General features: G+C 41.6%; 2 protein-coding genes across 3 annotated transcripts; both read right to left on the reverse strand.

Moving 5' to 3' along the window:
• Positions 1–21,906: 21,906 nt before the first annotated feature.
• Positions 21,907–51,221, reverse strand: slc25a19 (solute carrier family 25 member 19). Of its 2 annotated transcripts, XM_073026676.1 has the most exons (7): positions 51,053–51,221; positions 40,316–40,471; positions 39,521–39,691; positions 38,330–38,501; positions 33,955–34,085; positions 27,756–27,903; positions 23,026–23,140 (listed from the first exon to the last, which is right to left on the reverse strand). In XM_073026676.1, the coding sequence occupies exons 1-6, from the start codon at positions 51,188–51,190 to the stop codon at positions 27,805–27,807; spliced, it is 867 nt and encodes a 288-aa protein (XP_072882777.1). In that variant the 5' UTR covers positions 51,191–51,221; the 3' UTR covers positions 23,026–23,140; positions 27,756–27,804. The 2 variants fall into 2 exon arrangements, with proteins under 2 accessions (XP_072882776.1, XP_072882777.1); XM_073026675.1 differs by lacking the exon at positions 27,756–27,903 and having other exon boundaries at positions 21,907–23,140.
• Positions 51,222–62,205: 10,984 nt separating this feature from the next.
• LOC140714970 (growth factor receptor-bound protein 2) lies at positions 62,206–231,394 on the reverse strand. Its single transcript, XM_073026677.1, has 5 exons — positions 231,208–231,394; positions 125,281–125,378; positions 69,148–69,270; positions 68,146–68,314; positions 62,206–65,672 (listed from the first exon to the last, which is right to left on the reverse strand). Exons 1-5 carry the CDS (start codon positions 231,283–231,285, stop codon positions 65,487–65,489), a joined length of 654 nt encoding a protein of 217 aa, XP_072882778.1. The 5' UTR covers positions 231,286–231,394; the 3' UTR covers positions 62,206–65,486.
• Positions 231,395–288,358: the final 56,964 nt, after the last annotated feature.

Raw genomic sequence — 288,358 nt, forward strand, 5'->3', positions numbered from 1 at the left:
CTTAGGAGCAGAACTCCTGAAACCCCATTTATTTGCCCAGTTTCCAACTGATCTTCAAGCCTTTTGTACCCGTTTTAACATATACTTGACATTTCTTCCTCTTTTCCAGATTGCACCATCGTCTGCAAACAACGATTTGCCAAATCCTGTCCCTACCTGATCAAAGATATCGTTTACCATGACATTAAACAGAACTGGACCAATGATGCCTCCTTGAGGTACCATTATCTATTTTAACAGGCTTGAAGCTTGTTCCGCCTATTCTTACTTGAATTGTCCTTTCCTTAAGAAAACCTTTGATCCAATTAAACATTCTACCTCTAATTCCCACATCATAGAGTTTAATTAATAAACCATCCTTCCATAGTGAGTTATATGCTCTTTCAATATCTAGGAATACACTTACTATTACTACTCTATTTTGAAACACTTTTTTAATATCATGATCTAAAAGGGCAACAGATTCCACTGTTGCTCTTCCAGTTCTAAAACCATTTTGATAGGCAGCAAAATGTCCCTTATTTTCTAAAAAATAAACAAGTCTGATGGTGATCATTCGTTCCATAGTTTTACAAAGCACTGATGTTCAAGCTATAGGCCGATACGAACTAGGACTAGGCACATCTTTACCTGGCTTTAAAACTGGAACTGCCACCGCATGCTTCCATTCTATTGGAAATTTTCCTTCTTTCCACACTGAATTAAACAAAATCAGCATTTCTATTAATACAAAGTCATCTAAATGCTTAATGAATTGCTTAAGCAATTCATAACACAGTTCATCCCTACCAGGAGAAGTGTTTGAACCTGATTGGACAGTTTCCTGCAATTCCTGAAGGGAGAAAAACAAATTTATGGAGCTATTATCATCCAAACTCCTGTCCAATTTCCAATGTTCCTTTAACATAATTTCCTTTCTCAAATCAACTGGCTCTCCAGAACTGTGTAACACTAGGAAAACCTCTACAAACAAATCAGCCTTTTCCTTGTCGGTTACAGCTTCGATATCTCCTTCCAGCAAAGCTGGGATAGATGGTTTTCTATATATCCCTGACATTCTGTGAATGATCATCCATAGCTGCTTTATACATGTCTCAGGGCCCAGGGTTCTCCAGCTATCCCTCTTTGCATTTTTAATTACTCTCCTTGCTACTGCTCTTTCCTTTTTATACTCCATAACATTATCTAACACCGGATACTTTCTTAATTTCCTGTAAGCTCTATTTCTGTTTCTTACTGCTATATCACAATTTTTATTGCACCACGGAACTAATGCTCGAGCCTTAGGAACATTCTGTAGTGGAACAGTCAACTGAGCAACTTTATGAATTACAGAACAGAGGGATTCATTCCAATCGTCTATGGAGCCCTCGCTATCAACCTCTTCTATTATATCCACAGCTTTCTCCTGGTACTCATCCCAACGGGCTAATGAAAATTTATACTTAGCAGCCCTCTCCTCAACTTCTACTATCAAATTTCTACCAAATCTACATAATATAGGATAGTGATCACTTCCTAATGTGTATCTGTCCATAACATCCCATTCCCCAACCCTGGCTAAGTTTGAGGAAGTGATTGATAAGTCTAAGTGACTACAAGTATTCTTTACAATATTAAAACTTGTAGGCCTTCTGCCGTTTAGAAGTGCCATGTTGTACTTATCTAGAAACTCCTCGACTACTGCTCCTTTACTATCTTTACTTTTAATACCCCACATAGGATTATGGGCATTGAAATCTCCAACCCAGATACTGGTGATCTTACCTTATTCATAATTTCATCAAAATCTGATATCATCATATTACACGGATTATAAAAGTTAATCAAAGTTGTTTGACCACGAGAGCTCCAAACCTCTACAGCCACAATTTCAAGGTTAGATTTAAAATTAAGTCTTCTAAACCGAAGTCCTGTTTTATGAAAGTTGCACACCCTCCACCAGATTTACCTGTTCTGACAGCTCTCAAACTATCATATCCAGGGATCACAAAATCTAAATGAGACTTTAACCATGTCTCCTGTATACAGACCAAATCAGGCTTATCTTTAAAAATTCCAACAAATCTTTTTAATTCTTGACCATCTGCAATTAAACTTCTTGCATTCCATTGTAGTATTAAAAACATCCAAATACTAATTATCGGCCTCTTTATCCACATAAAGCTCCTCCATACTCTCTGACCCCAACAACTAGGAAGTATTCAGTGATTATTTGTCTGTCATATACTCATGTAATTTTTCTGGTAAAACCTGTTTCATATCAAGGAATCTCACTGCAGCTCCAACAACTACTTTTATCATATTCGACCTCTTGGTTGTAGTTTTAGCCCCGACCAGTACATCAACAACAAACGCCAAAAAAGACCCTAGTCATCAACAATATGTCTGAAGGAACCATAGTTGGAGAACGCAGATTGTGCTGACTCCCCATTGTTCCAATCTTTTCTTTACTTATCCTTTGCTCTGTATCAACTTTCTTTACTGCCTCAGCATATGATATTTTTTGTTGGTTACTAACAACCTGAATCTGCTTTGACTTGATAAAATACTCACATCCTCTGAAAGCCACTACACGGTCCCCTCCACAGTTACTGCATTTCAGTGCTGCTGCCTTACACGCTTTAATACCATGATCCTCTCCACATTTCGCACATCTTCTTTTACCTCGACATGAACCAGCAATGTGTCCAAATCTCTGGCAATTATAACAGCGCAAGGGAGGTCTAATATATTCTCTAACTTGATAAGACATGCTCCCAAGATAGACTCTATTTGGAAGAACGTCACCTGTAAAACCAGTAGGACCAGAGAATTCCAATCACCTCCTTCTCTTGATTTTAATCGCTTGGCTTCAATCACTCGACCACCTTTAATATTGTCCAAAATTTCCTTTTCAGTCATGCCAGACCAAATACAATACTCCCTTTCTTTCGGAGTAATACACTCCACTTTCACAACCAATTTTCCCACCATTTTAGCACTGTTATATTGGTCAACGTCTTTGCAACAAATTTTCAGCGATCCATTATACAAAATCTTGGCCTGGAATCCTTTACCTATTTTGGTTCTCTAATGCTGCTGCCATTTTCAAAGGATTAAGGGCTCTAAATCCTCCTTCCCCTTCCTTCTGACCTTTAATTTGATACAGAACTACAAATTCCTCCAAGTCACCCATTTTCCTCGATTTGTTGTCCCCTATTACATCGGGCCTTTCACTTGATGCACCTCTTTTTTGGCTACCCTTACTTCTGGAATATTCCAGTCTCTCACCCTCCTCCTTCAATCTCAATCTCCCCTCCCCCCTTTGCAACTATAGGCTACAAACTAACCCTTTCAAACTACTAGACTGAATAAAGGGGAAGAAAATAAATTAATAAAATACGTAAAATTAAACAAACTGGCCAACCAAAAGATAAGGGAAACCACCACTGATCAAATATCAAAACAATTGACCATCAGCCCATCAGCAGTTGGACCTTCCAGATACAGGTGTATTTTTACAACAATCAGTTGAAACACCTTGACTGCACACGGTGATCTCCATTTAACTAATTATGTGACTTCTAAAACCAATTGTCTGCACCAGTGATGATTTGGTGTGTCATATTAAATGTATTTCATGTTGCCAGTTCAGTAAGAGCAGTCTGTTCTATCTCCTTGTTTGTTTGGGTTACTGTTGAAGATAAGAGACGAGGAGAAATGTCTGTCATCCAGTTAGGTTGGTCTTGGGCTTTTGTTCAAGAGGAGATGGAGAGAGAAGATACTGGGGAGAACTGGTTGTAGCATACGATCTGGTGGGAGACCTGTTTGTTCGAGATGGATTGCGAGGGACATTTGGAAGGTGGTGTGTGCTTTCCCGTTGACCGAGGGCTCAGCACGTGAGTGACAGAGAAGTTCAAGATGAACTCCAACAAGATCGTCTAACTAGACTGGACCCTTTTCTTTTTGTTATTGTTTACTAACCCTTTAGTTAAGATTGATAAATACAATTCCTTTAATCATATGCAGTGTACTGTCTGTTATTTCGTGGCAATAATTTGTAACAGGGTAGCAAATGACACAGCATCCACACAAACCGGGGTTTAGGGTGGGATCGAATGCACCTCGAGCTCATGAGTTTGGTGGGACCAAAGGTTGTCTTCCCTAGACTCGCGTAGCCAAGGAAACCAGGGCGTTCCTTATGCAATCAATTATTTTATGTTTTGTATTTGTAACTAATTTAGATCTCTTTGTGGAAATCTGTTCTCACTTTGACACAAGAGCCTTTTTTGTTGATCAGTGTCAAAAAAGCCAAATTAAATCCACTGTGATTCAATGTTGTACAACAATAAAACATGAAAACTTCAAGGGGGGGGTGAATACTTTTGAGAGCCACTGTATCTTCTCTGCGCCCTCTCCAGCACAAGCACATCATTCATGGAGAGTAATGACCAAAACTGCACACTGCCCTCCAGGTGTGATGGAGTTTCAACAATGACGTCCCTGCTCTTGTATTACTGCTGCACTGTTGGTAGAGGGGATGAATGTTTGGAGTGGTGAATGGGATGCCAATCAAGTGGACTGGATTGTCCTGGATGGTGTAGAACTTCTCAAAAGTGGAGGAAAGTGGAGATTATTCCATCACACTCCTGACATGTTCATTATAGAATTGCCTTGTGATGTCAGAAGGAGAGCTACTTACTGCAGAATAACCACCCTCTAACCTGTTCTGGTAGTTATATAGCAAGTTAGAGTCATAGAAAAGTACAGCACAGAAACAGACCTTGTGGCCATCTAGTCCATGATGAACCATTTAAACTACATACTCCCAACAACCTGCACCATACCGCTACCATCCATGTACCTATCCAAACTTCTCTTAAACGTTCAAATCAAGCTCGCATGCACCACTTGCACTGGCAGCTCATTCCACGCTCTCACAACCCTCTGACTGAACAACTTTCCCCTGTTCTCCTTAAACTTCTCACCTTTCACCCTTAACCCATGACCTCTAGTTGTAGTTCCACCCAACCTCAGTGGAAAAAGCCTGTTTGCATTTACCCTCAATTTTGTATAAATCTGTCAACTCTCCCCAATCTTCTATGTTCCAAGGAATAACGTCCTAAACTACTCCATCCTTCCTTATAACTCAGGTCCTCCAGTCCCAGCGACATCCTTGTAATTTTTTTCTGTACCTTTCAAACTTATTTACGTTTTTCCTGTGGGTAGATGACCAAAATTGCACACAATACTCCAAATCAGGCCTCACCAATGTCTTATACAACTTCAATGTAACATCCCAACTCCTGTATTCATTAGATTGATTTATGAAGGCCAATGTGCCAAAAGTTTTCTTTATGACCCTGTCAACCTGTGAAGCCACTTTCAATGGATTATGGACCTGTATTCCCAGATCCCTTTGTTCTACAGCACTCCTCAATGCCCAACCGTTCACCGTGTGAGACTTTCCCTGGCTGGTCCTTTCAAAGTGCAACACCTCATATTTGCCTCCATTAAATTCTATCTGTCCTTTTTCATCCCATTTTGCAGCTGGTGCATATCACAATGCAAGCTCACCATTCACTACACTTGGTATCATCCACTTCTGTTAAGTTTCTGTTTTTTCTTGGTGGAGATAATCCTACAGGGACTATGTCTGGGTGTTGCTTTTCATGTTACACGCAAATAGCCTGGCCTTGGCTATCAGGAGAAGAGTTTTGATGTCTCCAGAGGATACAAAAGTTGACCACATAATATTAGAAACTCTAGCGGAGCACAGGCAGATGAATGGAACGGGTGTGAAGATGGATTTAATGCAGAGAGCTATCAAGTGTTGGACAAAGGATGGATCACCATCAGCAGAGAGTCTCACGGAACTACTATTTTTCCACCAATCTTCATATCATCTGCAAACTTGGCAACAAAGCCACCCATTCCATCATCTAAGTAACTGATAAACAGAAGTGGTCCCAACACTGACCCCTGTGGAACACCACTAGTCACTGGCAGCCAACCAGAAAAGGATCCTTTCATTCCCACTCGCTGCCTCCTACCAATCAGCCAATGCTCTAACCGTGCCAGTAACTTTCCTGTAATACCATGAGCTCTTAACTTGGTAGGCAGCCACATGTATGGTACCTTGTCAAAAGCCTTCTAAAAGTCCAAATATACAACATACATCCCAAATATGCATCCCTTTTATCTAGCCTACTTATCTCTTCAAAGAATTGCAACAGAGTCTTCAGGCAAGATATTCCCTTAAGGAAACCGTGTTGACTTTGTCCTATCTTATCCTGTGTCACCAAGTACTCCATCACCTCATCCTTAACAATTGACTCCCAACATCTTCCCAACCACTGAGGTCAGGCTAACTGGTCTCTAATTTCCTTTCTGCTGCCTTCCTCCTTTCTTAAAGAGTGGAGTGACATTTGCAATTTTCCAGTCCTCTGGCACCATGCTAGAGTCCAATAATTTTTGGAAGATCATTATTAATGCCTCCACAATCTCTACTACTATCTCTTTCAGAACCCTAGGGTGCAGTTCATCTGGTCTGGGTGACTTATGTATCGTTAGGTCTTTCAGCTTTTTGAGCACCTTCTCCCTTGTAATAGTAACTGCACCCACTTCTCTTCCCTCACACCCTTCAACATCTGGCACACTGCTAGTTTCATTTAGTTCATCTGCCATCTCCTTGTCCCTAGTTAATATTTCTCTTGCCTCATTTTCTTGCAGTCCTATATCCACCCTCATCTCTTCATTGCTGCTCTGTTGTCATCCCTGCTAACATCTCCTTCCAATTTACCTTTGGCCAACTCCTCTCTCATACCACTGTAATTCCCTTTACTCCACTGTATTACTACTACATTAGACTTTCTCCTGATCAAATTTCAAGTTGAATTCAATCATATTGTGATCACTACCTCCTGAGTGTTCCTTTATCTTAAGCTCTCTAATCTCCTTCGGTTCATTACATAACACCCAGTCTGGTAGAGCTGATCACCTAGTAGGCTCACTGACAAACTGCTCCAGAAAGCCATCTTGTAAGCATTCGACAAATTCACTCTCCAGCCATTCATTACCACCTGCTTTTCCCAATTGACCTGCATGCTGAAATCTCCCATGACTATCATAACTTTGCCCTTTTAACATGTCTTTTCTATTTCCTGTTGTAATCTGTGGTGCACATCCCCGCTACTGTTGGGAGGCCTGTATATAGCTGCTATCAGGGTCCTTTTACACTTGTAGTTTCTTAACTCAACCCACAAGAATTCAACATTTTCCAATTCAATGTCACACCTTTCTACTGATTTGTTGCCATTCTTTAACAGCAGAGCTATATGCCACCCCCTTCTGCCTATCCCTCCCTCTTGGACATTCAGCTCCCAACAACAACCATCCTTCAGCCATGATTCATCACACCTGACAATCTGTAATAGTGCAGGAAGATCATCCACCTTATTTTTTTATACTCCGTGCAGTGGGATATAACACTTTGAGTACTGTATTTGCTGCCCTTTTTTGATTCTGCATCCATAATGCACTGGTACTCACCCTAGTGGCTGCAATTATGTCCTATCATCTGCCTGACAGTCTGACTGCACGCTATCTTTGCTGTTTTACCATAAGTCCTATCCCGAGTCCCTTCACTCTGGTTCCCATCCCTTTGCTAAATTAGTTTAAACCCTCCCTAACAGCTCTAACAAACATGCCCATGAGAATATTGGTCCTCCCTGGTTTAGGTGCAATCGGTCCCTTTTCTATAGGTCATACTTCACCAGAAGAGAATCCTACAAAAAGTAGGATCCTCCAGAAAGAAAGCTTTTCAGCTTTCTGCCTAACTCTCTAAATTCTCTTTTCAGAGCCTCTTTATTTTCCTTCCCATGTCCTTGGTACCAATATGTAAGAAGACATCTGGCTTCTCTCCCTCCCCTCCAAAACGCTGAGGACATGATCTGAGATGTCCTTGACCCTGGCACTTGTGAGGCAACATACCTTCCGGGTGTCCTTTTCATGTCCACAGAATCTCCTGTCTGTTCCCCAGAGGATCTGTCTTGGGACCAGCTGGTAAGTGCCATTACATAGAAGGCATGGCAGTGCCTCTACTTCCTTAGAAGTTTGCACATGTCATCTAAAACTTTGACAGACTTTTATAGATGCACAATGGAGAGTATATTGACTGCCTGCATCACAGCCTGGTATGGAAACACCAATGCCCATGAATGGAAAAGCCTACAAAAGGTATTGAATACAGTCCATCACAGGAAAGGTCCTCCCCACCATTGAGCACATCTACAAAGAGTGCTGCCACAAGAAAGCAGCATCTATCATCAAGGACCCCCACCATCCAGGACATGCTTTCTTCTCACTGCTACCATCAGGAAGGAGGTACAGGAATCTTAGATTCCACACTGCCAGGTTCAGGAGCAGTTATTACCCTTCAACTATCAGACTCCTGAACCATCAAGGATACCTCAACATTGAATGGTTCCACAACCTGTGGACTCATTTTCAAGGACTCTACAACTCACTTCCCCAATATTATTTATTTATTTATTTTTGTAATTGCCAGTTTGTTTACTTATGCATAGTGGTTATCCAACTTTGTCATTGATTCTATTGGGTATCTACTGTGAGCATTCACAAGAGTTGCATCTCAGGGTTGTATATGGTGAAATATAGGTATTTTGATAATATGTTTAATTTGAACTTTGAATATGATAGAATTCAGCCACCAGTTTAAAAGGAAGAAGCTAAAATTGGATTTATCAGTATTACAGTTAAGTTAATATGAGAGAGGAGCTGGCTGAAGTTGATTAGCAGGGATGAAGGTACAGCAGTAATGGTTGGAGTTCCAGGGAGTAGTTCAGAAGACACAGGATCAGTTCATCCCAAAGAAAAGGAAGCATTCTAAAGGATGGACGGGGCATCCATGGGTGACAACGGAAGTTAAAGACAGCATAAAAGCCAAAGGGATTACACATATAGTAACATAGCAAAAATTAGTGGGAAGCTTTTTAAAAACTCACAGAAGGCAACTCAAAAAGCAATAAGGAGAGAAAAGATGAAATAAGAAAGTAAGCTAGCCAATAATATCAAAGAAGATACCAAAAGTATTTTTCAGATATATAAAGAGTAAAAGAGAAGCAAGAGTGTACATGGAATTTCAGGAAAGTAACAATGGAGAGTTGGTAATGGAGGACAAAGGAACAATGGAAGAACTGAGTAAGGATATTGCATCAGTCTTCACTGTGGAAGCCACTACCAAAGTGCCAGTAGATCTAGATATCGGGGGTAGAAGTGAGTATTGTCATTACTACTAAGGAGAAGATGCTTGGGAAGCTGAAAGGTCTGAAGGTAGATAAGTCACCTGGACCATGTAGACTACACCCCAGGGTTTCTGAAAGAGATAGCTGAAGAGATTGTGGAGGCATTAATAATAATCTTTCAAGAAACACTATACTCTGGAATGATTCTAGAAAAGTTATAAATGTCACTCCACTTTCTTAAGAAGGGAAGGAGGCAAAAGACAGGAAATTATAAGCAATCCAGTGTGACTTCAGTAGTTAGCAAAAAGTTAGAGTCCATTATTAAGGATGCGATTTCAGGGTACTTGGAGGCACATGATATAAAAGGCCAAAGTCAGCACGTTTCCTTAAGGGGAAATCTTACCTGATAAATGTTTGAATTATTTGAGGAAATAACAGGCAGGGTAGATGAAGTATATTGTTTATTTGGATTTTCAGAAGGTCTTTGAGGCTGCTAAACAAGAACCTATGTTATTACAGTTAAGATATTAACAGTTGGACAGATTTAGGAGAATGGGCAAAACACTGGCAGTTGTAAGACAGCGTAGGGATGTGTATGGTCATGCATTTTGGTAAAAGGAATAAAGGCATAAACTATTTTCTAAACAGGGAGCAAATTCAGAAATCAAAGGTAAAGGGACTTGGAAGTCCTCACGCAGGATAACCTAAAGGTAAACTTACAGATTGAATTACTGGGAAGGAAGACAAAAGCAATGTTAGCATTCATGTCCAGAGAGGTAGAATGCAGAAACAAAGATGTAATGCTGATGCTTTATAAGGCTGCACAAACCACACTTGAGTATTGTGAGCATTGGAGAGGGCCCAAGAGGAGGTTTACAAGAATAATCCTGGGAATGAAAGAGTTAACATTTGAGGACCATTTGATTGCTCTGCCCTTGTACTCGCTGGAGTTTAGAAGAATGAATGGGGATCTCATTGAAATCTACTGAATATTAAAATAGAGTAGACTTGGAGAGGATGTTTTCAATAGTGGGAAAGTCTAGGACTAGAGAACACAGTCTCAGAAAACAAGGATGTCCCTTTAGAACAGAGATGAGGAGGAATTTATTTAGTGGGAGGGTGGTGAGCCTGTGGAGGCCAAGTCATTGGGTATCTTGATTCTAAGGGCATGAAAGGTTACAGGAAAAGGCAGGAGAATGGGGTTCAGAGGGTTAATAAATTTGCCATGATGGAATGGAAGAGCAGGCTTGATAGGCTGAATGGCCTAATTCTGCTTCTATGTCTTATGGTCTTCCTTTTCACTTCTTCCTCCCTCTGTCCATGTCCCATCCCCTCCCTCTGTCCATGTCCCATTCCCTCCCTCTGTCCATGCCCCCCTTATCACTTCCCTCTCATGCCATTTTTTTTTGGTGAGAAGTTGCACGTTGTGAGGTTAAATGTGAAAGGAAACTATACAGTAAATGGCAGGACCCTTGCTGTGCAGTGGGATATTGAGATCCAAGTCCATAGCTTCCTGTAAGTGGTAACACTAAAGTGGTAAAGAAGGTGTGTGGCATTCTTGCCTTCGTCAGTCAGGGTACTGAGTATAAACAGTGGGAGAAATGCACAAAATGCTGGAGGAACACAGCAGTTCAGGCAGCACCTATTGAGGTGAGAATTGTTGATGTTTCAAAGTTCAATTACATTATCAAAATACACATATGTCATCATTTTCTACTCTGAAGTTTATTTTCTTGTGGGCATTCACAAGAAACACAATAGAATCGAAAACTGCACACAACATAGATGGACAAACAACTAAAGTGCAAAAGACAAACTTCAAATACAATAATAATACTAATAATAATTAATAAGCAATAAAAATCAGGAACACAAGTTGTAGAGTCTTTGAAAGTGAATATATATATTGTGGAATCAGTTCAGTGTTGAAACCCAACACTGTTTCAGGATGAAACCCTTCATTAGAACTGGAAAAGAAGGGGGAAGAAGCCAGAATAAAAGGTGTGCATGTTGGTGGGAGTGGGGGTAGAGGTGGAAGGAAAGGTGTACAAGCTGCATGTGATAGATGAAGCTAGATGAGGAGAAAGGTGGATGGAGGAGAAGGGAGGTGAGTGAGAAGCTGGGAGGTGATAGGTGGGAAAGGTAAAGGGCTGAAGAAGAAACAATCTGATAGGAAAGGAGAATAGAGCATGGGAGAAAGGGAAGGAGGAAGGGCATGAGGGGGAAAATGATGGGCAGATGTGAAGAAGGGACTGGATAAGAGGGGAGCCAGAATGGGGAGTGGAAAGAGAGGAGGAGGAGGGGGGGACAAATTAATGGAAGTTTGCCAAATCAATGTTCATGCTTTCAGGTTGAAGGCTATCCAGACGTTGCTCTTCGAAACTGAGTGTGCAGTAGAGAAGACCAACATGTCAGAATGGGAATGGGAAGTAGAATTAAAATGTGTGGTCACTGGGAAATTCCTCCTGCTGTGACAGGTGGAGTAAAGGTGCTCAACGAAGGTGCTGTATAAAGTTTTGGTTAGGCAGTTTTGGTTAGGCAGTTTTGTGTGCAGTTCAGGGCACTGCATTATAGGAAGCTGGGGAGGCATTCAACAAACTTGTATTGTTTCCTCTGGAACATCAGAGGCTGAGGGGCTGAGAGGGGTTTAAAAAATTATGACAGGTATAGAAAGGGTAGATAGAGACTTTTCCCAGCGTGGAGATGACAAACACGAGCAGGTAAGAAATTTAAAGACTTACGAGCCAAATATTTTACAGATTGGTAGGCACCCAGAATGTGCTCCCAGGGGAGGTGATGTAAGCAGATTCAATAGCAAAGTTTAAGAGACTTTTAGTGTATGAACAGGCAGGGAATGGACAATATTGATCATGTACAGGCAGAGGGGATTGGTTTAAATTGGCATGATGGGCCAAAGGGCCTGTCCTGTGCTTTACTGTTCTAAGCTCCACAGTCAATGGTGGGCAGAAATCCCCAAGAATTCAGTATGTGGCAGGAGAAAATAGGGTTTGGGTGGACAGCCAAGTGGATGTTAGATAGGACTGGGCTGGGAGTGTGACATTGGTACTTAATATTCCAGGATAGAAAGTGTCAGAACAAATAAGGATGGAAAGAAAGGAGGATGAGTCAGTTGTCCTGTTAAAGTGAGAATGTCCTTGAGAATCAATGACAGAATCTAGTTGGTTGGCATTTTAGAAGCAAAAGGAGTGTTATTATGCAACTTGGCTGTGGGTGTTCTGCATGACCCTGCTAATGAGTGGATGGAAATCAGGTCTAAGGGATGTGAGAAGTGTGCTGGTGTCATTGAAGACTGCATTTTCTGCACATGGGAATATTGTTATAGAAGTGGGAGGAATTTCTGAAATCAGTTTGTGAAGTTCCCAAAGGGTATATTTCTGTAGTAGATTTTTGCTAATTAACTCAACCACACCAAGGGTACAGGGCTGGGACAGTGGTTCAATCCTGGAGGAGGAACCTAGAGACATGGCTAACGATCCAGAAGCTGTTATTTAAGTCCCATCATCTCAGCTGTTACAACTCACACACACACACAAAACACTGGAGGAACTCGGGAGGTCAGGTAGCATCTATGGAGGGAAATAACAGTTGATATTTCTGGCCAAGATCCTTCATCCAAAATGTCATCTGTTTATTGCTCTCCATAGGTGCTGCCTTACCAGCTGGGTTCCTCTAGAATTTTGTGTGTGGCTCAAAATTTCCAGTATTTGCAGAATCTCTTGTGTCTCTTACAATTCTGTTAATCTGTTTTGTTTTAAATACTGGTTGTGCAGTAGCAACAAGCAATGAATGCCATGAAACAACCTGTGAAAACTTCTGTTCACTAAGGCCCTCTAGAAAAGAAAAAATCTGCCACCCAACGATGTGTAACACCCAGGAGAAATGCCAAGGGATTGATCTGTAGGTAACCCAGCAAGAGCACTTTCTTCAAGAGCAATTAGGGAGAGGTAATAAATGCAGCACACTCAAAACGCCAGAGGAACTCAGCAGACCAGGCAACATCCATGGAAAACAATAAACAGTTGACGCTTCATCAGGGCGAAGTGGGGGAGGGGAGGAAGAAATATAAATTGATAGGTGGAACAGAGAGAAGGGGGAGGGGATAAAGTAAAGAGCTGGGAAGTTGATTGGAGAAAGAGATAAAGGGTTGGAGAAGGGGGAATCCGATCGGAGAGGATATAAGACCAAGGAAGAAAGGAAAGGGGAGGAACACCAGATCGGGGTAATGGGCAGGTAAGGAAAAAGGTGAGAGAGGAAAATGGGAATGGCGAATGGCAAAGGTGGGGGGGGGGGGGCAATTACCAGAAGTTCAAGAAATCGATGTTCATACCAGCAATTTGGAGGGTCCCTAGACGGAATATAAGGTGTTGCTCCTCCAATGTGTGTGTGGCCTCATCATGTCAATAGACTGGCATGTCAGAATAGGGATGGAAGTAGTATTAAAACGGGTGGCCACTGGGAGATCCCACTTTTTCTGGCAAAGTGGTCTCCCAATCTATGTTGGGTCTCATCAATATATAGGAGGTCACACTGGAAGCACCAGATACAGCAGACTCTTAGAGAAGTGTCGCCTCACCTGTAAAGACTATTTGGGGCCCTGAATGATAGTGAGGGAGGTGGTGTAGGGGCAGGTGTGGCACTTGTAGAGGTAATAAATGGCATTTTCAGCAATACTCAGATCCTAAAGAACAAATATGTACAAATCAGTCCAAAAACCAGTCCAGCTGAATGGTATCAACCTGTGATGTTGATTGTCCTTTTGCTACTCAACCCACCCGATTTCTTCCAGCACCGTTTTTGTAGTTCCAGATTCCAGCATCCACATTATCTGTGACTCCAAATTAATTCACAATTCCATGTAATAGTAAACACCATATTCTCAGCATTGGCAAATTTATTAGTAACCGTCATCTTTTTATGACTATTTACTTATTGACCTTTGTAATTGGAAACCCTTTCCTGGGATTGTCTAGGTAGATTCTCATTGCTTGAGTCATCAGGCTAGGGATGCCATGTGAGCAAACACCCAGCCTGACTATAGAATCTGACATCGGATGAGCTTAGATGATGGATCAGCATGTGGAATTATGCCATTGTAGCCATTGGTGAGACTTAGTTGCTGAGGTCAGGACTGGCAGCTCATTGTTCTGGGGTTCCATTGTTTTACACATGATAGAAATAGAGCAGGAGGGGGTAAAAGGGGAAGGGAGGGTATTACTAGTCAGGGAAAATGTCACAGCTTTGCTCAGACAGGACAGACTGAGTCTCAGTAGACAAGCCCTATATACAATAGATGGAACTGAGGAATAAGAAAGGAATGGCTATGCTAATGGTTATGTATATTTTAAATAATAATCAGTGGGATTTAAAGGAGTAAATTTGTAGAGAGATCACAGACAGTTACAAGAAAAATAATTTTACCTTTCTACATAGATTGGGAATCCCATACTGTAAAAGGACTACGGTAGATGGGGCAGAGTTTGTCAAACGTGTTCAGGGAAGTTTTCTTAATATATAGACGTTCCAACTAGAGAGCATGTGATACTAAATCTGCCATTAGGGATGAGGCAGAAGTGTGTGTTGGGGAACATTTTGAATCTAATATTGATCATAATTCCATTCGTTTCAAGATAATTATGGAGGACAGGACTAGACCTCGGGTTGAGATTCTAAATTGGCGAAAGGTCAATATTGATGGCATCAGAAAGGATCTGGCAAGTGTGTTTTGGGACAAGTTGTTTTCTGATAAAGGGATGTTTGGGGGGCCTTCAAAAGTCAAATTTTGAGTTTGTGTGTTTCTGTTAGAGTAAAAGGCAAGACAAGACTAACAGGTTTAGGGAACTTTGGCTTTCGAGGGATATGAAAAATAGCTAAGTAAAAGCAGGAGGTGCAGAGCATGTATAGGATGCACTTGAGGGGTATATGAAATGCAAGAGAACACAAGAGGGAAATCAGTGGAGCTAAAAGAAGGCATGAGGTTGCTCTGACAGACAAGTAAAGGGAAATCCCAAGGGCTTCTAAAGAGGAGAAGTTCCAAGAGTGTAGTTGCTAGTACTGAGGAGAAGATGCTTCAGCAGCTGTAAGATCTGAACGTAGATAAGTCACTGGACCAGATGGACTATGCCCCAGCGTTCTGAAAGAGGAGGCTGGAGACTGTGCATGCATTAGTCATGAACTTTAAAGAATCACCAGATTCTGGAATGGTTCCAGAGGACTGGAAAGAAGGAAGGGAGGCAGAAGAAGGGGAATTATAGGCCTGTTAGCTTGGCTTCAGTGGTTGGGAAGATGGTGGAGTCTATTAGTAAGGATGAGGTTTTGGTGTACTTGGAGGCACATGATAAAGTGGGTAAAGGTCAGAATGGTTTCTTCAAGGGGAAATCTTGCCTGACAAATCTGTTGGAATTCTTTGAGGAAATAACAGGTAGGCTACACAAATTCAGTGGATGTTGTTTACTTGGATTTTCAGAAGGCCTGTGACAAGATTCACAGTTTAAAGTAAATTTATTATCGCCTTGCAGGCATGCTCAGTAAATCCAATAACCATAACAGAATCAATGCGCTGACGAGGGCAGAAGAACTAACATGCAAAAGACATCAAGTTGTGCAAATACAAAATAAAAAACAATAATAAATACATTTCAAGAACGTGAGTAAATTTGTTGTGGGAACAGTTCAGTAATGGGCGTGAAGTTATCCCCACTGGTTCAAGAACCTGATGGTTGAGGGTAATAACTGTTCCTGAACCTGGTGATATGAGTCCTGAGGCCCCTATACCTTCTTCCTGATGGCAACAGCGAAAAGAGAATACGACCTGGGTGTTGGGTTCCCCGATGGTGGATGCTGCTTTCCTGCGACAGTGCTCCATGTAGATATGCTCCGAGGTGGTCAGGGCTTTACCTGTGATGGACTGGATTTTCCTTTCAAGGGCACTAGTGTATCCAAACCAGCCTGCGATGCAACCAGTCAATGTACACTTCACTACCCATCTATAGAAGTTTATCAAAGTTTTAGATATCATGCACTATCTTCCAAACTTCTAAGGAAGTACAGACGTGGCCATGCTTTCTTCGTAATTGTACTTGCATGCTGGGTGCAGTCTCTGAAATGATAACACCGAGGAATTTAAAGTTACTGATCCTCTCCACCTCTGATACCCTGAAGAGGACTGGCACCTGAACCTCTGGTATCCTCCTCCTGAAGTCTTGCTGATGTTGAGAGAGGTTGCTGTGGCACCACTCACAGATTTTCAATCTCCCTCCTATATGCCAATTCATCACCACATCACAATTCATCATAGATTTGGCCTACGACAGTCAGCAAATTTAAATTTCAAAGTAAATTGTATATCAAAGCACATACACATCACCATATACAACCCTCAGATTTTCTTGTGGACATACTCAATAAATCCAATAACTATAATACAATCAATAAAAGACTGCAGCAACAAGGCTATGGCATTGGAGCTATACTAAACCATATAGTCATAAGCATAAAGCGAGTAGTGTACAGACTAAGCAGACAGTCTTGTGCTGTACTTGTGTTGATGAAGATTGGGGAGATGTTGCCAATCTCAACTAAGTGGGGTTTCCAACTGAGGAAATTGAGGATCTAATTGCACAAGGAGATATTGAGGCCAAGGTTTTGAAGCTTGTTGATTAGTTTTGAGGGGATGATAGTATTGAATGCCAAACTAGTCGATAAAGAGCATCTTTGCTGTCCAGATGTCCCATGGTTGAGAGAAAAGCCAATGAAATTGGATCTATTGACCAGTTGTGCCAGTGCCAGTAGGCAAATAGGAGCAGATACAAGTTGTTTCAACACCAACCCCTGAAAGAACTTCCTCACAGTGGACATTAAGTGCTACTGGATGGGATGTAATGTTAAAATTGTACAAGGCATTGGTAAAGCCGAATTTGGATTATCGTGTACAGTTCTGGCCACCGAATTATAGGAAAGATGTCAACAAAATAGAGAGTACAGAGAAGATTTACTAGAATGTTTCCTGGGTTTCAGCACCTAAGTTACAGGGAAAGGTTGAACAAGTTAGGTCTTTATTCTTTGGCCCACAGAAGGTTGAGGGGGGACTTGATAGAGGTATTTAAAATTATGAGGGGGATAGATAGAGTTGACGTGGATAGGCTTTTTCCATTGAGAGTAGGGGAGATTCAAACAAGAGGACACAAGTTGAGAGTTAGGGGGCAAAAGTTTAAGGGTAACATGAGGGGGGACTTCTTTACTCAGAGTGGTAGCTGTGTGGAACAAGCTTCCAGTAGAAGTGGTAGAGGCAGGTTCCGTATTGTCATTTAAAAGTAAAATTGGATAGGTATATGGACAGGAAAGGAATGGAGGGTTATGGGTTGAGTGCGAGTCAGTGAGACTAGGTGAGAGTAAGTGTTCGGCACGGACTAGAAGGGCCAAGATGGCCTGTTTCCGTGCTGTAATTGTTATACAGTTATATATGGATGATAATCATTGAGGCGGGTTACCACATGCTTTTTGGGTACCAGTATAATTGAAGCAGGTGGGTACCTCAGATTGGGTTCACCCTCCTGAAGGATGCTTTCACATTGGCCTTAGGTGCCGCACGTGAGACTGGAACAAGATATTACAGGAAAAATACTAATATCGATAGACCTTTTTTTTCCCACACTACATCTCCATAATTTGGATGACAGAATTGATGGCTTTGTGGCCAAGTTTGCAGATGATACAAAGATAGGTGGAAGTGCAGGTAGTGTTGAGGAAGCAGAGAGTCTGCAGAAGGTCTTGGACAGATTGGGAGAATGTGCAAAGAAGTGGCAGGTGGAATATAGTGTAGGGAAGTGTATAGTCATTTACTTCGTAGAAAGAATAAAGACATAGACTATTTTCTAAACGGGGAGCAAATTCAAAAATCGTAAGTGCAAAGAGATTTAGGAAATCCTGCACAAGGACTCACAACAGTTAACATGCAGATTGTCAGTGGTAAGGAAGGCAACTGCAATGTTAGCATAGGTTTTGAGAGTACTAGAATATATGAGCAAGGATGTGATGCCGAGGATTTAAGGTATTGGTCAGACCCACTTGAAGTACTGTGAGCAGTTTTGGGCCCCTCATTTAAAAAAAAAGATTTGCAAGCATTAGAGAGGGTGTATGAGGAGCGTTTGATGGCTCTGGGTTTGTATTCACTGGAGATGAGAAGAATGAGGGGGTATCTCATCGAAACCTATCGAATATTGAAAGGCCTAGATAGAGTGGATATGGAGAGGTTTCCTGTAGTGGGAGAGTATAGGGCCAGAGGGCACAGCCTCAGAATAGAGGACCCATCCATTTACAAAAGAAATGAAGATGAATTTCTTTAGCCAGAGGGTGGTGAATCTATGGAATTCATTGCAAAGGACAGCTGTGGAGGCCAAGTCATTGAGTATTTTAAAAATGAGATTGAAATATTCTTGATTAGTCAGGGTGTCAAAGGTTACAAAGAGGAGGCAAGAAAATGGGGTTGTGAAGGATAATAAATCAGCCACAGCAGAGCAGGCTCGATAGGCCGAGTGGCCTAATCCTGCTCCTATGTCTTATCAAAAGATAGCAAAATTGTGGTCCTACTTGAGGATCAGCATGGTCATCTACGTATGGGGCAAAAGAGGTGGAGGAGATCTTAAATTGATTTTTTTGTATGTTTCTAATAAGGATGTGAATGGAGGTAAAACCACAGTGGACCATATCCAGATTAAGGTATGGGAGGTGTTTGCTATCTTAAGGCAAATTAGGGTGAATAAATCCCCTTGGATCTTGTGAAAAGATAGTTCAGAAATTGCAGAGGCCCTGGCAGAAGCATTTAAAATGTCCTTAGCCATGGGTTAGGTGATAGAGGACAGCTAATGTCATTCCATTTTCAAGAAAGGTTCTAAGAATTAGCTAGGATATTATAGGTTGATGAGTCTGACGTCAGGTAAATCATTGCCCCATCCCCTCCTATCCTTCCCCATTCCTGTTTCCCCTCTCACCTTATCTCCTTGCCTCCCCTACACATCCCTCTGGTGCACCTCTCCCTTCCCTTTCTTCCACGGTCTATCATTCCCTCTTCTCCAGACTTTTATCTTTTCCTCACCCTCACAACTTCACTTATCACCTTTCACTGTCCTCCTTCCCCCATCCTTTCCAGTCCTGATGAAGGGGCTCAGCCTGAACTAACAACTGTTTATTCTTTTCCATAGCTGCTGTGTTCCTCCAGCATTTTGAGTGTGGTGCTTTCAATTTCCAGCATCTGCAGATGTCCCAGTGTTTGTAGGTAGTCTGAATCTCAGTTAGGCGGGGGTCACTGCTGTTCAGTAGACCATTTTCAAAGATCCTTTCCAGGTTACAAAAAAAGTTCACAGTCAAACATTCCTGGCTATGAGAAGGGCCCTCCTCAACATAGTCTCAGTGCAAAGCCAGTCACACTCCCACTGAATGCTCCTTTGAGATGGCAGCAGTGCGGATGAGAAGATTAGCTAGCATATTATAGACCGTTCCTTTACCAAGCAGTGGTCTCTGTCAGGGTCCCTCCTACACAGCTGGGCCACAGCTCTGTGGGTTTTCCTCAGAGACACACACCAAGATAAACATCAACTGCTGCTGGAAGACTCACAGCTTTACATCAGATGCATTTTGACCAGAACTTTTTGGTCTTACAGCACAAGGAGCTATTTCCAGCTGAGGATTCTAGACCTGCTCATTCCAAACTGCAGGAGTATGTCTGAGGGACACCCTGAAGCTTGGTGCTGCAACTGCAAGGTCTCCAAGGTGTAAGAACACACTCCATGTTTTTCACACCACTGGACACAAGAGCCAGGTACAGTAACCGACTGTCAAACATTTCAATTTAGTAATGAAAGATTAACACTTTGTTGACTGTAAGCAAATCTGTTGAGATGTTAACAAAGGAATGTCTTGTTTTGTTGTAAATTCTAACAAAAGGATTTTATGGATTTTAATCTGATTTTGCAATGAGTAGTTTGCATCATAGTCAACCTCTTCAATTGAACTCCCAGCCCCTCCATGTTATACATCCCTTCTGCAGACTAGAATTGAGATTGGATACTGGACAGAACACCAAGACGAAGCTACTTGGGCAAAATAGTCTTCACTGTGATGCAGCAGGTTATTTGACCATAGAACTATCGGTGCTGATCGCCGTTTTCTTTTTTTAAAAAAGGGCCTTTATCCATATCGGCTGCCTGCCCCTTTTTCCGATGATGTGTTCATACCAGGGGGTCTGATGTCAAGGGGAGAGTCTCCTCTGGCTCACTGGACTGGAGCACAGCCTGGACAGTGAGGAACAAACAATTTAGAATTGCAAGTGAGCATTGTTAAGCAGTAAATGAGTCAATTTTTCTGCCATTGCACACAAAAAGTTAAGATTTGTGTTAAATCCTTAAGCTTTTTTAAGAAATGGGCAATCTCCCACACTGGGTAGAGAAAAGATGTTCACAGCTGGTGACTGGCAGTGGGACTCCTAGCTGCTTTTTCCTTTGCCCTGAGTCATAGGTGGAGACCCACACTGCTGCCCTAGGCTGATACCAACCAACATACAGAATGAAATGTAGCATTATATTGGCTTTGCATTGAAATTAAAAGCCTGTCTCAAAGTATAAATCTATATAATCTCTCATCCACACTGATCAAACAAAAAGATGTCTTGGGTGCAAGCATTCAAATATCTTGAAGGTCATTAATCTCTGCAGGGATTATCATCATAACCTACACAATGTGAAGTATAAAGATAACAGGCTGTGAAGAGACACACAGCAAAATGTCAAAGCATGTTCTTCTCCAATGACTCCAATAACATGACTTGTTTTACCTCATGTCTCTGTAGATACATTAGCAACATTTAAGAAACTCTTAGATAAAGATGGATGATAGAAAATGGGAGGGCTATGTAGGAGGGAAGGGTTAGACTGATCAGAGTAGATTAAAAGGTCAGTGCAGCATCGTGAGCTGAAGGGCCTGTACTGTGCTGTAGCATTCTGTGAATTTCTCCTTTCTTTTAACCTTACTGACCAGGTGTGGCCTAAGTTTCCGGTGAACTGAATGATTCCCGCTTTAAGTTTCTCACAGTGTCTTGAGGATGCTGTGAATATGATAAGGTTTCAATAAAAGCAGGCATCAGTGAAGGACTTTATGAGAAAAAGGTACAGTGAAAAATTTTTTGAATCTGTTAATACAGATTAAATCATTACATGGTGTATCAAGGTGGTACAAAGCAAAATAAAGAACCTCTATTGGGGAAAGTAAAGAGAAATGCAGACACTTATCCTACTCCAGTCAGCTCCATTGTTATGCTGTCAGCCAACATTCTTAATCCAACTCACTGTAGCATACAATCATGGGTGACCTGAGGCAGTTCACTGGAGAGTGCTGCACAGAGGTGATATCTGTTGGTCAAGTGCTGAATTGTGCCCTCTTCTCTCTATGCCGGAGGTTTGAATGAATGTTGAAAGATCCCTGAGGTAGCATTTGAAAAGCAACAAGCATTTTCTGCTCTGACAATATCCCTCCCCAACACTGTAATCAAAGTCAGTCATCTTACATATGATGAAATTTTGTGCATAATATAACTTAATTGTTCCAAATCAGACAGCAATATTAGAGAGGAAAAACTTTACAACCAAACAGAACCCTCAACTTCATTTTATTTATAAAATACACATAAATAATAAAAGTATAAACATTTTAATATATTAAAATATATGCACAATTCAAAATAAGTTGCAGCAGAAACTGCAGAGATTTGGCATTCACCTAAAATATCCCTTCTGTACTCTAAAGCTGCCAATTATTATAGACAGTCCCTTGTATCACATCTGTGTCATCACTGATGCACACTGAGATTGTTCAGCCCTGGAGAGCACTGTTGAGCTTGTTCTAAGCCCAGTGTGTAGATCTGGAAATTATGCTTGGGTTATATTACAGAGGAAATGAGACTGTAGGTGCTGGAACCTGGAGCAACAACAAACTGTTGGAGGAACTCAGCAGGTCATGCAGCTTCTGTGTAAGGAAAGGAATTGTCAATGTTTAGTTTGAAACCCTGCTGAGCTCGTCCAGCACAATGCTATAATACCACTGTGTGAGATGTACAGCCAGCAGTTTGGCATCTCTGAAAATAAGCAGTCACTCACGTTAAAGCTCTGCATAACTGTCTACTCCTCACAACCGCACTCAAGTAAAAACAACATTGACCCTAGAGGAAAAATGGACACCACTCAAATATTGACAGGAGGCAGCAGACTTGGAGTGATATAATAGTGTTTCCATGAAGTATGTTTACGCAAATACATGCAGCCAAAATGAAAAAAATCCTAAATAAATGCATCTCATTAGAAAATTAAATATTAATAACTTAAGCAATGGCACATTAAACTCTCCATTTAAAGCAAAGTTGAATACAGGAATCCTCAGCAGGCACATACTTCACACACAGTAACACATAGCTCTGCTGAGTTCTGCTTGACCCCAGGACAGCAGTACTGCACCATGGAACGGGACGACATCCCAAAAAAACATCATATTTCCTGAAGAATCCCAAGACTTGTGCACTCATTTGTCTGCACACAAAGCAGTAATCAGCAGCGGATTTGGGCCAGACAAATAAAGATTAACTAAGAGGAGTTGGCTGAATGTGATTGCTTGTCATTGAGACCTTTACTCAGTTGCTGCTGGTGTTCTGGGTCTCTCCTCAATCTGTAGTTGTTCAACATATTGCAGAAGAGTTCGTACCAGAAAAATACAAGTCCAGTGGAAAAGGCAGCTTTTACCATGCTGGGTGACAAGCCCTTGTAGAATCCTCTCAGCCCCTCATTCTGAGCCACCTGAAACACACAATCCAGGAACCCTTTGTAGGTTTGTACCTGAAACACACAAAGCACAAAGACATAGGAGTTATCACTGGTACTCCTACCCTGCTACATGTCATCTCCCCATGCCTACACCATGTTTTCCATCCTTGAGCTATCCCAACCCAGCGTACCCTGCACTGACTCATTTTGTCCTGTGTACTGAAACTATTGCGTTCAGCTCTGCCAACCGGAGGACGTTTCTGGAAATGATAGTGACATTGAGCGTGTTGTTAGGCCACCTGGTCCAGTTTGCTGTACCAGACTGCAGTCACATAGGGCAAAGCAGTTGATAAAGTGGCAAGTTTCCTTCACTAAGGCATCAGCTATCTTTTTATACAGATATTCCAATATTTAGAAACATAGAAAACCTACAGCACAATACAGGCTCTTCAGCCCACAAAGCTGTGCTGAACATATCCTTACCTTAGAAATTACCTAGGGTTACCCATAGCCTTCTAATTTTTTAAGCTCCATGTATCTATCCAGGAGTCTCTTAAAAGACCTTATTGTATCCGCCTCCACCACCGTCACTGGCAGCCCATTTCCCACTCATAACAACATCAGAAATAGGAGCAGGAATAGGCTATCCGGCCCATCGAGCCTGATCGATCAATAAGATCATGGCTGAATTGTCTGTAAACTCAGCTCCACCTACCTGCCTTTTCCCCATAACCCTTACTATGTAAAAAACTATCTATTTCTTAAATATATTTAGTGAGGAAGCCTCAATTGCTTCCCTGGGCAGAGAATTCCACAGATTCACCACTCTCTGGGAAAAACAGTTTCTCCTCATCTCCGTCCTAAATCTTGAGGCAATGTCCTCTACTTCTAGTCTCACCTACCAATGGAAACAAATTTCCTACTTCTATCTTATCTATCCCTTTCAAAATTTTGTATGCTTCTATAAAATCCCCTCACATTCTTCTGAAGTCCAGAGAGTACAGTCCCAGGCGACTCAATCTCTCCTCATAGGTTAACCTCTTCATCCCTGGAATCAACCTGGTGAACCTCTTCTGCACCGCCTCCAAAGCCAGTATATCCTTCCTCAAGGATGGAGACCAGAACTGTACACAGTACTCCGGTGCGGCCTTACCACTACCCTGTATAGTTGCAGCATGACCTCCCTGCTCTTGAATTCAATCCCTCTAGCAACGAAGGCCAACATTTCGTTTGCCTTCTTAATAACCTGTTGTACCTGCAAGCCAACTTCTTATGATTCATGAACAAGCGCTCTCAAGTCCCTCTGCACCACAGCGTGCTGCAGTCTTTCACCATTTAAATAGAAACATAGAAAACCTACAGCACAATACAGGCCCTTCAGCCCACAAAGTTGTGCCAAACATATCCCTACCTTAGAAACTACTGGGCTTACCCATAGCCCTCTATTTTTCTAAGCTCCATGTACCTATCCAAAAGTCTCTTAAAAGACCCTATCGTATCCGCCTCCACCACCGTTGTTGACAGTCCATTCCATGCATTCACCACTCTCGGCATAAAAAACTTAACCCTGACATCTCCTCTGTACCTACTGCTGAGCACCTTAAACCTGTGTCTTCTTGTGGCAACCATTTCAGCCCTGGGAAAAAGCCTCTGACTATCCACACCATCAATGCCTCTTATCATCTTATGCACCTCTCATCCTCCATCACTCCAAGGAGAAAAGGCTGAGTTCACTCATCCTATTCTCATAAAGCATGCTCCCCAATCCAGGCAAAATCCTTGTAAATCTCCCCTGCACCCTTTCTATGGTTCCCACATCCTTCCTGCAGCAAGGCACCAGAACTGAGCACAGTACTCCCAAATGAGGTCTGACCAGGGTGCTATATAGCTGCAACATTACCTCTCGGCTCCTAAATTCAATTCCATGATTAATGAAGGCCAATATACCGTACGCCTTCTTAATCACAGAGTCAACCTGCGCAGCTGCTTCAAGCGTCCTATGGACTCTGACCCCAAGATCCCTCTGATCCTCCACACTGTCAAGAGTCTTACCATTAATACTATATTCTGCCATCATATTTGACCTACCAAAATGAACCACCTCACACTTATCTGGGTTGAACTCCATCTGCCACTTCTCAGCCCAGTTTTGCAACCTATCAATGTCCCGCTGTACCCTGACAGCCCTCCACACTATCCACAACACCTCCAACCTTTGTGTCATCAGCAAACTTACTAACCCATCCCTCCACTTCCTCATCCAGGTCATTTATAAAAATCATGAAGAGTAAGGGTCCCAGAACAGATCCCTGAGGCACTCCAATGGTGACCGACCTCCATGCAGAATATGACCTGTCTACAACCACTCTTTGCCTTCTTGTTGGCAAGCCAGTTCTGGATCCACAAAGCAAGGTCCTCTTGGATCCCATGCCTCCTTACTTTCTCAATAAGCCTTACATGGGGTACCTTATCAAATGCCTTGCTGAAATCCATATACACTACATCTACTGCTCTTCCTTCATCAATGTGTTTAGTCACATCCTCAAAATATTCACTCAGGCTTGTAAGGCACGACCTGCCCTTGACAAAGCCATGCTGACTATTCCTAATCATATTATGCCTCTCCAAATGTACATAAATCCTGCCTCTCAGGATCTTCTCCATCAACTTACCAACCACTGAAGTAAGACTCACTGGTCTATAATTTCCTGGGCTATCTCTACTCCCTTTCTTGAATAAAGGAACAACATCCGCAACCTTCCAATCCTCCAGAACTGATGATGCAAAGATCATCGCCAAAGGCTCAGCAATCTCCTCCCTCACCTCTCACAGTAACCTGGGGTACATTTCATCTGGTCCTGGTGACTTATCCAACTTGGTGCTTTCCAAAAGCTCCAGCACATCCTCTTTCTTAATATCTACATGTTCGAGCTTTTCAGTCTGCTGCAAGTCATCACTGCAATCACCAAGATCCTTTTCCATAGTGAATACTGAAGTATTCATTAATTACCTGTTATTTCCTCCGGTTCCATACACACTTTCCCACTGTCACACTTGATAGGTCCTATTCTTTCACATCTTATCCTCTTGTTCTACACATACTTGTAGAATGCCTTGGGGTTCTCCTTAATCCTGCCCGCCAAGGCCTTCTCATGGTCCCTTCTGGCTCTCCTAATTTCCTTCTTAATCTCCTTCCCGTTTACCTTATAATCTTCTAGATCTCTAACATTACCTAGCTCTCTGAACCTTTCGTAAGCTTTTCTTTTCTTGACTAGATTTATTAGAGCCTTTGTACACCACAGTTCCTGTACTCTACCATAACTTCCGTCTCATTGGAATGTACCTATGCAGAACTCCACACAAATATCTCCTGAACATTTGCCACATTTCTTCCGTACTTTTCCCTGAGAACATCTGTTCCTAATTTAAGCTTCCAATTTCCTGCCTGATAGCCTCATAATTCCCCTTACTCCAATCAAGTGCTTTTCAAACTTGTCTGTTCCTATCTCTCTCCAATGCTATTGTAAAGGAGATAGAATTATGGTCACTATCTCCAAAATGCTCTCCCACTGAGAGATCTGACACCTGACCAGGTTCATTTCCCAGTACCAAATCAAGTCTCTCCTCTTGCAGGCTTATCTACATATTGTGTCAAGAAAGTTTCCTGAACACACCTAACAAACTCCACCCCATCCAAACCCCTTGCCCTAGGGAGATGCCAATCGATATTTGGGAAATTAAAATCTCCCATTACGACAACTCTGTTATTATTACACCTTTCCAGGATCTGTTTCCCTATCTGCTCCTCGATATCCCTTTTACTATTGAGTGGCCTATAAAAAACACCCAGTAAAGTTATTTTAAGAGCAAACACAAGGAAATCTGCAGATGCTGGAAATTCAACCAACACACACAAAATGCTGGTGGCGACGAAGGTTCTTGGCCCGAAACGTCGACAGTGCTTCTCCCTATAGATGCTACCTGGCCTGCTGTGTTCCACCAGCATTTTGTGTGTGTTGTCAGTAAAGTTATTGACCCCTTCCTGTTCCCAACTTCGACCCAAAGAGACTCGGTAGACAATCCCTCCACGACATCCACCTTTGATCAACAGTGCCACGCCCCCACCTCTTTTGCCTCCCTCCCTGTCCTTTCTGAAACATCTAAAACCTGGCACTTGAAGTAACCATTCCTGCCCCTGAGCCATCCAAGTCTCTGTAATGTCCACCACATCATAGCTCCAAGTACTGATCCATGCTCTAAGCTCATCTGCTTTGTTCACAACACTCCTTGTGTTAAAATACACATCTCAATCTGTCCATCTAAGCGTGTCCCTTCTCTATCACCTGCCTATCTTCCCTCACACACTGTCTCCAAGCTTTCTCTATTTGTAAGCCAACTGCCTCTTTCCCAGTCTCTTCAGTTCAGTTCCCACCCCTCAACAATTCTAGTTTAAACTCTCCCCAGTAGCCTTAGCAAACCTCCCCGCCAGGATATTGGTCCCCTTGGGATTCAAGTACAACCCGTCATTTTTGTACAGGTCACACCTGCCCCAAAAGAGGTCCCAATGATCCAGAAATCTGAATCCCTGCCCCCTGCTCCAATCCCTCAGCCACCCATTTATCCTCCACCTCATTCTATTCCTGTACTCACTGTTGTGTGGCACAGGCAGTAATAGTGAGATTACTACCTTTGTGGTCCTGCTTCTCAACTTTCTTCCTAACTCCCTGTAGTCTTTTTCAGGACCGCTTTCCTTTTCCTACCAATGTCATTGATACCAATATGTACCACGACCTCTGGCTGTTCTCCCTCCCACCGCAGGGTATCTTGGATGCAATCTGAAACACAAAAAATAATAATCTGTTCTTCTATTATTCCTTCCAAAGTGGATGATCTCGAATTTACCAATGTTGTATTCCATCTGCCAGACCTTGGTCCACTCACTTAACCTATCTATATGCCTCTGCAGACTCTCCACATTCTCTGTACAATTTACTTTTCCACTCAGTTTCGTGTCATCAGCAAATTTTGCTACGCTACACTCAGCGTAAAAAAACTTATCCGACATCTCCTCTGTACCTACTTCCAAGCACCTTAAAACTGTGCCTTCTAGTGTTAGCCATATTTGTGGTCACTTAATAAGGTTAATGTGTGGATAGAACTGAGGAACAGTAAGGGCAAAAGGACCCAAATGGGTGTTGTCTACAGGCCACCTGTACAGCATGGATATTGGGTGCAAGTTGAATAGGGAGTTAACACTGGCATGTGGCAAAGGTAATGTCGCAGTAGTTATGGGGGATTTCAACATGCAGGTGAACTGGGAGAATCAGATTGGTGCTGGACCACAGGATAGGGAGTTTGTAGAGTGTCTATGGGTTGCATTCTTGGAACAGCTTGTACGAGAGCCGACCAGGGACAAGACTATTCTGGATTTAGTGTTATGTAATGAACAGGATTTGATAAATGATCTCGCAGTAAAGGAGCTATTAGGAGGTAGTGATCACAATATGATAAGCTTTTATCTGCAATTTGAGAAGGATAAGGGCAGCTCGGAGGTGTCAGTGTTGCAGTTGAACAGGGGAAACTATGGAGCCATGAGGGAGGAGCTGGCCAAAGTTGACTGGACAGATAGCCTAGCAGAAAAGACAGTAGAACAGCAATGGCAGGTATTCTTGGGAATAATGCACAAGGTGCAAAATCAGTTCATTCCCCAGAGAAGGACAGATTCAAAGGGGGGAAAGGGGCCTCAGTGGTTGACAAAGGAAGTCAGAGATTGCATAGCATTAAAAAAAAAGGAAATATGACAGAGCTAAGGTGAGTGGGAGGACAGATGATTGGGAAGTTTTTAAGGAACAACAGAACTTAACTTAAAAGACAATGCGGGGAGAAAAAATGAGGTACGATCGCAAGCTAGCTAGGAATATAAAGGAAGATAGCAAAAGCTTTTTCAGGTATGTGAAGAGAAAGAAGATAGTTAAGAACAATGTTGGGCCCTTGAAGAATGAATTGGGTGAAATTGTTATGGGAAGCAGAGAAATGGCAGAAGAATTTAATGAGTGCTTTAGATCTGTTTTCACTAAGGAAGACACAAGCAATCTCCCAGATGTATGGATGGGCCAAGGACATAGGGTAACAGAGGAAATGAAACAGATTGACATTCGGAAGGAAACGGTGATGAGAAGACTGATGGGACTGAAGGCTGACAAATCCCCAGGTCCAGATGGTCTGCACCCTAGGGTACTAAAGGAGGTGGCCCTGGAAATTGCGGATGCATTGGTAATCATTTTCCAATGTTCCTTAGATTCAGGATCAGTTCCTGAGGATTGGAGAATGGCTAATGTTATCCCACTTTTTAAGAAAGGAGGGAGGGAGAAAACAGAGAACTATCGATCTGTCAGCCTGACATCGGTGGTGGGAAAGATGCTAGAGTCCATTATTAAGGATGAAATAGTGGCATATCTAGATAGCAGTGATAGGATTGGGCTGAGTCAGCATGGATTTACCAAGGGTAAATCATGCTTGACTAATCTGTTGGAGTTTTTCGAGGATGTAACCAGGAAGTTAGACGGGGGAGATCCAGTGGATGTAGTGTACCTCGATTTTCAGAAGGCATTTGATAAGGTCCCACATAGAAGATTTGTGGGTAAAATCAAAGCTCAGGGCATCGGGGGGAAGGCATTGACATGAATAGAAAACTGGTTGGCAGATAGAAAGCAAAGGGTAGCGGTGAATGGGTGTTTCTCGGAATGGCAGGTGGTGACTAGTGGGGTGCCACAGGGCTCGGTATTGGGACCACAGCTGTTTACCATTTACATTAACGATTTGTATGAAGGCATAGAAAATAACATCAGCAAATTTGCTGATGATACTAAGCTGGGTGGCAGTGTGACATGTGATGAGGATGTTAGGAGAATTCAGGGTGACTTGGATAGGCTGGGTGAGTGGGCAGATACTTGGCAGATGGCGCTTAATGTGATTAAGTGTGAGGTTATCCACTTTGGGAGTAAGAACAGGAAGGCAGATTATTATCTGAACGGTGTAGAGTTGGGTAAGGGAGAAATACAAAGAGATCTCGGAGTCCTTGTTCATCAATCACTGAAGGTGAATGAGCAAGTGCAGCAGGCAGTGAAGAAGGCTAATGCAATGTTGGCCTTTATTACAAAGGGACTTGAGTACAAGAGCAAGGAAATCCTCTTGCATTTGTACAGAGCCCTGGTGAGACCACACCTGGAGTATTGTGTACAGTTTTGGTCTCCAGGGTTAAGGAAGGACATCCTGGCTGTAGAGGAAGTGCAGCGTAGATTCACGAGGTTAATTCCTGGGATGTCTGGACTGTCTTACGCAGAGAGGTTAGAGAGACTGGGCTTGTACACGCTGGAATTAAGGAGATTGAGAGGGGATCTGATTGAAACATATAAGATTATTAAGGGATTGGACAAGATAGAGGCAGGAAATATGTTCCAGATGCTGGGAGAGTCCAGTACTAGAGGGCATGGTTTGAGAATAAGGGGTAGGTCATCTAGGACAGAGTTAAGGAAAAACTTCTTCTCCCAGAGAGTTGTGGGGGTCTGGAATGCACTGCCTCGGAAGGTAGTGGAGGCCAATTCTCTGGATGCTTTCAAGAAGGAGCTAGATAGGTATCTTATGGATAGGGGAATCAAGGGATATGGGGACAAGGCAGGAACCGGGTATTGATAGTAATTGATCAGCCATGATCTCAAAATGGCGGTGCAGGCTCGAAGGGCCGAATGGTCTATTTCTGCACCTATTGTCTATTGTTATATTTGTTAAAAAAACAATTGCATTCTCAAAATGGTAGAATTTTGACCACCACTGACATCAAAATGGTAGTCACATTTTCTGGATGATTAGTCAGTTATACCTCCAAGAGGACCACAAACTTGTTGTTCGGTTTGGAGGCTTGCATACCTCAAAAACCCAGAGAGCTATGCTGGCTGGAGTCAGGGCTTTATGCTTTGGCTCTTGGTAAGGTCACCTAAGACGAAAAAAGGTTGAAGGGTAGAAGTCAGACTAAGAGTGGTCCTCCAGGTTCAGGGGTTCCGCTCAGGGTTAACAAACATATAACCATATAACAATTACAGCGTGGAAATAGGCCATCTCGGCCCTTCTAGTCCGTGCCGAACGCTTACTCTCACCTAGTCCCACTGACCTGCACTCAGCCCATAACCCTCCATTCCTTTCCTGTCCATATACCTATCCAATTTTACTTTAAATGACAATACCGAACCTGCCTTTACCACTTCTACTGGAAGCTCGTTCCTCACAACTACCACTCTTTGAGTAAAGAAGTCCCCCCTCATGTTACCCCTAAACTTTTGCCCCTTAACTCTCAACTCATGTCCTCTTGTTTGAATCTCCCCTACTCTCAATGGAAAAAGCCTATCCACGTCAACTCTATCTATCCCCCTCATAATTTTAAATACCTCTATCAAGTCCCCCCTCAACCTTCTATGCTCCAGAGAATAAAGACCTAACTTGTTCAACCTTACTCTGTAACTTAGGTGCTGAAACCCAGGTAACATTCTAGTAAATCTTCTCTGTACTCTCTCTATTTTGTTGACATCTTTCCTATAATTTGTTGACCAGAACTGTACACAATACTCCAAATTTGGCCTTACCAATGCCTTGTACAATTTTAACATTACATCCCAACTCCTATACTCATTGCTCTGATTTATAAAGGCCAACATACCAAAAGCTTTCTTCTCCACCCTATCCACATGAGATTACACCTTCAGGGAACTATGCACCATTATTCCTAGATCACTCTGTTCTACTGCATTCTTCAATGCCCTATTTTGATTAGTCCTATCAAAATGTAGCACCTCACACTTATCAGCATTAAACTCCATCTGCCATCTTTCAGCCCACTCTTCTAACTGGCCTAAATCTCTCTGCGAGCTTTGAAAACCTACTTTATTATCCACAATGCGCCACCTACCTTAGTATCATCTGCATACTTACTTATCCAATTTACCACCCCATCATCCAGATCATTAATGTATATGACAAACAACATTGGACCCAGTACAGATCCCTGAGGCACACCACTAGTCACCGGCCTCCAACCTGACAAACAGTTATCCACCACTACTCTCTGGCATCTCCCATCCAGCCACTGTTGAATCCATTTTACTACTTCAATATTAATACCTAATGATTGAACTTTCCTAACTAACCTTCCATGTGGAACCTTGTCAAAGGCCTTACTGAAGTCCATATAGACAACATCCACTGCTTTACCCTCAACTTTCCTAGTATCCTCTTCAAAAAAATTCAATAAGATTTGTCAAACATGATCTTCCACGCACAAATCCATGTTGACTGTTCCTAATCAGACCCTGTCTATCCAGATAATTATATATACCTTCTCTAAGAATACTTTTCATTAATTTACCCACCACTGACGTCAAACTTACAGTCCTATAATTGCTAAGTTTACTTTTAGAACCCTTTTTAAACAATGGAACAACATGAGCAATATGCCAATCCTCCAACACCATCCCCGTTTCTAATGACATTTGAAATATTTCTGTCAGAGTCCCTGCTATTTCTACACCAACTTTCCTCAAGCTCCTAGGGAATATCCCTTCAGGACCCAGAGACTTATCCACTTTTATATTCTTTAAAAGTGCCAGTACTTCCTTTTCTTTAATCATCATAGTTTCCATAACTACCCTACTTGTTTCCCTTACCTTACACAATTCAATATCCTTCTCCTTAGTGAATACTGAAGAAAAGAAATTGTACAAAATCTCCCCCATCTCTTTTGTCTCCACACATAGCTGTCCACTCTGATTCTCTAAGGGACCAATTTTATCCCTCACTATCCTTTTGCTATTAATGTAACTGTAGAAACCCTTTGGATTTATTTTCACTTTACTTGCCAAAGCAACCTCGTATCTTCTTTTAGCTTTTCTAATTTCTTTAAGATTCTTATTATATTCCTCGAGCACTTCATTTACTCCATGCTACCTATATTTATTGTAGATCTCCCTCTTTTTCCGAACCAAGTTTCCAATATCCCTTGAAAACCATGGCTCTCTCAAACTTTTAACCTTTCCTTTCAACTTAACAGGAACATAAAGATTCTGTACCTCCAAAATTTCACCCTTAAATGACTTCCATTTCTCTATTACATCCTTCCCATAAAACAAATTATCCCAATCCACTCCTTCTAAATCCTTTCGCATCACCTCAAAGTTATCCTTCTCCAATCAAAAATGTCAACCCTGGGTCCAGTCGTATCCTTCTCCATGATTATATTGAAACTAATGGCACTGTGATCCCCAACACATACCTCTGACACCTGACCAATCTCATTCCCTAACAGGAGATCCAACATTGCCCCTTCTCTAGTTAGTACCTCTATGTATTGCTGCAAAAAACTATCCTGCACACATTTTACAAACTCCAAACCATCCATCCCTTTTACAGTGGTCAAACAAAACTGTTACAGAAACAGCAAAGAAGAATCCTTCTGCATCTGTGTGCAACTGCATGATGGCCAGGAACAGAGAGATATAGAAGATATTCATTGTTGGCTCAAATGCTAGCAGGCATAAGAGGCATTAAGTCGGTCATAGTTCTGCTGACACAGCAAGCTGCTGTGTATGATGGCAACAACATAGATATGCAAGAAAGAATGACTCACTGGAGCAGGGTGCAGCATCCATGTTCAGCTAGATTGACCTCAGTATTAATCTTTACTCTTAATAGACTGCCATGGACATGTATTGGGCTATGAATGATAGTATCTAAGTGCAATTGTCAGCAGCCATGCAATGTCCTGACACAATGGAATCACAGTACTACAATGAGAATATCTTATCAAACAGAATAAAAGGCACAGGCCTGCAATCCCTCACCTGTCCAAAGGAGGCTCGTGCCTGCTGAAAGCCATCTACCTGCAGTCGCTTCTTTAGAAGGTCAAAGGGATACGTAAGAGTTTTACTGATGATCCCTGCACATCCACCACACACAAGATTCTGTATATTACCTTAAAATAAAAAGGAAACACACAAGTGAAAGGGATAATACTGCATTGCAAAGCAACACACATAAAAATGCAGGAGGAACTCAGTATGTCAGGCAACATCTATAGAAATTAATAAATAGTCAAAGTTTCAGGCCAAGACCCTTCTTCAGGACTGGAAAGGAAGAGGGAAGATGACAAACAAAAAGGTGGAGGAGCGGGAAGGAGGATAGCTAGAATGTGATAAGTGATGCTAGGTTGATGGGAAAGCTAAAGGGCTGGAGGAGAAGGAATCAGATAGGAGAGAGGACAATGGGAGAAAGCGAAGAAGGACGGGCACCCAGGGGAGGTGAGGGCAAATGAAAAGAGGCAAGAGGCCAAGTGGAGAATGGAAGCAGAGGGAAGGGTGAGTGAATTTTTTTAAAATAAAGTAGAAAGAGACATCAATGTCCACGCCATCAATTTGGAGACTACCCATATAGAACGTGTTATTCCTCCACCCTAAGGATAGCCTCATCATGGCAGAAGAGAAATCTGTCACATCAAAACTGGAATTAGGATTCAAAATGGTTGGCCACTTGAAATTCCACTTTTGGTGGATGGAGTGCTCAACAAAACAGACCCCAATTTACATCGGGTTTCACCAACGTAGGAGGCCACATCGGGATCAACAGATACAAAAGATGACCCCAATAGATTCGCAAGTGAAATGTTGTCTCACCTAGGAGGACTGTTTGGGGTCCTGGATAAGGGGCAAATGGGCAAGTGTAGCAGTTTGGTCACTTGCAAGCGTATGTGCCAGGAGGGAGATTAGTGGAGATGGATGAATAGACAAAGGAACTACAGAGAGAGCAGAAAGTAAGTGGGGGAAGAGGATGAAGCAATAATCTGCTTCAGTATTCACTATGGAAAAGGATTTTGGCAATTATAGGGATGACTTGCAGCGGACTAAAAGCTTGAGCATGTAGATATTAAGAGGATGTGCTAGAGCTTTTGGAAAGCATCAAGTTGTATAGGTCACCGGGACCGGATGGGATGTATCCCAGGCTACTGTGGGAAGCGAGGGAGGAGATTGCTGAGCCTCTGGCAATGATCTTTGCATCATCAGTGGGGAGGGGAGAGGTTCCGGAGGATTGGAAGGTTGCGGATGTTGTTCCTTTATTCAAGAAAGGGAGATAGCCCAGGAAATTATAGACCAGTGAGTCTTACCTTAGTGGTTGGTAAGTTGATGGAGAAAATGCTGCAAGGCAGGATTTATGAACATTTGGAGAGGCTAAATTTGATTAGGAATAGTCAGCATGGCTTTGTCAAAGGCAGGTCATGTCTTACAAGCCTGATTGAATTTTTTGAGGATGTGACTAAACACGTTGATGAAGGAGGATCAGTAGATGTGGTGTATATGGATTTCAGCAAGGCATTTGATAAGGTACCCTATGCAAGGCTTATTGAGGAAGTAAGGAGGCATGGGATCCAAGGGGACATTGCTTTGTGGACCAAAACTGGCTTGCCCACAGAAGGCAAAGAGTGGTTCTAGACGGGTCATATTCTGCATGGAGGTCGGTGATCAGTGGAGTGCCTCAGGGATCTGTTCTGGGACTTCTACTCTTAGTGATTTTTATAAATGACCTGGATGAGAAAGTGGAGGGATGGGTTAGTAAATTTGCTGATGACACAAAGGTTGGGGTGTTGTAGATAGTGTGGAGGGCTGTCAGAGGTTACAGCGGGACATTGATAGGATGCAAAACTGGGCTGACAAGTGGCAGATGGCGTTCAACCCAGATAAGTGTGAGGTGATTCATTTTGGTAGGTCAAATATGATGGCAGAATATAGCATTAATGGTAAGACTCTTGGCAGTGTGGAGGATCAGAGGGATCTTGGGGTCCGAGTCCATAGGACTCTCAAAGCTGTTGCGCAGGTTCACTCTGTGGTTAAGAAAGCATACGGTGCATTGGCCTTCATCAATTGTGGGACTGAGTTTAGGAGTCAAAAGGTAATGTTGCAGCCAAGTCAGACCCCACTTGGAATACTGTGCTCAGTTCTGGTCGCCTCACTACAGGAAGGATGTGGAGACCACAGAAAGGGTGCAGAGGAGATATTCAAGGATGTTGCATGCCTTATGAGAATAGGTTGAGTGAACTTGGCCTTTTCTCGATGGAGCAACAGAGGATGAGATGTGACCTGTTAGAGGTGTACAAGATAATGAGGGGTATTAGATCGTGTGGATAGTCAGAGACGTTTTCCCCAGGGCTGAAAAGGCTAATACGAGAGGACACAGGTTTAAAGTGCTGGGGAGTAAGTACAGAGGAGATGTCAGGGGTAAGTTTTTTTTTAAATACGCAGAGTGTGGTGATTGTGTGGAATGGGCTACCAGCAAAGGTGGTGGAGGCAGAAACGATAGGGTCTTTTAAGAGACTCCTGGATAGGTACATGGAGCTTAGAAAAATAGAGGGCTATAGGTAAGCCTAGGTAGTACAGGGTAATGACAGGTTCAGCACAGCTTTGTGGGCCGAAGGGCCTGTATTGTGCTGTAAGTTTTCTATGTTTCTAAGAGGAGGTAAAGATGTTTGGTAGTAGGATCCCACTGAAGATGACATAAGTTGTAGAGAATGTGTTGAATGTGAAGGCTCATGGGTGAGGACAAGAGAACTTACCCCTGTTAAGGCAGTGAGATGATGAGGTGAGTGTGGATGTCTGGGAAATGGAGGAACTGTGGGTGAAGGAGAAATGGAAACCCTGTTCTTTGATTATAGACAACATCTCTGATGTTCTGAGAACAGATGCAGCAGAGATGATGGAACTGAGAAAAGCATTTTCACAGGAGGCAGGGTGGGAAGAGGTATAGTTAAGATAGCCACAGAAATTGGTCAGTTTATAAAAGATATTGGTAGACAATTTGTCTCTAGAGATACAGACAGAGAGACTGAGAAAGGGGAGGGAGGTGTTAGAGATGGACCAAGTGAATTTAAGGGCAGGATGGAAATTAGAGGCAAAGTTGATGAAATTAATATGCTCATCATGGGTGCGTGAAACAGCACCAATGCAGTTGTCAATGTAGTGCAGGTCCTTTTCTGGATATTTGAACAAAAAAAGTAATAATTATATCAGGCTGATATTCCAATGTACTTCAGTGTCAGCTGAAGCCAGATAGGAAACTGATTGACTGATGAATCCTGGAACTGAAATAAGATATCACTAGTTTCACCATTGGGGAGATGTCCCCAATAACCAGGTCAACAGTCTCTCAGGTCAACAACTGAAACAGATGATTTGGTCATTACTGAATTGCTGTTTGGTATCTTGCTGAAGGCCTTTTACCAGACTCCCTATATTGCAGCAGAGAGACAATATTTCTATAAGATATTGGCACCGTTAAAAAGTGTCTTCGAGCTCAGGAAAGACGAAGTTGTAGAGAAAGATTGACACTCCTTGCCTTTTTTAAAAAATTGCTCACATGGAATATTAGCAATCTTAACCAGCTTAGATGCCCCAAGTCCGCTGGAGGCACAAGAGAGCTTAGACAATCTCAGGGCTTAGTTAAAATATCCTCTGCCAATGGCAACTTGGCCACTATACCTTGGAATGCCAAAATGCTTTAAAAAAAGCTACTATTTCTATAAAATGCTTTAGTTAAAAATAAAAGTTGGTATGGAGAACATACAAAACCAGCAACACATCAAGGCAGGAGCGCAAGTGTAGAAAGGAACAACAGTGATATGACTAGAGAGATGGAATAAAAGGACAATGTTACATGGGTTAAAGACTGTAAAAAATTGAATTTCAAGACTGTATATAAAGTCTGGAATTGAGGATCTTGGGTAGACAGTGAAAATAGCAGTAATGAAGGTGCCGGTCTCTACAGAGATATTGGGAGAAGCTTTGAAAAGCAACTTGAAGGGAGAACTGGAAGGGGTCATTAGCTAGAGGGAGAATCTGGTCGAGTATACACAGTCGTTAAGATGAACTAGAGCGACCTCGATAACGGGAAAGGAGAAAGCTCCAAAAGATTAGATCAGCTAAAAGAGAACCTGAATGGACAGCATCAAGAAAGATATTGTATCTCCTTTATCTCAGCCAGGGAACTGAGTATTCGGTGTATTGGGGGCACCCACTCAGGGTGTTTATTTGTGTGGCCTCCTCTGATGCTACAATGAAAATTCTTCCACTTTCAGGAGCCACGTTTCTGCAAATTCCACTCGCAATTCTCTCTCGACTACTTCCTGAGTTCTTCCATCCCAATCAGGTTGTGTGCCTACCTTCATTCACTCACCTGAGCTGATGCTAGCCCTTTTGGCAATACGGTGAAATATGTTGTAGAAGGCAAACTGGAACCCAGCATAAGGGAAAACAGCCATAATGGTTGGAGTGAGGCCCCGATAAAATGACAATGCTCCTTCTCCTCTGTACATTGTGACCACTGCATGCCAAAGATTCCTGTAAACCTACAATACAAATTAGTATCTCCATGGTTTAAGGACAAACAACATACACATCCTTCCTGGTGAAGGAAACCATTGAAATAAGACTAGAGAATAAGAATTTTAATAAAGATGAAAGTCTCACTCTAAGTAAGAACTGGAATACGATTTTAAACAAAGTGGAACAGTGGAAACCTGATTGGTTGAGGACTAACTAATTAGGAGGGACAGACGATGAAAGTTGACCAGACTAGATGTGGCTAATCATCATCCCTAATAAAGATGGCAGAGTTTATCATCAAAATGTTGGTTAATATCAACACCTGTACCGGCTGGAGACCTGAGAAGAGTTTGTGTCTTTATGCTTTATGATGTTTAAGCACAATGCTCAATCACAGGACTTGCACTGTGGTTTCACCATGCACAATCCTCCTCAGCACTGAGGACATCTTCAAAACACAGTGCCTCAAGGCAGCTGCATCCATCACTAAGGAGTCGTACCATCCAGGCCGCCCTTCTCCTCATTACTACCATTGAAGAGGTACTAGAGCCTGAACACTAACATCCAATGACTTCAACGGTCTCTTGCCCTCCTACATCAGAGTTCTGAACAGTCCATGAACGATATCACTTATTTTATACAGTATTTTATTTTTGTAAGTTATAGTGATTTTATAGTTTTTCACCATACTGCTGCCACCAAACAACAAATTATTCAGGTCAGAGATGATAAATCCTATTCTAACATGCAACATTCCTGAGGCCGAGACAGCAATCAGGAACACACAGTGTCTTAGGTTAACCACAGCATCCTTACCCACACCATTCCATCCTCCCTCCCTTCAACAACTACCCACAACTTGGCAACCACCCAGGAAGCTTGCTGATTTGATGTTACTCATCTACAGCTTCCTGATATCCTGATGGGGCTTTAATGCAGGATCCCACCCAGCCACTTAGTCTCCTCTCCACAAAACTTATTTGTGCATGCACATCAGCCCTCCAACACTGCAGCTGCCACAAAGTGCTTTCCCCTTCCTTACCTTGGGTTCTCCCTGTGCCACAAATCGGGTACGGAGTGTATCAATGGGCTGTACAGTCACGGTGGCAGTGCATGCTGCCAGTCCTCCACAAACAAAGTGCACCATAGGATTCCTCGAGTCGCAGAGCAAGGCATTGTGGACAAATTTGGTTAAAAACTCAAAACTTGAAAACTGGGAAAAAAGGGAGGAAAAGGTTAAACATCTTGCAACAAAGACAATCAAAAATTAAAAGTGGTTTGCATCCTTTCATTTCCTTTTGTGACCTCAAAGCATTCAAAACACCTTGAGGTCTATGAAACACTTTTGAAGTTATTATCTTATTAAGTTAGCAACACAAAATATTCCAAAAATCCACAAAAAGCAATTTCAGAATGAACAGATCATTTATTTTTTTCTGTCAGAAGGATTAAAACTAGTCAGGAGATAACAGATGTGTATTTCTTCAAACCAGTGCTGTGAAACATTCTGCATCATCCTGAGAGGAAAGTTTAACATCACATTGGGAAACATCAGCACTTCATGATCTGAATTAATCACCTCCTGACTCTGAACACACCTGATTCAAACTTTAAAAAAAAAATATACAATACACACTTCAGGAAATTTTCAAAATTTTGAGCCCAAGATTTACTGACCCACACTCAAGATGACCATTTCATTGACAGGATAGTACTGAGGGTGCCAGAATCCATTCCCTCTTGACCCTCAGTTTAATAGGCAGAAAAATACAGTGATATTTCACTACATTAAGATACTCCTAGAAAGTGCTGAGAAAGAGATGGAAATGTATCATACCTGAACAGCACCATAAGAGACAGAGAGGAGCTGGGCTGGAACGTGGCCCTTCCAGAATGCCTGCAGACCCTCTTCTCTGAATATCATGCCAGTGGCCTGCACAATGCCATGATACTTGGCCCTTGGCTCCAGCAATGACAAGCGTTCAATCTGAAGCTGGGAAAGCAAATGACAGCAGTGAACACAAGGAGACCCCTGTGATAAGCAGCAACAAAACTCTGGGTGGTGGACAAGAGATGACAGGTGCTGGAACTACGAGCTAAGATCAAACTCAGCAGCTCAAGCTGTATCTGTGGAAGTAAAGGGATAGTCAGTGCTTCAAGTTAATGTTCTGCATCGGAAATGAAAGTGTGGCGAACAGATACACGGTATATAGAAAAGAGAGCGAGGTGTGAGGTAGTCTGATTGGTGCTAAATGGAATCAGCCAAGATGGAAGAGGGGCAATAGGTGGAAACAAGAAGAAAAATAAGCAAATGGAGCCAAATGGTGTGAGAGAAGAGGAAAAGGGAGAGACAGAGGCAGGTAGGTTACAAATGTAATCTACATCATCCATTGTCAACATGTGTTCTCTATGGCATTTGTACCCAAGTGATTCTATAATTATACAAAGAATTACTCTGCTATGGAGGTGTTATCTCAGTGTTGAACAAGCAGACCCACAATTCTAGGTGGAGTGAAATTTCTATACTGTGCTAATAGTTTCGACCACATTGTTTGTTCTTACATTACTACTGTCGATAAGAGCTTCATCATCCCCACAAAATATAACCAGTAGGATGATTGCATCTTGCCCTCCTGGAAAGCAGAAGTCTGCCAGCACTCATTATTACCCTACCATACAGACCTTGAAATCCAGAGCCGGCTCTCTGAGCAGCAAGGCCTTGCACTTCCTGCCATAAAAACAGCAAGCCCCACTCCCAGAAATCCTTTGACAGTGAGGATTACAGGACGTTAAAAGATAATGAAAATCTGATTGTCACGATGTAGTAAAACTCCAATATCCTAAGACCAGTAAATGCTTCCCTAGTATGACAAAATGGACTCCTGACCTCAGAATCTACTTCATTACAAGCCTGCACTTTAGTGTTTACCTGCACTGCACTTTCTCCTACATTTTTATTGTTTTAACCTTGTCCCACCTCAATGATTTGATCTCGATGATTAGTATTTAAGATAAGCTTTTCACTGTATTGCAGTACATGTGACAATAATAAACCAATTCAGAGCACCTAGTGGTTTAGCATCTGACTTACACGCTGCTCCAACACACACCAGAAAATTTATAAGACTGTGAGATATCTAAAAAAAATTCAAGGTGTTTGTATAATATCCAATCATCTGGAAAATCTGACAGTTCAACACTATTAAACCCCAAGTCTGCAGGATTGTTGGAGTTATGATCACCTTTTAAATATGAATTGTAACATTAGTAAACTATAAAAAGTTAATATTAAACAATCATTTTCATCTAACTTAAAAAGCATATTCCACCAAGATATCAGTTTAATATATAAATTATCCAAATTTTACTTATCACTCCAGTATTGAGAACACTTTCAAAAGGCATGCCTCAAAAAGATGGCATCCATCATTAGACCATAAGACATAAGAGCAGAATTAGGCCATTTGGCCCATCGAGGCTGCTCTGCAATTCAACCATGTCTGATCCATTTTTTCCCTCCTCAACCCCATTCCCTGGCCTTCTCCCCGTAACTTTTAATGTTGTACCCAATCAAGAATCCATCAATCTCTGCCTTAAAGACACCCAATGACCTGGCCTCCACAGCTGCCTATGGTGAGAAGTTCCACAAATTCACTACCCTTTGGCCAAAGAAATTTTTCCGCATCTCTGTTTTAAATGGACATCCCTCTATTCTATCCCTCTTGTCCTATACTCCCCCACCATAGGAAACATCTTTTCCACATCTACTCTGTCTAGGCCTTTCAACATTTGGAAGGTTTCAATGAGATCCCCCACATCCTTCTAAATTCCAGCGAGTACAGACCCAGAACCATCAAACGTACCTCGTATGATAAACCTTTTATTCCCGGAATCATCCTTGTGAACTGCCTCAGGACCTTCTCCAATGCCAGAACATCTTTTCTTAGGTGAGAAGCATAAAACTGTTCACAATACTCATGGTGCGGCCTCACCAGTGCCTTATAAAGCCTCAGCATCACATCCCTGCTCTTGTAATCAAGACCTCTTGATAGAAATGCTAACATTGCATTTGCCTTCCTCACCACTGACTCAACCTGCAAGTTAACCTTTAGGGTGTTCTGCACAAGGACTCCCAAGTCCCTTTACATCTCAGATTTTTGGATATTCTCCCTTTTTACAAAATAGTCTGCACGTTTATTTCTAGTATCAAAGTGCAAGACCGTGCATTTTCCAACATTGTATTTCATTTGCCACTTTCTTGCCCACTCTCCTAATCTAAGTCCTTCTGCATCCTACCTGTTTCCTCAACACTACCTGCCCCTCCACCAATCTTCGTATCATCTGCAAATTTGGCAACAAAGCCATCTATTCCATCATCTAAATTATTGATATACAGCATAAAAAGTAGTCCCAACAGCGATCCCCGCAGAACACCACTAGTCACCGGCAGTTAACCAGAATAGAATCTCTTTATTCCCACTCGCTGCCTACTACCAATCAGCCAATGCTCAAACCATGCTAGTAACTTTCCTATAATACCATGAGCTCTTAATTTAGTAAGGAGCCTCATGTGTGGCACCTTGGCAAAGGGTTTCTGAAAGTCCAAATATACAACATCCACTTTTATCTATCCTACTTGTAATCTCCTCAAAGAATTCCAAAGGGTTCATCAGGCAAGATTTTCCCTTAAGGAAACCATGCTGACTTTGTCCTATCTTGTCCTGTGTCATCAAGTACTCCATAACCTCATCCTTAACAACTGTCTCCAACATCTTCCTAAGCACTGAGGTCAGGCCAACTGGTCTATAATTTCTTTTCTGCTGCTTTCCTCCTTTCTTAAAGAGTGCGATAGCATTTGCAATGTTCCGGTCCTCCGACACCATGGCAGAGTTCAATGATTTTTGAAAGATCATTGCTAATGCTTCCATAATCTCTATCGCTACCTCTTTCAGAATCCTAGCATGCAGTTCATCTGGTTCAGGTGGCTTATGTACTCTTCAGTCTTTCAGCTTTTTGAGCACCTTCTCCCATGTAATAGCAACTGCACTCACTTCTCTTCCTTCACACACAGCCTCTGGCACACTGGTGGTGTCTTCCAAAGTGAAGGCTGATGCAAAATACAGTCGGCCCTCCTTATCCGTGAATTCAACCAACAGCGAATCGCGAAAACCCCGAAGGGCTCTTCCAGCACTTGTTGTTCAAGCATGTACAGACTTTATTTTCTTGTCACTATTCCCTAAACAATGCAGTATAACAACTATCTTACATAGCATTTACATTGTATTAGGTATTATAAGCAATCTAGAGATGATTTAAAGTATACGGGAGGATGTGTGTGGGTTATCGTGGATTGGGATTGAAAAAAACCGGAAGTTCTCTTTCTAAGTAAGTCGGAACAGGTACATCCGGTATTATTTAGCGTCAGTTAGTCAAACGTTGTCTTAGTATATAGTATATATTTTACCTTTCTATGCCTATAAAACACTTAAGAACGTATGTTTCAGCGTTGGGCTCGGGAATGGAAGTTCTTGGGACTCGGGACAGACCGCTCCTGAGTGCACTCTCCACCATGCCGGGTTGATGTGGAGGATCAAAAACCCAATAATTAAACCACCGCGTTGCTTAGTAATAATTATAGCCATCATTGGGGCAGGACCTTTCTCACCTTATCCTTTAAGATTGTTCCGATCATTGACCGATGTAGCCTAACGGTTTTTCAATGACCAATGGTGTTTCACCTCTTTCCGATTGCTTTATTATTTCCACTTCATTTTCAATCGTGATTGTGATTATTTTCGCGAACAGAAACACTGTGGATTCAGATCTCTGCCACCAGGTCCTAATGTCCACCATACTGAGACAGGTTAAATAAGGTCCGGGGTTCTGCTGGGTCCTAAGATCCACTGCATTGAGACAGGTTGAGTAAGGGACTTGAGCATCTGTGAATTTTGGTATCTGGGAGGGGGTCCCAGAACCAACCCCTCGATGATACAATTCCTCGCTGACTGTACTCATTTAGTTCATCTTCCATCTGATATTATTTCTCTAGCCTCATTTTTTTTAGCAGTCCTATATCCGCTCTCATCTCCCTTTTTTTTACATACTTGAAAAAGCTTTTACTATCCACTTTGATATGGTTTGCTAACTTGCTTTCATATTTCATATTTTCCCTTCTTATGATTCTTTTAGTTGCTCTCTAGGTTTTTAAATGCTTCCAAATCCTCTATCTCTATAATTTGTGCTTTGTTGTATGCCCCCTCTTTTGTTTTTACATTAGCTTTGACTTCCATTGTCAGCCACGGTTGTACTATTTTGCCATTTGAGTATTCTTCGATTTTGGAATACATCTGTTCCCATACCTTCCTCATTTTTTCCACAGAAATACATACCATTGCTGCTCTCATCCCTGCCAGCAGCTCCTTCCAATTTACTTTGGCCAACTCCTCTCTCATGCCACCATAATTTCCTTTAGTCTACTGAAACACTGCTACATCAGACTTTACTTACTTTCTATCAAATTTCAGGTTGAACTCAATCATATTGTAATTATTGGTTCTTAAGGGCTCTTTTACCTCAAGCTCCCTAATTGCCTCTGGTTCATTATATAGCACCCAATCCAGTATAGCTGATCCCCTAATAGTAGGCTCAATGACACACAGCTCTAAAATGGCATCTTGTAGACATTCAACAAACTCATTCTCTTGAGATCCATTGCCAACCTGATTTTCCCAATCAACCTGCATGTTAAAAACTCCCATGACTATCATGACATTGGCCTTTTGACACGCCTTTTCTATTTCCTGTTGTAATCTGTGGTCCACACCCCAGCTACTGTTGGGAGGCGTGTGTGTAACTGCCAGAGTCCTTTTACCCTTGCAGTTTCTTAACTCAACCCACAAGGATTCAACGTCTTCCGATCATATGTCACATCTTTCTACTGATTTAATGCCATTCTTTACCAGCAGAGTCACGCCACCCTCTCTGCCTACCTTCCTATCCCTTGGACATTGAGTTCCCAACTGAATTAGGGACCCTTATTAGCCTGGACATGCTCACTTCTCATTGCTACCATTGAGGTGGTACAGGAGCTGAAGAGAAACACTCAACATTTCAGGAACATCTTCTTTCCCTCTGCTACCAGATTTCTAAATGGACAATGAACCCATGACCATTACCTCACTATTCTTTTCCTCACTTTTTGCACTAATTTTTGTACACACGTACACACACAGAGAGTGGATTCTAGGATTCTGGTTTATTCGGACACAAATGACCCAGTACATTTTAGCCCAATTAAGACACTGTCCCAATTAGCCACTTTCATGGAAATAGTTAAAAAGGTTATAAGATCAAACTGCGTAACAAATTATGTATTTAAATCAAATACAGAACAAATTAGAACACCACCAATAGTACTACAGTACTATAAAAGTGTGTACAAGCTCTTAATAGTTATTGACAGAGGAATTACTCTAGTGTATGCAATGAACAAAATCTGTGCAGATACCTAGAACTGTCTCCATACAATGCAATTGATGACTCATCTTCCAAATCTTCTTTTTCATTCTAATAGTTAAGAAGATTTCTGGTACCTTCAAATCCTTTCTAGTTCCCAACTTGTTGCAATAGTGAAATGGCTTCATTTTCACTCCCAGCCATTTCTGGCATCTATGCCAGTGAGAAAAACAATTCTGAATTGACTTATTGCTTATTTTTCGCCAACTATCAGTGACAAAAATCACTGCTTTTTGAATACAAACACACACAACTGATGCTATTGAAAAACTATTTGCTCTAAGCACAGTGTAGCACTCTAACGGCCACACAAGTGCATGCAACTGACAACAATTAGAACCTGCTCAGGAACTGTTTCCTGTCCCAATTTAACAGCCTAGTATCCCAAATAAACTAAGGGAATCTGGCAATTCTGTTGATCAGTTTTTGTTCTTTAAGAGTAGTCCCAAATAAGTGGCAGTATTGATGAACTGATAGACCAATCAACTGGAATCCACCATACCAATTTATTATATACTGCATGCACTGCTTCTCCAAAACAATACATTTCACAATATATGCCAGCAATTTTAAACCTTATTCTGATTCTGAAGACATCGTCTCCATTGAATTGAGCTCCTGAACCTGCACCAGATCCAGGTTCAGTTCATTATAGGATGTGAAAGTTTTAGTGAGGCTGCAGAGGAGATAGACAGGGTAAATGTGGAAAGGCTGTTTCCCTTGGTGGGTGAGTCCAGGACAAGAGGTCACAGTCTTAGAATTAGAGGGTACCCATTTAAAACAGAGATGAGGAGAAATTTTTTTTTAGCCAGAGGGTCATGGATTTATGGAATTCGTTGCCACATACAGCTGTGGAGGCCCAATCATTGAGGGTTTTTAAGGAGGAGATTGACAGGTATCTAATTAGTCAGGGTATCAAGGGATATGGGAGAAAAAGCTGGAAATTGGAACTAGACGGGAGAATAGTTTGGCTCATGGTGGAGTGGCGGAGCAGACTCGATGGGCCGAGTGGCTTACTTCTGCTCCTTTGTCTTGTGAGATTTAGCAGGATGCTTGCACCTAGGTTAGAGAACATGTCTTATGAGAGAGAGGCTGAGTGATCTAGGGCTTTTCTCTTTGGAATGAAGGAGGATGAGATGTGCCTTGAGAGACATGTATATGGTAAGAGGCAGAAGGTGAACAGCCAGCCCCTTTTTACCCAGGACTGAAATGGCAAATATAATCTTAATGTGATTGCAGGAAAGCATGAGGGGTGGGAAAGAGATGTGAGAGTTTTGCTTTGTTTTTACAGAGTGGTAGGTACATGGAACACACTGCCGGCTGGTGATAAGAGACAGATCACTGGGGACATTTAAAAGACCCTTTGATGGATGAAAAAAAACGTATGACTATGTAAGCTAGGATGATCTTGGAGTGGGTTAAAAGGTCAGCACAGCATTGTGGGCTGAATGGCCTGTACTGTACTGTTCAATGTTCCACGCATTAACTGAGAATCAGCAGGATTTTGATTCTGGTGCTTCATTGCTGGTCTCCAGAGGAAGGCAAAAGCTGGGATGCAGTTGGCAAGGACCCAAGGAAGTTCACAACCTCAAAATTCACACCAACAACTCTTGGCAGCATTTAGTATTGTAAATTGGTTCTGTCTGCAGAGGTTTGCAAACCAACTCACTAAAAATTACCATCCGAACCAACCCCCCCACACCAAGTTTAGACCAGTAGGGGTGGTAGCAGTTGGAATATATTCATTTTGCATATACATAATTTCTTGCTGTCTGAGTACATTATTCACTATAGTAAAAGGTATATTTATTCATTGGAGAGGAAAGCTATTTGCACTTCTTTCTGATCTATTCAGTTGTTCAATGCTGATTCACTGATCCATTTTATCTGCTTCCCTCTAGTTGCCAGGTGCTTATATGCTAAAAAATATTGAGTCTGTAGTGTTGAAACAAGCCAACTTTCCTAAGACAACATATACACAAAATGCTGGAGGAACTCAGCAAGTCAGGCAGCATCCACTGGGAATGCATACAGTCGATATTTTGGCCCAAGACCCTTCTTCAAGATTGGAAAGGACACTAGAATCTTTTCCAAGATGTTTATTGTCCATACCAACTTTTTCCCAGCAATCATAATCTAATCCTATTTCACTATTTCCTTCTACTCTTTCCACACTTACTTGCCCAACTTCCCCTAAAATGCATCAGTTTTATTTGCTTTTTCCATTCTAAGCACTCACCAAGCACAAGTCTCCCCCCCCCCTCAACACCCACTTTAATTATCAATTTTATTTATGACTCACTCCACCAAGGGCAAATATTTTCCCTAAATACATCCTATCAAACCCTTTCAGAGCAACACACACAAATTGCTGGAGGAACTCAGCAGCAAGTCAGGCAGCATTTCTAAAACCCTTCAGTCTATTTTTTTTTAAATGCCTCTGTGAACTTGTGTCTCAAATCTTCTGATTTCTGGAGGAAATAGCCTGAGTCCAGTCACCTTTTCTGGACAACTGGCCTTCCAATTCTGTCGGAAGTCCCTCCTTTATTCCTTGTATACCCATGACTGTATCACCACCCAAAGCTCCAATCTGCTAATTAAATTTGTTGATGACACTACACTGATTGACCTTATCTCAAACAATAACGGGGTGGCCTACAGGGAAGAAGTCATCTCTCTGACACAGTGGTGTCAAGAAAACAACCTCTCCCTCAATGTCACAAAAACAAAGGAGCTGGTTGTGGATTACAGGAGGAATGGAGACGGGCTAACCCCTATTGACATCAATGCATCTGGGGTTGAAAGAGTAAACAGCTTTAAGTTCCTCGGCATAAACATCACCGAGCTGTGTGATGAAAAAGGCACATCAGCGCCTCTTTCATCTCAGACAGTTGAGCAAGTTTGGTATGGGCCCCAAATTCTAAGAACTTACTACAAAGGCACAATTGAGAGCATCCTGACCAGCTGCATCGCTGCCTGGTATGGGAACTGTACCTTCCTTAATAACAGGACTCTACAGAGAGTGGTGCGGACAGCCCAGCACATCTGTAGTTGTGAACTTCTCATGATTCAGGACATTTACAAGGATGGGTGTGTAAAAAGGGCCCGTAGGATCATTGGGGACTCAAGCCATCCCAAACACAATCTATTCCAGCTGCTACCATCCGGGAAGCAGTACCGCAGCATAAAAGCCTTCACCTCAGATCAGATGGTTGAGGAAAGCTTCTTCCACCAGGCCATCTGCCTGATGAAATCATGCTGATTTGAGTGTACTGTATATTACATTGACTGCTATATATTATAAATTACTATGATTGCACATGGCACATTTAGATGGAGACGTAAAGATTTTTACTCCTCGTGTATGTGAAGGATGTAAGAAATAAAGGCAATTCAATTCAATGCCCTTCAAATTCTTGTTGCCTGGTGTACTTACCCAGTAACTGGCAGTAGTTCCAGTTACCACTAAATTTCCCGAGATTTCAGAGCACTTCCTACAGCATCATGTAGTTGCCTACTTCTGGAGACATTTATTTTTGCTCAATGTCTAGTGCAACCTCCTGATAGATCCACCCTGCCTGGCATCACTATATTGTATTTACCTACTGACTTGTGCACTGGCAATGTGTTAATGACTGGTTTTCTGCAATTTATCAACCTCCCAGAGTGATTTTCCAATCTTTACTTAGATACAGCGTGGAACAGACCCAGCCAATTTACAATATTCAATTAACCTACTACTGGTACATCTTTGGACTATGGGAAGAAACTGCAGCAACTGGAGGAAATCCACGTGCTCATGAACATGCAAACAAATCTCTTACAGACGGCATCAGAATTGATCTCAGAACTGTGGCGCAATGGGCGCAACTGTGGCGCCCATGTTAGTACATTTGCTCACAACTATATATCAATGCAGTAAATCAGTCAATCAGTATTTACCGATTACCATCTATAGATATGATTAACCTGGTATAGTTAACTGATGCATCCTCTATTACAATTAAAACATTGTTATTCAATACATAATCTCTACCCCAGTGTTTACCCACTTTCCTGTAATCCAGTATGCAGAATCAGAATCGGGTTTATTATCACCAGCATGTGTCGTGAAATTTGTTAACTTAGCAGCAGCAGTTCAATGCAATATATATGTAATATAGAAGTATACGTATATTGAATAGATTAAAAATGGTGCAAAAACAGAAATATATATTAAAAAAGTGAGGTAGTGTCTAAGGATTCAATGTCCATTTAGTAATCAGATGGCAGAAGGTAAGAAGCTATTCCTGAATCGCCGAGTGTGTGCCTTCAGGCTTCTGTACCTCCTACCTGTGAGAAAAGGGTATGCCCTGGATGCTGGAGGCCCTTAACAATGGATGCTGTTTTTCTGAGACACCACTCCTTGAAGATGTCCTGGGTATTTTGTAGGCTAGTACCCAAGACGGAGCTGACTAAATTTACAACCTTCTGCAGCTTCTTTCAGTCCTGTGCAGTAGATCAGGATTGTGGGAATGATAGTATCAAATGCTGAGTTATTGTCAATAGGTCTAAAGCCGTGTGGAGAGCCATTGAGATTGTGTCTGCTGTTGACCTATTGTGGTGATAGGCAAATTGCAATGGGTCCAGGTCCTTGCTGAGGCAGGAGTTCAGTATAGTCATAATCAATCTCTCAAAGCATTTCATCACAGCCGATGAGAGTACTACCAGGCGATAGTTATTAAGGCAGCCCACGTTATTCTTCTTAGGCACTGGTATAATTGTTGCCTTTTTGAAGCAAGTGAGAACTTCCACCCATAGCAGTTGAAATCACATTTAACAAATGTACCTGTATAATCGCTCAGTGTTTACCCAACTACCAGTTATTTTATCCACTGAACCGCATTGTCACTCAGTATTGCCACCTCCTGGTACCGTCACCCACTGCCCAGTACTCTCACCACCCGTTCACCCGGTAATTAACCCGCCGCATTGTGTAATGAATTGATTTGAATGGACGGTATGCAAGACACGAATGTCATTGTATCTCAGTAATAAAACAATTTGAGCGCCACTTTACCTGGAAGCGAATTTTGAGGACATCAAGCGGATTTATGAGGACCCGGGTGAGGAGACCAGCCGCTGAGCCGGCTACGGCCGCCTGACTGGACGAGAGTCCCGGGCCCTGACCTTGGGCCGGTGGCTCGAAACCCACCATGCTGCGGGCTGCTCTCCAGCCTTGCGCACCGGCACCGGAACCGGAAACTGTAAACGCTGATCGTCATTGATTCGGACCAATCACAGGAGAGTTTATCTTTGCGAGCGCGGGGGGGGGGGGGTCTCAGAATAATTGACAGTTACTCCAGCGACTCAAAATCCGGCATCATGACGGAATAATGTAATCAAGTATGAGGAAGCTGATGTCAATTCTTTAGGTAAATTTAAGATGATTTTTTTTTCAGATTTTACCTGACCGGAGGCAGATTTGGTGAGTAAAATCCATCAGAGGTGTGTCCACCGTGTGAGAGGATGAACCAAGGGCGGGACGGTGACAAGAGTAGGCGGGACCTACGGCCGGGGGCGGGGCATGGATCACGGGGCGGGTGACGTGTGAGGAAGAGTGGCGTCGTCACCTGGCCAGACTTTCGGGTTTCAGATCACCGGCGTATATCGTTAAATTTGCGGCAGCATACAATTATAAATATAAAAAACGGAATTCCTTTAAGTATATAGCGTATACGTGTATTAAATAGTGCAATGAAAATTAGTGTAAAAACAGAAATATAAAAAACAGTGAGGTAGTGTTCTTGAGTTCAATGTCCATTTAGAAATCGGATGGCAACTTTTTACATCAATTATATATTACACCACAAAAAATAAATAGATTAAATCCAAATTTATCTGATCAATGTTTTCGATGATATCAAGATATTGGTACTGTTTTACGCTCTACTTGGTCTTGTGCTAAAATTCATTTAAGAGTTTTATTGGAACGCAACTTCCACATAATCCAATATTATTTTTATTAGGTGATATTGAAGGGTTAAAACCGAAATTGAACAAATATCAGAAAGAATTTATAAAAATCGCATTGGCAGTAGCCAAAAAGACTATTGCAGTTACTTGGAAATCGGATTCATACTTAAGTATGGATCGTTGGAATAATGAAATTTTTAGCTGCATTCCACTTGAAAAAATTACTTACAATTTAAGAAATAAATATGACATATTACTGAAAATTTGGCGCCCTTACTTACAAAAGCTAGGATTAAATATATAGGTGCTCCGAAGATAAAGTTATTAGTCATTTGGGGAAAGAAACAAATACATATATTAAAGGCACACGAGTGAATCTGCAGATGCTGGAAATAAATAAAAACACAAAATGCTGGCAGAACTCAGCAGGCCAGACAGCATCTATGGGAGGAGGTAGTGACGACGTTTCGGGCCGAAACCCTTCATCAGGAGGGTTATATTAAAGCTATTTTGAATTCCATGGAGCATGTGCGGATCTTCCGATATCCAGGCAGTCTTTCTTTCTTTCTTTACTTTTTAGATAGGGGTGTTAAGGGGAGGGGGGTGGGCTGATATATATAAATTTTCCACTATTCTATTCTATGTAATTATCTTTAAAAATTGAATAAAAAGAAAAAAAAGAAATCGGATGGCAGAAGGGGAGAAGCTGTTCCTGAGTGTGTGTCCCTTCAGGTTTCTTTACCAATGAGAAGAGGGCATGTCCTGGATGGGTGGAGGTCCTTAATGATAGACGTCGCCTGAGGCAGCGCTCCTTGATGATGTTTTGGGTACAGTACTATGCAGGCGAGTAACCACGATGGAGCTGACTAATTTTATAATTCTCTGCAGTTGACTTCGTTCCTGTGCAGTAGCCCCCACCCCGGACAGTGATGCAACCTGTCCTAAAGCTCTCCGCACCAGATCTCCTCAAACTCCTAATGAAATATAGCTACTGTCTTGCCTTCTTTATGGGTGCATCGATATGCTGGGACCAGATCAAATCCTCAGAAAAAAGGAACTTGAAATTGCTCCACTTTGAGGATTGGTTTGTTCTCCCCTGTTTTACCCTTTCTGAAATCCACAATCAGCTCTTTGGTCTTACTGACTTTGAGTGCAAGGTTGTAGCTGTGACATCACTCATCTAACTGGTCTATCTCTATGCCCTCTTATCACCATCGGAGATTCTGTCAACAACCATCCTCAGAACATTTATAGATGGCATTTAAGCTATGCCCAGCCATACAGCCATGGGTATAGATAGAGTACAGCAGTGGGCTAAGCACACATCCCTGAGATTAACAAGGAGGAACTGTTATTTCTGATCTACACAGACTGGTCTCCCAGTTAGGAAGTCAAGGATCCAGTTGTAGAAGGAGGTACAGAGGCCTAGGTTCTGCAGCTTTTCAATCAGTGTTGTAGGAATGATGATGATGTTGAAACACTGAGCTATAGTCAATGGACAGCATCCATTGCATTTTATTCTGCATGTGGGCCTATGCCACGTGGAGAGCCATTGAGATTGAATCTGCTATAGATCTATTGTAGCAATAGGCAATTTGTGCTACGTCCAGGTTCTTGAGGCAGGAGCTGCTTCTAGTCACGACCATCCTCTCAAGGCATTTCATCACCATAGATGAGAGTGTTACTGGACAGTAGTCTTTAAGACAACTCGCTACTCATCTTGAGCACTGGTCAGTTGAGCTCCCTGCCCAAGGCCAACAATGTGGCCAAAGCTTGGCTGAATGATTGGGGCTGGAGCAAAGGGCTGAGCCTGCTTTTGTGAGCTGTTCTCAGGCAGAAGGCGGCAGAGAAGGTAGGTGGTATTGGGTGATAGAAGTTGTGTGGAGTAAGGCTAATGGCAGGTTTCTGTGAAATGGAAAAATAAGAGACTGACTGAGGGTTTTAGTGGCTTTTCATCCAGTGATGAAGGCAGTAGACAGGATTTAAAAAAAAGGAAGATTTTAAGGTTTGGTTCAGTTTTGAATGTGAACCTGTTTCTGATATCAATTCAGTTAGACTAAGGATTTGAAAAATAGCATTAGCAGATATTGTGGTTGCACAACCTTTATGGGTGTACTTTCAGTATTTTGTGAAGACAGCAACGTGAGAAAGCTTTGGGGTTAAAAATTGTGAGAGGAAGGAAAGAAACTCTGGGGAATTATAAACTCAAGAAAGTCTGTAGATGTTGGAAACCCAGAGCAACACTCACAAAATGCTGGAGGAACTCAGCAGGTCAGGCAGCATTTATGGAAATAAATAAACAGTCAACGTTTTGGGCCAATAGCCTTCATCAGGATTGGAAAGGAAGGGGGAAGCTGCTGTAACGAAAGGGCTGGAAAAGAAGGAATCTGATAGGAGAGGAGAATAGATCATTGGGGAAAGGGTAGGAGGAAGGGCACCAGGGGGAGGTGATAGGCAGGTGAGAAGAGGGAAGAGGCTGAAGTGGGGTATAGGGGAGGGAGATTTTTTTTTAGCAGAAGTGGAAATTGATACTCATGCCATCAGGCTGGAGGCTCCTGAGAAATAATATATTGCTCCTCTGCCGTTAGGGTGGCATCATTTAGGCCATGGACTGACATGTCGGAACAGGAATTGGAATCAGAATTAAATCATTTGGACACTGGAAAGTTCCGCTTTTGTTGTCCCCAAATTTACAGGGGCCTCCCCAATTTAGAGGAGACCTTATTGGGAGCACCGGACACAATAGACGACCGCAGCAGATTCACAGGTAAAATGTTGCCTCACCTGGAGGGTCTGTTTGGGGCCCTGAATGGAGGTGAGGGAGGAAGCGAATGGGCAGGTGTCACACTTAGACCATTTGTACAGAGGGAGATGAGTGGGGAGGGACAACTGGACAAAGGAATCCCTGCAGAAAGCGGGTGGTGGGGGGAAAGGTATATGTTTGGTGGTAGGATCCCTTTGGAGATGGGGGAAATTGCGGAGGATAATGCGTTGGATACGGAGGATCATGGGGTGGTATATGGAAGGACAAGAGAAACTCTGTAACTGTTACTGCGGCAGGAAGTTAGGGTGAGCGCAGTTGTTCAGGAAATGGAGGAGATGCAGGTGAAGGCAGGGAAACACTGGTTTTTGAAGGACGACAACATCTCAGATGTCCTGGAACAGAAAACCTCATCCTGGGAACAGATGTGGTGGAGTAGAAGGGGGACTGATAAAAGGGAATAGCAGTTTTACAGGAGACAGGGTGAGAAGAGGTAACCATGGAATTGGTAGGTTTATAAAAGATGTGGGTCGACACTTTGTCTCCAGAGATGGAAACAGAAAGATCGAGAAAGGGGAGACAGGTGTCAGAAATGGACCAAATGAGTTTAAGGGCAGGGTGAACGTTGGAGGCAAAGTTGATGAAATTGATGAGCTCAGCATGGATGCATGAAGTAGCGCCAATGCAGTTGTCAAAGTAGCGGAGGAAGAGTTAGGGAGCATTGCCGGAGAAGGCTTTGTTAGGTACCCAATGAAGAGGCAGGCAGGCAATTTTTGGAAGACAAGTGTTTGGTGTGCTTGAATGATGGTAGGAGTACAACTATAGATCTATTTAACACTTTCTGCGATAGACCTTACGCTGGTATCTGAGGATATAGCAAGTGTGTGCAACTGGGAAATGTACGATACAACAATGGGGAGTGATTATTTGGTGTGGCTCTGTTTGTAAGAGATGGAATTACATCTTTAGAAAGCTGTGACATAGGGTCAGAGAATGTCAAATATTTATGGGTGGAGTTAAGAAACTTCAAGGTCAAAAAAACATTATGGGAATCATATATAGGCCAAATCGTAGCCAAGATGTGGGGTTAATGTTGCAAAGGGAGCTGGAAAGGGTATGTAATAAGAGTAATGTCACAATTGTAATGGGGACTTCAATATGCAAAGAGATCAGGAAAATCAGATTGATGTTGATCGCAAGAGAGGGAATTTGTTGAATGCCTACAAGATGGCTTTTAGAGCATTTTCTGCTTCAGCCTACTCGGGGAAAGGCTATCTTAGATTGAGTGTTGTGTAATAACCCAGATCTTATTAGGGAGCTTAACGTAAAGGAACCCTTAGGATGCAATGATCATAATATGATTGAATTCATACTGCAGTTTGAAAGGGAGAAGCACAAGTCACATGTATCAGTATCACAATGGAATAAAGGGGATTACAGAGACATAAGAGAGGAGCTTCCCCAGGTAGATTGGAGAGGATACTGGTGGGGATGACGACAGAACAGAGGTGGCTTAAGTTTCTGGGAATAGTTCACAAGGCGCAGGATAGGCATGTCCCACAGAAGTCGGATGATTGGGAAGCACTTAAAATCCAACAAAAGGCAACTAAAAAAGCTGTAAGTGAAAAGATGAAATACAAGGGCAAACTATCCAGTAACAAAGCAGGATAATAAAAGTTGTTTTTCCAGTTATATAAAAAATAAAAGAGGCGAGTTGATATTGGGCCACTGCAAAAGTGATGCTGGTGAGATAGTAGTGGGGGACAAAGAAGTGGCAGATGAACTTAATGCGTACTTTGCTTCAGTCTTTACCGTGGAAGACACTAGCTGTATGCCAGAGGTCTGTGAGTGTCAGGGAGCAGGAGCCATCGGTATTACAATGGGAAAAAATGCTGCTAGGCAAACTCAAAGGTTTTAAGGTGGATAAGTCACCTAGAGCAGATGGACTACATCCCAGAATCCTGAGAGAGGTAGCTGAAGAGGTAACAGATGCATCGGTCATGATCTTTAAAGAATCACTTGATTCTGGCATGGTCCCAGAGGACTGGAAGATTGCAAATGTCACTCCGCTCTTTAAGAAGGGAGGAAGACAAGAAAGGCCAGTTAGTCTAACCGCAATGGTTGGGGAAGTGTTGGAGTCCATTATTAAGGATGAAGTTTCAGGATACTTGGAGACTAATAATAGGTCAAAGTCAGCATGGTTTGTGTCAAGGAAAATCTTGCCTGACAAATCTGTTAAGAGTTCTTCAAGCAAGTAACAAGCAGGGAGGAAAAGGAGAGGCAGTGGATGTCATTTACTTAGTTTTTCTGAAGACATTTGATAGGGTGCTACACATAAGGCTGCTTAATAAGATAAAATCTTATGGTGTTAGAGGAAATATACTTACATGGATAGAGGAATGGCTGACAGGCAAGAGGCAGCCACTGGGAATAAAGGGGGCCTTTTCTGGTTGGCTGCCAGTGATTAGCAGCATTCCTCAGGAGTCAGTATTGGGACCGCTATTTTTCACATTGTTAATGATTTGAATAATGGAATTGGTGGCTTTGTGGCAAAGTTTGCAGATGATATGAGGATAGGTGGAAGGGTAGGTTGTGCTGAGGAACCAATGCAATTGCAGCAGGACAGACAAATTGGAAGAATGGGCAAAAAAGTAGCAGATTGAATACAGTGTTGGGAAATGTATGATGATACATTTTGGTAAAAGGAACACCTGTGCATACTATTATTTAGAAGGACTTGGGGGTCCTCATGCAAGTCTCCCGGAAGGTTAATTCATAGGTTGAGTCGGTGGTAAAGGAGGCAAATGCACTGTTGCCATTTATTTCAAGGGGAAAAGAATATAAAAACAAGGAGTTAATGATGAAGCTTTACAAGACACTAGTCAGGCTGCACTTGGAATATTGTCAACAGTTTGGGCCTCTTATCTCAGAAAGGATGTATTGTCATTGGAGACTCCAGAGGAGGTTCACGAGGATGATTCAGGGAATGAAAGGGTTAACATGAGAAGCGTTTGGCAACCTTGGGCCTGTACTCACTGGAATTTAGAAGAATGCGTGGGGATCTCATTGAAATCTATCAAGTGTTGAAAGGACTAGATAAGGTAGATGTGGAGAGGATGTTTCCTTAGGTGGGGTTATCTGTAGAGAAAGCTTCTGATATGTTATGGACACAAGGATTGCTGCTTAAACTTGGGAATGGTGGTAGAATGTTCAACTGATTCAACAGTTTTTTAATATGTGTAACATACCCCGTGGGTATCTTGTGATTGTCATATTGATTGACTGTCTTATGATCTTGTGAGCATGATGTAATGGTCTTGTGATGGTGGGGTGATGTAATTTTCCCGCCAGTGTGAGGTCACGTGATGACATGTTCCAACAGGTATAAAACGGGAAAGCCTGCTGTGATGCAGGAGTTTTTGAGTTGAGTCATCGTTTAATTCCTCAGTTACTCCGTTATGCTGCGTGTTTGTCCCATGATGCAGTTTCATTTTAAAGTGGAGTTTTACTTTTCACTGTAAGGTACAGAATCATTGTGCTGGCAGTTTCATAAATTGCCAGTTTCGTTTGATGTATCTTTGATTTAATTTTTAAGTCTAAGTATTGAAGAGTGAGGACTTTACCGAAGTACGGGAACCCGAAGGATTGAGTAAAGTTCGGCGGTTTACTTACAGGATCGACCTTATTGAATCTTTGTTCAGGAATTAGTGACCTGCATCTTAGATAACCCCTACCTGTAAGAGTAGAAAGGGTTGTGCAGTGTTCATACGCCAAGGAAACGGTCAGTTCCTTTAAGCTGTTTTTTTCCCTTCGTCATGAATCCTTCAGGCAAGGCATATTTCGGTTGGGATTAGCAGTAATGTCACGTCGTCAAGGAATTCATTACTTCAGGAAAGTCTCTCCCAATTGACTGTATAAATCACTTGGACTTTCACGTTTACCACTTTAAGACTGTGTTTGCATTTACCGCTTTAAGAACTGTTCCAGAGTTGCCGTATAGCAGTTAACTTCTGGTTAAGTTAGTCGTTTGTTTACTTTTCATTTTTGTTGAGCAGAGTTTAATAAATTGCTTTTGTTTATAAAACTTGACTGAATTCTATATTAATTGTTGCCAGAGACATATCATAACATATGATAGGATATACATGTTAGGGTTGAAACAACATTCTCTCACAGGGGTTCCCAACCAGAGGTCTATGGACCTCCGAGTTAATGGTAAGGCATAATGGCATCAGTAAAAGTTGGGTCTAAGAAATGTGAGATGGGACTCCACAAGGGAGTATGTGTAGCCTACTCCTTTTCAGTGTTATGATTAATGCCATTTTCTTAAAAGTTGGCTCAGACGTTTCCAAATCATTATATGCTAATGTTGGTGCAGTATGGGAGAGGCAGGAATATAAATTATATAGTTAGGAAAAGGAAAGCAGCTATGAATGATGAAGAAGAATAGGGTCATTGGTGGGGGTTATTTTCTGTTGCAAAGACTTGAGTTTTATTTATTTTTCTAAAGGGAACATAACACCCACAATTGAGCTCAAATTCTATGGTAAATCTCTTAAAACAAAAGACAGTGGTAAAGTTTCTTGATATGTGGATGGGCACAAGGTTGACATGGAAGGTGCACGTGAATAAAATTCTACAGAGTTGTAAAAGAAAAGCCCTTAATGTGCTCAGGTATGCTTGGAGTGCAAGTAGGTTACTTAAACAAATTTATATTGCTTTAATCAGATCGATCTTTGATTATGGATATGTTGCTTTTGAGTCAGCCTCACCAGTGATCTTAAAGCTCTTAGATAAAGTTCAAGCTCGGACATTGAGATTATGTTGTGTTGAGAAATGGGTGAAGTTCTTTTACACATCTGCAGGTTAGTTAGCAATATTTTTTTTGTTAAAAAAAAAACCTCTTACAACAATGATTAGTGAGGCACAGAGAGATCTGTATTTACCAACAAGTACCTTTATTGTTTAAACTAATAAGTATGTGAATTCATACACTAAATACCTTGTGTGCGCACCCGCTAAGTATCCCCAGCTCTCCTTAATAGAGAAAGAATAGCAAAGGTATTACCTGGGCAAAGGAGTCTACACTGGCCAAGCTTTCCTCGTAGTCCAGATTCACTCGCCATGTTTCACGCAGGGTTGCTCACGCTTGTATCTACAATGGTTATTCTTCAAAGTTACCGCTGCCAGCACACACGAAGCATCCACTTTTATATACATTCCTTATCATTTCAAATATTGCATTCCAGTGACATTGGCCATAAGTCATGAGTCTGACCTTTAACACCTTGTTTTTGGCTCTGCTCCAAGCCAGCATCCATTTCTTGCCCTCTTCCCATCAAGTGACAGTCGATAATTTATGGCTCTTTGTTCTCCATCAGCAACCAGCTCAAATCACTCCATGCAGACACCAACCCCAACATTCATAAACCTTCATATTATATCCAACCAAAGAACATTTCACAAATAAGTTCTTATTTGGAAATGATCTCCAGTCCAGAAGATTACCTGAAATATCATTGTCTTTTTAAAACATTGATCAAGCCAAGCATATTAAACTCACAAAATGGAGAATAGAGTATCTTCACGAAATGGCAGCCTCCATCCTCAAGCACATAGCAAGAACAAAGACAATTAGTTTGTCTGCTTCCACTGTCCTTGATTCATTTGAATTCACTGATTTATAGACTGTCATTCTTTCTGCCCAGCAGTTTATTGGGTTAACATATAATGACAAAGTTGGTCACCTAATACAAGCACCATTAGAGTATTGGGAGCACTGCATTCTTTAGTTTTGGATGGTTGGGAAATGAATGGGCACAAAATCTTGGGTTATTTAATGGTCCCTGTGTACTCCTTTCTGTCATTCCCCCATGGGGGTTTTCCTTTACCTGTAGTTGATTCAAGGTTTCAAAAAAAATATATAATCATTGAACACACAGCATAGAAACAGGCCATTAATTTCGCAAACACGAGGATATGTGCAGATGCTGGAAATTCAAGCAACACACTCAAAATGCTGGTGGAACATAAGAGATAGGAGATCGGCCCCTCAAGCCTGCTCCGCTTGAGGAACGCAGCAGGCCAGGCAGCATTTATAGGAAGAAGCACTGTCGACGTTTCGGGCCGAGACCCTTTGTCAGGACTAACTGAAAGGAAAGATAGTAAGAGATTTGTTGAGTCCAGGTTGAGTCGGTGGTGAAGAAGGTGAATGCAATGTTGGGATTCATTTGTAGAGGTATAGAATATAAGAGCAGGGATGTGATGTTGAGGCTCTATAAGGCACTTGTGAGACCACACTTGGAGTATTGTGTGCAGTTTTGGGCTCCTTATTTTAGAAAGGATATACTGACATTGGAGAGGGTTCAGAGAAGAGTCACAAGAATGATTCTAGGAATGAAAGGGTTACCGTATGAGGAATGTCTGGCAGCTCTGAATTCCCTGGAGTCTGGGTGGGTGGGAGGGCGGGGGGGGGGGGGGGTGGAATCTCATAGAAACTTTCCAAATGTTAAAAGGCCTGAACAGATTAGATATGGCAAAGTTATTTTCCAAGGTAGGGGAGTCTAGGACAAGAGGGCACAACTTTAGGTTTGAAGAATGTCCATTTAGAACAGAGATACAGAGAAATTACTTTAGTCAGAGGTTGGTAAATCTGTGAAATTTGTTGCCAAGAGCGGCTGTGGAGGCCAAGTTATTGGGTGCATTTAAGGCAGAGATAGATAGGTTCTTGATTAGCCAGGGCATCAAAGGGTATGGGGAGAAGGCAGGGGAGTGGGGATGACTAGAAGAATTGGATCAGCCCATGACTGAGTGGCGGAGCAGACTTTATGGGCTGAATGGCCTACTTCTGCTTCTATATCTTATGGTCTTATGGAATTGAAGCTGCTGCTACATCTAAACTCTCTTAAATTTCACTCACTTCATTAGCCTATGCTTTTTCCCCCACTGACCAAACTGAAACTCATACACTCTATTAGATATATCTGTATACCTGCTCGTTAACGCAAATATCTAATCAGCCTATCATGTGGCAGCACCTTGGGTCCATGGTAGCATAGCAGTTAGCTCGATTGTTGTGCTAGACAGTGTGGTTTGAGCATTTCAGAAACTGGGATTTTCACACACAACAGTCTCTAGAGTCTAGAACCACACAGAGAATGAAGACACACAAAAAACACGTCCAGTGAATGGCAGTTCTGTGGGTTAATAAGAGGTGAATGGCCAGTTTGGTTCAAGCTGACAGGAAGGCCACAGTAACTCAAATAACTACATGTTACAACAGTGGTGTGCAGAACAGCCATGTCCAAATGCACAACACATCTGACACTGAAGTAGATGGATGGGCTACAGCAGCACAAGACCAGACACATTTACATGAAGTTGATTTAACACTAATAAATGAACCGTTTTTGTGCAGGGCATTAGGGGTAAGGTGGTGACAGTGAGAAAAGGAGTGGAACAGGTATGTGTCAACAAAAGAAAGCCAGACCACTTCATGAAGAATACACAGCATTTTATTATTCACAGTTAATTTCTAGCTACCAAATGCATTGAGAATCACGGGATAAGTACACAGGCCTTTCCATTTTAACATTGATTTGTTTAATATATACACGAAGTGTCTGCAAGGCTTATGATAATACACCAATTCAAAAACAGTAAACAATCAATTGGTCCATTTGTCAAAAGCTCTCACACACAGTTTGATAGTTTGGGTGATAGTGTGTAGTGGAAAGCTCAATCTCATTAGTCTCATGATTTCTTAGCAGTTTCCCAGTGTAAAGTAGAAAACTCAAGTTAAATTAATATGTTACTGGACTCCAGGAAACAAAATTTAATTTCAGACCAACCCCCACATCACAGTCAAACCTCCTGGTTCCCAGTACTGCCTGTAATCTGACCCCAGAGGCTAACCAGAATTATCATACTTCAATTAGATCCCTGATCATTTTGTTATTCAGCTCCCTTCTACACATTCCTCAACATTATCCAGACTTGGTACAGACTGTGTAGTTTCAATCTTAATCAGATCTGATGCCTCATAACACATGCATTCCGATGCAGTTACCAGGACTGGGTGGGTTCCACCTGCCAATACTGATGAGTTTGTGTGTGGTTTCAGAAGCTGTAAATGTTTAAGTGGATAGTCCAATGTCAATCCCAGACATATGTGATTACCCACCATTTGGCTCGCTAGCCTTCAGTGAGAAGTATTATTGTCTCCTTTAAATCAAGTGATCTATTGACAGGCCTTGAAAGTGCCTGCAGGAAATTAGATTGCACAGGCGCTGAACCAGATGTGTTCTTGTCATTCTACTTAATGCACAGGTGGTAGCTCTAACTGGTCAAATCAGCAAAACAAAAACCAAACATCAATGAACAGACAAGCTGCTGTTTACAATTAATTATATATATTTAATGTCAATGCGTTGTATCACAGGCATGGTAAAGAGAAAATAAGGATAGTGGAGGAGGAACTACCAGCACCACAGAGATTAGAGCAGATGATACCAGGGAACAGACTGAACTTTAATACCTGTCTGCTTTGGAGCCTGTTTGAAGTGTCCTCAGACCTCTTGACTGCAGAATTGTCATCATGCCCCTATCCCCACCAATCCCCAGGCTGCATCTGGTGAATGCTAACATTTGAATGAATCCAAAGTTTCTCATCAAATGATCTCCATCTCTGCCTTTTCATTTGATGCCGAGACATCCTTTAACATTGAGGTACTATCTAACCCTGTGCCATGCAGAGACTGCTTCCACCATTTTAGCAGTAGTAACCAGATGGGGTCACCTTTCCATGGTTCAACTTAAACACACTAACCTTACTCCATATTTGTAGTGAATGCCCACATACTGGCTCCAGAACTTTCCAGTGACAACTCTGGGAAATGTTCCTCTTTTCTTGGACTGGTGAATTCTTACAATGACCTACCAACACCCTCAATTTCTCTGCATGAAGTTTCTCAATCTCCATTGCTAACAAAGGCAAGAAACATACAATAGATATTAGGACATTTATCCATCTAGCCTGCCCCTCCAAGATGCCCCTGTACCACCAGGAATTTTGCAGTTGTCAGATTCATACCACTGGGTGGCCACAACTGGCATACAAACACCACTGTCACATTGGTGGCCTGAATGTCACATCACCTGAATAGCACATAAAATGTGGAGGTGGCCAAGGAGACACCACAATTCCAAATAGCAGGCTTATTGATCATGACAGATTTGGCAAAGTGTAACTGGGCTGGGATCACCCATGCAAGGAGCAGCGATAGCTGTCATTTCTATGGATCGAAGGCAGTAGGCCTGAACAGCAGTAACTTTCAACATCGGTTCAATTGCAACTAATTTTCACTTAAAAAGCAAAATGGCCTAAGAAATAAATTATTACAGTGCTTGATTGTGATAGAAGCAAAGAATTTAATAAAATGCAAGACAGCTTTAAAAACCGAAGTTCATTAAGAACTAGAATTTCTCAGTTATGTCATCAGATAATGTGTTCAGCTCAAAAAAAAAATCAAACTCCCATTATCCAGATGGGCAGGTGAAACTCTGCAGCTCCCCCAGTAACACAGCAGAACCATTGCTGTGTGTATAATTAGTCTGGCTGGAGCGGATGAGCTGGGCTGAATGGTGCAAACTGGCTGTGGAGAGAAAAGCAGGATTATGTAGTTAGCCCTACTCCACAGTGGGCAGAGGGAGCAGGTAGCAGGGATTCAATGAAAGAGCCTGAAGAATTAATCCCTTTGTTGACTCACGCATCATATTCAAAGTACACCTGTTATACAAACCTTAGCGATGCTAGTATATTTTTAAACTTGGCATGACAAACATAGCTTTACAAATGAAAAATATTTAACCTGCTGGTCAACTGCAGCTGCAGTTTGCAGTGGAGAGGAAAATGGCGACAAAGGTCATTTGGGAACATTTTAGAACAGTGTTCAAATACCAAACAGCTGGATTCCCCATACCTGGTCTCAGTCAACATCCCCACCCCAGTCACAGGCCAGATAGCCAATGGCACATCAGTGTGAAATGCCCAATATTTGCCCATCAACTGACTTGAAGCTTTCAGTTATCGAAGTGAATTAGAGCAAAAGATAAGAAAAATCAGGACAGGGAAAAAAAATCAAAAGGCACTATGAAGACAGAATTTAGAAAGTGCTCAGCCAAACACCTTTAAAACCATTAGCAGCCCAACCTCCTGTATAAACTCCTAGAACATGCTTTTGATAAAAGCCGCCAAGTTATTCTCTAAAATTACAGATCATCTTGACAATTTGTACATGATTCCTATAGCTGCTAGTTGCTAAAGGAAACGTTAGGCTTATTTCCAAGGACAAGCTAAATTAGCAACTTGTACAAAGAAAGAAAAGCAGGAATTCCAAATGGAAATGAACAAGGCCAAGAATGATTATTTTTCTTTTGAAAAGCCCCAAATGCAAGGACTTTTACTGACCTCTGGCCTGTGTTACATTGCTGATAAGATTATCCAATATTTGCATAGAGAAAAAACATTTAAATTCTACAACAGGATTAGAGTAATGGAATTATAATCCATGCACAGATTTACAGGGGGAGGGAAGAGAAGAGGGGAGGGATGGGTCAGAGAAGAGGGGGAAGCAGCTGTGGAAACCTATTGGTAAAATCGCTCAGCTTTTCTGTTCCACCTCAGAATTGGTTTTGGCGCTCTAGTTTGAAGTTCCATACAGACTGTTAAGTTCACGGGGGAGCCGTGATTGCCTTCAGGTTTCAGCACTGCTGTCCATCAAATGTTTCTGTTGACTGGAGTGACATAGTTGCGAGGGAACATGCCTGACTGCCCGTGGCAACTGCCCTTCCACCAGTTGGGGTCTGAGTTGTCTAGAACCTGGATAAAGTCACCACGGCGGAAGCCGAGCTCACCTTCCTCCTGCGGGTCAAAGTCGAAGAGTGCCTGCACGTATGTGGGTTGCTGTGGGGACAGATAATAAACACAGAGTTAACAAGGCAGATAGTGCCAGTTTCAGTTAGGTACTGGGTGTTCAGGGTAGATGGGTGATTAATAAATAGGTGACAATTGTGGTTCATGGAGACATGCTTGAAAGGCTGAGATTCAAAATTCTTCCTCTCCTGGGTTATTAACAGGCAGCTGTCTGCAGTGCTTAAATCAAGGGGCAAGCCCTGTTATACCACACTGTAATCCAGATTACTGTGGGTAATGACTTCCAGCAAAGACCTTACAATTGCAATACATCCTAAAGGCATTTCAGATCAATATTTGGACCTGAACAAGTTTACATTTCATTTGGAGTCAGTTTGTTGCTTTACACTTAGAGCTGTTTCTCTTAAGAGTGGGAGAAGCTAGAGTCCCAGAGAAATACATGCAGACACAATTCTACAAATGCCTTGAGCTCCGAGGGACCATGCATAACCCTACTGAAACTTGGGTCCCCTTTTTTCTACCCAGTGATGCTGCCTTCACCAACATCTCCATTTTCCAGACATCTAGCCTCACCCAATCTTCCCAACACCTTAACCTACTACCCCCAAGAGCCTCTGCATTCAGTACACCATTCTCCGCAACTTCCGTCATCTTTAATGGCATCCACCAAACACATCCTTATTTCTGCAACCCTTCCCTCCCTTTCTACAGAGATCTCTCTGTGATTCCCTTGTCCATTTGTCCCTCCCCACTGATCTCCCTCCAGGCATTTATCCCTACAAGAAGATCTACCCATTCACCTTCTCTCTCACTTCCTTTCAAGGCCCCAAAAAAGTCCTTCCAGGTGAGGCAACACTTAAAAATTGCGAATCCGCTGGGGTTGTCAACTGTATGCTATGTTCCTGGTGTGGCCTCCTCTATATCGGTAAGACAACCACATTTTCAAGCATCTTCACTCGTCCACAACAAACAGTATTCCCCAGTGACCAACCATTTTAATTCCTCTGTCCATCATATTCCAACATGTTGGCCCATGGCCTCCTCTATTACCTTGTTCAGGCCACCCTCAGGCTAGAGCAGCAACACCTCATATTCCGTCTGAGTAGCCTTCAACATGGCAGGATGAATATTAATTTCTCTATCTGTTAATTTCTCCCTCTTTCACCCCTCTTTTTTCCATTCCCTATTCTGGCTCCCCTCTTACCCCTTTCTCACCTGCCTATCATCTCTCTCTGGTGCTCCTCTTCCTTCCCTTTCTCCCATGGTCCACTCTTCTATCAGATTTCTCCTTCAGTCCTTTATCTTTTCCACCCACCTACTCACTTCATTCCTCTCCCTCACCAACCTACCTTCCTTTTCACCTGGCTTTATTTATCTGTGCCCTCCCCCCACTTCATCCTGGATTCTTCCCTCTTTCTGCAAGTAATAAAAATCCCGAGGAAGGCATGACACAGGCTTTGAATGGCCTGCAGCACCATGATGAACTCCCAGGACTGCTAAACTATAAATTAGAGTGAAGTTTCAGGCACTTATCTGTATTTATCAGCTCTAAAAACCTTACTTGTGCAAAGCTGAACACTGGCCTTTTACACATCCAACACCAGGAACATTTGGCCTCAGCAAGGCTGGCAATATTGCATTATACCACAACAGTTTCATACAATGCATCAATGCTTGTAACTGGATTGAGAAATGAGGACTAAGAACTTACAATTTGCTTTATGTTCCAAACAGACAAAAGCTGCAATACAACTCATTTCTGAAGCAACTGGAAGAATAATTCTAACACCTCCTCAGACAAGTTGCTGCAAAGTTTTAATAGTACCAAAAATGGGATGAAAGAATTATCAATGTTTGAAGCTAGTGTAAATGCTTACAGCTTTGTGCGTTAATCCACCCACTGACCAACAGAGAACAAGGTCTTCCCCATTTTAACAGAAATATTGTTTCATTCTTACCCATTCCTCCTTTTCAACTATTTCTTAAAGTAGAATGTGTCAGACTGGATTTCTCCAGTGTCAATGTACAGTGAAGAAAATTTATTGGCTACAAGTAATGGGACTGCCACAAATCTTCTATATCCTGGATTCTAGAAACCTTCTATTTCTAGGTTATTCATTGTGTGTATGCCAAGAAGGGAAACACTTTTTATATTCATGAGTGATTACAACAGAGCCCTATCCTGACCTCCAAGATGACTAATGACCCCACCCTCACCCCTCTTCAACCCCTTAATTACAGGCATTTGCAATATTTCCAAATGTTGAAGGCATAGCACTACCAGAAGCCAAATGTTCACAACCTGCAATTGGAGATAACATCCCTGTTATTAACTCAACAAAGCATCCGAGTCAACAAATCACTCAGCCACAAAGGATGATTTGTGCTGAAACATAGGAGCAAGAGCAAAAATCACCTACAAGTTTGTAACAGCTGCACCAAGAATTGGAAGGAGCCAGTCCTTTAGTTTTTGTTCCCTTAAACATCAATGCCACCCCCTCACCTGTGGGACCTGCTCGATATCACGCAGGAAGATCTGTTGGTTCCGAGACACAGATGTTGATCTGTGATAATCCACCAGTTCATTCAGCGAATTAAACTTCACTACCCACAAGAAGTACTTCCCTGCTCCATCACGCAATACTTTAAAATGCTGTACGTCATTTCCAAACCTATGAAGGAACAAAAAGGAAGACAACTATCATTAAAAGTCATTAACATGGAGGACACAAATCTCAGTTCAGGCTATCTTCAGGTTCTGCATTTCCTTTAATATGTTTCGCCAGAACTGTATTGCTCCACTCCTATATACAAACACAGTTTGGCAGCTCAACCAGGTAACTAATCTTTACACAAGGTGATGGCTGCCTATTTGACCATGGAAAGTATCATCTGACATCAGCTAACATTTATTCACTGGGATTTTCAGCATGAAGTGTTGAATGGCAATACATGGGACAATAGAGGCTGGGTAAACATCCATACACCCCTAGTTCTTGGCCAACCAGTACTTATATAATACTTCACACAACCACAGCCTCAATATTGCATTGCAGTCTCTATAGATTGTGGAATCAGACATCTACCTCTAAGATCTATTAATAAAACTACTTTCAAATTGTCTTGAAGCCAGTTTTCTGAAATCCTATACAACTTACACAGGTAGGGGGCAGCAGTGACCACAGTTGAGATTCCCATCCAATATTCCAGATATCAAAAGCCTAAATGCATGCAGAGATAAATGAGCACACTAAAATTACTCCAAACAGGGGGCAATCAGCTTGGGGTACTGAAACTATGATGTTCTTGCTACGATGAACACCTTGTGAGGCAGGTTAAAGGTGTGAGTATTGATTAAAAATATACACCATTCTTTTTTTTTAAAGCAAGTTTTTCTCCCCACCTCCAGGATACTTGATTCACTGCAACAAGGTGGGCCTTCAGCCTACTGTGTCTGTGCTAGCCTTTTCTGAAAGAACCACCCACTTGTTCTTTAACTACTCACTTGACTGAGAGTGAGAAGTCACCGGGCGCACTTTCGCTTTCTCGTATGAGGAAGGCTCCATCGTGCCTTTGTTTGCTGAGCAGTTCCTCTGCCTTTGCTCTAGAGATTTTCCCAAAAAACCACCTGTGAAAAGAAAAGACAAATTTCACTCAGGTGTGCTGGGACAATACTGCCCATCTCAGATCTGAAGGTACTACTTACCAAGTAGCATGTCAATATTCATAAAACCATTTGCAGTTATGTAGCAAAATATCCCACAGCAACATAAGAGTACTAGTCATTAAACCAAAGAACAGGATGGCTGGTGATCAAAGGCTTGGTCGAAGAGGTAGATTTTACAGAATTTAAAGATAGAAAGGGCAACACTGAAACACTGCAGAGGTCATTGATGTGGGGGCGTAATGGGACAAAGAAGCAAAGAGGTTGTGGGGCTGGAACTTACAGAAACAACAGACGAAAATAGGCTGAAATTTTTAAATACAGGGCATTTGAGGCCTTTCAGCCAAAGCAGAGTAATGAGTGGAGGTGGTAATAGGCAAGTCAGAATCAGGTTTATTATCACTGATGTTTTGAAATTTGTTGTTTATCGGTAGCAGTACAAAGCAATATATAAAAAAAGTTACTACAAGTTACAATAAATATACTATAAAGTTGCCAGGGCCATGTTTTGAATGATGACAAATAAATTCCAGAAGAACCAGAGAGCAATAAGGTAATAAATACAGTATCTGGTTGGCTGAAAAGAGATGAGAGGCGTTCCACAATGTTCCTTTGAACTTATTACTACTATTTTATGAACAACACATTATATGCAGCTGAATCTCTTAATTCACTGTAATTGTACAGGGGCCCAAATAATGCAGCACCCAAGATTTATGGCACACATCAAACTGGAGTTTCCACCCAGTCAAAGCATTTCACAAAACTAGTCTGATTTTACACAGAAGTTGAAGGGGAAGTGGTTGCGAACGATCAATTATTTTGTGACCAAATCTGTTTTCCTTCCTCTCCCAATTTAGTATGCCTAGAGCTATTATTTTTAACACCAGCAGAGATCAGGAATCAAGGTTGGCATTTTCTAATCATTGAACTCAGTATCGCAAAGAGGTGTCCCGTCACACACCAACCAAATCGGAAGTGAACATCAAATAAAACTCACACAAAATGCTGGTGGAACGCAGCAAGCCAGGCAGCATCTATAGGGAGAAGCACTGTTGACATTTTGGGCCGAGACCCTTGGTCAGGACTAACTGAAAGGAAAGATAGTAAGAGATTTGTCTCTTACTATCTTTCCTTTCAGTTAGTCCTGATGAAGTGTCTCGGCCCGAAACGTCAACAGTGCTTCTCCCTATAGATGCTGCCTGGCCTGTTGCGTTCCACCAGCATTTTGTGTGTGTTGTTTGAATTTCCAGCATCTGCAGATTTCCTCGTGTTTGCTTATCAAATAAAACTGGTCAGAAGCAGGCTCAGTAGAGCCAGACTTGTGCAATGCCTTGTGTATGGAACAAAGTTAATTATCAAAATGCAATAACATTGCAATTCAGGTCAATTATCAGAACTCAAGCAGCTTCAGTAAGTGCATTTATATCACTTAGAATGCTTTCAACAAATTGAAAATATGAGCATTACAGTTCAGAAAAAAAATCAATTTGCATTTATCTAATCTTTCACCATCCCAAAGCCAGTGATGGACATTACTCACCAATTCTGGAACAGTCCTGCACAATTTTAATACAGCATGTCCATTAACTCATTTCCTGTTAAAATTCCCTTTTTTACTATTTCCATATCACTATCACAGGACATCTGTGTTCTTGCCTTTGTCCATCCGTTGTTTACATCTCAAACACGAGGAGAAACACTGGGCCTGAACACCTCCCTCTGCAACTGGATCCTAGACTTCCTGACTGGGAGACCTCAGTCAGTCGGGATCGGGAGCAGTATCTCCAACACCATCACACTGAGCACGGGGGCCTCCCTGGGCTGTGTGCTCAGTTCACTGCTGTTCACTCTGCTGACCCATGACTGTGCTGCAACACACAGCTCGAACCATATCATCAAGTTACAGGTCTCATCAGCAAGAACAATGAGTCAGCAGAGAGGAGGCGCAGCGGCTAACGGACTGGTGCAGAGCCAACAACCTGTCTCTGAATGTGAACAAAACAAAAGAGATGGTTGTTGACTTCAGGAGGGCACGGAGCGACCACTCTCCGCTGAACATTGACGGCTTCTCGGTAGAGGTCGTTAAGGGCACCAAATTTCTTGGTGTTCACCTGGCGGAGAATCTCACCTGGTCCTTCAACACCAGCTCCATAGCAAAGAAAGCCCAGCAGCGTCTCCACTCTCTACGAAGGCTGAGGAAAGTATATCTCCCCCCCCCCCCCCCCAATCCTCATCACATTCTACAGGGGTTGTATTGAGAGCATCCTGAGCAGCTGCATCACTGCCTGGTTCGGAAATTGCACCATCTTGGATCGCAAGGCCCTGCAGCTGATAGTGAGGTCAGCTGAGATGATCATCAGGGTCTCTCTTCCCGCCATCACGGACATTTACACTACACGCTGCATCCGCAAAGCAAACAGCATTATGAAGGACCCCACGCACCCCTCATACAATCTCTTCTCCCTCCTGCCATCTGGGAAAAAGCACTGAAGCATTCGGGCTCTCACGACCAGACTATGTAACAGTTTCTTCCCCCAAGCCAGCAGACTCCTCAAAACCCAGAGCCTTGATTGACACCAACTTACTGCCCTCTACTGTGCCTAATACCTTGTTTATTATTTATTGTAATGCTTGCACTGTTTTGTGCACTTTATGCAGTCCTAGGTAGGTCTGTAGTCTAGTATAGTTTTTTCCTGTGTTGTTTTTACGTAGTTCAGTGCAGTTTTTGTACTGTTACATGTAGCACCATGGTCCTGAAAAACGACTCATTTTTACTGTGTACTGTACTAGCATTTATGGTTGAAATTACAATAAAAAGTGACTTAACTTGACTTGAAATCTACAGATGCTTGAAATTCAAGCAACACACACAAAATGCTGGTGGAATGCAGCAGGCCAGGCAGCATCTATAGGAAGCAACACGTACAACCAGCTGGTGGAACTCAGCAGGTCGGGCTGCATCTGTGGAAACGAGCAGTCAATGTTTCGGGCCGAGTTGTTTACACCTTCTTGCTTTATTTCCTCCAGGCCAGAACCACAGCATTATGACAGAAGAGGCAGACATTTGGTCTACTCAGCCTGTGTCAGCTTAGTCCTATCCAATTCCCTTCATAGATACCGTTTACCATCTTATAGGGAGTTCACAACGACATGGCTTTTCTGATACCCATCACTTAAAATGAGTCCTTTTCAAGGAATGGGAACAATTTCTCTCCAATATTCTGTGCAAACCATCATGATTTCATTTATATCTATCAAATCTGTTCTCAGCTTCCTCTCCTGCAAGAACCACCACTCTAGTTTCTATGGTCTAATGTAACCAAAACTTCTGAAGTCTGAAAACATTCTCCATTACAGCCATTACACTCTCAATGACTGTAATGAACAGAATTAGATGCAACAGTGAGTGAATTCAAAAAGGACTTCAAAAGAATTTCAAAAAGGTTAGAAAAACTTCCCTGTTTGTACCTCTTAAGAGCTTGGCAGGCTTTACTATCATACTTGCAAATGTTCTGCCACCTTCGAATATTTACGCAAAGGCATTAACATCCTTCTTTGTGCCTGTACATTTTTTAAAAATATAGGTAATTTAGGATATCTTTCTCTTATTTCTGCCAAAATGCATCACTTCTTTCTTGCCTTAATTTCACATGCCTCTTGTTTACCCATTCTGCCAGTAACAAACCATTGGTACTTCATCACTATCCTCCTGTTTATCATACATTCAAATTCTACAGAATGTTACTCTGAGCATCCATATTTGTGCTGTTAATCTTTATCAAAATTATTAATGCTCTCAGCACTCTGGGGAACACCAGTGCCATATACGGAAAAACATTTGGCACAACAATTATTTTGTCATTAAGTCATTTTCCATGCTGCCAACAACTTTAGTCCATGGACTCAATTTGATAATTAGTCTTTCGTGGAAATTTGATGTCTGCCCTTCTGAAAATCCACATACATAACATCACATTCCCTTCACCAGCAGCAATGTTCAATCAAATTCATCAGGATTGATTTGTTTTTAATAAGCCAACAGCAGTGTTTTTAATTGAACTTTGTGCTCATTACATTTTTTCTGATTGATACTAGAAGTTGCACCATCAACAAGTTTGAACCAACCATTCGCAGTTGTCAGGTATCTCTTTACAAACTTTTTTTGAAAGGGACAGTCAAATTTGTCTTTTTCTAATCCTCTGATTCCAAGATCAAGGCAAGCTCTTTTTCAATTTTCATTCCCAAACTTCTCAGTATCCACCTGGACAGAGTGGGTCTTGAAATACCACATAACCTAGCACATTCATTTCTCCCCATTAAAAATCTGTTGAATTAGAATTTATTTAAATCTTACATCAGTCTCATAACGTGAGGGAGTAAAAATCTTTGCGTTTTGATTCAGTTGCAATGTACAGACACGAGAATTTAAAAATCCAATGTCTTGTAGAAAGAAGCTGCCCCGTAGCCTGTTGGTACTGGCTTTAATGCTGCAGTATTGCTGGCCAGACACAAGCAGCTGTAACAGTTTATGGTGGGGTGACCGGTGTCCCTGATGATCTTCCAGGCCTTCTTTCTGTACCTGCTGCTGTAAATACCCTCAATGGAGGGAAGTTCATACCCATAGAAACACTGGGCTGTTCGTATCACTCTGCAGTGCCCAGCAATCAAGGTTGGTGCAGTTTCTGAACCAGGCAGTGATACAGCCAGTCAGGATGCTCTCAATGGTGCCCTATAGAAGGTCTTGAGGATTTGGGGGCCCATGCCCAACTTCTTCAGTCATCTGATGTGGAAGAAGTGCTGTTGTACTTTTTTTGCCACACAGCCGATGTGTACAGTCCAGGTGAAATCTTCGGTGATGTGTATACTGAGGAACTACTCACCTCTCAACTGTAGACCTATTGACGTTGATTGGGACAAGCCTGTTTCCGTTCCTCCTGTAATCCATGATCAGCTCTTGTCTCTTGGACATTGAGGGAGAGGATGTTATCTTGGCACCACTGTGTTGGGGTGATGTGTTCTATCACCCCAAGAGATTTTAGCAGCACTTTTTCCTCAATAAAGACTATACAAAGTACTTAATAATTTCAAGAAAGTTATGGTTACGGATACCCACATCCCACCTAGGTCACAGGGATGCTGTACAGATGAGTGCTGCACCAGCTGCCCCCATCTCTTATGGTTGTGTGGCAAAGCTCTCTCCAGTGAACTCTGCAATGTTGTCTGTCCATTTCGTCCTCTGCCTGCCCATACACTGTCCTCTGAAGAATGGTCTCTGACAGTCCACTTGATCTTATGGTATGGTCACATCTCAATTTCCTTTTCTTTACTGTGGACAGTAGATCTTTGTAGTGTCTCATGTGTTGGGTGATGGTTCTTTATATTTCATCATTTGAGACATGGTCTGTATAAGAGATGGTGAGAAGCCTTCTAAAGTATCTCATTTCTGCTCCCTGGATCTTTTTTTGCAGTTCTGCTGTCAAAGTCCATGATTTGCATGCACAGAAAATGGAGAGCACAAGTGCATACAGGAGTTTCAACTTGGATCTGAGAGTGATGATGGCGTCAAGATTCTTGAACTGTTTGACAGTCTCCAGTTCTTGTCCACAGAAAACAACCTCTCCACATCCACTCCACCAAGGCCTTTCAACATTTGATAGCTTTCAATGAGGTCACCCCTCATTCTTTTGAATTCCAGTGAACAGAGGCCTCACCAGTGCTTTATAAAGCTTCAACATTACTTTTTTGCTTTTATATTCTAGTACTCTTGGAATAAGCGCTAGCGTCACATTTGCCTTCCTCATCACCATCTCAACCTGCAAGTTAACCTTTAGGGAATCCTGCATAAGAACTCAAATCCCTTTACGCCTCAGATTTTATAATTTTCTCTCCATTTAGAAAACAATCTAAAGTTTTAGTTCTTCTACCAAAGTGCATGACCATGCACTTCCCAACATCAGTATTCCATCTGCCACTTCTTTGTTCATTCTCCTAATCCAAGTCCTTCTGTAGTCTCTCTACTTCCACAAAACTACCTGCCCCTCCACCATCTCTGTATTGTCTGCTAACTTTGCAACAAAGTTATCAATTCCATCATCCAAGTCATTGACATATAACGTAAAAAGAATCGGTCCCAACACAGACCCCTGTGGAACGCCACTAGTCACCAGCAGTCAACCAGAAAAGGCACCCTTTATTCCCACTCTTTGCCTCCTGTTTTATTCATGCCAGAACCTTCCCTTAATAGGCTCATGGGCTCATAGTTTGTTAAGCAGTTTCATGCGTGACACCTTGTCAAAGGTCTTCTGGAAATCCAAATACATATCAACAGATTCACCTATTTTAGAACCCTGGGGTGTACACCACCTGACTTTTCTTGTCAGCCACAGTTCTGTCATCCTGCCTTTAGAATATTCTTCCTCTTTGGGATGTATGTATTCTGTTACTACATGCATTCTGTATCTTTGTATTTGCAATCCACTCCAACTTAATACAATATAGCTTTCTACTCTGGTGCTAACACCAGTTCCTATGTATTTACACAAATTCATGGCTTTCCTACCCACCTTACAACTCGTATCCTCCCTTAATATTAGCTCATCTAAAACTCTCTTTATGCCCCAAGTTGCAAGATTTTATCCTTGCTTGCTGATCGACATAACCCCTTTGTCCTATTGATAATAATATTTTCAGATGTGTATAAATTCCACCAATGGACCTCTCTCTCCACATTTGAATGACCATGCTAGAAGAGGTTACAGACCAAGTGTTGGTATATGGGTCTAGTAAGAGATGGGTCCAGTGACTGGCATGGACCAGGTAGGCCAAAGAGCCCCCTTTACTGTATAACTCAATGACTTACTTATATACAGTGGCATGCAAATGTTTGGGCACCCCTGGTCAAAATTTCTGTTACTGTGCATAGTTAAGTGAATAGAAGATGAACTGATCTCCAAAAGTCATAAAGTTAAAGATGAAACAGTCTTTTCAAAATTTTAAGCAAGATCAGTGTATTATTTTTGCTTTGTACAATTTTAGAATGAAAAAAAGGAGCACCATGCAAAAGTTTGGGCACCCCAGGAGTTTTGAGCTCTCAGATAACATTTATCAAGGTCTCAGCCCTTCATTAGCTTGTTAGGGCTATGGCTTGTTCACAATCGTCATTTGGAAAGGCCAGGTGATGCAAATTTCAAAGCTTTATAAATACCCTGACACCTCAAACCTCATCCCAACAATCAGTCGCCACGGGCTCCTCTCAGCAGCTGCCTCACACTCTGAAAATGATGCCCACTAAGTAGAAGGCTATAAAAAGATAGCAAAGCGTTTTCAGGTATCCGTTTCCTCAGTTCGTAATGTAATTAAGAAATGGCAGTTAACAGGGACGTTGGAGGTCAAGTTGAGGCCTGGAAGACCAAGAAAACTTTCTGAGAGAACTGCTTGTTAGATTGCTAGAAAGGCAAATCAAAACCCCGTTTGACTGCAAAAGACCTTCAGGAAGATTTAACAGACTCTGTAGACAGTGGTGCACTCTTCTACCATGCAACGACACCTGCATAAATATGACTTTCACGGAAGAGTCATCAGAAGAAAACCTTTCCTGCATCCTCACCACAAAATACAGCGTCATTAGTTTGCAAAGGAACATCTAAACAAGCCTGGTGCATTTTGGAAACAAGTCCTGTGGACTAATGAAGTTAAAATAGAACTTTTTGGCTGCAATGAGCAAAGGTATGATTGGAGAAAAAAGGATGCAGAAGTTCATGAGAAGAACACCCCTCCAACTGTTAAGCATGAGGCTGGATGGATCATGCTTTGGGCTTGTATTGCAGCCAGTGGCATGGGGAACATTTCACTGGTACGGGGAAGAATGAATTCAATTAAATACCAGCAAATTCTGGAAGCAAACACCACACTGTCTGTAAAAAAGCTGAAGGTGAAAAGAGGATGGCTTCTACAACAGGATAATGATCCTAAACACACCTCAAAATCCACAATGGACTACCTCAAGAGGCACAAGCTGAAGGTTTTGCCATGGGCCTCACAGTCCCTTGATCTAAACATCACTGAAAATCTGTGGATAGACCTCAAAAGAACGGTGCATATAAGATGGCCCAAGAATCTCACAGAACTAGAAGCCTTTTGCAAGCAAGAATGGGCGAAAATCCCCCAAACAAGAATTGAAAGACTGGCTACAGTAAGCGTTTACAAGCTATGATATTTGCCAAAGGGGATGTTACTAAGTACTGACCATGCATGCTGCCTGTAGTATTGATGTGACTCTGACACCGCTGTAGATTGAGCAAACACGTTTATTCAACAGACCTCCATTTTCTTTAACCCCCGTTCTGAAGTCATACGCACTCTGACCTATGAATACTCACACAGTACATTACATCCCCCTTCTCATGATCTTTTTTTACAACACTGTGAATTACCAAAATAATGCCTTTCTTACATTGCAACAGCCATGATATAAACTTTTTAAAAAAACTTAACTTCTTATACTGTATTCTACATTGTATCTTACAATACTAACAGCAGTATATTTTCTTATACTAACAGATTAATAAACCTTTTATTTCACACCTTGGAACTTATAACGTGTGTGACTTTGCCTCAAACTGTGTGAGACTGTAGGTAGATCTAGTCTCTGTATCAAGCTGGAAGTTTGACTTGTCTCCCAGACTGTGTGCGATACAACTGTGACTGTGCTTGTTCTTCATCAGAGTCAGTCTCTCGAGTGACCTCTGTGTCTTTGCGGTCTGCATTCCCACCTCAGTCAACCTGCGCCAAACCTTCACCTTCACTGCGTCATGGGGTTTCGTCGCGCCCCTCACTCTTGATGTCGTTTGTTTCCATGTCTGTATCTGTGGAAATGTCCTGTGCATTTATACGTGGAAACTCCCTCTCGCCTGTCTTCAGCAGATGCTTCCTGTTCCTCCTGTAGACTCTTCCATCCAGCGTGCGAACTATGAAGGATCTTGGTTGCTGATGTCTGTTCACAACCATAGCTGGTTGGCAAGTGTCTCCTCTCTGTATTCTGACATTTTCACCTGTATGCAGATCTGGCAACTGTCTTGTGTGTCCGTCATAGTAGCTCTTTTGTTTTATTTGCTTGTACTTTTGCTTGTCATGTACTTGAAGATTACCTTCAGGAGTCAGTAGAGTTGTGGATGTTGGCAGTTTGGACTTCAGACGACGTCCCATCAACAGCTGCGCAGGAGAGAACCCCACACCCTCAATTGGTGTGTTGTGGTATTCAAGCAGAGCAATGTAAGGGTCACCGTTGCTGCTTTGTGCCTTCTTGAGCATGTTCTTCACAGTTTGTACAGTTCTCTCTGCTTGTCCATTAGACTGAACGTGCCCTGGACTGGAAGTAACATGTTGAAATTCCCAACTTTCTGAGAACCCTCTGAACTCACCACTGGCATATTGTGGACCATTGTCACTAACAACAATATCTGGAATACCATGTCTTGCGAATGTCGATTTCATTGCGCTAAAGACACCTTGACCGGATGTGTCACTTAACTTGGTGATCTCTGGATATTTTGAATAGTAGTCCACACAAAGCAGATATTTTGCACCATTGTAGTGAAAGAGATCTGTGCCAATCTTCTCCCATGGTCTTCCTGGTAGTGGATGGGGAAGCGTAGGCTCTCTTGGATTGCTGTTTTTGTTTTCATTACAGACAGCACACTGAGACACAATGTTATCTATCGGAGTTGACATACCTGGCCAATAGAGAATGTCCCTTGCTCTTTCTTTACATTTCACTATCCCCAGGTGTGACTCAAGAATTCTGTTGAGCATTTCCTGTCTCATTTGGTTTAGTACGATGAGTTTTGCCGCTTTGAACATTAGTCCTGATGCATAGCTCTTTAAACGTCCAGTATTTCTGTATTTCTTTTGGAACATCTTTTCTCTCTGTTGGCCATCCATTCATTCTAATGTCTCTTAGCATTTGCATTTCAGGATCATCCGCAGTCGCTTTCCTGAACATGTTCAACTTCTCCTCAGAGATGGGTAACTGAGGTGTAACCCAGTTGATCTCCAGCTCTCTTCCTAGCAACTCTTACTTTTGCTCTTTGAGGTAAGCACGGCTCAAAGCATCAGCGATGTGCAGTTCTTTTCCTGGCTTATAGGTGACTGTGAGAGTGTACCTCTGTAGCCTGAGAAGCATCCTTTGCAGCCTCATAGGAGCTTGGTGAAGTGGCTTTTTGAAGATGCTCTCAAGTGGTTTGTGATCACTCTCAACCTGGATTTCTTTGCTATATACATATTGGTGGAACTTCTCACACCCATAAACTATGGTGAGTAATTCCTTCTTGATTTGAGCATATCAGCGATGACAGTCTGGAAGTGCTCATGATCCATATGCCACAGGCCTCCTATCCTGCAGTATAACAGCTCCTATTCCCTCCGAACTGGCATCCACAGACATCGCCACCGGTTTATTGACATCATAGAACTTGAGTGCTGGTGCATTGGTAATCAACTGCTTCAATGTGTCAAAACTTTTGTTCATCTTCCCAATGCCATTCAGTGTTGCTCTCTAGTAGGTTTCGAAGTGGAGCGCTGACCTCTGATAAGTTGGGAATGAACTTGGCAAGATACTGTATCATGCCCATGAACCTCAATAGTTCTTGCTTATCTTTGGGTGGTGGTAGCTGTACCATAGCCCTGACCTTTTCATTATCTGGTTTTAGCCCATCAGCGCTGAGTACGTGACCTATGTATTTGATCTCTGTAGTTCTGATCTTACATTTACTTTTGTTCAGTTTTAGATTGTACTCATATGCTCTCTCCAGAAGCTTCCTCAGTCTCTGATCATGTTCCTCAATTGTGTCACCCCATACCAGCAAATCATCAATGATGTTGACCACACCGTCCAGGCCTTCAATCATTTGTGCCACTGACCTCTGGAATACCTCTGATGCAGAAGAAATACCAAAGGGTAGACGCAGGAAACGATATCTCCCTATGGGCATGTTGAAAGTGCATAATTTGGAGCTTTCCTCATCCAACTTGATCTGTCAGAAACCTTGACTTGCGTCTAATACTGAAAAGTGTTTAGCATTAGGCATGCGGGAGACAACCTCTTCAACCGTGAACAGCGGATAGTGCTCTCTTTTGATGGCTTGGTTGAGATCCATGCAAATACTCATCTTTTTTTTTCTGTGACCACTGTCACCATACTATTCACCCAGTCAGTCGGTTCTATTTGTCTTGTTATGACTCCCATCTGTTCCATTCTGTGTAGCTCCTCCACTACTTGATCCCTGAGAGCTACTGGAATCTTTCTCGGGGCATGCACGACTGGTACAATAGTTGGATCAATCTGGATATGGTGTTTCCCTGGTAAACATCCTAATCCAGAAAACAAGTCAGCAAAGTCTTTGAGAATGTCATTTTCTTTCTCAACACCATAGATTCGCTTCACCAGGCCTAGCTTTGTGCATGTTGCTTTGCCCAGTATTGCTGGAACATGTTGCTGTACTATCTCAAACTCTATCTTGTGTTTTTGTCCTTTGTCCACACAGGTAAGAGCTTTCTTTCCCAATGGCACAGTTTTTTGTCTTGTTCTTCAAATCTGTTACATAGGTGTCTATGGTCTCTGTTGGTCCTTGAGCCCTCATAAAAAATAAGTGTCGGATGTACGGTAGGTTTTTTCTTGGTTCGCAGTAATCTTGAAACTTTTTCTTCAACACTTGAATTTTATCTTGCTCATCATCTTGGAAGACAAATGTGTTGCAAACCTTTATTGCCTCTGCCCCCACCACATGCAAAAACGTAACACATTGCACTTTCTCCGTCTTTTCAGCTACACTGCTAACGGTGCAAAACAGCTCAGACTGCTGGATCCATACTTCCCAATTCTCAGCAAGATTACCTCGTAGGCTCAAACTGCTGGATCCACACTTCCCAATTCTCAGCAAGATTACCTCGTAGGCTCAAACTGCTGGATCCACACTTCCCAATTCTCAGCAAGATTACCTCATAGGCTCAAACAGCTGGATCCACACTTCCCAATTCTCAGCAAGATTACCTCGTAGGCTCAGACTGCTGGATCCATACTTCCCAATTCTCAGCAAGATTACCTCGTAGGCTCAAACTGCTGGATCCACACTTCCCAATTCTCAGCAAGATTACCTCGTAGGCTCAGACTGCTGGATCCACACTTCCCAGTTCTCAGCAAGATTACCTCGTAGGCTCAGACTGCTGGATCCACACTTCCCAGTTCTCAGCAAGATTACCTCGTAGGCTCAGACTGCTGGATCCACACTTCCCAGTTCTCAGCAAGATTACCTCGTAGGCTCAGACTGCTGGATCCACACTTCCCAATTCTCAGCAAGATTACCTCGTAGGCTCAGACTGCTGGATCCACACTTCCCAGTTCTCAGCAAGATTACCTCGTAGGCTCAAACTGCTGGATCCACACTTCCCAGTTCTCAGCAAGATTACCTCGTAGGCTCAAACTGCTGGATCCACACTTCCCAATTCTCAGCAAGATTACCTCGTAGGCTCAGACTGCTGGATCCACACTTCCCAATTCTCAGCAAGATTACCTCGTAGGCTCAGACTGCTGGATCCACACTTCCCAGTTCTCAGCAAGATTACCTCGTAGGCTCAGACTGCTGGATCCACACTTCCCAATTCTCAGCAAGATTACCTCGTAGGCTCAAACTGCTGGATCCACACTTCCCAATTCTCAGCAAGATTACCTCGTAGGCTCAGACTGCTGGATCCACACTTCCCAATTCTCAGCAAGATTACCTCGTAGGCTCAGACTGCTGGATCCACACTTCCCAATTCTCAGCAAGATTACCTCGTAGGCTCAGACTGCTGGATCCACACTTCCCAATTCTCAGCAAGATTACCTCGTAGGCTTAAACTTGACAGTGGCCGTAACTGTGACATCTTTTACTCCTTTTTTTTCCTTGCAATTACTTCTGACACCATGTAGTATTGATGTGACTCGGACACCGCTGTAGATTGAGCAACCATGTTTATTCAACAGACCTCCATTTTCTTTAACCCCCGTTCTGGCGTCATACGCACTCTAACCTACGAATACTCACACAGTACATTACAGTGCCCAAACTTTTGCTTCTGGCCTTTTTCCTTTTTTGTTATTTTGAAACTGTAAAAGATGGAAATAAAAAAGAAATCTTGCTTAAAATATTAAAGTAATGTGTCACCTTTAACTTTATGCCTTTTGGAAATCAGGTCATCTTTTACTCGCTTAGCTATTCACAGTAACAGAAATCTTGACCAGGGGTGCCCAAACTTTTGCATGCCACTGTATACCTCAATTTCGTCGCAGGACTGGTGTTAAGGTACCTAGGCACTAACCTCAAAAAAATTCTCCATCAAAGCCCTCCATCTCCAACTCCCTTCTCCTTTTAAGATACCTCTTAAAGCCTGTTTCTTTTGATGAACCTTTTATTCACCTACTCAATTATCTCCTTTGGCTCACTGTCAGGTTGCTTCTGGTAATACCCATGAAACGTTGATGAATATTTTCATACAACAGTACCATGATGCACATTAGCAACTTTTCTACAGCTTTCAAACTAAAAGTTGCTTGCTTTTCATTGAAACTAGTTAAAAACAAGCACAACCCTGCTCCGATGTCAGTGTATCATTAGATTGCAAAAAAAGGAACATTTAACTACCATGTAGTCACATCTTCCAGTCGGTATCATAGATAATATAGAATTACAACAACCCTGCATCCATACATCCCTCTCATCCCAGGAAGCCCTAAGAATTGCAGGATAGTTACAGCATAGATGGAGGCCATCCAGTTAACTGCTCTTGCTCTAGCCAGTTCCAAGCTCTTACCTCCTCACTGTAGTGCTGGTAATTCTTCTCAGATCCATTTCTGTTCCTCCACTACCACTCTAGTAGTACATTCCAGACCCAAATCGTCCAAAATAATCGGCGATTATTTTGTTAATCACCCTTATTCTGGATCCTGTGCTTTTTTGTTCCTTCTGCCAATGGGTTCTGATGTACAATTCAATGCAGTGGTCTATTAGTGTTACTGTAACAAATGCTACCCAACCTAAGACAGCAAAGACCCACAGATCTAACCCTAGACATTTGAAGTGGAAACATTTTTAACAATTTTATTTATCCCCATTGTGAATGATACTGAATTTCTTTTTTCAAATGCACCACTTCCACAAGGAACTGCTTGTGACACTAACATGGAAGAGCTCACCTCATGGCTGAGCTGTGCATTTTCTTCAGGAGTCTAAAAGCAACCAGGAGCAGCAAATCAACCTAACAAGTTGACAAGTAACTGCTTTATAGATGGTACAGACTGTGGTCAATATGTAGTTATGGAAGGAATGAATGTTAATGATGAATGATGAAGGACTACATTTCCTGAGTTACTGCAGCTGTATAGATCCAGGCAAGTAGACAGTACATCACATCCCTTTGGCTTTTGCCTTGCAGATCGTAAAAAGGCCTTGGGGAGTCAGGAGGAGAGCTGCTTGCCATAGGGCAGCTTACCTCTCACCTGCTCCCATAGGCAAGTATGTATATGGTTACCTTCATATGTTTCTGGTTGACTGTAACTCTTGTGATATTTATAGTCACAAACAAGAGAAAATCTGCAGATGCTGGACATCCGAGCAACACACACACAAAATGGTGGAGGAACTCAGCAGGCCTGCTGAGCTCCTCCAGCACTTTGTGAGTTGCATTGATAGTTATAGTGATGGATTTAACAATGGCAATACCATTAATACCAAAGACCAAAACCCAAAGGTCGATTGGAAATTCAGAAGTCGAGGCTTGATAGGCATTGCCCCAAGTCTGCAAATCTCTGCAAGCCTGTTGGGGAATTTAAAGGCCCAATGCCTGTGAGTTGTGGGACTGTGTGCATGGATGGGTGGATGGTTGGGAAGGAGGAACGGGGCTTGCTTTGCTGTTAAGCTTGTGTTGTATTTTGTGTTGTTCTGATGACGACACCAGAATGGGTGACAACATTACACGGCACTTCCATGGGTGTGTTGGCTGTTAACACAAATGCATTTCACTGTGTTTAAGTCCCTCTTAATGCTTTAAGTTCCTTGGGGTGAATATCACAAATGAACTGACTTGGGCTAAACAAGCAGAGTCCACTGCCAAGAAGGCCCACCAGCACCTTTACTTCCTGAGAAAGCTGAAGAAATTTGGCCTGTCCCCTAAAACCTTCAATAACTTTTATAGGTGCACCATAGAAATCATTCTTCTGGTATGGAAGTTGTCCTGTCCAAGACCGGAAGAAGCTGCAGAAGATTGTGAACATAGCCCAGCACATCACACAAACCAATCTTCCATCCTTGGACTCACTTTACACCACACGTTGTTGGAGCAGTGCTGCCAGGATAATCAAGGATAAGTCCCACCCAGCCAACACACTTTTTGTCCCACTTCCCTCCGGGAGAAGGTTCAGGAGCATGAAGATACGTACGGCCAGATTTGGGAACAGCTTCTTTCAAACTGTGACAAGAGTGCTGAACAGATCCTGACCCGGATCTGGGCCGTACCTTCCAAATATCCGGACCTGACTTGCACTACCTTACTTTCCCTTTTCTAATTATGATTTATAATTTAATTTTTTATCATATTTACTGCGATTTGTACTTCAGGGAACACGAAGTGCAGAAGCAAATATCACTGTGATGATTGTACACTCTAGTATCAATTGTTTGGTGACAATAAAGTATTTGTACGTTTCAATGTAAATAATTCAGATAAATAAATCTGAATCTCAACTCTTCCCTGGTAAAAATTTTATTTGCACATACTGCATTAGGCTGCACTGCCTCATTTGCTGAGGAGCTGGCAATGGAATTAAACATTATGTAATCAGTGAGCATCTACACGTCTGACCTTATGTCGGAAGGTAAGTCATTGATTGACTTGATGATGCCATACTTGGTCAAATGGTACCTTGATGTCAAGGCCAGTCAGCTACTCTCATACCTTATTCAATAACAAGCCCATGATAATCTTAGTATCTATAAAGCCTTCAAAATTCAACTTCACAAATCTGAACCTGAAAAGCCACACTATGTAATTTTGCTTTTCTCTGATGCATTGCTTGAAGGCAGTTGTTAATAGAGTCAAGTAGATTAGGTTGGAATCAGTTTGTCCTGTATACGATCCCAACAGATTCACAGGGGAACTGTTTGCCTGACCTGGAAGGACTGTTTGGGGCCTTGAGTGGAGATAAGGGAGGATGTGAATGGCACATATCTCACTTGCAGATAAGTGCCAGGACGGAGATTAGTGGGGAAGGAAGAATGGATGAGGAAGTCATGGAGGGAGCGATCCCTGCATAAAGTGGAGAGTAGTTCAAAGGTCAAACCACATTATTAAAGTATGTATACCATATACAAGCTTGAGATTAATCTTTGTGCAGGCAGCCACAAAGCAAAGAAACACAATAGAACGCCTTAAAAAAACACAAACACCATCAAACATCCGAAGTGTGACAAGTGTAGTAGAGGAAGGTGGGGCGGAACAAGTGATAAGGAGGACTCGTGTACAGAGGGATGGTCTGACGGAACATGGAGTTAAATGTGTTGAAAGAATAAGTAAATGTAGGAAGGACAACAAAATTCTAGAGGCGTATAGCCCGATGGGAGTTCGGGGAGCTGGGTTAAGCACAATAGGCAGCGATTCAAACAGAGAGAGGAGAAATGGGTTAAAAATTCTATATCTGAATGCACGAAGTGTCAGAAATAAGGCGGATGAGCTTGAAGCCCAGGTGTGAATGGGTAACTATGATGCTGTTGGGATAACAGAGACATGGCTGCAGGGAGATCAGACCTGGGAAATGAATGTACAAGGGTATACGTGCTATCGTAGGGACAGAAATGTGGGCAGAGGGGGTGGGGTGGCCCTGTTGGTGAGGAATGAGATTCAGTCCTCTGCAAGGGGGGACATAGAGTCAGGAGAAGTAGAGTCTGTGTGGATAAAACTGAGGAACAGTAAGGGCAAAAGGACCCAAATGGGTGTTGTCTACAGGCCACCAAACAGTAGCATGAATATTGGGTGCAAGTTGAATAGGGAGTTAACATTGGCATGTGGCAAAGGTAATGTCGCAGTAGTTATGGGGGATTTTAACATGCAGGTGAACTGGGAGAATCAGGTTGGTGCTGGACCACAGGATAGGGAGTTTGTAGAGTGCCTACGGGATGCATTCTTGGAACAGCTTGTATGAGAGCCGACCAGGGACAAGACTATTCTGGATTTAGTGTTATGTAATGAACAGGATTTGATAAGCGATCTCGCAGTAAAGGAGCCATTAGGAGGTAGTGATCACAATATGATAAGCTTTTATCTGCAATTTGAGAAGGATAAGGGCAGTTCAGAGGTGTCAGTGTTGCAGATGAACAGGGGAAACTATGGAGCCATGAGGGAGGAGCTGGCCAAAGTTGACTGGACGGATAGCCTAGTAGAAAAGACAGTGGAACAGCAATGGCAGGTATTCTTGGGAATAATGCACAAGGTGCAAAATCAGTTCATCCCCCAGAGAAGGAAGGATTCAAAGGGGGGAAAGGGGCCTCAGTGGTTGACAAAGGAAGTCAGAAATTGCATAGCATTAAAAAAAAAGGAAATATGACAGAGCTAAGGTGAGTGGGAGGACAGATGATTGGGAAGTTTTTAAGGAACAACAGAACTTAACTAAAAAGACAATACGGGGAGAAAAAATGAGGTACGAACGCAAGCTAGCCAGGAATATAAAGGAAGATAGCAAAAGCTTTTTTAGGTATGTGAAGAGAAAGAAGATAGTTAAGAACAACGTTGGGCCCTTGAAGAATGAATTGGGTGAAATTGTTATGGGAAACAGAGAAATGGCAGAAGAATTTAATGAGTACGTTAGAGATCTGTTTTCGCTAAGGAAGACACAAGCAATCTCCCAGATGTATAGATGGGCCAAGGACATAGGGTAACAGAGGAAATGAAACAGATTGACATTCGGAAGGAAACTGTGATGAGAAGACTGATGGGACTGAAGGCTGACAAATCCCCAGGTCCAGATGGTCTGCACCCTAGGGTACTAAAGGAGGTGGCCCTGGAAATTGCGGATGCATTGGTAATCATTTTCCAATGTTCCTTAGATTCAGGATCAGTTCCTGAGGATTGGAGAATGGCTAATGTTATCCCACTTTTTAAGAAAGGAGGGAGGGAGAAAACAGAGAACTATCGACCTGTCAGTCTGACATCGGTGGTGGGAAAGATGCTAGAGTCCATTATTAAGGATGAAATAGTGGCATATCTAGATAGCAGTGATAGGATTGGGCCGAGCCAGCATGGATTTACCAAGGGTAAATCATGCTTGACTAATCTGTTGGAGTTTTTCGAGGATGTAATCAGGAAGTTAGATGGGGCAGATCCAGTGGATGTAGTGTACCTCGATTTTCAGAAGGCATTTGATAAGGTCCCACATAGGAGATTGGTGGGTAAAATCAAAGCTCAGGGCATCAGGGGGAAGGCATTGACATGGATAGAAAACTGGTTGGCAGATAGAAAGCAAAGGGTAGCGGTGAATGGGTGTTTCTCGGAATGGCAGGTGGTGACTAGTGGGGTGCCACAGGGCTCGGTATTGTGACCACAGCTGTTTACCATTTACGTTAATGATTTGTATGAAGGCATAGAAAATAACATCAGCAAATTTGCTGATGATACTAAGCTGGGTGGCAGTGTGACATGTGATGAGGATGTTAGGAGAATTCAGGGTGACTTGGATAGGCTGGGTGAGTGGGCAGATACTTGGCAGATGGCGTTTAATGTGAATAAGTGTGAGGCTATCCACTTTGGGAGTAAGAACAAGAAGGCAGATTATTATCTGAACGGTGTAGAGTTGGGTAAGGGAGAAATACAAAGAGATCTCGGAGTCCTTGTTCATCAATCACTGAAGGTGAATGAGCAAGTGCAGCAGGCAGTGAAGAAGGCTAATGGAATATTGGCCTTTATTACAAAGGGAATTGAGTACAAGAGCAAGGAAATCCTCTTGCATTTGTACAGAGCCCTGGTGAGACCACACCTGGAGTATTGTGTACAGTTTTGGTCTCCAGGGTTAAGGAAGGACATCCTGGCTGTAGAGGAAGTGCAGCGTAGATTCATGAGGTTAATTCCTGGGATGTCTGGACTGTCTTATGCAGAGAGGTTAGAGAGACTGGGCTTGTACACGCTGGAATTAAGGAGATTGAGAGGGGATCTGATTGAAACATTTAAGATTATTAAGGGATTGGACAAGATAGAGGCAGGAAATATGTTCCAGATGCTGGGAGAGTCCAGTACCAGAGGGCATGGTTTGAGAATAAAGGGTAGGTCATTTAGGACAGAGTTAAGGAAAAACTTCTTCTCCCAGAGTTGTGGGGGTCTGGAATGCACTGCCTCAGAAGGTAGTGGAGGCCAATTCTCTGGATGCTTTCAAGAAGGAGCTAGATAGATATCTTATGGATAGGGGAATCAAGGGATATGGGGACAAGGCAGGAACCGGGTATTGATAGGAATTGATCAGCCATGATCTCAAAATGGCAGTGCAGGCTCGAAGGGCCGAATGGTCTACTTCTGCACCTATTGTCTATTGTAAAAGAACAAATCATGCAAACAATAAAGCAAAAAACAAATAACACACAATAATGCAGAATATTAACTGCACAGTCCCCAAAAGTGAGTCACAGAGCCAGTTCAGTGTCGAGGTGACTGAACTTTATTCTTTGGAGGATGACAACACCTCTGATATTTTGGAAACCTGCCTCTTCCTGAGAAGTCAAAGGAACTGAGAAAAGAGAATAGTGTTTTTACAGGAGACGGTAGGAAGAGGTATATTCAAAATAGCAGTGGGAATCGGCAGGTTTATAAAAGATGTTGGTAGATAGTTTGTCTCCAGAGATGGACTGATGGAGGAAGAAGGAGAGAGATGTCAGAAATGGACCAAGTGGATTTAAGGGTAGGGTGAAAGTTGGAGGCAAAGTTGATGAAATGGGTGCACAAGCAGCACTGGTGCAGTCGTCAATGACACAGAGAAAAATGTTAGGGAGCATTACCAGGAAAGGCTTGGAGCATGGACCATTTCATGTAGACAACAAAAAGGTAAGACAATCCACACGATCCTCATGGCTACACCTTGTGTTTGGATAAAGTGTAAGGAGCCAAAGGAGAAATTGAGGGCGAAGATCAGCAGATGGTGGAGGGGAACTAGTTCAGTCTTTTGTCGAGAGAGCTTTAAGGTCTTCTTGATGGGGGACATAAGTAGTGTACATAGGGACAGGACACTGATGGTGAAAATGAAATGGTCTGGGCCAGGGAATTGAAAAGTATTGAGATCAAGAGCATGTGAAATGTCGTAGTTGTAGGTGGAAAGGGACTCAACTAAGGGAGATAGAATCGAGTCAAGTATGCAGACATGAATTCAGTGGGGCAGGAGCAGGCAGAGACAACGGGCCTACCATGTTTACGGATCTTGGGTAGGAGGTAGAAACTAGCTGTCCAGGGTAAGAACTATGAATTTGGTGGCAGTGGATGGGTGATCTCCATATGAGGTTACTGATGGTGCAGGAGACAGTGGCCTGATGGTCAGGAGTGGGGTACTTTTCAAGGGGTAAGTTAAGAAGAGGTATTTGAGTTGCCACCTGACCTCAGCATGCAGAGGTCAGTCTGCCACACTACAACAGCAGCCCTTTTGCCTCTGGGTTTGGTGGTAAAGTTGGAATTGGTGCAGAGAGGGTGGAGGGCAGTACATTGATGTGGCATGTAGTACAACAAAAACAATTCAAGATACCGCCCTCTAGTGACTTTGCCAAGATAGATGATTTATGATCTTCAGCAAGCTGGCCACAAAGTAAAACAAGAACTTCTAAACTGGAACTGGAAACAGCTCAGCTTCCAGCAACAGTATCTAGGCACTGTGCTATGATTGACAAACCATAAACCAATCTTGAGGAAATCACTATGCTGAATTAAGAAGTATACTAAGGTATTCACAAACATCATTTTACCTCAGTGCCACTTTCCTACACTAACTCCGCATGGTTTGATTTCCTTAATATCGAAAAAAATTCTTAATTTATACTCAGCAACTGAGCCTCCAGAGGCACCCAGGATAGAAAATTCTAAAGATACACTACTCTCTAGTCTAGATGAAGACATGCTTGTCTTATCAATCCTCAGTGTTTGACCCATTATTTTGTGATTTAGTTCTGAAAACATTTAATTCTGAACAACCCAGCTAGATGAATTTCAACTCTATCTAGCCCTGTTACAATTTTTTTCTATTTTAGTGTGATCACTTCTCTTTATACCTTTTGAGGGCATCAGCTCAAAGTCTGTCTAATATCTCCTCACACAGCAATCAAAATGAGAGTGTTTAGCACATTGAGGTTACTACCAGTAGGCTCAGGTTTAACTTTGTTATCGATACCCAGAGTATGAAGAGCATGAAAATTAGCCTTTTTGCAGCAGCACAGTGCATACAAACATAAATTACATAAATTTAATTAACAAATTATAAACAAAATGAACAATGATAGTAGTGCAAATGGAGATTAAATATACTCTTAGATATAATTCGGAGTTTTCAGGTTGGTTCAAAAGCAGTGGGAAAGAAGCTGTCATTGATACTTGAGGTTTGGTTCTTTGGGCTCCTGTACCTGCTGTCTGATGAAAGCAATGATGGATGTCACTTTCCTAAGACATTGCCTCTTGCAGGTATCTTCAATGCTTATCTGTGATGCAACTGACCGAGCTAGAATACATCAGTTTTCTCCTGGGGTAAATTTATACACTTTTAATCGTTATTTCAAACTATGACTTTGACGTAAAATGGGCACCAAAACCCACTAAAATAGTCAGCCCTTTACATAAATATTTTGAATACATGAACAACATGAGCACCTGAAAGACCCACTAGTAAGACACATAACATCAGCAATCAGGGCTTCATTAATGAAGGCCTTAATAATGAGATTTTTTAAAACTGTATGCATAATAGGTTACAGTTCACACCATGAACTTACTCTGAAAAGGCCTCATTGCTGGATTCACAACAACCCTGGAGTGTCATGGTGTCACAGAGATGAAACATGGAACATTGGTCTTCAGCCCACCAACTCCATAGACCACCAACTAGCTTTTTACACTAATCCTACATTAATTCCATTTTTACTCCAATATTCTCCAGATTCAACCACACCAAGAGTAATTTAGTGGTTAAATAACCCACTTTTAGGATGTGGGAAGAACTAGATCACCTGGAGGAAACCCTTACAGTCACAGAAAGAACTTGAAAACTCCACACAGAAAGCACTAGAAGCCAGAATTTATCATCTCTGCTGTGGTATGGCTGTAGCTCTGCTAGCTGTCCCATTATGACAGGAGGAGAAGCAACTCTTTGTTGACTGATTAACACTGCTCTAAAGCTGGGCTCCACAGACCCGTTGCTTAATGATATTGGTCCACAGCATAAAAAAAGGTTGCGATCCGCTGCACTAAAGGGTTTGTTCACATCAGTTTCAAATTCAACCATTCACATGAATACAGCCAAACAATAATGTTCCTCCAGGGCCAAGATGCAAAACATTTAAGTAACTTGACTGAGAAACTGCAGTGACAGTGGTGAACTTATTATTTTGATAATCTTTTAAAGTAATGCACTGATGAGTTATAAAAGCAAGCTATTTACAAAAATAGGGATGTCTATCCGTTTCAAGGCTCCTGGTCTCATCTGTTATAAATCTTGCACGTCAGATGGTTGCTTAACTCAGGAAATAACCTTAACTAACATCTTGATGCAGTACTGAGTGTACATTGTTTGGTAGTCAATTTGCCTACAAATCAATGCACCTTTGGATTATGGAATGTCACAAGACCAAGTGGTCACAAGGAAAACAAACACCCCATATCTACATATTTAGAGATAACAGTTCTTCTGGCCCAATGAGCCCGCACCACTAAATTGCACCCATGTGACCAATTAACCAACTAACCTGTACATCTTTGGAATGTGGGAGGAAACCAGAGCACCAGAGAAACCCACACTGTCACAAGAAGAATGTTAAACTTCCTTATAGACAGCAGCGGAGTTGAACTCAGGTTGCTGTAGTTTTAACAGCATTATGCTAACCGCTTTGCTGTATCAGAATCAGATTTAATATCACCAGCATATATCATGAAATATTAACTTTGCAGCAGCAGTACATAGTAAGTTAATAAAAGCTGAATTACAGCAAGTATATATGTATATTAAATAGATAAATTAAGATAAGTAGTGCAAAAAAGCAGAAATTTTAAAAAGTAAGGTAATGTACATGAGTTCAATGTCCATTTAGAAATCAGAAGGCATAGCGGAAGAAGCTGTTCCCGAATTGCTGAGTGTGCATTAGGACTGAATGTGGATCGATGGAACAGTGAATCTGCAGCAGCACCTGCTGCTCCACTCTGTCACCCACAACACATTTACACTTCTCTTAAATTTAGTGATAATGCTGTTGCCACATCAAAAACTAGATTAACTTTCACCTGACCAACCACTAGACACCAAATAGCACAATATTACCAATGAGGTGATGAGATGTGGCTTTTCTACAAATGCTCATACAGAGCAACAATATTAAGCTTCACAAGCAAAACAGCGCAGCATCAAAACACAGACAGATGGCTTTTACCACATCACAGCAGGGATTTCTAGAATGAGGCATCATCAGTACAAAAGTTACAACACAAGTAAAGGTGACATGGCTTCACTGACAACATATATCCAAAAGTGAACCACAAAAAAGTAACATACTGTCCTGACAGAAGCACAAATAATCATTTGGGGGAAGGGTTAATTGTTTCCAGAATAAGTAAAAGCATCAGGAGCAGAGCACTTCGAAGAGCTTACTCGCAGGTCAGCAAAGCTTGTATAAAAGGAGAGCTTTACAGACTTTTGGACATTCCGAAGGCCAAACGTTAGGAAGGAGGCTGAAGAGCAGGACCTCCAAGGTGGCAATCTCCAGATTACTCCACGAGCTAGTGAAGGCCAGAACAGGAAGATAGCATAGATGAATGAGTGGCTGAGGAGATAGTGCAGAGAGTTTTGTAAGGAAGGATAAGCAGATAATAGCGTAAAAGTTTGAGATGTGTGTATTTTAATGCAAGGAATATCCTAAACAAGGCAGATGAACTTTAAGAGCATGGATCAATATGTGGAACTATTACAGAGATTTGGGTATCTCAGGGGCAGGAATGGCTGCTGAGTGTGCCGGGCTTATGATGGACAGGGAGGGAGGCAAAAGAGATGGGTGAGTGGCATTGCTAATCAGGGATAAATCACAGCTGCAGAAAAGGAGGAAGACATAGGAGCAGAATTAGGCCATCTGGCCCATCAAATCTGCTCAGCCATTCAATCTTGACTGATCCTTTTCTCTCCATTTCCTCCTCACTCCCAGTTCCCAGCCTTCTCCCCGTAATGTTTGATGCCACGTCCAATCAAGAACTTAACAATCTCTGCCTTAAATACACCCAACAACCTGGCCTCCAGAGCTGCAATAAATCCCACAAATTCACCATACTTTGGCTAAAGAAATTTCTCGCATCTGTTTTGAAAGAGCACCCCTCTATCCTGAGGCTGTGCCCTCTTGTCCTGGACTCTCCCACCATGGGAAACATCCTTTCCACATCTACTCTGTCTAGGCCAGGGGTCAACAACTTTTTTGCCTCTGTGGGCCATATCACATATTAATGAGCGGACAGTGGACCAGATAAATGCCATAAAAAACCTGAAATATGGGAATTATTTAAATACATCTAAGTTATATTTTGCCTCAAATTAATGAATAACGCATGCTAGAAAATCACTTGTGCTTAACCAAGGATGCCAATTAGTAATCAAACTCAGTTTAATTGCAATTTATTTCAATCAAGGTATCTTTTGAATCTATTATAAGGACACAAAGAATCTTTAAACATAAAATGTATGTACATGATGTGTTGAATGGTGCTAAGTTAAGTATAATAAAAAATGCAAACAGTCAATAAATCAATGTGAAACTTGATGCTGTTTGTTGCTTGAAAGCTTCTCAGTATTGGGTGTCAGACTTGTTGATGCCAAGAGCAAGACATTATCCAGATGGGCATCAGTCAATCTTGTTCTCAAATGGTTCTTGGTGTGCTTCATTTTTTGAAAATAATTGCTCACACAGATAAGTGTTGACAAACAATGATGCCATCTTTTTTGCATGGTTCACTAAGTAAGGATATTTCCCACTTGGATGAACATATTTTCTATAGAAGTCAGTGACACATCTTCAGAATGAAATTTCAATCTCAATTATGTCATCACACCGCATCTCAATCAATTCCATTTGAAAAATTTCTGATGCAGAGTCCACTTCCACATCAAATGAAGTAGCAAACAGCTTGAACTCATTTGCATGCAAGTGAAAATCAGCAAAACAAGATGAAAACTCTTTTCTCAATTCTTGGACCATACTCACAAAAATGCCTGAATCTTGTGCTTTACTGTTTTGAAAAGTGGGAAAATGTGCACAATTTCCTTTGAGAAGCTGGGACTGCCACAATTGCAGCTTTCTTTCAAAGGCCACAATATGACCATACATCTCATGTATCAGGTGATTTTAAAGTTGTAATTTCAAGTTATTTAAGTGAGATGTAATGTCCACAAGAAATGCCAAGGTTGCAAGCCAATCAGGATCACGAAAATGTGAAGCATCCTCATTTTTGCTTTCGGCACTCAGTGTCTATACCTTCCTGTGTTTTGCATTTACTGCCATTGGAATTTTTTTCTTCAATTTTATTTCGAAACACGAGTTATTCAACAAGTTTCGTAGCACATGTAAATACCTGGATATTTAGTGTGGATTTCTTGTTAAAACACAGTGACGCTGTTTCTGTTTACAAATTTGAACGATCCCATCTGAAAGCCTGCGCGTGCACAGAGTATCCGATACATATTAATAAGGTAGTCTGCCTTCTCGCCATTCGTGTGTGTATATATATATATATATATATATATATATGTATATGCATTTGGCTTGGAACAGAACGGAACCTGGGGCCAGTGTAACAAGACCCCAGGTTCCATTAGTGTGGTCACGTGAAATACTCAGAATGGGGGGGGAAGAGAGGAGAAAATTGCTTGCGGGCCAGATAAGCAGAGTATCCCAATATTTGCTCGCCTAAATATTGCCTACCCTTGGTCTAGGCCTTTCAACATTCAAGAGGTTTCAATGAGACCTCCTCCCTCATCCTTCAGAATTCCAGCAAGTACAGACCCAGAGCCATCAAACGTTCCTCGTATGATAACCCTTTCATTCCTGGAATCATCCTTGTAAACCTCCTCCAGACCTCTCTCCAATACTAGAACATCTTTTCTAAGATGAGGGGCCCAAAACTGTTCACAATACTCAAGGTGAGGTCTCACCAGTGCTTTATAAAGCCTCAGCATCACATCCTTGCTCTTGAATTTTAGACCTCTTGAAATGAATGCTAGTAACTTTACTGTAATACCATGGGCTCTTAAATTGGTAAGCAGCGTCATGTGTGGCACCTTGTCAAAGGCCTTCTGAAAGTCCAAATATACAACATCCACTGCACCCTCTTTATCTACCCCACTTGCAATCTCCTCAAACAATTCTAACAGGTTAATTAGGCAGGATTTTCCCTGAAGGAAACCATGCTGACTTTGTACTATCTTGTCCTGTATCACCAAATAACAATTTACTCTAACATCTTCCCAACCAGTGAGGTCAGGCTAACTGGTCTATAACTTTCTTTCCACTGCCTTCGTCCTTTCATAAAGAGTGGAGTAACATTTGCAATTTTCCAGTCCTCTGACACCATGCCAGAGTCCAGTGATTTTTGAAAGATAATTTCTAATGCCACACCACAATCTCTAACACTACTTCTTTCAGAACCCTAGGGTGCAGTTCTTTGGGTCCAGATGAATTATGTACCCTTAGGTCTTTCAACTTTTTGAGCACCTCCTTAGTAACAGTAGCTGCACCCACTTCTCTTCCTTCACACACAACATCAGGCATACTGTTAGTGTCTTCCACAGTGAAGACTGACTCAAAATACTCATTTAGTTCATCAGCCATCTCCTTGTCCCCTGTTATTATTTCTCCGGCCTCATTTTCTAGTGGTCCTATATACACTCTCATTTCTCTTTTATTTTTAACATACTTGAAAAAACTTTTACTATTCACTTTGATATTATTTACTAGCTATCTTTCATATTTCATCTTTTCCCTACTAATAATATTAGTTGCTCTCGGTAAATTTTTTAAAACTTCACAATCCTCTATCTGCCCACTAATTTTTGCTTTGTTGTATGCCCTTTCTTTTGCTTTTACAAGAGCTTTGACCTCCCTTGTCATCCACGGTTATACTATTTTACAATTTGAGTATTTCTTCACTTTTGGGAGGGATTGTCTACTGAGTCATTGTGGGTGGAAGTCAAAACAGGAAGGAGGCAATAACTCTATTGTTTTGGTGTTTTTATAACCCACCCAATAGTAATCGAGATACATTGAGGAGCAGAGAGGGAGGCAGATTCTGGAATGGTGCAATAATAGGGTTTCTGTGATGGGTGATTTTAACTTTCCTAATATGGACTGGCATCTCCTTAGAACAAGGGGTTTAGATGGAGTTGAGTTTGTTAGGTGTGTTCAGGAAGGTTTCCTGACATAATATGTAAATAAGCCCAATAGAGGAGAGGCTGTACTTGATCTGGTATTGGGAAATGAACCTGGTAAGGTCTCTTGGTGGGAGAACATTTTGGAGGTGATGATTACAACTCTATTTCCTTTACCATAGTGCTGCAGGGGGATAGGAGCAGACAATTTGGGAAAGCATTTGATTGGGGTAGGGGGAAGTATGATGCTATTAGGCAGGAACTTGGGAACACAAATTGGGAGATGTTCTCAGGAAAATACATGGCAGAAATGTGGCAAAAGTTCAGGGAACATTTGTATGGTGTTCTGTATAGACATGTTCCACTGAAGAACAGAAAGGATGATAGGGTAAAAGAATCACGGTGTACAAAAGATGTAGAAAATCTAGTTAAGAAGAAAAGCTTATGAAAGGTTCAAGAAACTAGATACTGTTAAACCTCTAGAAAATGACAGGGGTGCCAGGAAGGAGTTCAAGAATGAAATTAGGAGTGCTATGAGCCATGAAAGGCCTTGGCGAGCAGGATTAAGGAAAACCCCAAGGCATTCTACAAGTACGTGAGGAGCAAGAGGATGAGCCACATGAGAATAGAACCAATCAGGAGTGAGAGTGGAAACATGTGCATGGAACGGGAGGAGGTAGTGGAGGTACTTAATGAATACTTTGCCTCAGTATTCACCAGTGAAAAGGGCTTTGGCAATTGTGAGGATGACTTACAGTGGACTGAAACGCTTGAGCATACAGACATTAAGAGGATGTGCTGGAGATTTTGAAATCTATTAAGTAAGCTAAGTTACTGGGACTGGAAGACTTACACCCCAGGCCACTGTGGGAAGTGAGGGAGGAGATCTTTACATCATCTATAGGGACAGGAGAAGTACCAGAGGATTGGAATGTTGCAAACATTGTTCTCTTGTTCAAGAAAGGGAGTAGAGATAATCCAGGAAAAATTTTTTGTTTTACTTCAGCGGTGGGCAAGTTGTTGAAGATCTTGAGAGGAGGATTTATGAGCATTTGGCAAGACAATTTGATTAGGGATCATCAACATAGCTATGTCAAGAGCAGGTCATGCCTTATGAACCTGACTAAATTCTTTGAGGATGTAACAAAATACATTGATGAAGGTGGAGCAGTGGATGTAATATATTTGGATTTCAGCAAAAGGCATTTGATGAGGTTCCCCATGCGAGGCTTATTCAGAAAGTAATGAGGCATGGGATCCACGGAGACCTTGCTTTGTGGATCCAAAAATGGCTTGTCACAGAAGGCAAAGGGTGGTTGTAGATGGTTTGTATTCTGCTTGGAGGACGGTGACTAGTGCTGTTCCACAGGGATCTGTTCTGGACCCCCTCCTCTTTAAATTACCTGGATGAGGAAGTAGAAGGGTGGGCTAGTAAGTTTGCTGATGACACAAAAGTTGGGGGTGTTGTGGATAGTCTGGAGGGTTGTCAGAGGTTGCAACGTGACATCATTAGGATGCAGAACTGGGCTGAGAAGTGTCAGATGGAATTCAACCCAGATAGGTGTGAAGTGGTTCATTTTGGTAAGTTAAATCTAAAGACAGAATATAATATTAACGGTAAGACTCTTGACAGTGTGGAGGATCAACGAAATCTTGGGGTCCATGTCCATGGGACACTCAAAGTTGCTGCGCAAGTTGACAGTGTTAAGATAACGTATGGTGTGTTAGCCTTCATCAACTGTGACATTGAGTTCAAGAGTCCCGAGGTCATCTTACAGCTATATAAGACCTTAGTTAGGCCCCGTGTGGAATACTGTGTTCAGTTCTGGTCACCTCACTGCAGGAAGGATGTGGATACTATAGAGAGAGTGCAAAGGAGATTTACATGGATGTTGCCTGGAATGGAGAGCATGCCTTATGAGAATAGGTTGAATGAACTTGGCCTTTTCTACTTGGAGTGATGAGGATGAGAGGTGACCTGATAGAGGTATAAAAGACAATGTGGATTTATTATGTGGATAGCCAGAGGCTTTTTTACCCCCAGGGCTGAATTGGCTAACGCAAGGGGGCATAGCTTTAAGGTGCTTGGAAGTAGGTATGGCGGGGGGAATCTCAGATGTAAGTTTTTCCACACAGAGCAGTAGATGTGTGGTATGCACTGCCATCGACAGTGGTAGAGGAGGATACAATAGAGTCTTTTAAGAGAGCTTAGAAAAATAGAGGGCAATGCAGTAGAAAATTCTAGGCAGTTTCTAGAGTAGATTATATGGTCAGCACAACATTGTGAGCTGAAGGGCCTGTAATGCGCTGTAGATTTCTATGTTCTATGGTCTAAAAGAAACTCACCACCTGGTATAAAGTGGGCTACTGTACTTTGTTACACAGGAAGCTATTTAGAAGTACCTGCCTGAAGAACTAGCTTAAAACAAATTGCTGTTTTTTTTCCCCTCAATGCAGTGTGATCAGATCTGCAGTGCAGAACGAAAACAGGAAATGCTTTCACCTTTAAAAGGGGCATTTTCAAAACCAAACCCTGTTGCATTGGGCAGAGCCAGATGGAAAATGTAAAAAACACCCTTTAATATGGCTTGCATCACTGAGTGGAGCAGGGTGATTTCAACAGTCCTTATAATGAAAAGCTGTAGACAACGTACTTTTAAATTTCCTTTTATTGTCCATCACCCCAATTCACATCAAGTACATTCAGTTAAATTCAGTTGTGTGAATTAATTGTCCACTGAAATGAAAGCCCTACAGCCAGTTACTGGTCCTTTGTGGAGTCATAGTTACACAACATCTTGCCTATGCGGACTGTGTTGCCCAGCAAGTCAGCCCCATCTGCCTGCATATGGCCCACAGCCCTCTAAACCTCTCCTATCCAGGTACTTATCTAGATGGTTTTTAAATGTTAAGGTACCTACCTCAACTACTTATTCTCACAGCTTTTTATAAATACTATAAGCATCAACCCAAGAGCAGCATGTTATGGTAATGGTGCGTGGGGTTCAGCTTTCCTCCCATATTCAAAAGATATATAGATCGGGGTTAGTAGGTCGTGGGCTCGCTACGTTGATGCCAGGAGCATGGTAACTCTTGCGGGCTACCCCCAGTACATCCTCAGACTGTTGGTCGTTGATGCAAATGACACATATCACTGTACGTTCTGATGTACATGTGACAAATAAAGCCAATCTTTAATCTCTGTGTGAAGCTGCTGCCCTGCTGTCCCTTTTAACTCTCTCCATCTGATCTCCATTTGACAAGGTTCCACACGGTAGGCTTATTCAGAAAGTCAGAAGGCATGGGATCCAGGGAAGTTTGGCCAGGTGTATTCAGAATTGGCTTGTCTGCAGAAGGCAGAGGGTCGTGATGGAGGGAGTACATTCAGATTGGAGGGTTGTGACTAGTGGTGTCCCACACAGATCTGTTCTGGGACCTCTATTTTTTGTGATTTTTATTAATGACCTGGATGTGGGGGTAGAAGGGTGGGCTGGCAAGTTTGCAGACGACACAAAGGTTGGTGGTGTTGTAGATAGTGTAGAGGATTGTCGAAGATTGCAGAAAGACATTGATAGGATGCAGAAGTGGGCTGAGAAGTGGCAGATGGAGTTCAACCCAGAGAAGTGTGAGGTGGTACACTTTGGAAGGACAAACTCCAAGGCAGAGTACAAAGTAAATGGCAGAATACTTGGTAGTGTGGAGGAGCAGAAGGATCTGGGGGTACATGTCCACAGATCCCTGAAAGTTGCCTCACAGGGTAGTTAAGAAAGCTTATGGGGTGTTAGCTTTCATAAGTCGAGGGATAGAGTTTAAGAGACGCGATGTAATGATGCAGCTATATAAAACTCTAGTTAGGCCACACTTAGAGTACTGTGTCCAGTTCTGGTCGCCTCAGTATAGGAAGGATGTGGAAGCATCGGAAAGGGTACAGAGCAGATTTACTAGGATGCTGCCTGGTTTAGAGAGTATGGATTATGATCAGAGATTAAGGGAACTAGGGCTTTACTCTTTGGAGAGAAGGAGGATGAGAGCAGACATGATAGAGCTGTACAAGATATTAAGAGGAATAGATAGAGTGGACAGCTAGCGCCTCTTCCCCAGGGCACCAGTGCTCAGTACAAGAGGACATGGCTTTAAGGTAAGGGGATATTAGAGGAAGGTTTTTCACTCAGAGAGTGATTGGTGCGTGGAATGCACTGCCTGAGTCAGTGGTGGAGGCAGATACACTAGTGAAGTTTAAGAGACTACTAGACAGGTATATAGAGGAATATAAGGTGGGGGGGTTATATGGGAGGCAGGGTTTGAGGGTCGGCACAACATTGTGGGCTGAAGGGCCTGTAATGTGCTGTACTATTCTATGTTCTATGTTAAACCTATGCCTTCCTTTTTTTGGTATCCCCTCCCTTAGAAAAGGACCATGTGCTTTCACCCTATGTGGAACGTAGGAGATTGAAGGTCACCATTAAACTTCCCACATTCTAGAGAATAAAGCTGCAGTGGACACACCCATCTCTTTGCTTAGATAGTCCCTCAAGTTCACACAAAACCTTGGTTAACCTTTTCTGCACTCTTTCTAGTTTAATATCTTTTCAATAAAAGGGTGATCAAAACTATATGCAATACTCCCAAGTATGCCTGAACTAATGTCTTTCTAACTAGCATAATTTCCCAACTCCTATACTGAGTGCCCTGACTAATGCAGGCTTGTGTTCCAATCACCTTCTCCTCTTACAGGTCACCCTATTGACCTGTGATGCTGCTTTCAGCAAATATCCACTTACCTTCAAAAGTTTACTTATTATCAAAGTATGTATCCATATAGAACTCTGAAATTTGCCTTCTTCAGATTGCCACGAAACAAAGACAGAACGTGAAAGTCGTTCAGAGAGGATCAAACCCCACACAAAAAATAATGCATCCCGATCATCAACCCCCCCCAAATCCCTTAACTCTGCACAAAAGCAGAACATCGACCCCCCCAAAACAACCCCTCCCTCGCACCCAAAACTAACAAAACATCCAAATCTTGAAATATTTTTTAAAATGAACTATAATACTATCGTTTTCAACAGATCCAAAATGTTGACCTTGTACCTTCTCACTAAATCAAAGGAAAAAGCATCCATTTTAGGCAGATCATTTGGCCCATCAAGTATGCACCAATTAAATGCTAAAGCAATCCAGTCAGCATCATTTCACTGTTTCCTCCCTGCAGTGATACAAGTTACCCCTTTCAAATATTTATTCAGTTCCCTTCTAAATGTCATGATTGACTATCTTCACTAAACCCGTGGGATGGCAGAATTTCAAAGAACTTCTCCCCAATATGCTAATCAAAAAAATATCATTAACATATGCTAATCAAAGAAATATCACTAACTATTAAGTGATGGATCTTCTGTTAGGGAATGAGATAGGTCAGGTGACGGAGGTATGGGTTGGGCAGCACTTCAGGTCCAGTGATCACAATGCCATTAGTTTCAATATAATTATGGAGAAAGATAGGACTGCACCCAGGGTTCAGGTTTTTAATTGGAGAAGGATAACTTTGAGGTGATGCGAAAGGATTTAGAAGGAGTGGATTGGGACAATTTTTTTAATGGGAAGGATGTAATAGAGAAATGGAGGTCATTTAAAGGTGAAATTTTGAGGGTACAGAATCTTTATGTTCCTGTTAGGTTGAAAGGAAAGGTTAAAAGTTTGAGAGAGCCATGGTTTTCAAGGGATATTGGAAACTTGGTTTGAAAAAGAGAGAGATCTACAATAAATATAGGCAGCATGGAGTAAATGAGGTGCTTGAAGAATATAAAGAATGTAAAAATAATCTTAAGAAAGAAATGAGAAAAGCTAAAAGAAGATATGAGGTTGCTTTAGCAAATAAGGTGAAAATAAATACAAAGGGTTTCTACAGTTATATTAATAGCAAAAGGATAGTGAAGGATAAAATTGGTCCCTTAGAGAATCAGAGTGGACAGCTATGAGTGGAGCCAAAAGAGATGGGGGAGATTTTGAACAATTTCTTTTCTTGGTATTCACTAAGGAGAAGGATATTGAATTGTGTAAGGTAAGGGAAACAAGTAGGGAAATTATGGAAACTATGACGATTAAAGAGGAGGAAGTACTGGCGCTTTTAAGGAATATAAAAGTGGATAAATCTCCGGGTCCTGACAGGATGTTCCCTAGGACCTTGAGAGAAGTTAGTGTAGAAATAGCAGGGGCTCTGACAGAAGTATTCAAATGTCATTAGAAACTGGGATGGTGCCGGAGGATTGGCGTATTGCTCATGTTGTTCTATTGTTTAAAAAGGGTTCTAAGAGTAAACCTAGCAATTATAGGCCTGTAAGTTTGACGTCAGTGGTGGGTAAATTAATGGAAAGTAGAGATGGTATATATAATTATCTGGATAGACAGGGTCTGATTAGGAACAGTCAACATGGATCTGTGTGTGGAAGGTCATGTTTGACAAATTTTATTGAATTTTTTGAAGAGGTTACTAGGAAAGTTGACGAGGTTAAAGCAGTGGATGTTGTCTATATGGACTTCAGTAAGGCCTTTGACAAGGTTCTGCACGGAAGGTTAGTTAGGAAGGTTCAATCTTTAGGTGTTAATATTGAAGTAGTAAAATGGATTCAACAGTGGCTGGATGGGAGATGCCAGAGAGTAGTGGTAGATAACTGTTTGTCAGGTTGGAGGCCAGTGACTAGTGGTGTGCCTCAGGGATCTGTACTGGGTCTAATGTTGTTTGTCAGATATATTAATGATCTGGATGATGGGGTGGTAAATTGGACTAGTAAGTATGCAGATGATATTAAGATAGGTGGCGTTGTGGATAATGGAGTAGGTTTTGAAAGCTTGCAGAGAGATTTAGGCCAGTTAGAAGAGTGGGCTGAAAGATGGCAAATGGAGTTTAATGCTGATAAGTGTGAGGTGCTACATTTTGGTAGGACTAATCAAAATAGGACATACATGGTAAATGGTAAGGCATTGAAGAATGCAGTAGAACAGAGTGATCTAGGAATAATGGTGCATAGCTCCCTGAAGATGGAATCTCATGTGGATAGGGTGGTGAAGAAAGCTTTTGGTATGCTGGCCTTTATAAATCAGAGAATTGAGTATAGGAGTTGGGATGTAATGTTAAAATTGTACAAGGCATTGGTGAGGCCAAATGTGGAGTATTGTGTACAGTTCTGGTCACCAAGTTATAGAAAAGATGTCAACAAAATAGAGAGAGTACAGAGAAGATTTACTAAAATATTACCTGGGTTTCAGCACCTAAGTTACAGGGAAAGGTTGAACAAGTTAGGTCTTTATTCTTTGGGATGTAGAAGGTTGAGGGGGGACTTGATATTTAAAATTATGAGGGGGATAGATAGAGTTGACGTGGATATGCTTTTTCCATTGAGATTCAAACAAGAGGACATGAGTTGAGAGGTAGGGGCAAAAGTTTAGGGGTAACACGAGGGGGAATTTCTTTACTTAGAGAGTGGTAGTTGTGTGGAACGAGCTTCCAGTAGAAGTGGTAGAGGCAGGTTCGATATTGTCATTTAAAGTAAAACTGGATGGGTATATGGACAGAAAAGGAATGGAAGGTTATGGGCTGAGTGCAGGTCGGTGGGACTAGGTGAGAGTAAGCATTCAGCACAGATTAGAAGGGCCGAGATGGCCTGTTTCTGTGCTGTAATTGGTTATTACTAATACTATTTATGGCAGCTGGCTACCATTTATCGACTGTAAAGCATTTAGGACATGCAGAGATCACAAAAGACAATAAATTTAAATTATCTTCACTGTTCAAAACAAGAAATATTAGAAAAATTAACAAGATAAGCCTGAACCAAATGGCTCTAAAGTGATGGTGTGGCTAGTACATTGGTTATGAATTCCAAAATTCCCTGAATTTTAGACCAAAAAGAATGGAGAGGAAGTAGCTGGAGTACGATCACTACTTGAGAAAACTGAGAAAAATACAGATTAGTTAGCCTGACTTCAGTAAACAGGGAACTGATGGAATCCATTGAGGAAGTGGCTATACAACAAAAAAAATCTCACTAAATCAGAATGAACAATTCTATTAAAAGAAATTGGTGTTTGACTTTTCTAGCTTGAAGATATAGTTACAAGGGTATATTAAAAAAAAACCCAAAAAACTTTTGACTTTCAAATGACATTCAATAAGATGCATTGAGAAAGATTGTTACACAAAACAACACTCTTGGGTTTGGAAGACAGGCTACTATTGGTAGAGAACCGCAAGAGGTAGGGCCTTGTTTTGAAATGGGAAACAGTAAGTTTATTGATGACACAAAGCAGAGTGAGTTACGAGGTGTATATAAAGATCCTGTAAAAATGGACTTGGACAAATGATTTGGCAAGAAAGCAGTAGATGGAGAACTAAGTATGTGTGAAGTGGTCCATTTTTGGTCTGAAGAACTGAAATACTATGTAGTTTCGAAAAGGAAAAGATACAGCATATCTTGTTTATAGTAAATGTAGTGAAAGCTCACCGGTCTGGTTCTAAGGTGAATCTATGTTTGCTGGACATAAGAAGAATGGGTGTGAATGATGGACACAGTTCAGACAGGTAAAACAGCAACAATACTGAATGATAGCAGAATCTCTGGGAACCTAAAGGTTGACATCTATAGCAAGGAAATCCCATCTGTTTGAATAATATGAGCCGGTAATTATACAATACCAGCAGAAAAATAGAATACACAGTGAAGGGGAAAAAATAGGAAAATATCTAGAAACCAAAATAAAAGGGCAAATCTTGATTAACCAAAGAGAAAGCAATCAACAAGAATATACTACCGTAGATTCCGGATTTTAAGCCGCTACTTTTTTCCCACATTTTGAACTGCTTTGAACTTTGCGGCCTTTAATACGAAGCGGCTAATGCATTATTTTTTTTCATGCCGCCTCGTAAACATTTTGCCTCGTAACAGTAGACCAATAAAATTGATGAGTAGTTCACAGAGGTCCAATGAAATTGTACGATAAATCAAGCGCACTTTCACAATTAAATTATTGTAAATCAGTCATTTGTACTCACCCTCATCAACATGGAAAACACTCGAAGAAAAGCATTATGCTGCCTTTATGGCAGTTATTTAGTTTATAATATTTTCGCTTAGTAATTCATTTTCTAGTTAAAGTTAGAAAAGTTTTAACTATATTTGTTTTCTGTACTACATCGCGGGATGCTATGACATCACACCCGGTTTCGCCGCGTCTTGTGGGATACCAGTTTGCGATAAACGGAAAGGGGGGGGGGGGGGGGGGGGAGCGGCGGAGCCAAAACGCTGCTTTTAAGTTAAAGGCGATCAATAACTTTTCCTGGTAGGCTGCAGTATATATATTTTTTACCAGTCGTTAGGAGATATTGGAATGTTGTTCAGTAAAGAAGTATACGCAACGTATATTTAAAAGTAGCCCCGTTACGGGCACGGTTCGAAAAAAAGCATTTGCAATATGTATTTGTTTTTGTTACCATATGGATTTAATTAAAAGTTAAAAAATCCTCACGTGTAATATCTTTCTGTGTAAATATCTCATATTACAACGTGGGACACCTGCGGCCGAAAATCCGGTGCGGCCTAAAATCCGGTGCGGCCTTTACAAGTAAAAAATTGATTTTATTTCTAAAATTAGAGCCAGCGGCTTTTAATCAGGTGCGCTCTGTAGTCCGGAATCTACGGTAAATGTTACATATTTCAGTCTCCAGGAGGAAATTAAAATGAAACAAATTGCAGGATAAACAGCCAGCAACAACAGGCAATAATAAACAGACGTTTGAAGTGTGGGTGAAGATAGGAAATAGGGTCCTTCCTACATGAACATGGACCCTTTATTCACATAGCTTAGATATTGAAAATTTTAATTATTTAGTAAAAATTAAGATATTTAATTGAGTAAATTAAAATTAATATAAATGTGTTGGATGTTGGGAAAATGCTTATCAAGAATGAGCTACAAAATAAGAAACTGGGGAAAACGGAGCAAAAGAATCTCAAAAGAACAAGTTGATAAAACTTCTGTCACATAAGGTCATAAAAAAGCAAATCACACAATCAATTTCATTTCTAAGATGGCACCAAAACATGGATATAGTCATATCAAAGTTACATCAATCCTCAGTAATATAATACAGAGCATTGGGACAGAACTGAAATCTGAAATTAATGCTTCACAGTAAAATCCACTTCCCTTTCAAAGCACACCCATTTTCACCTTGATATTATTTTGCTGTACCTATGCCAAGATGTAGAAAATAACAAGAGTTAACCACCTGTCCTTTCCTGCCTGAGCTGCCACAAAATCATGGAATATGGTTCAGTTTAACTCAATCCCCCTACACCAACTCAATATGTAGAAATCTAATAACTTATGTCTTCAAGATATGCAGTGACCAAGACTTCACAGTCCTACGTTGATAATTCCAAAGATTCACTGCTAGATGGGTTACAAAAAATAACTGCATCTCTGCACTGATGGCCCTTTAATTCTGAGACTGCAGTCCCTGGTTTCAGACATCTCAACTATTAGAAATATCAACCTTGCATAGACCTTCTGAAGATAAGAATTGCAAATGTTTAATGAGATCACTTAGTTTCAAAACTTCAGCAAATGACCTTAGTTTACTAAATTACACACCGAGTTAGTAAAGAATGCATTGGACCACTGTTACACCACCATTAAGAATGCCTACCATGGCCTCGTTTCGGGAAGTCTGATCACCAAGTTGTTCTTCTACTCCCTGAGTGCAGGCAGAGACTGAAGACTGCAGCACCAGTCGTGAGCACCAAAAAGGTATGGACGAGGGAAGCACAGGAGCGCCTACAGGACTGCTTTGAATTGGTGAACTGGATTATATTCAGTGATTCATCTTCAAATCTGGTTGAGTATGCTGCAGTTGTAAACGACTTCATTAAAACCTGTGTGGATGAATGTGTGCCTACAAAGACTTACTGTACATTCCCAAACCAAAACCCATGGATGAATCAGGAGGTATATCGCCTGCTGAAGGCCAGATCTGTGGCATTCAAGTCTGGCGACCCAGGTCTGTACCAGAAAACCAGATATGATTTGTGAAGGGCTACTTCAAGGATGAAGAGACAATTTTGAATGAGGTTGGAGGTGACATAGGTTGTATGACAACTCTAGCAGGGTTTGGAAGACATTACTTCCTAAAATGCAAAACCTTATAGCACGAATGGCAGTGATGCTTCACTACCAGATGAATTCAAAGCCTTCTATGCCCTCTTTGAAAGGAAAAATATAACTACAACTGTGAAGATCCCTGCTGCACCTGAAAACCCTGTGGTCTCTGTCTCAGAGGCCAATATTAAGTCGTCTTTAAAGAGGGTGAACCCTCAAAAGGTGGAAGGTCCGAATGGAGTACCTGGTAAAGCTCTGAAAACCTATGCCAACCAACTGGCCAGAGTATTCAAGGACATTTTCAACCTCTCAACCTGCGAAGTTCCCACTTGCTTCAAAAAGGCAATTATTATATCAGTGCCCAAGAAGAATAATGTAAGCTGCCATAATGACTATCAACTGATAGCACTCACATCTGCAGTGATGAAATGCTTTGAGAGGTTGGTTGTGATTAGCTTGAACTCCTGCCTCAGCAAGGACCTGAACCCACTGCAATTTGCATATCGCCACAATAGGTCAACAGCAGATGCAATCTCAATGGCTCTTCACACAGCTTTAGACCACCTGGACAACACAAACACCTATGTCAGGATGCTGTTCATCGACTATAGTTCAACATTTAATGCCATCATTCTCATAATCCTGATTGAAAAGTTACAGAACCTGGGCCTCTGAACTGCAACTGAATTCTTGACTTCCTAACAGGAAGACCACAATCTGCAGATTGGTGATAACATCTTCTCCTTGCTGATGATCAACACTGGTGTGCACTTAGCCTACTGCTCTACTCTCTATATACCCATGCCTGTGTGGCTAGGCATAACTCAAACACCATCTATAAATTTGCTGATGATACAAACATTGTTATGGGATCTCAATGTGTGGCTGAGGAGCTGGTGCGGCAAGCAGGGTTTTAGATTCTTAGACCACTGGGATCTGTTTTGGGGTAAGGATGAATTGTACAAAGGAGATGGGTTGCACCTTAACAGGCAGGGGACCAGCATTCTGGCAGGCAAGTTTGCCACTGTTACATGGGTGTGTTTAAACTAAGTAGTGATGGGGAGGAGACAAACTGGAAATATAAGGATGGAGTTAAAGGGAAAGAGAGAATAAGAAAAGTTAAGAAAGACAACAGAATTAAAGGGGCAGAAAGTTCAGGAAGGGATAGGAGAGTATGGCCAAATGCAATAGGGATTGATGTGAGAAGCGAGGGGAGTAATGGATTAAAAGTATTATATATGAATGCACGAAGTATAAGAAATAAAGTGGATGAGCTGAGGTTTGGTTGGAAATTGGCAAGTATGATGTTGTAGGAATAACAGAGACATGGCTGCAAGAGGACCAGGGCTGGGAAATGAATATTAAAGGGTATATGTCCTATCAAAAGGACAGACAGGTGGGCAGAGGGGATGGGATGGCTCTGTTGGTGAGGAATGAAATTCAGTCTCTTGCGAGGGGTGACACAGAATCAGTATGGATAGAACTGAGAAATTGTAAGGGCAAAAAGACCCTAATGGGAGTTATCTACAGGCCCCCAAATAGTAGCCTCGATATAGGGTGCAAGTTGAATCAAGAGTTAAAATTAGCATGCCGCAAAGGTAATGCTATGGTTGTAATGGGGGATTTCAACATGCAGGTAGACTGGGAAAATCAGGTTGGTACTGGACCCCAAGAAAGGGAGTTTGTGGAGTGCCTCCAAGATGGATTCTTAGAGCGGCTTGTACTGAAGCCTACCAGGGACCTAGTAGGATTCTGGATCTAGTGTTGTGTAATGAACCAGATTTGATAAGGGAACTCAAGGTAAAGGAGCCATTAGGAGGTAGTGACCATAATACAAGTTTTAATCTACAATTTGAGAGGGAGAAAGGAAAATCAGAAGTGTCAGTATTATAGTTGAACAAAGGGGTCTATGGAGCCATGAGGGAGGAACTGGCCAAAGTTGACTGGAAGGATACCCTAGCAGGGATGACAGTGGAACAACAATGGCAGGTATTTCTCGGAATAATACAGAAGGTGCAGGATCAGTTCATTCCAAAGAGGAAGAAAGATCCTAAGGGGAGTAGGGGGCGACCGTGGCTGACAAGGGAAGTCAAGGACAGTATAAAAATGAAAAAGAAGTATAACATAACAAAGATGAGCGGGAAGCCAGAGGATTGGGAAACTTTTAAAGAGCAACAAAAGATAACTAAAAAGGCAATATGGGGAGAAAAGATGAGGTACGAAGGTAAGCTAGCCAAGAATATAAAGGAGGATAGTAAAAGCTTCTTTAGGTGTGTGAAGAGGAAAAAATTAGTTAAGACCAAAGTTGGGCCTTTGAAGGCAGAAACGGGTGAATTTATTATGGGGAACAAGGAAATGGCAGACAAGTTGAACAGGTACTTTGGATCTGTCTTCACTAGGGACGACACAGACAATCTCCCAGATGTAATAGAGGCCAGAGGACCTAGGGTAACAGAGGAACTGAAGGCTGATGCATCCCCAGGTCCTGATGGTCTGCATCCCAGTGTACTTAAGGAGGTGGCTCTAGAAATTGTGGACACATTGGTAATCATTTTCCAATGTTCTATAGATTCAGGATCAGTTCCTGAGGATTGGAGGGTGGCTAATGTTATCCCACTTTTTAAGAAAGGAGGGAGAGAGAAAACAGGGAATTATAGACCAGTTAGCCTGACATCGGTAGTGGTGAAGATGCTGGAGTCAATTTTAAAAGATGAAATAGCAGCACATTTGGATAGCAGTAACAGGATCGATCCAAGTCAGCATAGATTTACAAAGGGGAAATCATGCTTGACTAATCTTCTGGATTTTTTGAGGATGCAACTATGAAAATGGACAAGGGACAGCCAGTGGATGTAGTGTACCTGGACTTTCAGAAAGCTTTTGATAAGGTCCCACATAGGAGATTAGTGGGCAGAATTAGAGCACATGGTATTGGGGCAAGGGTACTGACATGGATGGAAAATTGGTTGGCAGACAGGAAACAAAGAGTAGGGATTAACGGGTCCCTTTCAGAATGGCAGGCAGTGACTAGTGGGGTACTGCAAGGCTAGGTGCTGGGACCGCAGCTATTTACAATATAGATTAATAATTTAGATGAAGGGATTAAAAGTAACATTAGCAAATTTGCAGATGACACAAAGCTGGGTGGCAGTGTGAAATATGAGAAGGATGTTAGGAGAATGCAGGGTTACCTGGACAGGTTGAGTGAGTGGGCGAATGTATGGCAGATGCAGTTTAATGTGGATAAATGTGAGGTTATCCACTTTGGATAACAGGAAGGCAGATTACTATCTGAATGGTGTCAAGTTAGGAAAAAGGGAAGTACAACGACATCTAGGTGTTCTTGTACATCAGTCAATGAAAGCAAGCATGCAGGTACAGCAGGCAGTGAAGAAAGCTAATGGCATGCTGGCTTTTATAACAAGAGGAATTGAGTATAGGAGTAAAGAGGTCGTTCTGAAGCTGTACAGGGCCCTGGTGAGACCCCACCTGGAGTACTGTGTTCAGTTTTGGTCTCCAAATTTGAGGAACAACATTCTTGCTATTGAAGGCGTGCAGCATAAGTTCTCGAGGTTAATTCCCAGGATGGCGGGACTGTCATATGTTGAAAGATTAGAGCGACTGGACTTGTATACACTGGAATTTAGAAGGATGAGAGGGGATCTAATTGAAACATATAAGTTTATTAAGGGATTGGACACGCTAGAGGCAGGAAACATGTTCCAGAGATTGGGGGAGCCCAGAACCAGAGGCCACAGTTTAAGAATAAGGGGTAGGCCATTTAGAACAGAGTTCAGGAAAAACTTTTTCACCCAGAGAGTGGTGGATATGTGGAATGCTCTGCCTCAGAAGGCAGTGGAGGCCAATTCTCTGGATGTTTTCAAGAAAGAGTTATATAGAGCTCTTAAAGATAGTGGACTCAAGGGATATGGGGAGAAGGCAGGAACGGGGGTACTAATTGTGGATGATCAGCCATGATCACATTGAATGGTGGTGCTGGCTTGAAGGGCCGAATGGCCTACTCTTGCACCTATGGTCTATTGTTGGTAAAATCTCAGATGGCGACAAGAGGGTGTACAGGAGCAAGATATGCCAACCAGTGGTGTCACACCAACAACCTGGCACTCAACATCAGGAAGATGAAAGAGCTGATTGTGGACTTCAGGAAGGGCAAGATGAAGGAACACATACCAATCCTCATAGAAGGATCAGAAGTGGAGAGAGAGAGAGAGAAAGAGAGCAGCTTCAAGTTCCTGGGTGTCAAGATCTCTGAGGGTCCAACCTGGTCCCAACATACCCACGTTATAAAGAAGGTAAGACAGCGACTATACTTCATTAGGAGTTTGAAGAGATTTGGCATGTCAACAAATACATTCAAAAACTTCTATAGATGTACCGTGGAGAGCATTCTGACAGGCTGCATCACTGTCTGGTATGGGGGGGGGGGGGGGCAGGGGCGGGGAGGAGGTGGGCTTCTGAACAGGACTGAAAGAAGCTGCAGGAGGTTGTAAATCCAGTCATCCCCATCTTGGGCACTAGCCTACAAAGTACCCATGCCATCTTCAGGGAGCCTCTCAGAAAGCCTCTCAGGGAGCCTTTACAGCATCTATTATTAAGTACCTCCAGGGCATGCGCTTTTCTCCATCAGGTAGGAGGTACAGAAGCCTGAAGGCACGCACTCAGCAATTCAATAACAGCTTCTTCCTCTCTGCCATCCGACTCCTAAATGGACATTGAACCCATGAACACTACCTCACTTTTTAAAAATTATATTATTTCTGTTTTTACACTTTTTAATCTACTCAATACAGTCGGCCCTCCTTATCTGCGAGTTCCGCATCCGCGAATTCAACCAACCGCGAATTGAGAAAACCCGGAAGTGCACTTCCAGCACTTGTTGTTCGAGCATGTACAGACTTTTTTTTTCTTGTCATTATTCCCTAAACAATGCAGCATAACAACTATTTTACATAGCATTTACATTGTATTAGGTATTATAAGTAATCTAGAGATGATTTAAAGTATACAGTACAGGAGGATATGCGTGGGTTATCATGGATTGGGATCGGAAAAAAATCGGAAGTTCTCTTACTAAGTTGGAACAGGTACATCCGGTATTATTTAGTGTCAATTAGTCAAATGTTTGTCTTAGTATATAGTATATATTTTACCTTTCTATGCATATAAAACACTTAAGAATGTATGTTTCAGCGCCGAGCTCAGGAACAGAAGTTGCTTAGCGTTGCTTTGTAATAACTGTAGCTTTCATTGGGGCAGGGCCTTTCTCACTTTATCCTTTAAAATTGTTCCGATCGTTGACAGATGTAGCCTAACGCTTTTCCAATGACCGATAGTGTTTCACTTCTTTCTGATCGCTTTATTATTTCCACTTTATTTTCAATCGGGATCGTGATTATTTTCATGAACAGAAACACTGCGGATTCAGAGCTCCGCCACCAGGTCCTCATGGCCACCAAACTTAAGTAAGGTCTGGAGTTCCGCTCAGTCCTAAGGTCCACTGCACTGAAATAGGTTGAATACAGAAGGTCTCCTGATATGGGGGGGGGGGGGAGACTTAAATTTACAATTACAACCAAACTTCCAATAGACTCTTCCAATAGAAAAACCTATGAAACAAGATCCTTACATAAGAAAGTTAATACACTTTTTGAGGATGTTGGTTTAGTTGATATATGGAGGGACCTTTTCCCTGACAGAAGGGATTACACTCATTATTCTGCTCTCCATTCTGTATATACAAGAATAGACTACTTCATAACATTTGGAAAAGACAAAGACAAAATAAGCATCTGTGGAATTGGGACAATGGATGTAATAGATGTAAGTGACCATGCACCTATATATTTATCTGTTGATAAATCATCCAAAGAATACTATTTGGAAACTAAATTCAAGTCTACTCAATGATACGTACTTTAAGAAACAAATTAAAAAATAAATTGGTCTCTACTTAGAATTCAATGATAATGGAGAGGTTTCACCTCCCATTTTATGGGATACTCTGAAGGTGGTCTTAAGAGGGAAAATAAATAACAAATAAAACATTAGAGGAATTACAAAATAGGAGAAGCACTGTCAACGTTTCGGGCCGAGACCCTTTGTCAGGAAGGGTTCTCCTTATAGATGCTGCCTGGCCTGCTGTGTTCCACCAGCATTTTGTGTGTGCCGAGTGAAATTCAAGAAGCTTTTGAAGTGTTTTACAAAACTCTATATTCCAAAGTTCCAGGGGGAAGCATAACCCAAATTGACAGCTTCCTGAATTCCCTAGAGTTACCCACTTTAAGCGAAGAACAAAATAGTACGATGACTGCTGACATAACTGAAGTTGAATTAAAAGCTGTAATTAGTAGGCTTAAATTAAGCAAGTCACCAGGATCAGATGGGTATACAGCACAGTGGTACAAAGAATTTAAAAATGAGTTAATTCCTGTTTTACTCCCAACACTGAACTGGGCTCTAAAAATAAGGCACAAATGCCACCCAGTTGGAAGGAAGCGATAATCTCAGCTATACCAAAAGAAGGCAAGGATAAAATGGAATGCGGGTCATTTAGACCAATATCTGTTCTTAATGTAGATTATAGATTATTTACCTCCATCATGGCCAAACGATTAGAGGAGTTTCTACCCATACTGATACGTAACGATCAGACAGGTTTTATACAACAACGCAAGACAATATACAAAGGACACTTCACATAATGGATCATACACAAAAAAATAAAATCGAAGCAATAGTGATAAGCGTGGATGCTGAAAAGGCATTTGATTTGGTTAATTAGAATTTTCTTTACAGAGTTTTACATAGATTTGGTTTCCAAGACACAATTATTAAAACTATACAGACACTATATGACAACCCTACTGCTAGGATTAAAATCAATGGATATTTATCAAATAGTCTTACCCTAGAAAGGGGCACAAGACAGGGTTGTGCATTGTCACCGCTACTCTTCGCATTATATATGTGGAACCATTAGCTCAATACATCAGACAAAATGAAGGTATCAGGGGAATTGCTATTAAAGGAACAGAGCATAAATTGACTTGTTACGCAGATGACATTTTGATCTATCTAGGGCAAACAACATACTCTATCTAAATTGATGCAATCCTTTGAACAATATGGTCAATTATCAGGATACAAGATCAACATAGATAAAACCCAATTACTTTCATATTACTATAGCCCACCAAGAGAAATTGAAAGTAGATATCCCTGGGCATGGCACACAGAGTCTTTCAAATATTTGGGCATCATTATGCCAAAAGATTTGGCAAAATGATCAGAATGTAATTATCAGGCTTTATATAAAAAAATTAAGGAAAGTATGGCAAGATGGAACCTGATTACTTTTTTCAGTCTCAGTTCAAGGATTGAGTCTATTAAAATGAATATACTGCCCAGACTGTTATATCTCTTTCAGACTCTACCAATAGAGGTTAATCAAAATCAATTCAATGAATGGAACAAGATGTTATCGAGGTATATTTGGCAGGGTAAAAGGCCTAGAGTTCATCTCAAAACTTTGCAATTAGCAAAGGAAAAGGGGGGATGGGGCCTCCCTTCTCTTAGAGATAATTATTTTGCAGCACAGTTGAGAGCTGTTATATGTTGGTGTAACCCATCATATGACGCTCAATGGAAAAACATTGAGAAGCGGATACTTCCCATCCCCATACAAGCAATTTTGGCTGATAACAACCTACAAAAGGACATAAATACTATTGATAACCCATGGGTGAAATTGACTCTTAAAATATGGAAAACTACTATAAAAGAATATAATCTAGAGGGAGATATTGTAATTCTTAGATGGTGTGCATATGACTTGGATTTTACACCAAATAAATTGGATGCTAGATTTAAGGACTGGACAGCTAAAGGAATAACAGTTATTTGCAATATAATGAAAGAAAGGAACACTGTTCAGTTTTGAAATGCTTAAAGAGAAACACTTATTAGGAAAACAAGATTTTTAATTGGTATTTACAGATGCGACAATATGTTAATAAGACGCTTAAAAATGTAACCAAGGCAAGTACATGCTTGATAGAGCTATTTAGAAAAGCATATAATTCAGATAACGGTAGTAGAATAATTTCAAGCAGGCATAAGGGGTTGTCAAATCTTAAAACACATTCGACTTCATACATTAAAACAAAATGGGAGAAGGAAGGAGGGATATTTATATCTGAGGAAAAATGGACAACAATATGGAGGTATCAATGGAAGTGTACCAGTTCACAGAAATGGAGGGAGTTTGGATGGAAAAACTTGATAAGATATTTTATTACACCCTCTCAGAAATCCCATTATGATAGCAACCTCCCTGTTTGCTGAAGAAATTGTGGAAATCAAAACGCAAATCATTATCATATTTTTTGGGACTGCCCTGTTATCAAAGACTATTGGAGGGGGATACACAATGCCCTACAAGACATCTTTAAATGTGAAATACCCTTAGACAGTAAGACCATATATTTTGGGTTTATACCTCAAGATTGGTTGAAAAAAGATAAATATTTAATGAATATACTGTTGGTGGCCGTTAAAAAGACTCTTACTAGGAAATGGTTATCACAGGAGAGCCCAACTTTAAATGCATGGATGGAAATTACAATGGACATTTACAAAATGGAGAAGATAACAGCATCTGTTAATCATAAGCTGGAACAATTTGATTCATACTGGGAAAAATGGTTTAACTACATAATGCCTCATAGGCCTGATTTTATTCTCACAGATCAATGAATATGTTGTAAAACAAAAGATCACTCCCTACTTGTACATAGTTTTTTTTCCTTTTGCTTGTTTTTTTCTTTCTGCTCTTTTCTATAAGTGTATACCTCAGATACTTTGTGGACATTTGTGATATATATGATTGTATGATATATATGTACAATGTCTGAAATACATCTTATGGAAATGTTTGTTTGATGATAACTTCAATAAAAAATAAATTACAAAAAAAATAGGTTGAATAAGGGACTTGAGCATCCGCGTTTTTTGGTATCCGCGAGGGGTCCCGGAACCAATCCCTCACGAAAAAGGAGGGTCGGCTATTTATGTATACCATAATTGACTTACGTATTTATTATTATTTTTTGTAATAATTATGTATTACATTGAACTGCTGCTGTGAAGTTAACAAGATCCATACCACATGCCAATAATAATAAACCTGATTCAGATTTCCCTTTTTGTGACGAAGAAGTCATTCCAAATAAATCCAGTGGACCTTTCCTCCAACTTTCACAAATTCATCCTTGTTTAGATAGAGAACAAGTCCAGATACAGATCTAATTGGAGAAAAATGCTTCTAATTAGCCTCAAATTCACCTACAAGAGTCAACATTTTGCTAATCCCTCTTATTTCTCACTGAGACTGCTTGCTAACTTTCAGAGGATCTGTGCACACAGATACCCAGGACTTACTTGACGCCACCTTTCAACCTCAGTCTTAAACTGAAAATATTTTTAGACAAACAGCTGCTGAAACTTTCATAAATGTTTTGTTGCCTCCAAGTCCAATGGTCTTAAAGCCAGCCTTTTATCTGCCATCTTTAATAAATCTCAGCTGTTAATCCCTGTTCCTTATAATCTATCTTTCATTATCTATGCTCACTTACAGAAATTGGATTGGAGCCTTATAATGTCGTAAGTTTTCATCCAAGTACTGAAAACCCTTCCCCTCTCCAGATCTATAAATTTTCAAAAGCTCTTCTAATTTCAACTTAACACATTATGTCCACTATTTGTAATCATGCCTTCAGTTGCATTCTAAACCTTAAAGTTCTGTAATTATTGCCCTCTACTTCTTACCTCCTCTAAGATGCTTCCTAAGATAATTTAGTATATCTATTTAAGCTTCAAGATCCTGAAAGATTCGAGCTGTTTCAACACTGAGCTCTGAATTATCAGCAGCATTCTGGAGTAGTTCACATTTTTCCCCACTAAAAGAACAGGACTTCATTTGGATCTTTGCCCTCAGATTGTGATAGTGAAATGGAGAAGGAAAATTGGTACAAGGAAGTTACATGCACAAAACAAAAAAAATTTTGATAGATCAGAAAAAAATGTTAAAAACCGTCTGAGAACTTTATGTATCTAAATAGCCAATTCTGAAAGCCCTGCCTCGTGAGTACAAAATAAATCAAAATAGCTCAGTAAATTGAGATATGATGTCTTAAAACCAAAGCTGTTTTGGAGCAATGCCCTGCAAAACTGCTGATCAACAGCAAGACCAGAATATCAGTGCCTAGGTTAATTTAGATGATTGACACTTTTTAGTGTCCTAGTTTTATAAAAGTTCACCCTTTGTGTGAAAGTCCCCAGGTCCATCATTGGTACATTAATTCTCTAGTAATTATTTTAATGTATCACTTAAAGTAATCAAACCAAGACCTTTCAAACAAGTGTTACCAATAAATTTAATAATGAGCCTCAAAAGGTGATATTAACCTAAATGCTTGATGAAAGTGTGGATTTAAGTTCATTTGAAAGAACAGAGGTTCAGTGATAGATAGAAGGCTTAGTTTAATGTTAGATGTCTGAATATGCTAATTAAGAGATTACAAATGAGAGCAAGGAAAATGAAAAATGAAAATTGAAAACAGGAATTTTTGAGTTTATGGGAGGAAATAAGTATTGATATAAATGTTAGAAGAGTTCAAGTTACTGAGCTGGGAGATCTGCAGGTTAGCAGAGTACTAGTCATGTCAAGAGTAGTTTAATCTAAAAGTTGCAATTGAGCTAACCCTGGCTTAAACAAACAAATCTTACACTTTTGTGATATCATTCCGGAAAACGTAGTCTCATTTTTTAACTGCATTGCATTTGTGGTTTCTAAATGACAATAAACTGAATCTGAATCTGACTTGACCAATTTAAGCTTCACTCTGATCCTTTGATCACAGTTCACCCCTGTAATACCCTTCCATTTAACCTCCATTACCCTGGATTATGATTAACAATATGCCATTTTTCACCAGAAGAGATTATCTGGTCATTTACAATTATACTGCTGCTTATAGAAATATGCCTTGCATAAACTGAGACCTACATCTCCCCAGAGATTATATTTCAAGAGCTTGCTACTGGATGCTAAATTCATTTGCATACTTATGTTATAAAAGCTGTTTTATAAATTCAGCTCTGTTTATTTACTGGGTGTAACTGGCTCACTTCTACAAGACCGTGTTGTGAACTGGTGGTGCAAGGATCAGTGACCAACACAGTTTGTAGATTCAATGACCTTGTTGAATCCACATTAGTAAATAGGGCTGTACAACTTATGCAAGAATGAAGGCACCAAAACATGCAGCAAAGTGGTATTAGCATTAGTTGTGTTTTATTGTTCTCCCTCCATCTTAAACTCAGAAGTTCCAATAACCATGTAACTGCAGCCCACACAGAGCTATTGTTACGAATGAGGAGCAACTCTGATGGGCAGAAGGGTACAGAATCACCAATCCCCCCCCCACCCCCGGAGAATCGCAAATTGCTACTATTCCAATGCTGTTATCAAAGGAAATGAGAGAGATAAACAGCTCATACAAATTTATGAGAGAGAGGCACAGCACAGGTTGGAATGTCTCCTATTGACAAAGAGAGAGATTACTGCTATTGTCTCTTGAAGAAGGAATTGTGTATTGAGTACTGTTCTATTCATTGAAACCCCTCAGGGGGCAACCAGAGTGGTCTGGTTGAGGGATTGCATCATCCCAACCTGATTGACACCTGAGACCCCATGAGTGGGGATAAAAGTGAGGGTCTGGGGAACACCCCTCAGACGCACCAGGAGAGACGCTACGAGACCAGTGGGGGCTTGTGTGTGTGTGTGTCCACCCTTGCCTGGGTGACGAGTCCTCCACGGAACGGTCTAGCTCAAGGACAGAAGGGGTCATACGTGAATGGCCACAACAGTAACACATCAACGGATCAAGATCGTAAAAGGAAAGTCGGCAAATTAATAGCTGTTACTCTCTCTCTCTCCAACAACTGCAACACAGTGATCAGCAACTACCGCAGCCTGCATGAACTGAACTTTATATTTCCATCGGACAATTCAATAACCCCTAGACAACGATAGAGCTTATTTCTTATTGATTATTATTATACCCGCACTTTTAGGTTTAGTATTGATGACGTATATTATCTGTATATTTGCATTGATATTTTTGTGTATTTTTACTAATAAATACTGTTAAAAATAGTATCATCACACTTCAACGGATACTCCTATCTTTGCTGGTAAGATACCCAGTTACGGGGTTCGTAACACTATCAACTAAAATCTCTCAACCAAGCATCATGGTTGCATCTTTGGAGTGCAAAAATACTGTCAACAAACACCACCGAACTAAAAACTAAATTTTTTCTCTTGTTTGTAACTGAACTAAAAATAAGTTTATAAAACAGCTGTCAAAAATGCACAGTACTAATCTGTTTGTGGTGGGGTTAGATAACTAACTTGATAATAGAAAAACAGTCACAGGAACTTAATTAACTTGCATTTTTCCATTTTGTTTCCTGGTCTGTAAGCAAGCTCACTTCTATATCACTAGCACTGGGAGGCTGGAATCTCTGAAAATTCCATGGAATTCCAAAGATTGTGGTTTTGTGGGCATGAGGATCAACACTGCATCTGAAGGACAGCACAGACCAGCACTGTCCTTATCATCAAGCTAAATGTGAACTGAAAGGTTGTCGGGAGGGAAAAATTAATCTGTTTCCATCAACTATCAACAGTGTTTATGCACAGATATTATGTAAGATGGACGCACTAAGAAATAAATCACCACTGAAGCTCATCTGAAGCCCCACGTAATGACGTCAAAAGGAACTCCCATGGAAGATCACTGTAGCAAGAAACTTAAGACCATGCCTTGGAAGAAAGTGACCAAGCCAAATTTCTTCAAAACAAGTCTGCAGGTGCTTGAAATTCAAATTGGATTTCCTTAAGTGTCTCAGCCCGAAACCTTGACTGTACTCTTTTCCATAGATGCTGCCTAGCCTGCTGAGTTCCTCCAGCATTGTGTGTTGCAAGCAAAAATTCTTGTGCATTTAGATTCAAATCATTCATGCTTATAATTCTACACAGACAAGGAGAAAGAACTAGAAAGCAACTTGGGCAATCTGAACTCTAGATTTAATACTAAACACAATTTAAATGCACCTGCTTGCTCTAAAAGTACATTCAACTTTAAAAAGTTTGATGTTAAACTCAATTTACTCTGTTGCCCAATCTCCAAACACTCACTATCTCCGAACACAGTCCAGTCACCATCTCAACATGGTGCTCAACTGTAAACATACTACCCTTTCCCTGTTCTCCAGTCCTCAACCATTTATCAGCTATCTGTTCTCAAAGTAAAGAATGTGCAGATAGATTAGAAAAACAAAATAGTAAATACATAATCAACATTGAAAATCAGTAGGTAACCGCATATACTGGTATAATTAGCAAAACAATTTAAAGGCTACTTCCTGAAATCTTGCACTTAGAGAATATTAAATTTCATTAAATGCTACTGCATCCAAGTTCCCAGCGTAAATTAAGTTGATTACAAAATCAAAACATTTTTATTTAGCTAGTCAAATCCTTGTTAAAATGACACCAAGAAAATGAAAGTAATTCAAGATCAATGAAGATCGAAATGCTCAAGATTTTCGGAAATGTGTAGGTTATGTGCAGCTGCAGGATACAGAGAAATGAAGCAGTTATTTAGTCTAGCATGCCTGTAGCTATTTATAACAGCCATAAAGTCATTTCACTTTCCTGCTTTCTCAATAGCTTTCTTTAAATAAATAATTGAATTTTCTTTCACAATTTACAATTGAATATCTTTTCCACCAACCTGACAGTGCATTTCCAATCATAACACATTGGGTCAAGTATGAACTTCCCTAGACTTATATTTGCCTACATGGGAAAAAAGTACCCATGTCATCTGTTTACCTATTAAAAATATCTATCAAAGCCATCTAACAATTTTTAAGCTTCCATAACAAATTTCCCATTTTGCTAGTCTCTCCAACAAAACTAATAAATTCACTTCTGGGTGGCAATTTACAGTTATAATTCAAGATAGCGTGTAGACAAGTTATTACAAAGGACTAATATCGAGACAAGCAACAATGATAATAAGTAAACAAGGTGCGTTTGTGGGTTACTGACAAGGGTGAAGCTTCCTGTGACAATCTGCAGTATTGAATTCCCATTTGAAATCATCGCCTTGTAATCTAAAAAGAGAATTCTCCACAATTTTTCCTATTCCTGATGTAAGTTTGCATATATTTCCAGATTAACACAATCTCTGGAAAAAGAGATTTTAGCTCTAAATATAATGCCACATTCATATTAAACTTACAGGAAGAATTATGTACTGTGCTGTAGTCTGATCAGTGTGAAGAGATTTCACCGCCCACTGAACTAAATAGCAAATGAATGAAAGAAAGTTACTGATGTTTCAAAGAGTATACACAATAAAATAATCTTCAATCTTCCTCTAAACTTAAAGCTTGAGTACTTCAGAATTCACCATAATATAAATAGGACTAGAGTAAACATGACCACAAAATTACACAGAAGAGAAACTAGCCCCAAGAAAAGGTTATCAGCATACATAGCAACCTTTGAGAGCTTTTGACTAAGTATATTATGGAACCAGAGTAAAATTTAGCTCAATGTGAATAGCGGGAACTACAGTGGGTGGTATCACACCCAGCAAAAGGAAAATGGTTGGGTTCCAAGAAGCTTGGGACATCAACAACAATATTGCTTCAGGAATCCTCAGGACATTTTCCCAGGCATAACAATTCCCAGTTACGACATTAATGACTATCCTGCCATCAAAAACCAACAGAAAAAGATGCTGGAAACATTCACCAGGTGCGACAGTATCTGTTGAAAAGGGAAACCCATGCAAAATGAGTTAAGGTCCAATGTGAAGGTAAATTCAGAAAAGGGAAATCACTGGGCCTCCAATCAAGAGAGACAGGGCTCTCTTTCTAATTTGGGTTCCTCTCTCATCCGTTTCTACAGGTCTTCAAATGAAAATATTAACTTTCTTTCCATCGATGCTACTTGATGAGCTTAGTCTTTTCCTCAATTTCTTCTTCTATTTCAAATTCCCAGCATATTTTTATTGTTCCTCTATCATAAAACCAATGGGCAATTCTCACAGATGTGCGATATTTAATTCAGGTTGGAACACTTCAGATAATGAAGCAGTCTATGCCCATATATAGCAAGATCTCAACCATATTTGGATTGGACTATTGAACAACATAACACAAGTGGTGAATATTGATTAACTTCAATCTATAATTAATGTTTGTCACCATGAATAACCGGTGAGATTCATTTTCTTGTAGACTACTCACAGTAAATACAAGAAACACTTTAAAATCGAAGCAAGAGGCGGAGAGTAAAGTAGTAAAGGCATCTCGGAGAGAAGCTTTCCTTTAACTGATTGGAGAAGAGGCAAGACTGCGCAGGCGCGTGACGTCACACACCAAAGGTTTAAAAAGGAGAGGAATTTTTTCAACGGTCTTTTAAATCGAAGCAAGAGGCTGGGAGTAAAAAAGTAAAGGCATCTCAGAGCGAAGCCTTTTTTAAAAACTGATTGGGGAAAAGAGGCTAGACTGCACAGGCGTGTGACATTTACAAAAAACTGTACAATATGCTGGTGATTTGCAGAGCTTACAACCGCTACTACCAAGGACAGAGGCAGCAGGGACTTGAGAACACCATTGCCAGCAAGATCCCCTCCCTCAAGCTAATCCTCCTTATCCATAACTCTTGTAGCGCTGAAATAACATTTCATCCCAGCAGTACTGCTACGTTTATTAGCTTGCCTTTTGCCCTGCAAGAGATCCCAATTATCCAGGGATCTGAAGCACCCTGCTGCACCAATTCCTTAGGCACACATTCAACTATACTCTCTTCTTATTTATTGCCTCGCTAACATGCGGCACAGGGAGTAATCCTGAAATTACAATCCTAGAGGTCCTGTTTTTTTTCAACTTTAAACCAACTCCTTAAATTCTATTTGCAAGAATTCATCTCCCTTCGTGTCTATCTCATTATTACCAATGTGGACCATGACCTCTGGCTGCTCACCCTTCCCTTTCAGAAAGTCTTGTGCCCACTCAGACACATGCCATCCTAGAGTCTCTACTGTGGCCATAGAACTACCTTCAAACACGTTAGATTCCATAGTTCACTGAAATTACATAACACTGTACTGTTACACTACTCCAGTATAGTTTTATCATTATTTTTCACTATATTGAGTGCTAATTATATTCCACTCAGATCTGTATTGAGTTTAGTTCAGAGTGCCTCCGTATAGACTATTTTGGTCAAATCCATTGCTATTGCTACCCAACAAAATATTGTCCCTAGTCATTTAAACTTCAAATTGCTCTTCAATTGCCCTTTGGAGACATTTAAAATTTCCATTAATACCTTTCCTGTAGACCATCCTAGTCTCATGAAAAAGCCCAACATTAAATTTTCATTGTGGCCCTTATTTTACATTGATGAAATAGATTTGGTGCATCTACCCTAATGAATTTCTCAGTCACATCAGGTTGATCATTATCTTGATCAGATTTGCTTTCAAACTTTTAGTCATGAGAAACTAAATTAAAACACTCAGATGGGAAGGCCCTTGCACTGTGCAATTAACATGTCTGATCAGAAAAAAAAATCTCAATAGCATCATTGATGACATATTCACATTGCCTGGTTTACATCCACCTCCGTCTAATCACCAGCTACAACTTACAATCAAAAACTCAGGAAAAGGTTGAAATTATATTGAACACAACCTAATTAATGTCATGAACTGAATGAGTAAGATACAATATCAAATACAAGACACAATTATAGGCATTATGTTCAACTGTTGTACTGCACACAGGACATAACAGACACCTCTAAATCCAGCTAAAAATAAAACAATTCAAATATGCCTAACACAATCATAAAGTAAAGGAAATCGATAAGTGTTGGAGGGAATTTGGTGGAAAGTATGGAACAAAATGGTGCATGAGTCATTATAGATGGTACAAGGGTACAGACATCGATTGGTCATAATTTTCTGGAGTAGGAGGCGGCAAAAAAAACTTACGGGTGTGGCTTCATTTCAATGTAGTTCTTTGGGATGAAGCCGTCTTTTCCATTCAGTTCAGCCTTGTACCAGTTCTGATCACATTCTTCATTTAAAACCTGCAAAAGTAACACACAAAGTAACTGGTTTAATTGGAAGATTAACAGTTACACTCAAGATCACAGAGCTGGGTAAGATTGAACATTTACTTTATCTGCTATGTCACAGGAAGAGTCTGAGCACATTATCACTGGCTCTAGATACAGGGGCCAGCTTGGGCCAGAATAACCTTTCTATGACACTAACTACAATTTTAAATAATCCGAGGACAATGGGCTAGAGAATTCATTCAATTACCATCACTGCCAGTCAACATCTCAGAGTTCACTCTTGTTTGAGATGGTTACATATTGGAAAGCACTTCAAGCAGCTCTAGACCAGTATGCAAAATTGAACAGCAGGATTGTCTTTAGGGGAATCTAAATAAAATTCTCAAAATTCTAAAATAAACAAAGTCAGGAGAGTACAAACAGAGGCTAATGAAGTTGTGCTTACATTGATAATTTGCAGTTATTAAAACACTGTATTAAACAGAGCATTCTGTGGAATGCTCTGCCTCAGAAGGCAGTGGAGGACAATTCTCTGGATGCTTTCAAGAAAGAGTTAGATAGAGCTCTTAAAGATAGCAGAGTCCAGGGATATGTGGGGAGAAGGCAGGAACGGGGTACCGATTCTGGATGATCAGCCATGATCACATTGAATGGCGATGCTGGCTCAAAGGGCCGAATGGCCTACTCCTGCACCTATTGTCTATTGTATTCTCTGTGCTCATTTTTTTCCTCTCTCTCACATAAATTACTGAGATCTCGGGTGGCAGGCTGGCCTCAGATAATGCTGCACTCTGAAACAGGAAATACAGAGGGGTTTCTCAATTGCTGCTACATCTTGATTGTAATGGCCAATGATTTCCGAAGATAAATGTCCTGCTCAGAAATTTCAACTTATGCCCTCAGAAAAAGGATCTCAAAACATTATGGTGTCCCAAAATGCATTGCCAGCAAGCACAGCAGTCATTTGTGCACATGATTATACAATGAGATAAAGTAGTGTGAATATTGCTTTGCTGATATTGAAAAAGGGTCTCCATTGACAAATTTTCTTGTCACAGTATATTTGTTTACCCACAAACATCTCCACTCCACCCCCTTCCTTGACAAGAAGGGCCTTCGTTTAATATTTAGACACAACATTGAAGTGCCACTTGGCTTAGTGTCTAAAAAGAGGTCTCCATCCTGAAGCTCCAAACTGGGCCTTGAGTTTATGGCTCAGTAATTGTTTGACAATAATGAAGCTTGTTTGTAGTCAGAACATTAGCATTGCACTAACAGTTATGTTAACACAACTATATTCCACTCACTATGATGTAAATGTCAATACTCACTTCTGCAAGTTATATATTTGGTTTTCCTTGTTGTTTGCACCCTAGTACTTAGATTTCACAAGGATAACTAACATTCCAGGTACCAGCAATACAACAGTTTATTTGGAGCTATACAACAAGCATACCTTACTTAAGGGACAATAGCAAGAATCTTTTGGGTTGCACTGGCAATTCATGACCTTATCTAAAGTTCATTTTCCAACAAATCACTTTGGATTTTGGTCAAGCAGTTTGCCAAAGATTTTTCTCCCACTTAACCCAAAGTGGCAGAGAACAATTGCTGCTGTTGTAATGCCAGCTTGGTTGATGTTGGGAGATATTACAAATAAAAGGTGAATTGCATCTGACTGCACCTTAGTTCAGTATGCTTTATTCAAGGAAGGGGGAGGTTTTGCTTGGCAGTTGGTAAAAATGTGCAAAAATTTTGTGGATGGCTTGCGATATTTCTTTAAAAATTACTTTTAAACAAAAGGGCCTGAGATTTACAGTGCTAATGTTATTTTGGTACAAATCTATTTGTGAGCTCAGTCAGATAGACAACAGGCTACACAAGTGTCAAAGCCTTCCACAAAATGAGGCAGTTAGTAAACAAGCCTGGTTGCTGCCGCATGAAATCACCTTCCAATCAGTATTAAATTGTAGCCTTTACTGGGGACTACAGAGACAGATAAGAAAACTGTTAATCATGCCTCAGATGTTCTAAGGTATTAAACAAATGAACAAAAGTTCAATCCTGACCGCTAGTAGAATCTGTGTCAAATATTTATGTTCTCCAGTATCCTGTGGGTTTCCTCCAGAAGCTCCAGATTTGTCTCACATCCCAAAGACATGCTAGCACTGAATTGAATTGACTATTACTTACATCCTTCATATACACAAGTAGAAATCTTCACATTACATCTCCATCTAATTGTGCAATGTACAATTTATAGTAATTTATGATAAATAGTATGTACAGCAGGATAGTCAATATAACATAGAAATACAGTTGTATCAGCATGAATTAATCAGTCTGATGGCCTAGTGGAAGAAGCTATCCCAGAGCCTGTTGGTCCTGACTTTTATGCTGTGGTACCTTTTCCCGGATGGTAACAGAACAGTTTGTGGTTGGGGTGACTCAGGTCCCCAATAATCCTTCAGGCCCTTTTTACACACCTGTCTTTGTAAATGTCCTGAATGGTGGGAAGTTCACATCTACCGATGTGCTGGGCTATCTGCATCATTCTCTGCAGAGTCCTGCAATTGAGGGAAGTACAGTTTTCATATCAGGCAGTGATGCAGCCAGTCAGGATGCTTTCAATTCTACCCTTATAGAAAGTTCTTAGAATTTGGGGGCCCATACCAAACGATAAGATATAGGAGCAGAAGTAGGCCATTTGACCCAACGAGTCATCCCCACTCCCCTGCTTTCTCCCCATACACTTTGATGCCCTGGCAAATCAAAAACCTATCCATCTCTGCCTTAAACGCACCCAACACTCGTGGCAACAAATTCCATAGATTTACTACTCTCTGACTACAGTAATTTCTCTGTATCTCTGTTCTAAATGGACTTCCTTCAATCCTAAAGCTGTGCCCTCTTGTCCTAGATTCCTCCACCATGGGAAATAACTTTGCCATATATAACTATCTGAGGTGAAAGAAGCGCTGTTGTGCCTTTTTCACTACACAGCCAGTATGTACAGACCACACGAGATCCTCAGTGATGTTTATGCCTAGGAATTTAAAGCTATTCACCCTCTCAACTCCAGATCCATTGATGTCAAAAGGGGTTAGCCTGTCTCCATTCCTCCTGTAGTCCACAATCAGCTCATTTGTTTTTGCAACATTGAGGAACAGGTTGTTTTCTTGACACCATTATGCTAGGGTGATGACTTCTTCTCTGCAGGGTGCCTCATTATTATTTGAGATTAGGTCTATCAGTAGGATAACTGGTCACTGCAAATTTCTCCTAGTAGAATCTATAGGAGTATAGATGAGAATAGCACCTAATGAAAATAAATGTAGTAAGGGATTACTCTAGACTTGAGAAGTTCATATACAAGGAACATGGGGAAAAATAAGAATTTTGAGAATTCTAACAACTTTAAATAGGAAAAAAAATCCTTCCCCAAACAACATTCTTCCTATTGGAGATGAACTAAGCTATTAAAAAAAATCTAGCACTCAGTGTTGTTAATATAATAATCAGTTTGAAAATTAAACCTTCCAATAGCAAATCACATGGATCTTACTCCATTTATTTTTTGTACTTTTAAGGTAATTTGTAATGTCAGGAAGAGACACGACAGGTAGGATCTGTTCATCCTCGTCTTAAAAGAGCATCCATTATTCTCAAATACTTCCTCCTAATCATTACAATCCGATCAGAGTAGAGTAGGACTATCACTCCAGAATAACAAGTTAAAACAAGTACCGTAGATGTCGGATTATAAGCCGCTACTTTTTTCCCACATTTTGAACAGCTTTGAACACTGCGGCCTTTACTACGGTGCGGCTAATGCATGATTTTTTTCATGCCGCCAAAAACATTTTGCCTCGTAACAGTAGACCAATAAAATTGATGAGTAGTTCACAGAGGTCCAATGAAATTGTACGATAAATCAAGCGCACTTTCACAATTAAATTATTGTAAATCAGTCATTTGTACTCACCCTCATCAACATGGAAAACACTCGAAGAAAAGCATTGTGCTGCCTTTATGGCAGTTATTTAGTTTATAATATTTTCGCTTAGTAATTCATTTGTTAGTTAAATTTAGAAGTGTTTTAACTATATTTGTTTTCTGTACTACAGAATGCTATGACGTCACACCCGGTTTCGCCGCGTCTTGTGGGAAAAATGCCAGTTTGCGATAAACGGGAAGGCGGGGGGCGAGCGGCGGAGCGGCATTAGATCTGAGCGAACGCTACTTTTAAGTTAAAGGCGATCAATAACTTTTCCTGGTAGGCTGCAGTATATATATTTTTTACCAGTCGTTAGGAGATATTGGAATGTTGTTCAGTAAAAAAGTATACGCAACGTATATTTAAAAGTAGCCGCGTTACAGGCACGGTTCGAAAAAAAGCATTTGCAATATGTATTTGTTTATGTTACCATATGGATTTAATTAAAAGTTAAAAAATCCTCACGTGTAATATCTTTCTGTGTAAATATCTCATATTACAACGTGGGACACCTGCGGCTGAAAATCCGGTGCGGCCTGTACAAGTACAAAATTGATTTTCTTTCTAAAATTAGAGCCAGCGGCTTTTAATCAGGTGCGCTCTGTAGTCCGGAATCTACGGTATTTGTCATTATTACAAGTGGCAATGGACAGTTAAAATGGAAGTGATTAGCATTTTGAAAAGAATGCATAAAGAGTGACAAGAAAGGATATTAAAAATGAGCTCTGTTGAAATGATGCACTGGACTAGATGGCTTGTGAGAGATAAATTATCTTACACTTTAAACTTCAACAGCTCCCAAATTTAGAACATTTGAGCTGGAGTACTGAATGCTCTCTGAAACTGGCTATGCATCAGTTCAAGTTCAACAGACACGATACAGAAGATCTATTGTTCAAATTTTTATTTATGATTTATGACTTCTAAATCCTTTGCACATAGGTAAACAAATACTGACCCAGTGAGCAGCATTTGTTTACTGCATCACAGCCAGTCCAGCTCTTTTCTCAGTAATCACAGCAAGACTCATCAATCAGAAATTAGAACCCCAAATTCCTCCATAATCTGAAGAGTGTGCAATAATTCTACAACTGTGAAATTCTGCAATGCTGAGTGTACCATAGACAGGAGCTTTAGTAAGGTGGTGACTCTGCAGGTACGGGCAAAAGGTAACAAAATATTAACTGCTGGAAGTCAGCCAGCAGCTCTGGAGGCAGAGAGATGGTAGATGTTTTGGGTCAAGACCTGGCATCAGGATCACTATTTTTTTTGCTCTGGATTACAGCATATGCAGTCTCTTGTAGCTCCATTGGCAAAAAGTGGTTGGGTGATTACCATGAAAGGCAAAAATCAGAATCAGGTTTAATATCACTGGCTTGTGTCATGAAATGTGCTGTTTTGCAGCAGCAGTACATTGCAATACACAAAAACTTAAATCATAAGTATATGTATTATACACAACACATGCACACAGTTGCAAGAAAAAGTTTGTGAACACTTTGCAATTACCTTGTTTACTGCAAATATTACTCATAAAAATGTGGTCTGATCACCATCCAAGTCACAATAATAGATTAACATAATCTGCCTAAACTAATAACACACAATTGTACTTCTTGTCAATACTGAGTACACCATTTAAATAATCACAATCTAGGTTCAAAAACAGTACATAAGCCTCTGTGGTAATGCTTTCTACAAAAGCTATTTGGAATCAGGTGTTCCAATCAATGAGATGAGATTGGAGATTGAGTTGTAGAGGCGCCCCGCAAGATTAAAAAAAGACATACAAAGTCAGGTTGCTGACAGAGTGTGCTCTTCTTAAGAGAGATCTGCTTAAGTGCGCCATGCCTTGATCAAAACAATTTTCGGAGGACCCAAGAATTGTAGAGATAAATTAAGCTGGAAAAGGCTACAAAAGCACTTCTAAACACCTGAGTGTTCATCAGTCCACTTTAAGACAATTGTCCATAAATGGAGGAAACTCAATACTGTTCCTATTCTCCCGAGCAGTGGGCATCCTGCAAAGATCAGACCAAGAGCACAAAGTACAATGCTGAAGGAGGTGAAAAAGAAGCAAAGGAACAAAAGACCTGCAGAAATCTCTGGAATTTCCTAAAGTCTGTTCATGGAAGCACATCACTGCTCTCCAAAAAACATGGCTGCACGTCTCAAGTTTGCAAAAGATCACCTGGATGTTCCACAGCCCTTCCCAGACAATATTCAGTGGACAGATGAGACAGAAATTGAACTTTTGGGCATAAACGCACATTGCTATGTTTGGAGGAAAACAGGCACTGCACACCAACTCCAAAACCTCATCCCAACTGTGAAGCACGGTGGAAGGAGCATCATGGTTTGGGGCTACCTTGTTGCCTCAGAGCCTGGCCAGCTTGCAATCATTGAGGGAACAATGAATTCAAAATTGCATTCATTTTACAGAATGTCAGGGTACAGGTTCATCACTTGAAGCTGAATAAAAGTTGGATGATGCAACAAGACAATGATTTGAAACACAAGAGTAAATCAACAGAATGGTTTAAAAAGAAAATTCACTGATTAACTGAAATAGTTTTGTATGGAGGAATGGACTAAAATTCCTCCTCAGCATTGTGCAAGTTTGATCAGCAGCTACAAGAAACATTTGGAAAAGGTTATTGCTGCTAAAGGAGTTTCTGCCGTTATTAAATACAAGGGTACACATACTTTTTCCAGCTTGGACTGTGAATGATTGAACAATGCGCTCAATAAAGACATGAGAAGTACAATTGTTTGTGTGTTATTAGTTTAGTCAGATTGTGCTTGCTTATTATTGTGACTGAGATGAAAATCAGGTATGTTATGATATGAGTAACTAATTCAGAAAAACAGTTAACTGCAAAGGGTTCACAAACTTTTTCTTGCAACTGTAGACAAGGTAAATGCAAGCAGGCTTTTTCCACTGCAGTTGGGTGCAACTACAACTAGTGGTCATCAGTTAAGGGCTAAACATGAAATATTTAAGGGGAACATGAGGGAGAACTTCAGAGGGTCATGAGCGTATGGAATGAGCTGCCAGCAGATGTACTGAATTGGGTATGGACCAGGTACAGGGCAACACAACGAGGAAGAATAATAGTTTGGCATGGACTAAATGCACCGAAGGGCCTGTTTCTGTGCTGTAGCTCTCTATGAGTAAAACCCACATAGATCATATCAAAGGTGCTACTCTCATTAAGCCTCACTGTGACCTCAGTAAATATATTTAAGACAAGGTTGAACAGATTTTTGCATAGTAAGGGAATTAAGAGTTATGGGGGAAAAAGCAGGTAGGTGCAGATGAGTCCATGGTCAGAACAGCCATGATCTTACTGAATGGCGGAGTAGGCTCGATCAGCCTGATGGCCTACTCCTGCTTCTATTTCTTATATTTTTATGCGACCTTAAATTTAGCTAGACATAACTTCCTCATAACAACCTCATGCTGATTATAAATGATTATCTTCCAATCAACGCAAAGAGGAAGTTAACATTTCCAGTCTGAGCTGAAACTCTGTTTCTCTCTCTACAGATGCTGCCTGAAATGCTAAGCGTAACAGGAATTTTATTTTTATTTCATATTTCCAGTAACTGCAGCAATGAATTTCCTGGTTAGCCTCTGCTTCTTTAAATGTTGATTTTGCTGTTTCCCCAATTATTTTTAAATAAGCTGTCCACTAATGATGTCATTCTCCCATAAACATTTGTTTTACTTGGCAAGACGTCCAATACCAAACCTATGAACACATGGAACTGGAAACTGATCTTCAGAGCCCCCACCATTGTTTCTTTAAAGGTTGAAATTTTACCTAGGTCCAGTGTATCCACTTTAAAAAATGTCCTGTATGTCTAAAATATGTCACCCTTTTTTGAAGTATGCAATATTTATTTAGAAATAAAGACCTTTGCAAACTTCATACTTTCACCAACAGCAGACTCTTGCCTTATCTTCTTTGTATACTTAGAAAGCATCTTTAGGTTTCCATGATTTTACTCGACAATATTTTTTTAACCATGTTCCTTCCCTGCTTTTTTGATATTGCTATTAAAGCTTATCCTGTGCTTTCTGACCATCAAGCTTATTCATTGCCTCCCCTCATTTAGCTTCTTTTTAACATGGTGCTTAACACCCAAACAGAGCAGGGTTATTTTTTGGGAGTTACTAACCTTACTCTAAACTTATACTGCCTCTTTCAATACCTGAGTAAGACATAAAGCACTGGAGGAACCCAGCAGGTCAAGCAGCATCTATGGAAATGAATAAACAGTTGGCATTTCAGGCCGAGGTCCTTCTTGAGTACCTACCCGATTTAACTTCAAAGAATAGCTTTGAGTCCATTAACAGTATATCAAATTTCAATTTTACAGAACTGATCTTGACATCAACTAGAATTCTATTCCTGAGCTCTTCTTTTTACATCCATTCCTGTTTTTCCCACATTCATCCCTAAAATAGTCAACTCCCTTTTGTTGATTTTGTTTTGATTAAATATTTCACTGATCATCAAGAATATTTCAACTTTTATATCTTTTACAATTTTGGTCTCAGTTTAACATAAAGGCAGCAAAAATCTGGTATGATGTATAATTTCAATATTATATAAAATATAATAATAATATTTTTAATATTATTCTCAGAACCTTGTTCTTCACCTCCTCCTAGCTGCTTAGTATCCATAGTCCACTTTGAACAACATAATGGTTTCTCTTCTATTCCTCAGATCAACCTCAGGAACACAATTGTTTATCTTTCTGGCATATCATCCTATTCCATCCTACCCCCACAGCTCTATGTTTCCTTACCCAATACTGTAATGCCTCACCTTTGTTAAACATCATATTTCAAAAACACAGCTACCAGGAAGATCAAGTTGCCTTCCCTTCCTCCATTAAGGCTATATAGAACAGAGAAATGAACATAGAAAACACATTACAATGCTGTGCGAACATGTAACCTACTCTAGAAACTGCCTAGAATTTCCTTACCACTTTGCCCTGTTTTTTTAAGCTCCATGTACCTATCTAAGAGTCTCTTAAAAGACGATTATATCCGTCTCCACCACAGTCATTACCAGTGCATTCCACGCACCCATCACTCTGCGTGAAAAACGTTCCTCTGACATCCCCCCTGGACCCACCTCCAAGCACCTTAAAACTATGCCCACTCATTTTAGCCACTTCAGCCCTGTGAAAAAAGCTCTCCACATGATCAATCCCTCACATTATCTTATACACCTCTATCAGGTCAACTCTCATTCTCTGTCACTCCAAGGAGAAAAGGCCAAGTTCACTCAACTTATTCTACATAGCATCATTATTTCTCTGCTCCAAGTTCTGAAACTGCCCTAAGTTAGCATAGCTATATACACTAATAAGCCTCTGGAAGATTAAATTTTAAATGGGGAATGAGCGATTGAGAGAAATTGCACCAGGGGTCCATTGTGATAGCCAGCCCTGTGTGGTCTTAATACTATGCCTAGAGTTAATATCATGGAAAGGGGGAAGATCATAGGACACAGTATGAAAACAATTACATCACAGACTACCTGGCAGTGTCTCAGAAACACAAGGTCAATTTCTGCTAGAGTAGCTAAAGAATACAAACACAATTAATAAATTAAAGGCTTTTTTTCAAGAAAAGTGAGTATCAGCAGTAACATATAGTAGAAGTACTATGAACAAATAAAAAGTTGAATTCAAACTAGCGAGCAATGCAAGGTTACTGCAATATGTATTGACATACTTAAACTCGTTAAATATACAGGAAGCAAAAAGAAACATAACTTGCAGGTGGAATTGGGTCGACTGGGTTCCCTGAAATGAACTGTACACCACCACAAGTCAGGACTGAACATTTCTAATGCCAGGGCATCTGAAACCTTTTCAAACAACAGTAAGTTTCCAGTTTAATAGCTGAAAACATCAGAGTATGAATCAGTTCGAACCTGACAGATCCTGATCCTGTGATAAAATTCTAAATTTTGTCAATCCTCCCAGTTAGCTTCCAGATACAAATCAAATGGCTGGAAGAAAATCTCATTAATTTTTGCTGATAATAATTTGCTGTGAATTTCAAAGTTAACAAGATATCTTGCCCAATTCATTGCCTTCTTGCACCCAAATTAATGGGTAAATGAATAGCGCACATCCTGCAATTTCCAAATATCAAAAGTAGCAGCTACAAGTGTAAAGGAAAATAACTGTACTCTGGATCTGATGTAGCTCAAAAACACATTAAGATAAATAACACAATAATAACAAAAAATAAAGATAAATACACAAGATAGCTTATATACATAAATTGATTGTATGTCCATAAAGGAACAGGAGTGTCTGTACAGGGTGACTGACACAATATGATAAAGTAGGGGTGGTTAGGGGTGTGAGTTAGTGGGTGGAAGTGTTGATCAGCCTTGCTGTTTGGGAAAAGTAATGCTTTTGAGTCTGGTGGTCCTAGCGTGGATGCAACAAAGCCTTGCCCCTGATGGGAATGGGACAAACAGTCCATGAGTTGGGTGCATGGGATCCTTCTTAAAGTTACTGGCCTTTTTCCGGCACCTTTCTGTATATGTGTCTTTGATGGCAGGCAGAGTTAGAGCTGTGCATCACAGGAACTAAAGATGAAAATTCAGCTCATTAACAACTAACTAGAGTTAGACCTCCATTCCAGGGAGGGCTCCTTTCCTTATAACCTCTTACTATCACAGCCAGAAAAGGAATGATGATACAAATACAAGTACTTGTTTCAGATGCATGGGAGCATTGAGCCATGGAGTAGTTCAGCATGGAACCAGATCCTTCTGCTCAACTCACCCATTTTGACCAGATCATCCCAGTTTTGTGTTCAACCCATAACCCTCCCCTTCAAATGCTCTTAAGTGTTGCAATTGTACCTTCTTCCTCTGTGCTCATTCCAAGTACGCACTACCCTGTGTAAAGAAGTTAGCTCCCAGGTTTTTTAAAAAACATCTCTCCCTTATCTTGATTTGCACCCTCTAGTTTTGGACTCCCTGACCCTCGGGAAAAGATTGACTGCCCACTTTAACAACACCCCAAATGATCTTATAAACTGCTACAAAGCCACCCCTCATCCTCCTGCACTCCAATGAAAGATTAATCATGACTAACCTCTCCCTGTAACTTATGTCCTCTTGTCCAGACAGCATCCTCAAATCTCTTCTGCACCATCTCTAGTTTAACAAATGTCTTTCCTACAGTGTCAACAAAACAGTATACAGTCGGCCCTCCTTATCCACAGGGGATCGGTTCCAGGACCCTCGCGGATACCAAAATTTGCGGATGCTCAAGTCCCTTATTCAACCTGTCTCAATTTGCTGGACCTTAGGACCCAGCGGAACCTCGGACCTTATTCAGCCTGTCTCAGTGCTATGGACATTACGACCCGGCGGTACAGATCTGAATCTGCGGTGTTTCTGTTCGCAAAAATAATTGCGAACACGATTAAAAATAAAGTGGAAATAATAAAGCGATCGGAAAGAGGTGACATGCCATCAGTCATTGGAAAAGCGTTTGGCTACGTCGGTCAACGATCGAAACAATTTTAAAGGATGAAGTGTGAAAGGCCCTGCCCCGATGAAAGCTAGAATTATTACTAAACAATACAGTGGTTTAATTATTGGGCTTTGGGTTTTTGATCCTCCACATCTACCCGGCACGGAGGAAAGCTCACTCAGGAGCGGTCTGTCCTGAGTCCCGAGAACTTCTGTTCCCGAGCCCGGCGCTGAAACATACGTTCTTAAGTGTTTTATATGCATAGAAAGGTAAAATATATACTATATACTAAGACAAATGTTTGACTAACTGACGTTAAATAATACCGGATGTACCTGTTCCGATTTACTTAGTAAGAGAACTTGCGATTTTTTTCAATCCCAATCCACGATAAACCACGCACATATAACCATATAACCATATAACAATCACAGCACGGAAACAGGCCATTCCGGCCCTCCTAGTCCGTGCCGAACTCTTAATCTCACCTAGTCCCACCTACCCGCACTCAGCCCATAACCCTCCACTCCTTTCCTATCCATATACCTATCCAATTTTACCTTAAATGACACAACTGATCTGGCCTCTACTACTTCTACAGGAAGCTCATTCCACACAGCTATCACTCTCTGAGTAAAGAAATACCCCCTCGTGTTTCCCTTAAACTTTTGCCCCCTAACTCTCAAATCATGTCCTCTCGTTTGAATCTCCCCTACTCTCAATGGAAACAGCCTATTCACGTCAACTCTATCTATCCCTCTCAACATTTTAAATACCTCGATCAAATCCCCCCTCAACCTTCTACGCTCCAATGAATAGAGACCTAACTTGTTCAACCTTTCTCTGTAACTTAAGTGCTGAAACCCTGGTAACATCCTAGTAAATCGTCTCTGCACTCTCTCTAATTTATTGATATCTTTCCTATAATTCGGTGACCAGAACTGTACACAATATTCCAAATTTGGCCTTACCAATGCCTTGTACAATTTTAACATTACATCCCAACTTCTGTACTCAATGCTCTGATTTATAAAGGCCAGCGTTCCAAAAGCCTTCTTCACCACCCTATCTACATGAGACTCCACCTTCAGGGAACTATGCACTGTTATTCCTAGATCTCTCTGTTCCACTGCATTCCTCAATGCCCTACCATTTACCCTGTATGTTCTATTTGGATTATTCCTGCCAAAATGTAGAACCTCACACTTCTCAGCATTAAACTCCATCTGCCAACGTTCAGCCCATTCTTCTAACCGGCATAAATCTCCCTGCAAGCTTTGAAAACCCACCTCATTATCCACAACACCTCCTACCTTAGTATCATCAGCATACTTACTAATCCAATTTACCACCCCATCATCCAGATCATTTATGTATATTACAAACAACATTGGGCCCAAAACAGATCCCTGAGGCACCCCGCTAGTCACCGGCCTCCATCCCGATAAACAATTATCCACCACTACTCTCTGGCATCTCCCATCTAGCCACTGTTGAATCCATTTTATTACTCCAGCATTAATACCTAACGACTGAACCTTCTTAACTAACCTTCCATGTGGAACTTTGTCAAAGGCCTTGCTGAAGTCCATATAGACTACATCCACTGCCTTACCCTCGTCAACATTCCTCGTAACTACTTCAAAAAATTCAATAAGGTTTGTCAAACATGACCTTCCACGCACAAATCCATGCTGGCTACTCCTAATCAGATCCTGTCTATCCAGATAATTATAAATACTATCTCTAAGAATACTTTCCATTAATTTACCCACCACTGATGTCAAACTGACAGGTCTATAATTGCCAGGCTTACTTCTAGAACCCTTTTTAAACAATGGAACCACATGAGCAATACGCCAATCCTCCGGCACAATCCCTGTTTCTAATGACATCTGAAAGATCTCCGTCAGAGCTCCTGCTATCTCTACACAAACTTCCCTCAAGGTCCTGGGGAATATCCGGTCAGGACCCGGAGATTTATCCACTTTTAAATTTCTTAAAAGCGCCAGTACTTCCACCTCTTTAATTGTCATAGGTTCCATAACTTCCTTACTTGTTTCCCACACCTTACACCATTCGATATCCTTCTCCTTAGTGAATACTTTAAATCATCTCTAGATTACTTATAATACCTAATACAATGTAAATGCTATGTAAAATGGTTTTTATACTGCATTGTTTAGGGAATAATGACAAGAAAAAAAGTCTGCACATGCTCAAACAAGTGATGGAAGAGCACTTCCGAGTTTTCGCGATTCACGGTTGGTTGAATTCGCGTATGCAGGATTCGCGTATAAGGAGGGCCGACTGTACAATACTTCAAATGTGGTCTCACCAACTTGATGCCCTCACTGATGAAGCCCTGCATGCTAAATGCCTTATTCATCTTCCTAACTGTGCATTGTACTCCCAGGTCTCCCCATTCCACAGTACTTGACAGTGATTTGCATATCCAAAATTTATCTCGCACTTTTCTAAGTTACAATCCATTTGCTATTCCATGGCCTATCTTCCTAATTGATCAAGATCTTTTTGCAATTCATTGTAACATGTTTTAAGTATCAACAAGATGCCCAACTTAGAATCATTAGCAAACTTACTAAATCATTCACATAAATAATGAGTAACTGAGGTCCTGTTACTGATCCCTAGGACACCCCATTAGTCACAGGCCTCCAAGTCAAGGATTAACCATCAATCAACACCTTCTGATTCCTATCAAGCCAATTCTGAAACAACCTTGCTAGCTCCCCCGGATCCCATGGGACCTAACCTTCCAGATCGGTCTGCCACGTGGAACTTTGTTAAAGGTCTTACTAAAGTCCATATAGAAAACATCCTTCGTCCATCCCCTTCATCACCTCTTCAAAAAATTTGTCAGATGTGACCTTCCACTCACAAAACCATACTGATCAGGCCTTGACTTATGGCAAAAGCAGCAGACGTGATGCTATTTTATTGTAGTATCAGGTAACATTGACCCTTTGTCATCATCTCACAGAAAAATGCCTGCAATGAGACGGTGTGTTGTTTCTATTGGCAGATAGTGTTGAATAGTTTACAAAAAACCTGGATATTTATTTACTTTGAAGTAAAATATTTCAATCTTTTCGAAAGGAATGCAACCACATAAAGTGTTGATAAATATTAGCATAATTGGTTAAGAGATTTTCACTATGTTCACTGAAAAAGAGCAAGCAATTTTCCTATTACAACACAAGACTAAGTAGCTTTGTCTGGACGCTTCTCTCAAAATGCCAAGCCTTGAAAAAAAAAAGAAAAAATTATGAAATTGTCAATCAGTCCCCTATGATAAGAACACTTGAAATTCTCGATCCAGTCACAAGCTTCAATGCACGGAACAGCCAAACTCCAGTTTCAGCTGTTCTGACAAATACAAGGCCATAAACACTGTTTGGCCTCTCCTTGAAGGCTGCTCAATTATATATTTGATGAAAGCAAAGCGCCAGCAGCACAGCATTCCTTCAATTCCTAATTCTATAGGCACCACTAAACTAGAAGCCATATCAAAATACCACATCTTTCATTAGTCAGGACAATGAAGAGAGAAAAGGGAGGTTATGTTCCAACTTTCTAAAACATTGGTCAGACTGTGTGCAGTTCTAATTTCTGTACTAGAGGAAAAAATGTGATTGCACTCAAGAGTGCAAAGAAGATTCAAAAGGATGTTGCCTAGCATGGAGTATTTCATTTATGATTCAAATTTAATGAAATAGATCAGTTTTCCCTGGAAAAGTGGTGGTTAAGAAACAATTGAAGTATATAAAATGATAAGGGGAATAGATATGGGAAAAAGTTTCTTGAAGTCTATAGTCTCGGGGTAGATAAAATAGGTGACATAAATTGAGGATAAGGTGTACTGTATGTGATTTAGAGGGGATAGGAGGGGGTCCTTTTACACCAAGATTGGTAAGTATACAGAATACATTGCCTGAGACTAATGGAAGCAAAAGCACTGACATGCTTTTAAGTATCTAGATGAGCACAACAAACACCGTAACCACCTAACCATAATTCATACTTGGTAACTGAAAGATATTCTTTTCCACATCATTTAAGAAGCGAACATAAAAATAAACCAGTACTTTAGATTGCAAGCTCATACAAAAGTACAACAAAAGATGCAAAGCCACCACTTTTTGTCGCATTAAAAACTTCTTCCATTTGCCAGTGACTCCAATTGCAGAGATGGAATTAAGCCTCATACATTCAAACCTTTATAGAGTATCCTCATCTTCTGTCCTGTTTAAAGCTCCTCGTAATCTGGTGGTCTGAGTAAACAATGAACTTTGCCATCCCATCCTACCATGATATTGCACTGGTTGTTCCATTCTGTGCCATTTTAAATTGATTTCCTGCACTTGGAAGGTCTCAAGTGAAATTATGTTTACAATTCATAAGCTGCATTAGTCCACATTTTAACTGCATGTTCAATTAGAGAAGTCCATCCAACAATGAATAAAGAGATACAGTGACAAGCATTTGTGTTGTATGCCATCTATACCATGACACCATGCTAGTGAAAAAGGTAACAATGCTGAATGTGATTACAGTTACCGTGTGCACATTGATATCTATTTGCTCTGCAACTCCCACACTGAGGTAGAATGGGAGATCATAAATCCAAGAGTCCATTTGTTAAGTGTATGAGCAGTCCATTCAAGACTCAACAATGGGAGAGAAGCTGTCTTCGATTTTGGTGGCTTGTACTCTTGGGCCTTTGTATCTTCTGCCTGAGGGGCAGGAAGAAAGAACAGCTTATCTATGTTAGCTGCCTTCCCGAGTTACTTTACATGAAGTTCAGCTCACAGTTCAGGAAATGACCACAATGACACTGCTGAGTCCAATAAAATTCCAGTAATTAATTGTTCCAAAATTATGAAGGCTCAGCATCTGGCTCATGGGGTGATGATTCCCATACTCCCTTTAAACTCACAAGGCCTCATTCTCACCCTCCCTTTAAATTCAGTAGAACCAATTACGGAGTTTTCCCCACATCAGTAAAGAACTCACCATCCTGGTTTGACATTTCAGTGCTGTACGTAGGAAGTTCTAAACCACTAAAAGTACATAAAACAGAGACCCATCTGTCCATTCAGATCAGAAACAACTACAGGAAAAACAACTAATAATTTTTTTTGGTGATGCTGTCAACATTCTGTCCTAGCACTGATTGACTTGTCAAAATAAATTATTCATTTACAGGGGATGATCTTGCCCATAAGTGGATTTTAGTGGTTTAGTGACAATACTATTACCATGGAAACAGAAAATAGGAGAGCATTTAGCCCTCACCATCATTCAATCTGATCATGGCCAATCATTGATTTCAGTACCTTGTCTCTGCATTCAAACCCTTCCTCGGCCCCTTTAGCATGAAGGAAAATATCTACCTCCTTTTCAAATCAGAATGAAGTTTACTATACTGACATACCGTACGTTGTGAAATATGTTTTGCGGCAGCAGTACAGTACAAGATGAAAAAATACTATAAGGAATTGAGCTTGTGCAAATAGAACATTCTGCTATCTATGGCGAAGGGAAGCGGCCATTCCTAAAGCACTGAGTGTGTGTGTTTACAAGCTTACATACTTCTCCCTGATGGTAGGAATGAGAAAGAGCATGTCCCATTCAGTGAAGGTCCCAATCATGAATGTTACCTTCTTGAGGCATTGCCTTTTAAAGATGTCCTTGATGGTGGAGGGGGTAATGTGTATACATTTAGTGACTTGGCCTTCACTTTCTTCTGCGGCAGAGAATTCCACAGATTTATGAACCTCTTCTGATCTGCACTCTAAGTGGCACAGCCCATAGTCTGAATGGGACCAGTGGCTCTGGACTCTGGAGCATTCTCATTGTATCTAGTCATTCTAGTCCTATTAGAATTTCATAGAATTCTACAAGATGTTTTTGCTCTTCAGTGAACGCAAGTCTAACTAATTTGTTAGTCCCATGATTCCAGGAGTTAGTCTACTAAATTGCCATTATATTCTCCCCACTGTAAGAACATCCTTCTTCAGGTAACAGAAACCTGCACTCAAAATTTCAGATGGGGTTCAGCCAAGGCCCTGTACAGCTGCAACGAAACATCCTTGTTACTGTTTTAAATCATCCTCCAATGAAGGCCAACATATTATTTACTTTTGTAAATGCTTGCTTTCATCAACTGTACACAAGAACAGCCAAACTTCCATTGCCCTTTCCCTTTTCCCAATCACGATAAAGCAAAAATAGTCAAGATCTGCACCTAAACTGATATATTCATGAACCCCATTTATAACATTTGCGCACAGGAATGACTAAATCGAAGCAATCTAATCATTTGATAAATCTTGAAATGGACACTCTAAATTCATCTTTTTTGTAAATAGAATGCTCAAGAACATTGGTCTTAGCTTTATTTCCCTCCTGTATTCTCACTTTCCCTGAAATCATCCAAACATTTGGCATCACAATAGCAATGTAAAAAGAAAAGGGGAAAAAGTCTACAGAAAATGCAATATTAAATGATGTCTGTCTAAAAATAAATTCAGAGCAAGGGGAGGAGAAAGGTTAAGACCAATTTCAGGGGCTTGGATTTAAAACCCATTAGCTTTGAAGCCAAACCAGTCATACAGAGCACAAAGATAGAAATCACAAGGGATGTTGCAAAGGACGCACTGCATGAAATATCCTTCCTCAAATGGATGAAGCTACATTCAACTATTAAACAATGGAACACGTCTCATACAACTCATCACACACCTCTTGCCTTTCAGCTGCAGCCTACTGTGCTGAGAGAGAAAGCTTCCAGTTTACAGAAGTTTTCCCTTGCTTGTATTTACTTGCCATCATCCCCTCCCATTTTTCTCCAACTCTGGCACACTTCTGCAGATAATTTCACCACAAATACAGGGAGATTCTGCTGAGATGAAGCTTAAAGGTAGAGTTCATCTTATTTCTCCAGGGACTGAACAAAGAATAAGTTATAAGATCACCTAACAGATAAAAAAAATTGTCATACAGTCAGCCCTCCTTATCCGCGGGGGATTGATTCTGGAATCCCTCACAAATACCAAAATTCGCGGATGCTCAAGTCCCTTATTCAACCTGTCTCAATGTACTGGACCTTAGGACCCAGCAGAACCCCAGACCTTATTTAACCTGTCTCAGTGCGGTGGACATTAGGACCTGGCAGTAGAGGCCTGAGTTTGCAGTGTTCCTGTTCACAAAAATAATCATGAACACGATTGAAAATAAAGTGGAAATAATAAAGCGATCGGAAAGAGGTGAAATGCCATCTGTCATCGGAAAAGCGTTAGGCTACAGTCGGTCAACGATCCGAACAATTTTAAAGGATAAAGTGAGAAACGCTCTGCCCCGATGAAAGCTACAATTATTACTAAGCAACGCAGTGGTTTAATTACTGGGTTTTGGGTTTTTGATCCTCCACATCAACCTGGCACGGTGGAAAGCGCACTCAGGAGCGATCTGTCCCGAGTCCCGAGAACTTCTGTTCCCGAGCCCAACGCTGAAACATACATTCTTAAGTGTTTTATATGCATAGAAAGGTAAAATATATATTTTATACTAAGATAAACGTTTGACTAACTGACGCTAAATAATACCAGATGTACCTGTTCCGACTTACTAAGAGAACTTCCGAGTTTTTTCGATCCCGATCCACGATAACCCACGCACATCCTCCCGTATACTTTAAATCATCTCTAGATTACTTACAATACCTAATACAATGTAAATGCTATGTAAAATAGTTGTTATACTGCATTGTTTAGGGAATAATGACAAGAAAAAAAGTCTGCACATGCTTGAACAACAAGTGCTGGAAGAGCACTTCCGAGTTTTCACAATTGGTTGAATTAGCGGATAAGAAGGGCCGACTGTACTTGGCACACAATTGGTAAAGTCTGAGTTGTACAACATATAAGACTTCAACCCACTGAACATCATGACCATCATACCCATCTATTCTAATCCACTTACCAACATCTATTACACATCTCTTTATGGCTTGTTTATTCAAGTATCTGTCCAGGTAAGAAGAAATAAGAGAAGGCCATCTGGCCCAGCAAGCCTGCTCTGCCATTCAATAAGATCCTGGCTGATCTGGCTGTGGAGTCAGTTCTGCCTTTTCTCCCATAACCTTTAATTTTCCAGCTATGCAAAAATCAATTTAAATGTGTCTTAAATATATTTAATGAGGTAACCTTTATTGCTTCCCAGGGCTGAGAATTCCACAGATTCATGGCACTCTTGGTAAAGCAGTTTCTCCTCATCTGTTTTAAATCTACTTCTCCAAATCTTGAGGCGATCCCCTAGTTCCAGTGTCACTTTCAAGTAGAAACAACTTTTCTGCCTCTATTTTAGTTAACCCTTTCATTTTAATACGACTCCCACACCCATTCTTCTGAATTCCAGCACAGTCCCAGGCAACTCCATTGCTCCTCAATGGTTTAAACACCCTCCCACCCTCATCAGTTCTGAAATCAATCTTGTGGGTTTCTTCTGCACTGCCTCAAAGCCAGTATATCTTTCCTCAAGTAAGGAGACCAGAATCAGATGTAGCTCTCCACGTGTGGCCTCAGCAGTACCCTGTAGAGTTGCAGCATAAACTCCCTGCTCTTAAATACAATCCCTCTAGCAATGAAACCAGCATTCTATTTGCCTCCTTGATAACCTGTTCTACCAACAAAGCAAATGTTTATGATTCATACACAAGCACTCCAGTCTCTCTGCACAACATGCTGTAATTCTTCACTATTTATATAATCTAAGCTTCTGTTTTTCCTTCCAAAATTGATAACCTCACATGTACTGATGCTGTGCTCCATCTGCCAGACCGTTACCCACACATTTAATCTATCAGTCTCTCTGCAGACTAATATTTTCTACTAAATTTAGAAAACTACACTTGGTCTACACTTGGTCCCCTCTTCCAAGTCATTAAATGCACATCCTGAACAGTTGCAGGCCCAGCACAGATGCTCTGCTCACCATTGACATCTCAACCCTGCCTTCTATTGGTTAACCAATCCTTTATCCATGTCATACACTATCCTCAACTCCATGCATCCTAATCTAATGTTTTAAGTCTTATGCAGCACTTTATCAACTACCTTCTGGAAATCCATCATCACCTGTTCCTCTATCCAATGCACTCATTATATTCTCAAAGAACTTCACGATCAGCCCTTCATGAATACATGCTGTGCCTTCTTAATAGAATCACTCCTACCTAATGACTTGCTATATATTCCTTAATGGTAGCTTCAAGCATTTTCCCAAGTGTAGATGTTTGATGCCTCTAATGCTGTTACAGTCTTGCCTCCACCATATCCTCTGGCGTTACATTCCAGATATCAACTATTGTGTGAAAACGTATCTCTTGGGTCTCCTTTATATCTCCTCCCACTCCCTTAAATCTATGGCCTTTAGTTTTAGACACCCCTACCAAAGAAGCAGACACTGGATATCTATCTATCCCTCTAGTTTTATACATCTCCAAATCTTAGGTCATCCTCCTTTGCTCCAGGAAAAATAGATGCATTCTCTCCTTTTGATTCAAGCCCTCCAAACCAAGCAACATCCACATGATTTTTTCTGCACCATCACAAGCTTAATCACATTTTTCTTGTTGTGTGGTGTCTAGAATGGCTTACAATATTCAAAGTGAGGCCTAACATTTAGTGCAATTGTAATATGACATTACAGCTCCTGTATTCAATGCCTAAGCCAATGAAAGCAATCATGCCATACACCTTGTCCACTCTGACTACCTGTGATCCCATTTTCAGGAAACTATGTACTTGCGCATCTGACCAGCCTCCCATGCAGCACTATGTCATGCTAAAATCAACATAAACAAATTTACCACATCACCCTCATCAATGGAATGTAGATATTAAGAAAGAGGATGTGCTGAAGCTTTTGGAAAGCATTAAGTTGGATAAGTCACCGGGACTGGACGGGATGTACCCAAGGCTACTGTGGGAAGCGAGGGAGGAGATTGCTGAGCCTCTGGCGATGATTTTTGCATCATCAATGAGGACAGGAGAGGTTCCAGAGGATTGGAGGGTTGTGGATGTTGCTCCCTTATTCAAGAAATGGAGTAGGGATAGCCCAGGAAATTATAAGCCAGTGAATCTTACTTCAGTGGTTGGTAAGTTGATGGAGAAGATCTTGAGAGGCAGGATTTATGTACATTTGGAGAGGGATAATATGATTAGGAATAGTCAGCATGGCTTTATCAAAGGCAGGTCATGCCTTACGAGCCTGATTGAATTTTTTAAGGATGTGACTCAGCACATTGATGAAGGTAGAGCCGTAGATGTAGTGTACAGTCGGCCCTCCTTATCCGCGGATTCAACCAACCGCAGACCGGGAAAACCCGGAAGTTCTCTCTCCAGCACTCGTTGTTTGAACATGTGCAGACTATTTTTTCATCATTATTCCCTAAACAATACAGTATAACAATTTACATTGTATCAGGTATTATAAGCAATCTAGAGATGACTTAAAAGTACAGGCAGTCCCTGGGTTATGAACGAGTTCCATTTTGAGTCCGTCTTTAAGTTGGATTTGAAGTCGGAACAGGTACATCGGGTATTATTTAGAGTCAGTTAGCCAAACGTTTGTCTTATTATATTGTATATATTTTACCTTTCTATGCATATAAAACACTTAAGAAACGTATGTACTTCAATAATTAAACCACTGCATCGCTTAGTAATAACTGCAGCTGTCATCGGGGCAGGGCGTTTCTTAAACTCCATTAAAATTGTTCCAGTCGTTGACCGATGTAGCCTAACGCTTTTCCAATGACCGATGGCGTTTCACCTCTTTCCGATTGCTTTATTGCTTCCACTTTATTTTCAATCATGATCGTGATTATTTTCATGAACAGAAACACTGCAGATTCAGAGCTCCGGCACCAGATCCTAATGTCCACCGCACTGAGACAGGTTAAATAAGGGACTTGAGCATCCGCGTTTTTTGCTATCCACGGGGGGTCCCGGAACCAATCCCCCACGGATAAGGAGGGCCGACTGTATATATATTTTAGCAAGGCATTTGATAAGGTACCCCATGCAAGGCTTATTGAGAAAGTACGGAGGCATGGAATCCAAGGGAACATTGCTTTGTGGATCCAGAAATGGTTTGCCCACAGAAGGCAAAGAGTGGTTGTAGACAGGTCATATTCTGATTGGAGGCCGGTGACCAGTGGTGTGCGCGGGGATCTGTTCTGGGACCCCTACTCTGTGATTTTTATAAATGATCTGGATGAGGAAGTGGAGGGATGGGTTAGTACATTTGCTGGTCACATAAAGGTTGGTGGTGTTATGGATAGTGTGGAGGACCAGAGGTTACAGCAGGACATTGATAGAATGCAAAACTGGGCTGAGAAGTGGTAGATGGATTTCAACCCAGATAAGTGTGAGGTGGTTCATTCTGGTAGGTCAAATATGATGGCAGAATATAATACTAATGGTAAGACTCTTGGCAGTGTGGAGAATTAGAGGGATCTTGGGGTCCAAGTCCATAGGAAACTCAAAGCTGCTACGCAGGCTGATTCAGTGGTTAAGAAGGCATATGGTGCATTGGCCTTCATCAATCATGGGACTGAGTTTAAGAGCTGAGAGGTAATGTTGCAGCAACATAGGACCCTGGTCAGACCCCACTTGGAGTACTGTGCTCAATTCTGGTCACCTCACTATAGGAAGGACATGAAAACCACAGAAAGGGTACAGAGGAGATTTACAAGGATCTTGCCTGGATTAGAGAGCATGCCTTATGAGACTAGGTTGAGTGAACTGGGCCTTTTCTCCTTGGAGCGGAGGATGACATGTGTACAAGATAATGAGAGGCATTGATTATGTGGATAGTCAGAGGCTTTTCCCCAGGGCTGAAGTGGCTGGCACCAGAGGGCATAGTTTTAAGATGCTTGGAAGTAGGTACAGAGGAGATGTCAGGAGTAAGTTGCTTTTTTTTTTAAAAAAACGCAGAGTGGTGAGCACGTGGAATGGGCTGCTGGCAGTGGTGGAGGCAGATATGATAGGGTCTTTTAAGAGACTCCTGGATGGCTACATGGAGCTTAGAAAAATAGAGGGCTATGGGAAAAGCCGAGGTAGTTGTAAGGTAAGGACATGTTCAGCACAGCTTTTCTGTTTCTAATCCTCAGTTACTTCAAAAAAAAAATTCAACCTCCATAAACAAGGCATGCTATCACAAACCAGTCTTCACCTCTCAATACTTTTTACTAACCATCCCATAACTGACACAAGGCTAATATCAACTGGCCTCCAATCTTCCAGTACTATTATATGCCTTAGGACCTCTAATATTTATCTTCTTTGTAATGTTAATATGCTCTAAGATATCATTGTTCCCTCCCTGAACTCACTAGTTCCCATATCCTTTTCCACAGATAAATATAAACAAGCTGCTGGAGGAGCTCTGGGCCAGGCAGCATCTCTTGGTGGGGGGAGAAAAGAGAGAGAAAGAATAATGTTTTGGATCAAGGACCTTCAGTTGGACTGAAAGATAGAGACAGCCAGTATACAAAGATGGAGCGAAGGTATTGAGCAAGAGCTAGCAAGTGTTAAGGGGATCTAGGATGTTGGTCAGAAAAAGGAAGGAGAGTATGAGAGAGGGCTGAAGATGATGAAACCCGAGAGGAAGGTGGAGCATGGAATCATAGATGTGGAATGGGTAGCTGGGAATAGAGGGGAAATCAGTGGGAGTACGTGGGTGGTGGGCAGATGGAGAGGGTGGAGGGAGATAAATAAGTGATCTGAATTGGACATCTGCTCTGCAAAGAAACATGCCCATATGCAGTACACCAAAGAAAACAATTTTTTTTAAAAATCTGGTCTCTATTCAAGGACGGAATATAATGAGGAATTATGCTTCAGTTGTACAAACTCTTGGTCAGCCTACGGGCTGAGTTGAATTTTGGGCACAGCAATTTACAGATCACATCTGCAGTGATTTGTAGGACACTTGAAATCAATATATAATCTTCCCTTTGGAGACAGACAGTTGAAAGAAAAGTTTGTGAACCCTTTGCAATTACCTGGTTTTATGCATTATTTACTCATAAAATGCGGAATGATCGTCATCTAAGTCACAATAATAGACAAACACATTCTGCCTAAACTAATAACACACAATTATACTTCTCGTCAATACTGAGCACACCATTTAAACAATCACAGTCTAGGTTTTTAAAAAAGTATATGAACCTCTGTGGTAACATCTTCTACAAAAGCTATTTGGAGTCAGGTGCTCCAATCAGCGAGATGAGATTGGAGGTTGGGTTGCAGAGGTGTCCTACCTGCTTAAAAAAAAGGTCAGGTTACTGACAGAGTTCACTCTTCTCAAAAAAGATCCATTTATGTGCACAATGCCTCAATCAAAACAACTTTGAGGACCTCTACAATTCTTATGAAGCTGGAAACAGCTACAAAAGCATTTCCAAAGACCTAAGTGTTCATCAGTCCACAGTAAGAGAAATTGTCTACAAATGGAGGAAATTCAGTTCTGTTACTACTCTCCCTAGGAACGGGCATTCTGCAAAGATCACACCAGAGAACAATGTGCAGTACTGAAGGAAGTGAAAACGAATCCAAGGGTAACAACAAAAGATCTGCAGAAATCTCTGGAGTTTGTTAAAGTCTCTGCTCATGGGCAGACACCATGGAGGAAATCAATGCTCTCCAAAACAAACATTGTACACGTCTCAAGTTTGCAAAAGGCCATCTAGATGTTCCACAATCCTTCTGGGATAACGTTCAGTGGACGGATGAGACAAAAGTGGAATCTTTTGGCAGAAAAGCACATTGCTATGTTTGGAGGGAAAAGGGCACTGCACACCAACACCAAAACCTCATCCCAACTATGAAGCACGGTGGAAGGAAGATCAGGGATTGGGGCTGTGTTGCTGCCTCAGGGTCAGGATAGCTGGCATTCATTGGGGGAACAATGAATTCAAAATTGTATCCACTACAGGAGAATGTCAGGGTACAGGTTGTCAACTGAAGCTTAATAGTTCGATGATGCAACAAGACAATGTTTGAAATACAAATCAAGAACAGAATGATTTAAAAAGGAAATTCACGTCTTGGAATTGCCGAGTCAGAGTCCAGCCCTTAACCCAATTGAGACACTGTGGCATGACCTGAAGATAGCTGTTCATGCAAGACATCCCAGAAATATTGATAAACTGAAACAGTTCTGAATAGAGGAATGGTCTAAAATTCCTCCTCGCTGTCGTGCAAGCCTGATCTGCAGCTACAGGAAATGTTTGGAGGAGGTTATTGCTGCTAAAGGTGGTTATTAAATACAAGGGTTCACATAATTTTTCCAGCCTGGACTGTGAATGATTAAATATGTTCAATAAAGACATAAAAAGTACAACTGTTTGTATGTTATTAATTTAGACAGATTGTGCTTGTTTATTATTGTGACTTAGATGAAAATCAGACCACATTTTATTAGTCATAAATGCAGAAAACCAGGTAATTGCAAAGGGTTCACAAACTTTTTCTTGCAACTGTATGTCCAAAGGATAATTTTCAGCTTGGGAGTGCTGGACAGTTAATGGGTGTTGAGAAAGAAGTGAAGATGGGTGACTTGAGCATAAAAATGGACACAGTTAAGCAGATCAGGACAACAGGAGGTATGGATGAATTATAATTCATGACACTGTTGCATGAAGAGCACTGGAGTGTCCATTGTTGAAGCAACAAAATCAAAGCAGTAAAGCTGGGCTGAGTTGAGAGTTGGGGAAGTTTAGATATGCAGTCTTTGTTAAATGTGTCATCAACCCTATGCAGAAGTTTGACCCTTGCCTACAATCCAGGTTGATATCTCCATGGGCCTTTTGGCAAGGGCAAGTGGCAGGCTGGAATTCCCAGTGAATTTCAGGAAACTCTACACCCATCAACAATGGCAACTTTGAGGCTCCTTCACACCCACTAGGTTAACGACTGCAACAAATACATAAATCATACAAACCAGCTTTAATTCTGGTCAGTACTGTAACACATCTCAGCTAGCTTTTATAACTTAGTGGCATAAATGACATACCCATTCACAATCACAGGTAATGCCAGAAGTGCACATGACTAAAATTAGGCCGATAGTTTAAAAACCTCACTATGATACGGCTTTATTATTCCCACAAATCAAACTGAAAGTTGGCTGTTATATACACGTATGCATGAATGCAATGAAAAACTTACTTGCAGCAGGATTGTAAGCACATAGCACATAAGCTTCTTACAAGAGATAACACATTTAGAACTAAAGTTTTAAAAGTAACAGTGCACTGGGCAAAGTCCACTTCTCCCTGCAGCTTCTTACATTCCTGTGCATTTAAACAGCCTTTCCAAGCCATGATGCAGCCAGTCAAGATACTTACAACAGAACATCTGTATAAGTTTTGTATAAAGTGTCTAGTGACAAAATGAACCTCCTGAAGCTTCTCAGGAAGTAAGGACACTCATGTGCTTTTTGTATGATGGCTTCTATGCGTTAGGCTCAAGTTATGTCCAGGAATTTAAAGCTGTTCGCCTTCTCCATCACCTATCCTCGAATGTAGATTGGCTCATGATTACCCTGCTTCCCCTACCTGAAGTCAACAATCAACTCTTTAGTTTTGCTGACACTGAGCAAGAGGAGCTGTTGCATCACAACTCAACCAAGAGGTGTTAGTTTTGCAGAAACAGTGAGTCTGCAGAAGGACGTAAACAAATTAGGAGAATGGGCAAAGAAGAGGCAGATGGAATATATAGGACAGGTTTCGATTTTTCTAAACTCTAGCAAGTATACACCCTGACCAATCCAATGCTCTTCATACGTTAATCTTCTCATTTTCAGAAATATTTATTGTGAAGCTCCTATTGACCCTCTCCAAACCCAGCACACCTTTTCTTAGATAAGGGACCCCAAACTGCTCACAATTCTCCAGGTGAGGTCTGACCAATTCCTTGTAAAGCCTCAGTATTACATCTGAAAATACTTTTGATATCCTCCTTCATAGTACTTGCTAACTTACCTTCATATTTCATCTTTTCTCTCCTTTTTTAGTTGCCTTTGTTGGTTTTTAAAAGTTTACCAATCCTCTAACTTTCCAATAATGTTAACCACTTTTATATATATGGCCACTTTTGCTTTTAAGCTATAGTGATCTTCCTTTGTCACCCACAGCTGCCTTACCCTCCCTGTAGAACACTTCTTTGTGAGGTACCTATCCTGCACCTTCCAAATTGCCCCCAGAAACTCCAGCCATTGCTTTCCACTATCATCCTGCGGGCCCCCATTTCCATTTCCAATCAATGTTGGCCACTCTTCTCTCATGTCTCATAGTTCCCTTTACTCCACTGCAATACTGATACATCTGATTTTAGTTTCTTCTCAGGGTAAATTAGTCTCATAGCAATCTGCAGCATGTAATTTCCCTTTAAGCAATGTACTTCCGAAATTTTAATGGACTACAGATTTCATGATCTTCTAAAGGACTGTGGATTTGACTCTCAAGTAAACAGATATGGCATTTTTAAGCAGACAAAGGTACATCGCCATGGCCAGAAGTGAGATTGGGGGATGGAAGGTGGGGGATGGAAGAGAAGGACTCCAAGCCTGGCTGAAACACACGAATGAAACCCTGTCTAGCCAGCATATTGTTAGCAAATGTCCAGTCATTGGAGAACAAGATTGGAAATGTAACTGTTGCTCTGCCTTTTGGGCAATTGCTTTGTTTTTACTATGTGATTAAACACATTCAGCTTTTTATTTTGAAAAGAACAGTTTCAGATCTGTATTAGGTCACTTACTATGCAGTCAGGAAGTAGTAGGAAAGCACACTGGCTGGCAGAATGCCAGAGGTTTATGTTAGGAGCAAAGGTTTATATCTAAAGCCATCCTGTTTCCCATAGAACATTACAGCACAGAAACAGGCCTTTTGGCCCTTCTTGGCTGTGTCGAATCATTTTTCTGCCGAGTCCCACTGACCTGCACCTGGATCACATTCCCTCCATACACCTCTCATTCACGTACCTGTCCAAGTGTTTCTTAAATGTTGAAAGTGAGCCCGCATTTACCACTTCATCTGGCAGCTCATTCCACACTCCCACCACTCGCTGTTTGAAGAAGCCCCCCCCCCATGTTCCCTTTAAACTTTTACCCCTTCACCCTTAACCCACGTCCTCTGGTTTTTTTCTCCCCTAGCTTCAGTGGAAAAACCCTGCTTGCATTCACTCTATCTATACCCATCATAATTTTATATACCTCTATCAAATCTCCCCTCATTCTTCTACGCTCCAGGGAATAAAATCCTAACCTATTCAACCTTTCTCTGTAACTCAGTTTCTCAAGTCCCAGCAACATCCTTGTAAACTTCTCTGCACTCTTTCAACCTTATTAATATCCTTCCTGTAATTTGGTGACCAAAACTGCACACGATACTCCAAATTCAGCCTCATCAATGCCTTATACAATTTCTGTATTGGAGGAATGAGGAATTGCTGTATTCTGCATTTTACCAAGACATGACTTACCCTGAACATGCCAAATTCAGAAAAGGCAAAAGGTGAGGGGATATGTTTCATAATAAACTGTGATGCTTCAATGTGTAGTGGAGAGTATATTGACTGAAAAATAATTCTACAAAAAAGTAGTGGATATAGCCCAGTCCAACACGGGTAAAACCCTCCCAACCATTAAGCACATCTACATGAAACCCTATCGCTGGAAAGCAGCATCCATCTTCAGGAACCCCCAGTACCCAGGACATGCTCTCCTCTTGCTGCTGCCATTAGAAATCTACAAGAGCCTCAGGACTCACACCAAGGTTTAGGAACAATTACTTTCCCTCAACCATCAATCTCTTGAACCAGAAGGGATAACTCCACTCAACTTCACTTGCTCCATCATTGAAATATTCCCACAACCAATGGGCTCACTTTCAAGGACTTTCCGTCTCATGTTCCAAATAGTTGTTGCATATTTATTATCGTTGTTCTTTTTTTGCAGTTTGATGTCTTCTGCACTCATTGAATGACCTAGTTGGGCAGTTGCTACAGTTATTATTCAATAATATTGAGTATGCCCACAAGAAAATACATCTCAGGGTTGTATATGGTGACATACATGTACTTTGATAATAAATTTATTTTGAACTTTGAAATTTTGAAACGTTGGTTTTGTCATACTCACGTTCCCCTGACTTGGAACATCTAACAATCAAGTGCCACTTACTGAGTGTTCACTTTTGTAATCCTGACCACAGTGTACATACCATCCGCCAAATGTAATCAGGTACTTAAGAGAGGGCATGCTGCCAGAAATTGTCCACACTGATGCATTTCAAATCATCATCAGGAACTTCAATTAAGCTTGTTTGAAGAACTCTGTTTAATTACCATCAACATATAACTTGCAGCATTAGAAGTCCCAGCACACCAGACCACTGCTATAATACGATAAGGAATGCTTACCATTCCACGTCAAGACCACATTTCTGGAAATTTCATCAACTGACTGTCCTACTCCTACCTGCATACAAAATGTGAGTTAGCTTGTGTGTGACATGAGAGGTCTTAACCTTGGTTTTATTTCCAGTCCTAAATGCCAGATCACCAAATTTCTTCCTCAGTTCTGATTGGTTGTGTTTCTGAGGTTTCCATTGCTTCAAGCGTGAATCTTAATAATAGCTGTTAATGTTCAAACCATTGGATTGCTATTCCCAATTCTGCTGCTCTACCTTGTTTTCCACACCAAGATGCTTATAAAGCCTACTTGCTCCACTATTTATTCCAGTAACTCTTTGCCTGATGTCAGATTTGGCCACACCCATGATTTTCCTCTCATCTTGACCTGACTGGGTAGTTGTTAACTTGGATGTTTATCTTTTTCTGAGAAGCTCAAATTAAGTCTTAAGGACAGACCAACCATCTTAAAAAAGGTTAGAGGGGAACATGATCAACAAAATAATGATTCAGACTGAATTTTAAACACCTACAGACTATAAAAGAAAGGGATGACCATTGGAAGAGAAGCCTGTTGTAAAGTTTTAAACTTAGTTATCTTTTTCTGGGCTCTGCATTTGAACTGCTGAATTCTAAGCAGGCTGGATGTGAGTTCTATATGGCACCTCACGTTCAGTGTAGATGTTATTAATTGCATTGGCTTGAAATGTTTCAAATTTCAAGGTTAATTTGCAGACTGCTGCACACCAACTACTCTCAGATGAAAGTAGGCTTATAGTTTAATTATGTCATTTAAACAGCCAAGGTCAGTAATAGATGTTAATTGAAGCTAGTCAATAACTACCAAAAGAAAACCCAAGATTAAGATCAGAATCAGATTTATTATCACCAGCATGACATGAAATTTGTTAACTTAGCAGCAGCAGTTCAATGCAATACATATTCTAGCAGAGATAAAAAACAAAAAAAACAAGTAAATCAATTATGTATATTGAATAGATTAAAAACATGCAAAAACAGAATGTGTGTGCGTGTGTCTGTGTGTGTGTGGTAGTGTCCAAAGCTTCAATGTCCATTTAGGAATCAGATGGCAGAAGGGAAGAAGCTCTTCCTGAATTACCTCCTACCTGATAGTAACAGTGAGAAAGGGGCATTGGGGAGTCCTTGATAATGGACGCTGCCTTTCTGAGACACCGCTTCCTGAAGATGTTCTGGATACTTTGTAGGCTAGTACCCAAGATGGAGCTGACTAGATTTACAACCTTCTGCAGCTTCTTTCAGTCCTATGCAATAGCCCCTCCATACCAGTGATGCAGCCTGTCAGAATGCTCTCCAAAGTACAACTATAGAAGTTTTTGATTGTATTTGTTGACATGCAAATCACTTCAAACTCCTAATGTATAGCCATTATCTTGCCTTCTTTATAAGCACATCAATATGTTGGGACCAGGTTAGATCTTCAGATCTTAACACACTGGAACTTGAAACTGCTCACTCTCTCCACTTCTGATCCCTCTATGAGGATTGGTATGTGTTCCTTTGTCTTAAGCTTCCTGAAGTCCACAATCAGCTCTTTCGTCTTACTGATGTTGAGTGCCAGGTTGTTGCTGTGACACCACTCCACCAGTTGGCATATCTCACTCCTGCACGCCCTCTCATCACCACCTGAGATTCTAACACCAATGGTTGTATGGTACTGTTGTCTCAAGACCTGAAATTTGACAATGAAATTGTCAAATGCAAGCTAGGAGAACTATGAAAACTGGAGATCAAGGCAGAGGTCCTGGTTTTTGGAGCAGCAGTGGTGTTAGAAGCTCAGTTCTGGATTGAAGTTGATGAAGTTTTTTTAAAAAACAATTTTATTCTGAGACTGCTTAAAGAAAAATTAATTTGTAACAAGACCGCAGAATTCATGTCAGAAGTCATGATAAAGGTCATTTTCCCTTATTGATGAGGGACTTCAATAATTCATATAGAACCAAATGGCAGTCTGACACCTCAGTAGTTGTGGAGAGCATGGGGATTATGAGTGAATAGCCCTTTCCAAGTACAGCCACAAATTCTCAATTCGATTAAGGTTTGGACATTGACTTGGCCCTTGGCCCCTCTACCACATTAACTGTTGTTTTTAAGCCATTCCTGTGTACCTTTGGCTTTATTCTTGTGGTCAGTTTCTTGCTGGAAAACAAATCTCCTGGGTGACACTTCTTTTGCAGACTGCATCAGGTTTTCCTCCAGGATTTCCCTGTACTCATTTTATCCTCTACCACCATAAGCCTTCTAGGGCCTGTTGCAGTGAAACATCTCCACAGCATGATGTAGGCACACCACACCACATTTCACGGTAGGAATGGTGTGTTTTTGATGATGCGCATAGCGTTTAGTCTGATGGCCAAAAAACTCAATTTTGGTTTCATCAGACCATAGAACCTTCTTCCAGCTGACTTCAGAATCTCCCACATGCCTTCTGGCAAACCCTACCCAAGATTTCATGCGAGGTTCTTACAACAGTGGCTTTCTCTGTCATTCTCCTGAAAATCTGCGACAGGTGAAACACCCAGACAACAGTTGTTGTATGAGCAGTTGTTCCCTTCTCTAGCACTGAAGCTTGTAACTCCTCCAGAGTTAGCATAGGTTTTTTGGTGGCCTCCCTCACTAGTCCCCTTCTTGCACAGTCACTCATTTTTTTGAGGATGGCCTCTAGGCAGATTTACAGCTGTGCCATATTCTTTCCATTTCTTGATGAATGACTTATCTGTAACTCCAAGGATATTCAGTGACTTGGAAATTTTATTGTATCCATTCCCTGACTTGTGCTTTTCAATAACATTTTCACAGAGTAGCTTGGAGTGTTATTTTGTCTTCATGGTGTAGCTTTCGCCAGGATTCTGACTCACCAGCAGTTTGACCTTCCAGATGCAGGTGTATTTTTACTACAATTGATTGAAACACCTTGACTGCACACAGGTCTCCAAAAACAGATCTCCATTTAACTAATTATGTGACTTCTAAAACCAATTAGCTGCATCAGTGATGTGTTGTATCATAATAAAGAGGGTGAATACTTATACAATACTTAATTCAGAACACTCTGTAGAGGTCTGTTTTCATTTTGACACGAAAGAGCCTTTCTGTTGATTAGTGTCAAAAAAGCCAAATTAAATCCACAGTGATTCAACGTTGTAAAATAAACACGAAAACTTCCAGGGGAGGTGAATACTTTTTTTAAAAGACACTGTATATTTCGCAGTTTAAGGTGTTGCAAAGCATCTTGCAATCAAAGTAGGCTTAAAGTATAGCCAGGGCAACACAAAAATGTCAAGTATGTAAAAGGACAAAGGATTGTCTTCCGGAAAAAATATGTAATGTAATACTGGAGACTTATTATGCTTGTTGTGCTTAACAGGATGAAAAGAAACTGGTGAAGCTTGAGTTATGACACTTCAGTTTATCTGTTGACCTGTGCATGTTCTCAGTTAACAGAACTTAACCACCTCTAGTTGTACTGATGTATTCCATGACACTTTTTAATAATGTCAGTCCAGATACATCATCCCTATCTTAATTGGTAATGTGAAATGCCACAGGCCTGCTTCCCTTGTTTGGTGATGAGAAAGGTGACAGAAGATAGTTTCCATGGAAGATTGTCGTAAATTCTTAAACAAGCCACAATTTCAGATAACCTGCAATATCAGTCTTGCTTCTTACGTTTCCAGCATTACTTTTATCTGCTCTTCTAAAAAGGAAGTTGTTGCGGAATTTAAATGGTCATCAACTTTTTAGTATGCAGCTTGTCTAAGGCCATGCAGGCTGATTGGGTGGTTAAAAATGCCAATGACGTGTTGGCCTTCATCATTTGGGAGACTGATTTCAAGAGCTGCAAAGTAATGCTGCAGCTCTATAAAACTTGGAATATTGTGTTTAATTCCGGTTGCCTCGTTATAAGGATGTGGAAGCTTTAAAGGGTGCAGAGTACTGGGAAAATGCCTGGATTAGTGAGCACGTCTTAGGAGGATAGGTTGAGCAAATCAGGGCTTTTCTCTTTGGAGAAAAAGATGAGAGGTGACTTGATAGAGGTGTACAAGATAAGAGGCATAGATCAAGTGGACAGCCAGAAGTACTCCCCAGGCATAACTTTAAGGTGATTAGAGGGAAGTATGGGAGGGGGATGTCAGAGATCATTTTAATATTTACTTTTATTTGTATTTTTTTAAATACACAGTGGTAGGTGCACCGAAGATGCTGCCAAGGGGTAGGTAGAGGCAAATAAATTACAGTCACTGAACAAACTCTTAGATAGGCACATGGATGAAAGAAAAATGGAGGGCTATGTGGAAGGGAAGGTTTATATTGACTTTAGAGTAGGTTAAAAGGTCGGCATAAGATCATGAACCAAAGGGCCTGTACTGTGCTATGTAATATGATTTGAAAACTTTGGGATTAAACCTTTAGTTTGGGCTCCAACATCATGCTACTATATGAAACTATAATATCTTGCCATTTATAAGAGTTAATGGTGAAACTGTCTTTCCTTGCCAATCAGATTATGGTACTGCAGTCACACACTTAGAGCATATATCTATCACTGGTCAAGCTCACAAACCATGTTGTGTTATGCCCCAAGAATGGGATAGAAATACTTGAGTATGATCATTATTTGTTACTGTATGACATGGTAATCACATTCTGATTTGTATAATCACTCAATGTGAATGTAATTAGTTATAGATCTCAGACTGCTGGACTGTAGAAAGAAAAAGGAGCAAGCTGCTAAAGACAACATTTGAAGCTTGGTTACCGTGTAGCATTTTACTTTTCTACAAATACACGATATGACATCAGAAACAGAAAATACTGGAAGTACTAAAGTTAGGCAGCATCTCTGAAAGGAAGTAGAGTTTACATTTTCAGTCAACAACTCAACAACAGAACATTGCCATAGACTCATCAATTGAAATATTAACACATTTGTCCACATTTGGGACTAAACTATTCTCTCTTCACATTTGCTACTTGATCTCCTAAGTATAGCAGTTTGTTCTTTTTTAAACTTCAGATTGTGGATTTAAAAATTATTTCTTTTCAATGTGTTGTTAGACTGTGCAGACAAGTTCAATGAGACAGATAGTACTTGTAGACTGGCAGTTGAGACAGTTAACATGACGAGTTACAGAGCACAAGTTGTGAGAAATTAGTACCTTACTCAAGACTCAAGGCAGACTACTGTGCCAGAGTTTCTATCAATGTAGAAATAGCTGGATTTGAATGGATATCTTAACAGAAGGCAATTAATGTGCAAGAGGAATAAGAAACAGTAATTACAGTACAGCAGGGGTTCCCAACATTTTTTTTTAAAATGCCGTGGATCCCTACCATTAACCGAGGGGTCCATGGACCCCAAGTTAGAAACCCTTGCACTAGAGGGTACGGGAGGGCACAGAGGGTATAGGAGGTTCTATATTACAAGGAGATTGAAAATTTAGATAATTTTCCAAGCGAAAGTAGAAGGTATTACTGGGAATAACATGGAGTCATTGGGTGAGATACATAAATCATACAAAGAATGCTTTAAAATGCCAAAATATTAATTTAAACCAAGAAAAATATGACCTTGATATAATGTTTCAAGTATGGCTATTTCTAATGGTGCATTATCTCTGTTGCACTGGAGTACAATTATAGTAAAGGTATGCAACCACTGTACTTTGTAACTGGCATCCCACTAACTGAAGTAAACTGACACAAAATGGTTGCTTCCAGCCCTTCACTTTCAATATAGTGATTTAGCAATATGCAATATTGGTATGAATGTGTTATGTGGATTTTGTAATTCACTCTATGGTATTGATGACCTGTGCACCAAAACCAATTACATCCCTAGCCAAATAGTTCTAGTACAGTTGCAACACTGGCATTCAACTATCCATCTGCACAACTGTTCAGATGCGCTTCTGTCCAAAAAAAAAATCAGAACATTTCTAATTCTGCTTTTTACTATCCAGTTCTACTCTCAAAAAGAGTATCACTGGCAGTGCTATTAAGTGGCACTTAAACACCACTAACCTGTGTATCTCGTATCCATCCAAGTTTGATTTTAGCCATGAATAACTTAGTAAAATGATATCAAGGCAACATTAGACTGAATCAAAATTCCTAATAAAACCAAAGTCAACAGGCATGGAAAATCACTCGCAATAGTTCTATTCACATCTTAGACAAAGTAAGATGGTTGTGGTTGTTGGAAGTCTAGCAGTCTAGACCCCAGACAGCACTGCAAGAACTTCTTAGGGCTACGTACTAGGTACAACCAAATTCATCTTTATCAGTCTTCCAACATAATGCCAGAAGTGGGGGTGATTACTCAACTAATGACTTCATCCATAATTTCAGAGCTGGAGCAATTCCATATGGGATTGTGTTGACAGGGATGCAAGAAAGAAAATGGGATTAATTTAGATGGGTAGTTGATATGGATTTGGCAGACTGAGGGCAAGTTCAGTGTTCCATGATCAACTTACATTCCGCTCACAACTGGCAAGTAATATTTGTGCCAAGCAATGATCATCTCCAATCAGTTAAAAGCCCAAACATATTCCACTGATTTTGTCACCAGAGAGTTCCATACCATCACCAGAGGCTCACCAGTTGACATTAACTTCTCTAACTTCTGTTAATGCCCCTCCTCCCCTTCTTACCCCATTCCTGATTTATTTATTCTCCCCCTCCCCTTTTTTCTCTCTCTGCCAATCACTGTTTGCTTGTTCTCCATCTCCCTCTGGTGCTCCCCTCCCCCTTTCTTTCTCCCTAGGCCTCCCATCCCATGATCCTTTCCCTTCTCCAGCTCTGTATCCCTTTTGCCGATCACCTTTCCAGCTCTTAGCTTCACCCCACCCGCTCCGGTCTTCTAGCATTTTGGATTTCCCCCTCCCCCTCCTACGTTCAAATCTCTTACTGTATTTTCTTTCAGTTAGTCCTGTCGAAGGGTCTCAACCTGAAATATCGACAGTGCTTCTTCCTATAGATGCTGCCTGGCCTGCTGCGTTCCACCAGCATTTCGTATATGTTGCGCAAAATACTAACCTCCTTACATCTTTATTTCTACTGCATAGTCTCACTAGGGATGGGCCAAGATATAGAAAATTGAATCCCTGAACTAGTTCTATTGCACAATGTCTGCTTCAAAAACTATACTTATGATAGGCTAAAGAACAAAGCTTTGCTTAACTTTTGATTATGCAATCAGCACCACAAGGCAAGTGTTTGCTTCAGATGAGGCATAGAGTCAAGGAAATAAAATCTGACTTGCAACTCAAGCCATGTACCACATATGTAGCATAACATGGCACTACAGCTTATAGATGTAATGGTGGGAATCAGAGGAATCTTAAATTTCCTTAGGGGCAGGCTGCACTCTGTTGCCATGCACATCAGCCTAGGAACCAGATCTGAATCTTTTGCAGCATTTTGATATAATGGGGAGAACAAGTAACTGGAGTAAGATGAAAACTTCTCCCATAAAGCACCCAAGTGGAGTTTGATTATTCAAATTATGGGTCAAGTTATGAGCTTTTTTCTTCAGATGCACAAGTAGATTTTAATTCCGTTTTATTTTGTTCAGTGTGGGCACAAGCACCACCCAATTGTCCTTTTATAAATAATTATAAAAAATGGTTCTGCATTACTAATCTGTCCCATGCATATCCAACCTTTTCTTAGGATTCGGAGTTAACCTTTTATTGCTTCATGTCTAGCTCAAGGTTCAAAGTATATTTATTATCAACATATGTATACATTATACAACCTTGAGATTTGTCTCCTAATTAGCAGCCACAAAACAAAGAAACGCAAAAGAACTCAAAAGACCATTGAGCACTAAACATGCAGACAGAAATCATACAAACAATAACCACAAGCAAACAGCCTTCTGAACTGAAGTCCGCAAAGAGAGTTCCATAGTTCACCGCAGAGTCGAGTCGTGGAGCAGCAATCTGAACCAGCCCTCAGGCCCCAACATCCTGGCCTTTTTAGTTTGGCCCAGTGTCTAAATTGACATCCAAACATCAGGTTCAATGGCCTCGATACACTCTGGGGCCAACTGTTCTGAAACAGTGAGTTCAGTTCCTTGAGTATGCTCTGGTCCCTGGACCTAATGACCTCGATTCAGCCTGTAACTGGTAACTGGTCTGTAACACTTTCCCTGCTGTGGTGAAACTTTCTGTGAAATTAGACAGCTTTGGATAAGAGGTCATCTGTATTCAAGTGTGCCTGACATCACCGGTGGTCTCCGCAACCAGTCTTTGTACCGTTAATAAAAAGATGCAACACCTCTGCCTTCTCCCTCCTTAGCTAAGAATGAGTCACACCAGACACTCTTCCTGAGTGGCTGCTCAGTAGCAGCCCGTCCTAGCAGCACTCATAAAAATAAAACAGTTCCAAGAAACTAAATGGTCATTAGAAATTTTAACCAACTTCCACTCTCTGAAGTTGAAAAAATTATATCTGAAAAATTCAGTGGGAAGTATCATTTGGGACTTTTGCAACCACTGGGGATTTTTTTTAAATGAAAATTAAATAATGGCACAGTAACAAGATGATAACCATCTCAACTTCCTCCCATTCCTTTCTGCCTTTCACTCCTATGCATTCCTTTGTATGCTTTTTAAACACCAAGGGTTCCATATTCAATTGCAATTTCAAATAAGAGTTGACATTAATCTTACTGAGTCAAAACAGGATACTTGTTAATGCTCGAGATGAACTATGTCCACCTCAGGTACTGAAAATTGCATGATTATGACTTCCCATTTTTTGTTCATTTCTTCTCTTCTGACCCCACTCATCTCCTCCAGTGCAACCTGAAGCTCAATCATTGTTATTTCACCATGACAGATACAGGTCTGAATGACTACCAATGCAATTCCTCAAATCTTCAATTTTTATTTCCTCCTGCAATAAAATTGAAGCTGTTATCCAATTAATGATACAGGCAGTCCCTGGGTTACAAACGAGTTCTGTTCCTGAGTCCGTCTTTAAGTTGGATTTGTACGCAAGTCGGAACAGGTACATCCGGTATTATTTAGCGTCAGTTTGTCTTAGTATATAGTATATATTTTACCTTTTTATGCATATAAAACACTTAAGAAACATATGTATTTCAATAATAAAACCACTGCGTTGCTTAGTAATAATTGTAGCTTTCATCGGGGCAGAGCCTTTCACATGCTCCATTATTCTCACTTTATCTTGTACCTATATCATTTAAAGTTGTTCCAATCGTTGACCGACTGTAGCCTAAAGCTTTTCCAATGACTGATGGTGTTTCACCTCTTTCCAATCGCTTTATTATTTCCAATTTATTTTCAATCGCGATCGTTTTCCATCAACGGAACAGAAAACTGCAGATTTTATGTTCCATCGCTGAGCAACAGTGAACCATCTGATTGGCCTAGCAGAGTTCTCTTTAGGAACTAGTTGACTTGATCAGCATTTCTGATCCGGCTATTGTTCACGATCGCACTTAATAAAAAAAATACAGCAGCAGCCGTGGGCGGCGGGTCTTGTGCTGCTCCGGGTCCTAAACTCCACCTGCACTGAGACAGATTAAAAGGGACAAGTGGGGGTGGTGCTGACTGGAAGAGGGGGGGGCGGGGGTGTGGTCAGGGTGAATCTTGCTAAGAAATATTTAAGCCAAAGTGATATACTCAACACAGTGTTATTGGCAACGACTTAAAATAGCAGCCGGTGTTCTCCTCCTTCTGTTCGAGTACGAGTTGTCCGTAAGTCGGACGTTTGTAACTTGATGACTGCCTGTACTTGGTTTGTATTTTCTCTTTATTTTGCTCAACCGTGACAGTACTACACACTGTTTGGTTTAAAAAAAACAGATAAATTACTTTGCAGGCTTGCACTCCCCATAATGGTTGCATTTACATTTGACAAAAGTTTCAGTCCAGATGATGTTATGGAGATTGGTTTTCTAAGAGGGTGTGTGGAATACTAAATGTATCTTAACACTAGAAAAGTGAGGGACACTGCCAAGGTATAGGAATTAGCAGAAAACAGTTTAAGTTGGTATAAACTACCGTAGATTCCGGATTATAAGCCGCTACTTTTTTCCCACATTTTGAACAGCTTTGAACTCTGCAGCCTATAATCCAGAGCGGCTAATACATGGTTTTTTTTCATGCCGCCTCGTAAACATTTTGCCTCGTAACAGTAGACCAATAAAATTGATGAGTAATTCACAGAGGTCCAATGAAATTGTACGATAAATCAAGCGCACTTTCACAATTAAATTATTGTAAATCAGTCATTTGTACTCACCCTCATCAACATGGAAAATACTCGAAGAAAAGCAAGACCCGAGCGCGTCAGACCCGATTAGACCCGATCGCGTTACGCAAGCGCGTCAGACCCGATTAGACCCGATCGCGTTACGCAAGCGCGTCAGACCTGATCGCGTTACGCAAGCGCGTCAGACCCGATTAGACCCGATCGCGTACGCAAGCGCGTCAGACCCGATTGGACCCGATCGCGTTACGCAAGCGCGTCAGACCCGATTGGACCCGATCGCGTTACGCAAGCGCGTCAGACCCGATTGGACCCAATCGCGTTACGCAAGCGCGTCAGACCCGATTAGACCCGATCGCGTTACGCAAGCGCGTCAGACCCGATTAGACCCGATCGCGTTACGCAAGCGCGTCAGACCCGATTGGACCCGATCGCGTTGCGCAAGCGCGTCAGACCCGATTAGACCCGAGCGAAAACGCTGCTTTTAAGTTAAAGTCGATCAATAACTTTTCCTGGTAGGCTGCAGTATATATATTTTTACCAGTCGCTAGGAGATATTGGAATGTTGTTCGTGCTGTTCAGTAAAAAAGTATATGCAACGTAATTTGTGTTACCGATACGTATGTATATTTAAAAGTAGCGGTGCGGCCTAAAATCCGGTGCGGCCTTTACAATTAAAAAATTGATTTTATTTCTAAAATTAGAGCCTGCGGCTTTTAATCAGGTGCGCTCTGTAGTCCGGAATCTACGGTAAGTGAGCAAGTACCGTAGATTTCGCACTACAGAGCGCACCTGATTAAAAGCCGCTGGCTCTAATTTTAGAAAGAAAATCAATTTTGTGCTTGTACAAGCCGCACCGGATTTTAGGCCGCAGGTGTCCCACGTTGTAATATGAGATATTTACACAGAAAGATATTACACGTGAGGATTTTTTAACTTTTATTTAAATCCGTATGGTAACATAAACAAATACATATTGCAAATGCTTTTTTTCGAACCATGCCTCTAACACGGCTACTTTTAAATATACATACGTATCGGTAACACACAAATTACGTTGCATATACTTTTTTACTGAACAGTGCACGAACAACATTCCAATATCTCCTAACGACGTAAAAAAATATATACTGCAGCCTACCAGGAAAATTTATTGATCGCCTTTAACTTAAAAGCAGCATTTTCGCTCGGGTAATGTGCTCGGCTAATGTGCTCCCCCCCACCTTCCCGTTTATCACAAACCGGTATTTCCCACAAGACGTGGTGAAACCTGATGTGATGTCATAGTATCCCGGGATGTACAGAAAACAAATAGATAGATAGATACTTTATTCAACTAGAAAATACTAACAAATGAATTACTAAGCGAAAATATTATAAACTAAATAACTGCCATAAAGGCAGCACAATGCTTTTCTTCGAGTGTTTTCCATGTTGATGAGGGTGAGTACAAATGACTGATTTACAATAATTTAATTGTGAAAGTGCGCTTGATTTATCGTACAATTTCATTGGACCTCTGTGAACTACTCATCAATTTTATTGGTCTACTGTTACGAGGCAAAATGTTTTTGGCGGCATGAAAAAAAATCATGCATTAGCCGCACCGTAGTAAAGGCCGCAGTGTTCAAAGCTGTTCAAAGCGTGGGAAAAAAGTAGCGGCTTATAATCCGACATCTACGGTAGCTCAGTGCAATTCTTTAAATACATGCTGCAATTAAAGAGTGAATGAGCTTTGAGCTTTAGAAACAAACACTCTCCAATGTGAATGTTAGGGTTAACAATTTGGTTGCAATACCCCCATGACCTGAATTCAGATAAAGGAAAGATTCATTTATCAATGAACCAATACATCACTATATATCTTGGACTTTAATATTGGGGCAGTAGCATCTAAAGTGAGAGCAGCTCGTCGCCTTACTTAGATGATCTGTGGAACACTGGGAACATGAATAGATACAGTGCACACAAATGTCATCCTATTTCAGTAAGATGCAAGTGTCATCCCAATCAAGTACCCATGTAAACAGCATTGGTTTAAATTGTTTCTACTTCAACTCCAAAATGTTATTTTTTGAAGCTTCAGAGTAAGACACAATCATCAGTTTAGCATAAATTCTGCAATCAGATGACCACCCACACCATTTAACCCCTCATGTCCACTCTGCCATTCAGGAAGATGGTTGATCTTTTATCTCAGAATCACTTTCCCCATAAGCCCCAAGTTTACATCTAAAAGCTTGCCAAAGCCTCTTTAAACATAACAAGTGACTGAACTTCCACATTTGAATAAGCAATTCTAGAGATTCACTTCCTTCTTAGTAAAGGAATTTCTCGTCACCTCTATCCCAGATGGCCAGCTTCTTGTATTAGACACACCAGCCAAAGAAAACATCATCCCAGCACCTTACTCATAAAGGCCCAGGAGAACTTTGTATATTTTTGATAATACCACCTTTAACCCAAGCATACAGGTCACTCTGATCTACCTCTTAGCACCCAATAGATATGTCATCCAGGGATCAATCTGTTGGACCTTTACTGCTTTTAGTTTCTGTGGGCTGAGAGGAAGAGCAGACCTAGTCACAATATTCAAAAAGAAGTCTCACGAGGGATTCATGTATTAGACCAAGTTATTCTTATACTTGAATCACATTGCAAAAATGTAGAAGAGGCTGATTGTTTGCTGTACTTGCAAATGCAAGGACACTCTGAACACCAGTATCGTTCAAACTCTTAGCATTGATATACTATATCTATTTCTGGGGTTGAAGTGAAGTTCGCATTTTCCTGTATAATTTATGTGTTGCTCTATTTATCCACTTGCCTTACCTATGCATCCTGCAAGTCTTGCTGCCATCCAGCTTTGTATCGTCAGCAAAATTGGGTACATTGCAAGATCCTCCCAGCCAAATCATTATTGGTTGCTTTTTGGTGGGACTACACAGCATCAGTCTACCACCACTCTAGTCACTCATATTTAAAATCTTAAACCTCTGCTTTTTAAAAAAAAAATAGACTAATATCTTTTTCGATGAGTAGACTCAAGGGGTTGAGGAAAGCAGAGGTGACCTACTTTCTGTTAACCAAACCTCAATCCACACCAATGTTATCTATCCCCAGATCTCCAAAGAAAGTTACACCAGCTTTCATTTTCTCTGCAAGATCATTTGAGTGGGGTGATGGTATGAAAATTGTCACATCTCATGAGGTTGAATACAGAGACTGGTTCAGAGCACACTACTTGGGAAACAGTTAGGAAAACTGTGGTACCCAATCAAAACGGTCAGAAACTGAGTTTCTGATACCGAGACACTTAAAAACTTCCTGAAGCCAATAAGGAGGAGGATTAAAAATATCTGCACTTAATCTCTCACAGCCTTTCTCCTTTGTTGAAACGAATGGAACAATCCAGTGCAGGTTGTTAGAAACATTTTCACATATGTGTTTGAGACTTGTCACAACTCTTCGCCATTGGATCAGGTGAATAGAGTGGCAGACTACAATGATGTAAAATAGCATAAGCAGCTAACAAAATACGGAACTCCTACATTTATGATTGCACATGCGAAAACTTGCTGGTGGGTAAAATGAGTCTCAATCAGCAAACATGCACAGAATTGCTGGCATTTCTCTAAATCGGAGCCCAAGAACTGATAACTTTAGAACAGGGGTTCCCAACCTTTTTTTTATGCCATGGACCCTGAAGTAGGATCACTGAGGTAGGTTGACCACTGGTTGGGAACCCCTGCTTTAGAGTAATTGTGTAGACAGGGAAAGCTGATATGATTGTCATTGTGCAAAAGGAAGTGGTTTGCAGACGGGATCACCTGGATTCATGCATTTTATTTAGAAATACAGATAGGCCGTTCCAGCTCTTTGAGCCACGTTGGCCAGCAACCCCCGACAACCCAATCCTAACCTCAGCTCAGGAAAAGTTACAATCACCAATTAACCCACAAAGTATGCCTTTGGACCAAGGAAAGAAACCAGAGCACTCGGAGAAAACCAATGCATTCCACGGGAGGATGCCTAGAGGCTCCTTTCAGAGGTTGCTGGGATTGAACTCCAATACCCAGCTGTAATAACATCACACTAACCTCCAGTTACCATGGTGCTAATATTGTGCCAATACCATGGCAGTATTCTACCTTTTAGTATTACAACAGCATTCCGTTACGTGGCAGTCATCAGCAGAATTGATGCAATCCATGTACTGCCACATTGGCTCTCATCTACAAACCACTTCCTGTTGCTCAGCCACTGACTCAGAAATATCAGCTTTCCATTGACACAATCACTACCAAGAAATCTGCTATCACTACACTGAATTTTTACAGAGAAAATACCAACCATGCAAAACATTTACATAACTATTCTATTCTTTTGAAATTACCGTAGATTCCGGACTACAGAGCGCACCTGATTAAAAGCCGCAGGCTCTAATTTTAGAAATAAAATCAATTTTTTAATTGTAAAGGCCGCACCGGATTTTAGGCCGCACCGCTACATTTAAATATACATACGTATCGGTAACACAAATTACGTTGCATATACTTTTTTACTGAACAGCACGAACAACATTCCAATATCTCCTAGCGACTGGTAAAAATATATATACTGCAGCCTACCAGGAAAAGTTATTGATCGACTTTAACTTAAAAGCAGCGTTTTCGCTCGGGTCTAATCGGGTCTGACACGCTTGCGCAATGCGATCAGGTCTAATCGGGTCTGACGCTTGCGCAATGCGATCGGGTCTAATCGGGTCTGACGCTTGCGCATTGCGATCGGGTCTAATCGGGTCTGACACGCTTGCGCAATGTGATCGGGTCTAATCGGGTCTGACGCTTGCGCAATGCGATCGGGTCTAATCGGGTCTGACACGCTTGCGCAATGCGATCGGGTCTAATCGGGTCTGACGCTTGCGCAATGCGATCGGGTCTAATCGGGTCTGACACGCTTGCGCAATGCGATCGGGTCTAATCGGGTCTGACGCTTGCGCATTGCGATCGGGTCTAATCGGGTCTGACACGCTTGCGCATTGCGATCGGGTCTAATCGGGTCTGACGCTTGCGCAATGCGATCGGGTCTAATCGGGTCTGACGCTTGCGCATTGCAATCGGGTCTAATCGGGTCTGACACGCTTGCGCAATGCGATCGGGTCTAATCGGGTCTGACGCTTGCGCAATGCGCTCGGGTCTGACGCGCTCGGGTCTTGCTTTTCTTCGAGTATTTTCCATGTTGATGAGGGTGAGTACAAATGACTGATTTACAATAATTTAATTGTGAAAGTGCGCTTGATTTATCGTACAATTTCATTGGACCTCTGTGAACTACTCATCAATTTTATTGGTCTACTGTTACGAGGCAAAATGTTTACGAGGCGGCATGAAAAAAAAACCATGTATTAGCCGCTCTGGATTATAGGCCGCAGAGTTCAAAGCTGTTCAAAATGTGGGAAAAAAGTAGCGGCTTATAATCCGGAATCTACGGTACCTAAAGTGCCTTCTCAATTAACAGCTGATCAATCTCATTTACTTGTTGAAAGCACTGGTGAGTGGTATGATAAAATTTACTAGTAAATTTTAATCATGACTTTGAATGTACATGGTGATGTACAATTGAAACCTACTGACTTCAATCTAGTTGCACTTTGTAAGGACATTAATTCTAATTAAAGCGAGAAATATCCCTGAACCAATAGCACAATGAAAATTCAGGTCTTATACACATGAAAATAAAAGATTTGAGTTACTTTGGCAAAAAGTATGTAAGGTAGGGTTCTAAGATAAATAAAATAGAACAGATAATATAAATTTAAGTTATTTTCTGTAGATTAGTTTTACCACACAGCTTTTTTTGGCTTTTCAGTCCAACTTGTCCATGCCAACCAAAATGCTAATCTAAACTAATCCCATTTTCCTGCACGAGCCTTACATCCTTCCTTTCATACACATAGTTAAAGTCTGTCCCCAGCCTTATAGGCTCATCAGGCCAGTTTCCATGGCGTGAAGCGACTCCCCCCCCCACCCCCCCGATAGGACACCAGTCTATCGTGAGGTTAACTCCCAACACTTTGCTGGTACCCATTTTCAGCTGGGTGGACTGGAGCAATGTGTGGTTAAGCGCCTTGCTCAAGGACATAACATGCTGCCTCGGCTAGGGCTCGAACTCACGACCTACAGATCGCCAGTCCAACACCTTAACCATTTGGCCATGCACCGCACTTTCATATACATGTACTTGTCCAAACGTTTTCTTTAAATGTTGCAATTGAAGCTTCCTCTACTGCATCCTCATTCCATACACCCTAACAGCGAAAGCTCCTCTAATTTTAGACTTCTACCCTGGGAAAAATCTGCAATTATCAACCATATCTACGCCTCTTGTAATTTTATCAACCTCTGCAAGATCATCCCTTAGCCACCTTTGCTTCAAGGAAAACAGTCCAAGTCTATTTCATCTCTCCAATCCAAGCAACATCCTGGTGAATCTTCTCTGCACTCCCACTCTCCTACAGCATGGCAACCAGAACTGCATGCAATACTGCAAGTGCAGTCTACAGCCACAGCTTGTACAATTGTAACATGACAGTCACACTCCTGAATCAATGAAGACAAGCGCACCATACGTGCTCTTCACTACCCTACCAGTGTTGCCACTTTCAGGGAACTATATACTTGTATCTAGGTATCTCTGTTTTACAAAACATGAAGGAATTAAAAATTAGAAGGAATCACTAAATAATGATCATTTGAAGGAATCGGAGCTTCCCATGCTAAAACAAAATTACAAAGAATATGCAAAGGCTTTTGAGCTCTGCACTTGTACCCAAATTCCTAATACAGGTTCCCCCCCCCCCCCCCATCCGAAGGTGCAGCATTCCTACGAAACCGTTTGTAAGCCGAAATGGCGTAAAGCGAAGAAGCAATTACCATCAATTTATAATGGGAAAATTTTTGAGTGTTCCCAGACCCAAAAAATAACCTACCAAATCAAACCAAATAACACATAAAACCTAAAATAACACTAACATATAGTAAAAGCATAGAAACATAGAAAATAGGTGCAGGAGGAGGCCATTAGGCCCTTCGAGCCTGCACCGCCATATGATCATGGCTGATCATCCAACTTGAACCCTGTACTTGCTTTCTCTCCATACCTCCGATCCCTTTAGCCACAAGGGCCATATCTAACTCCCTCTTAAATATAGTCAATGAACCGGCCTCAACTGTTTCCTGTGGCAGAGAATTCCACAGATTCACCACTCTGTGTGAAGAAGTTTTTCCTCATCTCTGTCCTAAAAGGCTTCCCCTTCATCCTTAAACTGTGACCCCTCGTTCTGGACTTCCCCAACATCAGAAACAATCTTCCTGCATCTAGCCTGTCTAATCCCTTTAGAATTTTATACGTTTCAATAAGATCCCCCCTCAATCTTCTAAATTCCAGCGAGTATAAGCCTAGTCAATCCAGTCTTTCTTCATATGAAAGTCCTGCCATCCAAGGAATCAATCTGGTGAACCTACTTTGTACTCCCTCTATGGCAAGAATGTCTTTCCTCAGATTAGGGGACCAAAACTGCACACAATACTCCAGGTGTGGTCTCACCAAAGCCTTGTACAACAGCAGTAGAACCTCCCTGCTCCTGTACTCAAATCCTCTTGCTATGAATGCCAACATACCATTTGCCTTTTTCACCACCTGCTGTACCTGTATGCCCACTTCCAATGACTGGTGTACAATGACACCCAGGTTTCGTTGCACCTCCCCTTTTCCTAATCGGCCACCATTCAGATAATAATCCGTTTTCCTATTCTTGCAACCAAAGTGGATAACCTCACATTTATCCACATTAAATAGCATCTGCAAAGAATTTGCCCACTCACCTAACCTATCCAATTCACCCTGCATCCTCTTAGCATCCTCCTCACAGTTAACACTGCCGCCCAGCTTCGTATCATCCGTAAACTTGGAGATGCTGCATTTAATTCCCTCGTCTAAATCATTTATATTGTAAACAACTGGGGTCCCAGCACTGAGCCTTGCGGTACCCCACTAGTCACTGCCTGCCATTCTGAAAAGGTCCCGTTTATTCCCACTCTTTGCTTCCTGTCTGCCAACCAATTCTCTATCCACATCAATACCATACCCCCAATACCGTGTGCTTTAAGTTTGCACACTAATCTCCTGTGTGGGACCTTGTCAAAAGCCTTTTGAAAATCTAAATATACCACATCCACTGGCTCTCCCCTATCCACTCTACTAGTTACATCTTCAAAAAAATTCTGTAAGATTCGTCAGACATGATTTTCCTTTCACAAATCCATGCTGATTTTGTCCGATGATTTCACCACTTTCCAAATGTGCTGTTATCACATCTTTGATAACCGACTCTAGCATTTCCCCCACCACCGATGTCAGGCTAACTGGTCTATAATTCCCCGGTTTTTCTCTCCCTCCTTTTTTAAAAAATGGGGTTACACTAGCCACCCTCCAATCCTCAGGAACTAATCCAGAATCTAAGGAGTTTTGAAAAATTATCACTAATGCATCCACTATTTCTTGGGCTACTTCCTTAAGCACTCTGGGATGCAGACCATCTGGCCCTGGGGATTTATCTACCTTTAATCCCTTCAATTTACCTAACACCACTTCCCTACTAACGTGTATTTCCCTCAGTTCCTCCATCTCACTATTTCCAGAAGATTATTTATGTCCTCCTTAGTGAAGACAGAACCAAAGTAGTTATTCAATTGGTCTGCCATGTCCTTGTTCCCCATGATCAATTCACCTATTTCTGACTGTAAGGGACCTACATTTGTCTTAACCAATCTTTTTCTTTTCACATATCTATAAAAGCTTTTACAGTCAGTTTTTATGTTCCCTGCCAGCTTTCAGCTTTCCCTCAATCTTTTTTCCCTTTCCTAATTAAGCCCTTTGTCCTCCTCTGCTGGACTCTGAATTTCTCCCATTTCCTTCTTTAGACTTGATACTATCCCTAATTTCCCTTGTCAGCCTCGGGTGCACTACCTTCCCTGGTTTATTCTTTTGCCAAACTGGGATGAACAATTGTTGTAGTTCATCCATGCGATCTTTAAATGCTTGCCATTGCATATCCACCGTCAACCCTTTAAGTATCATTTGCCAGTCTATCTTAGCTAATTCACGTCTCATACCTTCAAAGTTACTCTTCTTTAAGTTCAGAACCTTTGTTTCTGAATTAACTATGTCACTCTCCATCTTAATGAAGAATTCCACCATATTAGGTCACCATATTATGGGGCCTCGCACGACAAGATTGCTAACTAACCCTTCCTCATTGCTCAATACCCAATCTAGAATGGCCTGCTCTCTAGTTGGTTCCTCGACATGTTGGTTCAGAAAACCATCCCGCATACATTCCAAGAAATCCTCTTCCTCAGCAGCCTTACCAATTTGGTTCACCCAATCTATATGTAGATTGAAGTCACCCATTAGAACTACTGTTCCTTTATTGCACGCATTTCTAATTTCCTGTTTAATGCCATCCCCAACCTCACTACTACTGTTAGGTGGCCTGTACACAACTCCCACCAGCGTTTTCTGCCCCTTAGTGTTATGCAGCTCTACCCATATTGATTCCACATCCTCCAGGCTAATGACCTTCCTTTCTAATGCGTTAATCTCCTCTCTAACCAGCAATGCTACCCCACCCTCCTTTTCTTTCCTGTCTATCCCTCCTGAATATTGAATATCCCTGGATGTTGAGCTCCCATCCTTGATCACCCTGAAGCCATGTCTCTGTGATCCCAACTATATCATATTCATTAATAACTATCTGCACATTCAATTCATCCACCTTGTTACGAATGCTCCTCGCATTGACACACAAAGCCTTCAGGCTTGTTTTTACAACACTCTTAGTTAGCCCTTATACAATTATGTTGAAAAGTGGCCCTTTTTGATTTTTGCCCTGGATTTGCCTGCCTGCCACTTTTACTTTTCACCTTACTACTTTTTGCTTCTACCCTCATTTTACACTCCTATGTCTCTCTGCACTTGTTCCCATCCCCCTGCCACATTAGTTTAAATCCTGCTGAACAGCAGTAGCAAACGCTCCCCCTAGGACATTGGTTCCAGTCGAGCCCAGATGCAGACCGTCCTGTTTGTACCGGTCCCACCTCCCCCAGAACTGGTTCCAATGCCCCAGAAATTTGAATCTCTCCCCCTTGCACCATTTTTCAAGCCACGTATTCATCTGAAATATCCTCCTATTTCTACTCTGACTAGCACGTGGCACTGGAAGTAATTCAGAGATAATTACCTTTGTGGTCCTATTTTTTAGTTTATCTCCTAACTCCCTAAATTCACCTTGTAGGACCTCATCCCGTTTTTTACCTATATCGTTGGTACCTATGTGCACTACGACCACTGGCTGTTCACCCTCCCATTCCAGAATGTCCTGCAGCCGCTCAGAGACATCCTTGACCCTTGCACCAGGGAGGTAACATACCATCCTGGAGTCTCGTTTGCTGCCGCAGAAATGCCTATCTATTCCCCTTACAATCAAATCCCCTATCACTATAGCTCTCCCACTCCTTTTCCTTCCCTCCTGTGCCGCAGAGCCACCCATGGTGCCAAGAACTCGGCTGCTGCTGCCTTCTGCTGATAAAACATCTCCCCCAACAGTATCCAAAACAGTATATCTGTTTAGGAGGGAGATGACCTCAGGGGACTCCTGCACTACCTGCCTACTGCTACGCTGTCTAGTGGCCAGCCTTTTCCTTTCTGCTTGTGTAGCCTTTAGCTGCGGTGTGGCCAACTCTGAACGTGCTATTCACGACTTTCTCAGCATCACGGATGCTCCAGTATGAATCCAATCGCAGCTCCAGCCGCTCAATGCGGTCTGCCAGAAGCTGCAGCTGGACACACTTACTGCACACACAGTCGTCAGGGACACTGGAGTATCCCTGATTTCCCACATGCTGCAGGATGAACAAACCACGGGGCTGATCTCAGCTGTCATGACCTACCCAATACGTTGCCTCAATTTTGAAACGTTCTCCTTTTAAAGGAACTTATCCAGCCTTGGAGTGAAACTCGTCCTCAGCCTCTGCTCACCGAAGCCTCTCGAGACAAAGCATTCCTACTCTGTCTCCCTCCACTCCGTCTAACTGCTCTCTTTAAATCCTCCTGCTGCCTCACGGTCCAACTTACACTTGTTTGCACAGTTGTGCCCCCATTAAACTGCCAAAGAAAATGGAATTTTCCCGAAGAAAAACAGGAATGATATAATAAATATACAGCCTATATAAAGTAGAAATATTGTACGTACGGTGTAGTTTCACTTATCAAAATCGGGAAGACAGCGAGCCAAAACCGATCTGGAGAAAAAAAACTTTGGCACGTACACGCATGCACACACAACTGCCTGCACAAGGCTTCACGGTCATGGTAGCCTTTCGCGGGGTAAACACACGTATAAAGCGGGCATCTTTTTTTCGTAAAAGCGAAAATCCTCTTTGGTTAGTGAAAACAGGTACTAACGTAGGTCTTTCGTAACAGCGAGCTGTCGTAAAGCAAACGTTCGAAAAATGGGGGCCATCTGTAAAGTGGATTCCAGTTAACTGAGCAAACAGTTCATCGGGACAGATGCTTACCTGGGACAACTCTTAAAGAACTAAGAGAATCTCTTCAAGAAAATAGCCAGGATTCCCTTTGTTTATTTCAAGATAGTGCAGTATTTCAATGCAGTCTGTCTGCTCTAGGTGTCTGTGCTGATTTTGTTCAGTGTACACTGCATGAATTCCTCTGATAACCATTAGAAACTAATGCAGTTTTATAGTACTGTAGTAGTATTGATAGTGTTCTAATTTGTTCTGTTTGTCATTTAAATGCATAACTTGGTACTCAGCTAAATGGCAGTTTTTCTTCATTCTTTGACTATTTCTATGAAACTGACTTATTGGGATAGCCTCTTAATTGGGCCAAAATGCACTGGTCACGATGTGTCCCAATTAACCAGAATCCACTGTACAAGTAAATGTATATGGTAAACAGCTGATCCCTGATCTTTGAAAGTTGGGCTTTCAGATTATTTTATTTCATCTACTGGCATAAAGTTTTATTCTCACCAGTTTTCAAATGATGTTACTTTGTTATTCATTTCACTTACTGCATGGGGCAGGCATTTTCATTTTCTAACTACTCGAGTTAATGCTGATTGTTCCCTGTGGTAACAGACCATTAATTAAATTAAGTTGCATTTAATGAAAACCTTTGTAACATTCTGCTCAACATCCCTTTACTTTCTGTCCACCACCTACTTCTCAAAAAAAAATTCGCCTTCTAATGTCAACACAAAAATTCAGTTTACCTTAATTATTTTGGTGTTTCTGATGCAAGTTTTACAAGAATTTAGATACTGTGTTAGTGCTTTTGTTGTACAGTGTTACATGTAGCCATCTCCTTTCGAAGGAAGTGAAAAATGTAAGGCTGTTTCATAGGAGCACGAAGGGATCAAATCAAAATACTATTTTGTTGGTTGTAAAGGTGTTTAGTCTCCACAATAGTGTAGCTAGTGTAACTCCACAATACTGACTCAGTCTAACGCTGCACCTCTCTGATAGTGTGAAGAGATTACAGAGATATGATCAGGTTAGAAATTCTGGTTCCATTACAGTTCTACATTCTGCACTCTAATTATAACTTATATTCCATAAATAGTCACAAGATTTTGAGACAACATCTCTATCGAACAGTTGACAGGTAGGCTCACACTGCTGTCGGCCATGCATCCTAATTGAGTGTTCAGCAATTCCAAACCAGGCCACTTAGTTGATCCTACACACCTTCACTTGCTTTAGTCGCTAGCTGGCAAACCCAGGATTTACATCCCATCCTAAATACAGTTATTGCGGTGGTCCACTCACATTGCCATTGTGTAAGGAGTTCCAGAAATTTGCACCTAGTGACAACAGAGAAATGTCAGCATACATCCAGGTTAGCATCGTATTCAAATTGCCATTGACATCTCTGTGTAATATCTGCCCTTAGGACCACACAGGCCGTAGATTTGAAAGATATTTGTCATAGCATATTTTGAACATGTACAGAATGCAGCTACAGTGTGCAAGTTGTGGGAGTACAGATCCTCACAGGGTTGCTTTCCTGAGGACTGTTCATACCCAGTTTGCCGCTGGGCAATTTACTTAAATAAAAATACAGGCCATCCAAGGACAACATATAGTTAAACCAGAGCATTTATCTCACCCATTCCAATATTACTGCAAACTAAAGTTCCCACTTGGCAAAAGCTACTTGAATATCCACAGAAACAGGTAAACCCATTCCACTGGTCTATCAAAGGCTGTTTTGGATTTATACACTGTACACAAGTTGGGGAGCACCCATAAATGTTTGGGAATCTGATGAAGTGAAAGGGTTTTTAACCAGATGGCATCAAGTTTCCTTGTATTGTTGAATCTGTAATGGTTCAGGCAAGTTAAGAGAATTGCATCACACACCCAACTTCTCTATTGTGTGGCGTGGAAGGGTTCTGGAGAGTTGGGAGGCAAGTTACTTGCTTCATTATACCAAACTTTTGACGTAGCAGGAGTCTACTTGTGACTTACCTAGTTAACTATCTCACTTGTGGTGACCATTGTCTGCAGAAAATTCATAATGAACAACAACAATCATGATGGCTAGCAGTGGAAGAGAGAAGGAAGACAGGAGTGATGGATGATAGGTAGAAGGATAAGTAAACAAAAGAATTGAAGCAATGAATAAAAATGGGGGTCAGGTGCGAGTGAACTGGATAGGGAGCTGACGATGAAGAGAACAAATGGTGGCACCTGGATGAGAGGTTACAGAGATAGTCAGCCTCACAGCAGGGGATTAAATATAGGGGAATGTTGAAGTGAGGAGAGGAAAAAGCAAAATTGAATTGGAGGGCAAAGGAGGGTTGTGAAATGTATTTCTTTCCATGTCTTTGTGTGTGCTAAGTCTGCTAAAAGTTTGGTTTCCACTTATCTCAGTACTCTCGTTTTTTCTCACATACCAAAGACCTGGAGATTGCTAGAATAACTGATTTCTGTAATTTGTTCTTAGTTTACTTGCAACTGGTATAATTAGATAGGAAGGGATGCATGGGGGTTGGGGGTTAGGGAGGGAGTTGAAGAATACGAGGATTAATGTAAACTAGTAATTCAAGATTGTGACATATCAAGTGAATAGAAGGGCCTGCTTCCATCACTCTAGCTGAAGCTGAGAATGTATAAGGTATAAGTGAGTATAAGGTATGTACACTAAGTGGCCACTTTATTAAGTACACCTGTGCATTAATGCAAATATCTAATCAGCCAATCATGTGGCAGTAAGTCAATGCATAAAAGCAGCAGACATGGTCAAGACATTCAGTTGTTCTTCAGACCAAACATCAGAATGGGGAAGAAATGTGATCCAAGTGACTTGGACCACGGAATGATTGTTGGTGCCAGACGGGGTTCTTTTAGTATCTCAAACTTCTGACCTCCTGGGATTTTCATGCACAACAGTTTATAGAGAATGGTGCAAAAAACATAATAATCTGGTCAGTGACAATTCTAAGGGTGAAACCACCTTGTTAATGAAGGTCAGAAGAATATGGTCAGACAGGTACAAGCCGACAGGAAGGCAACAGTAAGTTAATTAACCATGGATTAGAACAGTGGTACGCAGAACAGCATCTCTGAACACACAGCATGTCAAACCTTTAAGTGGATGGACTACAACAGCAAAAGACTACAAAGTCAGTGACCACTTTATTAGGTACAGGAGGTACTTGTGTATTATGTACAAGTGGCCACTGATTGTAGATTGCAATTAGACCACAAGCCAAAAATGAAGTTATGGCAGCCTGATCTTTAGAACTAATCGTACAAATGTGCCAAACATTAGTGTACCTTTCATTCCCACTAGAGATCACAAAGTGACACAATTTCCGCATATCCATTGGAATAAGCCTGCCGCAACCTATTGGATAGGCTCCCAGACTGAAAGCTGCCTTTCAATTCTGCTTTTGCTCCAGTTGTTTTCTGACTCAGAACCTTTTCCATGTGTGCATGTCTAAAGATTCTATAGGTTTGAAGAAAAGGACTCCTCTACATGCTCCATGCAGTCATAGAACAACATACTAAAGTATAGACTAGATTGTCTTCAGACAAGGACCTGTAAGTTCCTGTTGCCTAACAGAAGAGCTAATAATTAGCACTGCATCACTGAAACCCGAAGTTTGCAGCTCGTCCTCAAGCCTTGTCAAGCAGATGAACTCATGTCTTCACTTCCAAGTATACCAGTTGATTAGGCAGAAGCAGTATGGTGTAGGAGCCATGTATCTGTTCTGCTGTGTATTCTGTGCTAAAGGGTTTATATGGCAACTAGTCATGAGTGGGGGCATGGTAAAAACAAAAGAAAAAAAGTCAGTATTCCTGCTCATTTTATGGCGGTTTGTAGCTTGGGACCAGTGGAGGTCATATCTTTTGTTGACCGCCAAGGTAACGCTTAACAATGTTTAATTGAATGTTTCTTCATTGCTAATAAAAGATCAACTTTTGGAGCTGTGGGTGTGCTATGCAAGCATAACAGCCCATACAGTCGCAGGCAAGCAGCAAAGGTTTTGTTTTGATTTAGGATTAGTTTTGCTGCTACACATTGCATATCCAGTAGAATATGGAATCAAACACAGACACGCACTAAAAAGATGATTCGTCTCTGCTGCATCATCTTCCTGTGATCCTTATCCGAGCGCATATTAACATTCTGAACAACTGGTAGAGTACTTCATCTCCAAGTTACTTGGTATTCAGAATCAGATTTATTATCACTGGTCTGTGTCGCGGAATTTGTTAAGTTAGCAGCTGCAGTTCAGTGCAATACTATATATAGTAAAACACAGAAAATTTACAGCACAATACAAGCCCTTTGGCCCACAAAGCTGTGCCGAACCTGTCCTTACCTTAGAACTACCCAGGCTTACCAAGAGTCCTCTATTTTTCTAAGCTCCATGTATCCATCCAGGAGTCTCTCAAAAGATCCTATCATTTCTGCCTCCACCACCAACGCCCATTCCATGCACTCACCACTCTGCGTTAAAAGAACTTACCCCAGACATCTCCTCTGTACCTACTTCCAAGCACCTTAAAACTGTGCCCTCTCGTGTTAGCCATTTCAGCCCTGGGAAAAAACCTCTGACTATCCACACGATCAATGCCTCTCATTATCTTGTAAACCTCTATCTGGTCACCTCTTATCCTCCATCGCTCCAAGGAGAAAAGGCCAAGTTCACTCAACTTATTCTCACAAGGCATGCTTCCCAATCCAGGCAACATCCTTGTAAGTCTCCTCTGCACCCTTTCTATGGTTACCACATCCTTCCTGTAGTGAGGCGACCAGAATTGAGCACAATACTCCCAGTGGGGTCTGACCAGGGACCTATATAGCGGCAACATTACCTCTCGGCTCTTAAACACAATCCCATGATTAATGAAGGCCAATGCACTGTATGCCTTCTTAACCACGGAGTCCACCTGCGCAGCAGCTTTGAGTGTCCTATGGACTCAGACCCCAAGATCCCTCTGATCCTCCACATTGCCAAGAGTCTTACCATTAATGCTATATTTTGCCACCATATCAAGACCTACCAAGATGAACCACCTCACACTTATCTGGATTGAACGCCATCTGCCACTTCTCAGCCCAGTTTTGCATCCTATCATTGTCCCGCTGTAACCTGACAGCCCTCCACACTATCCACAACACCCCCAACCTTTGTGTCATCAGCAAATTTACCAACCCATCCCTCCACTTCCTTATCCAGGTCATTTATAAAAATCAGGAAGAGTAAAGGTCGAAGAACAGATACCTGCGGCACATCACTGGTCACCGACCTCCATGCAGAATATGACCCATCTACAAGCACTCTTTGCCTTCTGTGGGCAAGCCAGTTCTGGATCCACAAAGCAATATCCCCTTGGATCCCATGCCTCCTTACTTTCTCAATAAGCCTTGCATGGGGTACCCTATCAAATGCTTGGTAAAATCCATATACACTACATCTACAGCTCTACCTTCATCAATGTGCTTAGTCACATCTTCAAAAAATTCAATCAGGCTCCTAAGGCACGACCTGCCTTTGACAAAGCCATGCTGACTATTCCTAATCATATTATACCTCTCCAAATGTTCATAAATTCTGCCCCTCAGAATCTTCTCCATCAACTTACCAATGTCTGAAGTAAGACTCACTGGTCTATAATTACCTGGACTATCCTTACTCACTTTCTTGAATAAGGGAACAACATCCACAACTCTCAATCCTCCGGAACCTCTCCCATCATCATTGATGATGTAAAGATCATCGCCAGAGGCTTAGCAGTCTCTTCCCTTGATTTCCACAGTAGCCTAGGGTACATCCTGTATAGTCCCAGTGACTTATCCAACTTTATGCTTTCCAAAAGCTCCAGCACATCCTCTTCCTCTATATCTACATGCTCAAGCTTTTCAGTCTGCTGCAAGTCATCACTACAATCGCCAAGATCCTTTTCTGCAGTCAATACTGAAGCGAAGTATTCATTAAGTACCTCTGCTATCTCCTCTGGTTCTATTCACACTTTTCCACTGTCACACTTGATTGGTCCTATTCTCTCAGGTCTTATCCTCTTACTTTTCACATACAGTTGGCCCTCCTTATCCGCAAGGGATTGGTTCCGGGACCCCTCGCGGATACCAAAAAACGCGGATGCTCAAGTCCCTCATTAAACCTATCTAAATGCAGTGGACCTTAGACCCAGTGGAACCCCAGACCTTATTCAACTTGTCTCAGTGCGATGGATATTAGGACCCGGTGGCAGAGCTCTGAATCCGTAGTGTTTCTGTTCACAAAAATAATCACGATCACGACTGAAAATAAAGTGGAAATATTAAAGTGATCGGAAAGAGGTGAAACGCAAGTGGTCATTAGAAAAGTGTTAGGCTACAGTTGGTCAACGATCGGAACAATTTTAAAGGATAAATTGAGAAAGGCCCTGCCCCAATGAAAGCTACAATTACTAAGCAACGCAGTGGTTTAATTATTGGGTTTTGGGTTTTTGATCCTGCACATCAACCTGGCACAGATTTCCCGAGCCCGGCGCTGAAACATATGTTTCTTAAGTGTTTTATATGCATAGAAAGGTAAAATATATACTATATACTAAGACTGATGATAAATAATACTGGATGTACCTGTTCCGACTTACTTAGTAAGAGAACTTCCGTTTTTTTTCAATCCCAATCCACGATAACCTACACACATCCTCCCGTATACTTTAAATCATCACTAGGTTACTTATAACCCCTAATACAATGTAAATGCTATGTAAAATAACACGAGGAAATCTGCAGATGCTGGAAATTCAAACAACACACACAAAATGCTGGTGGAACACAGCAGGCCAGGCAGCATCTATAGGGAGAAACATTTATAGGAAGGGTCTCGGCCCGATATGTCCACAGCGCTTCTCCCTATAGATGCTGTCTGGCCTGCTGCGTTCCACCAGCATTTTGTGTGCGTTGTTATGTAAAATAGTTGTTATACTGCATTGTTTAGGAATAATGACAAGAAAAAAAAGTCTGTACATGCTCTAACAACAAGTGGTGGAAGAACACTTCCGGGTTTTCTCGATTCATGCTTGGTTGAATTTGCGCACGCGGAACTCGCGGATAAGGTGGGCCAACTGTACTTCTAGAATGCCTTGGGGTTCTTGTCTGCCAAGGCCTTCTCACTGCCCCTTCTGACTCTACCAATTTCATTCTTAAGCTCCTTCCTGCTTGCCTTATAATTTTCTAGATTTCTATCATTACCTACTTTTTTGAACCTTTTGTAAACTCTTCTTTTCTTCTTGACTAGGTTTACAACAGCCTTTGTACACCACAGTTCCTGTACTCTACCATCCTTTCCCTGTCTCACCGGAACGAATCTATGCAGAGCCCCACACAAATATCTGCTGAACATTTGCTACATTTCTTCCATACCTTTCCCTGAGAACATCTGTTCCCAATTTATGCTTCCAAGTTCCTGCCTGATTGCCTCATATTTCCCCTTACTCCAATTAAACGCTTCCCTTCCTTGTCTGTTCCTATCTCTCTTCAATGCTATTGTAAAGGAGATAGAATTATGATCACTATCTCCAAAATGCTCTCCCACTGTGAGATCTGACACCTGACCAGGTTCATTTCCCAATACCAGATCAAGTACAGCCTCTCCTCTTGTAGGCTTGTCTACATATTGTGTCAGGAAACCTTCCTGAACACACCTAACAAACTTCACCCCATCTAAACCCATCAATATTTGGGAAATTAAAATCTCCCACAACAACCCTGTTATTATTACTCCTTTCCAGAATCTGTCTCCCAATCTGCTCCTCGATATCCCTATTACTATTAGATGGTCTATAAAAAACACCCAGTAGAGTTATTGACCATATCCTATTCCTAAATTCCACCCAGAGACTCCGCAGACAATCCCTCCATGACTTCCTCCGTTTCTGCAGCCGTGCCACTATCTCTGATCAACAGTGCCACGCCCCCACCTCTTTTGCCTCCCTCCCTGTCCTTTCTGAAACATCTAAAGCCTGGCACTTGAAGTAGCCATTCCTGCCCCTGCACCATCCAAGTCTCTGTAATGGCCACAACTTCATGGCTCCAAGTGCTGCTCCATGCTCTAAGCTCATCTGCTTTATTCATTATACTCCTCGCATTAAAATAGACACACCTCAAAACATCGGTCTGAGTGCAGCCCTTCTCTGTCACCTGCCTATCCTCCCTCTCGCACTGTCTCCAAGCTTTGTCTATTTGTGAGCCAACCTCCCTTTCCTTCGTCACTTCAGTTTGGTTCCCACCCCACAGCAATTCTAGTTTAAACTCTCCCCAATAGCCTTTGCAAACCTCCCCGCCAGGATATTGGTCCCCCTGGGATTCAAGTGCAACCTGTCCTTTTTGTACAGGTCACACCTGCCCCAGAAGAGGTCCCAATGATCCAGAAATCTGAATCCCTGCCCCCAGCTCCAATCCCTCAGCCACGCATTCATCCTCCACCTCATTCTATTCCTATACTCACTGTCACGTGGCACAGGCAGTAATCCCGAGATTACTACCTTTGCGGTCCTGCTTCTCAACTTTGTTCTTAACTCCCTGTAGTCTGTTTTCAGGACCTCTTCCTTTTTCCTACCTATGTCATTGGTATCAATATACACCACGACCTCTGGCTGTTCTCGTTCCCGCTTCAAGACATCGTGGACGTGATCAGAAACAACTTGGACCCTGGCACCTGGGAGGCAAACTACCATCCACGTTTCTTTCCTGTGACCACAGAATTGCCTGTTAGTCCCCCTAACTATAGAGTCCCTTATCACTGCTGCCATACTCTTCCTTTCCCTACCCTTCTGAGCTACAGGGCCAGACTCTGTGCTAGAGGCATAACCACTGTTGCTTCCCCCAGGTAGGCAATCTCCTCCAACAGTACTCAAACAGCAGTACTTATTGTTAAGCGGGACAGCCACTAGGCTACTCTCCAACACCTGCTTCTTGCCCTTCCCTCTCTTGTTACCCACTTATTTGTCTCCCCAGGCCCCGGAGTAGAAAATAGTAATAATAATACCAAATAAATAAGCAAATCAATTACAGTATACGGCATGGTTAAAAGTCATGCAAAAAACAAATATATATTAAAATATATGTTCACGAGTTTAATGCCCATTTAGGAATCAGGTGGCAGAGGGGAAGAAGCTATTCCTGAATCACTGACTGTGTGCCTTCAGGCTTCTGTACCTCCTACCTGATGTTAACAGTGAGAAAAGGGCATGCCCTGGGTGCTGAGGGTCCTTAATAATGGACACTGCCTTTCTGAGACACTGTTCCCTGAAGATGTCTGGGTACTTTGTAGGCTGGTCCCCAAGATGGAGCCAACTAAATTTACAACCCTCTGCAGCTTCTTTCGGACCTGTGCAGTAGCCTCCTCACCCATACCAGACAATGATGCAGCCTGTCAGAATGCTCTCCATAGTACATCTATAGAAGACTGAGTGTATTTGTTGACATACCAAATCTCTTCAAGCTCCTAATAAAGTATAGTCGCTGTCTTGCTTTCTTTATAACTGCATCGATACGCTGGGACCAGGTTGGATGCTCAGAGATCTTGACACTTAGGAACCTGAAACTGCTCACTCTCTCCACTTCTGATCCCTCTATGAGGATTGGTTGTGTTCCTTTATCTTATCCTTCCTGAAGTCCCACAATCAGCTCTTTCGTCTTACTGATGTTGAGTGCAAGGTTACTGTGACACACTCCACTAGCTGGCATATATCACTCCTGTATGCCTTCTCATCTCCATCTAAGATTCTACCAACAATGGTTGTATCAGCAGCAAATTTATCGATGTAATTTGAGCTATGCTTGGCCACACATTCATGGGTATAGAGAGAGTAGATCAGTGGGCTAAGCACACACCACTGAGGTGCACCAGTGTTGATTGTCAGCGAGGAAGTGATATTGGCACCAATGTGCACAGATTATAGTCTTCTGGTTAGGAAGTCGAGGATCCAATTGAAGAGGGAGGTACAGAGGCCCAGGTACTGTAACTTCTCAATCAGATTTGCAGGAATGAGTATTTTGCTTAGTAGTAAATTATTTGCTAGATCCTCAGTGAAGTTTTGATTTTTGTCAAGCATTAAGCAAAAGTGTTATTTTATAAGAACTTTTGAAAAACAAACTAAGAGTTTGAGCATGACCCAAATATACTATGGACTGCCCAAACTTGTAGAAATTCAACACTGGAGCGAAATACAAGACCAGACACCACAGAATACAGTTCAGCAGGATTAAAAATCTAGTTGATCATACCGCTACTTACAGGAAAAGAAGCCCTTTTCCATGCGGCAGGCAATCAGGCAGTGCCAAGAAACAGAAAATTTAGGGAGGTTACCAGAAGTAAATGCTTTGGGGACATGTCTGAAGAGGAGTAAGATATCTGGCAAATGGCAAGTACCAACAGCAACAATTCAAAGCCGGTGTATAGAAATGAGAAGGCTCCTGGAAATTATGCCATTAAATAAATCTTCCAAGGCACAGATTAAGCAATAGGAATAAAAGCAGAAACAGAGTTTGCGGTTGCTGAATAATCGGGAGATAAATTGGCAAATTTTGGATGTGGTAGCTGTGTTTGGAACAAAAAGAACAGCAGAATTAAGTGAATGCACAGAAAGGAATTAACAAATTATCAGACATTTTCCTGTACAGTAAATGATTTTCAGTAGTGGAAACTACTGAGGTCTAGACCAAAACCAAGATAAATGAAGCGCACAGGCCTTATACACAAGCCATATTAAAGCATTTTTAAGCAAATACATACAATGGCCAAGTTGGTTGTACACTCTGGCAAATCTGAAAATGTGGTTCTATTTCAGAATGTCAAGTAGAGTTTGAAGCAATGTTGAGCAGAGGGCATTGATGGAAAATGTGGAACTGTTTATAATAAACTGAAACACCAGTAAAATCTCCAAGGTGGAGTAAGGTCACCTGGCAATCACTTAACCTACCTAGTACTACCAAAAACAGGTCAACTGATCAAGCTAATTGGCTTTTAGCATAATTGCTATCATAAGTTCAAATGAATGGTGGTGGTGGTAGTGGAGAGGGGGGTGGAGGGAAAGATGTCAATGAAACCTAAAAAATATTGAAAGGCCTGGATAGAGTGGACACGGAAAAGATGTTTCCAGTAGAGGGAGAGTCTGGAATTAGGGGCACAACCTCAGAACAGAAGGATACCCTTTTAAATAACTAAGGAAGAATTTCATTAGCCATCTGTGGAATTTATTACTACAGATGGCTGTGGTGTGGAGGCCAAGCACTGGGTATTTTTAAAGTGAAGACTGATAGGATCTTGATTAATCTGTGTATCGAAGATTACGGGGAGAAAGCAGGAGAATGGGGTTCAACAGAATAATCAATCAGCCATGACTGAATGACAGAACAGACTAGTAAGCTAGAATGGCTGAATTCTGCTCTTATCTTTTATGATATTATAAATTAAGACTTATTTAAGAACATCAAGACATCCTGATGTTACTTCTACTGCCATGTAAGATCTTTTGACTTGCTGTCTCAACAATTTGATGTTTAAATTGTCCTTGGAACTGGAGGATAGATTCACCAGATAGTATCAAAATAATTGATGAAATTATGATTAAATCCCCAATGTTAACTCATTCGAAACCCTAAGGGATAACTCTTTTGCTGCTGCAAATTACTATTTAAACTTCTAACGGCATAGAGGGGAAGTTTAAAAAAATGCTAATTTGTTTATTGGCACAGAATAACATGGCCAAAACTGATTCTACAAAGTTAATGTCAACAAGCTAAACAAGGAAGAAACTTTTCAGTGCTTCAAAGTTCACATACTGACTATCTGGATAGGCCCACTGTTTCTGCCTGCCCTAGCCCCACTGAATTTGTGTCTGCATACCTTGGTTCTGTCCCTTCCACATCCGTGATGTTTCTATATGTTTTAGATCTCAACAATACTCAATTCCGTGGCTCTGACCACCTCATTTTCACCATTGAGGTCCAATCTCTACACAATTCCATCCCTCATCAATAATGCCTTAAAGCTCTGCTTCTTTCTCAACAGAAGACCCAATCAGTTCCCCTCCATCACAACACCCTTGTCCATCTGGCAGAACTGGTCCTCAACCGCAATTTCTCCCACTTTATCCAAACACAAAATGCTGCTATGGGCACCCGCATGAGCCTCAGTCATGCTCGCCTTTTCAGTGACTAAATGGAACAGTCCATGTTCCAAGCCCTTCCCTGGTAATGTTCCCCAAATCTGTGCTATACCAGCCACTGCATTGCACCCATGCTGAGCTTGTCAATTTCATCAACTTTACAACTAACTTCCACTCTGCCCTAAAATACAGCTGGTCCATTCCCCTCTCCCCTTTTTTGATCTGTCTCCATCTCTGGAAACAAACTGTCTACCGATATCTTATATTAATGTAAAACTCCCACCACTATCTTGACTATCTTTTCCCACTCTATCTCCTGTAAAAATGCCATTTCTCTTTTCTCATTTCCTTTATCTTCACTGCCTCTGCTCCCAGGAAGAGGCTTTCTTTTCCAGAACATCAGAGATGTCTTTCTCCTCCAATGAATGAGCTTTCCTTGACCTCACCCCATCTTGCCACCACATTAACAGGGTTAAGTTTTCTCATCTACCACTTCATGAGCCTCCACAACTTCTACCATTTTCAATGGGATGCTCCCAAACACCTTTACCTTCCCCCTTCCCACACAGATCGCCCCGCCCCACCTACCACTTTGTGCTTATTCAGTCATTTTATTTCCAATCCCTGTTCCAATCCCAAGTCTTTCTCTACTACCACGAGTCCCCTCAGGTAGGAGGAGCAACACCCCAATTCCATCTCGGTGGCCTCCAACCTGAGGGTATGATCATTGATTTCTCAAATTCCGCCCCTTCTCCCCCTTCAACTTCTGACTTGCCTCTTACCTCTGTAAATGCCAGCATGTTTGACACTGCATATTAATACATACAGGAAAATCCTAAAAAATATTGATAGATACAGCCAGTTACTAGATTCCATTCAGCTCTGTAGTTAGAATAAAATGTTGTTTTAAATACCCAGGTAACTTAATACTTTAGAAGTGTTCAAGAGTAGATTTAAAGTTAGTAATTATTAAAAAACCATAAATTATAAATTTTTTACAATGGAAAAAAAGTCAGATCTTGGATTTGCTGCTTTCTCCCCTGTCCAACCCCTCCCCCAAACCAATGGTTTTCTCATAGGTTACATGGATGAAGCTTTCTTTAGTCTACCCATACATACACCTTAGTGCTATATTGGACAGGGATGCTTCATCCAGCAAATTATTCTTTCCAGATATGCAAATACCTTAAGTGTGGAAGAAATGAGATTGTGAATCTGAGGGCAGCTAACTCACCCCACACATGAAACTCCAAACTGACATTAGAAGAATCTGAATGGGTCTGTGCACAGTATGAGCGATTCCCATGCTGTAGTAGAGGGGTTGGGGGGGGGGGGGGGGGAGTGTGTGGTGGGTTCTAAGAAAGTGTCCGTATTGCACCAATGCATATGCATCAAGAAACATAAGCACAAGAGTTGAAAGTTGTTTTTGCTTTCTTTCCAAATAAATTCTGAGAAAGAGAATTTTAAGTTACATCAGATTTTTGAGTAGAGACTTGTGAATTCTATGAGGGTGAATTTTCTTAACCCGAAAACCTATGACATGGGAAGGGGTGGGGGGGGGGGGGGGAGAGAGATCCCCTGTATTGGTATCACTAACAAATTATAGATAGCTTCAGAGTTACTCCATATTGAACATGAGATTAAGGTCAAAATTTGGAGCTGGATCCACTTTCCAAAGCACGAAGGAACAGGCATGTTTGTCTAACCTGACAGGAAGACACGTACAAAAGCAGCACGCTCCAAGTGATGGAAATCTGAAACCAGAAATATTGGAAAAAGCGCCAGGTTTGGTAGTAACATTTAATATTTTGGTAATGTAATAATGCAAAGGGGGAAGGGGAGTAGAGGACAAGATGGAAGATTAGTTGTAGATGGAAAAGAGATCATGTACAATAGAGGAGGAAGAACATAGTTAGTAAAGGCAAAGCAAATGCTAAGTTACTAGAGTATACTGAAACAAGGAGAAAAGAAATTTGTATATGTACAGAAATTAAACTGAAGGCTGTGGAGAGAAACTGAATGAAAAAAAACAGGTACTGTACATTGGAAGAACAAATATGAAAGTTGGCATCATATATAGTTCTTCACCATCATCGGAAACCTAGGATGGGAAAGGTATGCTGCCCATCTTCAGCTGGACATTACCAATTTGCTAACTATTCCTTTATCCCCTTTCCCAAGGAGAAATGAACTTGTTACAATGCAAAATTCTTCCGTGCATCAGAATTTGTGATGTGGTTAAGACTCCAGTCCAGACTTCATCCTGTTCTGCAAGGAATGGTTAACATTAACAAGATGTGGCAATTTTATGATTTATCAACTGCCCTTCTCTGGATACTGCATGGAGACCAACAGCAGAAGGGGTGCTTGCACTTACCCAGAGAAATTAAGTAAGGGCAGTTCATTTGAACAGTGATTGTAGAACTGCAGATTGTATTGTACTAATTATGCTCAAGGCTTTTAGTTAATTATGTTATATTTATGAAAATCTGAATTTAAAACATCACCTTAAAGGGTAAGCATGTTTCTAACAATGCCGTTTCTGTTGATGTACAACGTTTTATTTCCAGAACTCAGCAAGTAAGGCAGCATCTATGGAGTCAGTCGATGTTTTAGGCTAACACCCTTCATTAGTACTGGGAAGGAAGGTAGATGCCAGAATAAAGTGGGGATTGGGAGGGGAAGGAGTACAAGCTGGCAGGTGAAAGGTGGGACCGGGTGAGGTGGATGAAATAAGAAGCTGGGAGGGAATGGTGAAAGACAGTTGAAGAAATCTGATATGACAGTGGACCATGAAAGAGGTGGGGGGGGGGGGGGGTTGGGGAGGAACCAGACATAGATAATGGGCAGGTGAGAAGAGAAGACATGAGAGGGTAACAAGAAGGGGAATAGTAAAAGACAAGAGGAAAGGAGGACAGATTACTAGAAGATAGAAAAATCAATGTTCAGGCCATCATGTTGGAGGCCATCCAGATGAAAAACAAGGTGTGTAACTCCTCCAATCTGTGACTAGCCTCATCATGACAGTAAAGTAGGTCATGGACAGCCATGTTAGAAAGGGAAATTGAATTGAAATGGGTGACCACAATCTGCTTGTTTGGAAATCCTGATGGTAAAACATCTGGCTTACTCATGAGCTCAGAACTTGAGTCAGAGATCCAGAGAAGAAGATAAGTGAGGCCAAGGCAACTCCGGGCAACTTATTTAATGTGCAATAAAACTGAAGTGTTTGGGTATAAATAGAAGTAACATTTAATTTGGAAAACATTTTCATCAAGTCCCAAAGTTGACATTACATGGATGTTAGAGTACTGCTAAAAGTGAGCAAAAGGAATACGAGACGTGTATGAAGTTAGAGTTAGAGAAATGCTTCAATGATTGCAATGATTCAGCTGAAAAGGGCTAAGGGCCTTAGCAGATCTGAATAACAATTCAGATGCTGGCGAACTGGCAACAAATCTCAATGATATATTTATTGTTTGTGGTACAGGCATGGACATAATTAGATTGTTCATTCAAGGACAGATGGAAAAATAAAAGCTGGCCCTGTAAGCATTCTCCATGTACAAAATAATTGAATGAAACCATTCCTTATTACTCAAATTCAAACACTGAGCTTATGATTGGAATAGCTGAATCTGAAAGCAACCAACCAGACATGCCTGATAGATTCTGCTTGAGACAGAATGTGCCATGAAGGAAGCAAATGATCTTGGTGATGAAGAACATATGGGAACAAGAGTTCACCTTGAGGTCAAATAGAAATCCCAAGGGCAGATTAGCTGTTTTTTCATGTTATGCAATCTTGTCAGAGTGTTCATTGAGTTGAGAAGTTGTTCATTCTCAAAATCAGAATCAGGTTTATCAATACTGGCATGTTATGTGAAATTTGTTAATTTGCAGCAGCAGTTCTACGCAATCTATAATATAGAAGAGCAAAAAAAGAGTAAATCAATTACAGTATACATATATTGAATAGATTTTTAAAAATGCAAAAAAACAGAAATACTGTATATTAAAAAAGTGAGGTAGCTTGCAAGAGTTCAATGTCCATTTAGGAATCGGATGGCAGAGGGGAAGAAGCTGTTCCTGAATCGCTGAGTGTGTGCCTTCAGACTTCTGTACCTTCTACCTGATAGTAACAGTGAGAAAAGGCCATGCCCTGGGTGCTGGAGGTCCTTAATAATGGACGCTGCCTTTCTGACACAACTGCTCCTTGAAGACATCCTGGGTACTTTGTAGGCTAGTACCCATGATGGAGCTGACTAGATTTACAACATCAGTTCTGTGCAGCCCCTCTCCCCCATACCAGACAATGACGCAGCCTGTCAGAATGCTCTCCACAGTACAACTATAGAAGTTTTTGAGTGTATCTGTTGACACGCCAAATCTCCTCAAACTCACTGCCTTATTTATAACTACATCGATATGTTGGGACCAGGTTAGATCCTCAAAGATCTTGACACCCAGAAACTTGAAACTGCTCACTCTCTCCAGTTCTGATCCCTCTGTGAGGATTGGTATGTGTTCCTTCATCTTACCATTCCTGAAGTCCACAATTAGCTCTTTCGTCTTACTGACGTTGAGTGCCAGGTTGTTGCTGTGGCACCACTCCACTAGTTGGCATATCTCATTCCTGTACGCCCTCTCATCACCACCTGAGATTCTATCAACAATGGTTGTATCGTCAGCAAATTTATAGATGGTATTTGAGCTATGCCTAGCCACACAGTCATGTGGATATAGAGAGTAGAGCACTGGGCTAAGCACACACCCCTGAGGTGCACCAGTGTTGATCATCAGCAAGGAGGATTATGTTATCACCAAACTATATAGATTGTGGTCTTCAGGTTAGGAAGTCGAGGATCCAAATGTAGAAGGTGGTAGTGAGGCCCAGGTTCTGCAACTTCTCAATCAGGATTGTGAGAATGATGGTATTAAATGATGAGCTATAGTCGATGAACAGCATCCTGACATAGGTTTTTGTGTTGTCCAGTGTGTACAGCCATTGAGATTCCATCTGCAGTTGACCTATTGTGGTCATAGACAAATTGCAGTGGGTCCATGTCCTTGCTGAGGCAGGAGTTCAGTCTAGTCATGACCACCCTCTCAAAACATTTCATCACTGTAGATGTGAGTGCTACCAGGCAATAGATAATTAAGGCAGCTCACATTATTCTTCTTAGGCACTGGTATAATTGTTGCCTTTTTGAAGCAAATGGGAACTTCCGCCATAGCAGTGAGAGGTTGAAAATGTTCTTGAATACTCCAGCCAGTTGGTTGGCACAGGTTTTCAGAGCCTGACCAGGTACTCCATCAGGACCTTCTGTCTTGTGAGGATCCACTCTTTTTAAAGACAGCCTAACATCAGCCTCTGAGACAGAGATCACAGGGTCATCAGATGCAGCAGGGATCTTCACAGCTGTAGTTATATTCTCCCTTTCAAAGAGGGCATAGAAGGCTTTGAATTCATCTGGTAGTGAAGCATCACTGCCATTCATGCTATTGGTTTCGCTTTGTAGAAAGTAATATCTTGCAAACCCTGCCAGAGTTGATGTACATCTGACGTCGCCTTCAACCTCATTCGAAATTGTTTCTTCAAACTTGAAATAGCCCTCTGCAAATCATACCTGGTTTACTGGTACAGGCCTGGGTCACCAGACCTGAATGCCAAAGATCTAGCCTTCAGCACACAACTTACCTCTTGGTTAACCCACAGCTTTCGGTTTGGGAATGTACAGCAAGTCTTTGTAGGCATACACTCATCCACACAGGTTTGAATGAAGTCTGTAACAACTGCAGCATACTCATCCAGATTTGAAGGTGAATCCCTGAATACTGTCCAGTCCATCACTTCAAAGCAATCCTGTAGGTGGTCCTGTGCTTCCCTTGTCCATACCTTCTTGATCCTCACTATTGGTGCTGCAGTCTTCAGTTTAAACCTATACTCAGGTGATCAGACTTCCCGAGTGAGGGTGTGGAATAGCACAGTAGGCATTCTTGATGGTGGTGTAACAATGGTCCAACGTGTTGTTTCCTCCAGTATTGCAAGTGGTCTATTGATAGCAATTGCTTAGTGATTGTTTTCAGACTGGCATGGTTGAAATCCCCCTAAACGATGGTGAAGGTGTTAGGGTGCACTGTTTCATGCACGTTGATCCCATTGCTCAGATCATCTAAAGCCTGAAATACATTGGCCTGAGGTGGAATCTATACTGCTACCAAAATGACCCCAGAGAACTTCCATGGGAGGTAAAAAGGACAGCACTTAACTGCTGAATATTGCAGGTCTGGTGAGCAGATTCCGGCCCCCCCCCCCCCCTTCTCCAGCTCTTTCACCAATCAACTTCCAAACTCTTTACTTCTACTCCTCCCTCTTCCCCCCCCCCCCGGGTTTCACCTGTCACCTACTATCTTGTATTTCCTCCCCCCTTCCCCAACCTTCTTACTCTGACTTCAAAGTTCAAAGTAAAATTTATTATCAGAGTACATGCATGTCACCACATACAATCCTGAGATTCTTTTTTTGCAAGTACATCTATGGAACAGTATCTGGAAACTGTAAACATTAAGAACTATTAACTGTAAACTGGGCAAATGTAGATATAAATAATAAGCAATAAAAAAAACAAGCATAGAGTTATAACATAAGTCCTTAATGAATGTCACTTCTCTTTTTTTTTCTCCAGTTCTTAAGAGGGTCTCAGCTCGAAGCGTTAAGTATTTGCTCTTTTCCATAGATTCTGCCTCACCTGCTGAGTTCCAGCAGTTTGTATGTGCAAGGAAATTTTAGTATTGCCTTCAGGATTAGAGGAAAGAAACTGGACCAGCCAGGCAGACTTACTATTTCAGATCAGTGTTCATGTTGACATCTTTACAATTGAAAATTACTTGAGTGTTCAGTTTGTCCAGAACAATCAAATCTACATGTTTTAGGTATGCGGAATTTTAACTGAATTGTTTTAATTAACTACTTGGAAAGCAGTGTTAAGTCTGTTGTATCCCCCAGAGTAATCACCAGGTTAAATGCTTGTGTTGTAAATTCTGAACATGACACTAACAGGTGTACTGCTATCATAAGTGTGCTTTCAAAAGCCTCTGCAGGTGCTTTCCATTCAGGAAACTCTCATATCGGAGTACAGAGGCACATGAACAAGAACAACCCAAGACATCAAAACAGATTCAAATGAGGGTAAGAAAGACCTAGAAATTGAAGTGCAAACTGTTTCTTTGAATGGGAATTTGTAATGATAGAACCCCCAACACATACAGAATGACATTTTCAACCTCTCAGTGCTATGGGCGGAAGTTCCCACTTGCTTCAAAAAGGCAACAATTATACCAGTCCCTAAGAAGAATAATGTAGGTTGCCTTAATGACTATCAGCCAGTAACACTCACATCCACAGCGATGAAATGCTTTGAGAGGTTGGTCATGACTACACTGAACTCCCGCCTCAGCAAGGACATGGACCCACTGTAATTTGCCCATCACCACAGTAGGTCAACGGCAGATGCAATCTTAATGGCTCTCCACATGGCTTTAGACCACCTAGACAACACAAGCACCTACGTCAGGATGCTGTTCATTGACTATAGCTCAGCATTTAATATTATCATTCCCACAATCCCGATTGAGAAGTTGCAGAACTTGGTGGGCCTCTGTACCTCCCTCTGCAGTTGGATCCTCGACTTCCTAACCAGAAGACCACAATGTGTGCGGATTGGTGATAATTTCTCCTCCTCACTGAATTATCAACACTGGTGAACCTCAGGGGTGTGTGCTTAGCCCACTGCTCTAATCTCTATGACTGTGTGGCAAGGCATAGCTCAAATACTATTTATACATTTGCTGACAATACAAACATTGTTGGTAGAACCTCAGGTGGTGACGAGAGCACGCACAAGAGCGAGACATGCCAACTAGTGGAGTGGTGCTGCAGCAACAACCTGGCACTCAACGTCAGTAAGACGAAAGAGCTGATTGTGGACTTCAGGAAGGGTAAGATGAAGGAACACATATCAATACTCAGAGGAATCACAAGTGGAGAGAGTGAGTAGTTTTAAGTTTCAGGATGTCAAGATCTCTGAGGATCTAACCTGGTCCCAACATACCGATGTAGTTATAAATAAGGCAAGACAGCAGCTATACTTCATTAGGAGTTTGAAGAGATTTGGCATGTCAACAAATACACTCAAAAACTTCAATAGATGTACCGTGGAGAGCATTCTGACATCACTGTCTGGTATGGGGGGGGGGGGGGGCGCTACTGCACAAGATCGAAAAAAAGCTGCAGAATGTTGTAAATCTAGTTAGGTCCATCTTGGGTACTAGCCTACAAAGTACCCAGGACATCTTCAAGGAGCAGTGTCTCAGAAAGGCAGCGTCCAACATTAAGAACCTCCAGCACCCAGGACATGCCCTTTTCTCACTGTTGCCATCAGGTAGGAGGTACAGAAGCCTGAAAGCACACACTCAGCGATTCAGGAACAGCTTCTTCCTCTCTGCCATCCGATTCCTAAATGGACATTGAATCCTTGCTCACTACCTCACTTTTTTAATACATATTATTTCTGTTTTTTCCATGATTTTTAATCTATTCAATATATGTATACTATAATTAATTTTTTTCTATATTATGTATTACATTGAACTGCTGCTGCTAAGCTAACAAATTTCATGACACATGCCAGTGATAATAAGCCTGATTCTGATTGACAGCACAGGACAGAAGGCAATAGAAGGAATGGAAGGGGAGGAGCAACAGAGGGAGGTGATGGGCAGGTAAGGAGATAAGGTGAGAGGGAAATGAGAATGGGGAATGGTGAAGGAGTGGGCGGGGGGGGGGCATTACCAGAAGTGCAAGAACTCGATGTTCATGCCATCATGTTGGAGGCTAGTCAGACAGAGTAGAAGTTGTTGCTCCTTGGCAGTGTGGAGGATCAGAGGGATCTTGGGGTCCGAGTCCATAGGAGACTCAAAGCAGCTTTGCAGGTTGACTCTGTGGTTAAGAAGGCATACGATGTATTGGCCTTCAATTGAAGAATTGTATTTAGGAACCGAGAGGTAATGTTACAGCTATACAGGACCCTGGTCAGATCCCACTTGGAGTTCTGTACTCAGTTCTGGTTGCCTCACTACAGGAAGGATATGGAAACCATAGAAAGGGTGAAGAGGAGATTTACAAGGATGTTGCCTGGATTGGGGAACATGCCCTATGAGAATAAGTTGAGTGAACTCGGCCTTTTCTCCTTGGCAAGATGGAGGATGAGAGGTGACCTGAAAGAGGTGTATAAGATGATGAGAGGCACTGACCGTGTGGATAGTCAGAGGCTTTCTCCCCAAGGCTGAAATGGTTGCCACAAGAAGACACAGGTTTAAGGTGCTAGGGAATAGGTACAGAGGAGATGTCAGAGGTAAGTTTTTTTTTTAACTCAGAGTGGTGAGTGCATGGAATAGGCTGGCAGCAACCATGGTGGCGGTGGATACAATGGGGTCTTTTAAGAGACTTTTGGATAGGTACATGGAGCTTAGAAAAATAGAGTGCTATGGGTAAGCCTAGTAATTTCTAAGGTAGGGACATGTTCGCCACAACTTTGTGGGCCGAAGGGCCTGTATTGTGCTGTAGGTTTTCTATGTTTCTAACCTGAATATGGCCTCTTTGCAACAATAGAGGGAGCCATGGACTGGCATGTCAGAATAGGAATGGGAAGTAGGGTTAAAATGGGTGGCCACTAGCACCGGTAAGTGCTCGGTGAAACAGTTGCCCAATCTATGTCCGGTGTCACCAATATACAGGAAGCTACATCAGGAGCACTAGATACAGGAGATTATCCCAACAGACTCACAGGTGAGATGACACCTGGAAGAACTGTTTGGGGCCCTGAATGATAGCATGGGCGGTATTGTAGGGGCAGGTGTGGTACTTGTTCTGCTTACAAGAATAAGTGCCAGGAGGGAGATCAGTAGGGAGGGACGAATGGACAAGGGAGTCATGTTGAGAGCAATCTCTGTGGAAAGAAAAAAGTTGGGGTGGAGTGGGGAGTGTGCTTGGTGGTAGGATCCCACTGGAGATGGCGGAAGTTAGAGAATTATGCACTGGACTCGGAGGCTGGCAGGGTGGTAGGTGAGAACAGGAGGAACCCTATCCCTGGTGGAATGGCAGGAGGATGAGGTGAGGGCATCCTCTTTTGGGGACCAACAGCCATCTAGAAGCTTTCCAAAACACTATATTTCTTGTGAACTTAAATAAATAGTAGGCTGTTATTCAGACGAGGTTGGGTGCAAACAAGGACAACGTTGCAGCCAAAGGAAGACAACACCAAGTACCACGGTGGTCTCCCACCTTATTATTTCTATAATGTAGAGCCCAATGCAGTTGCATTAAACACACTACTAGTCAGAATTATCAAAGTTGAGGGACTCAATATCATACAATATACCCTACCATATTTAAATACGACTTCAGCTGCCTTTTTTCTAACCTCGATTAGAGGTTTGGGTGTGGCAGTTTAGATCACATTAACTAAATCCACAGCTTGGCTAATGTTTCTAGCTAAACACAAATTAGCATGAACTAGTATCTTAATTCACAACTGGCCAACTGGACACACCTCAGTGACAGCATTCCAGTGCTGCTGTGACTGATTTAGTTTACAGAAAAACAGGTTACCAACTACACATTATCAAGTCAAAGTAACAGAGAATTCTATTAGTTACTCCATGCTTGGAAGGAATAATTCATATAGATTTGAGTGCTTACTTCAAAACAGCTGACCAACAGGAGCCCAACATTGTTTCAACTGGACAAGATAGGTACAAATAAATATACTTAAATAATGCTATCACTAGGATTACAGACATTATTAATTCCATGTATTAATTCTCCCCACATCAAATTCTACCATACAATGGCATGCAAAAGTTTGGGCACCCCGGTCAAAATTTCTGTTACTATGAATAGTTAAGTGAATAGAAGATGAACTAATCTCCAAAAGTCATAAAGTTAAAGATGAAACATTCTTTTCAACATTTTAAGCAAGATTAGTGTATTATATTTGCTTTGTACAATTTTAGAGTGGGAAAAAAAGGAAAGGAGCATCATGCAAAAGTTTGGGCACCCCAAGAGATTTGAACTCTCAGATAACATTTACCAAGGTCTCAGACCTTCATTAGCTTGTTAGGGCTATGGCATGTTCACAGTCATCGTTAGGAAAGGCCAGGTGATGCAAATTTCAAAGCTTTATAAATACCCTGACTCCTCAAACCTTGTCCCAACAATCAGCAGCTGCCTCGCACTCTGAAAATTTAAATAAATGATGCCCACAAAGCAGAAGGCTATAAGAAGATAGCAAAGCGTTTTCAGGTAGCCGTTTCCTTAGTTCGTAATGTAATTAAGAAATGGCAGTTAACAGGAACGGTTCAGTTCAAGTTGAGGCCTGGAAGACCAAGAAAACTTTGAGAGAACTGCTTGTAGGATTGCTAGAAAGGCAAATCAAAACCCCCATTTGACTACAAAAGACCTTCAGGAAGATTTAACAGACTCTGTAGACAGTGGTGCACTGTTCTATCGTGCAGCGACACCCGCACAAATATGACCTTCATGGAAGAGTCATCAGAAGAAAACTTTTCCTGCATCCTCACCACAAAATTCAGCATCAGAAGTTTGCAAAGGAACATCTAAACAAGCCTGATTTGCTTTGGAAAGCAGTCCTGTGGACTGATGAAGTTAAAATAGAACTTCTTGGCCGCAATGAGCTAAGGTATGTTTGGAGAAAAAAGGGTGCAGAATTTCATGAAAAGAACACCTCTCCATTTCTTAAGCACAGTAGTGAGTTGATCATGATTTAGGCCTGTGTTGCAGCCAGTGGCATGGGGAACATTTCACTGGTAGGGGGAAGAATTAATTCAATTTAATATCAACAAATTCTGGAAGTAAACATCACACTGTCTGTAAAAAAGCTAAAGATGAAAAGAAGACATTCCAAGATGGCGGCGTGACACAGCTTGCAGTGGCCACTCCGGAGCTGATGATCTGTTATTTGTGAAGTGGGGTGCCATGCACAATCATAATCGATTGAAAACGGACGTGGGAGCACGGAGGAACATCGGGAAATCCCCAGGAAGACCTTCTTCGTTGCTGCTGCTGTGAGGTCCGGGACTCTGCTGGGAAGAACAGGCCCCCAGTCCTCAGGGTCGCGTTGTCGATGGCCGTCGGCAGGGCCGTCTTAATACGCTCGGCAGAGGATGGTGCTCGAAGAAGCTGTGCCGGAGGGGATGGTCATCGGCTCGGAGGTTCGACGGACTCGGAGTCCGCTGCGGTCAGGTTGCTTTCGGTGTGTGCTGCGTCTGCGAGGCTGGTTTCAACGGAGCTCTCATAGTGTGCTGCGTCTGCGAGGCTGAATCAGGCGGTGCTGCGGAAGTCCATAGCGGGGTTACTCCCTTCTGTCACCGGTGTGGGATGGCGAATCTGTCGGGACCCTCAGGACTTGTGGAAACTGTGTGGTGATTTCTTTTGAACTTATAGTCCTTTAACATCTTTGGACTATTTTTACTGTGCCCATGGTCTGTGTTTTTTTTAAATCAATTATGCTATTGTTTGCACTGTTCTAACTATACGTTGTAACTATGTGGTTTTCTGCAGGTCTTATAGCTTTAGTTTTTGGTCTTGTTTGTCTGGTAGATTTGGAGCTCCTTTCTGGGGAACGTGCTAAGACAGTAGCGCGATATTAATATGCAGCAGCCTCTCCGGACTCTGGATTGCCAAATATTATGTGGATTTTCTGGTGTAGTCTGTTATGTCATATGCTTTTGTGATATCATTCTTGAGGAACGTTGTCTCATTTTTTAAATCACATTGCATTTGTGGTTTCTAAATGACAATAAACTGAATCTGAATCTGATGGCTTCTACAACAGGATAATGATCCTAAACATACCTCAAAATCCACAATTGTCTACCTCAAGAGGCGCAAGCTGAAGGTTTTACCATGGCCCTCACAGTTCTCTGACCTGAACATCATCGAAAATCTGTGGATAAACCTCAAAAGGGCAATGCATGCAAGATGGCCCAAGAATCTCACAGAACTAGAAGGCTTTTGCAAGGAAGAATGGGTGAAAATCCCCCAAACAAGAATTGAAAGACTCTTAGCTGGCTACAGAAAGCATTCACAAGCTGTGATACTTGCCAAAGGGGGTGTTACTAAGTTCTGACCATTCAGGGTGCCCAAACTTTTCCTTCAGGCCCTTTTCCTTTTTTGTCATTTTGAAACTGTAAAAGATAGAAATAAAAAAGTAATCTTGTTTAAAATAAAGAAATGTGTCACCTTTAACTTTATGCCTTTTGGAAATCAAGTCATCTTTTACTCGCTTAGCTATTCACAGTAACAGAAATTTTGACCTGGGTGCCCAAACTTTTGCATGCTACTGTACACTTACAATAGCACCTATTTCCAATTTACAGTAACAATTAACCTACCAACTCAAACCTATTTAGGAAGTGGGAAGAAGCTGAAGCCCCAGTCACTTGGGGGGGGGGGGGGGGGGGAGAGAGAGGGTTAAGATGTGCAAACTTAACCCGGGCTGCACCCACAGGCAAGACTGAATCGGGCCTCTTGCACTGAAGCAGTTCTACCAGCTTTGCCTCTCGATCCATCTGACATTTGAAATGCAGGCACAGAAAAGTAGGTAGGCACAATTTAGTCAATAAAGAAACGATATTACAATAAAAACTGAGAAATAAACTTTGTGTGAAAGATGAAGACATAGAATTAGTTTTTACACAGATAAGAAATAACAAGGGAAAGAAGTCACTGGCAGGAGCAATCCACTAGCTTAACAATTGACTGCCAGCAAGATGTTTAATACACAAATCCATTTCAATTTTCATATGGAGTGGACAAATTAATTAGAAAATTCCTAGCTATCTGGAAAACTGCAAGTGTAGCATCTACATTCAGATTAAAGATTGGCTTTGTGTATTTTGATGTACATATGGCAGATAGTGAAATGCATAGTTTTGTGTCAACAACCAGAGTCCGAATGTGCTGGGACCGAATGTGCAAGCATTACCACACTTCCAGCACCAACTTAACATGTCCACAACATACAAACTATATCCTGTATGTCTTTAGAACATGGGGGGAAACCACAGCACCCAGAGGAAACCCATCTAGTCTTTGGTGACGTAGCATGCCAAAGGTTTAAAAAGGAGAGGAATTTTTCAACGGTTTTTTTTAAAATCGAAGCAAGAGGCTGAGAGTGAAGGACTAAAGGCATCTCAGAGAGAAGTCATTTTTTTTACTGCTCGGGGAAAAGAGGCTAGACTGCGCGGGTGACTGATGTAGCGCACCAAAGTTTTAAAAAATACCGCCATATACAGCGGCCATCATGGGAATGGACTGAGTCAGAGTGGGACGGCTTTGGCTCAACAAGCTTCGGCATGAACAAGCAGAGGCGAGGGTAGGTTCCAGTAAGTTGTTTTGTTTGTTTAGAGTAGAGAGAATGCCAGGCAGAATGTTGGAATGCTCCTCTTGCAGGATGTGGGAAGTCAGGGAGACCGGAGGTCTCCCTGATAATGACACCTGCAAGAAGTGCATCCAGCTCCTAACAGACCATGTTAGGGAACTGGAGCAGGAGCTGGATGACCTCCGGATCATTCAGGAGAATGAGAAGTTTATAGATAGTAGCTACAGGGAGGCAGTTATGCCAAAGGAGCAGCGCACAGGTTATTGGGTTACCGTCAGGCGAGGGAAGGGGAAAGGGCAGGTAGATTAGGGCTACCCTGTGGCCATTCCCCTCAACAAGTATACCGATTTGGATACTGTTGGGGGGGGATAACTTACCTGGGACAAGATGCGGCAGCCAGATCTCTGGCACTGAGTCTGGTTCTGCAGTGCGGGGGGGGAGAGGAGAGTCCTGAAGAGTGAGTATAGAGAGCTTGGTAGGAAGTTAAAAAGCAGGACGGCAAGGGTGGTAATCTCAGGACTACTACCTGTGCCACGTGCCAATGAGGGTAAGAATAGTATGCTCTGGAGGATGAACACGTAGCTGAGGAACTGGTGTAGGGGGCAGGGTTTCAGATTTCAGGATCACTGGGACTCTTCTGGGGCAGGTGGGACCTGTACAAGAGAGACGGGTTACACCTGAACTACAGGGGAACCAATATCCTTGCAGGGAGGTTTGTTAGTGCTATTGGGGGGGGGGGGGGGGGGGGAGAGGTTTAAACTAGATTTGCAGGGGGATGGGAACCAGAGTGACAGAGTAGATAGTGGAGCAGGGGTGAAAATAAATTACGTTAAAGGTTCATGCAAAGTCACAAATAGAAAGGTTGTGTGTGGTGGTAATAATCTTTTATGAGGTGTTTCTATTTCAATGCCAGGGGTATTGTGGGGAGAGCAGACGAGCTGAGGGTGTGGATTGACACATGAAACTTGGCTACAGGAGTGGCAGCTTCATGTTCCAGGGTTCCGATGTTTCAGACGTGATAGAGGCAGAGGGATGAAGGGTGGGGGGCTGGCATTGCTAGTCAGGGAAAATGTTACAGCAGTGCTCAGGCAGGACAGATCAGAGGGGTTGTCTACCGAGGCCATATGGGTGGAGCTGAGAAACAGGAAAGGTATGACAACACTAATGGGGTTGTATTGTAGACCACCCAATAGTCAGCGAGAATTGGAGGAGCACATCTGCAGAAAGACGGCAGACAACTGCAGGAAACAAAGTTGTGATAGTGGGGGATTTTAATTTTCCACACATTGATTGGGACTCCCATACTGTTAAGGGTCTAGACGGGTTAGAGTTTGTAAAATGTATTCAGGAAAGTTTTCTAAATCAATCTATAGAGGTACTGACTAGACAGGATGCAATATTAGATCTCCTATTAGTAAATGAGTTAGGACAGGTGACGGAAGTGTGTGTAGGGGAACACTTTGGTTCCAGTGATCATAACACCATCTGTTTCAACTTGATCATGGATAAAGATAGATCTGGTCCTCGGGTTGAGGTTCTAAACTGGAAACAGGCAAATTGAAGAAATGAGAAAAGATCTAAAAAGTGTGGATTGGGACAGATTGTTCTCTGGCAAGGATGTCGTTGGTAAGTGGGAGGCCTTCAAAGGAGAAATTTTGAGAATGCAGAGTTTGTATGTTCCTGTCAGGATTAAAGGCAAAGTGAATAAGAATAAGAAACATTGGTTCTCTAGGGATAGTGGAACTCTGATAAAGAAGTGAGCGATGTATGACATGTATAGGAATCAGGGAGCAAATAAGGTGCTTGAGTATAAAAAGTGCAAAAAAAAATTTAAGAAAGAAATCAGGATGGCTAAAAGAAGACATGAAGTAGCTTTGCAGTCAAGGTGAAGGATAATCCAAGAGCTTCTACAGGTATATTAAGAACAAGAGGATAGTAAGGGATAAAATTGGTCCTCTTGAAGATCAGAGTGGTCAATTATGTATGGAACCAAAAGAAATGGAGATCTTAAATGGGTTTTTTTGCATCTGTATTTACTAAGGAAGCTGGCATGGAGTCAATGGAAATATGGCAAACAAGTAGTGAGGTCATGGAATCTATACAGACTGAAGTGGAGGAAGTGCTTGCTATCTTGAGGCAAATCAGAGTAGATAAATCCCCAGGACCTGACGGTATTCCCTCGGACCGTGAAGGAGACTAGTGTTGAAATTGCAAGGGCCCTGGCAGATATATTTAAAATGTCGGTATCTACTGGTGAGGTGCTGGAGGATTGGAGGATAACTCATGTTGTTCCGTTGTTTAAAAAAGGCTCTAAAAGTAATCCGGGAAATTATAGGCCAGTAAATTTGACGCTGGTAGTAGGTAAATTACTGGAAAGAGTACTGAGATAGGATCTACAAGTATTTGGATAGATAGGGAGAGTCAACACAGCTTTGTGCGTGGTAGGTCATGTTTAACAAATCTATTATAGTTTTGAGGTTACCAGGAAAGTGGATGAAGGGAAGGCAGTGGATGTTATCTACATGGACTTCAGTAAGGCCTTTGACAAGGTCCCGCATGGGAGGTTAGTTAGGGAGAATCAATAAGTATAAATGGTGAGGTATTAAACCTGATTAGACATTGGCTCAATGGGAGAAGTCAGAGAGTGGTAGTGGAGGATTGCTTCTCTGAGTGGAGGCCTGTGACTAGTGGTGTGCCACAGGGATCAGTGCTGGGTCCATTGTTACTTGTCATCTATATCAATGATTTGGATGATAATGTGGTAAATTGGATCAGCAAATTTGCTGATGAAACAAAAACTGGAGGTGTAGTGAACACTGAGAAAGGTTTTCAAAGCTTGCAGAGGGATCTGGATCAGCTGGAAAAATGGGTTGAAAAAATGGCAGATGGAATTTAATACAGATAAGTGTGAGGTATTGCACTTCGGAAGGAAAATCCAAGGTGGAACATACAAGGTAGGGCACTGAGGAGTGCAGTAGAACAGAGGGATCTGGGAATACAGATACAAAAATCCCTAAAATTGGCGTCACAGGTAGATAAGGTAGTAAAGAGAGCTTTTGGTACATTGGCCTTTATAAATCAAAGTATTGAGTATAAAAGTTGGAATGCTATAGTGAGGTTGTATAAGACATTGGTGAGGCTGAATTTGGAGTATTGTGTGAAGTTCTGGTCACCGAATTACAGGAAGGATATTAATAAGCTTGAAAGAGTGCAGATAAGTTTTCAAGGATGTTGTCGGGACTTGAGAAACTGAGTTACAGAGAAAGGTTGAATAGGTTAGGACTTTATTCCGTGGAGCGTAGAAGAATGAGGGGAGATTTGATAGAGGTTTATAAAATTATGATGGGTACAGATAGAGTGAATGCAAGCAGGGTTTTTCCACTGAGGCCAGGGGAGAAAAACAAACCAGAGGACATGGGTTAAGGGTGAAGGAGGAAAAGTTTAAAGGGAACATTAAGGGGGGCATCTTCACACAGAGTTGTGGGAATGTGGAATGAGCTGCCAGACGAAGTGACACTTGGACAGGTACATGGATGAGAGGTGTATGGAGGGTTATAGACCAGGTGCAGGTCAGTGGGACTAGGCAGAAAAATGGTCTGCACAGCCAAGAAGGGCCGAAAGGCTGTTTCTGTGCTGAAATGTTCTATGGTTATGATCAGAACACAAAAATCCTTTACAGACAGTGGAAGGAATTAAACTCCCACCAATTGGTGCTGCAAAACATTATGTCAAATACATTATTGTGCAGCCCCTGATTTCTATCCTTCAATAAGAAAGATCAAAATCAGGATACAATAGGTCACTTAACTTAACATTTCTCTCTGGGAAAATGTTGGAATTGAGGAATAACTGGTCACTTAAATCATAATATAGCAATCACATTTAACAAATTTATAAGGATTCTTTGAGGATGTAGCTAGTATCACAGGAACCATATAACTATGTAACAATTACAGCACGGAAACAGGCCATTTCGGCCCTTCTAGTCTCTGCCAAATGCTTACTCTCACCTAGACCCACCTACCTGCACTCAGCCCATAACCCTCCATTCCTTTCCTGTCCAATGTCAATATGGAATCATTACAAAAAAAAGATGAAAGATGTATAGATAAGCTCACAACATTGAGTTTTAGGATGAAGATGTTATTCCCCATCATCAGTTTCCCAGGCCAACTGAAGTGACTTTCCGATTCGCATGGTTGAATTCTGCATTTAATGCTATCACCCCCTAATAGAACCAAGCAGCTCTAAACACATTCTGGGTGGATTTTAATGATGGGGTGGATACATTTCACAGCATTTTGAATGAGTTATCAACAAATTCCATAGTAATAAGGAAGTTCCGTCTTGGGTTTCCTTCCTTATGCCAACCATCAGAAATGTAAATAGAAACAAGCAGTTTTCTAACTGGGCAGAGACATAGGAGGAGCTGAGAGCCATTGTTTTCCTCTACACAGATGCACGTGTGATTTCTCATGCTGCACCATTATAGATTTGAGCAAGATGCAAATATATCCTCCAACACAGTGGGGAGAGTTGTTCATGTAGGAGTATTTTACTTTAAAGTACATTTCATATGTTCTTGTAGAATGCCTTATAACTCGGACTTAAGAATAGAATACTTTAAGTACAGTGCCTTAAAGTATTCAGTCCTCAACAATTTGTTCAATATTACAACGAGGGATTTTGATCAATTTAACTGAGAATTTTTATTTGTGAATCACATGCTCCTTTTTTTCCCCACAGTAGATCTATATAAAAAACAGAAAAGGGTAAAGCATGAAAAGCTAAAATTTCAAAACTGAAAAGAAAGCAGTTCAAGATTATACATTCCTCTTTGCTCGTACTTAATTGAACCATGTTTCACAGCTATACAGCTGGTAGTATTTTTGAATAAGTCTGTATTAGCTTTGCACAATGTGATGGGGCATGTGCCATCCCTCCTTGCAAAATTGTTCAAGGTGTCAGGTCAGTTGGGGAGCAGACAGCAATCTTGAGGTCTTGCCAAAGACGTTTGATTGGGTTAAGGTCAGAACTCTGACTGGGTCACTCAAGGACATAAACTTTCATTTGAAGCTACTCCAGTGGTTGCTCTCAATCATTGTCCTGCTCTTTACGGTAAGGACTGTACTGATGCCCAGTATTAAATTTACACTTAGTGTTGAGGCCAAAAAGTTTCACTTTAGTCTCATCAACCACAAGAAATTCTTCCAAATCTTTACAGCATTGTCTAAGTGACAATTTGCAAAGTCTTCATGGGCGAGGATACGCTTTTGTTTAGCAACACATATGGCATAAATCTAATACTGCTCCACCAGGTAACACTATCCCTACTGTAAAATATGATGGAGATAGCATCACGCTATTGGGTTGCTTTTCAGCAGCAGGTACTGGAAATCTGGTCAGGATTGATGGGAAGATGAATGCTGTCAATACAGAGAGATCCTGGGTAAAACCTGCTAGCCTCTACCAGAGAGCTTAAACTGGGGAGGAAGTTGGTCTTTCAGTAGGACAATGACACAAAGCACACTGCCAGAGCAGCCATAGAGAAGCTCCAAATAAAGAAAACTGATGTCCTTGATTGCCCAGTCGGAGTATGATGTTAACTCAATTGAACATCTCTGGCAAGACCTCAACTAACCTGGCACACCTTGAACAACTTTGCAAGGAGGAATGGGCATACCTTGCTCCACCACAATGTGCAAAGCTAATGGACTTACACAAACATTACTGGCTGTAATAGCTGCAAGAAGTGGTTGAACTAAGGACTGAGCATGCAGGGATGAATGTTTTAGGATTGCTGACATAGTTTTTAAACTTTTAGCTTTTCATGCTTTGCAATTTTCTGTTTTAGGGCTCCACTTTGAAAAAAAGGATCATGTGATGCACAAATAAAAATTTTCAGTTAAATTTATCAAAATTCCTGATTGAATACTCATTTATTTGAACAAGGGGTTGAAGGCACTGTTTGCCTGAACCTAGATGGCAAAAACAACAGGAGAGAATCAGGTCAAATCAGTCGTTATGGATCAAACTCCACAATCAAAAAATAAACCAACATATTTGTATCATGGGTTGAATGATTCAAGGAAGGTGGATTTCAACATTCACTTATTTCAGACTAACTTTTGCACAGTTTTATGTAGAAAAGTATCTTGCTAAACAAAACACCTCATCTTTCTCCTACCCACCCCCACCACAGAGATAGCAAAGGACATTCGAAGGCGAGTGTAAAATACTTCTATTGACAGAGCTAAACAATTGCTCGTCTGTGAAAAACTATTTCAAATTAGCATTAAAAGCACCTCTCCATCTTTTGAGAGAAAAAAATCACCATTGAAATAATCACATTTTACATTCATTTGTTCAAAGTCATATTTGTAATAAGTGTTCATCTTAAAGAGCATAACTATTAAGTATCCTCTGATTAATTTCTTTCCAGAATTGACCTAAAGCTCTTTTTAAAAAAGCTTCATTTTGATTTTTGCTCATCCTGATTTTGCTGGTTCTTGCTGACTGTGACATGTAATTGTCTAATTGTAACCTCTGGAATCCTTTGGTTGTCTAAAGAATAGCTCAGACTCATCCCTCACATGAGTAAAGAAAGGTACTAAATTAGCTTTTAGGAATTAAGGATCTTTCATACTGATACAATACCATCCATAAATAATTATTTCCTATACTTTTTACAATTGGGAAAATTGGACCAAGAGACTAGCTTTCAAACCTTTGACAATATTTGGCTTGTTGTATCAAGGGCCAACAGATTCTCAAAAATCATGCAAATTGCTACCAAAATTAAAGCATTATTTCAAACAAAATCAGTTCTTCACAAATGTATTCCACTATAGCCTTGCATATTTGTCCCATAAATAAGCACAGTTATATAAATTTGGCTCCATGACTATACAATCCACACACTCATGTTGGCTTCCCCTGACACCACCTCATTGAAACAACACTTCACCAATAATTTAGAGTACCCCCAATTTGCTTGCATGGCTACTTACAATAGTTCTTGATCCTTATTCTGGGACAAGCAGTCTACCATTAAATCTTAGCTGAGACAAGATATATTCCATGACCAGAAGCAGTAGAAAAAATAAAAGGGCTTCATCCCTTTGAAATATTGAGGGTTAATAAAATGTTGTCAGTTTTTTTTTAAATTAACATGTCTGGATAATTAAAAAGCTATTTACTAAAATTTGTTTCCTATCATCTGTTCCAGGATCAACAATACAAAACGTAGTACAGGTCGACCATCTCGAATGCGGCAATCAGTAATTTAGTTCCACTGCTGATTTGGACATCATTTTCACCAGCCTAATTTCAAATCTCCCGCATCTCCACAAACTGTCACCACTGTTTTGGTGGCACCATTAGCAGAATCAACTGTTGGCAGTCTTTAAAAGAAGCAAAACACAAAAATACAACTGCAGATGCTGTGGATCAAAGAATACATACACAACGCTGGAAGAACACATCAGGTCAGGCAGCATCCGTGAGAAAAGAGTAGCCAACGTTTCGGGCCGAGACCCTTCATCAGGAATGGGGGGGCGGGGGGGGGGAGAGGGCCAAAGCCCAGTAATAGAGACAGGCGAGGGGGAGGGGATAAGCATGAAAGAACTGTAGAGATAAAGCAGAAAGTTGAAAGGGGAGAGAGGCAGAGAGGGACCTGGGATAGGGGAAGGGGGAGGGGGAGGGAATTACCAGAAATTGGTGAATGTTCATACCATCAGGCTGGAGGCTACCCAGACGGTAGATGAGGTGTTGCTCCTCCAACCTGAGTTTGGCCTCATCATGGCAGTAGAGGAGGCCATGTATGGACATATCTAGATGGGAAGGAGAGGCAGAGTTGAAGTGGGTGGCAACCGGGAGGTCCTGTCTATTGTGACGGACAGAGCATAGGTGCTCAACGAAGCGGTCCCCCAATCTGCGTCGGGTCTCGCCGATGTAGAGGAGGCCGCACCAGGAGCACCAGATGCAACAGACGACTCCAGCAGACTCGCAGGTGAAGTGTTGCCCCACCTGGAAGGACTGTCTGGGGCCTGGAATGGTGGTAAGGGGGGAGGTGCGGGGACAGGTGTAGCATTTGCGCTTGCAGGGATAAGTGCCGGGTGGGAGTTCTGTGGGGAGGGACGTGTGGACCAGGTAATCGCGGAGGGAACGATCCCTGTGAAAAGCTGAGAGGGGCAGGGAGGGAAAGATGTGCTTGGTGGTGGGGTCCTGTTGAAGGTGGCAGAATCTGCGGAGGATAATATCTGGAGGCTGGTGGGGTAGTAGATGAGGACAAGGGGAACCCTGTCCCTGTTGTGGTGACGGGAGGATGGGTTAAGGGCTGAAGTGCGGGAAGTGGAGGAGATGCGGGTGAGGGCATCTTTGATGACGCCAGAAGGGAAACCACGATCCTAAAAGAAAGAGGACATTTGAGAAGTCCTGGAACGGAAAGCCTTATCTTGGTAGCAGATGCGACGGAGACAGAGGAACTGGGAATAGGGAATGGCATTTTTGCATTGGGCAGGGTGGGAAGAGGTATAGTCAAGATAGTTATGGGAGTCAGTGTGTTTGTACAAGATGTCAGTGTACATCTATCACCAGAGATGGAGACCGAGAGATCAAGAAAGGGGAGAGAAGTGTCCGAGATGGACCAAGTGAATTTAAGGGCTGGGTGAAAGTTCGAGGCAAAGTTGATGAAATTGACGAGCTCAGCATGGGTGCAGGAAGCAGCACCAATGTAGTCGTTGATGTAGCGGAGGAAAAGTTGGGGAGTGGTGCCAGTATAGATTTGGAGCATAGACTGTTCCACATAACCCACAAAGAGGCAGGCATAACTGGGGCCCATGCGAGTGCCCATGGCTACGCCCTTGATCCGGAGAAAGTGGGAAGAACCAAAGGAGAAATTATTGAGAGTTAGAACAAGCTCTGCCAACCGGAGGAGTGTGGTGGTGCTGGGCAACTGGTGGGGTCTGTTATCCAAAAAGTAGCGGAGGGCTTTGAGGCCTTCTTGATGGGGAATGGAGGTGTATAAGGATTGAACATCCATGGTAAAAATGAAGCAGTCGGGGCCGGGGAATTGGAAGTTATTGAAGAGGTGAAGGGCATGGGATGTATCCTGGATGTAGGTGGGGAGAGACTGAACTATGGGGGATAAAATGGAGCCCAGGTAGGCAGACACAAGTTTGGTGGGGCGGGAGCAGGCTGAAACTATGGGTCTGCCGGGACAGTCAGGCATGTGGATCTTGGGGAAGAGGTAAAACCAAGCTGTGCAGGGTGTGGGAATTATGAGTTTTTTGGCTGAGGGAGAAAGGTGTCCGGAGTTGATGAGGGTGGAGATGGTGCGGGAGACAGTGGATTGATGTTTTTTGGTGGGGTCCTGTGGCAGGGGTAAGTAAGAGGAGGTGTCGGAGAGCTGCCGTTTGGCCTCAGTGAGGTAGAGGTCCATCCGCCAGACTACTACTGTACCACCTTTGTCTGCAGGTTTGATGGTGAGATTGGGGTTAGTGCGGAGAGAGTGGAGGGCAGTGCGTTCAGAGTGAGTGAGGTTAGGGCTTCGGCCCTCTGTCCCCCCCCCCCCCCATTCCTGATGAAGGGTCTCAGCCTGAAACGTTGGCTACTCTTTTCTCACGGATGCTGCCTGACCTGCTGAGTTCTTCCAGCGTTGTGTACGTATTCTTTAAAAGAAGCGTACTGTTCCTCTGTGTTATTCTGCATTTATTTTTATAACCTGTGCTTATCTAGCCCAGTCACGTCTTCATTGAATAAAGGAAGTGCTTCTCGTGGTGTAAAGCACTAATACCATTCGTTACCCATACAAGATATAGTGCAAGTTGAAAAAACTTGACAATATGTGTCTGTGAAAAGCATATGTAACTTGTATAACACTGGTACTTCCACGGTTTATGCTATAAAGAAACAAAAAAGCTGTTCTAGTTCTTTGCTGACAGCAAATCAAAACAACAGATGTGCATAAGGAAAACAATGAACGATGGAAGATGTTCACAACTAGATAAAGTTCTCGAAGAGGTATACACTGCATGTCAACGAAGGTGCATAACTGTCAGGAGAGATGAAAGAACATGCGAAATTATTTCATGAAGAATTAAGACTGGATTATGGGTGAAGGGTGGCTTCAGCTTTTCAAGCAGTGACATGGCATAATATTTTGTGCAGTTGGTGGAAAACAGTCAGCAAACAAGGAAGCAGCTGTCAAGTTTGTCGATGAGTTTGCTAAGTTAGTTGGTGATGAAAATTTAAGTCCCGAAAACGTCTGCATTGTGGACAAAACGCTTTATATTGGCATTGTATTCCAATACTGACTACAGAGGATGCAGAATCAGCAACAGGTTATAAAGCATCAAAAGATTGTGCCACTGTGTTGGGCCGCTCTAACGTTGCAAGAACCCACAGGTGTAAACTGCTAGTCATTGGCAAAAGTTTACGTCCCAGAGCTTTCAAAGATATGAAGCAGTAATTTACCATGCCAACAAAAAAAAATGTATTACAACTGGCATTACATTGGAATGGTCTGAGCAGTACGCTGTTCCAGAAGCAACAGCTTACTATGATCTGGACAAAAATTGCAAGAAAACAACAATTTTAGATAACTGCTCTGCACATCCAAAAGCATAACTCTTGGTAAGGAACAATGTTTATGGTATCTACCTGCCACCTAGCTGTAAGGCATCAATTCAACCCCTGGACAATGGCATATTATACTCTTTTAAGGGTAAATATCACTCCCTGTTTCTGAAGCAGCATAATAGTGAGTGCAGTTGAATCTGGCATACCAGTACAGGAATTTGTGAAAGAATTGCTTTTCAATTGTCTTTTTTCAAAAAAATTATCCAAGGGTGAGGCTATCATCAAGTGGGTTAGATGTCCATTTATTTAATCCTAACCCAACCACTTGTGATTTGGCAAAAATTATTAATCCAGCACTGCACAGGTTCTAATCATTCTGGATTTATGGTGGTCAACCTGTATTATTTTCTTCCTGATAAGGTCTTAGCATTGCAAGTTAACCCTTACACAAGATTCACGTGGATTTCTTCAGGACACAACCCGAAATCGGAGACAAATTAACACACTTACTGTATAAATCACAAATATTATTAGATTAAACTCACTTTTTAAAAGACCCTTGAATACATAGCACATGGTACTTTAAATATAAATGTTCAAAACGTCCAGGCAACCTGTTGGAGATTGTTTGCTCCCACCATCTGGAATTGGATGGGAAAGAAAACATGGCACCAACATAATTTCACTGCTTAACACCCCCCCCCCCCCCCCGTCCCATTTACAATGAGGAATATTAGTTCAAAGCAACAGATAGCTATTTTCAATAACTGCAGAGGTGGAGTAAAATTTCAGCCACCATGGTCAAGCACGTCATTGCATAACTTGAGTTGAATATTTGAAGAGCAGTGGTTAGTATATTATGCTATCTGCTAATAATAATGTCTCAGAAGTTAACTCAATTTGCTCCACATATTGAATCAGGAATTTGTATCCATTTCAGAACTGAACTTGTTTTGATATATCTACAGTTGAAGTCAGAAGTTTACATACACTTGGATGAAGTCATTAAACTCATTGTTTAACCACTCCACAGATTTCATATTAGCAAACTATAGTTTTAGCAAGACATTGAGGACATCTACTTTGTGCATGACACAAATAATTTTTCGAACAATAGTTTACAGACAGATTATTTCACTTTTAATTGACTATATCACAATTCCAGTGGGTCAGAAGCTTACATACAAAATCAAAAGAAATCAGCCAAGACCCCAGAAAAAAAGATTGTGGACCTCCACAAGTCTGGTTCATCCTTGGGAGCAATTTCCAAAAGCTGAAGGTACCATGTTCATCTGTACAAACAAAAGAGCGTAAGTATAAACACCATGGGACCACGCAGCCATCATACTGCTCAGGAAGGAGACACATTGTCCCCTAGAGATGAACTACTTTGGCACGAAAAGTGCAAATCAATCCCAGAACAGCAGCAAAGGACCTTGTGAAGATTCTGGAGGAAACAGGTAGACAAGTATCTATATCCACAGTAAAACGAGTCCTATATCGACATAACCTGAAAGGCTGCTCAGCAAAGAAGAAGCCACTGCTTCAAAACTGCCATAAAAAAGCCAGGCTACAGTTTGCAAGGGCACATGAGGACAAAGATCTTACTTTTTGGAGAAATGTCCTCTGAGGAAACAAAAATTGAACTGTTTGGCCATAATGACCATCATTATGTTTGGAGGAAAAGGGGTGAGGCTTGCAAGCCGAAGAACACCATCCCAACTGTGAAGCATGGGGGTGGTAGCATCATGTTGTGGGGGTGCTTTGCTGCAGGAGAGACTGGTGCACTTCACAAAATAGATGGCATCATGAGGAAGGAAGATGATGAAGCAATATCTCAAGACATCAGCCAGGAAGTTAAAGCTCGGTTGCAAATGGGTCTTCCAAATGGACAATGGCCCCAAGCATACCTCCAAAGTTGTGGCAAAATTGCTTAAGGACAAAGCCAAGGTATCGGAGTGGCCATCACAAACCCCTGACATCAATCCGACAAAAAATTTGTGGGCAGAACTGAAAAAACGTGTGTAAACAAGGAGGCCTACAAACCTGACTCAGTTACACCGGTTCTGTCTGGAGGAATGGAACAAAATTCCAGCAACTTATCGAGAGAAGCTTGTGGAAGGCTACCCAAAACATTTGACCCAAGTTAAACAATTTAACGACAAGGCTACCAAATACTAACAAAGTGTATGTAAACTTCTAACCTACTGGGAATGTAATGAAAGAAATAAAAGTAGTAAATCATTCTCTCTACTATTATTTTGTCATTTCACATTCTTAAAATAAAGTAGTGATCCTAACTGACCTAAGACAGGGAATGTTTTCTAGGATTAAATTTCAGGAATTGTGAAAAACTGAGTTTAAATGTATTTGGCTAAAGTGTATGTAAACTTCTGACTTCAACTGTATGTGAATCCACATGAAACAATAAACATACATCTGAATTGTCCCTGAAAGTTCAGCAATCAATACAATTGAATGGATTTACATTTACTAAATACTTTGTAACAGCTACCAAACCACCCAAAGCAAATTCTAGATAATGAATTATGAGTTTGCAGTGATTTATACTGGAAAACAGTGTGTGATACATATAAACGAGATGGGTAACATGCTTTTGTAATTTAAGTTGAGGGGACAATGCTGATCAAGACACTGGGAGAACCAGAAATCTAGAGGATGAGAGCAATGCAAAACTAATCTCAAATATCATTACAGAATGACTACAATAGTTTACCTGATTCAGATAGAAGACAGTCCAAGAAAAATGTCACCAGAGATTGAAGAAGGGCTTGTTGTAATCTCCTAGTCTTCCCAGTCGCACTGAAGGCACCCGAGGACTAGCAAGCTTGATCAAAAAGTCTAGCACGGACAAATCAAGCAAAATAGTTTAAGCACCAGTGAGATCGCTCTTGGAATTGATTATTAGGGGATAAAATAACCTCACAGAAGTGCAAATTAAGAAAAGACAGACTGTCTGAACATAAAGGCAATTAATGTTATGTAAATGAAAATTTAATTAAAAACCTAAATTGATGAATTAATTTAAAATTTAATTTAAATAAATTAATAACCCAAGTGAAGTTTTTGATTAAGCGTAAGTGTGGATTAAGGATAATTCAGGTCTTGCATCTAACAATTTTCAGAAGACATTTTACAAAGACCTACATAAAAAGATTAGAAAACAAATTATGAAATATTTAAAATATTAGTAGAAACATAGATCAGAAATTGGCTTAGGAGTAAGAGTCAATGAACAGAGGTTAGTGCTGAAAGGATCAATCAAGAACACTTTTTCAAGCTTTCATTAATGACTTGGAAAAGAATATGCAAGATCGAATTTCATGGATAAAATAAAGCTTGGAAGTGCAATAAACGGCAAGGAAGATGAAAATACATTTCAAGGAATACAATCAGCCAAAATGGTAAACTACATTTAATGTAGAAACCTGTAAAATGGTCTACATTGGCAGGTAGAAGGAACAACCAATGAATTTACAAACCTGAGTAACTTATGCATGCACATCACTCCTAACTAGCCAACCTTTTACCCTGAAATTTTATCATATACAGAACATGTTCAGCTTAAAAGATACGTTAGCATGTCCTAGGGATTCTTGGGACCAGTTACTGTAACACATGCTATCTAACATTATTCAAGATGACTAGCTGACGTGCAGTGTTTAGCTATTATGTATAACAGTGAATACTTTATTCTGCTAAACAGAAGCTCCAAGAACAAAGCTTTAAAAAGTAGAGCTTAATTTGTGTTTGATCAGGGATTTCGGAGAAAAGAAACTCATTTGTTTCATCTTGCAACATAGAAAATGCAATGTATTTACCAAAATACATAGCACTTCAGCTTACAAATTACAACGCACGTAACCAACTAGCTCTCTCTATAAAAGAAAGTAAAAGACAAATGGAGCAAAGATGCAGGAAGACAAACAAAATGCTGAAAGAGTTCAGCACACCAGGCACCATCCTACATCATTTTACCTCCATGGATGCTGTTTGACCTGCTGAATTCTTCCAGCATTGCGTGCTTTGGTCTGCAGCTGGTCAAAAGTATTTAAGATACAGGTACCTATGTATGCCTCAGGGAAATATTTTTGGCATTTCTAAGCAAATCAAATACATAACATGTCACTGGCATTAGTTTGCAAGAAATCTGCTTAGATTAGCTGTGAGAAACATATTCTATGCAAACCACAACATCCAATAGGTGACCATGGGTGGGAAGATCAGGTTACTCATTTGCATATTTCCCATAAATATTCCACAAGGCTCAAAGCTGCGATATTACGCAAGATAACATGCAAATTTCAACATTTGAATACTTTTCCTCCCTCTTCTACTTCCTCATCTACAACTAAGGAGAATTTTCCAAGTGTTACAAATGTATAGAACAGTAGCAGACTGTACCTAATAAAGTAGGCACTGCTTGTACATTCACAGTACTGCACACCACTGTTGTAACGCATGATTTACCTGAGTTACTATTGAACATCCACAAATTTAATACAAATTGAATTCAAATCTCAACAATGTGCTGTGCTTCTGATACTGACTATGGGATAACTATACGCTGGCTCCCCAGATGAACTCACCTCTTCTCTAAATGATATAACAAAACTTCATATCTATACCAACAGACAAAGGAGACCTTTATTCAAAAGAGACACCACTTCTGCAATAATGCACTTGAACCTGTAAGTCCATTCTATTCTGACCTCTCATTAACAAAGCATAAAACTGCCACCCATGAAACTAAAGCTCATCACAGTGGGTTTTTTTTTACTGTTTCTTTGCACCACTCTAGAGCAGGGCTTCCCAACCTTTTTATGCTATGAACCAATACCAATAAGCAAGGGATCTGTGGACCCCAGCTTTGCAGACTTGTGTATGAAATTCCAAGTTTCTGAGATAATCAAAGCATCCCACCTGGCACCAACAATCACTCCATGGTCAAAGTCACTTAGATTATATTTCTTCCCCACATTCTGATGTTTAATCTGAAAGACAACTGAACCTCGACCATATCTGCATGTTTTTATGCATTGAGTTGCTGTCACATGATTGGCTGATTAGATTTGCATTACTAAGTAGGGGCACAGATTAAATGGCCAGAGTATGCATCCATTTTTACAGATAAGGATTAGATGTACATCGAAACAGTAACATCCGTCGCTTGCTTTAACAACCAAACCATCTGCAGATCTTGATATTGGGCCATGCCCACAAGTTACTATGTGTCTTTGGAACGTAGGAGGAATTCTGAGCACCCAGAGAAAATCCATGTGAATACCAGGTGAATGTACAAACTTCTTACGAACAATAGTGAGAAATGAACCCTGATCTTATAGCTGGTGTTGTGAAGGGTTACGCTAACCACTATGGCACTAAACCAATCCTCTCATCCAGGCTCATGGGATTTTCTTTCACCTTTATTAAAAATCTATTCCTGCATTTGTTTTGCTCCTCAAGTATACTTGACTACGTGCTATTCATCCCACTATCACAGTAACTATTTATTTCGCTCCATTTAATTATGCTGCGCAAGACATACCTAAACAGAATCAGAAGCTGAGGGAACAAAGCTATGTATTCAAATTGTGCTGACCTCTGCACAAGCAATAAGACACAAGGACAGAAGAGGTGTAAGGAGGGGAATTTGATGATTCAAAAATAATTAACTCATCATAACTGCAGTGAAGAGCAGTCTACCACTTTGCATGTTGAGGTAAGGGAACAACTTCCTCAATGAAGGCAGAAAATAGAAAGGCTTCCAATTAATGTGCCTGCTGATGCTGTGAGAGAATAGATGTAGAGTGGTTGTGCAGCACTTTTAGAAGGTACTGACTAACTTTTCTTCATTTAGACATTAATTTATTAACTTTTTACGGGAGAGCTGGGTTCCAGCGTCTCAATCCTACGTCATCACGTGACGTCCCCCTATGCAGCACTTTTGATAAGGTTATGCATGATTTTGTAACATCCTAACCTGGTTTAACTGAACACTCACAAATTTACTACAAATTGAATTCAGATCACAACAATGTGCTGTGCTTTTGATACTGACTATGGGATAACTATACGCTGGCTCCCCAGGTGAACTTGCCTCTTCTCTAAATCATATAATAGGTCTTCATATCTATATCAACAGACAGAGGAGACGTTTATTCAATCAAATAAGACACCACTTCTGCAATAATGCACTGAATTATGATTTTTAACAATGTGCCAAAGTCCTGAAAGTAAATTTTTCATCATCTGAATTAACAAATGAGAATGTAACCACTGATTACAACCAAATGTCCAATGAAGGATCTGGTTAGGTGGATCTAGGCACCGCAGCACACAGCAGCAGCGGCCTTTCGGATCTGGTGCTACTATAATTTAGTTTTTTTAATTTAATTTTAAGGCATGATTAGGGTTTAGGGAATGGATAACAGAGGACTATCTACCATCGCCAGATACAGCTACAATACAGAGATCGCCCAAAAACAAACCTTCACGAAAATCTGCTGGTCAGATTGCGCGACCTCAGCTTGCTGAGGGAATCGGGCCTGCAGTCCTTTGAGTCGCCTGATGCCGGTGGCCAGAGTTGGGGATGTCGTAAGCGGCGTGCGAGGAAGCAGAAACGAGGCGAGTGGGAAGGAGTCCGTGCCAGGATAAAGGTAAGCCCTAGTCGGCCGGCTCTCCCATCCATTCTGCTCTCCAATGGACATTAAAATGGACTACATCTGTGGCAATGAAATACTCAGCGGGAGTACTGAAATGGACGCTGCCATTCAGCTGTTTATGTAACAGATTTCCCCCCAAGCCATCGGACTACCAACCTACTGCCCTCTGCTGTGCCTATTCTCTTCTTTATTATTTATTGTAACGCCTGCACTGTTCTGTGTACTTTATGCAGTCCTGGGTAGGTCTGTAGTCTGGTGTAGTTTTTGTGTTGGTTTATGTAGTTCAGTGTAGTTTTTTGTATTGTTCATGTAGCACCATGGTCCTGAAAAACGTTTTCTCATTTTTACTACGTACTGTACCAGCAGTTATGGTCAAAATGACAATAAAAAGTGACTTGACTTAAAGCACGAACTGCTTTACTTTTTTTAAATATAGTAAATTACTCTGTAGAGAGTTCTTAAATACAGTTGCCAACAGCTCGTTTTGCTGCTACAAAGCTCTTCAACTCAGATATTAGGTTTGCCCTTTCTCACTGTGCCTGCATGGGTCACTCCCATGGGTGCTCACATTTCCCCTCATCCCAAAGACATGTTGGCTGGCAGGCTAATTGGGTCGTGATTTACTTTGACTACAGGTAGTTGATCTTAATTAGGGAGAACTGATGAGAATGTGAGAGAACAGGCTGCAGGGAATAAATGGGTAACTTACAATATTCTCACAGTCAGAGATTCAATGAACTAACTGGTTTTACTCTCAGTTAAAAGAAATGTTAAATAGGAGATATGAGACAATATTGAAATATGAAATAGCTGTTGCACTCTACATTAAAATAAGATGAATTATCCGGTTGCTCAATCATCCTAAGAGAAATTCAAGCATTAGATAACAAAATACAACTAATGAAATGGATAGTTTTAAAACTGATCACCAAATTAGAATAATTATTACAGATTAACATTTTTATCAACAGTGGCCAATGTGTATCCAATCAATACTGTCCATCATACTGGTCATTAACACCTAGCATACCAGTTCCTTGTATACTTCTAACTCATGTGTTTTGAACATTGAGGCTACTTCATATATTGCTGTCCCACTGGTGGACAATTTTGGTGGTAGCAAAATATGAACAGAGTTTAAAATCCACTGGTGCGTGGATACACAAGTCTAACACGGTTCGAGAAAAATTTGGTGCAAAAACTGAAATAGCAACAAACAAGAAACCAGAAGGGGAAATGTTAAGAGTTGCAGAATAGCTACTGAGAAGTTGCAAGCAAATGCTTCATTTATTGCATCATTAGGGTCCTGCTAAATGGTCTTGGCCTGAAATGTCGACTGTACTCTTTTCTGTACCTGATGAGTTGCTCCTGCATTTTGTGTGTGTTGCTTGGATTTTCAGCATTTGCAGACTTGCTCTTGTTTGTGCTTACATTTACTGCACCATTCACAACATGGCATTCCATATACTTCACAACCAATGAAGCACTGTCATGTGAATTGCTATCATGCCAGTACCACAGGAAACAGGAACCAATGTGTACATAGATAACCTGTGATAATGACCAGATAAACTCTTTTGCAATGGCAACTGATGTTTAACTACTGATCAAAATGCTGACAAACTAAGCGGAAGGGCCCATTTCTAGGCCGTATAATAACAGCAAAGCAATGTAAACCAGAGGAGTCAAAAGTTGAATGCAAAGACGACTTTGAGCTGGAAGTAGTTACCCAAAAAAAGACGATGGGAGGGGGTGTTGGTGACAGTACAGGTGACATTTGACAGACATAAACAAGTGCTGCAAATCTGAACTGAAGCTACTCAGTTATTGAAGAGCAGTAGTTGGGAGGGCATAAAGCTACAGAAGTTGGAACAAGAAATAGCAATGATTGAGGTCAGCTGTGAAGGAGAGAACATCAGTGATAAAATCAATACTGTCCATATGAAATGAACAAAATCCTTTACAGTGCATTGCAGTACACAGAACAGAAGAACAAATCTATCAATGACTATTTATCAAGACTAAATTTCAAACAGACTGCTTTTTATAGGGACAGATCACTCCTTCCCCAACTACCGCCTGTTTCCTGGTGACAGCTTATTCTTTAACCAAAGATCAAACTTAGTTTTCAACTCCTGCATCCAATATCCAGCTGCAGTACAGGAAGCAAAGAGAAACCAAAAACTGCTCATGTAGTAGAATTATCACTATAACATATACAATTGTGGTTCATAAAATATTTTGAATGTTCACTCAAGGCACAGGTTTGTCATGTCACCATTGGATATATCACTCAAGTTTAAAGTAAATGTAATAATAAAGTACATATCACCCTATACAACCCTGGGATTCATTTCCTTGAAGGCATACTCAAAACAATCCAGTAACCATAACAGAATCAATGAAAGACCACGCCAACAGTGTACAAAGGACAGCAAACTGTTGATACAAAAATAATAAATAAACAAGCAATAAATATTGAGAACATGAGATGAAGTGTCCTCAAAAGTGAGTCCACAGGTTGGAGGAACAGTTAAGTGATGGGGCAAGTGAAATTGATTGAAGTTATTCCCCCTCTGGTTCACAAGCCTGATGATGGCTGAGGGGTATTAGCTGTTCCTGAACCTGGTGGTGCGAGTTCTGAGGCTCCTGTACCTACTTCTTGATGGTAGCAGTGAAAAGAGAGCATGATGTGGGTGATGGGGGTCCCAGACGATGGATGCTGCTCTCCTGCAGCAATGCTCTGTGTAAAAGTGCTTAACAATGGGGAGGGCTTTACCTGTGATGGACTGGGCCATATCCACTACTTTTTGTAGAACTTTCCATTCAAGGGCATTGGTGTTTCAATATCAGAGCAATGATGCAACCAGTCAATATACTCTCAATAGCTGAAGTGCAGGGGCTTGTGGGATTTGCAAAAAAGATGCAAATCCTCAAAGCCTTCATCAGACTAAGAGCGAATGCTGGTCAATCAGCACAGGGTTGCAAGATAAATGTATTGGTTTGTAGCAATGCGCTTGGCAGAGACGTGGGTCAGTTGCAGCATACACAGAACAACTGCCATTATTCAAACATATAACTGAAAGAATGAAAACTGACAACTTCTTTAAAAAAAGTACAGTTCAGAACGACATAGGGTTTTGGACCTATAACTATTTCAGGTCTTTTCACAGATGCTGTCAGACCTGTATTTTTTATTTTCATTCCCTTTAAGGCACCAAGTTACTAATTAATCATAAACAATTCACACATTTATCCAAACCATCAGGTAACTTCAGCCTCAAGCCAGGAAGACATATCCTGTCATCAGTGTTTCCTGTAGAATAGTTCTTAAGAGATTATATTTGAAACAAAAAGCCATCCTCTAGCTGAGAGATAGTGACATTGTACTGAACTAATAGGCGGATATGCCAGATCCAGGTCAAAACTACACTAATTGCATTCTACACAAGTGTCTCACAAATGCTATTTTATGAAAGCTCTCTAGTCAACCATATTTAAGTAAGCACTTTAGTGCAGAATTTGAACTCAAATAGAAACAAGTGAAGCACATGTACAAAATCGAACTAACAGCTATAATAATCAAGCACACAGTTTGCCAGCTGCCGGTGGGTTTGACCCTATGATTCTACTAACAGAGTGATTTTCTGCAGAACTTTGGCACCCAGCCCAGTTTTAGCCCAAATCAACTCCAGTTTAAAGGCAAAACAACAATTCTTCTGCCAATCATGTTCTCTGCATGCATGGACATGACAGTCATAACTAAGATGATGGTGCTTTGACCCACAACTATCTCATCTGTGCAACTCCTACTCTAGAGAACCAAGTATGTCAAAACATACTGACTTCCTGGGTTAATTACAAATAATTTATCTCAGAAACCCTAGTCAATACTTATCATGTAACATCTGAAAACAGATCAACCAGGCATTCATTTTTGTTGTGCAGGATCATGCTATGCACAAAATGGCTACTGCAGCTCCTACATTTCAATGACTGCTATTCAAAAATAATTAATTGAGAGTAAGTGTTTTGACATGTACTGCAGTCATGCCAGACATTGAATAAATACAAATTAATCTATTGTGTTAATAAGTAAATTATTTGAGAATTAGTCCAACATAAAATCCAAGTTAAAATTAAACTCAAAGATGGTTTGAAGATTCCAATACCTGGCCTAGTTCCAACATGGCTTTCACAGTCAAACTGGATTCAATGTCAGCAGATTCTCAGAGGACAACCTTGAAACTCATTACATTTTAGATTTGATTTCCGCATCATAATATAAACTCAAAGAGCATATTCTTTACACCATTCTTACATGGAACTAAAATTTCATAAGAATCATGAAAAATTGAAAATAATCAAGTAATCTCATGGAATCCAGGTTTAGATCACATTGGATCTAGGGTAAGCTAGCCATTTGGATACAAAAGGGGCTTGATGGTAGGAGTGAGAGGGTGGGTTTGCCTTTATCAGTCGGGGCACTGAGTACGAGACAAGCAATGTCACATTACAACTGTACAAGATATTGTTCAGACCTCTCGGAGTATTGTGTGCAGTTCCGGTCACTAAGCTATAGGTAGGAAGAATTCATTCAGCCAGAAAGGATATGGAAGAAACTTATAAGGATATTACCCATACTGAAAGAGTTATAAGGGAAGACTGGATATACAAACACAGAAAACCTGTAGCACAATATAGGCCCTTCGGCCCACAAAGCTGTGCTGAACATGTCCTTACCTTAGAAATTACCTAGGGTTACCCACAGCCCTCTATTTTTCTAAGCTCCATGTACCTATCCAGGAGTCTCTTAAAAGACCCTATCGTATCCGCCTCCACCACTGTCACCAGCAGCCATTCCACACACTCACCACTCTCTGTGTAAAAAAACTTAACTCTGACATCTCCTCTGTACCCACTTCCTGGCACCTTAAAACTATGCCCCTCGTGTTAGCCATTTCAGCCCTGGGAAAAAGCCTCTGACTATCCACACGATTGATTCCTCTCATCATCTTATACACCTCTATCAAGTCACCTCTCATCCTCCGTCACTCCAAGGAGAAAAGGCCGAGTTCACTCAACTTATTTTCATAATGCATGCTCCCCAATCCAGGCAACATCCTTGTAAATCTCCTCTGCACCCTTTCTATGGTTTCCACGTCCTTCCTATAGTGTGGCGAACAGAATTAAGCACAGTACTCCAAGTGGGGTACTACAAAGCTGTAACATTACCTCTTGACTCCTAAACTCAGCCCCACGATTGATGAAGGCAAATAAACTGTATGCCTTCTTAACCACAACACAGTCAACCTGTGCAGCAGCTTTGAGTGTCCTATGGACTCGGACCACAAGATCCCTCTGATCCTCCACACTGCCCAGACACTTACCATTAATACTATATTCTACCATCATGTTTGACCTTCCAAGATGAACCACCTCACACTTATCTGGGTTGAACTCCATCTGCCACTCCTCAGCCCAGTTTTGCATCCTATCGTTGTCCCGCTGTAACCTGACAGCCCTCCACACTATCCACAACACCCCCAACCTTTGTGTCATCAGCAAATTTACTAACCCATCCCTCCACTTCCTCATCCAAATCATTTATAAAAATCACAAAGAGCAGGGGTCCCAGAACAGATCCTTGAGGCACTCCACTGGTCACCGATGACCCATCTACAACTACTCTTTGCCTGTGGGTAATCCTGTTCTGGATCCACAAAGCAATGTCCCCTTGGATCCCATGCCTTCTCAATAAGCCTTGTATGGGGTACCTTCATGGTTGAAATCCATATACTACATCCACTGCTCTACCTTCATCGATGTATTTAGTCACATCCTCAAAATATTCAATCAGGCTCGCAAGGCACGACCTGCCTTTGACAATGCCATTCCTAATCATATTGTGCCTCTCCTAATATTCATAAATCCTGCCTCACGGGATCTTTTCCATCAACTTACCAACCACTGAAGTAAGACTCACTGGTCTGTAATTTCCAAGGTTACCTCTACCTCTACTCCCTTTCTTAAATAAGGGAACAACATCCGCAACCGTCCAATCCTCCGCAACCTCTCCCGTCTCCATTGATGATGCAAAGATCATCGCCAGAGGATATGCTGGGGCCTTTTCTCCCTTCTGGAGTGCAGGAGACCAAGGAGAGACCTTATAGAGGTATATAAAAACACAACAGACACAGTTAAGATGAATTTTCAGTTTTCACCCCAGTTTGAAAGACTGGAGTCTAAAACTAAATTGAATATATTTAAGGCAACCTGAGGGGCAAGATTCTGGGTGGGGGGGGGGGGGTGAATGAGGAAGAAGCTGCCAGAGCAAGTATTACAAAGAGTAGAATTAAAACACTGCAAAGGCATTAGACATGTACAGGAAAAGTTCAGAGGTATATGTGCCAAATAGAGACAAATGGGATTGCTCCTGTGCCATACAACACATTCTAGATAAACAAGAAACTGTAGATCTTTCAGCCCAGAGAGGGTTTCCACAACCCATGCTCCATATTCTAATTCCACTTTCCCATCTTTCCTAATTAAAGTCATGGTGCCGGCCGGGCAACCATACACTGAACAATTAGGAGGGTGTGAAAAGAAAGCTGAAGCATCAGTATATTTGCAATTATCACATCACCAAACCACAACAATTAAAACTTAAAAGGTGAATTGGTTTAATGATATCAGCCAAAAAGGTCCAATTAATCCAATGATTCCTATCACATCTTAAGTTTTTTGTCAATGAAGAGTCCCTTCAGGATTTGAAACAATTCACTCAGCCAGTGAGCCATTTTGAACCAAAGCAAATTCAACTCCAATTGAAACATGAAGCTGAGGCAGAGCAAAAGCTCCCCTTCTTCCAAGAAGCATTTACAGGAAACTGGTTAAAGGAAGTTACACAGCAGTTCAAAATCAGAAGTTTAATACACTTACTACCAACTACAGAAACCCACTTAGTAAACATGTTCCTTTGCCATTTTTAGCTACTAAGGTGACTGTCCAACCCCACAACCAGTTCTACCAGACACAATATACATAAATCGGCACATCAATTGAGAATTCCTTAAACGACCTCCATTTTAGCCTGAACAGCTTAAAGAAACAGCTTAATACGCTTTCACTGTTTAATAGAGGAAGTGCACTGCAGTTAATACTACCCTGAAGTTCCACAGCACTGTCCCATACACTTTCACAGTCTGTGCAGTACAATAGTCACAAATAAAGCAGTGGCCATAATAACTTTCTGTAGAGGAAAGCTGCAAGTATACAATTAGTAAAAAGAAGACAAACACAGGCAGGGTGAGGGAAGCAGCTTCATCAGGACAGCTCTGAAAACAAATTCACTGTATTTTGTCCTTCACTATCATTTGCATATTTCTTGTTGGGGTGTTTTGCTTGACCTTATACCTAGGTTAACACTGCTGTAGTCAAATGTGTTTATATAAGGCACAATCCAAGTGAGAGTTCCAGAGAATACAAGGTCAGTACAGCCTCTAGTCAAATACTGAAGTTAACATTCTGACCAAAATGTCTTCAACTGACTCTCCTCCGATGTTTCTTGACCCACTGAATATTTTGCAAAAATTCTATTTTTATTATGAAAGACCAGTAGCTTTTTCCCCCATGAACAAAACTATAGGCAACTGCAATCTGAAGGTAAAATGGTATGGACTTTCTTCCATGGGTGACAAGACCTTCCAAAAAGACAGCCATAATCACCATGCTCTGTATTCTAAGCCAGTTTCTTATCCATACTGTTACTGGCAGTTGTACTTTATGGCTCTCAGCTTTGATCCCAAACATTTCCGAGAAACTTTTCAATTGCATTCTGAAAATCATTATAAACTTGTACCTCATTCCCTTTATCTCCACTTCTATAATTTTTTAAAAATCTGTCAGTTTAGTTAAACATATGCCTTTATCAAAGACAAACTGACTCTCTTGAATTAACTCCAACCCAGTCTTTTATTTAGTCTGTGTAATCTTAAATTACTGTCCCTTTTAGAATACAAAACAGTTTGGCATAGTACATGCCTTTTGGCCCAGTGTAGTGCCAACCCTATAACCTAAAGCAAGACAAATTTAATGCTTCCCTTCACCATAGGCCTACATTTTTATTTTGTCCATATGCCCATCTAAGATTCTCTTGTATGTCCCTTATGCATTTGCCAGTACCCACTTCTCTGGCAGCTTGTTCCACCAGCCTACCACTCTCTATGCATAAACCCCATCTCTGACACACCCATGCACTTTCCTCCAAATGCCTTACAGTTCATACAAACATAAGTAGGAGCAGGAGTCGGCCATCTGGCCCATCGAGTCTGCTCTGCCATTCAATAAGATCATGGCTGATCTGGCCATGGTCTCATCTCCACCTACCTTTCCCCCATAACCCTTAATTCCCTTACCACGCAAAAATCTGCTCCCTTGTATTAGCCATTTCCACCCTTTAAAGTGTCAGACTCTCCACTCTATGCCTCTTTATCATCTTGTACACCTTAAGTGACCTCTTATCCTCCTCTTTAAAAAAAAAACCCTATATTACTAACTTGACCTCCTAAGATATGCTTTTTAATCTAGGCAGCATCCTCTGCACCCTCATTAAAGCTCCCACATCTTTCCTATAATGAGGCAACAACTGAATACAAAGTGTGGTCTAACTGGAGTTTTATAGAGCTGCAACAGTACCTTGCAGCTCATGAACTCAATCCCCCTACTAATGAAGACCAACACATATACGCCTTCCTAACCACTATCAATCTGCACTGTAACTGGGGGATCTATGGATGTGAACCCTAAGGTCCCTGTTCCTCCACACTGCTAAGAATCCTGCAATTAACCCTTCAAGTTTGACATTCCAAAATGAAACATTTCACACTTTCCAGATTGAACTTCATTTGCCACTTCTCAGCCCAGCTCAACATCCTATCAATGTCCCATTGTAACCTACAATCTTTTACACAACTCAACACCCCCAACCTTAATGACAACTTCAAACTTACTAACCCACACTTGGACCTCATTATTCAAGACATTTATAAATTGTTACCAGTTACATCCTTGTAAACATCTACTACCTTTTGAATCTGGAAAGATTGGAAGATTCCTACAAGCTCTATTTTATATCCTCACCACTCAGCAACGACAATGCATCCATCCCTATACTCAACAAGTCTTCATCCATAATATTGCAAATATGGTAGTATCAGAACAAAGGAAGGTATACCCCAATAAAAATAAGGGCTATCAGGAAGAAACTTATAGGAATGCTCCAATTAACAAGCAAAAATATCATTGCAAACTTTGTTGTAGCTTTAAAAGTACATTACCTAAAAGGGCAACTGAAGGTATATGCACCTGGAAGACACATGTATTGTCCTCACATGTCAAAACTCCATCCTCTCAGTTGACCAGGAGTCTAAATTTTCTATCCTACGGGTTTTCAGTGACCTGAGCCACGTTATTTCCAACAACATCAACACAATCAAGTTTCAAAACCTTCAGTTACAACATTCCCAAACCCTCAAGCTATCAATTCTGCCCCTTGTCGCTAGGCTCTTTCTCCCTCACACCCCATCTACAGCCAAATATAATACCCCTACTTCATTAGTTTTTCTCTTAACACTCACATCCAAAGCCCTGACTGCTCACCTCCAATCTCATCCGGTTGGTACAATTCACCATCGCACTCCACGATTTCTCGACCGACCATCCTCTTCCCACATCAACGCATGTTACCCCAATAAAATTCCCTCCATCTGCACTCCTTGCTGGTGCCCCCCCCCCTTTCCCGTCCTCCTCGCCGGTGTCCCCCATCTCCAACTACTGCCCTTTACAACCGCTTTAATGAGATGCAAGTTACTCATTCAGCTCGGCATCTGCATCGGTAGCTTATAAGAAACCAAAGGCATCGGCCCGGATGGCGAACGCCGAGGCAGAGCCCAGTTTCGCTGCCAGGCCCGCTCGCCTCCTCATAGTCGGGTCTTACCTTCAGGATGTCTTCGCGCTTAAAACTCAGCTCATCGTCGGCCGTGGCCTTAAAATCGTACTTGGCGATAGCTTCCATACTTAATGAGTGATTCGGGTTCCTGTGCCTCCGCCGGCCTTTCGCTCGCCAGCGTGCAGCGGTGTCCGCCTCGCCCGCTCTCCGCTCGGCCTCAGTCACCGCGCCTGCGCTCTGCAGCTGGGCGAACCGCGCCTCGGCGCAAGCGCGCTCCGCACCAATCAGGGGCGGGAGCCCGGGCGGGCCGGCCGAAGCGTAGTCACCGGAAACGGGGCCGCCCTTGAGGCCAGGCCAGGCCAAACGAGGCGAGGCGAGACGAGGCGTGGTTCTTGTGGCTGCTGTGTACGCAACTTGTGTAACGGCACTGCTCGGTGTCATGGCGTACGTGATATGGCTGGTCTTTCCTGGATAAGGGATCTATAGCAAAACATGGAAAGCTCTGGACGCGTCTGTTTTATTCCAGCCTTACACACTTTATGTGCCCTGATGCTGCAGTCAGTTAGATGGAATATTAACCTTCTCCAAGGGGAAAGGAGGAACCCTGCTTAACAAAGTTATCTTTTTAACACTTGTTAGTTGTCTCAGACCTGGTTCACACGAGTTATTCGTGTGCTCCTGAAAAAAAGTTGTGGACTTTCAGATAGACTTTAACGCAGTGGCGAGTGAGAAAATTTGATGGATTGAATTTGATTTTCCTTAAGTTTCTTGGTTGAGGAATTGGTTGCAACACGTCGAAAATAGTTGAATGTACCTTCTTTACCCCTACGCGCCTACAACAGTGGAGGCCTGGGATATTGAGCTGCCAGTCTTCCTGCAACCAAGTCTCATTGATGGCTACAAATTACAATATCATAATTCCATGTGTTGATACATGTCTTGAGCTCATCCACCTTTCCTAAAATACTTCTTGCATTGAAAAATACGCAGCTGAGAACATTAGTCGCACCATGCTCAAACTTTTGATTTCTGACTGAAGTCTTAACATCCCTCTCCACTATCCATTTTGGTTCCCATCCCCATGCAAGTCTAGTTTAAGCTACCCCATGCAGCTGTAGTAAACCTTTCACTAGGATATTAGTGTCCCTCCAGTTCAGGTGCAAATTATCTCTTCTGTACACGTCCATCTTTCCTAGAAGTGAGCCCAATGATCAAAAAAACTGACGCCCTCCCTCCTACACCAACTCTTCAGCCATGTGTTAAATTGTATAATCTAGCTGTTTCTGGCCTCACTAGCAGTGGCACTAAGCACCTTAACTCCCTTTGCAGAACCTTGTCAGTCTTCCTACCTATGTCATTGGTATCTACATGGACCATGGCCTCTGGCTGGCTGTTTACCCTCCCACTTCAGATTCTGCGGACTTTTGGGTAGTCTATAATATAGACCCATTAATGTGGACATACCTTTCTTATTCCTCAGTTCCACCCATAAAGACTCACCAGACATATTCTCCAGTCTGTCCTGGCCAAGCATTGCCATGACATTTTCCCTGACTTGTAACACCACTCCTCCTCCTTTAATCCCTCCCACTCTAACGCATCTAAAACAATGGAACCCTGGAATATGATCTTATTATTTCTGACCTCCCTCGCACATGGCATGGGTAGCAATTGTGAGATCACAACCCTGGAGGTCTTGTCCTTTAAGGCACCTAACTCCCTGAACTCACTTTGCGGAACCTCGTCACTCTTCCTACCAATGTCATTGGTTCCTACATGGACTACAACCTTGGCCACTCCCTCTCCCATTTAAAAATAATATGGACTTGATCCAAGATGTCCCGGACCCTGGAACCCGGGTGGCAACATAGCATCTGGGAATCCTGTTCTCATCCACAGAACCTCCTTTCTGTTCCCCTAACACATCCCCTATCACCACAGCTCACCTCTTCTCCCCTCTTCCCTTCTGAGCCACAGAGCCAGACTCAGTGCCAGTGATGTGACTGCTGTGACTTTTCTCTGCTAGGTCATCCCGTGACCCCCCCCCCCCCAACAGTTTCCAGATTGGCACACCTATGGTTGACGGGGATGGCCATCAGAGTACTCTGCAGAGGCTGTTTAACCCCTTTCCCCAGTTACTTGTGTCCTGCATCTTGGTTACCACCTCTCTAAATGTCCCATCAGCCTCCCGAATGATCTGGAGTTCATCCAGTTCCAGCTCCTTGATGTAGAATGTTAGAACTTGCAGCTGGATGCACTTCTTGCAGATGAAGTCATCAGGGGCACTGGAAGTCTTCCTGCCTTCCCATACCTTGCAAGAGGAGCATTCAGTTAGCCTACCTGGCATCTCTACTACTCTAACTGCAAATAAAAAGAAAGAAAAAATAAATAAACTGGGAGGAAAAAATAGTTGACAAGAACCATATAACAATTACTGCACAGAAACAGGCCATCTTGGTCCTTCTAGTCCGTGCCAACACTTACACTCACCTAGTCCCAGTGGCCCGCACTCAGCCCATAACCCTCCATTCCTTTCCTGTCCATATACCTATCCAATTTTACTTTAAATGACAATACCAAACCTGCCTCTACCACTTCTACTGGAAAAAGATGTGAAGCAATGTTTAATCCCATTTAATTTCATGAATTGTTCAGATTTAAATGGTTGAAATTGAAGTTTATTCAAAGTAGACTTGGAGAGAATATGTATTGCAAAGGTGTGCGACATTTTTCATATTCCATTCAGAGATGGTCTATAATGGCATTTTAACATGCCTGAATGCTCTGAGCAAAGTTGTTCTAATATAATGATTTATACTTTTTAATATTATGGCCTCAGTCCATAATATTTTTTCCTGTTTGAGTGCGGTGGGGTTGACTTTTAGTGTGTGCAAACAAAAACAATAGATATTTCATGACCAATTCAGATTCAGTTTATTGTCATTTAGAAACCACAAATGTAATGCAGTTAAAAAAATGAGACAATGTTTCTCCAGAATGATATCACAAAAGCATATGACAAAACAGACTACACTAGAAAATCCACATAACGTTTGGCAATCCCCAATCCAGAGTCCGGAGAGGCTGCTGTGTATTAATATCGCGCTACCATCTTAGTGCGTTCCCCAGAAAGGAGCTCCAAATCCACCAGACAAACAAGACCAAAAACTAAAGCTACAAGACCTGCACAAAACCACATAGTTACAACGTATAGTTACAACAGTGCAAACAATAGCATAATTGATTTAAAAAAAAGACTATGGGCACAGTAAAAATAGTCCAAAGACGTTAAAGGACTATAAGTTTAAAGAAATCACCACACAGTTTCCACGTCCCCAGGGTCCCGACGGACTCGCCATCCCACACCTGCGGCAGAAGGGAATACCCCCACTATGGACTTACATGGCGCCGCCCGACTCAACCTCGCAGACACAGCACACAACGAAAGCGACCTTACTGCAGCAGACTCCGAGCCAACGACCATCCCCTCCAGCACAGCTTCTCCGAGCCAACGACCATCCCCTCCAGCACAGCTTCTCCGAGTACCATCCTCTGCTGAGCGTATTAAGACGGCCCCGCCAACAGCCATCAGCAATGCGACCCCGAGGACTGGGGGCCTGTTCTTCCCAGCAGAGTCCCGGACCTCACAGCAGCAGCAGCAACAAAGAAGGTCTTCCTGGAGATTTCCCGATGTTCCTCCGTGCTCCCACATCCGTTTTCAATCGATTATGATTGCGCACGGCACCCCACTTCACAAATAACAGATAATCAGCTCCGGAGTGGCCGCTGCAAGCTACGTCACGCCGCCATCTTGGAAATAAAAATGTATGTAATAAGACTTATAATTGCTCTAAATCTTTAGTGGAAGGTGTCACAAGTGAGCTATAGTGTCAGTGATGTCGTGGTGCATCACCCTCTCAAAATCTTACATCTTTCAATGTAAGATCATGTAGCATTTTCTTTGTACAATTCAGACCTTTCACAAACAGGCATCTGATGGGTTATCTCCACTACAGCACAACTTTTCCCACCAGTCCCACCTTTCATATTCATAACCCACTCAAAGTTCAAAGTAAATTTATTAATGAAGTGTGTAATATGTCACCATACACTACCTTGAGATTCATTTTCTTGTGGACATTCACAGTAGAACAAAAAGGAAGAGCAATATAGGTATGGTTGCAGATCACGCAACCCATCTGGGTCGTATGGACACTGTACGAATGAGTGCTGCACCAGTTACCTCCATCTCTCGTGGTTGTGGGTGAGTGCCTGGGTTGCAGCAAAGCTCTCTTCAATCCACTCTGTGATGTTGTCTGCCCATTTCTTCCTCTGCCCCTATTTCTTTTCCCCAGCAGCGTTCCTTGAAGAATGGTCTTTGAGAGTCCACTTGATTTTGATATGTGGCCATTCCATCTTACCTTCTTCCTTTCTGTGGACAAAGAGCAATAGAGTTGCTGAAAAACTATATAAACAAAGACTGACAAACAACCAACATGAATTGACAAGAAGAAAAAATAATATTAAGTGTATAATATTGAGAACATGAGTTGCAGAGTGAGTCCATAAGTTGTGGAATCAGTTGTGGAATGGTCGGCTGGTGGCGCAGTGACATCAGTGCCGGACTCCGGAATGGAGATTCCCGGGTTCGAATCCAGCCGGGCCGTTCCCAAGTACGCTTTCCATCCGTGCCGGGTTGAGTGTTGAGTTCGCAACTCAACCTTGTAAAATAAAGAAAAATACTGTGAAATGTCTGTGTGAGAAGTTCCACACTTTGTAAGGCATGAAAATGCCCAGTGCTGGCCTCTCAGGCCTGAGTCGACATCATCATCATGAGGTGAGTGAAGTTGTCCATGCTGATTCGTGAACCTGGTGGTAGAAAGGATTACTCTTCCTGAACCTGGTGGTGTGGGTCCTAAGGCTCCTGCATCTCCTTCCTGATGGTAGCAGGGGGAAGAGAGTATGACTTGGATGATGGGGATCTTTGATGATCAATGTCCCTTTCCTTCAACAATGCTCCTTGTAGATCGGCTCAATGATGGGGAGGGCTTTTCTTGTGATGGACTGGGCTGTATCCACTACTTCTTGTAGGCTTTTCAATTCTTGGCCATTAGTGTTGCCACTCCAGGCCATTCAGGATACTTGCCACTGTGCGTCTATAGAACTCAATATTGGAGCTCTTGCACTTGCTGCTGCAACTTGCCCATACACTGTTAACACTTAAGCATTAACAGAAGAAATCCTTTTGTGTTTTTGGAAGACTGCTCCATCAATATGGCTATTTTACATGCACTTACAAATAGAAAATGGCTGAGTGACTAATTTACATTCAATTTGCTTGTCAGTTAAACCACATACATATGAACTTGACTTGCAGTGCCCAATTCAAAAACATGTGAGACATTTTTTGGCACATATATTTTGGCACATTTATTTGAACTTTGCTATCTGGTTCCAGGCTTGTCACTCAGCAATCTGGAAAAGTGCAGACTGATGTGATTCTGATATCTGTCACTCCAACAATGAAATATCTTTTGTCGCACAAGGTCTCAGAGTGGCATGCATAGTTGACCCTCTATTAGTAAGATTGCTTTCTTATGCTCACATGGTTTTTTTTGAGCAGGCACACTTTCATCCTTGCCCTCAGTTTCCGTGATAGTGTTTGCCTTGAAGGACATCTGCTCCTAGTTGAAAAAGAAATGAAGAGCCTGTGCACTTGAATATACATAATACCAAAAGTCCCCATTTAAACTGGGTTTGTCCTGTCATCTTTACCATTACCTCTCACAATTATGTGACTTATATGCAATGTTCTGAGTGCAGTGCTCCTGATTTTTGTTATGCTGAGTCTGAATTTGGCTACCCAATACTGCAGGACAGAGAAAATCAGGTGCTCTCCCTTATACTTCATATATGAAACACAGAAAATTAGTGTGCAGAATCTGCAAGTAATAAAAATGGCAACTGGAATGTTAGCTTTATTGTATTAAAGTAGGGAGGTTTTGCTACATTAAGAGTACTGTCTACAGTCTTGATCTCTTTATTGATTGTGGAACGCATGCATGTACAGTATACTCGGCAATTTGGAGAACACTCAATAGGTTCCTTCCCAATAAGAAGGAATTGGTTTATGAGGAAAGATTGTGCATATTTGGTACTTTATCAAGTTTAGAAGAAGTTTTGAAACCTGCAAGATTTGACAGGGTGGATTCTAAGAAAATATATTTAGTGAAGATACAGTTAGATAGATTTTTACATAGTAGGGGAATTAAGGGTTATGGGGAAAAGGCAGGTAGATGGAGCTGAGTTTACGGACAGATCAGCCATGATCTTATTGAATGGCAGAGCAGGCTCGATGGGCCGGATGGCCTACTCCTGTTCCTATTTCTTATGTTCTTATGTAAGGTGTTTCCTCACATGGGGATATCCAGAACTTGGAGGCAAAGTATCAAAATCAGGGCCATCTATTTAAGACAGGAGAAGGGATTTAATGAATTGTCTGTTCTAGAAAGCTGTGTTTGCTGATTCATCAAATGCTCCTTGGCTGGAAAAACAGAACTTTGATCATGGGTGAGGAAGAGGGGTCTGGAGAGGCGGCAAATGTGGTCAAAGATTAAGAGGATCAGGCAGAAAGAGGAACTGAAATGGAGATCAGAACTGCCACTTCATAGAGTATGGGGAGCAGACTTGTAGGGTTGACTGGCCTACTTTTTCTCCTCTTCCCCATATCTTATATCCCATTTCTTCAAATATGCATATTGACGTTACGATCACCGTAAGAATCCAGTTGTTCTTTGCTTTCAATGGCACTGTACCTCAATAAATTTCAATTCTTTGCTGCACAATCCTTGACAGTGGTTTACCAGATAATGCCTCTGAGTTCTTTGTCTGCAATGAAGTAACATGCAGAATAGTATGAGGCAAATCAGAAATAATTTCTGGTGTGGTTAAGTCTATCCCCACACATGAAGATACACACATGATTAAATGTGTTGAACACTGTTTCATTTGTTTTGAATGTTTAGATATGAGGATTTGATTGGAATCTGAGATAGGGTAGTTTTTCTTCTTCCACAATATTACTATTTTAGTCCAGTGATTCAACACTCCTGCTGGAAATCTCAAGGCCAGAGGTCCTCATTGAAAGTTCTACAGTTAATTTAAAGTCATTAGTTAAGATGGGAAATCATAGAATTATTATGGTAGAGATGAAGGTCATTCAGTCCTGCTAGCATATCAACCCAGTCCGCCCTATTTTCTTCTGTTCTCTCTTGTACCTATCCAGTGCTTTGTTCAAAAGCACTGATTGATTCTGCTTACACTATTCTTACATGTACTGACTTCCAGAGCATAAAATGTCCTCACAGCCTGCTTGACCTTGAACCATCAGTAAAGGGAACAGCCTGCTTGCATTCACTCTTTCTATACCCATCATAGAGGTATAAAAAATAATGATGGATTTAGATAGAGTGAATGCAAGCAGGCTTTTTCCACTGAGGCTAGGGGAGGAAAAAAAAAACAGGACATGGGTTAAGGGTGAAGGGGGAAAAGTTTAAAGGGAACATTGGGGGGGCTTCTTCACACAGAGAGTGGTGGGAGTGTGGAATGAGTTGTCAGATGAAGTGGTAAATGTGGGCTCACTTTTAACATTTAAGAAAAACTTAGACAGGTACATGGATGAGAGGTGTATGGAGGGATATGGTCCAGGTGCAGGTTGGTGGGACTAGGCAGAAAAATGGTTTGGCACAGCCAAAAAGGACCAAAAGGCCTGTTTCTGTGCTGTAATGTTCTATGGTTCTAACTTCCCATTATTTGCATTAACTAACTTGCACAGTAGTATCAACTTTCAACTTCCAAGAGCCTTTAGTTCATCAGCTGAACCTTACAGTTGAAATCTCTCATCCATGGTACCTTTCCAGTAAATCTGTTCTACAGCTTGTCCAGGACCTTTGAATCCTTTTTCGGGAAAGGTGACTGCAGCTGTATACAATACTCCACTTATGGTCTAATGTTTTACAGACGTTGGAATAACAACCTTTTGCACTCTATGTCTCTATTTATAAATTCTGGTGTCCCATATCAGAAACAGGTTTATTATCACTGACGTATGTCATGAAATTTGTTGTTTTGCAGCAGCTGTACAGTGCAATACATAAAAACATACAAATTGTAATAATAAATATAAAAAATAGTGCAGAAAGAGAGTAAAATTATAAACACGAGAAAGTCTGCTAAAGCTGGAAATCCAAAGCAACACATGAAAAATGCTGGTGGAACTCAACAGGTCAGGCAGCATCTACAGAAATCAATAGATAGTCAACGTTTCAAGCCAAGACCTTTCTTCAGGACTGAGAAAAAAGGGAATAGGCAGGTGAGAAGAGGTAAAAGATCAGAATGGGGAATAGAGGGGGTTGGGGAGTTTGCTTCTCAAAGGGGAAATCAATATTCATGCCATCAAGTCAGAGGCTACGCAAATGGAATATAAAGTGTTGCTTGTCTACATATGGAGTCAGGAATCAATCTAGGGCACACCTAACAAATTCCACCCCATCTAAACCTTTTGCACTTAGGAAGTACCAAATAATATTAGGGAAGTTGAAGACCCGATGACAATAGCACTGTTATTTTTGCACTATTCCAAAATCTGCCTCCCAATCTGTTCCTTAATGTCTCTGTTGAGACTGGGGGGATCTATAGAATACTCACAATGGAGTGATTACTCCCTTCCTGTTCCTGACTTCAACCCACATTGACTCTGTAGATTAGCAAAACCACTCACCCATCTCTTTTACCTTCCTCTCTGTTCCTTTTGAAATATTTAAAGCCTGGAACATCCAGCAGCCATTACTTTCTTTGTGACAACCAAGTTTCTGTAATGGCCACAACGTGGTTGTTCCATGTACTGACCCATGCTCTAAGTTTATCACCTTGTTCCTGATACTTCTGTTAAAATAGACACTCTTCAACCCATCCCACTGACTACAGTTTTGCCCTATCAACTGCCAATTCTTCCTCAGAGCTGCATCTACCTGTACACCATCTGCTGCATCCTCTGACCTACTGTATCACTTCGTTTCTCATCCTCCTGCCCCTGCAAAACTACTCTAAACTTTTTCCAACAAGTCTAGTTAATATGCCTGCAAGGATATATTGTTTCCCTTGAAGTTCAGGTGTATCCTGTCATTTTTGTACAGATTATACCTTCCCCAGAAGAGATCCCAATGATCCAGAAACTTGAAACCCTGCCCCCGCACCAATTCCTCAGCCACACATTCCACAGCTAAATTATTCTACTCTTACTCTCACTGGTACGTGACACAGGCAGCATTCCAAACGTTACTACCCTTGAGGTTGTTAGTTGTAAAATCTCAGATAGTGACAAGGAGGTTACAGGAGTTAGATTGACTGGATAGTTGAATGGTATCTCAACAACAGCTTCACACAACATCAACAAGTTCAAGAAATTAATTGTGAACTTTATGAAGGAGAAGTTAGGGGAACATCCACCAGTCTTCACTGAGGGGTCAGTAGTAGAAAGGGTCAGCAGGTTAAAGTTCCTGGATGTCAACACCTCAGAGGATCTGTGCTAGGCCTCACATTGATGCAGTCACAGGGACAGCACACCAGCAGTTCTACTTCATTTGGAGTTTGATGAGATTGTTAAGTCACCAACGACTTTTGCAAATTTCTGCATACATATAGTGGACCAGTTGTATTACAGTCTGGTATAGAGACTTGAGTTCACAGGATTGCAAGAGGCTGAAGAAGGTTATAGATTCAGTCATGGGTACAGCTTCACAGATTTGAAGACATTTTCAAGAGGGTCATTTTCATTGACCCAGAGAGCAATGTTAGCTAGAGTAAGGGCCTTGTGTTTTGGCTCTTGGTAGGGTCACCAATGCCAAACAGGTCAAAACTAAGGCCAGATTAAGAGTGGTCCGTCAGACTTCCAGGTTTGAAGGTTCAGCTCAGGGCTAACAACCCTGACTGGTAGAACAAAGTTGTTCCTGGAACAGCAATGAAGGATCCTTCTACATCTGAATGCAACAGTATTTCAGAATGTCCACCTGGGACTTGCATGACCAACAGCAGTGAAAACCAAAAGGAAGCTACTGACATGATGAAGAAAGCCCTGAACATTGTCAGAAATGGAGGACCTTCATTACTGTTGTAAACTCCAGCAGCATAATTGGCAGTAAATAAGTGATTTATAGGAAGAAAAATAAAGTAACCTGCCTTAACAATTACTCCCCAGAGGCTCTGACATCTGCCATCATAAAGTGCTTCAAGAGGCTGGTCATGGCATGCATTTATTCCACCCAGCCTCCCAGACAACCTTGCTTACAGCTGAAACAAGTCTACAGTGAACACAGTCTCCCTGATCTTACACTCATTGCTTGAGCATCTGGACAGTAAAATCACCTAAATTAGACAATTATTTATTGACTACAACTCCATCCTCAATGCTTAAATTCCAAGCAAAGTCCAAGACCTGGGAATCAACACCTCCCTCTTCAACTGGATTCACAGCTTCCTGATCAATTGACTGCAATCAATATGGATAGGCAGCAACCTCTGCCACAATTATTCTAAACACTGGGGCACCATATTATTGTATCCTCAGGCCCTCGCCATTCTACTCCCTGTACACTCATGATTGCGTGGCCAGATTCTGCTCTAACTCCATCTTCAAGTTTGCAGATGAAACTATCATACTGGGCTGTATCTCAAATGACAATGAGTCAGAGTACAGGAAGTATTCCTGTACAGAGTGCAGAGTAACACGGTGTCATGACAACAATGTTTTCCTCAATATCACCAAAACAAAAGAGCTGGTTATTGACCTCAGGAAAGGGATGTTGCACATGCTCCTGCCTTCATCAGTGATGTTGAGTATGAGAGCTTCAAGTTTCCCACAGTGAACATCACCAGTATGTTCTGTTCCAACAAGTGGTTGTCACCACCAAGAAAGCTTCTACTTTTCGAGGAGGCTGAAAAAATTTGCATGTCTCTGTCAACCCTTACTATTAATTCTATTGATGTACCATAGAAAACATCCTATCCAGGTGAATACAGGGCTGGTATGGCAACTGCTTTGCTTGTGACTGCAAGAAACTAGGAGTTGTGGACAGAGTTCAGCGCATCATCGAAACCAGCCTCCCCTCTATAGACTCTGTCTACTTTTCGCTACCTCATTAAAGCAGCCACCATAATCAAAGATCCCATCCACATTCTCTCAGCTCCCCTCTACCATCAGGCTGGAGATACAAAAGCCTGAAAGCACTTAGCCTTCTACCGCACAGTTTTAATACTATTAATGGGTTCCTAGTACAATCAATGGACTCTTGAACTCACAATCTACCTCTTTATAACTTCGCACCTGCATTTTCATTTCTTGTCTGCAACTCCTCCAGTTCTGTATTTGTGCATTCTCTGTTTTTCCTTCTCCCAAGTATTGACAATTTGGAAAGTAAAGCACACCTCCTCTTCACCAATACTAGTTACTTACTCTTTATACATGCAAAAGGTACATGGCCCTATTTTGAGGAAGAATAAGGAATTTCTCCCTATTCTGGTCAGCATGTAAATTTGAATCAATGTTACTGAAACTGTATTCTCTGGTTATATTATACTGCTGTTCACGTGAGCAAATTGATGATCATACTTTCTGCTCTGCAACAGTGACCCTATATCGAAAGCACACTGCTGCTTTACCATGTCTCGCGATTGTTAGAGGGACGACTTAAATTTTGGAATTGTCTTTATTTTGGAAACTTCCCTGACATTAGAAAAACATTGTGATCAGTCTGTTAAATGACTTCTGAGAAGTATGTCTTTTTAATCCAATAGATCTTTTATGGAATTATAGAGAAAAGGGGAGCATGGAAACAGACTGCTTGGCCCACATAATTCATGCTGTTTATCAACCACCCTTTTACATTAATCCTACATTGGCTACATTTTTCACTCTCCCTACATTTCCCTACTTACACACTTGGGACAATTTACCTACCATTCCTCATTACTTTGGGGTGTGGAAGGATACCAAAGCAGCTGAAGCAATCATCCCATTCTCACGTGCTTCACTGGCAAACAGCAGGACTACCCTTCCACATTCTCACGTCCTTCACTGGCATACAGCAGGACTACCCTTCCACATTCTCACGTCCCTCACTGGTCGTACAGCAGGACTACCCTTCCACATTCTCACATCCTTCACTGGCATACAGCAGGACTACCCTTCCACATTCTCACGTCCTTCGCTGGTCGTACAGCAGGACTACCCTTCCACATTCTCACGTCCTTCACTGGTCGTACAGCAGGACTACCCTTCCACATTCTCACGTCCTTCACTGGTCGTACTGCAGGACTACCCTTCCACATTCTCACGTCCTTCACTGGCATACAGCAGGACTACCCTTCCACATTCTCACGTCCTTCACTGGCATACAACAGGACTACCCTTCCACATTCTCACGTCCTTCACTGGTCGTACAGCAGGACTACCCTTCCACAATCTCACGTCCTTCACTGGCATACAGCAGGACTACCCTTCCACATTCTCACGTCCTTCACTGGCATACAGCAGGACTACCCTTCCACATTCTCACATCCTTCGCTGGTCGTACAGCAGGACTACATTTCCACATTCTCACGTGCTTCACTGGCATACAGCAGGACTACCCTTCCACATTCTCACGTCCTTCACTGGCATACAGCAGGACTACCCTTCCACATTCTCACGTCCCTCACTGGTCGTACAGCAGGACTACCCTTCCACATTCTCACGTCGCTCACTGGCATACAGCAGGACTACCCTTCCACATTCTCACGTCACTCACTGGTCGTACAGCAGGACTACCCTTCCACATTCTCACGTCCTTCACTGGTCGTACAGCAGGACTACCCTTCCACATTCTCACGTCCCTCACTGGTCGTACAGCAGGACTACCCTTCCACATTCTCACGTCCCTCACTGGTCGTACAGCAGGACTACCCTTCCACATTCTCACGTCCTTCACTGGTCGTACAGCAGGACTACCCTTCCACATTCTCACGTCCCTCACTGGTCGTAAAGCAGGACTACCCTTCCACATTCTCACGTCCTTCACTGACATACAGCAGGACTACCCTTCCACATTCTCACGTCGCTCACTGGCATACAGCAGGACTACCCTTCCACATTCTCACGTCCTTCACTGGTCGTACAGCAGGACTACCCTTCCACATTCTCACGTCGCTCACTGGTCGTACAGCAGGACTACCCTTCCACATTCTCACGTCCTTCACTGGTCGTACAGCAGGACTACCCTTCCACATTCTCACGTCGCTCACTGGTCGTACAGCAGGACTACCCTTCCACATTCTCATGTCCCTCGCTGGTCGTACAGCAGGACTACCCTTCCACATTCTCACGTCCCTCGCTGGTCGTACAGCAGGACTACCCTTCCACATTCTCACGTCCTTCGCTGGTCGTACAGCAGGACTACCCTTCCACATTCTCACGTCCTTCGCTGGTCGTACAGCAGGACTACCCTTCCACATTCTCACGTCCTTCGCTGGTCGTACAGCAGGACTACCCTTCCACATTCTCACGTCCTTCGCTGGTCGTACAGCAGGACTACCCTTCCACATTCTCACGTCCTTCGCTGGTCGTACAGCAGGACTACCCTTCCACATTCTCACGTCCTTCGCTGGTCGTACAGCAGGACTACATTTCCACATTCTCACGTGCTTCACTGGCATACAGCAGGACTACCCTTCCACATTCTCACGTCCTTCACTGGCATACAGCAGGACTACCCTTCCACATTCTCACGTCCTTCACTGGTCGTACAGCAGGACTACCCTTCCACATTCTCACGTCCCTCACTGGTCGTACAGCAGGACTACCCTTCCTCATTCTCACGTCCTTCACTGGTCGTACAGCAGGACTACCCTTCCACATTCTCACGTCCCTCACTGGTCGTACAGCAGGACTACCCTTCCACATTCTCACGTCGCTCACTGGCCGTACAGCAGGACTACCCTTCCACATTCTCACGTCGCTCACTGGCATACAGCAGGACTACCCTTCCACATTCTCACGTCCTTCACTGGTCGTACAGCAGGACTACCCTTTCACATTCTCACGTCCCTCACTGGTCGTACAGCAGGACTACCCTTCCACATTCTCACGTCCCTCACTGGTCATACAGCAGGACTACCCTTCCACATTCTCACGTCCCTCACTGGTCGTACAGCAGGACTACCCTTCCACATTCTCACGTCCCTCACTGGTCGTACAGCAGGACTACCCTTCCACATTCTCACGTCCCTCACTGGTCATACAGCAGGACTACCCTTCCACATTCTCACGTCCTTCACTGGTCGTACAGCAGGACTACCCTTCCACATTCTCACGTCCTTCACTGGTCGTACAGCAGGACTACCCTTCCACATTCTCACGTCCCTCACTGGTCGTACAGCAGGACTACCCTTCCACATTCTCACGTCCTTCACTGACATACAGCAGGACTACCCTTCCACATTCTCACGTCGCTCACTGGCATACAGCAGGACTACCCTTCCACATTCTCACGTCCTTCACTGGTCGTACAGCAGGACTACCCTTCCACATTCTCACGTCCTTCACTGGTCGTACAGCAGGACTACCCTTCCACATTCTCACGTCCCTCACTGGTCGTACAGCAGGACTACCCTTCCACATTCTCACGTCCTTCACTGGTCGTACAGCAGGACTACCCTTCCACATTCTCACGTCCCTCACTGGTCGTACAGCAGGACTACCCTTCCACATTCTCACGTCCCTCACTGGTCGTACAGCAGGACTACCCTTCCACATTCTCACGTCCTTCACTGGTCTTACAGCAGGACTACCCTTCCACATTCTCACGTCCCTCACTGGTCGTACAGCAGGACTACCCTTCCACATTCTCACGTCCTTCACTGGTCGTACAGCAGGACTACCCTTCCACAACACTGACATCCGTTCACCAACTGGGCCAAAACTTTATTCTGTTACTTTGTTGGCTGCATTGCCAATATTTTTATAACAACTAAATTTGTTCAAAATTAAGGAAACCTAAACAAAACAATTTTTCATAGTTTTTATAGTGTGGTGATGTTCCCTCAAGATGCTAGGACATTCCTTAGGCCCTCTTCAATGAGTTGCCATCTTCAACAGGATCCTATCATCAAACACTTCCTACCTCCTCCCCCACCACTCTCTGCTTACCGCAGGGACCGCTCTCTCCATGATTCACTTGTTCATTTGTCCTTCCCCACTAATCTCCCTCCTAGCAAGCAACCGAAATGCTACATCTGCCCATTTACCTCCTTCCTTACCTTCATTCAGGGCCTCAAACAGTCCTTCTAATTAAGGTAAAACAGTTCACCTGTGAATCTGGTGGTGTCGTCTATTGTGTTCAGTGCTCCCAGTGTGGCTTTCTCTACACTGGTGAGATTCATTGTAAATTGGGGACTGCTTCGTTGAGTTCCCCTGCTCTATCCACCAAGGGCAGAACTTCCCACTGGCCAAATGTTTTAATTCCAATTCCCATTCCTGTTCTGACACATTGGTCCATGGCCTCCTCTTGTACCAAGAACCTTATATTCCATCTAGGTTATCTCCAACGTGATGGCATGAACATCAATTTCTCCTTACAATAATTTTTTCCCTCCCTTTTCTCTCTTCTATTCCCCACTCTGGCCTCTTACCTCTTCTCAATTGAATATCACCTTCCCCTAGTGCCCTACCTCCTTCCCTTTCTTCTATGCCGCACTCTCCTCTCATACCAGATTGCTTCTTCTTCAGACCTTTTCCTTTCTCCTCTACCTGGCTTCACCTATCACCTTCTAGCTACCCATAAACATGAGAAATTCTGCAGATGCTGTAAATCCTTGTCATCTCACACAAATTGCTGGAGGATCTCAGCAGGTCAAGCAGAATCTATGGAAATGAATAAGTAGTCATCATAACAGGCCTAGATCCTCTTTGTAGCTAGTCCTCCTTTCTCTCCCCTCACTTTTTTATTCTGGCATCTTCCCCTTTCCTTTCCAGTCCTGACGAAGGTCCACAGATGCTGCCAGACCTGCTGAGTTCCTTCAGCATTTTGTATGTGTTGCTTTGGATTTCCAGCATCTGCAGATTCCTTAGACCTATTTCTATTTTATCATGAAAATAGCAAGTAAGTGTCAGAGAGCAATGGGAGATGAGGGGAGACCTTGTACAGGGCTTCTTGTCAGGTGAAATTATTATTCCAGTTAAGGAAATACTTTGCTTGGGAAATTGGTGGTGTTGCTGAGAAAGTCACCTTATCAGGGCAAAGGGATCAATAGATAGATCAATAGGGCAATTGGGTACTGAATATTTTGTACCCAAGACTTAGACTGTTATTTACATCTGGTTTATAGGAAATTCCTGTCTGCAATAAGTGATGTTGTCTTAGATTAGGAATGGATATGGAAAGTTTGTTCTCTGTTTACAGTTATCATTGAATCATGTAGCTTTTACTTAACCATTTGTCTTCAATCCCTCACAATGCTTCCTCTGTGTCTCTGTATCTGCTGTGTTGAGGAACTGTAGACAATCCTGTTCCTCAGTTATGGAGGCTCTATTACTGGAGTTTCATGCAAAGTGAAGATATACAGTAGTTGTGAAGAATCATCAAGTCTGTTCTGTTAAACAACAAATGGACTGCTGATCTACAAGAACAGGAAAGCTACATTTTGATTTTGTACTTATTAAAAGTACATATTCAACACATTAGAACCCAAAGCTCTGAAATGTATTACAATTTTGAAAGGCACAATATATTCAGAGGTGGTCAATTCCCACATTGGCAGCATCTGTCTCCCTGATGGCAACCATGTGCTCTCAATTATTAACTGTCAGCTCCACCAGAACATCTGCCCTTTCTCAGGTTGCATCTGTCTGCTCTTGTCATTGCCTTTTTCTGGGTAACAGCAGCTGAAAACCGGGAGGATCTGTTTGAGAGTCTACCAGGGCACAGAGAATTGGGTTCTTTTGTGATTATACTCCTATATCTCTCCCTCAATGGGATTAATCAGAAGAGGGTATGTCCTGGATGGTGAGGTCTTCCATGATGGTTTCTTCCTTCTCGAGGTGTTGCTTCTTGAAAATATCCTTGTTGGTGGGGAGGGGTATGGTGATGGTGGAGGTGGCAGTGACTAGGAATCTCTGCAGCCTTTTGTAATCCTGTGCATTGGAACTTCCGTACCAGGCTGTGATGCAATCAGTCAGAATGCTCTCTATCACACATCAGTGGAAATTTGCTTGAGTCTCCGGTGACAAACCAAATTCCCTCGAACTCCAATTGAAGTAGAGCCATTACTGTACAGTTTTAATGATTGTATAAATGTTTTGGGCACAGGATAGATCCTCTGAGTTGTTGACACCCAGTTGTTGAATTAAAACTGCTCACCCTTTCTGCTGCTGATCCCTCCATGGGGGCTGGTGTGCGTTCTCCCAAATTCCTTTTCCTGGGTCTTCAGCTTTGCTCAGTGGGAGTGTCCATGCCTTCTGATAACTGGGGAAATACCACATCTGTTTGAAAAATAATGCACTTTTCATCTACATAAAGTCTTGCAGGGCACAAGTGATGGACACCCTGTGCCCTTTATCATCCCTTGCATCTTTTCAGGCTGGGCAGTTTGTCAAAATATGTTAACAATGATCTGCTATAGTTCAGCTCATTCCTCCTCTTTTTGTCAAGGGCGGTACTGATCTTTGAGTTTTACCTCAAGTCCTGCTAATGTCTTAGCCTTACTGTAGCCACTAGTGTCAGGTATCTTTCCATGTAAAATATACATGGGGTTAAAAATTGGAGCGATAAGGCTAAGGATGGGGCAGTTAGTATGCAAGCAGATGCAGTGTACAGTCAGATTGTCAGGAAGGACAGGCAGATGATAGGGCAAAATTGCAGTTAGTAGATACTGCAGTGTAATGGGGACAAAATAGAAAAGGGTGACAACAGGACTGATGGTGTTATATTTGAATGCACACAGCATACAGAATAGGGAAGATGATCTTGTAGCACAGTTAAGAGATTAGCAGTTATGATGTTGTGGGCACCACTGAGTCATGGTTGAAAGACAATTATCGTTGGGGGCTTAATATCCAAGGGTTCTCCTTGTATTGAAAGTACAGGCATGTAGGCAGAGCGGATTGGTAAAAAAAAAAATGAAATCAAATCCTTAGAAAGAGGTGACAAAGGATCAAAAGATGTAAAAGTTAAGAAACTGCAAAGGTAAAAAGACCTTGGTGGGAATTATATGTCTCTGAACATTAGCCAGGATGTGGGCAACAAATTACAACAGAGATGGAAAAGGCATGTCAAAAGGGCAATGTTATGATAGTCATGGGGGATTTCAATATGCAGTTAGATTGGGAGAATCATGTTGGTGCTGGATCCCAAGAGAGAGAATTTGTAGAATGCCTATGAGATGGCTTGTGGCTGAGCCCTCTAGGGGAAAAGCTATTATGGATCGGGTGTTGTATACCCACATAACAATTACAGCACGGAAACAGGCCATCTCGGCCCTTCTAGTCTGTGCTGAACGCTTACTCTGACCTGCACTCAGCCCGTAACACTTCATTACTTTTCTGTCCATATACCTATCCAATTTTACTTTAAATGACAACATCGAACCTGTCTCTACCACTTCTACTGGAAGCTTGTTCCACACAGCTACCACTCTCTGAGTAAAGAAATTCCCCCTCGTGTTACCCCTAAACTTTTGCCCCCTAACTCTCAACTCATGTCCTCTTGTTTGAACCTCCCCTGCTCTCAATGGAAAAAGCCCATCAATGTCGACTCTATCTATCCCCCTCATGATTTTAAATACCTCTATCAAGTCCCACTTCAACCTTCTATGCTCCAAAGAATAAAGACCTAACTTGTTCAACCTTTCTCTGTAACTTAGGTGCTGAAACCCAGGTAACATTCTAGTAAATCTTCTCTGTACTCTCTCTATTTTGTTGACATCTTTCCTATAATTCGGTGACTAGAACTGTACACAATACTCCAAATTTGGCCTCACCAATGCCTTGTACAATTTTAACATTACATCCCAACTCCTATACTCAATGCTCTGATTTATAAAGGCCAGCATACCAAAAGCTTTCTTCACCACCCTATCCACATGAGATTCCACCTTCAGGGAACTATGCACCATTATTCCTAGATCACTCTGTTCTTCTGCATTCTTCAATGCCCTACCATTTACCATGCATGTCCTATTTTGATTAGTCCTACCAAAATGTAGCACCTCACACTTATCAGCATTAAACTCCATCTGCCATCTTTCAGCCCACTCTTCTAACTGGCCTAAATCTCTCTGCTTTGAAAACCTACTTCATTATCCACAATGCCACCTACCTTACTATCATTTGCATACTTACTAATCCAATTTACCACCCCATCATCCAGATCATTAATATATATGACAAACAACATTGGACCCAGTACGTATCCCTGAGGCACACCACTAGTCACCGGCTTCCAACCTGACAAACAGTTATCCACCACTACTCTCTGGCATCTCCCATCCAGCCATTGTTGAATCCATTTTGCTACTTCAATATTAACATCTAAAGATTGAACCTTCCTAACTAACCGTCCGTGTGGAACCTTGTCAAAGGCCTTACTGAAGTCCATATAGACAGCATCCACTGCTTTACCCTCGTCAACTTTCCTAGTAACCTCTTCAAAAAATTCAATAAGATTTGTCAAACATGACCTTCCACGCACAAATCAATGTTGACTGTTCCTAATCAGACCCTGTCTATCCAGATAATTATATATACCATTTCTAAGAATACTTTCCATTAATTTACCCACCACTGAGGTCAAATTTACAGGCCTATAATTGCTAGGTTTACTCTTAGAACTCTTTTTAAACAATGGAACAACACGAGCAATATGCCAATCCCATCCCCGTTTCTAATGACATTTGAAATATTTCTGTCAGAGTCCCTGCTATTTCTACACTAAATTCCTCAAGGTCCTAGGGAATATCCTGTCATGATCCGGAGATTTATCCACTTTTATATTCCTTAAAAGCGCCAGTACTTCCTCCTCTTTAATCATCATAGTTTCCATAACTTCCCTACTTGTTTCCCTTACCTTACACAATTCAATATCCTTCTCCTTAGTGAATACCAAAGAAAAGAAATTGTTCAAAATCTCCCCCATCTCTTTTGGCTCCACACATTGCTGTCCACTCTGATTCTCTAAGGGACCAATTTTATCCTTCACTATCCTTTTGCTATTAATATAACTGTAGAAACCCTTTGGATTTATTTTCACCTTACTTGCCAGAGCACCTCATATCTTCTTTTAGCTTTTCTAATTTCTTTTACCCTAAGATAAAGTAAAGATGATGTAAAAAGACACTTTTTACATTCTTTATATTCCTCGAGCACCTCATTTACTCCATGCTGCCTGTATTTATTGTAGATCTCTCTCTTTTTCCAAACCAAGTTTCCAATATCCCTTGAAAACCATGGCTCTCTGAAACTTTTAACCTTTCCTTTCAACCTAACAGGAACATAAAGATTCTGTACCCTCAAAATTTCACCTTTAAATGACCTGCATTTCTCTGTTACATCCTTCCCATAAAACAAATTGTCCCAATCCACTCCTTCTAAATCCTTTCGCATCTCCTCAAAGTTAGCCCTTCTCCAATCAAAATCCTCAACCCTGGGTCCAGTCCTATCCTTCTCGATAATTATATTGAAACTAATGCCATTGTGATCACTAGACCTGAAGTGCTCCCCAACACATACCTCTGTCACCTGACCTATCCCATTCCCTAACAGGAGATCCAACACTGCCCCTTCTCTAGTTGGTACCTCTATGTATTGCTGCAAAAAACTATCCTGCACACATTTTACAAACTCCAAACCATCCAGCCCTTTTACAGTATGGACTTCCCAGTCTATGTGTGGAAAATTAAAATCTCCCACAATTACAACCTTGTGCTTACAACAAATATCTGCTATCTCCTTACAAATTTGCTCCTCCAATTCTCACTCCCCATTAGGTGGTCTATAATACACCCCTATAAGTGTTACTACACCTTTCCCATTCCTCAATTCCACCCAAATAGCCTCCCTAGATGAGCCCTGTAATCTATCCTGCCAGAGCACTGCTGTAATATTTTCTCTGACAAGCCATGCTGCACCTCTCCCTCTTGCCCCTCCGATTCTATCATACCTGAAGCAAAGAAATCCAGGAATATTTAGTTGCCAATCACACCCCTCCTGCAACTATGTTTAACTAATAGCTACAACAGCATATTTCCAGGTATCAATCCATGCTCTAAGCTCGTCCACCTTTCTTACAATGCTCCTAGCATTAAAATAAATGTATTTAAGAAATTCTCCACCTCTTCCTCTCTGTTTATCTCTAACGGTGCAAACAACTTTACTATCTTCTTTTTCTTCCTTCTCTCATACATCTGTTCCTACACTCTATTTCCCCTCCCCCCCCCCCCCCCCCCCCAGTATCTAGTTTAAATCCACTGGAGCCTCTCTAGCAAACCTACCTGCAAGGATATTTGTCCCCCTCCAGTTCAGATATAAGCCATCCCGCCAGAACAGGTCCCACCTTCCCTGGAAAACTGCCCAATTATCTATAAATCTGAAGCCCTCCTTCCTGCGCCATATCTTCAGCCACGTGTTGATCTGCTCTATCTTACTATTTCTAAACCCACCCACTGGTAGCAGTCCTGTCCTTTAACTTGGTGCCTAACTCCCTAAACTCACCTTTCAGGACCTCCTCACTCTTCCTACCCACATCATTGGTCCCTACATGGACCACAACATCCAGCTGCTCACCCTCCCTCTTGAGAATACTGAGAACTTGATCCGAGATATCGCAGACCCTGGCACCAGGGAGGCAACAGACAATCCGGGATTCTTGATCTCTCCCACAGAACCTCCTATCTGTCCCCCTAACTATCGAATCCCCTATCACTACTGCTCTCCTCTTTTCCCTCCTTCCCTTCTGAGCTGAGGGTCCAGTCTTGGTGCCAGAGACGTAACCTCTGCAACTTGTCCCTGGTAGGTCATCCCCACCAACAGTATCCAAAACGGTATACTTATTATTGATGGGAACGGCCACAGGGGTGCTCTGCTTATTCTGTCCAATCCCCTTCCCTCTCCTGACAGTCACCCAGCTACCTGTCTCCTGACTCTGAGGGGTGACTATCTCCCTGTAACTTCTGTTTATTTCTGCCTCTGCCTCCCAAATGATCCAGCTCCAGCTCCAGTTCCCTAACACGGTTTGTCAGGAGCTGCAACTGGATGGACCTTTTGCAGGTGTAGTCATCAGGGACAATTGTGCTCACCCTGACTTCCCACATACTGCAAACGGAGCATTCATGCCCTAACTGCTGCCTAACTGCTGCCTCCATTACCTACTCCTAATCTAATTAGATTAATTAAAGGAGCTTACCCGGCCTTACCTCACTTGGAGTGAAGCTCGTACTCAGCCTCTGCTCGCTTTTTAAACTCCCCCGCTGATCTCAGAGGCCGACTTCCACGCGCTTGCGCAGTTGTGCCCCGTTCAAACCTCTCCTCTGCCTGTTCACGCCGAAGCCTGTTGAACCAAAGCCGTCCCACTCTGCCTCAGTCCACTGTGACAATGGCCGCTGTATATGACGGTCTTTTTTTTAAAACCTTTGGCGTGCTACGTCACATGCCTGCACAGCCTAGCCTTTTTTCCCCAATCAGTTAAAAAAAACAACAGCTTTTCTTCGAGATGCCTTTACTTCTTCCCTCTCTGTCTCTTGCTTTGATTTACAAGACCATTGAAAATTCCTCTCCTTTTTAAACCTTTGGCGCTCTATGTCACGCACCTGCGCAGTTTAGCCTCTTTTCCCCGATCAGTTAAAAAAAAACAGCTTCTCTCCAAGATGCCTTTACTTCTACCCTCTCCACAAAAATACAACTGCAGATGCTGTGGATCAAAGAATACGTACACAATGCTGGAAGAACTCAGCAGATCAGGCAGTATCCTTGAGAAAAGAGTAGCCAACGTTTCGGGCCGAGACCCTTCATCAGGATTTCTGGGCACGAAACGTTGGCTACTGTTTTCTCACAGATGCTGCCTGACCTGCTGAGTTCTTCCAGCATTGTGTATGTATTCTTCTACCCTCTCCGCCTCTTGCATCGATTATGAATAGGATTTGATTTGGGAGCTTAAGGTAAAGGAACCCTAGGAAGCAGTGATCATAATATGACAGAACTCACCCTGCAGTTAGAGAAGGAGAAGCTAAAGTCCAATGTATCAGTACTACAGTGGAGTAAAGGGAATTACAGACGCATGAGAGAAGAGCTGGCCAAAGATGATTGCAAAGGTACGCTAGCAAAGATGACAGCAGAACAGCAGTGGCTGGAAGTTAGACCATAAGATATAAGAGCAGAATTAGGACATTTAGCCCATCGAATCTGCTCTGCCATTTCATCATGTCTGATCCAAGTTTACTCTGATCCCCAATCTCCTGCCTTTTCCCCATATCCCTACATGCCCTGACCAATCAAGAATCTATCAACCTCAGCCTTAAATATACATTAAGTCTTGGCCTCCATGGCTTCTTGTGGCAAAGAATTCCACAGATTCACCACTCTCTGGCTAAAGAAATTACTCCTGTCTCCATTCTAAAAGGACTCCCCTGTATTCTGAGACTCTGTCCTCTGGTCTTAGACTCTCCTACTATAGGAAACATCCTCTCCACATCCACTCTATTAAGCCCTTTCAGTTCAATAGGTTTCAATGAGGTCACCCCTCATTCTTCTGAATTCTAGTGAATACATGCCATCAAACACTCTTCATATGACAAGCCATTCAATCCTGGAATCATTTTTGTGAACCTTCTTTGAATGCTCTCTAGTTGTAGCACATCCTTTCTAAGATAAGGAGCCTAAAACTGCTCTCAATACTCCAAGTGAGGCCTCACCAGTGCTTTATAAAGTCTCAACATTACACCCTTGCTTTTATATTCTAGTCCTCTTGAAATGAATGCTAACATCTCATTTGCTTTCCTTACTACAGACTCAACCTGCAAATTGACCCTTAGGGAATCTCTCCATTCAGAAAATAGTCAACCCTTCCATTTCTTCCACCAAAGTGCATGACCATACACTTCCCAACACTGTATTTCTTTTGCCATTTCTTTGCCCATTCTCCTAATCTAAGTCTTTTTGTAGCCTTTTTATTTCCTCACAACTACCTTCCCCTCCAGTTATTGTCATATTGTCTATAAACTTTGCAACAAAGGCATCAATTCCATCATACAAATCATTGACATATAATGTAAAAAGAATCAGTCCTAACACAGACTACTGTGGAACACCACTAGTCACCAGCAGCCAGTCAGAAAAGGCTCCCTTTATTCTCACTCTTTGCCTCCTGCCAATCAACCGCTGCTTTACCCATGCTGGAATCTTTCCTTAATACCTACCATGGGCTCATAGCTTGTCAAGCAACCTCATGCGTGACATCTTGTTAAAGGCCTTCTGAAAATCCACATACTTTAATTCTTCTTTGTCTATTTTACTTGTTGTTTCTTCAAAGAATTCCAACAGATTTGTCAGGTAAGATGTTCCCTGTGGAATTTGTTGCCACAGGCAGCTGTGGAGGCCGAGTCTTTATGTATTTTTAAGACAGAGGTTGATAGATTCTTGATCAGTCAGGGCATGAAGGGATATGGGGAGAAGGCAGGAGATTGAGGCTGAGTGGATATCCATGCTCATTTCATGTATCTGAAGAAACTTACCGTATTCTCTTTGATATTATTTATTGCTTACTTTAGTATTCCATCTTTACCTTAATGATCTTTTTAGTTGCCTTCTGGTGATTTTTTAAAGGTTTCCCATCCTTTAACTTGCCACTCATTTTTGCTCTATTATTTGTTCTTTTTCTTTTATGTTGTTTTTCACTTCCCTTGTCAGCCATGGTTGCGTCACCCTGCCTGTACAATACTACTCCTTCTTTGGGATGCATCTGTCTTGCGCCTTCTGAATTGCATGCCAAAGGGGCAATATTACAGTAGTCATGGTGGATTTCAGTATGCAGGTAGATTGAGAAAATCAGGTTGGTGCTGGAATCCAGAAGGGCAAATTTCTAGAGTGCCTATGAGATTGCTTTTTAGAGCAGCTCCTGGCCGAGCCCATTAGGGGATCAGCTATTCTGAGATTGGGTGTTGTGTAATGAACAAGAATTGATTAGAGACCTTAAGGTAAAAGAACCCTAAGAGGCAAATGATCATAATATGATCGAATTCACCCTGAAATTTGAGAAGGAGAAGCTAAAGTGGGATGTATCAGTATTACAGTGGAGTAAAGGGTATTACAGAGGCATGAGAGAGCAGTTGGCCAGATTTGATTAGAAAAGAACACTGGCAGGGATGATGGCAGAAGGCAAAGAGTGGAAATAAAGGGAGCTTTTTCTGGTTGCTAGTGATTAGTGGTGTTCCACAGGGGTCAGTGTTGGGACCCCTTCTTTTTACGTTATATGTCAATGATTTGGATGATGGAATTTATGGCTTGCAGATGATACAAAGATAGGTAGAAGGGCAGGTAGTATTGAGGAAGCTGGGAGGCTGCGGAAAGACAGACAGGGTAGGAGAATGGGCAAAGAAGTGACAGATGGAATACAGTGTCAGAGTAGTGTATGGTCATGAACTTTGGTAGAAGGAGCAAAAGTGTAGACTATGTTCTGAATTGGCAGAAAGTTAAAAAATTCAAGCTGCAATGGGTTTTGGGGGTCCTTGTACAGGATTCCCTAAAGGTTAGTTTGTAGGTTGAATCAGTTGTGAGGAAGACACATAGTATTTACATTCATTTCAAGAGAAAAAGAATATAAAAACAAGAATGTAATGCTGAGGCTTTACTTTGAGTATTGTGAGCAGTTTTGGTCCCCTTATCTATGAAAGGACGTGCTAACATTGTAAAGCTTCAGAGGAAGTTCATGAGAATGATTCTGGGAATGAAAGGATTATCATAAAAGGAGCTTTTGATGACTCTGGGCCTTTACTCATTGGAACTTTGAAGGATGCCGAGGATCTCATTGAAACATCAAATGTTGAAAGGCTTAGACTGGATGTGGGGAGGATAGACAATAGACAATAGGCAATAGGTGCAGAAGTAGACCATTCGGCCCTTCGAGCCTGCACTGCCATTCTGAGATCATGGCTGACTATCAATACCCGGTTCCTGCCTTGTCCCCATATCCCTTGATTCCCCTATCAATAAGATACCTATCTAGCTCCTTCTTGAAAGCATCCAGAGAATTGGCCTCCACTGCCTTCTGAGGCAGTGCATTCCACACCCCCGCAATTCTCTGGGAGAAGAAGTTTTTCCTTAACTCTGTACTAAATGACCCACCCCTTATTCTTAAACTATGCCCTCTGGTACTGGACTCTCCCAGTATCTGGAACATATTTCCTGCCTCTATCTTGTTCAATCCCTTAATAATCTTATATGTTGCAATCAGATCCCCTCTCAATCTCCTTAATTCCAGCATGTACAAGCCCAGTCTCTCTAACCTCTCTGTATAAGACAGTCCAGACATCCCAGGAATTAACCTTGTGAATCTACGCTACACTTCCTCTACAGCCAGGATGTCCTTCCTTAACCCTGGAGACCAAAACTGTACACAATACTCCAGGTGTGGTCTCACCAGGGCCCTGTACAAATGCAAAAAGATTTCCTTGCTCTTGTACTCAATTCCCTTTGTAATAAAGGCCAACATTCCATTAGCCTTCTTCACTGCCTGCTGCACTTGCTCATTCACCTTCAGTGACTGATGAACAAGGACTCCGAGATCTCTTTGTGTTTCTCCCTTACCTAACTCTACACCGTTCAGATAATAATCTGCCTTCCTGTTCTTACTCCCAAACTGGATAACCTCACACTTATTCACATTAAACGTCATCTGCCAAGTATCTGCCCACTCACCCAGCCTATCCAAGTCACCCTGAATTCTCCTAACATCCTCATCACATGTCACACTGCCACCCAGCTTAGTATCATCAGCAAACTTGCTGATGTTATTCTCAATGCCTTCATCTAAATCGTTGATGTAAATCGTAAACAGCTGTGGTCCCAATACCGAGCCCTGTGGCACCCCACTAGTCACCACCTGCCATTCTGACAACCACCCATTCACCGCTACCCTTTGCTTTCTATCTGCCAACCAGTTTTCTATCCATGTCAATATCTTCCCCCCAATGCCATGAGCTCTGATTTTACCCACTAATCTCCTATGTGGGACCTTATCAAATGCCTTCTGAAAATCGAGGTACACTACATCCACTGGATCTCCCTTGTCTAACTTTCTGATTACATCCTTGAAAAACTCCAATAGATTAGACAAGCATGATTTGCCCTTGGTAAATCCATGCTGGCTTGGCCCAATCCTATCACTGCTATCTAGATATGCCACTATTTCATCTTTAATAATGGACTCTAGCATCTTCCCCACTACTGATGTTAGGCTGACAGGATGATAGTTCTATGTTTTCTCCCTCCCTCCTTTCTTAAAAAGTGGGATAACATTAGCCATTCTCCAATCCTCAGGAACTGATCCTGAACCTAAGGAACATTGGAAAATGATTACCAATGCATCCGCAATTTCCAGAGCCACCTCCTTTAGTACCCTAGGATGCAGACCATCTGGACCTGGGGATTTGTCAGCCTTCAGTCCCATCAGTCTACTCATCACCATTTCCTTCCTAATGTCAATCGGTTTCATTTCCTCTGTTACCCTTTGTCCTTGGCCCATCCATACATCTGGGAGATTGCTTGTGTCTTCCCTAGTGAAGACAGATCTAAAGTACTTATTAAATTCTTCTGCCATTTTTCTGTTTCCCATAACACTTTCACCCAATTCATTCTTCAAGGGCCCAACATTGTTCTTAACTATCTTCTTTCTCTTCACATACCTAAAAAAGCTTTTGCTATCCTCCTTTATATTCCTAGCTAGCTTGCGTTCGTACCTCATTTTTTCTCCCCGTATTGCCTTTTTAGTTAAGTTCTGTTGTTCCTTAAAAATTTCCCAATCATCTGTCTTCCCACTCACCTTAGCTCTGTCATACTTTTTTTTTAATGCTGTGTAATCTCTGATTTCCTTTGTCAACCACTGTGGCCCCTTTCCCCCCTTTGAATCCTTCCTTCTCCGGGGGATGAACTGATTTTGCACCTTGTGCATTATTCCCAAGAATACCTGCCATTGCTGTTCCACTGTCTTTTCTGCTAGGATATCCGTCCATTTAACTTTGGCCAGCTCCTCCCTCATGGCTCCATGGTCTCCTTTGTTCAACTGCAACACTGACACCTCTGATCTGCCCTTATCCTTCTCAAATTGCTGATAAAAACATCATATTATGGTCACTACCTCCTAATGGCTCCTTTACTTCAAGATCGCTTATCAAATCCTGTTCATTGCATAACACTAAATCCAGAATAGCCTTGTCCCTGGTCAGCTCTCGTACAAGCTGTTCCAAGAATGCATCCCGTAGGCACTCTACAAACTCCCTATCCTGAGGTCCAGCACCAACCTGATTCTCCCAGTTCACTTGCATGTTGAAATCCCCCATAACTACTGCGACATTACCTTTGCCACATGCCAATGTTAGCTCCCTATTCAACTTGCACCCAATATCCATGCTACTGTTTGGTGGCCTGTAGACAACACCCATTAGGGTCTTATTGCCCTTACTGTTCCTCAGTTCTATCCACACAGACTCTACTTCTCCTGATCCTATGTCCCCCCTTGCAAAGGACTGAATCTCATTCCTCACCAACAGGGCCACCCCACCCCCTCTGCCCACATTTCTGTCCCTACAATAGCACGTATACCCTTGTACATTCATTTCCCAGGTCTGATCTCCCTGCAGCCATGTCTCCGTTATCCCAACAACATCATAGTTACCCATTCGCACCTGAGCTTCAAGCTCATCCGCCTTATTTCTGACACTTCATGCATTCAGATATAGAATTTTTAGCCCATTTCTCCTCTCTCTGTTTAAATCACTGCCTGTTGTGCTTAACCCAGCTCCCCGAACTCCCATCGGGCTATACGCCCCTTGAATTTTGTTGTCCTTCCTAAATTTACTTATTCTTTCTGCACATTTAACTCCATGTTTCATCAGACCATCCCTCTGTACATGTGTCCTCCTTATCACTTGTTCCGCCTCACCTTTCTCTACTACACACTTAATATTCCGGAACCGTGTAGTCCCCACCTGTCCTTTATTCTTCATCTCGCTATCCTCTCTCACATTCTGGATCCCTGCCCCCTGCAAATTTAGTTTAAACCCCCCCGAGCAGCACTAGCAAACTTCCCTGCAAGAATGTTAGTACCGCTCCAGTTCAGGTGTAAACCGTCCCGTCGGAACAGATCCCACCTTCCCTGGAACAAAGCCCAATTATCTACAAACCTGAAGCCCTCCCTCCTGCACCATCCTCTCAGCCACGTATTAATCTGTATAATCCTTTTGTTCCTTGCCTCACTCGCACGTGGCACAGGTAGCAATCCTGAGATTGTTTCCTATAGGATATATAAGAAATATAGGATGTTTCCTATATTGAGGAGTCTAGGACCAGAGGGTGCAGCCTCAGAATAGAGGGATGTCCATTTGGAATATAGATGAAAAGGAATTTCTTTAGCCAGACGGTGGTGAATCTGTGGAATTCATTGCCAGAGATGATTTATTATCCCTCTCCTGCCTTCTTCCTGTAACCTATGACACCCAACTAATCAATAACCTGTCATCCTCTGCTTTAAATATACCCAATGACTGTCAATGGCAAAGAATTGCACAGATTCACCACCCTCTGGCTAAAGAAATTTCTCATCATCTCTGTTCTAAATGGATGCCCTTAAATACACCTGCAATAAACAATCATCCTTTCCAAAAAACGATAATTACATTAACTTCAATTGTAACGAGCAAATACAATCCCTTATTCACTGAGCAACTCTCAATCCATCTCTGAGGTGAATTTCTGATCCCTTTTGGATCTGCTATTTGTTTCCAGAGATGTATTGCTTTCATTTATGCCTTTATGAGAACATTGATGAACAGGTTCACTTCTTTCACATCCTTCTCCCAAGGTTTTATCAGTTCATTTCTATTCTTGTACTTGCTGTGTAACCATAATTCACTCCATGTGGCTCATACTGGAGCCCTGGACTCCATCCATGTGATCAGTGAGTTTTTGCATAAGTTCCAACTGATTCTATCTCAATTCACAGAGCTCCTTCTGTTGACTGTGCACCATAGATAGCAACTGCTCCTGTTGGATTGTATTGAACTGTTGCTGTTGTTCTGACCTTGGGATCTGTATGGTCTCCCCATCTTCCTTGTTGTTTTTCCTCTTCAACCTTGGAGAGGATTGTAGAGATATTTTTGATTTACAGTCTTTAACCAGATGTCGATGAGAGATTTTGAACCAAAGCTGCATGATGTGGAAGCAAGACTGGTGACTTCTTCATCATGATCACTCTGTTCAGCACTGGCATCCTGACTGTCATGCTGGTGTAGCTAGTACAGATGTCTATGGAAGATGAAGTTCTTGTACTTCTCTTGCATAACCTCTCTGGAGTTGTCATGGATGCTGTTATGAGCTTCTTGAGTTTCATCAGGTAAGCAACCCAACCCTGAACATCTGCATACTCTTCCATGCATGAAATGTGGTCATTTTTAGTCTCTGAAGCCGCCAGGTTGAGCTTTCCTCGTGCACTCAAACTTAATAGTGGCTGTACTCACTTTTCAACAATCAGTCCCAACCCTGAACATCTGCATACTCTTCCATGCATGAAATGTGGTCATTTTTAGTCTCTGAAGCCGCCAGGTTGAGCTTTCCTCGTGCACTCAAACTTAATAGTGGCTGTACTCACTTTAGCTGTGCCTTTCAGTGCTGTCCCTTGTGCTTGATGGTCACTATTCAGCCCCCTTAATGGAACGTTCTCTCCAGTATAGCCTGTCACTTTTAATTGCACTGGGTAAATCTTGTTCTTTGAGGGTATTGTAATCATTCATGGATAACAGATTCACCTGGGTTCCAGTGTCCAGCTTGAATGGAATTGATGTCTCATTCACAGTCACTGGAACAATCCATTCTGTTTTACCAGCACCAACAGTTTGTAAAGAATCTACAATCCTCAGTAACATTTTCTCTTGGTAGCCCCAGCTTGGCAACACTTTATGAAATGATCCCTTTTCCCACAATTATTACAGAACTTTCTCTAAGCAGGACATGTCTTTAGAATGTGCCTACCTCCACGTTTACTGCCTTTGCTGTTAGAGCTTACCTGTTGCTTTGAGAAACATCCTTGTGCTCTGCCCTTCTGCTTTCACAGCATGCACTGTTGCTTTTGCCCTGTGCAACTCCTTAGCTTGTGATCGCATATTCACAGGCATTTCCAGTGTTAAATATTTTTCACAGAGCAATCATTCCCTGAGCCCATTATTTGTAGTTCTGCAAACTATTTTGTCTCTAACTAGTAAGTCTCTCAAGTCTCCAAACTTACTCAGTGTGTGAAGCTCAGCTAAGTATTGGTCAAAGCTAACACCTTGTTTCTGGTCACAGGAAAAGAACTTATATATTTCAAATGTCATGTTTCACTTGGGACAAAATGCTCTTTAAATTTCGTCATCAGAGTATCCAATATAAAGTCAGTTTCATCAGTTTGAAAGATATCGATGTCCAAAGTAACTTTGCCATTTACATGTAGAAAGATAGATGCTTTCAATTTTTTCTCCACCCCTCCAGCTCTGTGTCTCCATCTCCACATGCTCTCTGTCTCGGCCTTTCAATATTTGATAGCTTTCAATAATAGGTCTCAATTCTTCTAAACTTCAGCGAGGACAGGCCCAGAGCCATCAAGCGGTCCTCATACGTTACCCTTTTTATTCCTGGAATCATTCTCATGAACTTCCACTGGACTCTCTCCAATGCTAGAGCATCTTTTCTTTGATAAGTAGCCCAAAACTGCTCACAATAGTCCAAGTCTGATCTGACCAATGCCTCATAAAGCTTCAGCATTCACATCCTTGCTGTTACACTCTAGTCATCTTGAAATGAATGATAACATTGCATTTGCCTTCCTTGCCACCGACTCAACCTGCAAGTTAAGTTTCAGAGATCCTGTATAAGGACTCCCAAAACTATTTGCACCTATGAGTTTTGAAATTTCTACCCTATAGAAAATAGTCTATGCCTTTATTCCTTATACCAAAGTGCATGACTATACACTTCTCTACATTATATTCCATCTGCCACTTATTTGCCCATTCTCCCAACCTATCTAAGTCCTACAGATTCCCTGCTCCCTCAGTACTACCTTCCTCTCTGACCCTTTGAGGGTTGTTGGCATTACACTCATCGAGGCAAACTGAGAATATTCCATCACTTCCAGCACCTATGTCAGGATGTTGTTTATTGACCATAACTCAGAGTTCAACACCATCATTCCTGCAGTCCTGATTGAAAAGCTACAGAACCTGGGCTTCTGTACCTCCCTCTGCAATTGGATCCTCGACTTTCTAACCAGAAGACCACAATCTGTGTGGATTGGTAATAATATCTCCTCCTCACTGACGAACAACACTGCCACATCTCAGAGATGTGTACTTAGCCCACTGGTCTTCTCTCTCTATACCCATGACTGTGTGGCTAGGCATAGCTCAAATACCATCTATAAATTTGTTGGCAGAATCTCAGATGGAGATGAGAGGGCGTACAGGAGCGAGATATATTGAGTGGTGTTGCAGCAACAATCTTGCACTCAACATCAGTAAGACCAAAGAGCTGATTGTGGACTTCAGGAAGAGCAAGATCAGTGAACACAAACCAATCCTCACAGAGGGATTAGAAGTGGAGAGAGTGAGCAATTTCAAGTTCCTGGGTGTCAAGACCTCTGAGGATCTAACCTGGTCTCAACATATCGATGTAGCTATAAAGAAGGCAAGATAGCAACTATGTTTCATTAGGGATTTGAGGAGATCTGATTTGTCACCTAAAGCACTCAAAAATGTCTACAGATGTACCATGGAGAGCATTCTGACAGGCTGCGCTGCTAGCTGGTATTGGAGGGTGAGGGGGCTACCGCACAGGACTGAAAGAAGCTATGGAAAGTTGTAAAATAAGGCAGCTCCATCATGGGTACTAGCATTCGTAGTATCCAAGACATCTTCAGGGAGCAGAAAGGCAGCATCCATTATTAAGGAGGCCCGTCACCCAGGTCATGACCCCTTTTCATCGTTACCATCAGGAAGGAGGTACAGAAGACTGAAGGCACGTGCTCAAAGAATCAGGAACTGTTTCTTCCTCTCTGCCATCAGATTTCTAAATGAACGTTGAACCCATGAACACTACTTCACTTTTTTTACTATTTCTGTTTTTGCACTATTTTCAATTTAACTAATATAATTAATTTAACTAATTAATTAATTACTGTATTTAATTTATTTGTTTTCTATATCAGACACTGCATTGTACTAGTGCCACTATTAACAAAGTTCACGACATATACCTGTGATATTAAACCTGATTCTGATCTGCCTGTCTACAAGCTTTCTTCCCTGTGTTCCTGAACAGGAAAATAATTGGTCTGTTGTATGTTTGCAAATTCAGTCTAAATGGTGGTAACAATGTAATTATAGCAATTCAAGGCACAATGTGCAGCTCTCAGAGTCCTCTGCACTTAGGCAATCATGCTCTCTCTTGATGGTGAGAGAGAGTTTGCTGCCAATTCTCGAGTCGGAGAAACTTGGAATAAAAGCGACAGTGCAGTCTGTAACGCTGTTTGTTGGTCTCCCCTCTCACTGCAGAAGGGCCGACAACTCTCTCTCCCTTATTAGTGGAAATGAGAGTCTGTGGCATGTCGAAGTGCTGGGTTATGGACTGTAGTTTTTGATGGACCTACTTCATGGTCTCTGTGGGGGCTTTGCTATTGTTTGCTTAGTGGGTGGCGGGGGGAGGGTGCTAATGCTTTCCATTGGGAGGAGTGGGGAGAGTTGATGTTTTGCTGCTGTTTGTGCAGGGGGGGTGGGGGGCTTTGAGGTGCTAACGTTTTTCTGTCACTCATTCTTTGAGGGTTTCTTTTGTTTCGTGGATTTCTGCAAAGAGAAAACAAATTGTTTACTGTATACCTTCGCTGATATTAAATGGAACCATCAAGCCATTGAATAAATATTAATATATCAGCTTTCGATATGCCCAATTTGGCAATTGCTGTAATTTCAACTTCTCAACCAAATCTTTTAAACTTCTTTGAAGTTTTGGGAAGTTCTGGAAGTCAAGCCTGCCAATTTAGCTCAGTAGTGGGCAGTGTCTAGCCAGCTTGTTGCTTCTACCTGGTTTGTGTGGCAAGCTGCTGTCATTCACTGCACCCTAAACTCATGGTAATCTATCACCAGCTGCTTGGTCCTCAATCCAGCTCCCGAGGCCCAATGGCAAGCCCTACTTCCAGAAATATCTGCTTGGAATGTTTGTAAATCTATTATTCTTTCAGCAGGATGCTAAGTTTCAAATATTTTAAATTTACTGACAAATCTTTAAAAAGTTAAAACAGAATATGAAAGATATAATCCCTAGTTAAATTATTTGAATCAATTTTAAGTTAACTCAACTAGTTCAAAATAAGAGTAATTCATTTTATTGGCCAGAATAGCCACCAGAAACTTGCAAATAACTGATTGCACCATCTCTGAACTTAAGAAAAAATCTAACTGGAATGAAGTCAGAACAGCAGTGTCAAAGACCTCTGGGAAGATTCAGTTCCCCATTCGTGTGAATCTATTTCTTATTTATCTAATTTCTCATGGTGACTCATTATTTTAATTTCTGGCAATGAACTTCCAACTCATTCCCTTTCTTTTTGTGTATTTGTTTTCTGGTCTTTCATTCTCAGTATTCCACCTGAAAAGATGCTCAGCTGTAAGATTTTCGGTCTCTATTCGTACGATGTAAAAGAAAGAACAAAATAGAGAAAGGAAGAATAGAGGAAACCTGAAATTTCTTTTTATATCTCAAATTGGTAATGGGTATTAAAGAGTTCTTGAAATATAGTCACTGCTGAAGTGTAAAATTCTGCAGCCATTTACACTCAAGTTTCCACAAACAAAAATGTGATAATGACCAAATAATTTGTTTGATCGTGATATTGGTTGAGAAAGAAATATTTGGCAGGATACCAAATCCCTTTTTCAGTTTGTTCCTGAGTGTACTTAAAAGTAAGTGTAGTATAATGTGCACTCAGTCAGCACCTCATTAGGTGTTTCCTGTACCTAATAAAGTGACCACTGAGTGTATGTTTGTGGTCTTCTCCTGCTGTAGCCCATCCACTTCAAGGTTCAACATGGTGTGCATTCAGAGATGTTCTTCTGCACACCACTGTTGTAATGTGTGGTTATTTGAATTACTGTCATTTTCCAATCAGCTTGAATGTGTTCAGCCATTCTCCTCTGGACCTCTTTCCTTTTTCAGCCACAAAAAGGCATTACCACTCACAGAAACGCTACTCAGTGGATTTTTTTTTGTTTCTCGCTCCATTCTCTGTAAACACTGGAATCTATTGTGTGTGAATAGCCCAGAAAATTAGCGGTTTCTGGGATACTCAAACCGCCCTTTCTGGCACCAATGATCATTTCACAGTCAAAGTCACTTGGATCATATCTTCATTCTGATGTTTAGTCTGAATGGTAACTGAACCTCTTGAACATGTCTGCATGCTTTTATGCATTGAGTTTCTGCACATGATTGATTAAATACTGTATTTGTATTACGGACAAGCATATAAATGTACCTAATAAAGTGGCCACTGAGTATAATTTGGAAGTAGTCACTCTGAATATCTCAAAGAGTCATCAAAATGCTTGTCTCATTTTATCTGTGTAAAACAACATGTTCCTTTTCAAATTTAGAACAGAAATGAGCATGGAAGCAGTGTTACAAATGTGCCACAACTCTGAAGGGCCGAAGGGTACAAAGTAGCCCCCTCCTTTTTGAGAATTGCAAGATCGCTATTAATTCAGGTCTGGGGACCCAGGAAATGAGAGAGAATCCTCACGGGTTTGGAATGTAGTCCTGCCCTCAGCGAGACAAAGCCACGATACCGGCCATTGTCTCTTGGAGACGGAATTGTGTATTGAGTACTGTACTATTCATTGAAGCCCTCAGGGAATGACCAGAGTGGGCTGGTTGAGGGATTGCATCATCCCAACCTGATTGACATCTGAGACCCCGTGAGTAAAGATAAAAGAGGGTCTGGGGAACAACCCCTTTAGACGCACCAGGAGAAACGCTAGAAATCCCGTGACAGCGTTTAACGGCGACAGCCGGTGAAGGGCCCATGTGCGTCCTTTCCCGTTGCCGGGATTGGGGCCTTACCACGGAAGACGGCTTAGCTAAAGAAGAGGCCACCACCAACGAAATTTCGAAGGATCGACATCATAAAAGGGAAAAGCTGGCAAGTTTCTAAAATCTGTCTCCCTCCAACCAACAAGCTGCAGCCTGACTGAACTAAATGACTTTTATATTTCCATCGGACAATACATTATCCCCTAGACAACGATAGAGCTTATTTCTTATTGATTATTATTATACCCGCACTTTTAGAGTTAGTATTGACAACGTATATTATCTGTATTTTTGCATTGATATTATTTTTGTGTATTTTTACCAAAAAATACTGTTAAAAATAGTACCATCAGACTTCAATGGACCTCTCTATCTTTGCTGGTAAGTGACCCAGTTACGGGGTTCGTAACAGCAGTATGAATAGATGCAAACATGAGGAAATCTGCAGACGCTGGAAATTCAAGCAACACACACAAAATGCTGGTGGAACGCAGCAGGCCAGGCAGCATCTATAGGAAGAAGTAGAGTCGATGTTTTAGGTCAAGACCCTTCGTCAGGACTAATGGAAAAAGAGATAGTAAGGGATTTGAAAGTGACATCTATAGGATGTCTTCTCCTATCATTTCAGGTCTCCCCTGCCCCTCCCACTTTCAAATCTCTTACTATTTCTATTTTCCGTTAGCCCTGATGAAACGTCAACTGACTAGACAATTGATTTGGGATTGAAAAACTCAAAAGCCAAATTGACATTTGACAAATTGTGTGCTAGAAACCAGTTGAAATTGTTCACTGAGGTGAGGATGAGTCATTCTTCTTTCATGCTCAGAGTTAATCACTTGTACATTATCTCCACCATATTTTCTCATTCTGCTTTCTGCCTTCAGCAAAGTGTCACATTAGCTGATAAAATAAAATCCTGCAGCACGGAAAATGTGATGGAAATTGGTCTTTGTTGAAAGCATTGAAATAAAAATAGAAACTTTGGAAATATGTTGCAGCACCTGCTAAGATTGCTGCATTTGAATTTCAGATCATTGTCTTCTGTTTAGAGCAGGGGTTCCCAACCTGGGGTCTGTGGATCCCTTGGTTAATGGTAAGGCTCTGTGGCATAGAACTGTTTGGGAAGCCCTGGACCATTGAAGTAGTCTATAGTGACCAGCTATCCAGGTTTCAATATGCACTGTTTTCATGAATGTGGGCTCCAGAGTCAGACCACTATCTCACACCATCAACAAAATTTAATTCTATTCCATTGTATTTTGCATTGAAGAGACCAACAGGAATGTGTGAATCTCAGAGGATCAGATGAAAGAACTGGAGAACCAATGGTCTACGTAGTAATGAAATACAGCGGTAAAAGGCCATGCCAATGAAGCACATAAAAAATGTTTTTTGAGATAATGGGAATATATTGCCCAGGCCTCCTCAGTGAGGCTAAAAGAGAAATTAACTTCTTTTTTTTTATTATGTATTAGTTTTAAAGCCACTTAATCTCTAATCTCTCCTCAACATGTCATCAGTTCTTAGAAATAGCTTGCTATTGCACTAATGTTTCTCTATATTTATGAAGTAAATTTAAGGAAGCATTCACATCTACCAAGGAGAAGGTGTTCAAAAAGCTGAAAGACCTAAGAGTACATAAGTCACCCAGGCCAGATGAAATGCACCCGAGGGTTCTGAAAGAGGTAGCAGTAGAGATTGTGGAAGCATTAGTAATGCTCTTTCAAAAAACATTGGACTCTGGCATGGTGCCAGAGGACTAGAAAACTGCAAATGTCACTCCACTCTTTAAGAAAGGAGATGGCAGCAGAAAGGAAATTATAGATCAGTTAACCTGACCTCAGTGGTTGGGAAGATGTTGGAGTTAATTGTTAAGGATGAGGTTGTGGAGTATTGGTGACACAAGCAAGATAGAACAAAGTCAGCATAGTTTCCATAATGGAAAATCTTGCCAGAAGACCCTGTTGGAATTCTTTGAGGAGATTACAAGTAGGATAGATAAAGGGAATGCAGTGGATGTTGTATGTTGGATGTTTCAGAAGGCTTTTGACAAGATGCCACACATGAGGCTGCTTATCAAGTTAAGACCCTTGGTATTACAGGAAAGTCACTGGCCTGGTTAGAGTATTGGCTGATTGGTAGGAGGCAGCAAGTGAGAATAAAATAATCCTTTTCTGGTTGGCTGCCAATGACTAGTGGTGTTCCACAGGGGTCAGTGTTGGGACTGGTTCTTTTTATTCTGTATATGAATGATTTAGATGATGGAATAGATGGCTTTGCTGCCAACTTCGCAAATGATACGAAGATTGGTGGTGGGGTAGGTAGTGTTGAGGTAGGCTGCAGAAGGACTTAGACAGATGAGGAGAATGGGCAAGAAAGTGGCAAATGAAATACAATGTTGAAAAATGTATGGTCATGCACTTTGGTAGAAGAAATTAAATATGTAGAGTATTTTTGCAACAAAACCTACTCCCAAGTTGTCAAAATTAAGACTAATAACTAGGCCTAAAATACTGATTAGAATTCTCGAATTACAGCATTGAGAATAGGATTAATCTGGACTGTGGATCCCCACACACCCAGATACAAAAAAGATCAAAAACTACACAATGTAGGGAAGTTATGTCTTCTTTGAACTCATGTACAGCCTCGTATATCCCACACTACAGAATCCCCCAGGGCAGACCAACTCAAAAGGCACTCCATCCCATCGCTCAGGTAGATGTACAGCATTATGCTGCTCCAGAACAACTGCTCCCCAAGCAGGCCAAGCAAAATCTTCATTTTCCAGTTACCCCTCCAGTCTCTTGCCCCCATCCTCCAACCCTGCCCCTATCCCTAACCCCAACCTCCATTTTCCCACAAACCCTGGCCCACATCCACCAAACCTGAGTTCTTTCCTCACCAAGCTTCTCTCTTCTCACTAGGCCCTCACCTCATCACTCAACCTTACCCGTAACCCTAATATCCACAACCCTCTCTTCAACTCCTCACCTCCATCACACAACCCTATCCCTAACCCTGGCCCACACACACCCACACAAACCCTGGCCCACATCTCCAAATCCTGAGCACTCATTCCCTACAATCTAAACCCACCCCCCTACACTAACCATAAATAATAACCCCAGAATCCCCACTAACCCTTAGCATATTCATAACCCTAAACCTTAAGATGGCTGTACAAAGAGAGAAGATAAAGGCATGTAGTGTGAGGCCAGGTTAATGAAAGCATCAAGGGCACTAGTAAAAATGGGGGGAATCAGGAATTTCTGCTGCACTTTCCAGCCATTTTGGGTTACCGTGTAAACCCAACACAGCATGGGGTCTTTTCTGATTTCCCTTTGAACATCTCTGCAATTTGCATTAGGAAGAATATGTCAAGAAGAATGTCCTCTTTTGTGAAGTTTTCAGGCATTTCCTTTCCAAGGGTGAACAGAACATCCCGTCAGCATTTCCATGATAAGTTGTCCCCTTGAATTCAATCTGTAATTGTGTCCTCTCTGCATTCTTGTTCCTGCTGTTCGTAGAACACTCTTCTGAGGATTGAAAATAGACAGAAGTGGTTGATGATCAGTAATGAGGGTAAACTCTCTTCCATATAGGTACTTGTTGAAACGTTTTACACCCCAATCCAGACTCCATCAATCTGTGCATAATTTTCTCTGCAGCAGAGAGGGACAGGATGCAAAGGCTAAGGGCATTCACTTCCATCACTCATAACATGTGACATGATTGCACCTGTACTATAAGATGAGGCACCACAGGCAGGCTTCAGTTGATGATAAGGTTCATAAAGTGTGAGTAGGCATTTTTTTGCCTTCTGGAAAGCCACCTCACACTGCTTTGCCCATTGCTATTTCTTGCCCATCTGTAGTAATGAGTTCAAGGGGTGGAGCATGGTAGCCAGGTTTGGCAGGAACCTGTCTAATAATTGTCAGATCCTACAAAGGACACAACTGTGATGCATTCTTGGGCCTTGGGGGATCCACAACTGCTTGAATTTTCTCAGCACACTTGTGTGTTAGTGGTGTGACCACAGCAAGTGATGCTTGGTTTAAAGAATTCACGCTTGTCGGTGTTGTGCTCTCAGTCCATAATCTTTCAATGTTTTTAACACTGTCTTGAGGTTTTGGAATTGTTCCTTGTCATCTTCGCTGGTAACACTGAGCACTTGGGCAGCCTTGCAACACCTGGTGTAGAACTTTCTGCCAGAGTGCAGGTGCAGATGCTACTCCAATAATAAGCCTGTGTTAGTGATAAAGCCCTTTGTGAGTGTTGATGGTGAGAAATAGTTTGGACACTTCCATCTCCATCTGTAGGTAGGCCTCAGCTAAGTCCACTTTGCTGAGTGTTTCCCTCCAGAAAGGTTTGCAAAGATATCCTCTATCCTGGGCAGAGGGTATTGATCTATTTTCAATTCTGTATTGATGGTAACCTTAAAATCACCGCAGAACCTGACAGACCCATTCTTCTTGGTTACAGCGACCACTGGCATTGGCCATGGGCTCCACTCAAACATGGAAAGAATTCCTTCAGCCCCCATGCTCACTGGCTACATTATCACAGATGGTATAAGGAACTACATGGGTTTTTAAAAACTTGGGTTTAGGATTTTCATTTAACACTATTTTACCCTTGATATGTTTGAGTTTTCTAATACTTTCCTTGGATACTGATGTGGCATCATACAACACCTTTCTTAATCAACTTCCAGTTGACTCAATTGCAGGGGATGTGGCATGCAAATTTTAGATCAATCTCCTATCAAGTTGGAGCTGTCTCAGCCAATCACATCCCCACAATGCTGGCCCTCGTGTTTTTCCTCATACACTTTTACTGAAGATGGTGGCTAAGTCTTCGTAGTTTGGAGAGGTCACAGGGTTCCCCCGTCTCCATGAATTTAGGGGATGAAGTCAGCTAATGTTGTAGGGAGGTGCTCCATCAGGTGGGCCCACAACTCACTGGTGAATTGGATGACCAGGCATAGTAAGAGTTTTGAGTGGTGAGCTGGGGTAACCCAAATAAGAGGAGTGTTATGTGAGTCAATAAGGAAGAATTAGATGGACTTGGGGTGCTGTCCAATGCTGATGTACACAGGCCATGTGTGTACCCTGACCATTCTGGATCCCAAGGGACATCCGTCAATGGCTGTGATGCAGAGGGCTCAGTAGGAAGTCCAAGCTGCAGACATAGTCTGGTCCAGAAAGGGTGAGTTAGGCTATAGTGCTGGGGCCATAGGGTGGGGTGGGGGGGGGGGGTGGTGGTGAGCTTACCAGATAGAAGGCCCCTTGTCTCTACCTGGTGGTGTCATTTCCCCAGATGCATTGGGCATTTGATGCATGGGTGATTGTCTGCTCTGCAGTAAGCACACGTTGTTTCTTCACCAATGCTGTCACTGTGGGGGGGGGGGGGGGAAGAGTGAAGGGGTTAAGGGTTCTGGAGGCATTGCTGATGAGGGTCCTCCAGCCTGAAATGGTTCTGGGAATGGAACTGGGTTTCTGGCTGGTGATTTGGAAGGTCATTCCATAAAATGCTTGCCCACATAGATTGATGAGGTCGGTGGGAATCTCCCAGGTAGACAGCTTGTATTTCAAGTGTTCTGAGAGGCCGTGATGGTAATGTATCAACAGCGCTTCCTCATTCTAGCCATAATCTACCATAAGGCTCCTGAATTCCATGGTGTAATCCAGTACTGAGCATACATCTTGATGCAGGCAAAGCATCTGATCTACTGTCTCCCTTCCACTTCTCAGATGGTTGGAAACCCAGTGCACCTCAGCAGCGAATTCCTCATATTGATTGCAGATGGTGGTTTTATTGTCCCAGTTAGTGGCGGCTCAGGTCAGAGTTAGCCCAGTCAAGAGATAGGTGACAAAGACAATCTTGACTCAGTCCACAGAATACAGGGATGGCTGCATAGTTCAAGGCACTTTGTCACAATTTCCTGTCCCATCGAATCATTTGGGCACCAGAATCAGGGCCTCTGAGGGAGGAGGTTGACTGGTGTGGGGTTGGTGTAACAAGATGGAGAGTTGGTTGGGTGTAGCCAGCAAATGGATCATGTATTTGTTAAGGTGAGCAAACTCATGAGGGGCCATAAAACAAGAGAGAATAAATACTTAACACGACAAGGCAACAAGATAATTGAAGGTTGCTGTAACATGAACAAAGTAACCAGAGAGACGCAGCTGGCAGATATAAAAGTAGTTTTTTATTCAATAAAATCAGACACGCTGGAGAAAGATACCTGTTTAACCCAATATTATATGACATTTTATATGCAAAAGATTAAAGGACAATTTTATTGTTATAATGTATCTACAGTGCTTCCTTTGAATTGCATATAATTTCCGAGCTTCCTTCTTCGCACCCAAACTCCAGACACCCAACATGAATGTTAATCAGCATTTTCTGGTTTTCAATTAACTGATATCCACAACTCCAGGAAACTATTGTCCAGAGCTGAATTTTAAATTTAACCTTCAATCTAGGTTCAGGTCTCAAGATTGATTGTTGAAGTTAATATCTGTTACATACCCTAACTCCAGAATCTGCCCCAAGCAGTCCCTCTTCTTGACCTTGGACAAAAATAAATTTATTCCAGGAAAGGCCAAACCTTAAGGAAGATCTAATCAAATATGGCAGCAAAAAATGCTCTGTACTTCGGTTCCCCCTTCTCCAAATACCCTATGTGCATCTACATCTATGCTATCATCCATAATGGCTACCTACCTACAAGATGCTAAGCAGAGAGATTGTTCTATAAATTTGTCTTTAAAATGCAGCCTCATCACTCGTATGCCTGTTGTCTCCTTCCCTGCCCGCTGATTGCAGTTTAATCACATTCCACCCCTTATTTTGTGATAGCCTAAAACTCAGCAGTGACTATCAGTGGTTTCTGTCTGGTCAGGGACATGAGCAAGGTAAATGCATCAAGCTCAGATGCTCTTTTGTCAATGTACAGGAAGATTTGAAGTGGTCTCTATTTGAATGACTGCAAGGACCTCATCCCAGTGGCACCCCCTTCCAGACTGTCCAGTTCATCACTGCCGAACCACTGAAAGGCCCAGCTCATTTGTATTCACTCCCCATTCAGGCAGGGATGACTGTCTTCAGATGCTGTGTGCAATTCTTCTCTTTCTCAGTCTGCCACACCATCAAAGTTGTGGAACTTGATGTCTCTGCTGTAACTCAGACCCCTTGCCATCTAGTTACTGCAATATATTTTTTCTATTCCACACTACAGTGAATCATCTGCCTTCAGCAACCAACCTTCATGACAGAGGACTGTTACTGTTATACATTAACATACTCTTCATGGCTTGCTATTGCGCTCTCTCAGTGTCCTCTGCCTTCACGTTTGCTCTGGGTCTTTCAGCAGTGGTCAGGTCTGATGCAACCCACTGGTGTTCACCACTTGGTTTCTCTGCAATGACATTTTTACCGGGTACACCTGGTCTCTTGCTCTATCTGTGAGGGCAACAAGAAGGTGGGTCATATGGTTTAAACTGGGTCCAGTTTTTCTCTTGGCTGCCTTTCAGTACTGTACCCCAACACAGGCATTATTTGGCCAGAACACCACCTGGGAGTGAAAACTGTCTCTTCAACCAGCTCCCTTACTATGACTTGGTCACCTGGCTGTGGGAAGTCTATCTTCTCTCCCTCTGGCTCTCTCTGATCTGCAATACATTGCTGCTGCTTTGCTCGATCCTTCAATGTGTTACCCTGGTTACAGAGGTCCTTCACATCTCCATGTAAATATTGCTAAATTGGTAGTTGTAGTTTCTTCCTGTACACTTGTAATTTCTGTTGCTTTTTTTGCTTCCTAGTTCTCCCATTGCCCTCCTCACACTGATGTCTGCCCACTGATTCCCTTTCTGCTCCTTTCTGGTGAGCCTTTATTTTAATCACTCAGGCAGCTGCACTACTTCTAACAGCTCCTGACTGCTTGCTCCCTACCTTTTGGACCCGTGACATGACACATTGCCCTGTGTCTCCTCCCTGCTTGTGGCTGCTGTCTCTCTGAGCGCATGTTAGCTGCTTTGCGGGTCACATGTTTGCTGTCCCTGTCTTGTCCATGTTATTTTTCCTGTTCCTGAGTCTGAGATCACATCTGTCTTACTCAGTGTGCCTAGCCCCAAGATAGTACCTTTATTGTTTGGGCACACCCAAAAATCTACAGGAAGCTGCACTCCCTCAATCTGAAGTACCTGGGGCTGACTTCTCAGTCGTGGGCAAGGGTAGATCAGTTATGAATACTGCTGACCCCATGTCCACTAACATTTCTTATTGCTGGCCCCCTAAAAAGCTCCTTCTGTACATCCGTGGATGACCACCACGGCAATAGAGGCAGCTGTCAACCACTTATCTGGCCTCAGCAGCTCTATAATCTGGTCAGCAGTCAAATCGGAAAGAAGGGGTGCTGCTGTGGATTCTGCCTGCTTTGGTGAGTGATTTTCATACTTCTTGTTTCAGGACACTGCCTCTAATCATGGGCTGAGGAGCCACAGCTGTAACAAATTATCTCCTTTACCCTCTTAAGTCTATTCCATCAGTTCCTTGTGTTGGTCAGAAAGAATGACGGTCTACAAATCAGTGAATTCAAATGAATCAAGGACAGTGGAAGCAGACAGACTAATTGTCTTTATTCTTGCCACATGCTTGGGCATGGAGGCTGCCATTTTGTGAAGACACTCTGTTCTCCATTTTGTGAGCTTGAAGTGCTTGGCTTAATCAATGTTTTAAAGAAGACAATGATACTTCAGGTAATCTGCTGTACTGGAGATCATTTCCAAGTAAGAAGTTATTTGTGAGATGTTCTTTGGATGGATATAATATGCAGGTTTGTACATGTTGGGGTTGGTGCCTGCATGGAGTGATTTGAGCTGGTTGCTGATTGAGAACAAAGAGCCATAAATTATCGACTGTCACCTGATGGGAAGAGGGCAAGAAATGGATGCTGGCTTGGAGCAGAGCCAAAAACAAGGTGTTAAAGGGCAGACACATGACCTGTGGCCAATGACACTGGAATGAAATATTTGAATTGATAAGGAATGGATATAAAAGTGGATGCTTCGTGTGTGCTGGTAGTGGTAGCTTTGAAAAATAACCATCACAGATACAAGTGTGAGCACCCCTGCATGAAACACGTGGCAAGGGTTTCCGGTGATGTCATCGTCGAGAATGACAGCTTAAGTCACTAGCTCCTCCGGAAAAATGCTTATTAAGCCCCGTTAACCCATCAAATATAATATTTTTCGAAAAATATTTGAACTGAAAAGGGGGGCAAGAATGGGGAGAAGAAATGGAAATCAAAAAAGTGACACTGCGGAGCCTGAGTCCGAGAGGAGTGCAGCAAGCGGCTCTCTGACCCGACCGCATGCTAGCGAGGCAGCTGCAGGGCCCTGTTTGACGAAGCGGTGAATATCTTCGAAATCCTGAAAGAGATAAGGGAGTTCCGGAAAGAAATAGAGCAGCAGCTCCGTGATATTAAGGCAGAGCTCGCCAGCGTTAATCAAAAAATAGCGGTGGCAGAGACTTGAATTGAGAAGGTGGAAGATCGCATTCAAAACATGGAACGGATACTGGGCAAGACAATAAAAATATTACATCACCAAGAAGGTAAACTGCTTGACCTGGAGGGAAGATCACGGCGGAAATTATCAGAATCTACAACGTTCCTGAAGGAGCGGAGGGCTCGTCTATGACAGAGTTTGTCGGAAAGTTACTGTGGGACACGCTGGATCTTCCCCCAGCTATGGAGCTGGAAGTCGAAAGAGCCCACCGCGCATTAGTCCCAAAACCTACCCAGGATAGAAAGCCACGCTCAATAATAATAAATTTCCTTTGGTACAGCACCATGGCGGAGATTCTACGAAGGGCCTGGGGTAAGAAGAGAGTGTTTTTAGACGATAAATTAATATATTTCGACCAAGATTACACCCCCCCGCAGTCCTCCAGAAACACAAAGAATACTCCGAAGTAAAGCGAGTACTAAAGCAAAATAAGATTAGATTTCAAACTCCGTACCCTGCTAAACTTCAAGTGTTTTATGACAACGGGATGCGGTTGTACCAGACAGTGGAAGAGGCAACTACAGACATGAAGGCCAGAGGGTTGTCCGTCAGCGTGACCAAAACGAGTGAAAGCCTGACTGAAGAATTATCCCGCTCCACTTGGGAAATAATGCGAGAATCGAGAAGGCAGGAGATGAGAGGAGGCCGAGAGAAATATATCAGGAAGAGACCAATGTTTCCCAAAGACAGTCCTCACCCCCTTCAGAAAAGCCATAAGGTTTGGCTAACTTTAAAAATGTTGAGAAGCTAAAGGGAAGCAAAAGTACACGGTGATATACCTATCTCGAGAAATACTTATTATAATGTGGATTTTATATTACTTAGTTGTTATTCTTTATTCTCTCACTTACTCCTTTTTCCCCACCAAAATGAGAATATATATATATATATATATGTGCATATATGTGTATGTGTGTAATGTGTGTGTATATATGTGTGTGTGTGTGTGTATATAGATATGTATATATAGGAGGAGTACACAGGGAAATCTTTTCTGTGTAATGGATTTGTTCACTGACTTTTATGAATACTGCAATGGGGGCCCTCAACTCACAAGTACGAGGGGTTATCCCCCACAGCTAGACATTTCCTCTAGCTCAACACAGGGTCATCTACTAGAGACCTCAGCCTTGGAATCACATGTTCGTTGCCATTTTTGTTATTATTTGCGTTTCTTGGTTCTTATTTGTTCAGGGAGTAGATCGATTAAGTTTTATTCTAATTTCAATGATACATTGACAGATAAATACAGATGGCTAAGGACAAGGTAAGATTCAGTTCTTTTAATGTCAATGGGCTATTAAATCCAATCAAACGTAAGAGAATTTTATCCAAAATGAGAAAAGAACAAGCCCATGTAGTATATTTACAGGAAAGTCATTTAAGTAATAATGAGCATAAAAAAACTAAAGAAAATGGGCTTCACTAATCTGTTTTTCTCCTCATATAAATCAGGACATAGGAGAGGAGTTGCTATTCTTATCTCAAGTGGGCTAAATTTTGAAAAAGTATTCGAAATGGGAGATAAAGAGGGCAGATATATTCTGGTAAGGGGGAATATAGATGGCAATTCATTTACTCTCTTGAATATATATGCACCCCCGGGAAGTGATATTGGTTTCTTTCAGAAAATTACTGATATTATGGTAACAGAAACAGAAGGTCTCCTGATATGTGGGGCAGGCTTAAATTTACAATTACAACCAAACTTAGACTCTTCCAATAGAAAAACCTATGAAACAAAATCTTTATATAAGAAGGTCAATAATTGATATATGGAGGGACCTTTTCCCTGACAGAAGGGATTACACTCATTATTCTGCTCCCCATTCTGTATATACAAGAATAGACTATTTCATAACATTTGGAAAAGACAAAGACAAAATAAACACCTGTGGAATTGGGACAATAGTTGTAAGTGACCATGCACCTATATATCTATCTGTTGATTTTGACCTACAACCAAAGAATACTATTTGGAAACTAAATTCAAGTCTACTCAATGATCCATACTTTAAGGAACAAATTTAAAAATAAATTGGTCTCTACTTAGAATTTAATGATAATGGAGAGGTTTCACCTCCCATTTTATGGGATACTCTGAAGGCAGTCTTAAGAGGGAAAATTATAGCGATATCTTCGTAGAAGAAAAAAATAAGGAATAAAACATTAGAGGAATTACAAAATAGGCTGAAGGAACTAGAGAAAAAACACAAATTGAATTTGGCACAGGATACATTAGGGGAAATTAAAAGAATTAGGAATGAAATAAATAATTTGGCTACGCAAGAAATCAGGAAAAACTTAATGTTTCTGAAACAGAGACATTATGAAACTGGATTGAAATCTATGAAAATACTGGCGTGGAAACTGAAAAAAAAAGATAGCAGAAAATACAATTCATAGAATTAGGGACCCAAGAACGAAAATAATAAAAAATAAGCTAAGTGAAATTCAAGAAGCTTTTGAAGTGTTTTACAAAACTCTATATTTCAAAGTTCCAGGGGGAAGCATAACCCAAATTGACACCTTCTTGAATTCTCTAGAGTTACCCACTTTAAGCGAAGAACAAAATAGAATGATGACTGTGACATAACTGATGTTGAATTAAAAGCTGCAATTAGTAGGCTTAAATTAAGCAAGTCACCAGGATCAGATGGGTATACGGCAGAGTGGTACAAAGAATTTAAAAATGAGTTAATTCCTGTTTTACTCCCCACACTGAACTGGGCTCTAAAAAAGGCACAAATGCCACCCAGTTGGAAGGAAGTGGTAATCTCAGCTATACCGATAGAAGGCAATGATAAAATGGAATGCGGGTCATTTAGACCAATATCCGTTCTTAATGTAGATTATAGGTTATTTACCTCCATCATGGCCAAACGATTAGAGGAGTTTCTACCCATGCTGATACATAACGATCAGACAGGTTTTATACGACAACGCCAGGCACAAGACAATATACGAAGGACACTTCACATTATGGATCATATACAAAAAAATAAAATCGAAGCAATAGTGATAAGCATGGACGCTGAAAAGGCATTTGATTCGGTTAATTAGAATTTTCTTTACAGAGTTTTACATAGATTTGGTTTCCAAGACACAATTATTAAAACTATACAGACACTATATGACAACCCTACTGCTAGGATTAAAATCAATGGATATTTATCAAATAGTCTTACCCTAGAAAGGGGCACGAGACAGGGTTGTGCATGGTCACCACTACTCTTCACATTATACCTGGAACCATTAGCTCAATACCATCAAACAAGATGAAGATATCAGGGGAATTACTATTAAAGGGACAGAGCATAAATTGGCTTGTTATGCGGATGACATTTTGATCTATCTAGGGCAACCAACATACTCTTTACCGAAATTGATGCAATCCTTTGAACAATATGGTCAATTATCAGGGTACAAGATCAACATAGATAAAACCCAATTACTTTCATATTACTATAGCCCACCAAGAGAAATTGAAAGTCGATACCCCTGGGCATGGCACACAGAGTCTTTCAAATATTTGGGCATCATTATGCCAAAAGATTTGGCAAAATGATCAGAATGTAATTATCAGCCTTTATATAAAAAAATTAAGGAAGATATGGCAAAATGGAACCTAATTCCTTTTTTCAGTTTCAGTTCAAGGATTTAGTCTATTAAAATGAATATACTGCCCAGACTGTTATATCTCTTTCAGACCCTACCAATAGAGATTAATCAGAATCAATTCAATGAATGGAACAAGATGCTATCAAGGTATTCTTGGCAGGGTAAAAGGCCTAGAGTTCATCTCAAAACTTTGCAATTAGCAAAGGAAAAGGGGGAATGGGGCCTCCCTTCTCTTAGAGATAATTATTTTGCAGCACAGTTGAGAGCTGTGATATGTTGGTGCAACCCATCATATGATGCTCAATGGAAAAACATTGAGAAGCGGGTACTTCCCATCCCCATACAAGCAATTTTGGCTGATAACAACCTGCAAAGGTACATAAATACTATTGATAACCCATGGGTGAAATTGACTCTTAAAATATGGAAAACTACTATAAAAGAATATAATCTAGAGGGAGATATTGAAATTCTTAAATGGTGTGCATATGACTTGGATTTTACACCAATTAAATTGGATGCTAGATTTAAGGACTGGACAGCTAAAGGAATAACAGTTTTTTGCAACATAATGAAAGAAAGAACACTGTTCAGTTTTGAGATGCTTAAAGAGAAACACTTATTAGAAAAACAAGATTTTTATCGGTATTTACAGATGCGACAATATGTTAATAAGACGTTTAAAAATGTAACCAAGGCAAATACATGCTTGATAGAGCTCTTTAGAAAAGCATATAATTCAGATAATGGTAGTAGAATCATTTCAAGCATGTATAAGAGGTTGTCAAATCTTAAAACACATTCGACTTCATACATTAAAACAAAATGGGAGAAGGAAGGAGGGATAATTATATCTGAGGAAGAATGGACAACAATATGGAGGTATCAATGGAAGTGTACCAGTTCACAGAAATGGAGGGAGTTTGGATGGAAAAACTTGATAAGATATTTTATTACACCCTCTCAGAAATCCCATTATGATAGTAACCTCTCTGTTCGCTGGAGAAATTGTGGAAATCAAAATGCAAATCATTATCATATTTTTTGGGACTGCCCTGTTATCAAAAACTATTGGAGAGGGATACACAATGCCCTACAAGACATCTTTAAATGTGAAATACCCTTAGAGAGTAAGACCATATATTTTAGATATATACCTCAAGAATGGTTGAAAAGAGATAAATATTTAATAAATATATGGTTGGTGGCCGGTAAAAAAACTCTTACTAGGAAATGGTTATCACAGGAGACCCCAACTTTAAATACATGGATGGAAATTACAATGGGCGTTTACAAAATGGAGAATATAACAGCATCTGTTAACCGTAAGCTGGAACAATTTGATTCATACTGGGAAAAATGGTTTAACTGCATAATGCCTCATAGACCTGATTTTATTCTCACAAATCAATGAATCTGTTGCAAAAGAAAGATCACTCCCTACTTGTAGATAGTTCTTTCCTTTTGCTTGTTTTTTCTTTCCACTCTTTTCTGTAAGTGTATACCTCAGATAAATACTTTGTGGAGATTTGTGATATATATGATTAAATGATATATATGTACAATGTCTGAAATACATCTTATGGAAATGTTTGTTTGATGATGAACTTCAATAAAAAAATAAATTACAAAAAAAAGAAACACGTGGCGAGTGAATCAGGACAACGAGGAAAGCTTGGCCAGCGTAAACTACTTTGCCCAGGTAATATCTTTGCTATTCTTTTGACTATTCAGGAGAGTCAGGGATACTTAGTGGGTGTGCACACAAGATATATATTTTAGTGTATGAATTCACGTACTTGTTAGTTTAAACAATGAAGGTACTTGTTGGTAAATACAGATCTCTCTAATCATTATTATAAGAGGTTTTTTTTTAAAATTATCGCTAACTAACCAACTAATCTGCAAATGTGTAAAAGAACTTCACCCATTTCTACAGTAATGCCAAAATTGGGGAAGATTTAATAGCACCACAACATAAATCTCAATGTCCAAGCTTGAACTTTATCTAGGAGCTTTAAGATCACTGGTGAGGCTGACTCAAGAGCAACGTATTCATAATCAAAGACAGATCTGATTAAAGCAATATAAATTTGTTTAAGTAACCTTTTACTTGCACTGCAATCACACCCAACTACGTGCACTCCAATCGTACCTGAGCACATTAAAGGCTTTTACAACACTTGCTACATGTCCCAGTTGCTGGCACACAAAACAAGTTCTCTGTGTTGTCACAGCAACTATTCACTACAGGCACTTTATGACCTCTCTTTCCTCTCCTCTGGTATATCTCACCAGCCCATGGCACTGTTGGTAGGCCAATCCTACTGCTATCCCCAAATCCAAAACTTCCTGGTGGGCTGAGCTTAGGACTTTCTTCAGCATTTTCAGGAAGACTGGGTCATCCCACCATGGATTATCCAACCCTGAATACTCCTCATATGCTCAAAATTTACATTCTGCATAATCCATAGTAGGTTCATCAGTTCTCTGAACCACTGACATTATTGTTCCCCAGTTACTCTCACCTCACCCCAGTTGCTGCCTCACTTCCTTTTTAAAGAAACGATACCTCTCTTCATTGCTGTCATTCCCTGCAGTTGCCCACGTACAATCCCAGACCCCCTGGACCGTACTGCCCCATGTATTCCATGGGCAGTTAGCTTTTATCAATGTGTGTCTGTCTTTAGGGGGCGTCTGGTGAATTGAGCTTGTGCTAGAATTCTGCATTCCCACAAGCAAACTTAAGTGAGGGAAACTGTGACAAAACTCTCTGCTTCTTCCTGGGGGTGAAGGGGTTATGTATGGTCGTAATCAGAATCAAGGGCTGACTCAAGTCATCGGGGTTCTTGCCCTGATGTTGATTCACATCAATCAGTGCCATCCCGACATATATCTGGGTATAACCTCTCCTTCAAATATCTCCTCACTAATTTCTACACTATGCAAAATATAAATGATGGATACAAGTTAAACAGAACATACCTAAAACCACAGAATATGTACTCTGCAATCTGCCATTTGTGTGCAACTGAACTCACAATGCCTGTTGTGTTCCTTGCATTTAAAATGGTTAACACCAAGGTACAGACACACACTTGCAACACATCTGCTAAAATACAGTTGCTGGAATAAGTATCCATGCATTCCACTGGTGTCCCTGTCTCACCAAATTAACACACAAGTGTTTAGTCTCTTACATAAACACACACACACACACACACACACACACACACACACACACACACACACACACACACACACACACACACACACACACACACACACACACACACACACACACACACACACACACACACACACACACACCCCTTTTTATATCTACTAGTTCAGCTCTGCCGTGTTTCTGATACCTCGCAATCCCATAGCCACCACCCAAACAGGTCCAAGTATGAATGGTGCTAATTTTAAAAATTCTTACTTGCTTTGACTACTGAGGTTGTTGGCCAGACGAAAGTATGCTGGACAAGCCGCCAAATGTTGTAACATGAACATAGTCACTGGAGAGACACAGCTGGTAGATTTAAATGTCGTCTTTTATTCAACAAAATGAGGTACTCTCTGGAGGGAGAGGCCTCTTTAACCCAATATTACATGATATTTTACATGCTAAAGATCAAAGGACATTGCTATAATTACAATGTATCTACAATGCTTACATATTATTTTCACCCCTTCTTCTTCGCACCCACACTCCAAGCACCAAAATGAATGTTAATCAGCATTGTCTGGTTTTCAGTAACTGATATCCACAACTCCAGGAAGCTATTTTCCAGGACTGCATTTTAAATTTAATCTACAATCCACATTCAGGTCTAAAGACTGGTTGCTGAAGTTGATATTTGCTATATACCCTAATTCCAGTACAAAATACCCTAACAAAGGCTGGGAGCAATTGGTTGAGGCTGGCTGGTCCAATGAGTGAACAAAGTTTGGATGAGAACTGAATTGAAATAGGCTGCAGGTGATGATTTGGAAATGAGTGGCAGGTCACTCCTGTTAGCTAGGTGGAGACTGGGAGGTGCCTAATGTCCAGGCCTGACAAGATGGGCGCCTCAGTTGGCATAGGTGTGTTGATCCGAAGGGTTTGTTTCCACGCTATGTGATTTTATGACTCTTAAGAAGTTTAAACATGTTTAAAGCAGAAGACCAGAACTCTGCACTTTCCTATTAGCTTCCTTCACCCATCACTGAATGAATCTGAAACTTGGATCATCTTCCCATTCACTCCACCTTTTACAATTAGAATAAACAAACATCTTGGGGTTACTCGGTATCTGAAGCATTTTTTTTAATCCATTGTTGAATACTTTCCAAAGTTTCATATATGTTCTCTTTGCTGTTTTGCTATATATCAGACATGCTTTTGTTAACTTTAGGCCTCATAGTCCAATGTATCTCTAACTGATTTCTCCCCAGCTATATTCATAACTTATATTCATCCAGAACACTGTTTCTCATGTTTTAACCTGTATACAAATCTGTCACACGAACATCTACTTAAAGTTCTCATTTTTGTGTTCAGATTTGTCCATAGATTTACACTTAAGTTAGTAATCTTCAGAACTGCAGCCACTTAAAAACAGGGTCTTCTCAAGTCCTGACTGGTTTACAGCTTAGTAGCCATAACTAACCAGGGTGATTGGTCCTTCACTTGCCATGATCCGAAGATCTGGAGCACCCCTAAACATCTTTATCTTTCCATTTCCCTTTCTCTGCTTAAAGCCTACTTCTATGATCCTAATCTTTGGGTTATGCCAATGGATAACTCATTACGTAGCTCAGTACCAGATTCAATTTTGTTCAATAATACTTCTCTGAAGCACCTAAGAGTGTTAATGATGCTATATAATATCGACCGACTGTTGTAACACTTACTTTAAATAGAGCTATTTAGATTTACCACGATGGCCATGATTTTAATGTTATGGTTTTCTAATATCATTGCAACACTAGATGTCAGCTCATGCTTGTTAATCCCAAACCACATGCATCCATTTTGCTAGCTAATACAAGAAGGCATGGACAGCCATGAAGAGGGACCATGCTGTCTACTTCTCAGGGTGGAGAAGACTTTTTTCATTCTGGTTCTGAATGGTTTGAGGTAACCAATTGGACCATTGTGGGTTACACAGACTCAGATGGTGCAGGAAGTGAATGACATAGCAGGTGTGTGATCTGTGAGGTGATGCACTTACTTCTCCCGTATATATTGGGACTCTGCGCATACCTTAAGTTTTCCTAGTATCATTCTAAATGCTTATTCTTGAATTTGAGTGGTCATGGGCCATGGATTCCCAGGAGTCTGGGGAGGTATAGCATTTCTTCAAGAAGGATTTGATCATCTTTTCCTTTGTCTAACTGTATCAGAGCCTGGAACAGGGTGCCTCTTTTGACAGTCTGGTGTCAGGCATACAAATCATATGGCCTGCCCAATGGAGGCAGCTGACAGAAATTAGGGCCTCAGTGGTGGGGCCATTGGCTGAGAAGGCCAAGAGTAAATGAGGGAGAGATGATAGAAATTGATAGGAAGAATAAGATGGGCTCGTATTCCATGCAACCTCCAAGAGGACCATAACCTTGTCGCAAGGTCTGGAGGCTTGTGTGCCTTGATGACCCGGAGAGCTATGTTGGCTGGAGTCAGGGCCTTGTACTTTGACTCTTGGTAGGGTCACCCATATCAAACAGGTCAAAGGGTAGAGGCCAAACTAAGAGTGGTCTACCAGTCCTCCAGGTTCAGAGTTTCAGCTCAAGACTAACAACCCTGACTGGTCAAAAAAGGCTACAGAAACAGCAATGAAGAATCATATAGCTATATAACAATTACAGCACGGAGACAGGCCATCTCGGCCCTTCTAGTCCATGCTGACGTTTACACTCACCTAGTCCCACTGGCCCACACTCAGCCCATAACTCTCCATTCCTGTCCTGTCCATATACCTATCCAATTTTACTTTAAATGACAATACCGAACCTGCTTCTACCGCTTCTACTGGAAGCTCGTTCCACACAGCTACCACTCTCTGAGTAACGAAATTCCCCCTCGTGTTACTCCTAAACTTTTGCCCCCTACCTCTCAACTCATGTCCTCTTGTTTGAATCTCCCCTACTCTCAATGGAAAAAGCCTATCCATGTCAACTCAATCTAACCCCCTCATTATTTTAAATACCTCTATCAAGTCCCCCCTCAACCTTCTATGCTCCAAAGAATAAAGACCTAACTTGTTCAGCCTTTCCCTGTAACTTAAGTGCTGAAACCCGAGTAACATTCTAGTAAATCTTCTCTGTACTCTCTCTATTTTGTTGATATCTTTCCTATAATTCGGTGACCAGAACTGTACACAATACTCCAAATTCGGCCTTACCAATGCCTTGTACAATTTTAATATTACATCCCAACTCCTGTACTTAATGCTCTGATTTATAAAGGCCAGCATACCAAAAGCTTTCTTCACCACACTATCCACATGAGATTCCACCTTCAGGGAACTATTCACCAATATTCCTAGATCACTCTGTTCTACTGCATTCTTCAATGCCCTACCATTTACCAGGTATGTCCTATTTGGATTATTCCGACCAAAATGTAGCACCTCACACTTATCAGCATTAAACTCCATCTGCCATCGTTCAGCCCACTCTTCTAACTGGCCTAAATCTCTCTGCAAGCTTTCAAAACCTACTTCATTATCCACAACGCCACCTATCTTAGTATCATCCGCATACTTACTAATCCAATTTACCACCCCATCATCCAGATCATTAATGTATATGACCAACAACATTGGACCCAGTACAGATCCCTGAGGCACACCACTAGTCACCGGCCTCCAACCTGACAAACAGTTATCCACCACTACTCTCTGGCATCTCCCATCCAGCCACTGTTGAATCCATTTTACTACTTCAATATTAATACCTAACGATTGAACCTTCCTAACTAACCTTCCATGCAGAACTTTGTCAAAGGCCTTACTGAAGTCCATATAGACAACATCCACTGCTTTACCCTCATCAACTTTCCTCGTAACCTCTTCAAAAAATTCAATAAGATTTGTCAAATATGACAAATTTCCACGCACAAATCAATGTTGACTGTTCCTAATCAGACCCTGTCTATCCGGATAATTATATATACCATCTCTAAGAATACTTTCCATTAATTTACCCACCACTGACGTCAAACTTACAGGCCTATAATTGCTAGGTTTACTCTTAGAACCCTTTTTAAACAATGGAACAACATGAGCAATACGCCAATCCTCCAGCACCATCCCTGTTACTAATGACGTTTGAAATATTTCTGTTAGAGCCCCTGCTATTTCTACACCAACTTCTCTCAAGGTCCAAGGGAATATCCTGTCAGGAACTGGAGATTTATCCACTTTTATATTCTTTAAAAGTGCCAGTACTTTCTCTTCTTTAATCATCATAGTTTCCATAACTACCCTACTTGTTTCCCTTACCTTACACAATTCAATATCTTTCTCCTTAGTGAATACCGAAGAAAAGAAATTGTTCAAAATCTCCCCCATCTCTTTTGGCTCCACACATAGCTGTCCACTCTGATTCTCTAAGG

Source organism: Hemitrygon akajei, chromosome 22, assembly GCF_048418815.1.
Source record: "Hemitrygon akajei chromosome 22, sHemAka1.3, whole genome shotgun sequence".
Taxonomy (NCBI): Eukaryota; Metazoa; Chordata; class Chondrichthyes; order Myliobatiformes; family Dasyatidae; genus Hemitrygon; species Hemitrygon akajei.

Excerpts from the sequence above, each read along its gene's own strand:
- slc25a19 (XM_073026675.1), bottom strand. The coding sequence starts at position 51,190 with ATGGTGGGTTTCGAGCCACCGGCCCAAGGTCAGGGCCCGGGACTCTCG. Across the intron at positions 39,692-40,315 it reads TCTCTTATGGTGCTGTTCAG|TTTTCAAGTTTTGAGTTTTT; the intron begins GTATGATACATT and ends CTTTTTTCCCAG. Across the intron at positions 34,086-38,329 it reads AAGGGCTAGCATCAGCTCAG|GTAATATACAGAATCTTGTG; the intron begins GTGAGTGAATGA and ends TTTTATTTTAAG.
- LOC140714970 (XM_073026677.1), bottom strand. The coding sequence starts at position 231,285 with ATGGAAGCTATCGCCAAGTACGATTTTAAGGCCACGGCCGACGATGAG. Across the intron at positions 125,379-231,207 it reads AGCGCGAAGACATCCTGAAG|GTTTTAAATGAAGAATGTGA; the intron begins GTAAGACCCGAC and ends TTACTTTTGCAG. Across the intron at positions 69,271-125,280 it reads ATTGAAATGAAGCCACACCC|GTGGTTTTTTGGGAAAATCT; the intron begins GTAAGTTTTTTT and ends TTCTTTTCACAG.